The sequence below is a fragment of the Moschus berezovskii genome, chromosome 3, assembly GCF_049115385.1.
Source record: "Moschus berezovskii isolate FMDL1 chromosome 3, NW_MosBer_1.0, whole genome shotgun sequence".
Lineage (NCBI taxonomy): Eukaryota > Metazoa > Chordata > Mammalia > Artiodactyla > Moschidae > Moschus > Moschus berezovskii.
Window position 1 is genome coordinate 108691550 of NC_142462.1, and position 288358 is coordinate 108979907.

At 43.9% G+C, this 288358-nt stretch overlaps 6 protein-coding genes, 2 long non-coding RNA genes, 1 other non-coding gene and 1 pseudogene across 15 annotated transcripts; 5 read left to right on the plus strand and 5 right to left on the minus strand.

The window, feature by feature from the left end:
- The first annotated feature begins 2297 nt into the window (after positions 1-2297).
- AGBL3 (AGBL carboxypeptidase 3) lies at positions 2298-111799 on the plus strand. The gene is made up of 18 exons (XM_088834676.1): positions 2298-2360; positions 3191-3251; positions 18137-18322; positions 31209-31316; positions 34122-34260; positions 35423-36202; positions 39978-40140; positions 41949-42075; positions 43053-43153; positions 43363-43475; positions 44264-44330; positions 59024-59113; positions 77239-77296; positions 79056-79121; positions 93212-93260; positions 94708-94901; positions 100720-100951; positions 111288-111799. Exons 1-18 carry the CDS (start codon positions 2298-2300, stop codon positions 111697-111699), a joined length of 3009 nt encoding a protein of 1002 aa, XP_088690802.1. The 3' UTR covers positions 111700-111799.
- LOC129552671 (uncharacterized) lies at positions 59918-124653 on the minus strand. 2 transcript variants are annotated; one of them, XR_008685285.2, is made up of 3 exons: positions 124528-124653; positions 86068-86246; positions 59918-60946 (listed from the first exon to the last, which is right to left on the minus strand). It is a non-coding gene; the product is annotated as an uncharacterized LOC129552671 (long non-coding RNA). The 2 variants fall into 2 exon arrangements; XR_016037077.1 differs by lacking the exon at positions 59918-60946 and adding an exon at positions 83112-83328.
- On the plus strand, positions 114653-114758 carry LOC129552889 (U6 spliceosomal RNA). Its single transcript, XR_008685369.1, has one exon. It is a non-coding gene; the product is annotated as a U6 spliceosomal RNA (small nuclear RNA).
- Positions 124653-138505, plus strand: TMEM140 (transmembrane protein 140). The gene is made up of 2 exons (XM_055421305.2): positions 124653-124898; positions 137006-138505. The coding sequence occupies exon 2, from the start codon at positions 137033-137035 to the stop codon at positions 137597-137599; it is 567 nt and encodes a 188-aa protein (XP_055277280.2). The 5' UTR covers positions 124653-124898; positions 137006-137032; the 3' UTR covers positions 137600-138505.
- A 632-nt stretch (positions 138506-139137) lies between these two features.
- Positions 139138-144435, minus strand: CYREN (cell cycle regulator of NHEJ). 4 transcript variants are annotated; one of them, XM_088834679.1, is made up of 4 exons: positions 143409-143557; positions 141796-142058; positions 140549-140624; positions 139138-139389 (listed from the first exon to the last, which is right to left on the minus strand). In XM_088834679.1, exons 2-4 carry the CDS (start codon positions 141927-141929, stop codon positions 139138-139140), a joined length of 462 nt encoding a protein of 153 aa, XP_088690805.1. In that variant the 5' UTR covers positions 141930-142058; positions 143409-143557. The 4 variants fall into 4 exon arrangements, with proteins under 4 accessions (XP_088690805.1, XP_088690806.1, XP_055277281.2 ...); XM_088834680.1 differs by lacking the exon at positions 143409-143557 and adding an exon at positions 143196-143401; XM_055421306.2 differs by lacking the exon at positions 143409-143557 and having other exon boundaries at positions 141796-142438.
- A 4454-nt stretch (positions 144436-148889) lies between these two features.
- Positions 148890-174183, minus strand: WDR91 (WD repeat domain 91). 3 transcript variants are annotated; one of them, XM_055421307.2, is made up of 15 exons: positions 174019-174183; positions 172513-172692; positions 171739-171946; positions 169964-170046; positions 168844-168974; positions 167375-167540; positions 159085-159240; positions 157156-157349; positions 156550-156700; positions 155862-155956; positions 155546-155714; positions 153983-154091; positions 153074-153186; positions 151654-151851; positions 148890-149420 (listed from the first exon to the last, which is right to left on the minus strand). In XM_055421307.2, the coding sequence occupies exons 1-15, from the start codon at positions 174139-174141 to the stop codon at positions 149256-149258; spliced, it is 2241 nt and encodes a 746-aa protein (XP_055277282.2). In that variant the 5' UTR covers positions 174142-174183; the 3' UTR covers positions 148890-149255. The 3 variants fall into 3 exon arrangements, with proteins under 3 accessions (XP_055277282.2, XP_088690803.1, XP_055277283.2); XM_088834677.1 differs by lacking the exon at positions 174019-174183 and adding an exon at positions 173733-173933; XM_055421308.2 differs by lacking the exon at positions 174019-174183 and adding an exon at positions 173700-173933.
- On the plus strand, positions 154929-155047 carry LOC129552867 (5S ribosomal RNA; annotated as a pseudogene).
- A 15804-nt stretch (positions 174184-189987) lies between the features above and the next one.
- On the minus strand, positions 189988-194138 carry LOC148778397 (uncharacterized). The gene is made up of 3 exons (XR_016037078.1): positions 193971-194138; positions 192646-192768; positions 189988-190102 (listed from the first exon to the last, which is right to left on the minus strand). It is a non-coding gene; the product is annotated as an uncharacterized LOC148778397 (long non-coding RNA).
- STRA8 (stimulated by retinoic acid 8) lies at positions 191135-208603 on the plus strand. Its single transcript, XM_055421311.2, has 8 exons — positions 191135-191340; positions 194113-194188; positions 194803-194887; positions 198034-198252; positions 199044-199320; positions 203026-203099; positions 205141-205252; positions 208466-208603. The coding sequence occupies exons 1-8, from the start codon at positions 191158-191160 to the stop codon at positions 208538-208540; spliced, it is 1101 nt and encodes a 366-aa protein (XP_055277286.2). The 5' UTR covers positions 191135-191157; the 3' UTR covers positions 208541-208603.
- Positions 208604-209129: 526 nt separating this feature from the next.
- LOC129552673 (solute carrier family 23 member 1-like) lies at positions 209130-270769 on the minus strand. The gene is made up of 13 exons (XM_088834681.1): positions 270713-270769; positions 270564-270566; positions 252835-252978; positions 249454-249611; positions 237163-237322; positions 225887-226068; positions 224080-224200; positions 222836-222992; positions 221907-222160; positions 214756-214920; positions 214273-214381; positions 213012-213107; positions 209130-211593 (listed from the first exon to the last, which is right to left on the minus strand). The coding sequence occupies exons 1-13, from the start codon at positions 270752-270754 to the stop codon at positions 211349-211351; spliced, it is 1836 nt and encodes a 611-aa protein (XP_088690807.1). The 5' UTR covers positions 270755-270769; the 3' UTR covers positions 209130-211348.
- Between the last annotated feature and the right edge of the window lie 17589 nt (positions 270770-288358).

Sequence of the window (288358 nt, forward strand, 5' to 3'; positions counted from 1 at the left end):
CGGGAAGATCATATTTAATTAGATGAAACAGTACATGTAATGTGATTTGCATAATGTCCCCCCTGCGTTGTTGTCGCTGTTTAGTCACTACGTTCGTGTCTGACCCATTTCCGACCCCATGGACTGTAGCCCGCCAGAATCCTTTGTCCATGGGACTCTCCAGGCAGGAATACTGGAGTGGGTTGCCATTTCCTTCTCCAGGGGATCTTCCAGACCCAGGGATTGAACCTGTGTCTCCTGTATTGGCAGGCGGATTCTTTATCACTGAACCATCATTATTATTCTTAAAGAATCTCTGAGCTGACATAAATCTCGAGACTTCACCCTGGTATATCTCTGACTCTTCTATCAAACATTTAAAAAGAAAAGTCTCATTTTCCAAAACCAATAAAGATTATTGGCCACACAACTGTGCAAAACGCAACTCAGTGTGGCTACAAATAAAGTTCAACAAAGCCCAAGTCTTAACCAGTCTGCTCCACTGTCTCCTCGGAGAAGGGAAACGGCCGACAGCTGAGGTGCAGCACCGTGGAAACATATACCTGTCCTTCCTTGGCCCCTATAATTTCTCGCTAGCCACCTTCCCGCAGCCAGAGGCGCTTTGACGCCTGTGCGTCTCTCCCTAGCTCCCGTCATCTTCAGCGCTTTCCCTCTGAGATCAGTTCAGTTCAGTCCCTCAGTCGTGTCCGACTCCCCGCGACCCCACGGACTGCAGCACGGCCAGGCCTCCCTGTCCATCACCAACTCCCGGAGCTCACTCAAACTTAAGTCCATTGAGCCGGTGATGCCATCCAAGTACAGCTTTCCCTTTGCTTCCGCTGAAATGCCGCCTAGCTGGGTCTGCCCGAGGTCTCGCGAGGGGGACCCCGTTGCCCTGGTAACGAGTGCTGCGCGCCGCGAGGTGAAGGGCGTGGCGGGGGCTGCTCAACTGCAGTAGCGTTTCATCCAGTGTCCGGGCTGTTGGCGTCTGGGGCAGAGCTGCGGCTCCCGGCACGGAAGAGGCGGCTGGCCGGGCCGCGGGACGACTGACCTGGCCGGGAGACTCGGGGCGAGGGGGAGGTGGCCACGACGGGACAGGGACGTGCCGAAGGGGACAGTCCCGAAGGGGAAAGAGCGCGCCCGAGAAAATGTGCCCTTCCCTCCACTGCTGGGTCGCCAAGTGAGCGTGGGAGGAACACTTGGGCCCCCCGGAAATCGTGGCTTCACTGCCTTCCAGCCGAGGAAGTTGTTCCTGCCCGCGGACGGCCCCCGCACGACTGGGCGCTGTGTCGCTTCTGAGGTGTAAGACGCGCGCGGAGGGAGCGCCCCTTAGATCGGCCTGTGTCCGTGGCGTCCCTGCCGCTCAGGTGTTACCCTGCAGCAGGTTGGTGCGCCTCGTATTTTCACGTAAAAAGACAGAACCAAGATTTATACCAGTCTAGTTTTCCGAAGTTGGAGTTGTGGTCCCCAAAAGGAACCTTTAGTCTCTTACTACTGAAGGTATTACCCATAAGATAGACTTCTCTGTTGTATTCGTAGTTTTTCGCTGTGGAACTTGCGCTTTATATAGTCCACGCTCTAAGACACTTTGTTGTAAAGAGCGCCTTTATGTCGTCCACGCTCTAAAACCCTTTTGGTAGAAAAGAGCGTAAACTAGTAGTTTCAAAATTAGTAAATTCCTTTAGTCTTTCAAAAATAGTAGACTCTTGACAAGCGATTTACTCGCATAGGGAGGATTAGTGGTCTGTCAGTAGAGCCTTCTGATAATGATTGAAATTCCACTTAGAACCGAATATTTAGAACAGACAGTATCTACAGAATATCAACCAAAATACAGAGAAGAAAAGCCTATTTTCATTTGAAAAGTTACGCAGAAAAAAAATTAATTGTATTGTTGAAACTCAATGCCTGAATCAGTAACTGTAAATTTTCTTTGATTCATGATTTTTTTTAATGCCTCGGGCTCATTCTGAACTTTATATGGCTGTGTGGTATTTAATCGTAAATAAAGGATGTAAATGATTTGGCTATGTACCCTGGAAATCCCTTTTTCAATTAAATTATTGTTTTTTCTTTTGTAATTTTTGTCTCTAATAAAAATAGAAAATGTCTTTAAATCTTTGAAATTAAAGGTTTAATTAGCTGTGTCCTAATTTACTTTATAGAGAAATCTTTTGTTACTATTAATTAAATTGAATATACTTGGGGGTAAACATTTAATGTGTGTTTAAAAAGAAAACTACCAAACAAGTTCCTTACAAATTGTTTTACAGCCAGCCTACATAATAAAAGAAATTTCGAGCCAGATATTGGAAGAGATGTCAGAAGATTCAGAAAAGGAAGACTATTCAGACAGAACAGTCAGTGATGAAGATGAATCAGTATGTTTTTCTCAACTTTATCCTACTTAAAACTTGTTATAAAATACAAATTCCCAGTAAAAATATTATAAATTCAATTGACTAACAATCAGTTGGATACTTAAATCACTTGTCACTGAAGCTGGGAAATAAAGTGATTGAAAGCAAAGCTGTTACTGTGTGCAGTATGCCCTGTGTAAAAAGAGAATCTTTATTGGGGTTTTTTTGAGAAAGTATTTTGGGTAAGACTTCTCTGAGTTATCTTAATAGTGGGACCTCCTATTTCTAAACCTACTGGGCATCACCATAGGTTTCATGTGGCAGTGATGTAGCAAAAGTACATAGAGGAAGAAAGCGGGGAGGGGAGAAACAGTAGTTTCTCTTTCTAGACAAACGAGTTTAGCAGTAGTTAAAAATATTTCTTCTGGTTCCAGCACATATTTCTAAGAAATTCCCTTCACATTTTAGTAAAGTATAAATTATCTATTTAAGTTAAGGTCTCAAAATAAACTCCCCAAATGAGGTATAACCCGTTAAGTCCACGGCTTTCTGGGGTTCTCGTCTGAATTTAAGTTGTTTTGCCAGGTTTACCAAGAATCTTTAAACTAGTTCTTCTCTACAGTCATTAATATGGCCTTGCCTTGTGGAAGAAGAGAAGTAAAAGATGAAAACTTTGTTTCAGGATATTCAAGTGTTGGGTGATTTGAGACCAACAGCTGATAATAATCCTTTAATTTTTTCATTTGTTAAAGATTAAAGACACACTCGGTTCTAAGCGTTAAGATGTAAAATATTTCTGGATTGGGAAGCTGTTTTTAAAATAGAAATATTTTAAAATTCTCTTGTTTTAGGATGAGGATACCTTTATGAAGTATGTAAATGAAGACATCCATCAGTGTGCACTTTTAACAGGTTTGAAATTATATATTTTCCCTTCTCTTTCTGATAAGACCTTGAGTAGATGAAAAATGAGAGAAAGCTAGAAAAAAAAGAGTGAATAACGCAGAAATTATTATTCCGTTATTGGTAAGGAGAGATGTATTTTTATAAGAGTATTTTGGAGTTTGAACTTTTTTTTAAGTTGCGGTATAGGAGATTTACAATATTCTGTTAGTTTCAGGTATACAGAAAGGTGACTCAGTTATATATAGCATATATATAGTTTTTCACATTATTTTCCATTATAGGTTAGAAGATGATGTAACTGCCTGTGTTATTCAGTAAAGCCTTGTTTTTATCTATTTTATGTATAGTAGGTTGTTAATCCCTTACTCCTAATTTATCCTCCCCCTTCCTTTCCCCTGTGATAACCGTAAATTTGTTTTCTGTGTCTATAAATCTGTTTCTATTTTGTATATAGATTCATTTGTATTGTTTTTTAGATTCCACATATAAACCATATTGAAGTTTGTCTTCCTCTGTCTAACTTACTTCATGGGTATTTTTTAAAATGATACAAATGAACTTATTTACAAAACAGAAATAGACTGATAGGTTTTTGAAAACAAACATGTTTACCACAGGAGAAATGTGGGGGAGGGATAAATAAGGAATTTAGGCTTACATACGTCCCTTGTACTGCAAGGAGATCCAACCAGTCCATTCTAAAGGAGATCAATCCTGGGTGTTCATTGGAAGGACTGATGCTAAAGCTGAAACTGCAATACTTTGGCCACCTCATGCGACGAGTTGACTCACTGGAAAAGACTCTGATGCTGGGAAAGGTTGGGAGCGGGAGGAGAAGGGGACGACAGAGAATGAGATGGCTGGATGGCATCACCGACTCTGTGGACATGAGTTTGAGTGAACTCCAGGAGTTGGTGACAGACAGGGAGGCCTGGTGTGCTGTGATTCATGGGGTCGCAGAGAGTCGGACACGACTGAGTGACTGAATTGAACTGAACTGAACTGACCTGAACTGAACTGACATATAGGTATAATGTTCTTGAGGTCCATCCATGTATTTTCGAGGTCCATATTGTTGCAAATGGGCATATCCCATTGATTTTTATGGCTGAGTAATATCTTATTTGAGTTTGAGTGTACTCCGGGAGTTGGTGATGGACAGGGAGGCCTGGTGTGCTGTGATTCATGGGGTTGCAAAGAGTCGGACACGACTGAGCGACTGAACTAACTAATATCTTGTTATATATATGTATCTATATACAATACATCTTAAATCAGTCATCTATTGATGGGGACTTGGGTAGCTTCCAAGTCTAGGCTATTGTAAATAGTGCTGCTATGAACATTGGGATGCATGTCTCTTTTTGAATTAGAGTTTTAGTTATTTCTGGATATAAATCCCAGGAATGGGATTGCTGGATCATATGGCAGTTCTATTTTTAGCTTTTTAAGAAACTTCCATGCTGTTTTCCATAGTGGTTGGCACCAATTTACATTTCTACCAACAGTTTATAAGCGTTCCCTTTTTTCCACATCCTCTCCAGCTTTATTCTTTGCAGACTTTTTGATAGTCATTCTGACCTGTGTTAGGTGATAACCTCATTGTGCTTTTGATTTACATTTCTCTAATATTATCAGTGGTGAGCATCTTTTCCTGTGCCTGTTGGCCATCTCTGTGTCTTCTTTGGAAAAATATCTATTTAAGTCTTCTGTTCATTTTTTGACTAGATTGTTTGGGGTTCTTTTTGTTTGTTTTTAAATTTTATTGGAATATGGTTGATTTACAGTGTTAGTATCAGGTGTGCAACAAAGTGATTCAGTAATACATATATGTATATTCATTTCTTTTTCAGATCCTTTTCTCATAAAGTTTATTACAGAATATTGAGTAGAATTCCTTGTGTTATACAGTAGGTCTTTGCTGGTTATCTATCTTACATATGGTGCTGTCTGTATGTAACGGCAAGTTTCTTATTTATCCCTCCCCCACAACATTTCCCCTGTGTTTACCTTGTTTGTTTTCAAAATCTATCAGTCTATTTCTGTTTCATAAATAAGTTCATTTGTATCATTTTTAAAAATTAGATTCCATATATTGGTGATACATATGATATTTGTCTTTGTCTGATTTCCTTCACTTAGTATAATAATATCTAGGTCCATCCATGTTGCTACAAATGACATTATTTTGTTCTTCTTTTATAGCTGAGTGGTATTCCATTGTATATATGTACCACATCTTATCCATTCCTCTGTCGATGGACATTTAGGTTGCTTCCATGTCTTGGCTATTGTAAATAGTACTGAAATGAACATTGGCATGAATTATCTTTTCGAATTATGGTCTCTGCATATATGCCCAGGAGTGGGATTGCCAGATCGTGATGTTGTTGTTGTTCAGTTACTAAGTACAACTCTTTGTGACCCCATGGACTAAAGCCTGCCAGGCTTCCTTGTCCTTCACTACCTCCCAGAGTTTGCTCAAATTCATGTCCATTGAGTTGATGATGCTATCTAACCATGTCATCCTTTGCTACCCACTTCTCTTTTTGCATTCAATCTTCCCCAGCATCAAAGTCTTTTCCAATGGGTTGACTCTGCATCAAGTAGCCAAAGTATTGGCACTTAAGCTTCAGCTTCAGTCCTTCCAGTGAATATTCAGGGTTGATTTCCTTTAGGATTGACTGGCTTGATCTCCTTGCGGTTGAATGGATTCTCAAAACTCTTCTCTAATACAATTTAAAAGCATCAGTTCTTTGGCGCTCAGCTTTCTTTATGGTCCAGCTCTCACAACCATATTGACTACTGGAAAAACCATAGCTTTGACTAGATGGACCTTTGAGGGCAAAGTAATGTCTTTGCTTTTTAATACGCTGTCTAGGTTTGTCATAACTTTCCTTCCAAGGAGCAAGTCTTTTATTTTCATGGCTGTAGTCACTATCCACAGTGATCTTGGAGCCCGAGAAAATAAAATCTGTCACTGTTTCCACTTTTCCCCTTCAATTTGCCATGAAGTGATGGGACTGGATGCCATGATCTTAGTTTTCTGAATGTTGAGTTTTAAGCTATCTTTTTCACTCTCCTCTTTCACCCTTTTTTCACTCTCCTCTTTCACCCTTATCAAGAAGCTCTTTAGTTCCTCTGCACTTTCTGCTATTAGAGTAGTATCATCTGCATATCTGAGGTTAATATTTCTTCTGTCATTCTTGATTCCAGCTTGTGATTTATCCAACCTGGCATTTTGCATGATGTACTCCACATGTGTGTGTGCTAAATCATGTGTACTGAGTCACTTCAGTCGTGTTTACTCTTAGCAACACTGTGGACTGTAGCCCACCAGGTTCCTCTGTCCATGGGATTCTCCACACAAGAATGCTGGAATGGGTTGCCATGCCCTTCTCCAGAAGATCTTCCTTACCCAGGGATGAAACTCACATCTCCTACAGTCTCCTGCATTGGCAGGCAAGTTCTGTACCACTGGCACATATAAGTTAAATGAACAGGGTGATAATATGCAGCCTTATCATACTCCTTTCCCAATTTTGAACCAATCAGTCTTTCCATGTAAGGTTCTAACTGTTGCTTCTTGACCCTCATACAGATTTCTCAGGAGACAGGTAAGGTGATCTGTATTCCCATCTCTTTAAGATTTTCCAGTTTATTGTTATCTACACAGTCAATGGCTTTAGTGTAGTCAATGAAGCAGAAGTAGATATTTTTCTGGAACTACCTTTTGTTATTATCCAGTGAATGTTGGCAGTTTGATCTCTGGTTCCTCTGCCTCTTCGAAACCCAGCTTGTACATCTGGAAGTTCTCAGTTCCCGTACTGCTGAAGCCTAGCTTGAAGGATTTTGAGCATAATCTTACTAGCATGTGAAATGAGCACTAATTGTGCAGTACTTTGAACATTCTTTGGTACTGCCCTTCTTTGGAATTGGAATGAAAACTGACCTTTTCCAGCCCTTTGGCCACTGCTGAGTTTTCTAAAAATGCTAACATATTGAATGCAGCTCTTTAACAGCATCATCTTTTAGGATTTTAAATAGCTTAGCTGGAATTCCATCACCTCCACTAGCTTTGTTCATGGTAATGCTTCCTAAGGCCCACTAGACTTCACATTCCAGGATGTCTGACTCTGGGTGAGTGAGTGACCACACCACCATGGTTATCTGGGCCATTAAGACATTTTTTTGTATAGTTCTTCTGTGTATTCTTGCCACCTCTTCTTAATACCTTCTGCTTCTGTTAGGTCCTTGCCATTTCTTTCATTAATTTTGCTGTCCTTGCATGAAATGTTCCCTTGATATCTCCAGTTTTCTTGAAGAGCTCTCTAAGTCTTTCCCATTCTATTGTTTTCCTCTACTTTCTTGCAGTGTTCATTTAAGGCCGCCTTATCTCTGCTTGCTATTCTGCTCCAGTTTTTCGAAGGGATTCTTGCCCACAGTAGTAGACATAATGGTCACCTGAATTAAGTTCGCTCATTCCCATCCATTTTAGTTTACTGATTCCTAAGATGTTAATGTTCACTCTTGCCATCGCCTTCTTCACCATGTTCAATTTACCTTGATTTTTGGTCCTAATATGTCAGATTCCTATGCAGTATTGTTATTTACAGCATAGGACTTTACTTTCACCATCAGACACATCCACAGCTGAGTGTTGTTTCTGCTTTGGCCTGCTGCTTCATTCTTTCTGGAGCTATTAGTAATTGCCCTCTGCTCTTCCCGAGTAGTATATTGGACACCTTTCAACCTGACAGGCTCACCTTCCAGGGTCGTATCTTTTTGCCTTTTCATACTGTCCATGGGTTTCTCCAGGCAAGAATACTGGATGGAGTGGTTTGTCATTCTGTCCTCTAGTGGACCATGTTTTGTCAGAACTCTCCACTATGACCCATCTGTATTGGGTGGCCCTGAACCGCATGGCTCATAGCTTCTTTGAGTTATTCAAGCTTCTTTGTCAGGACAAGGCTGTGATCCGTGAAGGGATGCTTAATCATATGGTGGTTCTATTTTTAGTTTTTTATCTCTTCAAGAAAAGTGATACCAAGGGAACATTTCATGCAAAGATGGTCACAGTAAAGGACAGAAATGGTATGGACCTAACAGAAGCAGAAGATATTAAGAACAGCTGGTCAAAATACATAGAAGAACTATACAAAAAAGATCTTCATGACCCAGATAACCATGATGGTGTGATCACTCACCTAGAGCCAGACATCCTGGAATGTGAAGTCCAGTGGGCCTTAGGAAGCATCACCACAAACAAAGCTAGTAGAGGTGATGGAATTCCAGTTGAGCTATTTCAAATCCTAAAAGATGATGCTGTAAAAGTACTCCACTCAATATGCCAGCAAATTTGAAAAATTCAGCAGTGGCCACAGGACTGGAAAAGGTCAGTTTTCATTCCAATCCCAAAGAAAGGCAGTGCCAAAGAATGTTCAAACTACCACATAATTGCACTTATCTCACACGCTAGCAAAGTAATGCATAAAATTCTCCAAGTGAGGCTCCAACAGTAAGTGAACCATGAACTTCCAGATGTTCAAGGTGGATTTAGAAAAAGCAGAGGAACCAGAGATCAAATTGCCAAAATCCACTGTATCGTCGAAAAAGCAAGAGTTCCAGAAAAACGTCTACTTCTACTTTATTAACTATGCCAAAGCCTTTGACTGTGTAGATCACAACAAACTATGGAAAGATTCTTAAAGAGATGGAAATACCAGACCACCTGACCTGCCTCCTGAGGAACCTGTATGCAGGTCAAGAAGCAACAGTTAGAACTGGACATTGAACAACAGACTGGTTCCAAATCAGGAAAGGAGTACTTCAAGGCTGTATATTGTCACCCTGCTTATTTAACTTATATGCGGAGTATATCATGTGAAATGCTGGGCTGGATGAAGCACAAGATGGACTCAAGATTGCTGGGAGAAATATCAGTAACCTCAGATATGCAGATAATACCACACTTATGGCAGAAAGTAAAGAAGAGCTAAAGAGCCTCTTGATGGAAGTGAAAGAGGAGAGTGAAAGAGTTGGCTTAAAACTCAACATTCAGAAAACTAAGATCATGGCATCTGGTCCCATCACTTCATGGGAAATAGATGGGGAAACAATGGAAACAGTGGCTGACTTTATTTTGGGGGGCTCCAAAATCACTGCAGATGGTGACTGTAGCCATGAAATTAAATGATGCTTGCTCCTTGGAAGGCAAATTATGACCAACCTAGACAGCATATTAAAAAGCAGAGACATTACTTTGCGAACAAAGGTCCATCTAGTCAAAGCTATGGTTTTTCCAGTAGTCATGTATGGATGTGAGTGTTGGACTATAAAGAAAACTGATCACCGAAGAATTGATGCTTTTGAACTGTGGTGTTGGAGAAGACTCTTAAGAGTCCCTTGGCCTGCAAGGAAATCCAACCAGTCAATCCTAAAGGAAATCAGTCCTGAATATTCATTGGAAGGACTGATGCTGAAGCTGAACCTCCAATACTTTGGCCACCTGATGTGAAGAGGTGACTCATTGGAAAAAGACTGATGCTGAGAAAGATTGAAGGCAGGAGGAGAAGTGTATGACCGAGGATGAAGTGGTTGGATGGCATCACCAACTCAATGGACATGAGTTTGAGCAAGCTCCTTGAGTTGGTGAAGGACAGGGAAGTCTGGTGTGCTGCAGTCCACGGAGTTGCAAAGAACTGGACATGACTGACCAGCTGAACTGAGGCTGGAGGCTAAAGCTCTCCATTGCCAGAATGCAAGATGCTGAGCAGACCTTTCTGATAGAAACCTCAGGATACCCTAGAACTGTGGGTATCCCTCCACCTCCTAGGGAAGACTGGCCCAGACTCAAGAGACACTGTCCGCAAAGAGATTGATGTGTTTTAATTTATGGGGGATTGTTTGTGGTGTAGAATAAAGGCTTGAAGCTTAAGCCGAAACCATATCTGAGTGATTAGGGCACAGGAAAGAGGAAGTGAATGCCTCCATCATGCCCTCTGCAGCCCACCAAGCCTGCTTCTTGGGTCTGGGTGGGCCCAATGTCAGAGGCCTGAACATAGTTTCCTGTTATCTGAAAACTGACAGAGATTAACAGAAAAGAGTCAAGAAATGAAAACAGTCCCATGTTTACTACAGAATAAAGAAGCAGCTCATCCCTGCTGTCTTAGACGAGTAAGCAAATAATCAGTGCAGGGTGTTTCTGTAATTCTAACATCTCTCTTTAGCAAATAAACATGTAAATTATGGGCTTCCTTGGCATCTCAGACCGCAAAGAATCTGACTGTATTGCAGGAGACCCAGGTTTGATCCCCAGGTCAGGAAGATCCATTTTGAATTTATTTTTGTGTATGGTGTTAGAGAACTTTAGCTGTCTGGTTTTCCCAGCACCACTTATTGAAGAGACTGTCTTTTCTCTATTGTGTATTCTTGCCTCCTCTGATAGACTAATTGACCATAAGGGTAGGGGCTTATTTCTGGGTTTTCTGTCTTTTTCTATTGATGTGCATGTTTATTTTTGTGCCAGTTGCTGTTCAGTCGCTAAGTCATGTCTGAAGCTTTGTGACCTCATAGACTGTAGCATGCCAGACTCCTCTGTCCTCCACTGTCTCCCCAAATTCATTGAGCTCTAGTACTTTTCTGGTAGCATTTTAGGATTTTCTATGTATAGGATCATGTTATCTGCAAAAAGTGATGGTCTTACTACTTCTTTCCCAATTTGGACTCCTTTTTATTTATTTATTTATTCTTCTTGGATTGCCATGACTAGGACTCCCAAAACTATGTTGAATAAAAGTGGCAGCACTGAACATCCTTGCCTTATGCCTGATCTTAGAGGGAATGCCTTTAGCTTTTCACCCTTGAGAATGATATTAGCTGTGGGTTTGTTACAGAGGTTTTTATTATATTGAGGTAAATTCAGTCTATGCCTACTTTCTGGAGAGTTTTTTATATCATAAATGGCTGTTAAATTTTGTCAGACACTTTTTCTGCTTCTATTGAGATGATAATTTTTATTCTTCAGTTTGTTAATGTGGTATATCACACTGCATTATTGCAGTGTAAAGAATTGCAGATATTGAAGAATTTTTGTATCCCTGGCATAAATCATGGTGTATGATCCTTTTAATATAGTGTTGGATTTGGATTGCTAGTATTTTGTTGAAGATTTTCGCATTTGTGTTCATCAGTACTATTGGCCTGTAATTGCGTGTGTGGGGGGTGTGTGTGTGTGGGTGTGGTATCTATGTCTGGTCTTGGTATCAGAGTGATGGTGGTCTCATAGAATGAGCTTGGGAGTGTTCCTTCCTCTGGAATTTTTTGGAAGAGTTTCAGAAGGATAGGTGTTAACTTTTCTAAATGTTCGATCAAATTTGCCTAAAGATAATGGAAGTCATCGGCTCATGGACTTTTGTTTGTTGGAAGTTTTTTAATCACTGTTTCCATTCAGTACTTGCGACTGGTCTATTTATATTTTCTGTTTCTTCCTGGTTCAGTCTTGGAAGGTTGAACCTTTCCAAGAATTTTGTCCCTTTCTTCTAGGTTGTCCATTGTATTGGCATGTAGTTGTTTGTAGTAGTCTTTTGTACCTTTGTGTTTCTGCAGTGTCTGTTGTAACATCTCCTTTTTCATTTCTAATTTTATCGATTTGAGCCCTCCTTTTTTCCTTGTTTCAGTTCAGTTCAGTTCAGTTCAGTCGCTCAGTCGTGTCCGACTCTTTGCTAAAGATTTATCAGTTTTGTTTATCTTTTCAAAGATCCAGCTTTTAGTTTCGTTGACCTTTTCTGTTGTTTTCTGTGTCTCTGATTCATTTATTTCTGCTCTGATCTTTATGATTTCTTCTACTAACATCGGGTTTTATTTGTTCTTGTTTCTTTAGTTGCTTTAGGTGTGAGGTTAGGTTGTTTGAAATTTTTATTGTTTTCTGAAGTAAGAGTGTATTGCTGTAAACTTTCCTCTTAGAGCAACCTTTGCTGCATCCCATAGGTTTTGGAATGTCATGTTAAACTGATAGTCATACAAGTTTAAAGAAAGAAAGAAGAAAGCAAGTTGCTTCAGTCATGTCCGACTCTGCAATCCTATGGACTATAGCCCGCCAGATTCCTCCGTTCATGGGATTTTCCAGGCAGGAATACTGAAGCGGGTTGCCATTTCCTTCTCCAGGGGATCTTCCTGACCCAGGGATCGAACTCGAGTCTCCCACATTATAGCTAGACTCTACCATCTGAGCCACCAGGGAATCCCCATACAAGTTTAAACACAGTCTAAAGGAGCTAAATTTTTATACTCTCCTGCCAGCATTTTATGATTTTGATGTTGTATTTTATATCCTCATGCTTATCCTTTTAGCATTAATTATAGTTATAATAGATTTTACAGGATCTTTTGGATTGTTTTTAGTTTATGTACTGACTTATTTAAGTGATCTTCAATCCTTTTGTATATTTGCCTTTCCTGTTGTGATTTTCCCTGTCCTATAGATACTTGCTTCTTTTCTATCAGAGAAGTCTTTTCAATATTCCTTTTAGTTTAGACTTAGTGTTTCTGCATTCTTTTAGTTTTTGCTTGTCTGAGAAATTATTTCTCTCTCCATCTATTCTAAATGATAATCTTGCTGGGTGGAGTATCCCAGGTTACAGGATTTTCTCTTTCAGCACTTTGGCTATATCATGCCACTCCCTTCTGACCTGCACAGTTTCTGCAGAGAAATTAACCTTATGGGGGTTCCCTTGTAACTGACTGTTTTTCCCTTCCTGCCTTTAGAATCTTCTCTTTGTCTTTAATTTTGCTGCTTTAATTATAATATGTCTTGATATGGATCAGTCTGTGTTCATCTTGTTTGGGACCCTTGGTGCTTCCTATACTTGAATATCTGTTTCCTCCTTTAGATTTCAGGAAGCTTCACCCATAATTTCTTCAAATACATTTTTGATCCCCTTTCCTCTCTCTTCTCTTTCTGGAGCCCCTTTTATGCGTAGGTTGGCACTGTTTATTTTATTTTATTTTTTTGGTCTTTCTGTCTGCTATCCTAGCCCAGATGGTAAAGAATCTGCCTGCAATGCAGGAGACCCGGGTTTGATCCCTGGGTCAGAAAGATCTCCTGAAGAAGGGAATGACAACCCACTCCAGTATTCTTGCCTAGAGAATTCCAGAGACAGACCGGGGGTCACAAAGAGTTGGACACTACTGAGTGACTAACACACACTTTCTCATTTCTGATTGGGTAATTTCCATTATTCCACTTTCCAAATCACTTGTTCATTCTTCGGTGGGACTTAGTCTGCTATTCATTGCTTCTGGATTGGCTTTTATCTTGGCAGTTGAATTAGCAAATTTTAATTGGTTCATCTTCATAGTCTAGTTCCTTGTTACAGTGATTTGCATTTCTAATGATAATCTTTCTTAATTTCTTTAGCATTTTTATAACTTCCTTTTTGAACTTGGAGGTTGGTCACTTGACCCCTTGATAAGTGAAGAGGTGTGATTGGTTTCGTAGTGTCTAGAGGCTGTGCTCCATGTAAGCTAGGGTTTCCTCTTTCTTTGTGGTTGTTATTGCCTGGTTGGGTTCTGTCTGCACCCCAGTTTTTGGAGTAGAAGTCCTGAGGGTTGGGTCGGATAAGGCTCCATTACCCTTGAGTGTATGCCCCTTCCCAAAGGAACGATTGCTGAAGCAAGTGTGCCATTGTGGTCACAGTGCACCTGTGCGTCACTTGTGTAAGTATCCACAGTTCCTCTCAGAAGCAACTCAAAGTCACATCCCTTTGTCCATTGTGTTTGTCCCAGATCTAGTACAGGGCTGTGGTGTGGAGCAGACTGGGACTGAGGACATGGACATTATGGCTGCAGGAATTGAGGTGGCTGTGCTGCTACCTTGTGACCTGGGCTGCCTCTCTGGCACACTTGTCCCTGGACCTGTCTGCCCCGCATCTGCTGCTGAACTGCAGTGTGGGGTGATGGAGCCCGAGCGCAGTCACTAGGAAACAAATTGTGGCATATTCATGACCATAGCCTGTGTCCCCAAGGTTTAGCACTTAGCTGCTTCACACATTCTTGTGGCACTGCCTGGTGTGTACTAACAGTGGTCTTCACAGCTCTGCCTTCTTCACACCCAGGCACGCTGGTCTGATTCTGTGTAGTTAGACAAAATCTTTGCCCTTATCTGATGCCAGGTTGTGGTATGGAGTGAGTGGGGACAGGGTGCTCACCCCTTCAGTTTGGGAAGTGCAGCAAGGCAGCAGCTGCCAGTGCAAGGCTCTCTCCACCCTGACTGTCAACCAACTCATGTGCACCCCTCACAGGTAGAGTCTAGGTTCCTGCAGCCCTTTTCTCTGTGTCCATGGATTTCCCAGCAGGCAAGGGGGCTTGTCTCCTTGTGCAGGACCCAGGACTAGGATGCCCTGATTGTGAGTCTGTCTGCTCCCTCCCCAGGGTAAGGGTCTGCCCATGCAACCTTCTCTTCCTTACAGATCCCTCTCAGAGGCACAAGTCCTACCTGACTTGGTGCCCTTTTTATCTGTCTTACTGGGTTACATGCAGGTCTTTCTTGATGCTTTAGTTGTATAGGAGACCTTCTGCCAGTTTCCAGTTAGTTTTCTCTGAGAATTGTGCCACATGGAGGTTTTCTTAAATGTATTTGTTGGGAGGGGTGAGCACCTCATGGTCCTACTTTGTCATCATGATCTTCCCCTGAAGTTCAAACTTTTAAGGTTTGTTTGATTTTTGTGTAAACTAAATGAAAGTGGTCATTATAGAGGACTTCACCTAACATCGCTTTTTTTTTTTTGGCCATGCTGTGTGGTGGCATGCTGGATCTTAATTCCCTGACCAGGGATCCAAACCATGCCCCCTGCATTAGGAGCATAGTGTTAACCACTGGAATGCCAGGAAAGTCCACCTTGACATTTCTTTAAATAATTAGTACTTTAAATGCAACTATAATATGATTCAAATTTTAATTTTCCTAAACATTATGTTTTGGAAATACATCCTTATGTAAAATGAAGTACGCCTGTGTGAAGAGTTTCTGTAATAAAGTCATTCATTTGCAAATGTACATGTATATGACCATCTTGATGTAAACTTGATTTTTAAAATTTTTACACTGTTTTAGAGCATTTTCAAATATACATTAAGATATTTCTTCTAAATATTCACATATCAGAGATATTCTGAAATTGAAGATAAGGTTTTTATCTCTTTTTTTGATCACTTTCACCACCATCCTAAAACAGATCTTCCTTTTTGAGATAACCACTGTTCTCAGTTTGGTATGTACCCTTCTAGACCTTTTTTTTTTCATTTGTATATACCTCAACGGACTGGTTCCAAATAGGAAAAGGACTACGTCAAGGCTGTATATTGTCACCTTGCTTATTTAACTTATATGCAGAGTACATCATGAGGAACGCTGGGCTGGAAGAAGCACAGGCTGGAATCAAGATTGCCGGGAGAAATATCAATAACCTTGGATATGCAGATGATACCACCCTTATGGCAGAAAGTGAAGAGGAACTAAAAAGCCTCTTGATGAAAGTGAAAGAGGAGAGTGAAAAAGTTGGCTTGAAGCTCAACATTCAGAAAACAAAGATCATGGCATCTTGTCCCATCACTTCATGGGAAATAGATGGAAAAACAGTGGAGACAGTGTCAGACTTTATTTTTTGGGCTCCAAAATCACTGCAGATGCTGACTGCAGCCATGAAATTAAAAGACGCTTACTCCTTGGAAGGAAAGTTATTGCCAACCTAGATAGCATATTAAAAAGCAGAGACATTACTTTGCCAACCAAGGTCCGTCTAGTCAAGGCTATGGTTTTTCCCGTGGTCATGTATGGATGTGAGAGTTGGACTGCGAAGAAAGCGGAGCACCGAAGAATTGATGCTTTTGAACTGTGGTGTTGGAGAAGACTCTTGAGAGTCCCTTGGACTGCAAGGAGATCCAACCAGTCCATTCTAAAGGAGATCAGTCCTGGGTGTTCATTGGAAGGACTGATGTTGAAGCTGAAACTCCAATACTTTGGCCACCTCATACGAAGAGTTGACTCACTGAAAAAGAGTCTGATGCTGGGAGGGATTGGGGGTAGGAGGAGAAGGGGACGGCAGAGAATGAGATGGCTGGATGGCATCACTGACTTGATGGACATGAGTTTGAGTGAGCTCTGGGAGTTGGTGATGGACAGGGAGACCTGGCGTGCTGTGATTCATGGGGTCACAAAGAGTTGGACACGACTGAGTGACTGAACTGAACTGAACTGATACCCATACTCATAGAAAATTTATAGTACTATTTTGTAGACTTCTCCCCCCACATTTTTCTCTTTAAAATTTTGCCTATCTGTTGGAAGAAAGATGGTAACTCACTATTTTAGCTAACATTTTCTTGATTGCTACAGAAATTGAGAATTGTTTCCTATGCTTGACTATTTATAGTCTACCTTATTATGAATTGCCCATTCATAATGATTCTTTGTTAACTTTGTTTACATTGTTTCTGTTACTTAGAAATATTTTGTGTTAAGTTTATTGTTACTTATTTATGGCTCTTTATTTTTATATTGGTTTAAGCTACAAAGACCTTCTCTATGCCAAGATCATGAATATAATCTTCTAAATTTCCTCTAAGTCCTTTTACCTACTTGTTTGAATTTTTGTATTTAATTTCTATATGAATTTACAAAATAGTAGGAGGTACAAATCTAATTTTATTTTCTAACTCATAAATAGCTACCTTGTCATTTTTAAGTCATACTGTAAATTAGACAAAATGTCATCTATTCACACAGTGAAATGCTAGATGATTAATAACTATTGGATAAATGGATCCAAGTAAAAGTCCTGAGAAAGTAGCAAGGGAAGGTAATATTATCCCTTATTTGCATATAGTAAGATTTATGTCCTGAACTGAACTGAAGATTTATGTCCAAAGAGGCTGCATTGGCCAACCAAAATCATATAAAAACAGAGTAGCAGAATAGAACTCAGTTTGTCTGACTCCTAGTCCAATTGGTATATCTGCTGCTGCTGCTGCTAAATTGCTTCAGTCGGGTCCGACTCTGTGCAGCCCCATAGATGGCAGCCCACCAGGCTCCTCTGTTCACAGGATTCTCCAGGCAAGAATACTGGAGTGGGTTGCCATTGATATATCTACTATCGTACAAAAAATAGCCAAGAATTAAATCTAAAAACGCACATTTCAGAGGTGAAAGAGCAAAGGAGTCAGTGAGACAAAATGGAGAACTATGTGGAAAATAGAAGAAAACTAGGATAAGTGTAGCATCATAAAAAAACAAGAGAACAGAGCGTAAAGAGGGATGAGTATCAACATCAAATTGATGGTCCATAATTATCCCATAAAAAGATGGCCACTGCATTACCTACTTGGAACAACCCCATTGTACTTTATGCAAATATATTCCTGGGGTTATATCACATAGTGACCCTGGAATGAGAATTGAGAAGTTGTATCTCAGAGTTCACTAGCAAGCTCTGAGAATATAGTTCCAGTAAGTGATCAGGAATTAAGGTCAGTGTGTGTCTTTTAATGCATTAGACAAATGTTGCAGCCTCAGTTTAATTAAGTTTAAGAAGGCTTAGCCATAGACAGTTTGCTAGAAAAATTGTAAGAAACAAGTATCTTTGGAGTAGAAGTGAGAATTTAGTATAAATTAATAGTATATAAGGTCAACAGGTATTTTCTAGCTATTGTGAAAATTATTTTAAAATTTCATTAATCTTTTATTTTTTAAAATGCCGTGAAATATAGCATTTTATAACAATATCCACAAGTATTCATAAATTAATGTTATTAGAAAAAATAGACTATGTAAAATAATTATAGGAATTGGGGCTTTCCTTCTTATCACTCATGATTGTGTTTGAATCCTTTTTCAGCTGATTCTATTAGTGACCCATTTTTCCCCCGGACTACACAGATACTATTGGAATATCAGCTAGGGAGATGGGTGCCACGTCTTCGTAAACCACGAGATTTATATGGTGTCTCTTCTTCTGGTCCACTGAGCCCAACACGGTGGCCATACCACTGTGAGGTCATTGATGAAAAAATCGAACATATTGGTATGTTCTTAGCACGTTTTGGGGATTCAAACATTGGCAGACTTGCTGTGCCAAACTTGACTTCAGTAAAAACACTCTTGGTATTAAACAGTATGTTCCAGCAGAACTATAACACAAACCATATATATAATTTTTAATTTTTTTAGTAGTTACATTTAAAAAGGTAAAGTGAAATCAACTTCAAAATATATTTTATTTATTCCAAATATATTTTAAATATTTTACATTTTTTAATGTGAAGTCTTTGAAATCTATATATAGATTTATAGATCTATACTTACTTTTCAATTCATTTCCATTTTTTCCACATCCTCATCAACACTGTCTTTTGGTTTTTGGATAATAGCCATTGTCAACTTAAAAAATTAGTCACAACTAGAAGGTGAGAGTTATGTTTTATTTGGTGGGAATTTTTTAGGACTTCAAGCTCGGGAGACAGCATCTCTAGTAACCCTGAGACAACTGTTCCAAGGAGGCAGGGGGAGGAGTCTGGATATATAGAAGTTTGCACCAAGGGGCAGGTAGTCTGAACATCAAAAGATTGTTAATTAAGGAAAACCAGATTATCTCAAGAAATTTAGCGCTTTTCTATGTATGGGCTTAGTAAAATCATTTTCTTATTAAAATTCTATGTATGGGCTTATTGAAATCATTTTCATATTGAAATCATTTTCTAAGTCTGGGCTTATTGAAATCATTTCTTTCATATGCATCTCAGCTATCTGGGGCCAGCATCCTGAAATTTGATTATTCACATCCTTAGTTCCTCGCTGTGACATCCTTGTGTATTGATATGGCAGAAAATACTCCATTTATCCATACCATCCTAACATGTATAAGATGATGTCTCACTGTGGCTTTGATTTACAGTTCTCTAAAGATTTTTGATGTTGACAATGCAATCTTTATCAAAATTTTACAATGGTATTTTTTTATAGAAATAATGAATAACTCTAAATTCAGATGGAACCACAAAAGGCCACAACTAGTCATATCAGTCTTGAGAAAGAAGAACAAAGCTAGAGACATCACACGTTCTGATTTCAAAATATATTACCAAATCTGATTTCAAAATATATTACCAAAAAACTACAGTTACCGAAACAGTATGTCACTGGCATACGGACACAAATATAGGCATATAGAACAGAATTATTGTTGTTTAGTCACTAAGTCATGTCCAACTCTTTGCGACCCCATGGACTGTATAGCCTGTCCGGCTCTTCTGACCATGGGATTTCCCAGGCAGAGATATTACTTTGCCAACAAAGGTCCATCTAGTCAAGGCTATGGTTTTTCCCCTGGTCATGTATGGATGTGAGAGTTGGACTGTGAAGAAGGCTGATCGCCGAAGAATTGATGCTTTTGAACTGTGGTGTTGGAGAAGACTCTTGAGAGTCCCTTGGACTGCAAGGAGATCCAACCAGTCCATCCTAAAGGAGATCAATCCTGGGTGTTCATTGGAAGGACTAATGCTAAAGCTGAAACTGCAATACTTTGGCCACCTCATGCGATGAGTTGACTCACTGGAAAAGACTCTGATGCTGGGAGGGATTGGGGGTGGGAGGAGAAGGGGACGACAGAGAATGAGATGGCTGGATGGCATCACCAACTCGATGGACATGAGTTTGGGTGAACTCTGGGAGTTGGTGATGGACAGGGAGGCCTGGCGTACTGTGATTCATGGGATCACAAAGAGTCAGACACGACTGAGCAACTGAACTGAACTGAACTGAATATGCTTTACACCATATTTCTGTTAATTTGGGTTAATCATTATGACCACAGTGGCTGGTATGAGATTCACTAACCCTGTTAGTATAACTTAGTTGAACTTTTGTTTCTAGTTTAATTTTTATCACTGCTGTTTCCTGTAGGGGTGTGGTTAACCAAGCTGTTATGAGCTACTAATGTTAGTGTGCTTGGTGCCTGCACTGTGTAATTTTATTAAAACTAATAGAAAGACTGGGACCAAACCTGTATGTTTATAGAGTTAGTGAACTCACCTAGGCAATTTCAGTGCCTCGCTTTCAGGCTTTAAGGTACATTAACATGTTGTAATATACTGAAATAACATGTATATTGTTGTTTTAGGTGATTTATGTTAGATTTAGTGTTATAAAATTTTGACTAAAATGGTTGTCTAGGGATCTAAGAGATGTCTTTCTATATAAATGGCGAATATCTAAGTAGTTTATTGGTATGATTGGGGTTTATTTTCTTGGTCTATCTAATATCAGTGGACATGAGTTTGAGCAAATTCCAGGAGATAGTGAAGGACAGGGAAGCCTGGTATGCTACTGTCCACGGGGTTGCAAAGAGTCGGACACAACTGAGTGACTGAACAACAGCAACAATCTTGGGTATTAAGTTTCTTTGTTATTGGGTGGATGGCCAAGTTCTATGTATTTATATATTTTTGCCTTGTTTGGGGGGTTTGGCAGAGGCTTATAGGCATATAGAGCATGGGATTTAGTGGGGTGTAAGGGGGTTTGTTAAACAGATCCATTGCCTATTCACATGTTCATATATATGTACGTGTATGTTTGTCTGCAATTATCTTTATGTCCTGCAACCATTGACTGAATAATACCTTATGGTTGATAATGCTGGTAAATAATATTCAATTAAAGTCCAGCTACAGTTTTTGTCTGTTTGTTTGTTTGTTTTACTGTGTCAAGGCCTCAGAAAGCCATAGCTGAGTCATACCTTCCCTTAAAAGTTAAAAAATACCAAATACATGAAATCATAGATATGTGTGAAACATGGGCTGATTAGTCCTTAGTCCACTGAGATATCTTATTTAAGAGGAAAGAGTGGGTGATATTAGGTGAGTTGGTCCTGAAGTAAGACCCAGGTGCCTGATAAAGTTAATAGAAACTCATAAGTTATGGGCTTGGAGCAAGAAGAGAGACATCTTATTCCATTTATTTCAGAGTAAGTTGTTGCCATTCTTACATTTCACCTCTAAAGTTCAGTCTTTGTGATTTTTTTTTAATTTTGAGCTAAATTCTACATTCAGTGAAATGTACAAATCTAAGTATATCTGTCTGTGAATTTTAGCAAATGCATACATCTGTGTAATCCAAACCCCTACCACAGTATACAACAGTGTCATTGCAATCACTTGGAAAATTTAAATACTTAGGTGTGAATTTAACAAAACACCTTTAAGACTGTATGCTTAAAACTACACAATGCTAATGAAAAGCATCAAAGAAGATGTCAATAAATCTCAAGAAATACACCATGATCATTGATTGGAAAACCCAATCTAGTAAAGGTGTCTGCTGCTGCTAAGTCACATCAGTCGTGTCCGACTCTGTGTGACCCCACAGATGGCAGCCCACCAGGCTCCTCTGTCCCTGGGATTCTCCAGGCAAGAATACTGGAGTGGGTTGCCATTTCCTTCTCCAATAAGTTTCCAGGAAATTCCTGTCAAGACTTTTTGAAGATATAGACAGATTTATATGGACAGGTAAAATAACTAGAATCGTTAAAATAATTTGAAAGGAAGCATAAAGTGGGAGCAATCAGCTTACCCGATATCAAGATCTTTTATGTAACTACAGTGGTCCCAGCCTTGTGGTATTAGTGAAGGGATATAAATATAGATAGATTAGTGAAACAGAACAGAGACTGGATGCTTTTCCCTATAAGATCAAAGACAAGACAAGGATATCTGTTTTTGCCATTCATATACACACATTTGCAGTGTGAATAAGTTTGATCCTTACCTGACACCGTATAAAAAAAATTAATTCAAAATGGATGAAGACCTAAATGTAAGAGCCAAAACTATAAAGCTTTTAGAAAAAAAAACCTAGAGCTAAATCTTTATGATCTTGGATTTGGCAATGGATTCTTAGTTAGAAGACGAAAAGTATAAGCAACAGAAACAAGAAAACTGAATAAACTGGATTTTATCAAAACTTAATATTTTCATTCTACAAAGGAAACTGTCAAAAACAAAAAAGTACAACCTAAAAATGGAAGAAAATATTTGCAAACAATTATATCTGATAAAGGAATTGTAAAAGACAACTCAGTTTAAAAGTGGCAAGGGATCTGAACAGATATTTCTCTAAAGAAGAACACATGGCCAGTAAATGCATGAAAAGATGTTCATCATCTTTAGTCACTCAGTTCAGTTCAGTTCAGTCGCTCAGTCGTGTCCGACTCTCCACGACCCCATGAATCACAGCACGCCAGGCCTCCCTGTCCATCACCAACTCCCGGAGTTCACCCAAACTCATGTCCACAGAGTCGGTGATGCCATCCAGCCATCTCATTCTCCGTTGTCCCCTTCTCCTCCCGCCCCCAACCCTTCCCAGCATCAGAGTCTTTTCCAGTGAGTCAACTCGTCGCATGAGGTGGCCAAAGTATTGCAGTCTCAGCTTTAGCATCAGTCCTTCCAATAAACACCCAGGATTGATCTCCTTTAGGATGGACTGGTTGGATCTCCTTGCAGTCCAAGGGACTCTCAAGAGTCTTCTCCAACACCACAGTTCAAAAGCATCAATTCTTCGGCGATCAGCCTTCTTCACAGTCCAACTCTCACATCCATACATGACCCCTGGAAAAACCATAGCCTTGACTAGACGGACCTTGGTTGGCAAAGTAATGTCTCTGCTTTTTAATATATTATCAAGGTTGATCATAACTTTCCTTCCAAGGAGTAAGTGTCTTTTAATTTCATGGCTGCAATCAGCATCTGCAGTGATTTTGGAGCCCAAAAATATAAAGTCTGACACTGTTTCCACTGTTTTTCCATCTATTTCCCAAGAAGTGATGGGACCAGATGCCATGATCTTTGTTTTCTGAATGTTGAGCTTCAAGCCAACCTTTTCACTCTCCTCTTTCACTTTCATCAAGAGGCTTTTGAATTCCTCTTCACTTTCTGCCATAAGGGTAGTGTCATCTGCATATCTGAGATTATTGATATTTCTCCCAGGAATCTTGATTCCAGCTTGTGCTTCTTCCAGCCCAGCGTTCCTCATGATGTACTCTGCATATAAGTAAAATAAGCAAGGTGACAATATACAGCCTTGACACACTCCTTTTCCTATTTGAAACCAGTCTGTTGTTCCATGTACAGTTCTGACTGTTGCTTCCTGACCTGCATACAGGTTTCTCAAGAGGCAGGTCAGGTGGTCTGGGATTCCCATCTCTTTCAGAATGTTCCACAGTTTATTGTGATCCACACAGTCAAAGGCTTTGGCATAGTCAGTGAAGCAGAAATAGATGTTTTTCTGGACCTCTCTTGCTTTCTCCATGATCCAGCGGATGTTGGCAATTTGATCTCTGGTGCCTCTGCCTTTTCTAAAACCTGCTTGAACATCTGGGAGTTCACAGTTCCCATATTGCTGAAGCCTGGCTTGGAGAATTTTGAGCATGACTTTACTAGTGTGTGAGATGAGTGCAATTGTGCGGTAGTTTGAGCATTCTTTGGCATTCCCTTTCTTTGGGATTGGAATGAAGACTGACCTTTTCCAGTCCTGTGGCCACTGCTGAGTTTTCCAAATTTGCTGGCATACTGAGTGCATCACTTTCACAGCATTATCTTTCAAGATTTGAAATAGCTCAACTGGAATTCCATCACCTCCACTAGCTTTGTTCCTAGTGATGCTTTCTAAGGCCCACTTGACTTCACATTCCAAGATGTCTGGCTCTAGGTCAGTGATCACATTATCGTGACTATGTTGGTCGTGAAGATCTTTTTTGTACAGTTCTTCTGTGTATTCTTGCCACCTCTTCTTAATATCTTCTGCTTCTGTTAGGTCCATACCATTCCTGTCCTTTATCGAGCCCATCTTTGCAGGAAATGTTCCCTTGGAATCTCTAATTTTCTTGAAGAGATCTCTTGTTTTTCCTTTTCTGTTGTTTTCCTCTATTTCTTTGCATTGATCACTGAGGAAGGCTTTCTTATCTCTCCTTGTTATTCTTTGGAACTCTGCATTCAGATGCTTATATCTTTCCTTTTCTCCTTTGCTTTTCCCTTCTCTTCTTTTCACAGCTATTTGTAAGGCCTCCTCAGACAGCCATTTGGCTTTTTTGCATTTCTTTTCCATGGGGATGGTCTTGGTCCCTGTCTCCTGTACAATGTCACGAACCTCCGTCCAGAGTTCATCAGGCACTCTGTCTATCAGATCTAGTCCCTTAAATCTATTCCTCACTTCCACTGTATAATCATAAGGGATTTGATTTAGGTCATACCTGAATGGTCTAGTGGTTTTCCCTACTAGGGCAGTGCAAATTAATATTACAATGAGATACCATTTTACACTCACTAGGCAGACTAGAGTAAACAATCAGATGACAAAGTTGATGAGAAATCAGAACCCTCAAATCTTAAACCGGAGAAGGCAATGGCAAGCCACTCCAGTACTCTTGCCTAGAAAATCCCATGGACAGAGGAGCCTGGTGGGCTACAGTCCATGGGGTCGCTACTAGTCGGACAAGACTGAGCAACTTCACTTCCACTTTTCACTTTCACACGTTGGAGAAGGAAATGGCAACCCACTCCAGTGTTCTTGCCTGGAGAATCCCAGGGATGGCGGAGCCTAGTGGGCTGCCGTCCATGGGGTCGCACAGAGTCGGACACGACTGAAGTGACTTAGCAACAGCAAATCTTAAACAGCTACTTTGGGAAAGTTTGGCACTTCTCTCCAAAGTGTACCAGGGTTCCCATTTGACCCAGCAGTTCCACTCCTGTAATATACCTAAGAGAAATGAAAACATGTCCAAAAAAAGTACGTGAGTGTTAATATGCCAATATGACTTGAAATAGCCCAAGGTGGAAACAACCGAAATGTCCATCAGTGGATGAATGGATAAATGAAGTGTGGTGTATCCACATGGACTATTAATTGTACATAAAAAGAAATGAAGTGCTGATACATGCTGCAACATGCATTTACCTTGAAAACATTAAAAAGCCAGACACAAAGGGACAAACATTGTATGATTCCATTTATTTGAAATGTCCAGAATAGGCAAATATATACAGAAAGTAGATTAATGGTTGCTTAGAGGCTTGAAGGCCAGGGGATTGGAGAGTGATAGCCGAAGTGTACAGTATTTTTTGGAAAGTGATCAAATGGACACCTGATTTATAATAAAAGTGAAACTTCAGAAGACTAATTAAAAGGTAGTCTTTTCAATGAATAGTGCTAGAATAACTGGATTTCAGTATTCAAAAAATGAAAACCCACTCCACTCCTACTCTACACAAAAGTCAAGTGCAGGTTGGTTGTAGATGTAAATTTACATCTACATTTAAAAACAACAAAACTTCCAGAAAATAATACAGGATGATATCTTCATGATACTAAAATTGGGAAAGAATAAAATGGAACACATTTTATTAATGGAACATATTAATAAAAAGGAATAAAACATGCTAACCGTAAGGGAAAGTTTTGAAAATTTTGACTATAGCAAAGTCAAGAAATTCAGTACATTATAAAAAAAAAAAAAACCAAGGCAAGTTATAGATTGGGATTATATATTTGCAGTCTGCAATATATACCTGTCAAAGAGGTCACATCTAGAATATACAAAAGCCCTTCTACAAATAATAAGGACAAGACAACCCAGTTGGAAAACAGGCAAGAGATTTGAACAGGTACTTTATTAAAAAGGCTATCCAAATGGCCAGTAAACATATCCCTGAACCTTACTATGAAGTGGTGTCTCATTGTGGTTTTAATGTGCATTTCCAATTATTAACAAGGCTGAGTATACCGTTTCTTAGAAATCATGAGAGATCAGATTTTAACTTGTACTAAACATTGGTGAGAATGTGGAGCAGCTACAGCCTTCATAACCTGCTAGTGGGTATGTAAGTTGGTATAACTACTTTGGATTACAGCTTTGTATTATCTACTAAAATTGAAGCTATACATGCCCTACAATCTAGAATGCTTACTCCCAGGTATATATCCAAGAGAAATGTGGGCACATATGCTCGCTGTTTGTAGCACTGTTGTTCATAATACCTCCAAACCAACAGAGCCCCAATGTCCATTACAAGTAGAAGCTGATAAATAAATTATAACATTTTTATAGTTACATATTACATAGCAGTGAAAACGAACAAATTACAGCCACATACCATGACTGATTTCACAAATATATGTTTAAAAGCACAGAAGAATATATACTATGTAGTTCAGTTTATGTAAAGTTCAAAAGTAGACAAAACAAAACTATAGTTTCATGTGTATATTTGTGTAAATATAAACTATATATTATATATAGGTATATATGTGAATACTTAAGTTGAAAATTATAAAGGAAAATAGGAAGTGATTACCCTGGAAGGCTAATGGTTACCTTTAAAGGTAGTGATTAGAAGGGGACATGAGTGGGGCACCTGTGATACCTGCAATATAGTATTTCTTGACCTGAGTGGTATCTGCTTTGTGATAAATCACTGAGCTATATTTCTTTGTTTCTGTACTTTTCATAAGTATAATTCCTGATAATTTGTTTGAACATTTGGTTTGTTTCTGGTCATGTGAGCTATAGATAGAAGTATGTTTTGGTAGATTTGAAAAGTGAGCACAAATAATCGGCAAAAAAAGATAAATACATCGGTGCAACAGAATAGAATCCAGAAAGAGACCAAATGGTTGTTGACAGACGCACCAAAACCATCCAATGGGAATAGGGAAAAATTCCTTTCAAGAATTTGTGCTGTAATGACTTGGGATCCATGTAGAAAACAATAAACCTTGACCTCTATCTCACTTAATACACAAAAAATTAATTCAAAATAGATTGTAGACCTAAACATAAAAGTTAACATTTTAAAGTCCTAGGAGAAAACCAGACATTATCTTCATAACCATAGAATAAGGCAGCAATACTGTAGCGAGACTCCAGAAAGAAAAAGGAAACAATGAAAATATTAATAAACTTGAATCATTGATATTAAAAATTCTTATCAAAAGATACAGTTAATAAAATGAAAAGGCAAGCCACAGTCTATAAGAAAACATTCCCAGCGTATACCTGACAAAGGACTTGTATGCAGAATATATGAAGAATTATTACAAATCAGTATTAAAAAGAAAAAATTAAAAATGGGCAAAATTACATATACCAGTTTATAACAAATGGCAAAATCTGTAACTCTGTTCAAAGTTTAAAAAAAAAAATGTAATTTTGTAATTTAACCAGAACCATGAGAAAGTTGGTATTGTGTGAATTCTGAGGCACTTTTGACATGTTGTAGGAGTGATGTGGACTTTCTTGAGTTTTACACATTCATAAGTGAATGGTCTGTTTCTCGTGCCTTTGTTGGCTTTCTGTGAGCTGTAGTTTCTGGGATGTGAGCAGCTCTCATTCCTGTAACTCTTGTAATCCAGTCATTCGTGTGCCTCCTTCATGAGGATTCAGTGCGGCTGTGGTGCTGTTATCCCTCTGATAGGAACTCTAACTCAGTGTAAAGCCCCAAAGATCTGTTACTTATTTTTATTTTATATTGTACTGTATTTTATTTATAGTGTTGTGTTTGTTTCAGGTGTATAGCAAAGTGATACAGTCATATATATATATATATATATATGAATTAACAAAAGCAGTTCCCGTCTTTTGATGGGGAGCTCGTGGTTTAATGGCATTATTTTGAGAGAGGGATAACTTAGGTAAGGCATTGGGTTTTTTTTTCTTTTTGCAGCTTGAGGCAGTTGTAAAATAACTTAATGTAGCTTTTTTGCAACTGTGTATTCTATAGTATTTTTTTTCATTTGGTGATATTTTAACTGTTAATGTTTATGGCAAAATTTATTTTATTTTTAAATAAAAAATAATAAAAGTGGGCAAAAGACTTGAGCAAACTTTGCTTAAAGCAAGACATATAATGGCTAAGGAACATATGGGAAAATGTTCAACATAGGAAATGAAAATTAAAATCACAGTGAGATAAGAACTTTACATCTGGGATGGCAACAGGTTTTGGTTTTTTGTTTTTTTTTTTAATTTAAGAAGGCTGAGAACTCCAAATAATAGAATGTAGAACTGGAATTCTAGTACAAAAGGTTTGTTGTTTTTTTAACAAAAACAACAACAACAACAAAAAATATATATATATATCTATTCTGTGACCAAAGGTTCTACTCCAAGGTGGTTAGAGAAGTTAAAATATATGTACTCAAAAATAGTTGCATGTAATTTTCATTTTCATATTTATTCACAATAGTCAAAAAACTGGAACCAGTTCAGAAGTAGGAGAATGGATATCCAAACTATGGTACAGCCATACAATGGCATACATATCAACAATAAAAAGGGAAAAAAAACATGGTAAACACAACATAGATGAATTCCAAAAACATTATACTGAGTTAAAGAGGCCAGGAACAGATGACTATATATGATTCCAATTATATGAAGTTGTAGAATAGGCAGACTGGTTTACAGTCACAGAAACCAGTGGTAGGGGTTGACTTGGAAAGGGCAAGAGGAAACTTTCTAAGATGATAAAAAATATGTTCTATATTTTGATAGGTGTATTGGTTACATGATTATATATTTTTAAAACTCATTAAACTGTACAGTTTTATGAGTACATCATTTTATATATAATATGTAAATTTTTCTCAATTTAAAAAGTAGCCATAATTCTCCATGGGGATCCATGTATCCTCACCCTTTGAAATACCACTTTGTGTCTCCTTCCATGAAGAGGTGTACTCTCGCCGTATCCTTTGAATCTGAGATGGCCTTGTGACTTGCTTTAGCCAGATTGAGTGTGGCAGAAAAGAAAGCATGCCAGTGTTGACCTAGGCTTCAAGAGACTGCACACTTTTGCTTTCTCTTAAACCCTGTCCAGCCACCATGGAACAATTCCTTGCTAGCTTTCTGGATGATGAGAGTGAAGCAGAGATGAGCTGAGGTTATCCTAGATCAGCCAGCCTCCAGCTAAACCTGCAGCTGATCAAGATACATGAGTGGTCCTAACACATACCAGAAGAATCACCCAGCTGAGATAAATAAATTAGTTAGTTTTATGTCACTAATATTTGGGGAGATTTCTTATGTAGGAAAAGCTAAGGCTTAGAGTCCAGGCTCTGTAGTAATAAACTATAGCCCATGGGCCAGATATAGCCCATCACTTATTCTGAACCTTTTATTCAGCATTGGAAAGTGGAACATAAGTTAATCTTGGGAGAGGAACACCTTTTATAATCAATACCCAAAGAATTTCTATTAATAAAATACCACAGTTATAGGAATACAGCCTGTCAATAGGTTTTCTAAAGTAGTTTCTAAGTTTACAGGGATGGCAAGTCATATTCCATTTGTACACAGACATTAGGTTAATTCCTCTGTGAGCCTTTTAAGAAGAGGGAGAAGAAAATGAATAACTTTGTAACCTAAGTGAGAAAAGGTATCTTCAAATTGCATGAAGATATAAAATGAGATTACTATACTTTTTAAAGGTCAGACTATACAGCTTTTTGTATCAAGATGGTTAAAAAAAAAAAAGTAAATAGCTAAAATTCCCCAAAATTTCAAAACAGGTGCTGTATTATCAGTTCATTGTTAATTTTGGTTTGAGTTAATTGTTTTCAACTAATGAGAGTCTCACTTCTAAATTTTAATTTGCTTTATTCTTTGTTATCAGTTGTGTTGTGCGTTGTTGTTAACCCTATAAAGTACACTGTGGAATATTTGCATTGATATTCTGCTCTGTGTTTTTTCTGTAGCTAGACTTGACCCTTATTCATGTCAAATGCACTTCTGCTGCTACAGCAGTTGTTCGTATAACACCAAAAACGTATTTGTCCAGCAACACTTGTTTCTCATCACCAAGTTCTTTTGTTTGTGAAGGCAATGGCACACCACTCCAGTACTCTTGCCTGGAGAATCCCATGGATGGAGGAGCCTGGTAGGCTGCAGTCCATGGGGTCGCTAAGGGTCGGACACGACTGAGCGACTTCACTTTTCACTTTCACACACTGGAGAAGGAAATGGCAACCCACTCCAGTGTTCATGCCTGGAGAATCCCAGGGACGGGGGAGCCTGGTGGGCTGCCGTCAGTGGGGTCGCACGGAGTCGGACACAACTGAAGTGACTTAGCAGCAGCAAATGTATTTGGGATCATAGAGGCTGGCTCCCTCTACCGGAGCATTTCTATTACCAGAGCGAAGCACAGTCTGACACACAGCATCCAATAAGTAGAAGGAGTCACCAAACTCTTGTCCACTAAAAAGTGGGAACAACAAGGGGTGTTTGGACCATGAAGTCATTTTTTCCCAACCAGATAGATCATGGTCAAAAATATGGTCCTAAAAATAATGAAGAGTAGGAAAGCTGGTATAGGTAAAGGAAAAGGTGTGGCTCCAAGGATAGCCTTCCAATGGGGAGACGAAACTTGAACCATGCGTGCCAGCTTAGGGGGCAACCATTAGGAAGCAAAAGACTGAAGATGCAGGAAAAGAGAATAAAAAGGTGAAGTAAGTTTCCCAAAGATAGGTTAAGAGAGGCATCAAGCACCCGGGAGAAATACAATCTTTAGTGTTAAATCTGTGGTGACACAAAATAATCGTGAACTATATAATGACTTAGAACCAAGGTGCAAATTGGAGTAGGAAATGGCCACCCACTCCAGTATTCTTGGAAAATACTGGAAAATCCCATGGACAGAGGAGACTGGTAGGCTGCAGTCCATGGGTTTCACAAAAAGTCAGACATGACTGAGTGAGCACAAGGTGCAAATAAAATGTTATGGGTTTTGTTAAAGTGTGACCATGCTCATTATTACTTTCAATGAGAAATCTTTGAACCTAGATCTACCAATGAATAATCTGAAATTACACAATAAAATCGTATTGCTTTATTTTGAAGTCATTTTCAAATAATGGTTTTTCTCCAGATTGGACCCCTTTGAATCCTGAGCCAATGTACATCCCCACAGGCCTGGAGATGGAACCCCTTTATGCAAACTCCAAGGAAGAAACTGTGGTTTATCTAGCTGAAGATGGTGGGTACATAATGAGACATATTGCGATAAAATATAATAATTTGGTGTCTGGGCTAATCTATTAAGTTGTATTTGTTCTGCTGTTTATAGTGGAAATTGCCAATTACCAGGAAATCCCTGACTCCATAACCATGTTTGGTTAATATTGATCCAGATGTTGATTCAGTGCTAATTGTATTCTTGAAGGTGCATACTGCAGTTTATGCACAGTTATTTTAAAATAAAGTGTCATGCTGACCATGAGAATGAAGAGTTTTATTGAGATGGAATTAAACTTCACATCAGTTTTCAAAGATATATCCAGCAGAGTGCTCTGCATCTGTCTGTCTATAGGTCACGTTCATGCAGTCTTTCAAATGGTTTATTTTCATTTCATGCCAGTTTGATGCATCTCTTGGGATTGCCAAAAAAAATCCCACATCACAAATACTATCCAAGATTATACCTCAGGAAAGTGTTCTTAACACTCAGGATTAATAATTGGCACTTTGAGAGTTCCAGTAATGTAAAAATCTCTGCTTTATGGTCAGGTGTACTAATAATCAAACATAGAAGTCTCAACCTGCTCCTGAAACCCTAATGTCAGGAAGTATGGGACTCCTGTACAGTTTCACCATCACATTTGTATATCTTAGAGTATATATTAAAGATAACTTCCAGGGAACATGTATTTTATTTAAAGAGCTGGCAAAATAGAGGAATTCACAGGGATTGCCTCCTGTATAGTAAGCAATTACAGAAATCATATATTCATGCATTTTTAAACAAATGAGGTAAGGAAAGCACCTCTGATTTTTTTCAATTTGATTTCAAATATTTACCCAGCTAACCTACCTTATAACTTCCACACATAACTTAAATGAGATATAATATAAAATTAACGTAGCTGAGGTGAGTCAGTAAAGGTCTTATCAGGAATTGGATGGCAAACGTAATTTAAGAAATTTTAATGAAAACATATCTTATAAAAGGGTGGACAGAATCAAGGGAAACTAATAAGGGATGGTGAGACAACACTGAGTTGTCAACAGAACAGAACCATTGTTTCTCCTCGGCACGAAAGGGTAAGAGATCAGACTAGTGTCGAGACCTATAGCTGTAGGAGAAGGAAGTCCCCAAACAACTGGGCATAAAGAATTTGGGGTTCACATTTTTTCTTTTATATATTTTTATTTCTTTAAAGGTATTGTTCCATTATCTCATGACATCTGTTCTCTTTAAGAAAAAGTCAGACATAATTTATATCATTGTTCCACATTATATATGCTGTGTCTTCTATGATCTGCCTAGATTTGTTTATCTTTGTATTTATCCTGCTTGGAGTTTGCTGAACATCTTGGATCCATAGTTTAATAGTTCTGTCTATCCAAATTTGAGAAATTTTCAGCCATTATTTCTTCACATAATTTCTCCATGATATTCTTTCTTTTCTGTCCTTTGGAATTTCAAGCATACATGTGGTAGATTTCTAGTTATGTCCCACATTCACTGGATCTTTGTTCTTTTCTTTATCTCTGGTCTTGAGTTTGGATAATTGTATTCATTTGTTTGTAAGTTCACTGAGTCTTTTTTTTTTTGCAATATTCAATTTCTCTTAAGCCCATCTGGTAAATCTTTCATTTCTGTTATTGTACTTTTTAATTTTTAGAATTTTCATTTCATTCTTTTTATAGTTTCCTTTTTTTTATTAGTTGATATGTTTATTCATTATCTTTTCCTTTTAACATAAATTCAGAGTCCTTCTCTGTTAATCATACCATCTGAGTTATCTTCGGGTCTGTTAAATATATAAACATTTATTGGATCACATTTCCTCATTCTCTGTATGCTTCATAATTTTTTTTATCACATGTGGGAAATTGTGAAAGACATGTTTTGGAGTTTTCCTTTTTTTAAATTGAATTTTTTTCTGGTAGGCAGCTAAAATTGCTGACAAATCATTTTGCTTCTTTTAGAATTGGTTTACTTTCTTTATAAAAACATATGTTTTTATTTTGTCCTTCATTCTAGGTCATGACCCTTCTCCTACATGTGGTTTTTATGCCTAGTAGTCAACCTTTCTAGAGTCACAGTTAAATGCCTGCAGTGCTCAGTGAAGCCTTTCTATTCTGGATGAGCTGGAATTTCAATATATCCCAGAATGTTCATCCTCTGCTATCTCAGGAGCACTCTGTCCTGTCTTCTGTAACCTTACCCTGTGCTTGTACAGCCAGGTCTTCAGCCAAGCAACCATCATGTGGACTACTGAAGCCCGCCCTCTCTGTAGCTTTCTTCTTCCAGTACCTGGGGTGCTAATTTCAGCAGCCCCAGGCAAGAGTTGTGCCTCCTCAGCTCAACAAGACTGATACGCTGACCTTAAGTGCCATCTTTCTAAGAGGTAGAAAGTGCTCCCAAGAAGAAATCGAAAGTTAAAACATGAGCTTATTTCATGTTTTTATCTTTTTTCAAGAACTTTATGTAGTTCTAATCTTTGTGTTGTCTGAATGCATGGAAATGGTTAATTTGTTTTTTTTTTTTTGTCCAGTTTTATAGTCATTTACGGTGAAAAAACAGTTTCAGGAAAAATTACTTCATTATAACCAGAAATAGAATTCATGTATTTCTACTGTGAGAAATTCATGAATTTATTTTAGGCATTGCTTTTCTAATCTAAATACTCAGACTTTCTTATTTCAACATAAACCTATATGTTAGTTCATATTAAAATTTATAATCCTTAGTGACACTTCAATTATACTGTAGCTCCAAACTCTATGCAGAACAGACTTTAGATATGGCTTGAACATCTTTATGGTCTCTCATCAGCCTACAAAGAGCCGTGTTTTGTGTATTCCCGAGTTGGGGGCAACCGGACACCCTTGAAGCAGCCTGTGGATAACTGTGACGATACTTTGATGTTTGAAGCAAGGTTTGAGAGTGGTAATCTACAGAAGGTAGTCAAAGTGTAGGTTTTAATTATTTTTATTTGAGGAGCTAGACTATCAACTATTTCCTGTATTATTAGGTACAATAGTTTTAGTATCCATTGCCTGAAGTATAGATGCTAATTAGAGATTATCATAAGAGGGTAGGTATGGAAGGTTTTGGATTCAAACAGTTTTGAGAGCTATGAATTAAAGTTAAGCAGGTTTCTGTAGTGTACATTTTCAGTATGCCAGTATGAACTGTTAAACACACATGAACACTGCTTCTCCAACTTTTTAATGGAATAGGTCTTCAGATGAGTGTTCTATAAAACATGCTTGGGAATATGCATACAATTCAAGGATATTCTCTTTTTTTAATTTTATGAAAAATTTTAAACATACACTAAAGTACAGAGCATAATACAGTTCTACATATACTCATCACCTGGATTCAACAGCTCTTAAGGTTTTGCAACACTCATTTCACCAATTTACACAAATACATACACACACATAATAAGTGCATAATGCTGATAGAATAGGAAGTTACTTGGTAAAGAAAAGAGGCACAACTAACCAGGTAAAATTGTTGTATATATAAGTAATGTACTGATGAAGTTATATTTGCTTTTATTTAAGTATCTTCAATGATTAAGTATGGGGAATGCAAATAGTTATCAAATATAGTTCCTGTCCTCTTAAAAAGTTTAAAATTTTATAATTCATGTGCTCATAGTAATTTATATATGTTTTTAACCTTTGTTAGTGGTATGTATTTCAGATCTCTAGAGTTAGAATCTAATATAAAACAAATATGTATCTGAAGTAAAAAAAAAAAAAGACTGGAAATAAGAACTCTTTAATAACTTCTTTTATAGGAAACATAACTGGGTTGAAATACATAATTTTTTGTCAAATGCCCATTTTTTTAATGTGTTCTCTTGAATTACAAAGGGATAAAAAGACTTCAGAATTAGCATAGAATCAGTTTCACATCCAGTTAAAAGAGAAAATTTCAAAATGCTGATCTTTTGCAATTACTTGGTATTAAATACTGCTTAATAAACAGTTTCCCAAATAAAAAGCTTTCCATGAATAGGTAGGATATTATTTGTATATTTATTATTACTTTTATTATTTAAACTTGAATGTCATTTTTACATTTTTATGTCTCCCCCCCTTCCTTTTTTTGTGTATTAGGGCAGAGTATGAATACCAGCTGACTGTGCGACCTGACCTGTTCACAAATAAACACACCCAGTGGTACTATTTCCAAGTCACTAATACTCAAGCAGGAATAGTCTACAGATTCACTATTATCAATTTCACCAAGCCTGCTAGTCTTTATAATCGGGGTATGCGCCCACTGTTTTATTCTGAGAAAGAGGCCAGCACTCGTAATATTGGCTGGCAGAGAATAGGAGACCAAATCAAGTATTATAGAAACAACCAGGGGCAAGATAGGCACCATCATTTTTCACTTACATGGACGTTTCAATTTCCACACAGTAAAGACACCTGCTACTTTGCTCACTGCTATCCGTACACTTACACAAACCTGCAAGAATACCTGTCTGGCATCAATAACGACCCAGTACGGTCAAAGTTTTGTAAAATACGTGTCTTGTGCCACACAATTGCTAGGAACATGGTATATATTTTAACAATTGCTACCCCCTTGAAGAACAGTGAGTCAAGAAAGCGGAAGGCCGTGATTCTGACTGCAAGGGTACATCCAGGAGAAACCAACAGCTCTTGGATCATGAAAGGCTTCCTAGATTATATTTTAGGAAACTCAAGTGATGCAAAGTTGCTTCGGGACACGTTCGTCTTCAAGGTGGTACCCATGCTGAATCCAGATGGTGTGATTGTAGGAAATTATCGGTGTTCCTTAGCTGGACGGGATTTAAACCGTAACTATACATCTCTCCTGAAGGAATCATTTCCTTCTGTCTGGTATACCCGGAACATGATCCGGAGGTAAAATAAGCCTCAAACTACCCTCTGCTTGTTTAGTAAACTTGATAGTAAGAATTTTGCTCCCACAATCCCATTTACTTTACTCTTAACTTTCCTTAAGATAGTTTAACTATAGCTACTTAATTTTTTCCCTCATTCTTCTCAACTCTGCTTCTATACCTTTCTGGCATTATGCCACAACATTCACTAGCTTTTTTTTAAAATAATAGCATTTTAATAGCTTAGTGAAACTTAAATTTGCCTGTCTTAAATTTGGTTTCTTCCTAAAGCTATTGATGTTTCTTTTGGAATCCTTGAGAATCCCTCATTAATTACATCTAGAAAATTAATTATATCTAGAGTCTTTGAGTACTGTGTTGACCACACATTGCTCTGCGATGAGTCTCTTAGGATGATTATAGTTGCATACTTATTTAAGCTTTCATGAATAGTCTTGTTTGCCCCTAGAAAAAAATGAACAGCTTTAAATTTTCTAAAGAATCAGAATAGTAAAATGCATGTAATATTTAAAGACTTGTTGGATTACTGGGTAAATTATTTAATAGATTCAAGTAATAACAATCAGAAACAGCATTGCTAGAGTAGAAAGATTTATTGGAGTGAAACAATACCCATTCCAAGTCCAAAGCCTCTTAACCTTTTTGGTTAAGAATGTGAAGACTGAAATGAAAACACATCAAATGGGAATCCCTGCTCTGTCATTTGCTAACTGTGTGATCTTGAGCAGTTTAAAAACAAACCCAAACCTCCATTTCCTCATCTATTTGTAAAGTGGGAATAGTAATACTTACCTCACAGACAGGAGCATTAAATGAGATTATTACTAAAGTGCCCAGAATAAAGTGTCCAATATTACTGGAATATTGGGAATTCTAAATGTATTCAGTGTTTCCTCGAATGTAAAAAGAAAAGGAGTTAATTAGATATAGATGTAAAAACTCTTTGTAAACTTTTTAGGATTGTTCAAATGTTACACTGATAAGTACTGTTAGAGAGTGTTTGTATCCTTACCCAGCTCCATCACCAGGGCTACTAGAGCAAGTGTCAGAGCCCGTTTCAAGAAGGACCACCTCAGGGATACCTCCAGTCCCTTAAAGGAGCTGACAGGCTTCCAAAGCTCCCAGCATGGCTCTAAGTTGTCTGAGTTCAGCCTCAACTTTCATGTTAATCCTTTCATCTTAGACACATGGAGAGTGAAATGCAGATCCCCACAAAAAGGAGTGAAAACCCTGGTTTTATACCCCTCACAGATGTGGACTTCAGGATTCTCTGAAGTTACTTGGGAAATATTTAAGTGATAAAGAATAACCCATGACTTAGTTTCCTGGGGATGACAGACAAAAAGCTAAGTAAATGCAATGTGGTACCTTATATTGGATTCTGGGACAGAAAAAAGACATTATTGGGAAAATTCATGAAATTCAAATAAGGTTGGGAGTTTAACAGTAATGTACCAATGTTGGTTCCCTGGTTTTTGACAATATTTCATGGTTATGTTAACATTAGGGGAAAATGGACCAAGGGGTAGCCATATGGACACTCTCAACTATTTTTGGCAATTTTATGTAAATCTGAATTTATTCCAGAATTTAAAGTTTATTTTTAATAGAAAGGGAACTTTTGGAGCCCATTTGAGTATTTATAATGTCTCCTTAATACTCTTTGACATTAAGGGTGCCTGGCCCAACACAGGATGGATTACAGCCAAATCCCCTTGGCTTGTCTCTGTGAAAGATATTTATCTTAGTTCATCTTAAATTGTCTCATAAGAAGCTTAAGGCAGGAATCTATTCAGTAAGTTTCAGAAAGACTTCCAAGAAAAAGAACTACCTTAATGCAATTAATCATAGGCAGTAAATGGAATAAAAGGCAGTCACATATGTGTGGAAAGGTGAGCAGCTGTAAGTATGCCTAAGATTAAATATATTTAGAGTATTTGAAAATAATAGATTTTAGTATGCAAGGAGATCCAACCAGTCCATTCTAAAGGAGATCAATCCTGGGTATTCATTGGAGGGACTGATGCTAAATCTGAAACTGCAATACTCATGCGACGAGTTGACTCACTGGAAAAGACTCTGATGCTGGGAAAGGTTGGGGGCGGGAGGAGAAGGGGACGACAGAGAATGAGATGGCTGGATGGCATCACTGATTCTGTGGACATGAGTTTGAGTGAACTCCGGGAGTTGGTGATGGACAGGGAAGCCTGGCGTGCTGTGATTCATGGGGTCGCGGAGAGTCGGACACAACTGAGCGACTGAACTGAACTGTGAACTGAACTGACTTAGTGTAAGATACTTAGTATATCTTAACTGTGGCTAAGAAAAAAATCCCAAATGTTTCTAAAGGGATTCAGTGTAAGATGAGAGACCCTGTTATTGTTTCACTTCAGAAGTAGTAATTAATATTTCTTTGGGATTTAATTACTTAGAGTTTCTTTTGACTCACTTAAAAGAAACCAGATGTTCATTAAAACTGGGGAAATGATTTAAAAATGTAGTTTTATAATCTAATTCTAAAAACTTGCAATGATCATTTGATGGCTTTATGTCAATCTTATGTTATCAGTTAGAATTTATTGGTCATCAAATGAAAAAGGGCAATAAACTTATATATGTAACAGATTTCAGCTTGAAATTTCACTATAGTTTAAAAAAGTACTGTTTTGAATAAAAGCTACACTTTGAATATTTTGATTTTTAGATTTAATATTTTATTATAAAAGTAGTATATTTCATATTAGTACAAATTGTTAACATGTTTATCCTTCCAGATATAACAAACAGTGTATATAATTTCAGTTATTTAAGTAGCTGTATGAAGTTTGGAAATATGAAAATCAAGACAAAAATGCCCATAATCCTGCCACCTTAATACCACTTTTTCACCTTTTGAAAGCCTACTAGTTATTTTCATCAACCAGTTCTGAGGGGCTTTTTTTTTTATTACTTTAATATTCACTGAATGCCTAAATTATACAGGCTAAAAGAATTGTGCTCTTGAAAAATGATTTCTGTAAATTATTTATTAGAAATTTACCAGAAAAATAATCAATTCAAACTTTGATACCATTTTTCTCAAAATGGTATTTATTCACCACATTACTCAAAGGGTAAATGTTAACTGGCTTCAGCATCGAGTCATCAGGCACAAGTTTTAACACATATTTGTGTACTTGTATGCATTGCACTGTTTTAGAGATTTTGAAGCATTCCCTTTCTATAACGAGATTAACTATGGAAAATCTAAAAATCTATTTAGGTAAGTGTCAAGTAAATGGTAGCAATATTATATACTACAGGAGTTCAAAGAAAAGAAAAATTTGGTGGGGAGCTTCACTAGTTAGGAAGTGCGACCTGAGGTCAGTGTTGATGGATAAGGGGTAGTATTTGCATTTACAAAGATGAAGAAGGAAGGTATTTCAGTCAGAAAGAATCTAAGAGCTAATGGGCAAAGATAGGAGTGAGTTGTTTTCAGTGTACAACAAAACAACCAAAAAGCAGAGAAATATTGTTGGAGAAAGTCTTGGAAATAAGGTAAGTTTTGTCTTTATAGTGGAAGGCTAAAGCATTCGTATTTTATATACAATTAATAGGAGCTTATTGTAGGTGTTAAAAAATTATATATTATGCGATAGAAGTAAGAAAAGAAATTGAAAACTAGGATATAAGAAATGCTGTTTATTTGGATGTTAGACTTGTTAATTCATAACGACAACCACAGAAGAAAAATGCAGAGATAAAATGCAATAACTTGTTCTTTTTCTTCTTGGTAGATTGATGGAGAAACGAGAGGTTATTCTGTATTGTGATCTTCATGGCCATAGCAAGAAAGAGAACATATTCATGTATGGTTGTGATGGTAGTGATAGATGTAAAGCATTATACTTACAGCAGCGAATCTTTCCACTTATGCTGAGCAAAAATTGTCCAGATAAAGTAAGCACCTTTAAGATTTTGACTTTTCCTTTACTACATATTGTCCATGCAGGACAGCTGAATGGATAGGCTTATTCAGTAAACTGCTTTTTTATTTAGTGTTTTTTGACTGGTTTATACAGTTGACCATATAAAGCAATGATGTGAAATGTTTAATAACCAGTAATTTGAAATATGAAGGGAAAACCACCCACTAGCCTACCACCACACTTGATGATAAAAGACTTGATTGTTTTTCTCTTAAGGTCAGGAACAAGGCAAGGATATCCACTCTTACCCCTTCAATTCAGCCTTATACTGGAGGTTCTAACAAGTGCAGTAAGGGAAGAAAAAGAAATAAAAGGCAGACTAGAAAGGAAAGGCAGATGTGATTGTCTTCATAGAAAATCCATGCAATCCACAAAAACTATAACAGTGAATTTAGCAGTGTCCTAGGATACAGGGTCCATCTACAGAAGCCAGCTGCAGTTCTATATACTCACTGTGAACAACTGGAAACCAGGCTTTAAAACAGAACCATTTACCATAGCCCCAAAATAAGCAAAAGACTCGTGACTGCAAATGGATGGCACAAGGGAGTTTTTAAGAGGTGATGGAATTGTTCTATATTCTGGTTTGTGGTAGTGTTTTATCAACTAAAAAAAAAAAAAGCACAATGTGAAAGTTGCAAGTAAGTTTTATTTGGGGCAATATGAGGACTGTAGCCTGGGAGACAGCACATCAGATAGCTCTGAGAAACTGTTCCAAAGAGGTAGCTGGAAAGGACACATATATATGTGATTTTGGTAAACAGGAAGTACATGCAGTCAAGCACATATTTGTAGAAAGTTTCTGCTGGTCTTGAGAAGCTTCTGCTAGTCTCAAGAAACAGTCGTCACCATGAAGGATCTTAGTGCTTTTCTAGATATGAGATATAAGAACTGGGCTCACAAAATCAGCTCCCGACAGTATCTAACTATCTAAAGACCTGTCCTGCCAGTTTCCCGTAGCATAGTGTCTCATTCCTGCTTTCTACCCTGAACTCCTCCAGGGCAAGTATTGGAGGTCAGCAGTTGCTGTGGCACATGACTTAATCCTTATAGAGGCAGGTGGCAGGCACCCATGGCAAGTGGCTTTACATGTCTTAGTGGCTCGGTGGTAAAGAACCCACCTGCCAATGCAGGAGGTGCAAGTTCAGTCCCTGGGTTGGGAAGATTCCCTGGAGAAGGAAATGGCAACCCAGTGGTAAATCCCATGGACAGAGGAACCTGGCAGGCTACAATCTGTGGGGTCACAAAAGAGTCAGACCTAGTGACTAAACAACAACATGCATGTGTTAACATTCACAGGATGGAACACAAAGTAAATTTTTTCAATTGTAATTACAAAAACATTGTAGATACTGATGTTACAACAATCTTTCAGAGTAATTTTCAAATTATCTTTCATGTGATAATAAAGCATCAGTATCTAAAAATCTACAACACTGATCTTCATTCCTAAATATGTTTAGACTTCTTCTTGTAACCTTTTAAAGTCAACACTATCAAGAATAAGTCAACTCGGTTTTGAATGCATATGGTTTATATATATAAAGTAAAATTTATTTCAGAATTCAAGCCTATAATTCTCAGAAATGTAAATATGTCATCCTTAAAATGAGCTATTTCCACTGATCAGGAAATAAAAGCAGCTCCAGAAGCTTTTATTTTAGCTTTAGAGAGAATTATGCTTTTGCACACCCACTTTTTCATTTCTAACCCTACTTCCTATGACAGACATTGTGATTAGAAAAGCAGTGGGTCTCATTTTTATTTGCTTCTTTTCAGTTTTCATTCTCATCCTGCAAGTTTAATATTCAAAAGAGCAAAGAGGGAACAGGAAGGGTGGTGATGTGGAAAATGGGGATCAGGAACAGCTTCACCATGGAGGCCACTTTTTGTGGATCTACTCTGGGTAAGATTGAGAGCCCTCATTCGTGACTGTCAGAGATTTAAACCAAAGGAACACATTCAATGTAAGATTCATAGTGTTTGACAACTGGATAGTGAGCACTTTCTTCCTACTTAGATATATACCAGTAATCTAATCAATTCTATAAATAGGATGAATAAACAAATGCCTACTGTATGTATCTCTATCGCATCATTTTCCTTTGTTTAGAAAAGGAAGTTTTAACATATATAGTATACCTAAGTGGTTGTTTCATGATATGATCTTTAATTGCTTGTTTGGGGTTTTTCTTTTAGAAGAGTTCCTATGACTAGTGATTTCAAGAAAAATCAATGCTCATAATTAAAATATCAGAATCGAAATATCTTTAGTAGATTTGCTATTTTTAAGACAAAGTTGACTGGGCTTTGTTTTTTTTTTGTTTTTTTAATTGGTTCCTTGAAGTAAAAAAAACATGTGCTCTAGTTCCATTTAAGGAAGCTTTTAGTCACATTTAACATATCCTTAGAATGCCTCATATTGGGGTAACTCACATTATTAGAAAACGTATCAACTCAAAGGCAAGTGCCAGAAATCTGGACATATTACTTCTGGCTAATTTCTCAGCACCTTGAAATTGATATAACACTGTTAATGATGATGAAAACATTAAATATTTATGCAGGTTTTTCTCTAAGTGATGTTTAGGGTGCTTATAACTGGTAACCAAGTAGTCTATAACTTTCTGACTGAATTTTCTTCTGCTTTGCAACACAGATTAATCTGTGTTCATTTAAATGTCACCTTTGGTCCAGGTGGTGGAGAGGGAACAAGGGAAAATAGTCAGTTGTTTAATGACTTGTCCCAGTGTAGAAGATCCAGAGTGCAGAATATGGAATATCAGGTGTTTTGTTTATACTGTTTTGCAACTTAGGCCTTCCTGCTAAGAAAAAAATGTTTTAACTCACCATAAAAGGTGGATAAACTTATTGATGTTTTAGGTAATAAAAGAGGCACTCATTTCAACACGAAAGACTTGGAGTCAATGGGATATCACTTTTGTGATTCTCTCTTGGACTACTGTGATCCAGACCGAACCAAGGTAATTAAAGTCCGTTTGCTCATACATCAGACTCCAGACGCCCAGATAACATCACCTGCCTTTGGGCCTGCAGCAGTTTGTTCCTTCTAACATCCTGACTGTTCATTCACTGTTTTGTTGTACTTGATGTCCCAGGTGTCTATAAATATTCAGTTACTTTAATTAGGAAATAGTTATTTATAATTAACTTACCTATCATTTTCCCCTAGTATTATCAGTGCTTGAAAGAATTAGAAGAAATGGAGAAACATATAAACTTGGAAAAAGTCATTGATGATTCAGATACTTCTCTGAAAGAAATTACATTGGATCTAGAGACTAGGTAGGTCAAGATAGTGAAAGTAATGTAATTTGCTGTGTTATTCTACCATGCTCTCTAGTGGTTAGGATTCGACTCTCTCACCACCACGACTAGGGTTCCATTCCTGGTTAGGGAAGGCCTGTTATAACAATTTGAGGATTGAATTGTCAGTCTTTACTGAAAATCCTGGCTAGAGATGGAGGGAAATTTTCCCTATTCATATTACTTCAGCCAGACCTCATCAAGACTTCATTTATTCAAATGATATTGAGTACCCACTATGTACTACTATATGTGAAAGACATATTCAAATTGCTTTTAATGCTGTCATTACCCACAGAGAATTGACACATTTATAGAGACACCATATAAATAATCTAAGTTAGTGAATGATAAGTGCAAAATTTAATGCCAAGGGAATGTTACTGGAAAAAGGAAGGTACTAATTTTAGTGCAGTTCCTATAGGAAAAGCAGAGCAAATGTTTGATTCTTAACCTTTATAAGTTTTCAGACTTTGAGTTAGTGCCCCTGTAACCTCCAATGGTGACTCAAAAGTTTGTTTACAGATAGAGTATCATTTTGAACTCATGGATTTGTTTATATTTGACACGATCCAATCAATTTCAGTTATCATTCCTCTAATACTCTCTTCTAATGCCTAGAGCTATCAAACATCTACACCACCTTTGTAAACATCCTTTTTATAACTAGAACTATTTCTGCCATTCCAATAACATAATAAAGTAAAAGTAACAGTTGAAATTTTAAAACACCACCAAAACATTATGTAATTTATTATTTTTTGTAGTAGCCATGCCTCTGACAGTTCAGAATCCAATGACTCTCAGACTGATCTTCTCAAGTTAAATTCTCAGGTACGATTGAAAATTTATGCCTATGATATGGATATGCCAAGTAGGTACTCTTCTTACTATGACTAACAACCAGGCAAAAAAGAGTCTGCAGTTGTATAAATTATTGTATAGCATAATTGTTATTTTCTTATTATGTACCATATCCTTAAATCATAGAATTTTCTAATCTTAGAGTTTTTTAATACCCTTGCTTTATTGATGAGAACAATTAAGATGCAGAGAGATTAAATTACTTTTCAAAAGCCACACTACTTGTTAATAAGAGTTGGCAGCATAACATTCGTTGCCTGACTGTTAGTCCTATATTCATTTTTTTATTTACTTAACAGCTATGAACTGAGCTCTGACTTCATGCTTGGGAATAGATCAGTGAACAAAATAAGAAAAAAAAAAATCCTTTCCATCATAGCTTATATTCTAGTTGGCAAGTAAAATGTGAAAGTCACTCAGTCCTGTCTGATTCTTTGCAACCCCATGGACTATACAGTCCGTGGAGTTCTCCAGGCCAGAATACTGGAGTGGGTAGCTTTTTCCCTTCTCCAGGGAATCCTCCAAAGCCAGGAATCAACCCAGGGTCTCCTGCATTGCAGGTGGATTCTTTACCAACTAAGCAAGTAAAATGTATGATGTGTTAGGTGATGAGAAGTGCCTAAGGAGGAAATTAGACCAGGAGGAGGATTAGGGAGTTTAGGTGGTATTGTGTACTGAGTGTGTGTGCCCCACCACTGACTGAATACACATGTTGAAACCCTAACCCCCGATGTGATGGTATTCAGTTCAGTTCAGTCGCTCAGTCGTGTCCGACTCTGTGATGGTATTAAGAGGTGACTAAGACAAGCTTGAACTGAAGAGGATGGAGACATAGAATAAAAGGAAGGCTATCAGAACTTCTTTAATTTTACAGTATGGCTTCAATACTACAGAGCTCTGTAGCTGAGAAATGTGTAATGTTCTTCAACACAAGTTTGACAGGTTTTTTTGTTTTTTATTGAAGTATAGTTGATGTACAAACTATACAGGTTTGTATACTGTTACAGGTATACAGTATAGTGATCCACGATTTTTAAAGGTTACATTCTATTTACAGTTATTATAAAATATTGGTTATATTCCCCATGTTGTACAATTATCCTTGTAGCTTATTTTATACATAATATTTTGTACCTCTCAATCCCCTATCCCTGTATTCTCCGTCTTCCCTTCTCTCTCCCCTTTGGTAACCACTTGTTTGTTCTGTATATTTGTGAGTCTGTTTCTTTTTTGTTATATTCACTAGAATATATTCACTATTTTCACATTTTTTAGATTCACATATAAGTAATGTCATTCAGTATTTGTTTTTCTCTGACTTATTTCACTCAGCATAATACCCTCCAAGTTCATCCATGTTGCTGCAAATGACAAAATTCCATTCTTCTTTATGGCTGAGTAGTATTCCATGCACATGTGCACACATGCATGCACACACACACACACACACACACCACATTTTCTTCACCCATTCATCTGTTAATGGATACTTGATTGCTTCTATATCTTGCCAACTGTAAATAATGTTGCTGTGAACACTGGAAGGGATGTTATCTTTTCAAACGAGTGCTGTTTTTTTTTTTTTTTTTCGGATATATACCCAGGAGTGAAACTACTGGGTCATGTGGTAGTTCTATTTTTGAGAAACCTCCATACTGTTTTCTGTAGTGGAGGCACAAATTTACATTCCAACCAGCAGTTTATGAGAGTTCCCTATTCTCCACAATCTCGCCATGATTTGTTATTTGTGTTTTTGATGATAGCCATTCTGACAGGTGTGAGATTGATATTTCACTGTGGTTTTCCTGATGATTAGCTATGATGAGCATCTTTTCATGTGCTTGTTGGCCATCTACATTTTCTCTTTGGAAAAATGTTTATTCAGTTCTTCTGCACATTTTTTTAATTGGGTTATTTTTTGATGTTGAGTATATGGCAGTTTATATATGTTGAATATTAACCCTTATCAGTTACATCATTTATAAAATATTTTCTCCCACTCGGTAGGTAGTTGTCTTTTCATTTGGTTTTTCCTTTCCTTTGCTGTGCGTATGATTTTAATTAGATCCCATTTATTATTATTTCCTTTGCTTTAGGAGATAGATATAAAAAATATTGGTACAATTTATGTCGGACTGTCCTGCCTATGCCTTCCTCTAGGAGTTTTATGGTTTCTGGTCTTATATTTAGGTCTGTAATCCATTTTGAGTTTATTTTTGTATGTGGTGTTAGTGAATGTTCTGATTTCATTCTTTAATGTGTAGCTGTCCAGTTTTCCCACCCCTGCCTTCAGAAGAGACTCTTTTTTCCATTGCATATTCTTGCCTCCTTTGTTGTAGATTAGTTGACCATACATGTGTGGGTTTATTTCTGGGCTCTCTATTTTGTTCCATTGGTCTTTGTATTTATTTTTGTGCTAGTACCATAGTCTGAAGTCAGGGAGCATGATTCCTTCAGCTCTGTTCCTCTTTTTCAAGATTGTTTTGGCTATTCAGGGTCTTCCGTGTTTGCATACACATTTTTTAAATTATTCTAGTTCTGTGAAAAGTGCCATTGGTATTTTGATAGTGATTTCATTGAATCTGTAGGTTGCCATGGATAGTTATGGTCATTTTAACAATATTAATTCTTCTAATCCAAGAACATGGTGTATCTTCCCATCTATTTGTGTCAGCAAGATAAGTTTTTAAAAGCCCCAAAGGGACTGAGAGATCATCAGGGACGCTAACGCCTAGGTTTTAACAGGGCAGATGGCTTCCATTGGAGGCAGGCTGTCTGGAGCGGTGCACTGTGCTGTGGACAGAGTACTGACAGAGAGCCAGCTATGAGTGGCAGCCTGCCGAGCTGTTGGATGATACTGCCACCCCAGTGGGCCCAGAAGGCACATCACAGAGGCACGAGGACTGTTCATGACCATGAAGATCTCACTGAATCTGCTTTACTAGGTTTTGTGCTTGCTTGGGACCCATCACCTCATCCTTCTTTGCTTTTTCTCCGTTTTACAGTGGGAATGTCTATCCTATGCCTGTCCCTCGGTGGTACTCTGGAAGCACATAACTTGGTTGTGGTTTCACAACTGGACAGGAAATTTACCTTAGGATGAATCGTATTTTGAGTTTCATCCATATCTGATTCAGATGCTATTTAGCTAGGATTTTGGAGTTTAGAGTTGATACTGGAATGAGTTAAGACATTAGGGGTTGTTGGGATGGAATGAATGAACTTTGCTTTTGAGAAGGATGTCAATGTAGGAGGTTTAGGGGTGGAATGGTCTGGATACTTCTGTCTCCCAGAAGTCATATGTTGACATTTTAATGCCCAGTATTATGGTACTAGAAGGTGGGTCCTTTGGGGGTGATTATGTCATGAAGGCTGAGTCATGAATGGGACTAGCCCCTTCTGCCTTGTGAGGATGCAACAGACAGTCTACAGACCAAAAAGAAGCTCTCACATCCTCATCTCAACCTTCCAGCCTCAGAATTATGAGAAATAAATTTCCTTTTTTATTCGACACCCAGTCTGTGGTAACTGTTTTGTTAGAGCAGGTGAATGGACCAAGACAGATATTGTATTCATTTCCTCTTGCTGAATAACTAATAACCCCAAACCTCTGCAACTTAAAATGACAAACATTTATTATCACACAGTTTCTGTGGATCAGAATCCAGGAGTGACTTATCTGGGTTCCTAAATTCTCTGAAAAGACTGCAGCGAAGGTATTGGTAAGGCTGTGGAATCATGAAGGCTTGACTGAGGAAGGATCCATTTCTCGAGTTCACTTACATGGTTGGTGATAAGATTCAGCCTCCTCACAGGCTGCTGAGCTGAGGGACTCAGTTCCTTGTTGGCTGAGGGCTGAAGTCTCCCTCAGTTCCTTACCGTAATGTGTGCTTCTTGTATGACAGCTCACAACACGTATCTGGCTTTCATCAGAATGGGCAAGTAAGACAGCAGAAAAGGGCACACAGGCTAGAGGTACAGTCTCCCTGTAGCCTCACCTCAGAAGCAGAATCCCATCACTTTTGCCATATACCATTCATTAGAAGTGAGTCACTAGGTTGAGCCCAATGACCTAGGACCACAGAAGTGTATGAATGCTAACAGACGTGGATCATCAGAGGTCATCTTAGAGATTCTACCACAGATGTAAAAGCCATTAATGTTGATTTGATCTTTGCCTCAAGGCTATATTGAAGCCAACCTGCAAATTCTAGAATTTGGGGCTGTTTTCCCTCTCAATTCCATTTTTTTATGCAAGTATTTTTGAGCTGATTTCTTTCTTGTAGCACCTTATCAAATGAAGCTAGCATACTCTGTAAACTTTCTGCCTCAAAGTGTCTTTGTCCAGTGACTCAGGTTTGTTAGGCACATCTTCTCTCACAGAAGACAGTTTCACTAAATGTGTCACCTCTACATAACTTGTGTTTTCTGCCTTCCTATAACCACCTGTTATTTAGTCACCAAGCCAATGATTGCCACATAGTTCAGGTTTTATTAGGACAGCATCCTACTTTTAGGTATCAGTTCTAAACTATTCATATTTTATTCATTAAAACAATTATCAGAATGTCAATAGCTTATATTAGCAAATGTCTTTTTTCCTGTTTTGGGGTCATCTATGGCTGTATTCATGGGAAATAGATGGAAAAACAGTGGAAACAGTGTCAGACTTTATTTTTTTGGGCTCCAAAATCACTGCAGATGCTGATTGCAGCCATGAAATTAAAAGACACTTACTCCTTGGAAGGAAAGTTATGACCAACCTTGATAGTATATTAAAAAGCAGAGACATTACTTTTCCAACCAAGGTCCGTCTAGTCAAGGCAATGGTTTTTCCCGTGGTCATGTATGGATGTGAGAGTTGGACTGTGAAGAAGGCTGATCGCCGAAGAATCGATGCTTTTGAACTGTGGTGTTGGAGAAGACTCTTGAGAGTCCCTTATACTGCAAGGAGATCCAACCAGTCCATTCTAAAGGAGATCAACCCTGGATGTTCATTGGAGGGACTGATGCTAAAGCTGAAACTGCAATACTTTGGCCACCTCATGCGACGAGTTGACTCACTGGAAAAGACTCTGATGCTGGGAAAGGTTGGGGGCGGGAGGAGAAGGGGACGACAGAGAATGAGATGGCTGGATGGCATCACCGACTCTGTGGACATGAGTTTGAGTGTACTCCGGGGGTTGGTGATGGACAGGGAGGCCTGGCGTGCTGTGCTTCATGGGGTTGCGGAGAGTTGGACACGACTGAGCGACTGAACTGAACTGAACTGATGGCTGTATTGATGAAAGTGAAAGAGGAGAGTGAAAAGGTTGGCTTGAAGCTCAACATTCAGAAAACAAAGATCATGGCATCTGGTCCCATCACTTCATGGGAAATAGATGGGGAAACAGTGGAAACAGTGTCAGACTTTATTTTTTGGGGCTCCAAAATCACTGCAGATGCTGACTGCAGCCATGAAATTAAAAGACGCTTACTCCCTGGAAGGAAAGTTATGACCAACCTAGATAGTATATTAAAAAGCAGAGACATTACTTTGCCAACAAAGGTCCATCTAGTCAAGGCTATAGTTTTTCCCGTGGTCGTGTATGGATGTGAGAGTTGGACTGTGAAGAAAGCTGATCGCCGAAGAATTGATGCTTTTGAACTGTGGTGCTGGAGAAGACTCTCGAGAGTCCCTTGGACTGCAAGGAGATCCAACCAGTCCATTTTAAAGGAGATCAATCCTGGGTGTTCATTGGAAGGACTGATGCTAAAGCTGAAGCTCCAATACTTTGGCCACCTCATGCAACGAGTTGACTCACTGGAAAAGACTGTGATGCTGGGAGGGATTGGGGACGACAGAGAATGAGATGGCTGGATGGCATCACTGACTCGATGGACATGAGTTTGAGTGAACTCTGGGAGTTGGTGATGGACAGGGAGGCCTGGCGTGCTGTGATTCATGGGGTCACAAAGAATCGGACACGACTAAATGACTGAACTGAACTGAACTGATGGCTGTATTGGACTGACCAGGGATCCACTGAACTCATGTCCAGACTGTGGGCTGATTCAGGTCTGGTCTACATTTCTTCCTTCTCCATAGATACCAGCAGCCAGCTGGGGCATATTCTCTCATGGTAAATCACAAGAGTTCAGGAGGCATGCCAAACCATGAAAGTATGTTTAAAGTTCCCGTGTATCATTCCACTGGCTAAATAAATTCCTATGTCTAGATCTAACATCAAGGGAGTAGGGAGAGTAAAACTTTGAAAATGATGTAGGAGGGACCTATTCCTAGACTAGGAGTACTAGAAGTGCAAAGGTCATGAGGAAGGAACATGTCTGTTATCTTTTGGAAGACCAAAGAGACTAATCTGGGTAGAGAAGATTGAACAAAGAGAACAGGAGTTAAGAGAGAGAATGTGAACTAGGTGTTGAACATTGAGGAGTGGGTGGAACAGATCGTGTAAAACCTGGCTTAGGACTTCAGTTTTTACTCTTGAGTTTGGAGAGTTTGGGTTAGAGGAGTACCATGATGGGCTTTGTGTCAGCAAGGTCACTTTGGCTGCTGTGTTGAGAGCAGAACGATGAATAACAAGGGGAAACCATTTAAGGGGCTGTTGCAGTTACCCAGGCAAGAAGAAGTGGTAGCTGGACCAAGGTGGTAGCTGTGGAGACGATGAGACGTGACCAGATGTTAGATATATCTGACAGAGTCTAGACAATTTGCTGATGGCTTGGGTACAAGTTTGAAAAATACAAAGAGAGAAAGAGGTCTCCAGAATTCCAGGCCTGAGCAACAAGATGGAGCTTCCACTTAGTGACATGGAGATTGTTTTCTTCTCTACCTACTAAATCATATTCTGAGTGTGTGTATCAGAAGTCCATCCACTGCAAAGAACAAAAAACTGTTCCAAAAGATGGCTTAGCTAAAAGGGGAATTGGTCGGTTTAGTAAGGGAAATAGTCTAGGGACAAGGCTGGCTTTAGCCATGGCTTAAATAAGGGGTTCAAAGAATATCACCAGGATGCAAAGTTTTTTCTCCATTTTAATGTCATTTCTGTCTCTTCTGGGTTGGTTCTATTCTCAGACTCTCCTCTCTTGTGGGCAAAATGGAATTCTAGCCTCCCATTCTCACAATTCTAAGTCTGGTATATACCCTCTTTTCCAGTAGCCCCACAAAAATATAGAGATTGATTCTTTTATTATTGTAGTAAAATTACACGTAACATTTACCATTTTAACCCTTTTTAAGTGTATAATTCATTAGTACAAGTACATTCACATTGTTGTGCAACCATCACCACCATCCCATAACACTTATCATCTTGAAAAGCAAACTCTACAGCCTTTAATAACTCCTGATTCTCTGCTCCCATGTCTCTTGGAAACCACTGTATACTCTTCTTTCTTCATGTATCTTGCCTGTGCTAAGTACCTCATATAAGTGGAATTGCACAGTGTTTGTCTTTGTGATTGGCTTATTTCATTGAGCATGATGTCCTCAAGGTTCATGTATATTGTAGCATATTTCATAATTTCTTTCCTTTATGAGGCTAAATAATATTCTAATGTATGTTTACACCGAATTTTGCTAATTCATCTCTCGGTGGACACTAAGGTTGCTTCCACATTCTAGCTGTTGTGAATATGATCACACATCTCCTCAGGATGCTGCTGCTCTCCATTCTTTTGGGTGTATACCCCAAAAGGAAACTGCTGGATCATACAGTGATTCTACTTTCAATTTTTTGAGGAACCTCCATGCTGTTTTTCACAGCAGTTATACCATTTGACATTCCCACCAACAGTGCATGCAGGCTCTAATGCACCTACATACTTGCAAGCACTTGTTAGTTTCTGGTTGGTTGGTTTGTTAATAATGGCCATTCTAACAGGTGTGAGATACCACCTCACTGTGGCTTTGATTTGCATTTCCCTAATTATTAGTGATGTTGAGCATGTTCATAAGGGATACCGGTCTATATAGCTTCCTTTTCTTATTTGTAGTGTCTTTGTTTAGCTTTGGTATCAGGGTAACTCTGGCCTTATAAATTACAAAATGTCCCTTCCTCTTAAATTTTTGAGAAATGTTTGAGAAAGATCAGCATTAGTTGTTCTTTAAATATTTAGTAGAATTCACCAAACAAACCATCAGGGTTTTATTGTTAGTTGGGAGAATTTTGATTACTGATTTCAGTCTCCTTAACTAGTGAGTTGTCTAGTCATATTTTCTATTTCTTCATGAGATAGTCTTGGTAAGTTCTGTGTTTCTAGGAATTTATCCATTTCATCTAGGTTATCCAATTTGTTGGCATACACTTGTTCACAAGACTTTGTTGTAATCCTTTATATTTGTGTAGAATTGACACTGATATCCTCACTTTCATTTCTGATTTTAGTAATTTGTCTTTGTTTCCTTAGCCCATTTAGCTAAGGATTGGTCAGCCTTGTTGACCTTTAGATTCATTTTCTTCAGTTTTTCTATTTCATTTGTTTATCTCTGCTCTAATCTTTATTACTCCTTCCTTCGGCCATCTGTGAATTTGTTTTTTAATGTGATTACAGATATAAATTTCCTCCTCAGCGCCACTTATGCTGTGTTTCATAAATTTTGCTCTGTTGTGTTTTCATTTTTATTCAACTCTGTATTTTCTCATTTCCTTTGTGACTTCTTTGATCCATTTTTTTTAAGTGTATAACTTCCACAAGTTTTTGAATATTTTAGATTTTCTTCTGTTATTTATTTCTAACTTCATCCCATTGTGGTCAGAGGGAGACACTTTGTATGCTGTCTATCTATTAAAATGTATTAAAACTTAACTGGTGGCCTAACATATGTTCTATCCTGGAAAATGTCCTATATGCAACTGAGGAGAAATGTATACTCTGTTGTTGTTGGGTACAGTGGTCTGTGTATGTCTGTTAAGTTTAGATAACTTACTGTGTTAAATCCTTTTTCTTTACAACCTTCTGATTGGTTCCATATTATTGTAAGTAGGGTATTGATGTCTCCTACTATTATTGTAGAACTGTCTGTTTCTCCCTTTGGTTCTATTTTGCTTCATATATTTTGATGATCATTAGGTATGTAAATATTTATAATTGTTATGTATTCTTGTTGTATTGAATTTTTATTAACCTACAATGTCCTTGTAAAAGTAGTTTCCAGTAACATTTTAAAATTTAGTCTGTGTTTGTCTAATAGAGCCACCTCTGCCTCTTTGGGTTACTGTTTGCATAGGATATCTCTTTCCTTTCACTTTCAACCAGTTTCTGTGTTTGGATCTTTGTGAGTCTTTTAAGACTGCAAATAGTTGGATCATGTGTTTTTATCCATTCTCCCAATCGCTCTCTTTTGATTGGAGAGTTTAATCCATTTCTCCATTAATAATATCCATTTATTATCCATTAATATCCATTTAATCCATTAACCCAATGGAAATAATTACTGATAAAGAGAGACTGACTTCTGTCCTTGTGCTGTTTTCTATATGCCTTATAGTATTTTTGTCCCTCCTTTTCCTGCATTACTGTCTTCTTTTGTGCTTAATTGATTTTTTTGTGATGAAATGTTTCAGTTCCTTTCTTATTTCCTTTTGTGTATATTTTATAAGTCATTTCTTTGTTTTCACCATGGGGATTACATTTACTATCCTAAAGTTATAACAGTCTAATTTGAATTTATACCAACTTAACTTCAAAACATACAAAAACTGTTCCTTTACAGCTGTACCCCCACGCTTTCAGTTGTATATGTCACAGAATTACATAGTTATACATTGTGTGCCCAAAAACATAAACTATTATTTCTTTAAGTGTACTAGTCTCCTAAATTATGTAACAAAATAAGGTTTGGCATTACAGGGCTTCCCTGGTGACTCAGACAATAAAGAATCTGCCCACAATATGGGAGACCCAGGTTCAAACCCTGAGTCAGGAAGATACCCTGGAGAAGGAAATGGCAACCCACTGCAGTATTCTTGCCTGAAAATTCCATGGACAAAGGAGCATGGTGGGCTATAGTCCATGGAGTCGCAAAGATCAGATACAGCTGAGTGACTTAACACTTTATAGGCTAAAGTAATAGTAGTATTAGCTTTTAGACTAATAAATGCTTTTCAATTTTTTTTCCTCTTTAATCATGTAGACTTAATCATATAGGGCTTCCCAGCTAGCTCAAATGGTAAAAATTCTGCCTGCAATGCAGTTCAGTTCAGTTCAGTTCAGTCGCTCAGTCCTGTCCGACTCTCTGCGACCCCATGAATCACAGCACGCCAGGCCTCCCTGTCCATCACCAACTCCCAGAGTTCACTCAGACTCAAGTCCACAGAATCGGTGATGCCATCCAGCCATCTCATTCTTTGTCGTCCCCTTCTCCTCCCGCCCCCAACCCTTCTCAGCATCAGAGTCTTTTCCGGTGAGTCAACTCATCGCATGAGGTGGCCAAAGTATTGCAGTCTCAGCTTTAGCATCAGTCCTTCCAATGAACACCCAGGATAGATCTCCCTTAGAATGGACTGGTTGGATCTCCTTGCGGTACAAGGGACTCTCAAGAGTCTTCTCCAACACCACAGTTCAAAAGCATCAATTCTTCGGCAATCAGCTTTCTTCACAGTCCAACTCTCACATCCATACATAACCACGGGAAAAACCATAGCCTTGACTAGATGGACCTTTGTTGGCAAAGTAATGTCTCTGCTTTTAAATATATTATCAAGGTTGGTCATAACTTTCCTTCCAAGGAGTAAGCATCTTTTAATTTCATGGCTGCAATCAGCATCTGCAGTGATTTTGGAGCCCAAAAAAATAAAGTCTGACACTGTTTCCACTGTTTTTCCATCTATTTCCCATGAAGTGATGGGACCAGATGCCATGATCTTTGTTTTCTGAATGTTGAGCTTCAAGCCAACCTTTTCACTCTCCTCTTTCACTTTCATCAAGAGGCTTTTGAGCTCCTCTTCACTTTCTGCCATAAGGGTAGTGTCATCAGCATATCTGAGATTATTGATACTTCTCCCAGCAATCTTGATTCCAGCCTGTGCTTCCTCCAGCCCAGTGCTCCTCATGATGTACTCTGCATATAAGTTAAATAAGCAAGGTGACAATATACAGCCTTGACGCACTCCTTTTCCTATTTGGAACCAGTCTGTTGTTCCATGTACAGTTCTGACTGTTGCTTCTTGACCTGCATACAGGTTTTTCAAGAGGCAGGTCAGGTGGTCTGGGATTCCCATCTCTTTCAGAATTTTCCACAGTTTACTGTGATCCACACAGTCAAAGGCTTTGGCATAGTCAATGAAGCAGAAATACATGCTCTTCTGGAACTCTCTTGCTTTCTCCATGATCCAGCGGATGTTGGCAATTTGATCTCTGGTTCCTGTGCTTTTTCTAAAACCTGCTTGAACATCTGGGAGTTCACGGTTCACATATTGCTGAAGCCTGGCTTGGAGAATTTTGAGCATGACTTTACTAGCGTGTGAGATGAGTGCAATCGTGTGGTAGTTTGAGCATTCTTTGGCATTCCCTTTCTTTGGGATTGGAATGAAGACTGACCTTTTCCAGTCCTGTGGCCACTGCTGAGTTTTCCAAATTTGCTGGCATATTGAGTGCAGCACTTTCACAGCATCATCTTTCAGGACTTGAAATAGCTCAATTGGAATTCCATCACCTCCACTAGCTTTGTTCATAGTGATGCTTTCTAAGGCCCACTTGACTTCACATTCCAAGATGTCTGGCTCTAGGTCAGTGATCACGTTATCGTGACTATCTTGCTCGTGAAGATCTTTTTTGTACAGTTCTTCTGTGTATTCTTGCCACCTCTTCTTAATATCTTCTGCTTCTGTTAGGTCCATACCATTTCTGTCCTTTATCGAGCCCATCTTTGCAGGAAATGTTCCCTTGGAATCTCTAATTTTCTTTGTTTTTCCTATTCTGTTGTTTTCCTCTATTTCTTTGCACTGATCACTGAGGAAGGCTTTCTTATCTCTCCTTGCTATTCTTTGGAACTCTGCATTCAGATGCTTATATCTTTCCTTTTCTCCTTTGCCTTTCGCCTCTCTTCTTTTCACAGCTATTTGTAAGGCCTCCTCAGACAGCCATTTTGCTTTTTTGCATTTCTTTTCCATGGGGATGGTCTTGGTCCCTGTCTCCTGTACAGTGTCACAAACCTCCGTCCATAGTTCATCAGGCACTCTATCTATCAGATCTAGTCCCTTAAATCTATTCCTCACTTCCACTGTATAATCATAAGGGATTTGATTTAGGTCATATCTGAATGGTCTAGTGGTTTTCCCTACTTTCTTCAATTTAAGTCTGAATTTGGCAATAAGGAGTTCATGATCTGAACCACAGTCAGCTCCTGGTCTTGTTTTTGCTAACTGTATAGAGCTTCTCCATCTTTGGCTGCAAAGAATATAATCAATCTGATTTCGGTGTTGACTATCTGGTGATGTCCACGTGTAGAGTCTTCTCTTGTGTTGTTGGAAGAGGGTGTTTGCTATGACCAGTGCGTTCTCTTGACAAAACTCTATTAGCCTTTGCCCTGATTCATTCCGTGCTCCAAGGCCAAATTTGCCTGTTACTCCAGGTGTTTCTTGACTTCCTACTTTTGCATTCCAGTCTCCTATAATGAAAAGGACATCTTTTTTGGGTGTTAGTTCTAAAAGGTCTTGTAGGTCTTCATAGAACCGTTCTACTTTGGCTTCTTCAGCGTTACTGGTTGGGGCATAGGCCTGGATTACTGTAATATTGAATGTTTTGCCTTCGAAACGAACAGAAATCATTCTGTTGTTTTTGAGATTGCATCCAAGTACTGCATTTTGGACTCTTTTGTTGACCATGATGGCTACTCCATTTCTTCTAAGGGATTCCTGCCCACAGTAGTAGATATAATGGTCATCTGAGTTTAATTCACCCATTCCAGTCCATTTTAGTTCACTGATTCCTAGGATGTCTATGTTCACTCTTGCCATCTCCTGTTTGACCACTTCCAATTTGCCTTGATTCATGGACCTAACATTCCAGGTTCCTATGCAATATTGCTCTTCACAGCACCGGACCTTGCTTCTATCATCGGTCACATCCACAACTGGGTATTGGTTTTGCTTTTGCTCCATCCCTTTATTCCTTCTAGAGTTACTTCTCCACTGATCTCCAGTAGCATACTGGGCACCTACCGACCTGGGGAATTCCTCATTCAGTATCCTATCATTTTGCCCTTTGATACTGTTCATGGGGTTCTCAAGGCAAGTATACTGAAGTGGTTTGCCATTCCCTTCTCCAGTGGATCACATTCGGCTGTGGTCCATGTGATCAGATCAACTAGCTTCCTGTGATTATGATTTCAGTGTGTCTGCCCTCTGATGCCCCCTCGCAATACCTACCGTCTTATTTGGGTTTCTCTTACCTTGGTCGTGGAAAATCTCTTCACAGCCGCTCCAGCAAAGTGCAGCCGCTGTACCTTACTTTGGACGAGGGGTATCTCCTCAAGGCCGCCCCTCCTGACCTTGAACGTGGAGTAGCTCCTCTCGGCCCTCCTGCGCCCGCGCAGCCACCGCCTGTTGGACGTGGGGCAGCTCCTCTCAGCCGCTGGCCCTGGCCTCAGGCGTGGGGTAGCTCCTCACGGCTGCGCCTCTTTGTCTGGTCGGTTGCGCCAGGGCCGGCGTCTCTCGCGGCTGCACCGCCTGCAATGCAGGAGACCTTTATTCAATCCCTGGTTTGGGACGAATCCCTGGAGGAGGGCATGGCAGCCCACTCCAGTATTCTTGCCTGGAGAAGCCCATGGACAGAGCCTGGTGGGCTACCTTCCATGGAGTTGCAAAGAGTTGGACACAACTGAGCAACTAACACTTTTTTTCATGTAGATGACAGATGAGTTTGAAATTATTATTACGATAATACTAACGTTCATAATTTCCCATGTATTTATTACTTTCATTTAGACCTCTATTTTTCTCTACAGCTTCAAGTTACTACCTAGTGCCCTTTCATTTAACCTTGCAGAAATCCCTTGAGCATTTCTTTCAAGGCATGTCAAGTGGTCACAAACTCCCTCAGCTTTTATCTGTAAATGTCTTAATTTCTCCTTAAATTTTGAAGGACCATTCTGCTGGGGTTTTTTTGTTTGTTTGTTTGTTTTTTGCCTTTAAATTCTGCATTGTCTTCTGGCTTCCAAAGTTTCTGAGAAACTGGCAATGATCTTATTGAGGATCCCTTACAGGTAACAGTTTGCTTCAGTCTTACTGCTTTCAAAGTTTATGTGACTTAGTGTGGGCATTTTATCTTACTTGAAGTTGATTGAGATTCTTTGATAATTAACCTTCATGTCTTTGATCAAATTTGAGAAGTGTTCAGGCATTTTATCTTCACTCATTGGAACTTCTGGGTTTCCGGCTTCTCCAGCTCTAAGGCTGGGATAGATGAGGCCAAAGGGAAACACACAGAACTACTCACCATCAGGCAGCTCTCCTGCTCCCGAAGTCGCTCATCATCTGCCTCCTCCTCTTCTCCTTTCAGAGCCTCTTGTGTTTACTTTGTATGTAACAGCCAGGGGTTTTAGTTGTACTTAGTGGAAAGGAGAGAAAAAGTGCTTCATCTTCCTAGAAGTCTCAAAACAGTTTTATATCTCCGTACATACTATCTTTGTTACACTGATTAAATATGAATCTCTTACCTAGATAAAAACCAAGATAAAACAACTAAAAACAAAGAAGGAAAGAAACTCTACCATAGAAAGACATCAAAACATCAGAGAAGAAGAGCAAGAGGTAAATATTCATTGATATGTTTGCTAATGGTTGTTTGAAAAAAACAAGAGAATGGCAAGTTATTTCCTCTTATACCCAGGAAAGCTTAATGATTTTCCCACAAGAAAACTTAATGATTAAAATTTTGCTCATATTACTTACTACTTATAAAAATACAAAAGAATCTTGACAGGTGAGAGGTGGGTCTTATTAAGGTTCTATATTTAAATTTCACTTATAATTGCCTTACTCGGAAAACTATTTAAGGTCTCTTACAAAGAGGCATTCAGGATAGCAAGAAGAGATAAAACTTAGAAAACTTAATGGGAATACAAGAGTATAAAACAGATGGTGCTGAGATTGCCTTTCATCATGACAGCAGGAGGAGTTCTACAAAACCTTTCACCAGCAAAAATTGGTGAAAAAAAATTTTTTTTATTTAAAGTTTCTGAAAATGGTCCTGGGGCATACAGCAAATGAAAAAAACATCTACTCAGCAAAATCTAAAATAAAAAAACAAAAAATAACAACTACCAAAAAAAAAAAAAAAAAAACCCAGAACTTCTGGTATTTGAATCAAGACTGCACAACCCCAGCCCCAGCTCACTGATATTCTCCAGTGGAGGACACAGGGTCCCGTATCCCCCCAGATACCAGACAAAGGGCTATCATATACCAGTAGGGGCAGGGCACTAGAATTTCTTACTCTGTCTCCAGCTGCTGCTGCTGCTGCTGCTAAGTCGCTTCAGTTGTGTCCGACTCTGTGCGACCCCATAGACGGCAGCCCACCAGGCTCCCCTGTCCCTGGGATTCTCTAGGCAAGAACACTGGAGTGGGTTGCCATTTCCTTCTCCAATGTGTGAAAGTGAAAAGTGAAAGTGAAGTCGCTCAGTCATGTCTGTCTCCAGCTACCTATTGCTAAAGCTAAGTTCCAGGTAAGTGCAGCCAAGAGGTGGGGGCTCCCTTCTTTCTATCTATCCAGACCCCGTTCTTGAAAATAAGGCTCTAGTTTGGATGCTACATCACTGAAAATATTTTGGTCCTAACTGCCCCTGTCTTGGCTAATAAAGTGTTAGTTCCACACTGGAAGAAGCACGTAGGGAAGACCTGAGACTACTGCCCTTTTCCCACCTACATCTTAGCTCTGAAAGTGGGGTACCACTGAAAGAAAAGTGCCACTGTCCCCACTCTCAGCGTGACACCCCCATTAGAAATTTTGCATAAGTGCGGCAAGATGGCAGAGTAGAAGGATGTGGAGCTCACCTCTCTTCACAAACACAAAAATACAGCCACCTGTGGAACAGTTCTCACAGAAAACTGAGGGGAAACGGGCAGAAGACCTCTTATATTGTACAACCGAAGCTGCACACACAGTAGAGCACAGGCTGTCAGCACCTGTGTGGGGGGCACGGGCACTGTGGCAACAGACTGTTGGCATGCACACGAAGTGGCATCGCAGAACCGCATGTCTCTAGCCGACATCCCTGAGGAGGAATACAGGGCGGCTCCTTTCCCTGGTCCTTCCCAGCTCACACCCCAGCTTGGAGCTGGATGTGGGCTGCAGAGGCCCTGGGGAGCACTCCCGCAGAGGCAGCCAGGGCCCCAGGCAGCAGCACAGGGACCTCCATTCCTACAGCTACAGCACCCCAACCTCTCAGCCCCAGAACTAGTCTGGGACAAACACAACGGAGAAGGGACACAACCTCGGGCTACCTCTGGGCAGAACTGCAGGCGACTTCACTGGCAACGCACAGGTTCGCTGTGACCACGTGGGCCGCACTTGCTTCAGCACTCACCTCCTCTGGGACAGAGCACATAGTTAAGGGCAGTAGAGCCTTACTGAACCCAGGTAATCTGGAAGACAGAATAATGGAAATCACCCAATCAGAACAGCAGACAGAAAGCCAGATGGGGGGGCGGGGGCAGCAGGGAATGAAAGCCATATACAAGAGCTGTTGGATATTATAGAGAGCCTTGCTCAGTCGTGTCTAACTCTTTGTGACCACATGGACTGTAGTCCTCCTCTGTCCATGGAATTCTTCAGGCAAGAATACTGGAATGGGTAGACATTCCCTTCTCTAGGGGATCTTCCCAACCCAGGGATCAAACCCACATCTCCTTAATTGCAGGCAGATTCTTTACAGTCTTAGCCACCAGGGAAGCCCCATAAGGAATGCCAGACTATGCATAATTTTGGTACCAGAAGGAGAATAGAGAGAGAAGAGGATCAAAACTGTTTTTAAAGAAATTATGGCTGAAAATTTCCTAGGATCTAAAAAAGGAAACAGATATCCAGGTACAGGAAGCATAGAGGGTCCCAAAGAAGATAAACACAAGCAGACCCAAACCAAGACACAGTTAAAATGGCAAAAGTTAAAGAGGATTCTCGAGGGAAGAAGAGAAAAACTGTCAGTTACAAGGAAACCCCTATAAGGTTGTTTTCTCTGCAAAAGCTGTGCAGGTCAGAAGGGAGTGGCATGAGTTAGTCAAAGTCCTGAAAGAGAAAACTCTGCAACCTGGGATACTCCTCCCAGCAAGATTATCGTTTAGAATAGATGGAGAGAGAATTTCTCAGACAAGCAAAAACTAAAAGAGTACAGCAATCCTAAGCCTAACCTAAAAGAGATATTGAGAAATCTCTATATAGAAAAGAAGCAAGTTATCTATTCAGTTCAGTTCAGTTCAATTCAGTCGCTCAGTCGTATCCTACTCTCTGCAACCCCATGAATCACAGCACGCCAGGCCTCCCTGTCCATCACCAACTCCAGGAGTACACTCATAGGAAAGGGGAAATAACAACAGGAAAGGCAAATATATAAAAAGATTGAACATCACTTAAGTTAGTACATAGATTAAAAGCAATCCAAAAAAATTGTAAAAGCAACTATAACTACAATTAATAGTAAAAGGATAAGCATCAAAATGTAAAGTAGACCAAAATCACAAAATGTAGAGGAGGGGAATATAAAAATGTAGATCTTTTAGAATGTATTTGAACTAGTATGACTATTCATTTAGAACACATAAGATATAGTTATGGGCTAACATTTGAAAACCAAGGTAACCACACATCAAAAAGGTACAACAGATTCTCAAAACCCCCCCAAAAAAGGAACTTGAGCATAATACAGAAGAAAGCCATCAAACCACAAAAGGGAAAACAAAAAGAAGAAATAAACAAATAACTACAAAAACTGGAAAACAAATGTTTAAAATGGCAGTAAGTACATACTTTATTAATGATGTCTTTAAATGTCAATGGACTAAATTCTATAATCAAAAGAGTGGCAGATTGAATAAAAAATGCCACCTACAAGAGACTCACTTTAGGGGAAAAGATACAGATTAAAAGTGAGGGGATAGAAAAAGACATTTCATCCAAATGGAAACAATAAGAAAGCAGGGCTAGCAATACTCATATCAGACAAAACAGACATTAAAACAAAGGCCATAAGGAAAAACAAAGGACATTATATAATGATAAAAGGAACAATACAAGTAGAAGATACTACACTTGTTAAAATAAATGTACTCAATACAGGATCACCTAAATACATAAAACAAGTACCAGCAGACATAAAGGGAAAGACCTACAAGAATACAATAATAATAGTAGGAGACTTTTATTGACATCAATAGACAGAACTTCTAGACAGAAAATCAATAAGGCAACAGATTTTAGATGACACAACCGACCAGATAAAACGTAGCTCCTAATGTCTTCCCAAAGTAAAAGACTTAATTTGCAACAGATCCTGGAGAAATTCAAGCTTAACAGCATTCTCAAAAATCGAAATATAGAGAAAGGCGATTTGAAGAAAATTGATAGATTCTTTGGAGATACGGGCCAAACGTATAGGCTGGCTAGTTCACAGAATTGGGGGCAGGGGAACAGGTAGGAGGAGTCTAAGGCAGTATAAATCTGAAACCCTGACCTGTCAAATTATCCCTTCAAAGGAACCCAGATTTTATTGAATTAGCCTGTAGAGCGATTTATACCCGCAAGGCATTGCTAAAGCAATACAGCTACCAGCCAGAAATTAGGAGAATTTAACAGCTGGGTATAGTCAGGGAGAGGGCAATGGCAAGCCACTCCAGTACTCTTGCCTAGAAAATCCCATGGATGGAGGAGCCTGGTAGGCTGCAGTCCGTGGGGTCACTAAGGGTTGGACACGACTGAGCGACTTCACTTTCACTTTTCACTTTCACACATTGGAGAAGGAAATGGCAACCCACTCCAGTGTTCTTGCCTGGAGAGTCCCAGGGATGGGGGAGCCTGGTGGGTTTCCGTCTATGGGATCACACAGAGTCGGACATGACTGAAGTGACTTAGCAGTAGCATAGTCAGGGAAGGAGTCAGAGAGGCTTCTGCCAAAACCACTGCTCTCCCAGAGAGTGTGGTCAGGGATGGAAGGGGTAAAGAACTGTCTAGTTAGGAAATAAGCCTGACAAACACGGATGAAGGACAACATCCCAAGTTGATGAGATTAAAAAAAAATCCTCCTTGGATCCCATCGGTCAATCCATAAAGCATCTGTTACCTTCAGAGAACCCAGAAGTCAACGTGAGTACCAGCCTCAGGTTAGAAGATTTCTTCTCAAATATTTCTGGTGTTAATAATAGTAATCCAGTGGTAAATCTAAGGTTAGCCATGACAAGTTCATTCAGCAGATACAGCAGCAAATACACTGCCATCTGCCAAATGTGGATTAACAGAATCTACTTTTCCAAGAATTCTGAATTTTTTTTCTCATTTTTTAAATAATCTTTGGTAAAAAGAGTGAACAATATCATCTTAACTGAGGTTAATGCCTGAGGTCAAATTAAGCTCATGCTCTTCAACTGTTTCTTAAATGATTGCTTGTAAGATATCAATGAAAGTGAAAAGTGAAAGTGAAGTCACTCAGTTGTGTCCGAATCTTTGCGACCCCATGGACTGTAGCCTACCAGGCTTCTCAGTCCATGGGATTTTCCAGGCAAGAATACTGGAGTGGGTTGCCATTTCCTTCTCCAGGGGATCTTCCCGACCAGGGATCGAACCCGGGTCTCCCACATTGTAGGCAGACGCTTTACCCTCTGAGCCACCAGGAAAGCCCAAGATACCAATATATCCCTAAAAAAGTATTAGACTATTTTAGTAAGTTTTATTCCCCACCAGGATACTTTGAGTATTAATCTTGCAGACTTTAAGCAAAAACAAGTAATTGTAGATTACTGTGATTAGAATTTATAGATCAATATGGTAGAAACCAACACAATATTGTAAAGCAGTTATCCTCCAATTAAAAATAGATACTTAAAGACAATCAAAAAAGAGAATTATAGATCACATTCATAAAGGACACTAGGAGTTGATCATAGCTCAGTTGGTAAAGAATCTGCCTGCAGGAGGGGGAGGAATAAGATGGCGGAGGAATAGGACGGCGAGACCACTCTCTCCTCCACAAATTCATCAAAAGAACATTTGAACGTGAGTAAAGTCCACAAAACAACTTCTGAATGCTGGCAGAGGACGTCAGGCACCCAGAAAAGCAGCCCATTGTCTTCGAAAGGAGGTAGGAAAAAACATAAAAGATAAAAAGCGAGACAAAAGAAGTAAGGACGGAGCTCTGTCCCGGGAAGGGAGGCTTTAAAAAGAGAGAAGTTTCCAAACACCAGGAAACATTCTCACTGGCGAATCTGTGGCGAGCCTTGAAAGCTCAGAGGGCCACATAACCCTCTTTTTTTTTAAGATTTTTTTAAAACCCACAGATTACCCGCCAAACGGTAACTCCCAGCGGAGAAGCAGCGCAGACGCCTGCAGACGCCATTAGCAGCGGGGGCTGGGCAGGGAGGAGCTGGCTGAACTGCTTAGAGAGAGGACTGGGCTTGAATGCCGCAAGAACAATTTGAGAGAACTGGGGAGAGCAAAGCAGACTGTGGGATAGCTTCCCTACGAAAAGGCGGAAAGCTCTAACCTACTACTCGGCCAGCCCCGCTCACAGAATAAAGGACTGAGCAGAGTGAGCCGGCTGCGGCTCGCCCATCCCCCATCCCCCGCCGAGACAGGCAGGGAGCGCAGCCAGAGCCGGAGCAGGCAACCGCGGCCCCAGAAAGGCATCTGATACAAACTGCAGACAGGCTTGTTGCTAATCAGGACTTCTTGGGCTCGGGCCGGTCGATATCCCCCTGAGAAGGTGCGCCGGTTGTACACCCAGAAAACTGAGTGGCGGGGACTGGGGAGGCGATAAGTCGCAGAGACCGCGCTCGCCAAACACCTGGTCCCCTGAGCTGCTCGGACCGGGGAAGGCACAAAACGCAGGCCCAACCAAGTCTGCGCCTTTGTGGAGTACCTGAGAACCTGAACTTGAGCCGCTCAGACCTGGGAAGTGCATACAACCCGGTGCCGGCCTCAGATCATTCCCGGCAGAGCAACCTAGAGCCTGTGCAGTATAGACTGGGACAGCATACGTGCTGTGAGCGGGGGCAAACCCAGTGTGGCCGAGACGCTGCGAGCACTCCCCACAGACGCCAGAGATAATCGACTGCAGCGTTCCTCCCTTCCCAGAACAGGACTGAACAACTGAGCCTTAAAAAGTGTCCACCCACCCCCTAGTATCAGGGCGGAAATTAGACACTGAAGAGACCAGCAGACAGAAGCTAAAACAGAGGGAACCACCTTGGAAATGACAGATAGAGACATCTAGAGACTACTCCAAGAATAAGACCAAAAACCAGAGGCAAGAGGCTTAAGCCCGAATCCTGAGAACACCAGAGAAGTCCTGACTCCAGGGAACATTAATCGATAGGAGCTCATCAAACGTCTCCATACCTACGCTAAACCCAAGGGTCAACAAGTTCCAGAGCAAGACATACCACGCAAATTCTCCAGTAACACAGGAAACTAGCCCTGAGCTTCAATATACAGGCTGCCCAAAGTCACTCCAAACCCACTGACATGTCATAACTCATTACTGGACACTTCATTGCACTCCAGAGAGAAGAAATCCAGCTCCACCCACCAGAACACCGACACAGGCTTCCATAACCAGGGAACCTTGACAAGTCACCTGTCCAACCCCACACACAGCAAGGAAACTACATAATAAAGAGAACTCCACAAACGGCCAGAAGAGGGAAAGGCCACCCCAAGCAAAGCATTATAAGCAAGATGAAGAAGCAGAGAAATACCCAGCAAGTAAAGGAACAAGATAAATGCCCACCAACACAAACAAAAGAGGAAGATATAGGGAATCTACATGAAAAAGAATTTCGAATTTTGGTGGTGAAAATGATTCAAAATCTTGAAAGCAAAATGGAGTTACAGATAAATAACCTGGAGAAAAGGATTGAGAAGATGGAAGAAAGATTTAATAAGGACTTAGAGGAAATAAAAAAGAGTCAATATACAATGAATAATACAATAGATGAGATCAGAAACACTCTGGAGGGAACAAACAGTAGAATAACAGAGGCAGAAGACAGGATAAGCGAGCTAGAAGATAGAATTGTAGAAATAAATGAAACAGAGAGGAAAAAAGAAAAACAAATTAAAAGAAATGAGAACAATATTAGAGACCTCTGGGACAATGTTAAACGCTCCAACATTCGAATCATAGGAATCCCAGAAGAAGAAGACAAAAAGAAAGACCATGAAAGAATACTTGAGGAGATAATAGTTGAAAACTTCCCTAAAATAGGGAAAGAAATAATCACCCAAGTCCAAGAAACCCAGAGAGTCCCCAACAGGATAAACCCAAGGCGAAATACTCCTAGACACATATTAATCAAATTAACAAAGATCAAACACAAAGAACAAATATTAAAAGCAGCAAGGGAAAAACAGCAAATAACACACAAGGGGATTCCCATAAGGATAACAGCTGATCTTTCAACAGAAACTCTTCAGGCCAGGAGGGAATGGCAAGACATACTTAAAGTGATGAAAGAAAATAACCTACAGCCCAGACTACTGTACCCAGCAAGGATCTCATTCAAATATGAAGGAGAAATCAAAAGCTTTACAGACAAGCAAAAGCTGAGAGAATTCAGCATTACCAAACCAGCTCTCCAACAAATGCTAAAGGATCTTTTCTAGACAGGAAACACAGAAAGGGTGTATAAACTCGAACCCAAAGCAATAAAGAAAATGGCTACAGGATCGTACTTATCATTAATTACCTTAAACGTAAGTGGGTTGAATGCCCCAACCAAAAGACAAAGGCTGGCTGAATGGATACAAAAACAAGACCCCCATATATGTTGTCTGCAAGAGACCCACCTCAAAATGAGGGACACATACAGACTGAAAGTGAAGGGCTGGAAAAAGATATTCCATGCAAATAGAGACCAAAAGAAAGCAGGAGTAGCAATACTCATATCAGATAAAATAGACTTTAAAACAAAGGCTGTGAAAAGAGACAAAGAAGGAAACTACATAATGATCAAAGGATCAATCTAAGATGAAGATATAACAATTATAAATATTTATGCACCCAACATAGGAGCACCGCAATATGTAAGACAATTACTAACAAGTATGAAAGGGGAAATTAACAATAATGCAATAATAGTGGGAGATTTTAATACCCCACTTACATCTATGGATAGATCAACTAAACAGAAAATTAACAAGGAAACACAATCTTTAAATGATACAATAGACCGGTTAGACCTAATTGATATCTATAGGACATTTCACCCCAAAACAATGAATTTCACCTTTTTCTCAAGTGCACATGGAACCTTTTCCAGGATAGATCACATCCTGGGCCATAAATCTAGCCTTGGTAAATTCAAAAAAGTTGAAATCATTCCATGCATCTTTTCTGACCACAATGCAGTAAAATTAGATCTCAATTATGGGAGAAAAACTATTAAACATGCCAACATATGGAGGCTGAACAACACGCTGCTGAACAACGAACAAATCATAGAAGAAATCAAAAGAGAAATCAAAATATGCATAGAAATGAATGAAAATGAAAACACAACAACCCAAAACCTCTGGGACACTATAAAAGCAGTGCTAAGGGGGAAGTTCATAGCAATACAGGCACACCTCAAGAAACAAGAAAAAAGTCAACTAAATAACCTAACTCTACATCTAAAGCAACTAGAAAAGGAAGAAATGAAGAACCCCAGGGTCAGCAGAAGGAAAGAAATTGTAAAAATTAGGGCAGAGATAAATGCAAAAGAAACAAAAGAGACTATAGCAAAAATCAACAAAGCCAAAAGCTGGTTCTTTGAGAAGGTAAATAAAATTGACAAACCACTAGCCAGACTCATCAAGAAACAAAGGGAGAAGAACCAAATCAATAAAATTAGAAATGAAAATGGAGAGATCACAACTGACAACACAGAAATACAAAGGATTATTAGAGAATACTATCAGGAATTATATGGCAATAAAATGAATAACCTGGAAGAAATGGACAAATTCCTAGAAAAATACAACTTTCCAAAACTGAACCAGGAAGAAATAGAAAATCTGAACAGACCCATCACAAGCACGGAAATTGAAACTGTAATCAAAAATCTCCCAGCAAACAAAAGCCCAGGTCCAGACGGCTTCACAGCTGAATTCTACCAAAAATTTAGAGAAGAGCTAACACCTATTCTACTCAAACTCTTCCAGAAAATTGCTGAGGAAGGGAAACTTCCAAACTCATTCTATGAGGCCACCATCACCCTAATCCCAAAACCTGGTAAAGACCCCACAAAAAAAAGAGAACTACAGGCCAATATCACTGATGAACATAGATGCAAAAATCCTTAACAAAATTCTAGCAATCAGAATCCAACAGCATGTTAAGAAGATCATACATCATGACCAAGTGGGCTTTATCCCAGGAATGCAAGGATTCTTCAATATCCGCAAATCAGTCAACGTAATACACCACATTAACAAACTGAAAAATAAAAATCATATGATTATCTCAATAGATGCAGAGAAAGCCTTCGACAAAATTCAACATCCATTTATGATAAAAACCCTCCAGAAAGTGGGAATAGAAGGGACATACCTCAACATAATAAAAGCTATATATGACAAACCCACAGCAAACATTATCCTCAATGGTGAAAAACTGAAAGCATTTCCCCTAAAGTCAGGAACAAGACAAGGGTGCCCACTCTCACCACTACTATTCAACATAGTTCTGGAAGTTTTGGCTACAGCAATCAGAGCAGAAAAAGACATAAAAGGAATACAAATTGGAAAAGAAGAAGTAAAACTTTCACTGTTCGCTGATGACATGATCCTCTACACAGAAAACCCTAGAGACTCTACCAGAAAACTACTAGAGCTAATCAATGATTACAGTAATGTTGCAGGATATAAAATCAACACACAGAAATCCCTTGCATTCCTATACACTAATAATGAGAAAATAGAAAGAGAAATTAAGGAAACTATTCCATTCACTGTTGCAACGAAAAGAATTAAATACGTAGGAATATATCTACCTAAGGAAACAAAAGACTTGTACATCAGTTCAGTTCAGTTCAGTCGCTCAGTCGTGTCCGACTCTCCGCGACCCCATGAATCACAGCACGCCAGGCCTCCCTGTCCATCACCAACTCCCGGAGTACACTCAAACTCATGTCCACAGAGTCGGTGATGCCATCCATCCATCTCATTCTCCGTCGTCCCCTTCTCCTCCCGCCCCCAACCTTTCCCAGCATCAGAGTCTTTTCCAATAAGTCAACTCGTCGCATGAGGTGGCCAAAGTATTGGAGTTTCAGCTTTAGCATCAGTCCCTCCAATGAACATCCAGGATTGATCTCCTTTAGAATGGACTGGTTGGATCTCCTTGCAGTATAAGGGACTCTCAAGAGTCTTCTCCAACACCACAGTTCAAAAGCATCGATTCTTCGGCGATCAGCTTTCTTCACAGTCCAACTCTCACATCCATACATGACCACGGGAAAAACCATTGCCTTGACTAGACGGACCTTGGTTGGCAAAGTAATGTCTCTGCTTTTTAATATGCTATCAAGGTTGGTCATAACTTTCCTTCCAAGGAGCAAGCGTCTTTTAATTTCATGGCTGCAATCAGCATCTGCAGTGATTTTGGAGCCCAAAAAAACAAAGTCGGACACTGTTTCCACTGTTTTTCCATCTATTTCCCATGAAGTGATGGGACCAGATGCCATGATCTTTGTTTTCTGAATGTTGAGCTTCAAGCCAACCTTTTCACTCTCCTCTTTCACTTTCATCAAGAGGCTTTTGAGTTCCTCTTCACTTTCTGCCATAAGGGTAGTGTCATCTGCATATCTGAGGTTATTGATATTTCTCCCAGCAATCTTGATTCCAGCTTGTGCTTCTTCCAGCCCAGCGTTCCTCATGATGTACTCTGCATATAAGTTAAATAAGCAAGGTGACAATATACAACCTTGACGTACACCTTTTCCTATTTGGAACCAGTCTGTTGTTCCATGACCGGTTCTAACTGTTGCTTCCTGACCTGCATACAGGTTTCTCAAGAGGCAGGTCAGGTGGTCTGGGATTCCCATCTCTTTCAGAATGTTCCACAGTTTATTGTGATCCACACAGTCAAAGGCTTTGGCATAGTCAATGAAGCAGAAATAGATGTTTTTCTGGAACTCTCTTGCTTTCTCCATGATCCAGCGGATGTTGGCAATTTGATCTCTGGTGCCTCTGCCTTTTCTAAAACCTGCTTGAACATCTGGGAGTTCACGGTTTACATACTGCTGAAGCCTGGCTTGGAGAATTTTGAGCATGACTTTACTAGCGTGTGAGATGAGTGCAATTGTGCGGTAGTTTGAGCATTCTTTGGCATTGCCTTTCTTTGGGATTGGAATGAAGACTGACCTCTTCCAGTCCTGTGGCCACTGCTGAGTTTTCCAAATCTGCTGGCATATTGAGTGCAGCACTTTCACAGCATCATCTTTCAAGACTTGAAATAGCTCCACTGGAATTCCATCACCTCCACTAGCTTTGTTCGTAGTGATGCTTTCTAAGGCCCACTTGACTTCACATTCCAAGATGTCTGGCTCTAGGTCAGTGATCACATTATCGTGACTATCTTGGTCGTGAAGATCTTTTTTGTACAGTTCTTCTGTGTATTCCTGCCACCTCTTCTTAATATCTTCTGCTTCTGTTAGGTCCATACCATTTCTGTCCTTTATCGAGCCCATCTTTGCATGAAATGTTCCCTTGGAATCTCTAATTTTCTTGAAGAGGTCTCTTGTTTTTCCTATTCTGTTGTTTTCCTCTATTTCTTTGCATTGATCACTGAGGAAGGCTTTCTTATCTCTCCTTGCTATTCTTTGGAACTCTGCATTCAGATGCTTATATCTTTCCTTTTCTCCTTTGCTTTTCGCCTCTCTTCTTTTTACAGCTATTTGTAAGGCCTCCTCAGACAGCCATTTCGCTCTTTTGCATTTCTTTTCCATGGGGATGGTCTTGGTCCCTGTCTCCTGTACAATGTCACGAACCTCCGTCCAGAGTTCATCAGGCACTCTGTCAATCAGATCTAGTCCCTTAAATCTATTTCTCACTTCCACTGCATAATCATAAGGGATTTGATTGAGGTCATATCTGAATGGTCTAGTGGTTTTCCCGACTTTCCAAAGAGGACACTAATAGATGGAGAAATATACCATGTTCATGGATTGGAAGAATAAATATTGTAAAAATGAGTATACTACCCAAAGTAATTTATACATTCAATGCAATCCCTATCAAGCTACCAAAGATATTTTTCACAGAACTAGAACAAATAATCTCACAATTTGTATGGAAATACAGAAAACCTTGAATAGCCAAAGCAATCTTGAGGAAGAAAGATGGAACTGGGGGAATTAACCTGCCGGACTTCAGGCTCTACTACAAAGCCACAGTCATCAAGACAGTATGGTACTGGCATAAAGACAGAAATATAGATCAATGGAACAAAATAGAAAGCCCAGAGATAAATCCACGCATCTATGGACACCTCATCTTTGACAAAGGAGGCAAGAATATCAAATGGAGAAAAGACAGTCTCTTTAACAAGTGGTGCTGGGAAAACTGGTCAGCCACTTGTAAAAGAATGAAACTAGAACACTTCCTAACACCATACACCAAAATAAACTCAAAATGGATTAGAGAGCTAAATGTAAGACCAGAAACTATAAAACTCCTAGAGGAGAACGTAGGCAAAACACTGTCCGACATAAATCACAGCAGGATCCTCCATGACCCACCTCCCAGAATATTGGAAATAAAAGCAAAAATAAACAAATGGGACCTAATTAAAATCAAAAGCTTCTGCACAGCAAAGGAAACTATAAATAAGGTGAAAAGACAGCCTTCAGAATGGGAGAAAATAATAGCAAATGAAGCAACTGATAAAGGATTAATCTCCAAATTATACAAGCAGCTCCTTCAGCTCAATTCCAGAAAAATAAATGACCCAATCAAAAAATGGGCCAAAGAACTAAACAGACATTTCTCCAAAGAAGACATAAAGATGGCTAACAAACACATGAAAAAATGCTCAACATCCCTCATAATCAGAGAGATGCAAATCAAAACCACAATGAGATACCATTTCACACCAGTCAGAATGGCTGCTATCCAAAAGTCTACATGCAATAAATGCTGGAGAGGATGTGGAGAGAAAGGAACCCTCTTACACTGTTGGTGGGAATGCAAACTAGTACAGCCACTATGGAGAACAGTGTGGAGATTCCTCAAAAAATTGGAAATAGAACTGCCATATGATCCAGCAATCGCACTCCTGGGCATATACACCGAGGAAACCAGAATTGAAAGAGACACGTGTACTCCAATGTTCATTGCAGCCCTGTTTATAATAGCCAGGACATGGAAGCAACCTAGATGCCCATCTGCAGACGAATGGATAAGAAAGCTTTGGTACATATACACAATGGAGTATTATTCAGCCATTAAAAAGAATACATTTGAATCAGTTCTAATGAGGTGGATGAAACTGGAGCCTATTATACAGAGTGAAGTAAGCCAGAAAGAAAAACACCAATACAGTATACTAACACATATATATGGAATTTAGAAAGATGCAAATGATAACCCTGTATACGAGACAGCAAAAGAGACACAGATGTATAGAACAGTCTTTGGGACTCTATGGGAGAGGGTGAGGGTGGGATGATTTGGGAGAATGGCATTGAAACACGTATGTTGTCATATGTGAAACGAATCACTAGTTCAGGGTCAATGCATGTTATAGGATGCTCGGGCCTGGCATGCGGGGATGACCCAGAGGGAGGATAAAGGGAGGAGGGAGGTGGGAGGGGGGTTCAGGAGGGGGAACTTATGTAAACCCGGGGCAAATTCATATCAATGTATGGCAAAACCAACCAATATGATATTGTAAAATAATTTGCCTCCAATAAAAAATAATTACCTAAAAAAAAAAAAAGAATCTGCCTGCAAGGCAGGAGACCCACGTTTGATTCCTAGGTTGGGAAGATCCCCTGGAGGAGGAAATGGCAACCCACTCCAGTATTCTTGCCTGGAGAATCCCATGGACAGAGGAGCCTGGCAGGCTATAGTCCATGGGGTCGCAATAGTCAGACATGACTTAGGAGCTAAACCAACCAACCAACCAACCAACCATAAGATCACTGATTTTCTTTTTTTTTTTTTTTTTTGAGGCTAATTACAATATTGTATTGGTTTTGCCATACATTGACATGAATCTGCCATGGGTGTACATGTGTTCCCCATCCTGAACACCCCTCCCACCTCCCTCCCCATCCCATCCCTCTGGGTCATCCCAGTGCACCAGCCCCAAGCACCCTGTATCATGCATCGAACCTAGACTGGTGATCCGTTTCACATATGATAATATACATGTTTCAGTGACATTCTCCCAAACCAGCCCCACCTCGCCCTCTCCCACAGAGTCCAAAAGACTGTTCTATACATCTGTGTCTCTTTTGCTATCTTGATACAGGGTTATCGTTACCATCTTTCTAAATTCCATATATATGCATTAGTATACTATATTGGTGTTTTTCTTTCTGGCTTACTTCACTCTGTATAATAGGCTCCAGTTTCATCCACCTCATTAGAACTGATTCAAATGTATTCTTTTTAATGCCTGAGTAATATTCCATTGTGTGTATGTACCACAGCTTTCTTATCCATTCGTCTGCTGATGGACATCTAGGTTGCTTCCATGTCCTGGCTATTATGAACAGTGCTGCGACGAACATTGGGGTCCATGTGTCTCAATTCTGGTTTCCTCGATGTGTATGCCCAGCAGTGGGATTGCTGGGTCATATGGCAGTTCTATTTCCACTTTTTTAAGGAATCTCCACACTGTTCTCCATTGTGGCTGTACTAGTTTGCATTCCCACCAACAGTGTAAGAGGGTTCCCTTTTCTCCACACCCTCTCCAGCATTTATTGCTTGTAGACTTTTGGATCTGGAGAAGGCAATGGCACCCCACTCCAGTACTCTTGCCTGGAAAATCCCATGGGCGGAGGAGCCTGGTAGGCTGCAGTCCATGGAGTCTAAGAGTCGGACACGACTAAGCGACTTCACTTTCACTTTCCACTTTCATGCATTGGAGAAGAAAATGGCAACCCACTCCAGTGTTCTTGCCTGGAGAATCCCAGGGACGGGGGAGCCTGGTGGGCTGCCATCTATGGGGTCGCACAGAGTCGGACACGACTAAAGTGACTTAGCAGCAGCAGCAGACTTTTGGATAGCAGCCATTCTGACTGGCGTGAAATGGTCCTCATTGTGGTTTTGATTTGTATTTCTCTAATAATTAGTGATGTTGAGCATCTTTTCATGTGTTTATTATGTCTTCTTTGGAGAAATGTCTGTTTAGTTCTTTGGCCCATTTTTTGATCAGGTCGTTTATTTTTCTGGAATTGAGCTGCAGGAGTTGCTTGTATATTTTTGAGATTAATTCTTTGTCAGTTGCTTCATTTGCTATTGTTTTCTCCCATTCTGAAGGCTGTCTTTTCACCTTGCTTATAGTTTCCTTTGTTGTGCAAAAGTTTTTAATTTTAATTAGGTCTCATTTGTTTATTTTTGCTTTTATTTCCAATATTCTGGGAAGTGGGTCATAGAGGATCCTGCTGTGATTTATGTCAGAGAGTGTTTTGCCTGTGTTTTGCCTATGCCTATAAAACTGTGCTGTTTTATAGTTTCTTGGCCTGGTGATTTTCTATGAGATGAAGATAATAGTTTTATTATGGTTCACAGTCATATTTCAGTCAAAGGAGGAGAGCTAAAAATGACAATGAATTCATCAAATCAAGTCTTGTTACAAGTGAATTTTCTTCAACCTAGTTTTACCCCTTGTTTCTCTAAATTCTTTATAATGATTATATAATATTGCTACTTTTAACTTTGCATAATATTTTCTAGCATACTTCTTTATCTCTTTCCCTTCAATAATCAAGTTTTGATTTTTACAGTTTCCTCCCACCTCTCATTTTCATGCTGATTATATCTTTGGGTGGGGGGCTGCCATTCAATTTTATCTAAAAAGAAGCTTTCTTTATAGTCCAACTCTCATATCCATACATGACTACTGGAAAAATCATAGCCTTGACTAGATGGACCTTTCTTGGCTTTAAGTAATATCTCTGCTTTTTAATCTGCTATCTAGGTTTGTCATAACTTTCCTTCCAAGGAGTAAGCATCTTTTAATTTTATGGCTGCAGTCACCACCTGCAGTGATTTTGGAGCCCAAAAAAATAAAGTCTGACACTGTTTCACTATTTTCCATGAAGTGATAGGACTGGATGCCATGATCTTCGTTTTCTGAATATTGAGCTTTAAGCCAACTTTTTCACTCTCTTTCACTTTCATCAAGAGGCTCTTTAGTTCTTCTTCACTTTCTGCCATAAGGATGGTGTCATCTGCATATCTGAGGTTATTGATATTTCTCCCTGCAATCTTGATTCCAGCTTGTGCTTCTTCCAGCCCAGCGTTCCTCATGATGTACTCTGCGTATAAGTTAAATAAGCAGGGTGACAATATACAGCCTTGATGTACTCCTTTTCCTATTTGGAACCAGTCTGTTGTTCCATGGCCAGTTCTAACTGTTGCTTCCTGACCTGCATACAGATTTTTCAGAAGGCAGGTCAGGTGGTCTGGTATTCCCATCTCTTTCAGAATTTTCTACAGTTTATTGTGATCCACACAGTCAAAGGCTTTGGCATAGTCAAGAAAACAGAAATAGATGTTTTTCTGGAACTCTCTTTCAATGATCCAGTGGATGTTGGCAATTTGATCTCTGGTTCCTCTGCCTTTTCTTGAACATCTGAAAGTTCACAGTTCACATATTGTTGAAGCCTGGCATGGAGAATTTGGAAACAGTTTGGAAGTATTTAAAATGTTTTCAGCTTGCCTGGTGGCTCAGCTAGTAAGGAATCCGCCTGCAATGTGGGAGACCAGGGTTCGATCCCTGGGTCTGGCAGATCCCCTGGAGAAGGGAAAGGCTACCCATTCCAGTATTCTGGCCTGGAGAATTCCACGGACTGTATAGTCCATGGGGTTGCAAAGAGTTGGACACGACTAAGAGACTTTCAGAATGTTTTCACACTCACATGATGATTTGTGTACACTACTCAAGACGAGCAGTCACAATTCCACAGTGTTTTGTGTCTCTTTTAGTCCAGCTGGGTCAGACTGGCAAGGTATCTCCTTTCATGACACACAGACAGCAGTGTCATGCATAGGGTCTTTCTTACTCTAAACATTTTTTTACAAGCTATGAGAAATTATTTTTTCAACTTTCCTGTATAAACACAGTTTTGCAATTGCTTATACTTTTTCATACAATTTTATATATTTTCATTCATTTTGTACTTCTCTTCCTTTATCTTTAATCTTACTAAGTAAATGAAATTATAAAGCATACACTTGTCTCTTTCTCATCATAAATAAGTTCTACACAAAGTAAGAAATATTTAAATTCCCTTTAATGCCAAAATGCAGTATTTAACGTTTTCTTCTGTCATTGGTGGAGAAGAAAAGTAGTGTTGTGAAAGATACTAGAAGGTACTGATTTAAAAGATTATTTTTGTCCATTCTAAACCTATGAGGATAAAATGATAATGTTGAAAATTACCATAAATTGTAGAAAATGTACCTCATTTTCATGTTTATAATATAGTACTGTTTTCCTTCCGGTTCTGTGTTCCATTAGGTTTGTGATAAAGGACATTTAGTTCAAAGACACAAAGAATCAGATTCTGATGTGACAGGTAATGTTCTGATTTTACCATCTGATAAACGATTAATTCCTCAACACTTTTTTGTACTACAACTTGGAGGTTATCACTGTGCTTTGTGCTAGGGATATTAAGAATATATTGTACTATTTCTTACCCCTTAGGAACTCATCATTTAATAGGGGGAGACAAACAAATAAACAAGTGCAGAGTTAACATGTGCAGTGCCTAAGTCTGGACAGGGTGCCCAGGAAGCACACTGAGGGTTGGACTGAGTGGCCCACATACTTGAGAGCTATCCCTCATTTGAAAGGTTTTCCCCCAAACAGAATATAGGGATTTTATGTTTAAGAAACATCACGGTCCTTTTGTTTCATAAATTAATAAAGGATGGGCCAAGAGAGAAATTAAATTTTGGACTACTCATTTGCTTCTGTGAGAATCTGCTAAGTTTGATATAAATATAAATCTTTAAGAAAAAAATATCAGAAATGTTAGAGATTCAGAGATATATATTCTGGTTTTTTTTTTCTTAATATTTATCTCATTATCTTTACTTGAGGTCCTTTGAAAAATATTCATGTAATTTAAACATTTCAATTTCATCTAAAATAATTCTTTACTTTTATGTGTATATATATTTTTTATATATTTATACCACACTTATTTTCAAAAAGGATCTCAGGTAATGATTAAAAGTATATATAAATGTTCATGCTTCCTTGGTGGCTCAGACAGTAAAGAATCTGCCTATAATGCCAGAGACCAGGGTTCAGTCCCTGGGTTGGGAAGATCCCCTGGAGGAGGGCATGGCAACCCACTCCAGTATTCTTGCCTGCAGAATCCCCATGGACAGAGAAGCCTGGCAGGCTACAATCCATGTGGTTGCAAATGACTAAGCCATTGAGCACAGCCCAGCATAAATGTACATAAATCCCTTTAGTTGATGATGCAATTATTGTTATTATTCAGTCGCTAAGTCGTGTCCAACTCTGCAACCCCATGGACTGCAGAACTCCAGTGCTGTCTCTTATATCTCCCACTGTGAAGCAGTAGGCTAATTAAAAATAGAAATGGAAATAAAAGCCACACCTAAGAGGGAATTTTATTATAATTTAGATGGTTATTTCATTGTACTTTAAATTCTTTCCCGTAGTGACAAGCCAAGAAAATCTGTCACTTTTGATATGTAACTTTTATATATTCTTCTGTTAAATTTAATGTCAAAATTTTAAAATAAAGAACATATTTTAGAATACTTATTTTAGACATTTTTTCCATACATGCACAGTCCATGTTAATCACACAGACAAATCTTCAGGGTTTTTTTGCAAGATTTAAATGTTTTCATTTAAAATCACTGTATATTATTAACTTCTCTCAGTGTTAATAAATGGTTGTAAAGTATTCCATTGTATTAGTGAACTTTAATTTATTTAGGTACCCTCCATTGTTAAAATTTTATTTTGTTCACGTTTTTTTCTATCGTAAACAATGAAGACTTTTTAACTCACTATTTGTGATAAATTATTTATCTGTAATAGATTCCTAGAAAGGAACTGCTGACCCAAAGAGTATAACATTTTTTAGACCTTACCTATAAATAGCAAATATGCAATGAAATTCATAAGATTTGAGAACTGTTTGTGTTAATTTCATTCAGCTAAACTACTATTTATACACTATTTGCTAGCATACTAGCATTTTCATTTATAAAAAGATAAAAATACGAAATATAAAAGAGTCAATGAGCTGTTTTCTTGCTGCTAATGGACTTTATCATCTTTTCTAGATACAAGGCCTTCTATATCAGATGACTGTATATTTGATTATTTCAGAAGACAGCTCCCTAATCAAGGTTTGTAAGATGGGAATATTGACAGTAATGAGTGGTCGCCTATCATCTGAATATGAGCTATTTAATAATATGTATCTGGTCACAATTTACGCATAAGAAACTAGAAGATAATCGGATTGCCAAAGAACAGTTCACCTTCCCAGAAATTCTGTACCTCAAATTTTGATTTTTCTAACTCTAGAAATACATAGAAGACAGTAGAACTTCCTTATATGTCAATTTGATTTCCGGTAATTTTACCAAGTCAAAGAAAAAAAAAAAGGATCACTCATCTCATTGTCTAATCTTTTCTTTCCCAAGTCAAAGAAAAAAAAAAGGATCACTCATCTCATTGTCTAATCTTTTCTTTCCCATCTCACCGAATCTTAAAGCAGGCAGAAGCCTTGAGAGTTCCCTACTCTCACCTCCTACAGATGACAGGACCCAAGCACATCCAACCTTTGACTGACAACACTTGGTGACAAGCAGTTTACCAAACGGCAGTCAGTTCATTCCATTGCTTGAGAGCGATGCTCTTTTTATGTTGAGTTTAAAGCACATGTCCCTGTAAATTTTAACTCACCTCTTTAACAACACAGAGCAAAAAAAAGAAACTTTAAAGGTAAACATTTCTGACCAACTCGTTTTCCCTAATCTTTGCAATAATAAGAACAAATGTAATGCCTCTTCCACATGACAGATCATAAATATTTTTTAAAGCTATTATTTATTTACCTGAAACTTTCATTTCTTTCAGCCATCCATAATATGATTCAAGTCCCTTTACTATCATATTTTACTCTTTTCTGTCACTATTCAAGATTGAAGGAAACTGAACACAGTATTACAGATGTCATCTAACTAGGACAGTCATTCCTTGGTATCTGAGGGGGAACTGGTTCCAGGAACCCCACAGAGACCAAAAATCTGAGGATGCTCAAGTCCCTTATATAAAGTGGCACAGTATTTGCATATAACTCACGCATATCCTTGGAGAAGGCAATGGCAACCCATCCCACTCCAGTACTCTTGCCTGGAAAATCCCATGGGCGGAGGAGCCTGGTAGGCTGAAGTCCATGGGGTCGCTAAGAGTCAGACACGACTAAGCGACTTCACTTTCACTTTTCACTTTCATGCACTGGAGAAGGAAATAGCAACCCACTCCAGTGTTCTTGCCTGGAGAATCTCAGGGACGGGGAAGCCTGGTGGGCTGCCGTCTATGGGATCGCACAGAGTCGGACACGACTGAAGCAACTTAGCAGCAGCAGCATGCATATCCTTCAGTATCTCTAGATTAATATAATACTTAATACAGTGTAAATGCTATGTAAACAGTCGCCAGTGCACAGCAAATTCAGGTTTTGCTTTTGAGAACTTCTTGAAATTTTTTTCCTACTATTTTGATCCACAGTTGGTTGAATGCAGATGTGGAACCCGTGGTTATGGATGCCTAACAATATACAATAAATTATCTTTCTCATGTGGTTCTTTCTAGATACCAGATTCATGTTAATGCAGTCTAAGATTACATATATTCTTTGGAAAATTATCCTAAAATACTGATTTACTAGATTTACAAACACTCCAAAACCTATAAAGTTTAATTTTGATACTGCCACTACATCTCCTGCATTCTTACTTCAGTTTTGGTCTGGTATTTTGGTCTCGTGTACAGAGTCTTAAATTTATTCTTGTTAAACTAAGTCTTCTTCGATTCAGCCTTTCATGAACGCTTTCTTGATTATGTCACATTGTTGTACCACACACATGCACATACCTTATACACACACATCTACACAGGTATCTGGCCTCTTGTCAAAGCTTGAGCCTCTTATATCTACCTACCTGCTATGTATCTTCACATAAACGTCCCTCACAGCCTCCCATACTGCATGCTGCTCCTTCTGTATTCACTGTATCTTTGGCAGCAAGTACTATCCATGTAACTACCAAACTAGAAACCTGATAAGTTACCTTTTTTCTTCTTTCACTTCCACCGCTCATATCTAGAGAGCCACTGAATCCAATTGATGTTACCTCATAATCCCTTTTATCTTCATCTTAACTACCATCATTCTTTTCAGACTCATCACATATTTATCATAAGCACTTTAGTTTCCAAGTGGTTTCCTTGCCATCTGTGTGTCTGTGTGTTAAGTTGCTTCAGTCATGTCTGACTCTATGTGACCCCATGGGCTGTAACCAACCGTGCTTCTCTGTCCATGGAATTCTCCAGGCAGGAATACTGGAGTGAATCGCCACGCCCTCTTCCAGGGGATCTTCCCAACCCAGGGATTGAACCCGGGTCTCCTGCATTGTTTACCTACTGAGCCACAAAGACCTAAGCCAGTACTGTCATCCTAATTCTACCTTTCATACTACCATAAAAGTAATCTATCAAAAACAGAAATCTGATTAATACCACTGTCCAAAATAAAGCCTGTCAGTAATTCCCAGTTCTCTAACAGTGGTTGAAGTTGGCACAGTCCTGAGATTTAAATTTGTTCTAGGCTTCATCTTTTCAATTTTTTTAACTTTTAATTTTTAAATAATTTCAAAAAGTACAAAGAATTATATCTACCTATCTAGCTATATTTCCCCCTAAATCCATTTTTTAAATAAATATCATGCTCCTTTATTGCTAAAGAACTTCAGCATTTATTTTCCAAGAACAAGAATAGTCTCTTAAGGAAATTCAACTTTGATACAATACTATTTTGTATCAGACTGTAGTTAAGTTTCACCAAATGTACCAGTGTCTATTAGAGCAAAACTTCTGTCTGATTCAGTTTCATGGATTGCATTTAATTGCCATATCCCTTGATTCTCTTTTGATTTGGAGCATGTACTCAGTTCTTCCCTTTCACTCACGGCGCTGGCATTGTGAAGATTATGGGCCAGTTGTCTTATGGAACATGTGGTTTTAAAATTTTAGAATTATCTGGGGAGCTTATGATAATTCCAGCTTTGACTCTGAGTTGGCATTTGTTGTTGACCCCCAAATCTGCATTTTTAATAAGGTACCATAGATAATTCTGATGTTAGTGATCTGCAGACCACACTTAAACTCACCACACTGGCAGCTGTAGTGAGAATTGGAGGGAGGCCAAGCCCCAACGGGCCCATCCAACCCTCATTCATCCTGAGTGGCTTTCATGTACAATACTTCCAGTGAACAGGCCCCTGACCGCCTCTCCAGTTTTACCTCTTGCCGTCCTCTGCCTTTCCTTTACACTTCAGCAATGGTGATCTTTTTGTAGCCTCAAAATGCATCACCTTCTTGCCATTGCTAACGTTGTCGTCTCTGGCTGAAACATAATTCTCCCTCCCTCTCCAACAAGATGAGCTGCTTATTTAAGGAAGTGTAACAAGACGCACATACAGTTCATTAAAGTAAAAGTGAAACAGAATGAGTGATATGCATGAATTATGTCCTCAAAGAGGGGGATGTAATCCAGCCTGGAAATCCCAGGGAATGTTTTCTTGAAGGAACTGATCCCTAAATGAACATGATCATGATGGATGATGGATGGAGTCTTTAGGCATTTAGCAGCAAGAGGAGACTCACTTCCTTGAATTCTTAAAAGGTTAGTGTCAACGGTTTTGTGATCTTATTTATATGGAAATTCTTTTCTTACTTGAGATGTAACATGCCTGGGACTGAAGATGAGTACTAATGTTTATTCTCCCCCTGTCTGATCAGAAGAAACTCTACTTGATAGAAAAGACAGGTGCAGCAGAGGAGCTGAGGGAGTGCTCTTTGTCTTCCATGAGAATTTTAAAATAACCCCAGCAGAACAAATCTGAACATCAGTTGATATATTTTCATTCTGAATATAACTAAGTAAAATTTTCCTGATACTATTCTCCTGTGTCTCAGTCACTCTGTCTTTTATAATCATCCTTTGTTACATAATCTCCTTTTCCTCTTTGTTCATGTTTCTTTAAAACTCTGGTGATTCTCTGCTTTTCAGAGGTCTCAAGTTATACTTGGCAATGACTGTGCTAGAGACTGGGTTACAGTATAGTCTGTTCTCAAGAAGCAAAGAGAGTTTGACAAACACAGAGAGAGACAGTAGAAACATAATGGGGAAAGTGCTACTTACTGTGCTATTATACAGGAGTTGTCTGGGGATGAGGGAGTATCAGAGGAAGTTTCTCTGAAAAGGTACTTGTTAGGGTTCCAGGGGCCTCATAAATAAATAGCACTTCTTCTTTACCTTTGTATCTATTAAAAATTAAGACAAAATAGTAGGACCAAATTCTAGCAAACTGAGTCCAGCAACATATAAAAAAGTTTATACACAGTGACCAGGTAGGATTTATTCTGGAAAAGCAAGGTTGGTTTGACATAATGAAAATTATCCACCTCTGAGAGTAATGAAAATAAAAACAAAAATAAACAAATGGGACCTTATCAAACTTAAAAGCTTTTGCACAGCAAAGGAAGCCATTAAAAACAAAACAAAAACACACAGAGAATGGGAGAAAATATTTGCAAACAAAGCAATCAACAAGGGGTTAATCTCCAAAGTATACAAACAACCCACGCAGCTCAATATTAAAATAAAAAACACCCAATCAGAAAATGGGCGGAAGACCTAAATAGACATTCATAAGACATACAGATGGCCAAGAGGCACATGAAATGATGCTCAACATCGCTAATAGAGAAGTGCAAATCAAAACTACAGTGAGGTACTGCCTCCCACTGGTTAGAATACCCATCATCAAAAAAAATCTACGAATGCTACAGCGGGTGTTGAGAAAAGGGAACCCTCCTACACTGTTAGCGGGAGTAAATGGTACAGTCACTATGCATAACAGTACAGAGGTAACTTAAAAAACTAAAAACAGAGCTACCATATGATCTGGCAATCTCACTCCTGGGCATATATCCAGAGAAAGCCATAATTTGAAAGGATACACGCACCCCTGTTCACTGCAGCACTGTTTACAATAGCCAGGCGATAGAAGCAACCTAAATGGCCATCAATTGAGGAACAGATAAAGATGTGGTACATATATACAATAGAATATTGGCCATAAAAAGAACAAAATAATGCCATTTGCAGTGACATAGATGGACCTAGAGATTGTCATACTGAGTGAAGTGGGTCAGACTGAGAAAGGCAAATATCAGATGATATTGTTTGTGTTTACGTGTACACATGTGTGTGTGGGAGTGTGTGTGTGCTTAGTTGCTCAGTTGTGTCTGACTCTTTGCAACCCCATGGATTGTAGCCCACCAGGCTCTGTCCATGGGATTTTCCAGGCAAGATTACTCAAGTGGGTTGCCATTTTCTATTCCAGGGGATCTTCCCAACCCAAGGATCAAACATGCATCTCCTGCAATTGCAGGTGGGTTCTTTACCAGTTGTGCCACCTGGGAAGCCCCAATATCGCTTATATGTGGAATCTTTTTTAAAAAATGGTACAAGTGAAATGATAAAACAGAAATAAGAGTCACAGATATAAAAAACAAACTTATGCTTACCAAGGGGGTAAGGGGGAAGGGATAAACTGGGAGATTGGGACTGACATATACACACTACTATATATGAAATAAATAACTAATAAAAACCTACTGTATAGCACAGGGAACTCTATTTAGCACTCTGTGTGTTGGAGAAGACTCTTGAGAGTCCCTCATACTGCAAGGAGATCCAACCAGTCCATTCTAAAGGAGATCAATCCTGGGTGTTCATTGGAAGGACCGATGCTAAAGCTGAAACTGCAATACTTTGGCCACCTCATGCGATGAGCTGACTCACTGGAAAAGACTCTGATGCTGGGAAAGGTTGGGGGTGGGAGGAGAAGGGGACGACAAAGAATGAGATGGCTGGATGGCATCACCGACTCTGTGGACATGAGTTTGAGTGAACTCCGGGAGTTGGTGATGGACAAGGAGGCCTGGCGTGCTGTGATTCATGGGGTCGCGGAGAGTCGGACACGACTGAGCGACTGAACTGAACTGAACTGAATGACCTATATGGCAATAGAATCTTTAAAAAGAGTGGATATATGTATAATTGATTCACTTTGCTGTAAAGCGGAAACCAATACAACATTGTAAATCAACTCGTTGTTTAGTCACTAAGTTGTGTCCAACTCTTTGCGACCCTGTGGACTATAGCCCACCAGGCTCCTCTGTCCATGGGATTCCGCAGACATGAATACTGGAATGGGTTGCCATTTCCTTCTACAGGGGAATTTCCTGACCCAGGAACTGAATCTGCATCTCCTGCTTGGCAGACAGATTCTTTTTTTTTTTAATTGGAGGCTAATTACTTTACAATATTGTAGTGGTTTTTGCCATACACTGACATGAATCAACCATGGGTGTACGTGAGTCCCCCATCCTGAACACCCCTCCCACCTCCCTCCCCACCCCATCCCTCAGGGTTGTCCCAGAGCACCAGCTTTGAGTGCCCTGTTTCATGAATCGAACATGGACTGGTGATCTATTTTACATATGGTAATACACCTGTTTTAATGCTATTCTCTCAAATCATCCCACCCTCACCTTCTCCCACAGAGTCCAAAAGTCTGTTCTTTATATCTCTGTCTCTTTTGCTGTTTCGCATATAGGGTCATCATTACCATCTTTGTAAATGCCATATATATATGTGTTGATATACTGTATTGGTGTTTTTCTTTCTGACTTACTTCACTCTAATAGGCTCCAGTTTCATCCACCTCATTAGAACTTATTCAACTGTGTTCTTTTTAATAGCTGAGTAATATTCCATTGTGTATATGTACTACAGCTTTCTTATCCATTCTGGCAGATGGATTCTTTACCACTGAGCCACCCAATAAAAATTTTTTAAAAAATTAAATAATGTAATATACGTATTAATAGGATAGAGAACAAAATGCACACAATCATCACAGTAAATGCAGAGATAATGTCTGGCAAAATCCAATATCTTCCATGATGTTTTTTTTAAAAAAAGATACTCACCAGACTAGAAGTAGATGGGATGTTCCTCAACCTGATAAAGGCCATCTATGAAAATCCCACAGCTAATGTAATAGATGATGGTACAAGACTGAATGCTTTATCCCCAAGATCAGGACCAAGATATGGGGGTCTGCTCTCAATATTTCTATTCAACATAATGGAGGTTTAGGCACGGCAATCTGGAAAGAAGAATAAATACAAGGCATTCAGACCGCAAAGAAGTAAAACTGCCTCTATTTTCAGTACACACGATCTTATATATGGATTTTATATAGGATCTTATATAAGATTTTCTAATCCTAAGGAATACATGCACACATATGTACATACACACAGGCACATACAAAACCTACTGAAGCTAATGAGTTTGGCAAGGTTGCAAGATAAAAAACATGCAGAATTGTAATGGGTGAAGTGTATGGTATGTGAATTAGATCTTAATAAATCTGTTATAAAAAATCAATTGTATTTATGTATACTAGCAGTGAACACCCTATAGGTGAAATTAAGAAAACAATTCTATTTAGAAAGCATCAAAAAGAATACAATGCTTACGAGTTAATTTAATAAAAGTGGTATAATACTTGTACACTGAAAACTAGAAAACTGTTGAAATATATTAAAGATGATATAAATAAATGGAAAGATCCCCCCAAGTTCATACATCAGAAGACTTGGTTAAGATGGCAGTAGTCACCAAATTGATATACAGACTCAGTGCAATCCTATCAAAATCTCAGCAGAAACAAAAATTAACAAGCTAAACCTAAAATTGCACTCATTTCACACGCTAGTAAAGTCATGCTCAAACTTCTCCAAGCCAGGCTTCAGCAGTACGTGAACTGTGAACTTCCAGATGTTCAGTCTGGTTTTAGAAAAGGCAGAGGCACCAGAGATCAAATTGCCAATATCTGCTGGATCATGGAAAAAGCAAGAGAGTTCCAGAAAAACATCTATTTCTGCTTTATTGACTATGCCAAAGCCTTTGACTGTGTGGATCACAGTAAACTGTGGAAAATTCTGAAAGAGATGGGAATACCAGACCACCTGACCTGCCTCTTGAGAAACCTGTATGCAGGTCAGGAAGCAATAGTCAGAACTGGCCATGGAACAACAGACTGGTTCCAAATAGGAAAAGGAGTACGTCAAGGTTGTATATTGTCACCCTGCTTATTTAACTTATACGCAGAGTACATCATCAGGAATGCTGGGTTGGAAGAAGCACAAGCTGGAATCAAGATTGCCGGGAGAAATATCAATAACCTCAGATATGCAGATGACACCACCCTTATGGCAGAAAGTGAAGAGGAACTAAAAAGCCTCTTGATGAAAGTGAAAGAGGAGAGTGAAAATGTTGGCTTGAAGCTCAACATTCAGAAAACTAAGATCATGGCATCCGGTCCAATCACTTCATGGCAAATAGATGGGGAAACAGTGGCAGACTTTTATTTTTGTGGGCTCCAAATTCACTACAGATGGTGACTGCAGCCGTGAAATTAAAAGACGCTTGCTCCTTGGAAGAAAAGTTATGACCAACCTAGGCAGCATATTAAAAAGCAGAGATACTACTTTGTCAACAAAGGGCCATCTAGTCAAGGCTATGGTTTTTCCAGTGGTCATGTATGGGTGTGAGAGTTGGACTGTGAAGAAAGCTGATTGCCGAAGAATTGATGCTTTTGAACTGTGGTGCTGGAGAAGACTCTTGAGTCCCTTGGACAGCAAGGAGATCCAACCAGTCCATTCTAAAGGAGATCAATCCTGAGTATTCATTGGAAGGACTGATGTTGAAGCTGAAACTCCAGTACTTTGGCCACCTTATGTGAAGAACTGACTCATTGGAAAAGACCCTGATGGTGGGAAAGATTGAAGGCAGAAGGAGAAGGGGACGACAGAGGATGAGATGGTTGGATGGCATCACTGACTCAGTGGACATGAGTTTGGGTAAACTCCAGGAGTTGGTGATGGACAGGGAGGCCTGGCAGTCCATGGGGTTGCAAAGAGTTGGACACAACTAAGCGACTGAACAGTTATCACATGATACACTGAATCAAAAATACACTTCTTCCGGCTCTTAAGTAGTTGAATTTGAAAAATAGGGTTTCAGAGAATCTTGATTTCTATGATTATTTTTAATGAAACCATAGGAAACATCAACCAGATATTGTTAATGCATTGTCCAAATACATATTAGACTTTGCTCATCTATCTGCATGGTTGACTGACAATGAAAACATAAAATATACTTTTGCATATTTAATTCAGTCTATCAACTTCTTAACAAAGAAAAATTTTTTTAAAATTCTGATCTCCTAAATGTCTTGCACACCTTGTACTTTAAAAAGTGATTTGCTGTCCTGTGATAATGAGACTTTCATAATGAACTTTTTGGGTCACGTTTTAGTTTCCTCAAAACATACAGACGCACTTAATGAGATTTTTTACTTTATAGAAATGAAAGAGGGTATTTCCTTAGACCTGTGCCTACAAGGTGGCTATCATTATTGATAGCCATAGAAAAGATGTTAAAATGCTGGTCTGCCATTAAGTCACATTTTCAACATGTGGGACAAGAAGAACAGCCTTGTCTAATTTGTAAATAGTTGAAGGGAATAAAGGACAGGACTACAGTAAAACAATTTATATGCTGTTTCTCTAAATCTATTTGATCATCTTTGAATAGGGCATAAGGAGCACAGAATAGGATGAACTATACCTCAGTTGTTTGATATTCTGTATAGGTTATGACAAAAACTGAAAAAAGTGACATTTATGAGAAATAAGACTGACTCAGAAGTTAAAAATGTGTCACCAGAAAGAGCAGTCAGTTGAACAGCACTAAAAACTGTAATTTGTTTGAAACTCACATTCAGTTTGAATTACATCTGTGCTTTGAAAACCTCTTCCCTGAGAAAAAGAAGTTTAACATGTGATGATATCCGGTGTGCTTCAGAAGATCTATAATAAGAACCCTACATGATGAATTTAAGGATATGCATGCATGCTCAGTCATGTTCAGCTCTTTGTGACCCCACGGACTGTCACCCACCAGGCTCCCCTGTCCATGGAATTTCCTAGGCAGGAATACTGGAGTGGGTTGCCATTTCCTCCTCCAGGGGATCTTCCCAAACCAGGGATTAAACCAGCATCTCTTGTGTCTCCTGTACTGGCAACCAAATTCTTTACTGCTGTGCCACATGGGAAGCCCAAATTTAAGGATGCTAAGGGTCAAATGCCCAAAAGTCAGTCTACTAAAATAAGCCTGTAGATACAAAGTGAACAGACATTTTTGGGAAGCTGGAAACTAATTTACAAGTCTAGAAACCTGCTATTGCTAATTTTGTTGTTGTTCAGCTGCTCAGTTGGGTCCAACTCTTTGTGACCCCATGGACTGCAGTCAAGCTATTGCTAGTAAATCAAGCTATTGCTTGCTTGAGGGGCTTCCCTCATAGCTCAGCAAGCTATAAGGGGCTTCCCTGATAGCTCAGCTGGTAAAGAATCTGCCTGCAATGCAGGAGACCCCGTTTCAATTCCTGGGTCGGGAAGATCTGCTGGAGAAGGGATAGACTACCCATTCCAGTATTCTTGGTCTTCCCTTGTAGCTCAGCTGGTAAAGAATCCACTTACAATGCGGGAGAACTGGGTTCGATCCCTGGGTTAGGAAGATCCTGAGTTCAATCCCTAGGCTGGGAAGATCCCCTGCAGAAGGGAAACGCTACCCAGTCCAGTATTCTGGCCTGGAGAATTCCATGGACTATACAGTCCATAGGTTGCAAAGAGTCAGACACCACTGAGCGACTTTCACTTTCACTTTTCAGTTGCTAATAAGTCAAGTCATATTCCATGTTCAGATTCCTTTATTGACAGGGTATCTTATTTTATGTCATTGCATTGGCCTGCCACCAGGGGTCAGTGTAATGTGGGCTTCATTAAAGGTGACCTCAGTTGTTCAGTCGCTCAGCTCAGTCATGTCTGACTCTGCGACGCCATGGACCACAGCACGCTAGGTTACCCTGTCCTTCACCATCTCCCAGAGTTTGCTCAAACGCATGTCCATTGAGTCCGTGACACCATCCAACCTTCTCATCCTCTGTCATCCCCATCTCCTGCCTTCTATCTTTCCCAGCATCAGAGTCTTTTCCAATGAGTTGGCTCTTCACATACGGTAGCCAAAGTATTGGAGCTTCAGCTTCAGCATCAGTCCTTCCAATGAATATTCAGGGTTGATTTCCTTTAGGATGGACTGGTTGGATCTCCTTGCAGTCCAAGGGACTCTCAAGAGTCTTCTCCAACACCACAGTTCAAAAGCATCAGTTCCTCAGCTCTCAGCCTTCTTTATGGTCCAACTCTCACATTCATATGTGACTACTGGGAAAACTATTAGCTTTGACTAGACAGATCTTTACTGACAAAGTGATGTCTCGGCTTTTTAATATGCTGTCTAGGTTTGTCATAGCTTTTCTTCCAAGGAGCATCTTTTAATTTCATGGCTGCAGTCACTGTCTGCAGTGATTTTGGAGCCCACAAAAATAGTCTTAAGCTGTTTCCCCATCTATATGCCATGAAGTGATGGTACTGGATGCCATGATCTTAGATTTTGAATGCTAAGTTTTAAGCCAATTTTTTCACTCTCCTCTTTCACCTTCATCGATGCTCTTTAGTTTCTCTTTGTTTTCTGCCATAAGGGTGGTGTCCTCTGTATATCTGAGGTTATTGATATGTCTCCCAACAGTCTTGATTCCAACTTGGTCATCCAGCCCAGCATTTCACATGCTTTACTCTGCATATAATGGATATACACATATGATGTATGTTATTGATACTTCTCCCAACAATCTTGATTCTAGCTTGTGATTCAGCCAGCCCGGCATTTCACATGTGAGAAAGCAAGAGAGTTCCAGAAGAGCATCTATTTCTGCTTCAATGACTATGCCAAAGCCTTTGACTGTGTGGATCACAGTAAACTGTGGAAAATTCTGAAAGAGATGGGAATACCAGACCACCTGACCTGCATCTTGAGGAACCTGTATGCAGGTCAGGAAGCAACAGTCAGAACTGTACATGGAACAACAGACTGGTTCCAAATAGGAAAAGGAGTACGTCAAGGCTGTATATCGTCACCTTGCTGATTTAACTTATATGCAGAGTACATCGTGAGGAACGCTGGGCTGGAAGAAGCACAAGCTGGAATCAAGATTGCTGGGAGAAACATCAATAATCTCAGATATGCAGATGACACTACCCTTATGGCAGAAAGTGAAGAGGAACTCAAAAGCCTCTTGATGAAAGTGAAAGAGGAGAGTGAAAATGTTGGCTTGAAGCTCAACATTCAGAAAACAAAGATCATGGCATCTGGTCCCATCACTTCATGGGAAATAGATGGAAAAACAGTGGAAACCGTGTCAGACTTTATTTTTTTGGGCTCCAAAATCACTGCAGATGCTGATTGCAGCCATGAAATTAAAAGACACTTACTCCTTGGAAGGAAAGTTATGACCAACCTTGATAATATATTAAAAAGCAGAGACCTTACCTTGCCAACAAAGGTCCGCCTAGTCAAGGCTATGGTTTTTCCCGTGGTCATGTATGGATGTGAGAGTTGGACTGTGAAGAAAGCTGATCGCCGAAGAATTGATGCTTTTGAACTGTGGTGTTGGAGAAGATTCTTTTTTTTTTTTTTTTTGGAGAAGATTCTTGAGAGTCCCTTGTACCGCAAGGAGATCCAACCAGTCCATTCTAAGGGAGATCGATCCTGGGTGTTCATTGGAGGGACTGATGCTGAAGCTGAAACTGCAATACTTTGGCCATCTCATGCGACGAGTTGACGCACTGGAAAAGACTCTGATGCTGGGAAAGGTTGGGGGCGGGAGGAGAAGGGGACGACCGAGAATGAGATGGCTGGATGGCATCACCGACTCTGTGGACATGAGTTTGAGTGAACTCCGGGAGTTAGTGATGGACAGGGAGGCCTGGCGTGCTGTGATTCGTGGGGTCGCGGAGAGTCGGACAGGACTGAGTCACTGAACTGAACTGAACTGAACTCTACATGTGATGGACATGAGTTTGAGCAAGCTCTGGGAATTGGTGATGGACAGGGAAGCCTGGCATGCTGTGGTCCATGGGGTCACAAAGAGTCAGAGACACGACTGAGCGACTGAACTGAACTGAACTCTGCATATAAGTTAAATAAACAGGGTGACAATATATAGCCTCGACGCACTCCTTGACTTTTGAATGTTTTCAGTTTTACCACTACATAAAATAAAAGGATATCCTGAAGGCTGCAGGCAGTGGAGAGAAGTATGATTGGAAGAGGACACACAAAGAGCAAAAATATTTTATCATGGGACATAAACATGTCAATTTTTATTAATTATAAGTAATACCTAATTAGCCCTACTGTGTTACATTCAGCTTTGACTCATGGGGTCGCAAGGAGTCAGACACAACTGAGCAACTGAACTGAACTGAACTGATGTATCTTAAGAAGACATAATAATACTGCCTATAAAATGTAAATACTCTATAAAAAGTTAAAATCCTCATCAGAGGAAAACACTGTTTATAGTGTTCTATTATTCTCACCCATACTGTTTAATTGGTTCCACTATTAACTACTGCTCACTGCCACTGTTAACTAGTCCTGTTGTTTTTCTTAAATAATGGCATTTATGGAACAGAACAGCAAATAATACAGAATAATATATAACTTTAAATAAACAGCTAATTTATACTATATGTTAAAAATAATAATCATGTGTGTATAGTATTTATTCATTACATATTACACTGATTCTTTGGCCTGATATAGCTGTGTCCTGAGTTGGGGCTCTAAAAGTTAGTCACTCTGCTATACATGTAGATGCCCTTCCCAGAGCCTGACATGCAGAATGCAGTTCTGAATTGCTTGATAATTATTAGACAGGTATTTCTACTGTTTGCTTTTCTCCTGAAACAATTTCATCTAAAGGCTTCCAGAGGAAATATGCACTAATATATTTCATATGTCTGAATGAGACAGTGGCAGGTTGAAGAGAAACTCAATTAAGCTAGCAATTGAGGCAACTGTCAAGAAAGTAAAAAAAAATAAGTTTTGTTAACCTTAAAATCTAAGTTCAGAAATTTTATGATATATTCTCTTTTTTAGCAAAAATACCTGGACGAGTCCCACCTTGCCTTCTAAAAAGGTATCTAAGGTAGGAGAACTACACCAGATTTCTTCTACCAGATTACCTCATTCCCTTTCCTCCATCTTAAAAGATTTTGATTTTGAATTGAAGTAACAGGTAAAAGTGGCTTTTTGATAACAATTTCTAGTTGTCTCCTTATAGTCTACATAGTATCTGTGACATAGTGTCTGGGACTGCATAGGAGTGCCCATATGATGCATTTTGAAGGGTTCTGAGATTTCAGTATCCCTGAACTATCCCCAATGGATGCCTTAACATTTGCAGTCAGACACTTATTTCTATGCAATCATCATTGCTTTATCTGAGTTTCTCTCTTCTGGCCTAAGATAATACTTAGAATGAATGACTATCAGATGTTTTACTTTCTGTAATAGCAATTGAAGCACTAGTCAAATAGGGTTGATATTAGTACCTAAAAACTAGAAAAGGGAAAGGAAGAGAAGTCAGGGACAGCATAGATAAACACTGCGTTTTGTCTAAATAAGTTTGGTCTAAACATATTGTATCACAAGCCCCCTCGGCAAGTTTCCCCGTCTTCAGGAACAATGATCTGAACAACCGTCTCAACAGCGGGTGTGTAAGTGTGGGAACAGACTGAATTTGCACAGCAGAGCACACATGGACATGGTACCTGCTCTTCCTTCCTTGGCCTCTTTTCTGAGAACTTAGTTTCTGCTCAGCTGGGCTCTGTTGGAATATGTAGGCTTTTGTTGCCTCAAAAACTAGAAATTTAGGTTAAGAAACCACCTTTGGCCATACCTGTACTTGGATCTAAAGTTGATTAATTTAAACTAAGATTTAACTTTTTAAAAATATATTACTTATCTAAGGGGCTTCCCCTGATAGCTCAGTTGGTAAAGAATCCAGCTGCAATGCAGGAGACCCCAGTTCTATTCCTGGGTTGGGAAGATCCCCTGGAGAAGGGAACACTCAAGTGTTCTTGGGCTTCCCTTGTGGCTCAGCTGGTAAAGAATCCGCCTGCAATGTGGGGGACCTGGGTTCGATCCCTGGGTTGGGGAGATCCCCTGGAGAAGGGAAAGGCTACCCTCTAGTATTCTGGCCTGGAGAATTCCATGGAATTCCACTTTCACATCTTATCTATGGAAAGAAATGAAATAATACAAGAAAATAACATGAGAGAAAGTAATAAACAAAGTACTAGAGTTAGAAGGCGTGTATTCTAGACCTGCCCCTTCTTCTTATTAGCTATGTTATCGTGAGCGAATCGTTTAACCTCTCTGATTCCTTAACATTCCCTTTCTGATATAAGATGGGGATAACATTGGCCATCCTGCCTGTATCAGAACTGCTGAGAGCCCCAAGTAAAGTAATATCTGTGAACAATACCTTGCATACTGTGACATGTAATATATAGACATAACATGGCATTTCACTACTCTTAATTAGATAGTTCATTGTTAACATTGAAATCAGAGTACCCAATTTCTTTCAGCTCCCAAACTGTGATTCAGAAGCTTAGCAGAGACCAACAGAGATATGTTTTAGGAACAGAGAAGAAAAACCAGGAAACAGTTCAGCCCAGGAACAATGATTTGTATGGAAACTGTGTCAAAGTGACATCCTTGAAGTGTCCTCTGAACAAACAGACTCCCATTTGGACTGAGAAGACAAGGATACCAACAGAAGGTGTTTTTTTCATGTTTAAGATTTTAATAAATGCCAAGGTGGCTTCTACCATATCATCATTAATAAATTGTATGAAATCTGGATTATGGGAACTGTTTTTATAAACTGAGAAGATAGACAGCCATTTTACTCCTGACTCTGAAAAGTGCTTGCCTTATTTAATTTCTATACAAGTTGAATACAGAAGAAAATTATTTAATATAGCCCTGAAAAAGTCAATTGCATTGTTCCCAGTACCTCTTTACTATTGATGCCCTTTCCATATCATAGAATAAAAATGTAATGATACACACAACATGGATGAATCTCAAAATCAAAGTGCTGACAAAAAGCAATCAGATGCAGAAAAGTAAAAACTACAAGAAATCACATGTATATGTAAAGCAAGCTAGTCTCTAGAGATAGAAAGTAGATAACGGCTTCCTCAAGTAAGGGACAGAGTGGAGAAGGAAATGGCAACCCACTCCAGTACTCTTGCCTGGAAAATCCCATGGACGGAGGAGCCTGGTAGGCTGCAACCCATGGGATCGCTAGGAGTCGGACACGACTGAGCGACTTCACTTTCACTTTCATGCACTGGAGAAGGAAATGGCAACCCACTCCAGTGTTCTTGCCTGGAGAATCCCAGGGACGGGGGAGCCTGGTGGGCTGCCGTCTATGGGGTCGCACAGAGTCGGACACGACTGAAGTCACTTAGCAGCAGCAGCAGCAGCAGGGGAGGAAGGAAAGAATGGACTGTAAAGGAGCATCAGGAATCGTTTAGTGATCATCTTTTCTAGATCTTGGTTTATGGTAATGGTTTCACAGGTATTTACAACTGTTGAAACTCTAGGGCGTTGAGCCAGAGCATCTAGCTCAATTAAATTGTCAGCTGCCAGATGGCAAAGACCAAGAATGGAGCATCAATTTAGTTTAGACATGTTTCTTTTGACATGCCTTTAGATACTGAAGTGGAGGTACTGAACAGGCAGTTGGATATATGAGTCCAGAGTTAAGGAAGAGATTTGGACTGAAGATACATTGAGGAATTTTCAGCATAAAGATAGCATGAAGCTGGATGAGATTTTAGTGAGTGTAGATATAGATAAGGGTTAAGGAGCAAGTCCTTGGGAACCCCCAACACTGATGGATCAGGAAAAGAGTAAGAACCCAACAAAAGCCTGGAAAGCCCTGCCTTGGGTAGGAGGAAAGCAGGAGAATGTGCTGTCCTGGAAGCTAAGTGAGAAAGTGTATCAAGCAGGGCAAAATCAGCCAGGTCTAATGCTTCTGATTAAGTGGGATGGTTTTACTGTTTGATTTTATAACATGTAGGTTTTATTTGGGGATCTTGTTCAGAGAAATTTCAGCAGAATGATAGAGGTACAGGTCTAATTAAAGTGTATCTTAAAACAGGAGAGAAATTGGAGACCATATTTATAGAATTTTGCTGCAAAGGGGAGATTTGATTTCCAGGGTTCCCTACTGCTCCCACCCACCCACTGCTCTTAACTTAAAATTATGTTTCTCAACCTTCCCATCTTTCCTGAGCTGAGATTCTCATGTCTTTTTTATTATCTTATCTTTAAACATGTCCTGATGAATCTTGATGACATATAAATAAAAATGCTACACTTTTCTTTTTTACTGAAGTAAGTCATTTCAGAGGGAGTTAGTTTTTGATGCTGCCTCCTCCTTTCTAGTATATACATTTAGGGCTATACATTTTCCTCAAATATGTCATCACTCAGTTTCTCCCAAAAGGCTGTCCTTTCCCATTACTGGACTATTCAAGTGGAGATGAACTGGATCTGTCAGAGATTCACGAGCAGCCTAGGCAGACTTCTCCAGTTCTGGGAGAGTTTATATTTGTAATGAGTCATAGATATATGTTCCTTTGATTCAGACTCCCTTTCTGCCTCCCCGAATTAGCCTCCTAACTTGTCCCTCTGCCTCACTTTTCTTCAACCTGACAACCTCCTGGCTGCCACTCTGATCTTTCAAAAATGCAGATCTAATTATATCACTTCCATGTATAAAGGCCTAACAATTCACTTTTTAAAACATTAAGCATCCACCAGTCACACACGATTCCTATCTCAGGAAATCTCCCAGCAGTACTATTGTTATAGACAAGGTCTCTAGTTTTGAACCACTTCTTCACACCTATCTGATTTCTAGTCATTCTAAACCATACTTGTGATTTCCTGAGTGTGCCATGCTGGTCCCACTACCTAGATTACTGTTGCTGCTGCTGTTCAGTTGCCCAGTGCGTCCATCTCTTTCAACCCCATGGACTGCAACACGCCAGGCCTCCCTGTTCCTCACCGTCTCCCAGAGTTTGCTCAAGTTCATGTCCATTGACATGAACATGGACATAGACATGAACCTAGATTACTACTCTTTTTTTTTTAACTAGCTGACATACTTGTGCATCAAGACTCAGATTAATTAGGAATTAGGAATATTTCTTTTTCTAGCTCTAAGTATGGCTGGAAGTACCTCTTCAGCAATGCTACAGTAAGTACCTTGCCTTATGCTATAGATATATATTCTAACTGATGCTTTACTTCTCTCTCTAGTCCCAACTGTTAGCATATTTAAGGCAAGGGCTATATATTTTTAATATCTATTTATCAAACTAAACATAATGGCACCTACATAATACTGTTTCAGTGAACAGCCTAGGAACGGCTTCTCAGGAGACTGTAGATGAATTCATTTTATTTGCCAGCACTGCCAGACATTGTAATCACACATACCCTCATTAATTGTCTTTCAAGTCTAGTTTAATTCAGTGAGTGCTTTAGTCATCTGTTTCCTTTCTTTTTAGTAACGGACAATTCCTTTTTAAAAAGCATTATTGTGGATATTTCAAGCATAAACAAAAGTAGAATAGAATAATGAACCACTGGTGCCTGTCACCCACCTTTTAATAGTTATCAGCATCCTGCTATTCTTGTTTCATTTATATTCCCACTACTTTTTTTTGCTGAAATAGTTTAAGCAAAGTCAGAAAATCATATTGTTTTGCCCATAAATAGTTCAGTCTGTGTCTCTTAACTAGATAAACCTTTTTTAAAAATAAAACATAATGTATTTCTTGCTTTTCTTCTAAGTGTATTCTACTTTTTTCTTACGCTGTCTACATATCAATTTAGGCATCATAATTATAAGTAATACTGCTGCCTCCTTTAAAATGTCTACCAGTTTTCCTTCAAGTTTTACTTAGGGTTCTTCTTTTCCCCCTCTCTCTACCTATATATGTTGAATTTTTAAAATTCTGTTAAAATACACATGACATAAAATTTACCATCTTAAGTATTTTTAAGTATAAAGTTCAGCAGTGTTTAATACATTCACATTGCTGTACACAGCCTCCAGAACTCTTTTCATCTTGCAAAACTGAAACGCCATAGCCATTAAATGACAGCTGCCCATTCCCCACTCCGCCTAGCCCCAGGCAACTATCCTACTGCGACTGTTCTAGGTATCCAATATACATGGACTCAAATATTTGGAAAAACAAGTACATTATTTGTCTTGTAGTGACTGACTTATTTCACTTAACATAATGTCCTTGAAGTTCATCTGTGTTGTAGCAGGATCAGAATTTCCTTCCTTTTTAAGGCTCAATCAGTTCAGTCACTCAGTCATGTCCAACTCTTTGCGACCCCATGAATCACAGCACGCCAGGCCTCCCTGTCCATCACCAACTCCCGAAGTTCACTCAAACTCATGTGCATCAAGTCGGTGATGCCATCCAGCCATCTCATTCTCTGTCATCCCCTTCCTCCTGCCCCCAATCCCTCCCAGCATCAGTCTTTTCCAGTGAGTCAACTCATCGCATGAGGTGGCCAAAGTATTGGAGTTTCAGCTTCAGCATCAATGCTTCCAATGAACACCCAGGACTGATCTCTTTTAGGATGGACTGGTTGGATTTTCTTGCAGTCCAAGGGACTCTCAAGAGTCTTCTCCAACACCACAGTTCAAAAGCATCAATTCTTCGGCAATCAGCTTTCTTCACAGTCCAACTCTCACATCCATACATGACCAATGGAAAAACCATAGCCTTGACTAGATGGACTTTTGTTGGCAAAGTAATATCTCTGCTTTTTAATATGCTATCTAGGCTAGTCATAACTTTGCTTCCAAGGAGTAAGCCTCTTTTAATTTTATGGCTGCAATCAGCATCTGCAGTGATTTTGGAGCCCAAAAAAATAAAGTCTGACACTGTTTCCACTTTTTCCGCATCTATTTGCCATGAAGTGATGGGACCAGATGCCATGATCTTAGTTTTCTGAATGTTGAGCTTCAAGCCAACATTTTCACTCTCCTCTTTCACTTTCATCAAGAGGCTTTTGAGTTCCTCTTCACTTTCTGCCATAAGGGTGGTGTCATCTGCATATCTGAGGTTATTGATATTTCTCCCAGCAATCTTGATTCCAGCTTGTGCTTCTTAAGGCTCAATAATATCCCATTATATATATACCACATTTTGCTTATCCATTATCTGTCAACGGGCACTTGAGTTGCTTCCATCTTTTGGCTACTGTGAGTAACAGTACTGTGAACACTGGTGTACAGATAACTCTCCAAGATGTCATCAATTTCTGGGGATATACCCAGAAGTAGAATTGCTGGACCATCAATTACCCTATGGTAATTCTATTTTCAGTTTTTTGAGGAAGCGCCATACTGTTCTCCATATCAACTACACCATTTTACATTCCAGCCAGCAATGCACAAGGGTTTTAATCTTCCACATCCTTGCCTACACTTATCATTTTCTGTTTTTTGACAACAGCCATCCTAATGGGTATGGAGTGGAATAAACACTTTTCAAATGAACTTTAATTTTTAAAAGTTCTCTACACATTTTTAATGTTATTATCCTCTTACCACAATTAACAAAATAAACAATAATTCCTTCATATCATCTATTAATAAATAATAAAGAAGGAATTTCTAACAGACTTTTCCCATAGTTTTCTCTATATCTTGTCCTTCTACTTTCTCAAACAGCAGCTTTGGGGCTACCACTGATTCCTGTCTTCTTTTCTCACCCCACATCTAATTCACTGGAAAATCTCAAAATATACTCAGGATTCTTCCCTCCCCTGCTGGCCCCTCTCCCTCTGATGACTGCCACCAGCCTGATCCAAGCTACCGTGCGCTCTCCTGCTAACAGATTCTTTCAGGAGCATTCCATGAGATCTCCCTGCCTCTTTACCCCTGCACCTCTTCAGTCTGTTCTCAACTCAGCATGATCCTATTAAAGCAGATCTGAGATGTGACACTCCTCAGAGCCTTCCAGGGCCTCCCTATTTCACACTCAGTAAAAATCAGAGTCCTTACAATGGCCTTGAGGCCTTATGTGAACCAAGTTACCTATCTAGCTCATACCTTTCTGCTCACTGATTCTGCTTTAGCCACTTGCCTCATCGTGGTGCACCCTGCACACACGACCATGCTCCTGGCTCAGTGCCTTTGCACTTACTGTTGTCCTTGCTGCGAATGCTCCTCCCTCTGACACTGACTTGACTTGCTCCCTAAGTCCTCTGACATGGTAGCATCATAAGGAGGCCTTCTCTGACCACCTTTTTAAAAACAGAAATCAGCCCCTCCCCAAGAATTCTCTATTCCCCTTCCCAGCTTCATTTTCTCCCATAAATTTTATTATCTGACAGATGTTTTGTTTATTTTCTGCCCCATAATTAAAGTATAACCTTCAGATGGATAAGAATTCTTAGATAGAATCTTTGGAAGATAATGCTCAGTAAGTAACTGTTTAATCAATTCAGTTTATGTATCTATACATATTTTTATGGTTGCTCCCCAGATCTGCATCACAACTTAAAAAGCAATATGAAAGAATGTCCATCTTTCCAAAGCAAGAAGGCTGATATAAACTGGACAGATGATGAAAAAAGAATCTACAGGGATAAAAAAATAGCTCAAACTCAAGAAATACTGCAGTATTTGCTCCCCATCATGCATAGCACTAAAAATGTGCAAACCACTCAGATAAACGAGGTATTCAACCCAAGAACCAGCTTTCAAATACAACTTCAGTAAGTCAATACAATTTTGTCATTCTTAGCTATTTAATACATGCACTCTCTTATAAGGAAACATGGTTTATTGATTCCACATCCTAAGTAACAAACATAGGCTCTTACCAGAGGCAGCTACACCATATTTGACAAAGGCCAAGGCCATAAGAAAACACTGGATATGTGAAGGAGTAAGGTTATCAGGCCTTATTTGATTGTTTACATGAAACCACTCATTAGTTTGGATCTATAAGACCAAAAGGAAATTAATACAAATAAAAGACAATGACAAGCTGAAAGTAAGAAATATAATACCAATATTATCAACAGATTTGATGAAGTACTTTCTATGTGCTACACAACATTCCTTGTTTACACAAAACATTTTACATTCTACACATAAGAAAACTGAGATACAAAGTCTGTTCCTCAAATTTGTTCAAGGTCACACAGCCAATAGGTAACAACTGGACTCAACCCTAACTAGACATTTAGAATGCAGTCTTTCATCAGTATGCTTTGACATTTCTCTTCATAATATTAGAAAGAGAGGGCCAACATACTTAACATTCAAAGACTGCATACAAATCAATCACAGAATCATGAATATTTTAATAGGAAAATGGGCAAAGGCTATGAGTCAGAAATTCACAAAAGAAAAAAAGACCAATAATCACTTTAAAATGTTCAATATCACTTAAATCCAAGGAATGTAAATTAAAACAATAATGAAATTCTCTCATTTTTGACTCTCAATGGAAGAATTCACTCAACTGACTGTTGGAATAGAAATGGTACAAGTTCTGGAAGGCAATCCAATAATATATGAAAATCCTTAATATCTACATTTGTTTTAAGAAATTCCACCTTTAGAAACCAGTCCTAAGGGGAAAAAAGCCTCAGGAAGGGCTAGAAGACTTCTGTAGTGATGTTCATTCCAGTATTGCTTACAGGAGCCAAAGAAAAGATAATGAATTTAAATGTCCAACAATAGAAGACTGCTTAAATAAATATTGTATAACCATAAACTGAAAGATTATGTAGCTATTAAATATATCAATGTATATATTAATGTAAAATGATGTTCACAATATGTAAGTGAATAAAAGCTGCAGACCAGCTTGATTTGCTGTGGTTGCATTTATGGATTATGTATATACATTTAATGTGTGCAGATTATACATATTCAAACATATAACTAGAAAAAATCCTGGAAGCACATATTCCCAACAGTGATTACTCTGCAGAGTCAAAGTACTGGCAGAGTATGATGTTCCTCTTCCTGCTTTTTTTCCCTAAATTTTTATTAATGCATATTTCTTCATTGTAAAATCAGCGAAGTTAAAAAAATTAGAAAAATAGGCACTTGATGGCAGTTTCCAGTGGGATGGGGTAGCTGTCAGTGCCTTATAAAAACTGAATCTAATAGGTCAGCTAATATGAGAGAAGCAAATAGTACAGGCAAACAAAGCATCAAGTATGATGATATCAGCAAAATAAACAGCAGAAAATTAATAAAAAAAAAAATAATGGACATACCTAGGCAAAGGAACTGAGAAGCTGAGAATCTGGATATAAGCAAGGGGTCTGAGAGATAATAATTAGGACATCACTTAATTTTTAGTCATTATTTTCACTAGTGTTAATGTGTTAGTTGCTCAGTCACGTCCAACTCTTTGAGACCCCAGGCTTCTCTGTCCATGGAATTCTCCAGGCAAGAATACTGGAGTGGGTGGCCAGTCATTCCCTTCTCCAGGGGATCTTCCTGACCCAGGGATCGAAACCAGTCTCCCGCATTGCAGGTAGATTCTTTACCATCTGAGCCACCAGGGATTCCTTCCATTCTTTGAGCCTAGACATGCACTCAGTGTGAACTGGTCTGAACCTAAAGGTGTAAGTAAATAATAGTCTTTATTAAGAACTCTTTGGTTACATGTAACAAAATAATTCTACCTAGTTTAATCAAAAGCATAAGGTAGGGTAGAGGGGAAGAACTGCAAGAAAATGGAAGGCTATTCATGGAAATAAGAGAATGAATTCAGGCAGGATTCATGCAAGGCCTGGAATTGGGAATGGAAAACTGTCCATCTTTGGTCTCCGCTCTTCTCTCTCTGCAGAAAAGTCTTCACACCCCTGACTCACAAATGTGTATCCTACAGCAGTTTCGCTTAAAAGACCGACCCACTATCTCTCATTCCCAATTCTAAACTATAGGAAAGATAATTGGACTGGCAGCATTCCCAGTAGGTAGAGGTTGAATAGTTACAAATGTGGCTGACTGAAGCCCTCCCTTGAGAGGCAGTCCCCAGAGAAGAGAAAATTTTGCCTGGGCTAGACCAATCCCATAAGTATCTGATATAGCTATACAAAGAAATAAGAAAAATTAGGAAAGCAGAAAGCAATAGATGACCTTACTACATATTTAACACCATCCATTTTCATAAGATTATAATGAGGCATCTTGACCCCTCTGCTAGGCAGTGTCAAAGAAAGTGAGTACCAGGTGATCAGGACTTCCATCCCCACTGGCCTGTAAAGATCCCTACTCCAGAGTGTCACTGGGAACCATGTGGGAGACTAGACTTCCACACCCACTGGACAAAAATAAGGTGCCTTGCCCCCTCCTCACTACAGGGGTGTCAGAGTAGGTCTAGAAGAGAGTCAGAACTTTTACTATCGCCCAGCTGTAATGAGACAACCTCTATCATAGTGTAGGTGGAGACTACACAAGGAGATGAAACTCCCACGCCTGTCCGGCAGGAATGAGAAGCTGATCCCCTCTGGTGTCAAGGAGTCTAAGTGTGGAACCTGGACTTCTGCTTACATCTGTTGGTAATGAAGACTCACCCATGCTACAGCAGAGTCACACAAAGTCAGTTAAAAGAGGTTTAAGATCCAGCCTCATAACATTATATGAGAATGTCCATGTTTTAATCAGAAATAAATCGTCATACCACGTATGAGGAAGATTAAACCTGATAATCAGTAAGTGCAAACACTGAGAATGATGGTAACAACAGAATTTTCTGAAAAAGATTTTTAAAGCAGTCATGATAAAAAATAAAATATGTTTCAACAAACACAAACACTTGAAACAAATCAAAAGAAAATATAAAGCCTCGGTGTGGGGAAAAAAGGTGAAGTCAGGCAGACAGAGGAGGAGAGAAAGAAATAGAAGATAATAAGAACCAAAGGGAAATTTTTGGATGGAAAAACATAACCAAATAAAAGGCAGTGGCTAAACTCAACAACACAATTGAGGAGACACTGGGAAAAATCTATGAACTGGAAGAGATAAAACAGAAATAACCCAACCTGAACACCAGAGAGAAAACTGGAAATAAAATGAACAGAGCCTCAGGGAGCTATGGAACCATAAAACAAAATCTAACATTCATGTTTTCAGAGTCCCCGGAAGAGAGAAGAAAGAAGCAAGGCTGAGACGGTACTCAAAGGCACTCCAAATCTGCCAAGAGACATAAACCTACAGATCAAACAACTGAGCAAACCATTAACAGGAGAAACTCAAAGAAATCATGCCAAGATATTCCAAAATTTAACTTCTAAAAATTAAAGAAAAAGAATAATTCCTGAAAGCAGCCAGAGAAAAATGACACCGTATTTATAAGGGAAACAAGTTTAATTACAGCCAATTTCTCAACAAAAACTATAGAGGCTAGAAGAAGTAGCACAATGTTTTCAATTATTGAAAGGAATTATCAACCCACAATCTGACACACAGCAAAAATAAAGGAGAGCCCAACAAAATGTTAAGATGAAGGAAAACTAAAGAGAATTTTTCACTAGAAGACCTACACTAAAAGAATGACTAAATTTTTTTAAACAGAAAAAAGAGAGGAGGAACATCAGGAAATAGATAATGCTGAGCAAATGTACAGGTAAATATAATAGGATTTCCTTCTCAAGTTCTCTAAGTATATTGATGGTTGAAGCAAAAGTTATTACACTGATTTGGTTCTAAATGTATCTAAAGAAAAATATTTAAGACAATTACAAATACGAGAAGGTAAGGGGGACATAAAGAAAGGTTCAGTTCAATTCAGTTCAGTCGCTCAGTCGTATCTGACTCTTAGTAACCCCATTAATCACAGCACGCCAGGCCTCCCTGTCCATCACCAGCTCCCGGAGTTCACCCAAACTCATGTGCATCGAGTCAGTGATGCCATCCAGCCATCTCATCCTCTTCTCCTTCGTCCCCTTCTCCTCCTGCCCCCAATCAGGGGGTCCCAGCAACAGGGTCTTTTTCAATGAGTCAACTCTTCGCATGAGGTGGCCAAAGTATTGGAGTTTCAGCTTCAGAATCAGTCCTTTCAATGAACATCCAGGACTGATCTCCTCTAGAATGGACTGGTTGGATCTCCTTGCAGTCCAAGGGACTCTCAAGAGTCTTCTCCAACACCACAGTTCAAAAGCATCAATTCTTCAGCAATCAGCTTTCTTCACAGTCCCAACTCTCACATCCATACATGACCACGGGAAAAACCATAGCCTTGACTAGACGGACCTTTGTTGGCAAAGTAATATCTCTGCTTTTTAATATGCTATCTAGGTTGGTCGTAACTTTCCTTCCAAGGAGTAAGTGTCTTTTAATTTCATGGCTGCAATCAGCATCTGCAGTGATTTTGGAACCCAAAAATATAAAGTCTGACACTGTTTCCCCATCTATTTGCCATGAAGTGATGGGACCAGATGCCATGATCTTCGTTTTCTGAATGTTGAGCTTCAAGCCAACCTTTTCACTCTCCTCTTTCACTTTCATCAAGAGGCTTTTGAGTTCCTCTTCACTTTCTGCCATAAGGGTGGTGTCATCTGCATATCTGAAGTTATTGATATTTCTCCTGGCAATCTTGATTCCAACTTGTGCTTCTTCCAGCCCAGCGTTTCTCATGATGTACTCTGCATATAAGTTAAATAAGCAGGGTGACAATATACAGCCTTGACATGCTCCTTTTCCTATTTGGAACCAGTCTGTTGTTCCATGTCCAATTCTAACTGTTGCTTCTTGACCTGCATATAGGTTTCTCAAGAGGCAGGTCAGGTGGTCTGGTATTCCCATCTCTTTCAGAATTTTCCACAGTTTATTGTGATCCACACAGTCAAAGGCTTTGGCATAGTCAATGAAGCAGAAATAGATGTTTTTCTGGAACTCTCTTGCTTTTTCAATGATCCAGCAGATGTTAGCAATTTAGATATCTATATTCCACTACAGCTGGGAAAATTACACCATTAGATGTGATAAGTTATTCATGGGTAATGTAAAAGATACTTAAAAAGATACAGTCAAAAACACGACAGATAAATAAAAATGTAATTTTTATGGAATCTAAAACTCCATGAAACCACAAAAGGAAAAAGGGGAAAAAAAAGGAACAAAGAATAAATACAAAATCAACTGGAAAACAAGGTTTAAAATGACAATTCATATCTATCAATAATTACCTTAAGTGTCAATAGACTAAAAGACATAGAGTGGCAGTTGAATAACAAAACATAGCCTATAATATTCTGCCTGCAGAAATCCTCAGCAAAATATTAGCAAACCAAATCCAACAACATATAAAAAAGATCATACACCACAATCAAGCTGGATTCATCCCAGGGTCAAAAGATGGTTCAACATATGCAAACCAATTAATGTGATACAACTACATCAACAAAAGAAAAGACAAAAAGCACATGATCATCAGATAGATGATCGATGATCCTTTATCATCAATAGAGGCAAAAAAATCATTTGAAAATTTATTCAGGGTAGAAACTCTCACCAAAGTGGGTACAAAGGGAACATATCTCATCACAACAAAAGCTATGTATGATAAACGCACAGCCAACATAATACTCAATGATGGAAAGCTGAAGCCTCACTAAAAGCTGAAACAAGACAAGCATATCCACTCTCACCGCTTCTGTTCAACATAGCATTGGAACTCCTAGCCAGAGTAATCAGAAAAGAAAAAAAACAAAACAAAAGTATCTAAGTTGGAAAGGAAGAGGTAAAACCGTCATGATGTGCAGATGACATGATTCAATATACATAGAAAATCCTGAAGACACCACCCAAGAGCTACTAAAACTGATAAACGAACTCAACAGGAGAGCAGGATACAAGGTTAGCATTCAGAAATAGGTTGCATTTCTATATACTAATAATGAAGTATCAGAAAAGTAAAAAAAAAAATCCTGTTCTAGAATCAAATAAAAAAAGAACAGCAAAGGAGGCGACCAAGGAGGTAAAAGACGCATATGCTGAGAACTATAAAACATAGATAAAGGAAACTGAAGATGATTCAAAGAAATGGAAGGATAGTCCATGCTCTTGGGTTGGAAGAATTAACACTGTTAAAATGGCCATAGTACCCAGGGCAATTTACAGATCTAATGTGACCGCTATCAAATCACCTATGACATTGTTAACAAAACTAGAAGAAATAATCCTAAAGTTTATATGGAAGCATAAAAGACCCAGAATTGCCAAAGCAACTTGGTGGAAAAAGAACAAAGCTGGAGGTATAACTGTCCCAGACTTCAGAAAATGCCCAAAAGCCAAAATCAAAACAGTATGGTACTGGCGCGAAAGCAGACATGTGAATCAACAGGAAAAATCGAGTCCAGGAATAACCTATACACTCAGGATCAGCCTTCAACAAAAGACTCAAGAATATACAATGCAGAACAGTCTCTTTGACAAGTAATGCTGGGAAAGCTACAGTCAGATGTAAATCAAGAAAGAACACTCCCTCACACCCTACACAAAAATAAACTCAAAATGGCTTAAAGACTTAAATATAAGACATGACACCATTAAACTCCTAGAAGAGAACATAGGCAGAGTATTCTCTGACATAAATTGTAGCAACGTTTCTTAGGTCAATCTCCCAAGGCAACAGAAATAGAAGCAAAAATAAACAAATGAGACTCAAACTTATAAGCTTTTGTGCAGTAAAGGAACCATAAACAAAATGAACAGACAACATACAGACTGGGAAAAACACTTGCAAATGATGCAACCAATAAGGGCTTAATTTTCCAAAATATACAAACATCTCATACAGTTTAATATTTGAAAAAAAAACCTATCAAAAAATGTGCAGAACACCTAAATAGACATTTCCCCAAAGAAAACATACAGACGGCCAACAGGCACACGAAAAAATGGTCAACTATGCTAATTATTCAGTCAGTCGCTCAGTCGTGTCCGACTCTCCGCGACCCCATGAATCACAGCACGCCAGGCCTCCCTGTCCATCACCAACTCCCAGAGTTCACTCAAACTCATGTCCATCGAGTCGGTGATGCCATCCAGCCATCTCATTCTCTGTCGTCCCCTTCTCCTCCCGCCCCCAATCTTTCCCAGAATCAGAGTCTTTTCCAGTGAGTCAACTCGTCACATATCTGGTCCCATCACTTCATGGGAAATAGATGAGAAAACAGTGGAAACAGTGTCAGACTTTATTTTTTGGGCTCCAAAATCACTGCGGATGCTGAGTGCAGCCATGATATTAAAAGATGCTAATTATTAGAGGAATGCAAATCAAAAGCACAATGAGGTATTACCTCGCACTGGTCAGAATGGCCATCATTAAAAAGTCTACAAAGAATACAATAGACATGAACAATAAATAACTGAAATGAAAAATACACTAGAAGGAATCAATAGCAGAATATCTGAGGCAGAAGGACAGATAAGTGACTGAGAAATCTCTGCCACGGAACAGAATAAAGAATGAAATGAGAACAGTCTCAGACACCTCTGGGACAACATTAAATGCACCAATATTCGAATTATAGGGGTCCCAGAAGAAAAAGAGAAACGGCCTGAGAAAACATTGGATGAGGTTATAGTCGAAAACTTCCCTAACATAGAAAAGGAAAGAGTCACCGAAGTCCAGAAAGTGCAGGGGGTCCCATACAGGATAAACCCAAGGAGGAACACGCTGAGATACACATTAATCAACAAAGTCTACAAATCATAAATGCTGGAGAGGGTGTGGAGAAAAAAGGAACCCTCCTACGTTGTTGGTAGGAATGTAAACTGGGGCAACCACAACTGAAAACAGTATGAAGTTTCCTTAAAAAACTAAAAATAGAGTTGCCATATGATCCAGCAATCCCACTCCTGGGCATATATCCAGAGAAAACTCTAATTCAAAAAGATGGATGCACCTCAATGTTCAGAATAACTCTATTTACAATAGCCAAGACATGGACGCAACCAAATGTCCATCAATAGATAAATGGATAATAGAGATGTGGTATATATAATGAAATATTACTCAGTCATAAAAATAATGAAATAACGCCATTTGCAGCAAGATGGACCGAGCTAGAGATTATCATACTAACCGAAAGGAGAGAAAGATAAATGATATGGTATCACTTATATGTGGAATCTAAAATATGATACAAATGAGTTCATTTACAAAACAGAAATAGATTCACAGACACAGAAAACAAACTCATGGTTGCCAAAGGGGGAAAGGAAGGGAAAGAGATAATTTAGGAGTTCGGGATTAGCAGATACAAACTACATATATAAATAAATAAACAATAAAGTCCTATTGTATAGCCCAGGGAATTATATTCAATATTCTGTAATAATCCATAATGGAAAACAATAGAAAAAAGAATACATACATATATATGTATAGTACAACTGAATAACTTTATGTACACCCAAAACTAATGCAACATTGCAAATCAATTCTACTTCAATTTAAAAAATAAAATAATAATAAAAATAAAACAATAGTAGGAAAAAAATCAACAGTAAGGAAACAAATATATCATGTAGAAAATGAGCAAAAGACATGAACTGTCACTTCACCAAACAATATACAGATGGCACATAAACACATGAAAACACGTTCCACATCATTAGCCACTAGGGAAATGCAAACTAAAACCGCAGTGAGTTATCATTACATACCTATCAGAATGGCTACAATAAAAAATAATGATAGCACCAAATGTTGATGAGGATGCAAAGAAACTGGGTCACTCATATGTTGCTTGGTAGGAATATGTATGTTTTCACCCTGGAAAACAGCTTGGTAGTTTCTTCACAACCCAAACATATGACCCAGCAATTGCTCTCCTGAACTTTAATCCCAGAGAAAGGAAGACTTACATTCACACAAAAACCTGTTCACAAAGGTTTATAGCAGCTTTATTTTTAATACCTATAAACCAGAAACAACTCACATGTCCTTCAATGGATGAATCATTAAACAAACTGGTACATCCATGCCATGACCTCAGCAATAAAGAATGAACTCCTGATACACAAAGCAACCTGGATGAATCTCCAGAGTTTGCTGGGTGAAAAAAAGGTCAATCCCAAAAGGTTCAATATAAGTTCACCTGTACAACACTCTTAAAATAACAAAATTATGTAATCTGGACAACAAATTGGTTGCCCGGAGTTGAGGAGATGAGGAAGGAGGAAAGTAGGTATGACAGTAAAAGGGAAACATGAAGGAACTATTCTGTGTCTTGACTATGTCAATGGCAATATCCTGTGTTATTGTTTGTAGTTTTTCAAGATATTTCATTTAGGGGAAACTGGGTGAAGGGTACATCTCTATATTATTTCTTCCAGCTACAGGTAGGTCTACAATTATCTCAAAATTAAGAGTTTAATTAAAAACATGGTTGAGATTTCGTGGTTAAAAAATGGAATTCTAAAGAAAAACTGAGAGACTTTAGGTAGCAACAATTAGTAATTTTGAAAACCTCACTCTCTCGAGGAAAACTTCTCTTTCTTAGACTTATATTGATCTCTTTACTGAATATAGGAGGTGAGCGGGGAGGGTGCACAGTGCATGTACACCGAATTAATTCTAACAATACACAAAGTAGATTTTTAGAGCAAGATGGAATTTTAGAGAGCATTGACTTCAGCTGAATGCATTAATGTGAGAAAGGCTGAGGCCCAGAGTGGCCATTATACCAAGAAGGCTGGGGTCAGGGGAGGTATCCAAATAAACATATCCTCAGGGCATTTAAAAATACAAGGTTGGAATAGTGCTTAAATGTATATTATCATAAGTGACCAGTCCAGGTTCGACGCATAAATTTTCCTCTGTTCATTTCTTTGCATTTGTGCTTTTTTAAATAAAATTCTTTTTTAGAAATAAAAAAAATTAATAAAAAAAAAAATCATGACCAGAAATAAAGTTAGATCATTCTTATAAAGGTAAGAGTCTTAAAGGAGAATGAACTCAGCAAAGGAAAACAAAAAAAAAATACGATTTATACTATGACAGTACCTAAGGACTACAAATACTTAGGGTACATATTAGGCAGAAGCTCACATATTTCATTTCTTTCCTAGACAAAAGCCATCTTCTAACATAAACATAAGGAAATGCAGCACATCTTGGACACCACCCAGAAACCTCCCTTTGATGAGCCAGAGGACTCTTACAGCAAGCACTTCAAAATGGCTCCAGCCTCTGTCCTGGAAGTCATCTGAAAGTTCACTGCCTCTCAGAGGGCCCAAGAAGAGGAAAAAATATTCTCGAGTCAAGGCCACAAAGACTAAAGACATGAAAGCTGCCAGCAGCAAATGGGAGAAGACTCCCTCAAGTTCTGAGAAGGATGCAGACAAGAGTCTGCAAGCTGAAGGATCCAGCCAGCAAGGCTCTATGCAGACAGCCGCCCATCCAACTAAAACTAAGGGGGAGCAGCCAAAAAAGAAGCATAGACAGCCCACCTTTCACCTGAAGTTGCAGAGGGACACATAATCTAGCTTTACACTGCTCTGAAAACTGTGGATGAGAGATAACATATGCTAACACAGGAAAAAGAAAAGAAAGACAAAGGAGAGCCCTCCTGGCCCCTCAATCCCTACCCCCTCCCACCTGTTCATGTGCATGTACTAAACTACAAATTTCAGATATCCTATCTTCTTTAGTGGGGACATCTTTCAGAGTTAAAAAGAAATCCAGAAAAAATACAGAAAATGAAAAATCACTTAAGATATTTATATTTAATTTTTGTCAAGATAAAAAATGTCTGAACTTTTGATTTCTTCTGAAATGATTTATTCACACAACACTAAAAAGACCAAGATCTCAAAGCCAGGATGACATGCACTGCTCTTAATGTTCCTACTAGGACAGAGGAGCCTGGTGGGCTGCAGTCCATGGGGTCGCTAAGAGTCAGACATGACTGAGTGACTTCACTTTCACTTTTCACTTTCATGCGTTGGAGAAGGAAATGGCAACCCACTCCAGTGTTCTTGCCTGGAGAATCCCAGGGACGGGGGAGCCTGGTGGGCTGCCATCTATGGAGTCGCACAGGGTCAGATACGACTGAAGCGACTTAGCAGCAGCAGCAGGCACTTTAATTAATCAGTCAACACACATTGTTTCTTTAACTTCTATCTTGCAGTGTGCTAGAAACCATTAGTGACTTACTGCAGAGAAACAGGTATATCGGGCAAATAAATCAAGATGGGTGGGTAAGTGAAAAGAGAGTCAATCTGCCTGGAGTTGCAGGTCAACAGTGGTGGCCACTACAGGATAATGCTACTGATAATCAGGAGAGCTAGTTCAAGTTACAGGCCACAAGCTTCATTAGGTCCCAGGAGCAAGATGCAACCAGGAAGATATGAGGTTGGGGAATGTACTCTCAACAATATTTCCAGTGGCCAAAGAGGGTTCAAGCAGAGCTCACTGGGGTATTAAAAGAGTAACTGTTATGTTCTGGTTTTGGTTTTAATAGACTTTATTTTTTAGAGACGTTTTAGGTTCACAGCAATACTAATCAGAAGGTAGACTCCTATTATCACCATCCCACCAGAATGATTCATTTGTTACAACTGATGAACCTACACTGATACCTCATTATCATCCAAAGTCCATAGTTTACATGAGGGTTTGCTCCTGGTGTTGTATGTTCTATGGGTTTGGACAACTGTATAATGAAATATATCTGCCATTATAGTATCATACAAATTAGTTTCACTGCCCTAAAAATTCTCTATGCTCTGCCTATTCAACCCTCTCTCCCACTCGAACCCTGGCAACCACTGATCTTTTTACTGTCTCCCTAGTTTTGCCTTTTCCAGAATATCACATAATTGGAATCATAAAGTATGTAGCCTTTTCAGATTGGCATCTTTCACTTAGTAATACTCATGGAGGTTCTATCATGTCTTTTCATGGCTTGATACCTCATTTCTTTTCAGCACTGAATTCCATTGTCAATAAAATTTACAAACTTCTAGAAATGTTAACTAAGAAAAAAGACACAAATTACTAACATCAGAAACAAAAGAGAGGCCACTAACATTGATCCCATAGAAATTAAGATAATTAAGGAACAACTTATTATATTATGAACAACTCTTGACCCACAACTGTGATAACCTAGATGAAATGGGCTAATTCCTTGAAAGACACAATTTGTCAAAATCATGCAAGAAGAAATAGACAATTGAAAGGGCCTATATGAATTAAAAAATTAAATCAATAAATAATAACCTGCCAAAAGAGAAATCACCAGGCCCAGACAAGTTCACTGATGAATTCTACCAAAAATTTAAGGAAGAAATTATACCAGTTCTCTACAATCTCTTCCAGAAGACAGAAACAAAAAGACTACTTCATAACATAATCTATGGGGCCAGCATTACCCTAATGCTAAAACCAGACAAACATATTACAAGAAAAGAAAATTACAGACCAATATTTTCTGTGAACATGGATGCAAAAATCCTCAACAAAGCATTAAAAAAATAGAAGCCAATGATGTATAAAAAGAATTATATACCACGATCAAGCAGACTTTATTCTAGGTATGCAAGCCTGATTCAGTATTCAGTTATCAATATAATCCATCACAACAACAAATAAGGAAGAAAAATTATATAAATCAATATATACAGAAAAAGAACAAAATCCCACACCCATTCATGAATAGAAATGCTCAGCAAATTAAGAGTGGAGAGAAATTTCCTCAATTTGATTAAAAAATATTTACCAAAAAATCTACAACTCACATTGTATTTAATGATGAAACTAGATACTTCCCTGTTAAAATATAAGGCAAAGGTGTCTGCTCTCCCATTCAATATCATAATGGAAGCACTAGGTAATTCAATAAGAAAATATAAGGAAGGAATAAAACTGTATTTGTTGACAGAATATTTGGTTATCTATGTAGAAAATTCCAAAGAATCAACAAAAAACAACCTGCTGGAAGTAATAAGCAATTATAGCAATATTACAAGATACAAAGTTAATATACAAAAGTCACCATCTTATACACCAACAATGAATACTAGAGTCTGAAGTTTAAAACACAATACAATTACATCAGCACCAAAAATTCAAATATTTGGGTATAAATCAAAACTGTTCGAGATTTACATAAGGAATACTGCAAAATTCTGATGAAAGGAATCAAAGATTAAGTAAATGGAGAAATATTCCATGTATACATGGATAGGAAGACTCACTACCATTAAGATGTCAGTTCTTTCCAACTTGAACTACAGATTCAATGAAATCCCAATCAAAATTCTAGCAAATTATCAACCAACTTGATTCTAAAGTTTATATAGAACGATCAAAGATTCAGAATGTCCAACACAATATCAAAAGGGCAGAAGAAGTGACGGGACTGATGTTATTTGACTTCAAAACTAAAAAGACTTACAGTCTATAAGAGAGCATTAATCAAGACAGTGTGGCGCTCACTTTAGCAGCACATACAGCAAATTTGGCATGAGACAGAGAAGATGAGCATGGCCTTGCACAAGGACGACATCCAAATTCATGAAGTGCTCCATAAAAAAAGACAAGCATGGTATTGGCAAACCTGAATTTCCCATGTCCTTCAAATGAAGGCCACTGTGATAGGTGGGCTAAGGATGAGCTGTGACCCCATCCTCTCTGCAGATGTGACCCAGATTCTGTACCATCTTTGGTTCCCCACACAAGACAACAGTGATGCCTGGTAGAGCCTGGGTTTCTGACTTGGCACTGATGCTACTGACCTTGGCAGAAGGGCTTTATAATAGGAAACAAAGACATACACTAACTCTAGGGCTTTCAGCCTGATACCATTAAATTGTTCTTTTATAATTAGGCTTTTAAGATAAGAATGATCTGCCCATTACCACCAAAAAAGTTGTATTTCACCTCTACCCCAGAAAGGTGCTCACCCTTTCTGAAGATAAAAGGGGTTTACTTGTCATTGTTTTTTCATAGGAACATCTCCTTCTATACTACCATAGCCAAATTCTCTACTTTCAGAAACATATTATGAACTCCTAGTTGGCAACTTGTCTTTCAAATAAATAAACTACAAACAAAGAATCAACTATCACTTCATCAAGCATTTGCCCATCTTCACCCCTCACCTCCGAGCCTGGGAAGAGCCTCTGTTCTCCACTCTCCTAGGTGGACCATTGACCCGAATCCCCCAGACCAATCTCTGCAGATTGTTCTATCCTTTCTTCTTTGGGAAAAGTCTGTGAGGAGAGAACTGTTCCTGGCAGAGTCCTCCGTGATGGACACGAGAGGCTCTGGGCCTGAGTCTGCTAGAGAGATACCAGGAGAGTGAGGCTCTGTTTAAAGAAATAAAAGATGGCACAGTTCGCTGATAGAATGACGCGCTCCCTCAGCACAAGTCACATCGGTTCTGAAGAGGACTGTGCCGATGGTGGCAGGGCCGCCCGAGGGCAGGCACCTGGGGCAGAGTCATCCCATCTGAGACTGAACCACGACAAGGCTCCACTGAAATGACACGAAAGGGGAAGACATCGACGGTTCCTCTTGATTTCTCCTGAGATCTAACTGAACTCCAGATCAGTGAGGAAATCCCTTGGGGGAGGCCCTTCATTTCTCTGACCCGGCTTGTCTGCACTGACTGACACAGGCTCGAATGGAGTCTACCAAGAAGAGAGATCCCTGGAACCTCTGTAGGCAGGATCAGGCTTCAAGGCTACAGAAGGAAATTCCAAATCTGGAGAAGGAGCCTCACCAGGAACGTGGCTCATGCATGCGCTACTCTGGCACGTCTCACACTATGCCCTGACGTGCTTGTGTTCAGAGAACAGGTTACAGTGTGACACCACTCTGTCCTCTGGTTTCATGCAACAGCAGGTGGGGCCCAGAGAAGCCGGAGCTTATGGGTCCTGACTACCGTCAGCCTTTTACAGTTGCCCTGATGCACAGGACGAATACCACTTTCCATGTGTGCAACAGTGAACAGAACAAAGCATGTAACGTTTTCTTCAAGTAGGCCTCCCTTTCCCTGCCCCACCGATGGTCTAGCCTACATGCCAGGCACTTGTTTGTTTTAGATGTACTCACTCCACAGGGGCAGAAGCAGGCAGTGTGGTCCTTGGCATCCTAACAGCCAGAGGCCTGGCATCTGTGCCTTTGGAGCCATGGAGGGCCTTCAGACGGCCACAGAACTAGCTGTCCGGCTGTGCCTGGAACAGCGCTCTGATGGTGTTCTCTGACTACTTGAAGCAAAGCCCCTTGGGTTTTCCTTCAGTAGGTGCTTCTGTGATATATTTTTTAGTAAGAAGCCAACAGTTAGGACCAACCTATAGACATATTAAAAAGCAGAGACATTACTTTGCCAACAAAGGTCTGTCTAGTCAAGGCTATGATTTTTCCAGTGGTCATGTATAGATGTGAGAGTTGGACTATAAAGAAAGCTGAGCACCAAAGAATTGATGCTTTTGAACTGTGGTGTTAGACAAGACTCTTGAGAGTACCCTGGACTGCAAGGAGATCCAACCAGTCCATCCTAAAGGAGATCAGTCCTGGGTGTTCATTGGTAGGACTGATGTTGAAGCTGAAACTCCAGTACTTTGGCCACCTGATGCTAAGAGCTGATTCATTTGAAAAAACCCTGATGCTGGGAAAGATTGAGGGCAGGAGGAGAAGGGGACTACAGAGGATGAGATGGTTGGATGGCATCACCAACTCGATGGACATGGGTTTGGGTGGACTCCGGGAGTTGGTGATGGACAGGGAAGCCTGGCGTGCTGCAGTCCATGAGGTTGCAGAGTCGGACATGACTGAGTGACTGAACTGAACAGAACTGAACACCATAGTTTAAGGAGGAATAAAGAGCTAGCCAAAAGTTTTTCTGCCCTGGATAAAGAATATTGCTATGTCAGTGAAAAGATTAGTTTACACAAACCTATAAAGGCCTCAAACTGCCTTTCACAGAGGCCAGTCGTCCAAGGGTACAAAGTCTGCGTTAGGCAGCACTTAAATGTGGAAGGGTCCACTGTTCACTTGAGGACACAGCAGATCCTTCAAAATGAATCAAAAAGTGAAGTCCTTTAACTATCACATCACAGTGTGCTAATGACTCACCTTCAAGAACACATGCAACCAGTCAGAAAGGGATGGGAATCCTGCTGCTGCTGCTGTTGCTAAGTCACTTCAGTCGTGTCCGACTCTGTGTGACCCCATAGACGGCAGCCCACCAGGCTCCCCCATCCCTGGGATTCTCCAGGCAAGAACACTGGAGTGGGTTGCCACTTCCCTCTCCAATGTGTGAAAGTGAAAAGTGAAAGTGAAGTCGCTCAGTCATGTCTGACTCATAGTCCCAACTAATTAAAGCCTAAAGCATCTCAGGAAAAAAAATTTATAGAACAACTTCAAAGGGAAATAATGGATGGTCTGGGTGTAAACACTCATCTTTCAGGAAAATCTACACCTGCCTTCCCAAGAAGATGAGGGACAGGAGGAGCGTGGGAACTGAAGGACCAGAAAAAGAGAAGTGCTTGGAAACTATTACACATGAGTAAGACAGGCAGTAAGTGATAAAAGGAATCCCTTACGGTCTCTTACTCACACTGTGCTGCTGGTGCTAAGTTTACCTGCTCTCTTTAGAGAAGATCGGACAGAGGATGACAATGTCTCCCTTTCCAAGGAAGGATGAGGGTGACACCGTGAGGTCAGCGCAAGGGATGCAGGGTCCCATGCAGGTTCATTTCAGATTTCAGAGCAGCCCTCTCCAGAACATCCATGCGCACTGCAGGACATCTGATGGGTGGCTTTCTCTCTCTTTAAAAGTGATCTGGATTAACCTCAATTTAGTTTAACTGCTGTTACTTGCTCCAGTACTATTGCCTAGAAAATCCCATGGATGGAGGAGCCTGGTTGGCTGTAGTCTGTGGTGTCGCTAAGGGTCGGATACAACTAAGCGACTTCACTTTCACTTTTCACTTTCACACATTGGAGAAGGAAATGGCAACCCACTCCAGTGTTCTTGCCTGGAGAATCCCAGGGACGGGGGAGCCTGGTAGGCTTCCGTCTATGGGGTCGCACAGAGTCGGACATGACTGAAGTGACTTATCAGCAGCAGCAGCAGCTGTTACTTGATTCTTTGTCTTTTTCTTATTGTTTGATAGAACTATTCATTCCTAAGAGTGTTTTTAAATATATATGTTTTTGACTGTGATATTTACATTTCTATTTCATTAAGCCCCCTAGAATTAGAAGATGTAAGTATTGTATTTTTACTCTTAATTAAACCATCATCAGTGTTTTACAAAACTAGATGGAGATATTTGAAACAGAGGGGGACAAAAGACTATTACAATATATGTATCTATTAGAAGTCTATATAAATAGCTTAATATTTACCTCAGTAAATTGTTACTGGTTTATCAGCTTCAAGAAAACAAAAACCTAAATAACCAAAGACATTCCCAGTTAAACCTATCAGTACTTTTATTTACAACCACTGTTTCTTATTTTTATATTTTCTGCAATTTAACATTTCAGATTTGTTCATGATATTCTTTGCTATCTAAATTTCTTTAGATTTTATGCAGTTAAAAATTTTCCCTTTAAAAAATAATAAAGGACCCAATCAAAAAATGGGCCAAAGAACTAAACAGACATTTCTCCAAAGAAGACATACAGATGGCTAACAAACACATGAAAAGATGCTCAACATCACTCATAATCAAAGAAATGCAAATTAAAACCACAATGAGGTACCATTTCACGCCAGTCAGAATGGCTGCTATCCAAAAGTCTACAAGCAATAAATGCTGGAGAGGGTGTGGAGAAAAGGGAACCCTCTTACACTGTTGGTGGGAATGCAAACTAGTACAGCCACTGTGGAGAACAGTGTGGAGATTCCTTAAAAAACTGGAAATAGAACTGCCATATGATCCAGCAATTGCACTCCTGGGCATACACACCGAGGAAACCAGAATTGAAAGAGACACATGTACTCCAATGTTCATTGCAGCACTGTTTATAATAGCCAGGACATGGAAGCAACCTAGATGTCCATCTGCAGACGAATGGATAAGAAAGCTGTGGTACATATACACAATGGAGTACTACTCAGCAATTAAAAAGAATACATTTGAATTAGTTCTAATGAGGTGGATGAAACTGGAGCCTATTATACAGAGTGAAGTAAGCCAGAAAGAAAAACACTGATACAGTATACTAACACATATATATGGAATATAGCAAGAGGATAACGATAACCCTGCATACGAGACAACAGCAGAGACTCGGATGTGTGGAGCAGTCTTTCGGACTCTGTGGGAGAGGGCGAGGGTGGGATGATTTGGGAGAATGGATTGAAACATGTATATTATCATATATGAAACGAACCTGACGTGGTTGGGGGTTCCCCACCTCAACACTCTGTGGATTTAAGAGGCCATTCCTTCTGGAAGTATATCAATTAGCCTGGGATAGAACCTGCACACTGAATTTACTAATTAAGAAATGAGAAACCAGAACTATAAAGGTGGCATAGAAATACAAGAAACTATTCTTAAGTAATCTTTTAAAACTTTGAACAGAGTTACAGATTTTACCATTTGTTATAAACTGGTATATATAATTTAACCAGAACCAAAAGAAAATTAGTATTATGTGAATTCTGAAGCACTTTCAACATGTTGTAGGAATAACATGGACTTTTTTGAGTTTTACACATTCGTAAGTGAATGGTCTGTATCTCGTGCCTTTGTTGGCTTTCTGTGAGCTGTAGTTTCTGGGATGTGAGCAGCTCTCATTCCTGTAACTCTTGTAATCCAGTCATTCGTGTGCCTCCTTCATGAGGATTCAGTGCGGCTGTGGTGCTGTTATCCCTCTGATAAGAACTCTAACTCGGTGTAAAGCCCCAAAGTTCTGTTACTTATTTTTATTTTATATTGTACTATATTTTATTTACAGTGTTGTGTTTGTTTCAGGTGTATAGCAAAGTGATACAGTCATATATATATATATGAATTAACAAAAGCAGTTCCCGTCTTTTGATGGGGTGCTCGTGGTTTATAACATAAATGGCATTACTTTGAGAGAGGGATAACTTAGGTATGGCATTGGGTTTTTTTTCTTTTTGCAGCTTGAGGCAATTGTAAAATAACTTAATGTAGCTTTTTACAACTGTGTATTCTATTTTTTTCATTTGGTGAAATTTTAACTGTTAATGTTTTTGGCATTGTGCTTTGTACTATTTATTAAATAAAAATTTTAAAAAAATTATAAAGGGGCACAAATCCAGTTCTAGAACTACAACCTGAGAAAACCCTCCATCCACTCCCCAGTGAGAATACCAAAACTGGTTTAAAAAAAAAATAAGTCTTTAGAAATCGTCATAAGGGACTTCCCTAGTGGTCCAATGGCTAAGACTCCACAGTCCCAATTCAGGGGGTCAGGGTTCAATCCCAGGTCAAGGAACTAGATCCCACATGCCACAACTTAAAATCTCGCATGCTGCTACTAAGACCCAGCAAAGCCAAATAAACAAATATTTTTCTAAAAAGAAACTGTCCCAACAACACATAACAAGTGAAGAAACATTTATTTTAAAAAGTCTCCTGAATCTCAGTAAGGGCAGTGAGAGCTCATGGCACTTAAACCACAACCCACTTCGCCCTTCACCCCAGTGGAGAGTAAGGGAAACGCCACTCTGTGCAGTGTGTGACCAAGGCTGAGAGCTCTGGAGTTCCCCCTACTTATAATGATTTGTTTGAAATGGGAAATGGAATGTGGAGAAGTTCCTAAGGACGCTGTCAAAAACAATGGAGATTTGGGTGGTTAGCAGTTAAGGGGCGCCTAGGAGCTTGATCGGGCTTCCCTGGTAGCTCAATCCACCTGCAGTGCTGGAGACCTGGGTTCGATTCTTGGATTCAGAAGATCCCGGGAGACAGGATAGGCTACCCACTCCAGTATTCATGGGGCTTTCCTGGTGTTTCAGATGGTAAAGAATCCCTGGGTCGGCAAGATCCCCTGGAGGAGGGCATGGCTACCCACTCCAGTAGTCCTGCCTGAAGAATCCCATGGACAGAGGAGCCTGGCGGGTTACAGTCCATGAGGTCGTGGAGAGTCGGACACAACTGAGTGACTAAGCACAGCACACACAGAAGTTTGATAAAGCAACAAACTCAGAAGGCCGCTGTGTTGCCAGAACAAACCAGCGAAAGAGAGCCAGAGAGTGCCCTCCTAGGGTTTAAAAAAAAATTAGACTTTCAGTTCAGTTCAGTTCAGTCGCTCAGTTGTGTCCGACTCTCTGCGACCCCATGAATCACAGCACGCCAGGCCTCCCTGTCTATCACCAACTAGCAAACTGGACACATTTAATTTTGCTCCTTCTCAAAAACCTACTAAAATAACAATGTTATCTTACAAGACAAAGCTACAAGGATGAGACTAGGGCAGGAGGCCATTTTGGAAGCCAGAAAGCCGGATGGCTTTAACCTTCTCAACTTTAGTGAAAGCTAGATGGAATGGAACAAGACTTTCAAAATTATAAAGGCAAATTATTTTTAACCTAAAATTCTATATTCTTTTATATTTGATCAAATTTAAGAGTAGGTAAAGAATGGATTGAAAAAAGCCTTTGATGCAGGAAATATGTGATCCAACATTGGAGAGAGACAGTAAGAACCCCAGGATGGTAGTGGTGAAATGAAATGCCAGGACGACAGCTGGGTATCAGTCCAGACTGGAGCAGGCTGGAAGGCACTGGGGGAGATTATCCTGGGAGAAGATCATGCATATAAATTCCTTGAAAAAAGAAAAATACCGTGCAGACTTAAGTGCTGGGTTAGTGTAAAGTACACAGAAAACCAAGGAAACAAACAAAAATTTAAGGCAAGTATCACCTGTAGAATAAGATAAAAATTTATGCAGGAAAGGAAAGGAAATCATCATTTTCTACCTGGCTCAGCTACTATACATGGTATTTCAGTTCAGTTCAGTTGTTCAGTCACGTCCAATTCTTTGCGACCCCATGGACTGCAGCACTCCAAGCTTCCCTGTCCATCACCAACTTCCGGAGCTTACCCAAACTCATGTCCATTGAGTCAGTGATGCCATCCAACCATCTAATCCTCTGTCGTCCCCTTCTGCTCCCACCTTCAATCTTTCCCAGCATTGGGGTCTTTTTCAAGGAGTCAGTTCTTTGCATCAGATGGCCAAAGTACTGGAGTTTCAGCTTCAACATCAGTCCTTCCAATGAATACTCAGGACTGATTTCCTTTAGCATGGACTGGTTTGATCTTGCTGTCCAAGAGACTCTCAAGAGTCTTCTCCAACACCACAGTTCAAAAGCATCAATTCTTCGGCACTCAGCTTTCTTTATAGTCCAACTCTCACATCCATACATGACTACTGGCAAAACCACAGCTTTGACTAGATGGACCTTTGTTGGCAAAGTAATGCCTCTGCTTTTTAATATGCTGTCTATATTGGTCATAACTTTTGTTCCAAGGAGCAAGCGTCTTAATGTCATGGCTACAGTCACTGTCTGCAGTGATTTTGGAGCTCCCCAAAATAAAATCTGTCACTGTTTCCCCATCTATTTGCCATGAAGTGATGGGACCAGATGCCATGATCTTAGTTTTCTGAATGTTGAGTTTTAAGCCAACTTTTTCACTCTTCTCTTTCACTTTCATCAAGAGGTTCTTTAGTTCTTCTTCACTTTCTGCCATAAGGCTGGTGTCATCTGCATATCTGAGGTTATTGATACATGGTATTTATATAGTTTGGAAGGACTGATGCTAAAGCTGAAACTCCAATACTTTGGCCACCTCATGCGAAGAGTTGACTCACTGGAAAAGAGTCTGATGCTGGGAGGGATCGGGGGCAGGAGGAGAAGGGGAGGACAGAGAATGAGATGGCTGGATGGCATCACCGACTCGATGGACGTGAGTTTGAGTGAACTCCAGGAGTTGGTGATGGACAGGGAGGCCTGGTGTGCTGTGATTCATGGGGTTGTAAAGGGTCGGACACGACTGAGCGACTGAGCGACTGAACTGAACTGAACTGATTTACATAGTTACAATATTGCAGACACTGAGTATCAGTTTAGACAAATAATGACCAATTTGAAAGCGGGAATGAGGACTTGTATTTGTGGAACAGGAGTGAGGAGGAAGAAAGCTATGTATAAAAATTATGCTTGAAACTGAAGAACCAAGTCATACCATGACAAGCATGTTACATACAGAACTGAACGTAAATATAAACGTAAATACCTAGAGAATCAGGTAAAATAGGTGAGGTGCTTACCCTGGAGAAGAAGGGGATAATGTGGGACTGCTGCTTTCCATAACAAGCTTAACAAACTCTTGACTCTAAAAACTGTGTGCATTCTAACTTCAAATAAAAATTTTAAACGTATACTTCTATCTCTTCTATGTCACTTCACTCACCAGTGTTCAATTTTCATGACTAGTTTATACTAGTACAAAAGAATTAATTTTGTCCCTGCCTTGAAGGCATTACTATGAAGGCTATGAAGACATTCAGAAATCCTGCTTTTAATAATAAGTTATCATTACTGTGTGCCCAGTACTATATTAAGAACCTTGATGCATAATCTCCAATTTCCACAACAGCCATGCAAAGTAGGTATTGTTTCCATTCTATAGATGAGAAACTGATGCTCAGAGATGTTAAATAATTTGCTAACCTGCAGCACAGCTCCCTGATCCCAAGGTTTCTGTTCTTCTTTTCATTAGATCACATCACCTCTTTCTAGGGTTTGAGTTTAAAGAAAAAAGCTGGGGGTGGGGGGGGGGAATGCAACAGTTCTAAGAAGTCTTTTGCAGGAAGGACAGGGAGGGAAAGAAGAACCCTGAAGGATTCAGCAGTATTACTAGGTAGCTGTCTACTGACTTAACCGAGCTTAACCCCAAATCGGAATTTCCAGCTGGTCATGTGAGCACAGAAAGCAATTTTTAAACTCTGGCTAGGAGCCCCTATGATTACAAAAATAAGAGCTCCATTCTGCTCTTATTTTGAAAGGAGATGTTCCAGCTGCTGTAGCATGGGCCTAAACACCCCGGTGAGGACGCTAAGACAACACGGTTTTGTGTCCAGGGACCCCCAGTCATCCTACAAAGCTGATTTCTGAAAAGGCAAGGACAGAGGCATAGGTGCTTCCCTGAGGTGACAGGGGTCTGGGATACTGGACCAGTCCATCTTGAGGGTCCCTTCTAAGTAAGATTCTAGGTTGTGTTTATCTTGGTTTAAAACATGAAGAGTTTTGAAAGTGTCTTGACCAGTCTCCTTTCTGGAATTGTTGTGTGTTATCATCCAGACACTTACCTGGCTATTTAGGTCTGCTGGCTGGTTGGCTCAGGTGTGGGTAAAGTGCCCGGTTTGGAAAAGAGCAATGTTGTTTACATTCTTTCTTTCTTAATAGTCACAAGTCACCGGCAAGAAATGAAAGTGAAATCAGGGGACAGTGTCATCAGTCAGCAGAAATGTGCCAAAGTTCAGAGAGCTGTTTACTTAGGCACGTCGTGCCTGCCAGCCAGTCATAAGCCCAGGGCTGCATTGATCTGCCGGCCCCTCTCCACCGGCCTGGATTCTGGAGCCTGGACACTAGAAAGCCAGCGAGAGAGAAGAATCCACCGAACCTAATTTCCTGCTCCTCCTCTTGAAGAGCGCTTTGTGCATTCTGCATCTTCTTTTCGGTAAGTACCTGCCTTGTGTGCCCAACAGCTCACCCAAATGCCTGCTGCTCTGAAGACAAGTGGGCTTTCCTCTCAGACCCTGCATTCTAGCCACGGACCCGGGAAAACAACCGGTAGTCAGGGTCTGGGGACCACCGCCCCACCCCCACAGATGACCCACCCCCATGAGCTCAGCTCTCCCGCAGTCCTTCCCCCTACTCCCTCCAGCACCAGCCTGTGGGCCTCTGGGCTCTAAAGCGGTGCAGGTAATGCCAGTATGACTGGTGAGAAATGCAGAGGCGAGCGATGGGCAGTGGGATTTTGCACCGAGTCTATACAGATAGTCTGTGGCGCATGAAGTGGAAATAGGCGGCCAAACAAAGGCAGATCACAGACGTGCAGCAGCTAAACAGGAATACCACGAGTCCTCCTGCAAATACACGCTGTGGACTAAGACTGTCAGAAAAACCTGTGCTCTCGACTCAGAAAGAAGACAGTGGGTCTAAGAGATTTTTAGACCTGGTGTTATTAGACTACATTGCTTTTCACAACTTGATGGAAATTCACGGTGGGATTTTAGTTCTGTTGGTGCAGATGTTTCCCCTAAAATTTCCAGTTAGCTCCTTCACCTGTAAAATCAAACACTCCTTGGGAAAAGATACACACATATGCATTTGGGATTGTCTTTCCTTCCTCCCTCGTGACAACTGAAGTGCATTTTTCAGTATCTTCTTCCTAAACCTCATCTCTCCCAAACTCCCGGATCCGTGCCTATGACAGTCTCCTTTTGATTTTGCATATTGCCCTTTCTCAACACTCTTTCCGGCCAACCTACATGCTTTATCTAATCGCTAACACTGTTTTCTAAACTTCGTTTTTACATAAATAGAATGCCATGACTCTGGAAGTATTTTTAATGCGAAAAGAAAAGAACTCTTGCTCATAATGTCCAGAGATACCAGAACTAACATCAACATTTTAGAACATTTCCTTAGTATCTTTCTTGCAGTCACAATGTATAGTGTGATTTCAGACCTGGTTTTTCTAAAGGCTACCTAGAGTTTTATTATCTTGATATGTCATAATTTGATTCTAATGTTGCTTCTCATTTTTGGCTAAAGTAATGCTATGATAAACATTCTTGTATATAAATCACTGACGGCATTTCTGATTGCTGCCTGACTCATAAGGGGAATTAACTGCCCAAAGGGGTATGATGATTTTTGGTGTTTTTAGTGCTTTTTGCTCTACTGCCTCCCAGAAGGTTTGTAAGAATTTTCACATCCACCATTATTCTATGAAGATGCCAGTTTTATTGCACTCTTGGTATCAAGTGTTTTTATCTGCAGTTTTGATAGGGAAACTCAAAGATTATTCGGCATATCTTGAATTATATTACTTGAGGTATAGACTTTTTTTTCATGTTAGTTAATGTGACAGAGTGATTTACAAGAAGAAACAGATGTTCCGTCTCTGTCCCCATTTCTGGCACAGAGCTCCTAAAACCCTTGGCATTTCCTAAGTGATAATAGAGGTAAAGGTGGTTCATTATTTTTTTTAATTCATTACAAACCCTTTTCAACCACCTCTGAGTTTATATTAATGACTCGACTTTTGGAAAGTCCCTAAGGAGAGGGGCTGGTTGCCAGGGAAAACAACCACATATTTAAAGGGTTGGAACCTTCAGCCCCAACCTCCAGGGAGGTGACAGTGGGTGGAGATAGAGTATGTCACCAATAGGCCGATGACTCCATCCATCACACCTGAGTAATGAAACCTCCATAAAACATCCCTAAAGGACAGGGTTCAAGGGCTTCTGGGCTGGTGGATGCATGGAGGCACCGGGAGGGTGACAGGCCCAGACAGGGCATGGTAGCTCCGCGACCCCCCACCCCATCCTCTGCCCCATGCGTCTTCTGGGTGGCCGCTGTGTCCTGGGCTGTGTCCTTTTAAGCTGAACCGGTACTCTAATCAAGTAGACTGCTTGCCTGAGTTCTGTGAGCCGCTCTAGTAAATTAATCAGACCCAAGGAGGGGGATATGGGGACCTTCAAGCTGTCGCTGGTTGGTCAGAAGCACAGCTGACGACACAGGCTTGTGACTGGGGGACTGCGCCCTTAGCCTGTGGGAGGTGCTATCTCCAGGTAGACAGAGTCAGATTGGAACTACAGGACATCCAGGTGTCGCGGAGAATTCCTGGTGCGGTAGAAACCCTCGCACGTGTGGTGGAGGGTACAAATAAGGAAAAAAGAGGTTTTTACAGTTAACACTTCGCATCCCTTCTCAGGTGAAATATCTCTTCATGTGCCTCGTCCATTTTCATGGGGATTAAATGTTTTTTAACTTTTTGGCATAAACATTTTTTATATTAGGTATATTAACCATTCCATATTGGTTGCAAATATTTTTCCATGCTCACTGACTTTTAATTTTGGGTTTCTGTTGTATAGAAATGTATATTTTCCCAGTTAAATCCATACCATTTTTCCTTTGTAGTTTCAATATACCTCTAAGATGAAAGTATTCTTTTTTCATTCATAAATCAAATATCTACTTTTTTCTAGATCTTTTTTGTCTGCTTGTTCCTTCCATCTCACTACTGGGTCCTTGTGAAATTTATTTTGGTATGTGGAGTGAGATGAGGCCCTAAAATAGTTTTAACTAATTGCTTCAGCATTGCTTAAAAGAAAGCCCTTCCTTCCACTGAATTATAATGCCACTCTTAATGGTGCATTGAGAGTGTATTCACAGGCGTGACTTTTCTGAGATAGTCTGCTCTCTGAGCTGTCCATCCAGGGCCTCTCCATCCTCTTCTGTTGGTTTCACTTTCCCCTCAGTTACTTCTGCCTGGGAGCTGGGCACTGCAGTGACCTCAGTGATCAGTCTACCTTTGGTCTCTTCCAGTGAATTGCATCTTCAAGTAAAGTAATATATAACAAGTATCTTTGGAGGTTTAATCCTCAAAGTCACACATAGTAGGTTCTATAGAAACTGAGACACTATATTCTGTACCCCTGGACTCACACTTTAGTTTTCTCAGCCCTGTCAAAAGGACAAACCTGAAACAATTTAGTAGCTACTTGACTCATTCCTTCACTCATGGGAAAACAAGCCACAGATCAAGGGAGCACAGCATCTCACGAGCAGGGGAGCACCCTTCCTAGGGATCTGGGGCAAGAGAGAGTCCCACAGAGCACTGGAAGAGGCCATATGACTTGTAAGGACACCCTGACCTCATATCCAGCAGGCCCTGCTTCCCAGGGAAGGTGAACTGGCTAAGGCTGCTGGCGGGATGTGAGTGGGGTATGTTAGGTTTTGTTGACAGGTGTTTCTCGTGCAGGCTGACTTGGGTTTAGATTTGTGACCTGGGCCAGGCCACTGGAGCCACCTCATTTTATGAGCCTCAATACACAAATGAACTTTATCAGCCAGAACCTGTGGGCTTTGGGAGGAGATCCCCAGATCTTCTGTGAGGACACAGACCTACTGCCCACTTGGCAGCAGGAGGGAGGTGGAGGTCTGACAGCCGAGACCCTGGCAGAGCAGAGAACACACAGTAGCCGCAACGTCAGCCCCTTCCCGAGCATCCCGCCGACGGCATCCCACCCACCCGCAAGCACCAGGCCTCAGTTAGCACCCCTCCACGAGTGACCAGGGGAAGATCTGCTTTCTGAGGGACGGAGGGGGAGGCCCCAGAGCATGTGCAGCTTAGTTGGTCTGTGACTGGCTGTGAGTTATCTTGCTTGAGTTATGAAGCCATTTTGTGTGCTTTACAAGCTCCAGGTGAGATCCGTATCCTCCTGTGTGGGGATGGAGGGCAAGTCCTAGAAGACTTAGCTCCCTCCGGCCGACTTGCAGCATGTCTTTTGCAAAACTGAAGGACTAAGGCTTAGTGACGTTCTATCACTCTTCACCTCCTCCTCCTCCTCTTTCCTTCTGACTGCTGGGGGCAAACTGCAATCACTAGCTTTAGAGCAGGGCTCCCGGGCAGGACTGCCAGAAAGGCCCAGCACTGCCCCCAGCCCAGCTCAGGAGCTCTCCACACCCCCAGCCCCGCCACCTGGGGCACGTGGCTCAGGATTGGGGAGCAGGGGCTTGAGGTGATGAAGCAGTGCCTGGTGAGGACACAATCCACAGCCTCTCACCCTGGCCTCTGGGGCCTCAGGGGCCCGGGTGCGCTCACCCGTCCAGCCTCGTCTTGTCCCCTTGTCGGTGGGCTGCCACCCCGCCCCCAGTCTGTTCCTCTCCCAACACAGCATCTCTAACCACTGCCCCTCCTTCTGGAAGACTCCTCCTCTGGCTGCTTCAACCCCTCAGGCCTCAGATCAAGCGCCCACTTCTCATGCAGGCCCTCCCCTGACCCTCCACTGGAGGCTCATCACTTCCTGCTGCCAGGCTTTCTCTTTCACGTCATCCTGTTTATCTGCTTTCCCAAATCGCTTCAAAAATTATAATTATCTTTGTAAAAACATGTGCTTGGTGTTTGGTGCCCCAGCCAGAGTGCAAGCTCCAGGAAGGCAGGCCCCTGCTCCGCCCTGCGTGTCGCTGACTGCCCAGGGCCTGTGACTCAGGGGACCATCCCACGTTTGTGACCCCGGGGGTCACAGGATGAAACCCTGGCCTGGTCAGTACGAGGCGGGGACAGTGACTCCGAGAGAGGGCAGGAGACAGAGAGGACGGGAGCGGCACAATCAAGAGGGCAACTGAAGGGACTCCCCTGGCGCCCCAGCGGTTAAGACTCCGGCTGCCAATGCAGGCGGCGTGGATTTGATCCCTGGTCAGGAACCTAAGGAGTCCCGCAGGCCACAGGGTTTGGCCCAAAAGTTTTAAAAAAGAGTGACAGCCAAAGGCAGTCACTGGTTTCTAGTACTGTTATCTGTCTTCAAACTCTGCTTTAGATTCTGTGACTCTTTTAAGATTTTTTTTTCCTGATGTGACCATTTTTAGTCTTTATTGAATTTGTTACAATATTGCTTCTGTTTTATGTTTTCGTCCCTGTGGGTCTTAGTGCCCAACCAGGGATTGAACCTGCGCCCCGGAGTCTTAACCACTGGACCACCAGGGAAGTTCCTGGGTCCTGTGAATCTTAGCCCCCAGGAAACTGCACTGTGAAGTCCTCCCAATAAAAACCAAAGGAGAATGGGTCCCAAGATGCAAGCACTTCCTCATTTTTAAGGATTCCCACCCCCCAACACCAAAATTTTTTTTTTGACCTTTGTTCCCAGCTGGATAGTCTGCTCGCCAGCAGGGCTAACTAGACCAAAAGCGAGTTAATATTAATGGGGCCGCCCAGGCAGTCCATCCCCGCAGCTCGCTGGAGGCGGAGGGGCAGCGGGCGCTCCACGCTGCAGTCTCATGGTGTAGTCATGTTTCCGCGGGCCGAGCTGCTTTATTTACATGGAAAAATTAAATAAACCCAGACGTCACAGCGTTCCATAAAAAGCCACCGTTGGCCCGGCTGTCCACGAGGCCTCTGAAACCCGGTGCTGCTGCCGTCTTAACACACTCGGGCAACACTTCTGTGGCCTCGTTTTCAGAAATAAGAACCTGGGCTCACATTTCTGCTGGAGGAAATTGACACGTTTCCCTTTCTTCTTCCCTGTTTGTTTGCTTCTGTCAGGAGCCACACCCAAACCACGAACACACTGGTCCCCAGTGGTGCGCAGCCAGACACGGTCCCGTCAGGGCCGGGGGCCTCCTCTGGCAAGCCGACTCTCTCCTCCGCCAGGCTGTTTCTCCGACTTTCTTCTGCTCGCATTCTCTCCCATGGGCTTCACTGCCTCTCGGTTCCGCTGCAGCCCCACCCTCCGCCTCCCCTGGCTCTTCTCTGGCCTCCCCTGAACCGCCGCCTCGTGGGCAGCACCACGGCAGGCACCAATCCACTTGTACGGATCAAATTAGCTCCCTTCAGTCTCACAACAACCCCCAGGAACAGGCCAGCGGGTGCTCTGAGGGCAGGGATATTGGCGCGGGCAAGCCTGGGAAATGCTCAAGGTCATATGCTGTGAGTGACAGGCCAGGGCCTGAACCCAGCTGGCACTAAGGTCCACATGCTTGATCGCCATGTCCCTAACCCCATCCTGGAGCCATCAGCACCAGACACCAGTGAGGCCGGGCCCTCCAGGGACACTCTGGTCGTGAGCGCCAGCCCTAGCGTCTCCCCCAGAACTCACTTCTCTGAGCCTCAACTTCCTCTCCACAATGATGATAATTTAAGTAATACTTACTAGGTAATGTTCCCCAGGATGCATGTAAATCACCTCATTTAATTTCCACAACATCTACAAAACACGTTCTATTATTATACCTGTTTTCCCGATGAGAAACCTAGGCAGAAAGACGTTCACATAGCTAGTCAATGGCAGAGAGGGGCTCTGAACCCTGGACACACAGCTTCAACACCGATGCTCAGCCGCACTGCCCCACAGCTTCCCACCGTGCTAGATGGAAATGCCGGGGTGTCTGCCCATTACAGATGTGAGCGTGAGAGGGGAGGACGTGTGCGGAGGCCCAGCCTGGGGAGGCAGAGCTCAGGCTCTTACAGTGATTTCACAGTCCTGCCTGACAGGCTGCCCCAGCCTCGCCTGGGAAAGTTACTGAGCCTCAGGAAGCCTCCGTTTTCCCCTCTGGAACATGGATGTGATAACAGTAAATGTGTTCCCACAGTGAACTTAACCCTGGACTGGCACAGAGTAAACACTCAAAAAGATTCTGAGTTTAGTATTTAATCATTAAGTCCTCAGTCAAGCTAGATTCCTTCTCAGACACCTTCCAGTGATCACAAAGACTTCTCGAAGCAAGTTCTGCCCTCTATGGTCCCCCACAGCTTTCTTAAGTCATTAATGAGAAGAAAAAGCCCGGGAGACGAATTTGTAGGCCATAACAACCTAAAGACCCACTCGTTTTTCTTTCGAGCTTCTGTTCCACAAAACTTGCAAGCTCCATAGGATCCGATGGCAGCAAAATGATAACACGCAGGTTTTACCAGGCAGTGCTCAGGGCCATGGCAGTAACTAGTCCGCAGCCTCAGCCGTCAATCACACGGGAGTCTGTCCTTGCAGGTGGCCTCACTGTCCAACCCCTGAAACTACAGGCTCACACATGTCTGAGAAAGAGGGAATAAGCTTGAGGAAACTGACGTTTAGGAAATGGGAAGAAGAAAAAAATAAACAGAGAAGGACCTGAAGGAAGAGAGCCAGGACAGAGAAGTAGGTCAAAAAACTTAGAGGGACCACAGAGGGAGGCTCTGTGGGCCATGGCTGACTTTCACGCTGCATTCAGAGGTTGTTTGGTGGATATTCACAGACGTGCCAGGAGTGTTGGGGGTATACAGTTAAAGACAGATTTTGATAGAGACAGACGGCCTCAAGAGGTTTACATTCTATTGAGGGCTGTAGGGAGAAGCCAAAACAAAGTAGGATTTTAAGATGGTGGGAAATGCTACCCAGGGAGAGCAGGAGAGGGGCAGAAAGAGAGCTGGGTGCCGTGGAGGAGCCGTCAGTTTCAAGATGCCAGCCAGGGACAGCATCACTGAGAACAGGATCTCTGAGCAGAGACCTCAAGGGAGGCAGCAGACATGTGATAACGGAAGAACACTCCAGGCGGGGGAATGCCAGCACAGAGGCCCGAGCCTGTCTGAAGGCTTCAGAGGATGCTCAAGAAAGCCACCGTGGCAGGAGCTGAGGGAGGGGGTGGAGAGCAGGAACAAGGGGAGAAGGCGTCCAGGGACGACAGGGGCACTAACAGCCCTGGGGAGCCCTGTTCCCGAGGAAGCAGGAGGAAGGCCACACTACTGCAAATATCATCCTGGGAAAGTGGACACCCGCGGCATCCAGAGTCCCTCCGGGTAACAAGCTCCAGGACACAACACACCTGCTGGGCACAGCACACTGTGTTCTTCCCCGGCCCAGGAATTCAGGCGTTCCAGAGTCTCGTCCCCACCCTCTGGGAGGGAGCTGGGACTGAAGGGCACACTTGGAGACACTTGCCTGCCTCTCCCATGGGCACCTAGCAGGGCTTATTAAACACTTCATGGATGAAGGGGAATTTCCCGCTGGTGGCCTCTGATGTGAGGGACAGTGCAGGGGCCCGTAGGATGCGTCACCTGGGACAGACATACAGGTGGTGAACTTGGGCAAATGGTGAGAAACTTAATAAGGCCCAACTGTACATATAAAGTCTTGTTACTGAATATCATTAGACCTTCAGGCAGGAAGAATGAATTGAAAACAACAGAATGACATGCAGGGGTGGGAGGGTATTTTTGCTAAGTCAGTGTAGACAGGGAGTTGTGTGGGCATCTCACATGTTGAGACAGATGGAAATGGAATATGTGAAACCATGATTAGAGCAGTGACAAATTGTTTTTAGTGCCTAAGTCACTCTTTGCCAACCCACCAGGCTACTCGGTCCATGGAATTTTCCAGGCAAGAATACTAAAGTGGGTTGCCGTTTCCTCCTCCAGGGGATCTTCCCGACCCAAGGATCCTTATTTGGCAAGCGGGTTCTTTACCACTGAGCCACCAGGGAAACCCCGGTGACAAATCAGAAGTTATAAATAAGTGCATGATCAGTATTTGTATACAAGGCACATAATGATTAACCTGGCAGATATCCCAGCATATAAGAAAGAAGTATCTGGGAGCTGGAGATTGGAGATACAGACCTCCTCTGTAACAGAAGGTCGATGGGCAGTTTGGAAAGTTCATTCTGACTCTGCAACTAGAGTGAGCAAGCGCTGGGCCTCCGGCCATCTGAAGTAAACAAACCAGTGCCGGCGGCGAGAGCCAGCCTCCCTGCTCAGTCAGCGCTTCTCAAGTGTTCCTTACAGTCAGGGGAAAGGCCAGAACCCATGCTGGGAAAAGCTTCCCGGGCACCGTTCTCTGCTGCCAGGTGTCCTGTACTCAGGGCGTGGGCTGCCAGGAGGACTGGCAGGATAACAACCTGCCGGGGCTCTAATCCTCCTTCAGACATGACCTCAGGAAGATTTCGCTCTTTTAACACAAAAGTGGCAAAAACATAATTTAGAAGACCGGGACCCTATGTCTGTGCCTCTTCCAACCATCATCTTATTGATGTGAAAACTTCAGAGGTGCTTAAACTAAAAAAAAAAAAAATGAAGTGCTTCAGATGAATATTCTGAGACTATTTTCCTTCTGGTGACAAATGTGAAGCCACACACTGTTACTGAGTCCAGATTTGTGTCTTGGTTCAGGGGCCCCACTGCCACAAAAGGGTTATGCTTTATGATGACCGTTATGATAGCAAAATGCTAGCAGCCTTTATTTATAAAGAGCTCATGTACACTGACAAACAAAAACCAAAACTAAAATTGATGGAAAAAAAAAAGGAACTGACAGGATTCCACGCTCCCCCCAAAAAAAATAACAACCAGAGTCAACAAACACTCGAAAAACGTTAAACCTTACTCAACAGTAGCAATGCTGTGTCATTTTTCATCATCAAAGATGAAAAGATGAGAAAATTCAAGAGAGGAGATGATGAGACAAGCACTCTCAAACTTCTGGTGGAGGAATACACTGATTCACAGACGCAGTCACCACGGCATTGCTTACAGCACTGCAGAACAGTGTCGTAAAACAGAATATATAAACCGTACACCAAAACAATGCCATAAAACAGAATATATAAACCATACAGCTAACCCGGCCATTAAAAATATTGTTTAGGAAACATTTCTAGTGACAACTGGAAATATTCATGCTATAGTGATGTTTTCAAAGGATACAAACACACACATTTATGCAATCCCAACTATATAAAACCGTTCCAGAAGGAAATGTGTCGCTGGGTGGTTATTTCTACAACCTTGAAGTTACCAACAATTTTTAGTTTTGTCTCCGTACTTTCACATTTTCCTGATTTTTCTACAAACAACATGCGTTATTTTATTAAAAACAGGAAAAGACTTCACTTAAAAATAGCAACTGTGACTCAGCAGTCTCCCTTCCGCCCACTGAGGGAAGCACAGGCTTATCATTAAAGGGAATTAAGAGCTCACTGTGCTGAGAACAAGATTACAAGGACTGTTAAAGGCCAAAACCAAACAAAAAATCTGGGTAGGCTCTTAGGAAGGCAGAGAAGGGTGCCCTAGGGTTTTCCCACCAAATAACCATATCCTCTCACTGGGACGCATTTAGAAAAAAGAAGCTCGGCCGAGCCCCCGAGCTCTCTGTCCACAGCCCGGCACTGAGCACGGGGCAGACTCGGCACAGCCCCTCACCTCACGAAGCTCTGCCGTCTCCTTAGATGAACGTCAGGTCAGTGCGTGCGGTACCTAAAGGATGCTATTTTCACTCATTCAAGGAAAAAAAAAAGTTTCTACTGTGTGTCAGGCACCATTCTGGGGATAAAGTAGACAGACTGATCCCCAGAAAGATCACAGCAGCGGGGAACACACATCCTGGCCTTCAGCTACATCAGAGTGTGGGCTGAAGCAGTCTGAGAAAGTTGTTGAGAAATCAGCAGGACCCAGGGAGGCAGAAAGCAGGGAGCTGGTGACGGAAGCGGAGGCCTGGCGCGCTGCAGTCCACTGGGTTGCAGAGTCGGACACGACTGAGCGACTGGACTGGGCTGAACTGAGGAGCGGCAGCAGCTGACGGGGTGGGCGGTCAGGAAGGGGACAGTGGGCAGGGGCAAAGCGAGGGAGAGAAGACCCAAGGGAGCAGGGCCTGCCTGGAGAACCCAAGTTCAAGTTCTCAGTCGCCCCAGACCTGGAGCTGGGACTGAACTCTATCTGCCTGAAGGGCTGAAAGGAAGGAAACCAGGGCTGCCACCCACACGTCTGCTCACGGGCCTCTCAGCTTTATTTTGTTTCCTTCTCTATTGAAAACCTCCAAAAGGTCAGTCCAGAGAGGAGAGGAAGTCAAAAACAAAGGCTCTGGGTGTCTGGGGAGCTACTGTGTGAGGCGGCTGTACAATCTCCTGAGAAGCCCCAGGAATCTTTTTGCACTAAGCTTCATAATAACCTTTTTTTCAAGCCCAAGTGGAACAGGCTTGAAATAAGAGAAGTAAGACAGAGCATTTATACACAGGCAACCCAACTCCCAGCCTACTGGTTCCTGGACCACCGAGGCAAGTGGAATCTTATTTCCCACTGCACAATGGTATAAATCTGGATTCCAGCCCTGGAAGTCCATCCGACACTCCGAAATTCCTACATCCATCAAAAATTTAGACACAGGCTTTTACAAACATCTGTTAATATGCAAACCTGTGCAAACTATGTTCCTATTGGCAATTTTTCCCATGCTATGGGCTGGACTGGTTAAAACTTCTCACCCTACCAGTCTAATAACATGGACTAAACACATCATTTTAATATTTGATACATCTTTCTTTCTCTGCCAAAGGAGTTGCTGATAAATCCTTATTCTCATCAGCCGCCTACTGCAGACTGAACGACTGTGTCCCTCCAGATTTGTTCACTGAAGCCTAACCCCCAGCATTTGGAAGTGGGGCCTTTGGGAGGTGATGAGGGCTAGAGCAGGGATTCACACTATCCCCTCTTGAATAGGATCAGTGCCCTTAAAAAAAGAGGCCCCTGAGAGCTCCCTTGTCCCTTCCACCCCACGAGGACACAGCAAAAGGTGGACCGTCTGGGAACCAGGAATCGGGCCCCTACTACACCCCAAAACAGCCGGCACCTTGATTTGGGGCTTGCCGGCCTCCAAAACCAAGTAGGTAAATCTCTGCAGCTGAGGAGCTGCCCGTCCACAGTAACCCGCAGCAGCAGCCTGCGCGGGCGGACGCTATCCTCCCTACAGCCCATCCACATCCTGTCCCCTCGCACGCTTTCCTCCGTCTGTCCACGTGCAGGACGAGTGTGGGGTGGTCAGGCAGACCTCCAGCCAGCATGGGGAAAGCAGAGGGGCTGTGCCTCTCAAGGGAGCTTCCAGAAGCTGATCGCCAGGGAAGTCCCCGGGGCCACCACTGGCCACCACTCCCTGCATTGCCCACCAAGATGCGCAGCCGTGGCCGGGGCTGGGTTTGGTTTTGTCTTGAAGGAAGTAGGTCCATGTTTCTGTGGAATTCCAGAACAGGAGCTTGAGAAGAAACAGGGAGGGAGGCAGGGCGAGCTGGACATTCACGGTGTGACCTCCCCTACAGGGACCCAGGAGGCGCCCTGCGAAGGGCATGAAGATGACTGTCCTGAAATCAAAGCGGCGGAGCCAGCTGCTGTTCCTCGGCACAATGACCCTCACGATCACGGTCATCTGCCTGCTCTTCTTTGCTCTCCTCTGGAAGGCCGGCAACCTTGTGGACCTGCCCAACCTCAGGGTTGGCTTCTACAACTTCTGTCTCTGGCACGAGGGCACCGGCGCCCTGCAGTGCTACCAGTTCCCCGAACTGGAGGCCCTGGGCGTGCCTCGAGCGGGCCTGGCCCTGGCCAGGCTCGGTGTGTACGGGGCCCTGGTCCTCACCCTCTTCGTCCCCCTGCCTCTCCTCCTGGCCTGGTGCAATAACAACGAGGGGGAGTGGCAGCTGGCCGTGGGCTTCCTGGCCACATCCTCTGTGCTGCTGGCCAGCGGTCTGGGCCTCTTCCTCACCTACACCTGGAAGTGGCTCCAGCTCTCCCTCCTGGGACCTGGGTCTCTAGCTCTGGGCGCTGCCCAGACCTTGCTCATCCTCTTGCTTGTGGCCACAGCTGTGTTCCCTCAGAGGGCAAAGGACAGGAGCTGGGGAGCTGCTAGTTCCGTCTAAAGGCTTACGTGATCACTAGGGTTCATTTTGAACTGTGCTCAGAGAAGACTGCCAGAGAATGCACAGGCCGGTGTGTCTTCTCGGCTACCCTGCTTCACAGCCAGTGCGGAGCTCCAGCTGGAGCAGACTGGACCCACCGCGGAGTGGGTGGGTGCCCAATGTCAAGGAAGACAAGACGCAGCGAGGGCAGCCAGGGCCCCTTCGGCTTCTTAGGATAGGGTGGTCTGCCCTTTGGGACTTCTAAGAACACCCGAGAACCACATAGCTCATTGTTGCAAGAATTCCTGCTTTAGTTAACTGACCTGAGCAAGCCATTCTGACTTGATCCTCAGAACAATGGGGAGATAAGGCTTCCTGTCACTGGGGCCAGATTTCCAGGACAAGCTGCCAAATGCCAGATGGGAACCCGCTGATGGTTTATGAAGGAACGCCTTGGTGTCCCCAGGAACCCAGCCTAGCCAGCTCCCCATCTCCATTTGAGACAATGCTCCCAAAGGCCAAGGAGTGATCAGAGGGACTCACAGAACAGAAAGACACAGAGAACAGTCTGGCGGTTTTGAATGTTCCCCTGAAAAGGCTCCTGGACCGAAAGACAGACAGAACAAGGGTCTAAGCACTATGGATGAGCAGACCACTCCCAGAACGCGATCTGGGCGTTCAGGAGCCCAATACGCCAGATCCCTGGTCAGGAGAGGAAGATGAACAGGACTGAGTCAGCCCACGTCCATGTAAATGCCGCATCCCTCCCTGCCCCCCGCCACCCTGCACCAGAAAGGATGCAAGCACCACTCACGCACGGGGGACTGTGTATTCTTCAGCATCTGTTACACTGACAACCTGTACAGCACGTGACCGCCTCATCCCACACCTGTGCAAAGCCACACTGAATAGAGGCAGAAACATGGACTCCAGTGTGATGTCTTGTCCTCAGTGTCTCTTTGGGGCTCCTATCCCACTCTCACTTTCTAACTGCCCAGGGACCAAAGCCAAGGCCTAGAAAGGTGCCAGAAGGTGGCAGAGGAGGGCTGTCTGGTTGGTCGGGAGGCCTACCAATCTGTATATGGAACCGCAGGCTCTCAGCAGGAGCCCAGCCCTGGGGAAGGTGTCTAGTTCAGGGTTGGACCAACAAGGGCTCACTGACCGACTGACACGCAACGGAAGTGATTTTAAAAATAGGCTTCTTCCTTAAGGTGACTAAACCGTAGGAATTGCAGTGTACTTAGCAGCGATACTTGTTTTTCCTTGAAAATTATTAAGTTGACTCTCCAGTTCCAGTAAGTTTGACCCCCATGATCTCATTTCCCTGGAATCAGGTACCTGAATAAGACAGTGTCGAGCTCCTAGGCCCCTGAGCAAAGAGCAGGAATTCTAGGGGGAGCTCATTTTGATTCTTCACCTCCCCCGGTGAACCCACCCAGCCCAGGGAAGCTTGATACTGGGAGCAGAAGTTGTCACAGTCTGAGGGCGGCATTCAGGCTGAGAGGGGAAACCCAGCTTCCTTCAGCCGCTCTGAGCAGAAAGTCCTGGAAGTGTGACCCTTAGCTGAAAAAGATCTCCCTGACATATCTGAGCTCGTCCTGGTCTTCCCTGAGGCTTCCGCTGCAGGCCGCGTCAGAACCCGCAGGCCCTGGAGCTGGGCCGTCTGCCCCATGGCCGTCTTCCTCATTGTCCTCGCTTTGGATCCAGGGGGAACTTGGGGACGGTGGCGCTGGGCTGGCTGGGGAGCGCTCTGGCTTATCAGCGCCTGCCAGAGGTGGCGGCTCCAACGGCTTTTCCTGTTTTCGGTCCTCCTGAGAAGAAACGGCAGGCAAAACAGATGGGTTTTACTTCCCTCATGTGTAAGCACACAGAGTGTACCCGGCAGCATCCGTAAAGCCTGCGCTGGGGGCCGGGCCCAGCTCCCAAATCACAGATGCCCCCCACCCTCGTCCCCGACTCTGCCCCTCCCTGCCCTGCTTCTTGGGCGCTGCAGAAATCAGGACCAGCAGGGCAGGCGGCGGGCAGGGGCATGAGGAACCGCGGCGCAGGGAAGACAAGTGAACCCAATGGACATGGAAGGGCAGGCTGACGGAATGGAAGGAGCGCAGGACGCGAACCCTGAGTGTGGGCCTCACTCACTGGGACTAGCAATAGTGTCAACCAGCAGGTTACTGCAAGCATTAAATAAGACAGGGAATACATAAAAGGCCCTGAGCAACTCTCAGGGACTGCACCACTCGAAGGTGGGACAACCGTTAGCCGCTTCTGGAAGCCAGGGCTTCAGGGGCGAGGTGCTAAGGATGGTGCTCAGAAGTCACCTCGTCCGATGGAGACCCTCAGAGAACATGAGCAGTTCACGACTCCTGTCCCCTCCACCTGCCACCAGCACAGAGTCACCCGGACAGGGAGGGCCACCCTCCCTCACATGGCCACGGCCTCCCAGGTCTCCAGCCCCAAGGGCCTGGCGGCTGCACTCCTCCCCTAGAGCGGGCTCTCGGCTGCCAACAGGCAGGACGCCTCTTTTATTAGCATGAACCAGGGCCGGGTCTAGTTTCTGCCCGCCAGGAGTCTCCGGTCATCAGAAAAGACACAGCTGGGCTTCCCTGGTGGGTCAGTGGTGAGAAGTCCACCTGCCAAAGCAGGAGATATGGGTTCAATCCCTGGTCTGGGAAGACCCCACAAGCCTCGGGGCAACTCAGTCCCTGTGCCACGACTACTGAAGGCTGCACGATCCAGGGCCCACACGCTACAATCACGGGGCCCAGGAACCACAACTCCTGAGCTCTGCCAACTACAGAAGCCCATGTGCCCTAGAGCCCAAGCTCCACAAGAGAAACCACAGCAATAAGAAACTCTCTCACTGCAACCAGAGAGTAGCCCCCGATCCCCGGGACTAGAGAAAAAGACCGAGCACGGCCAAGATATATACATAAATAAAATTTAAATAAGAAAAGACACAGCTGACTTTACCTCAGTGAGGATCCCCAGAGCAACGTCGACGATTTCGGCTTCATTCATGCAGTACACAGTCCTCATGGCAGGAAATCTGAGAGAAGAGCATGAGGTTAGAGACAAGCACGAATCACCGACAGGAAAGAATGACACCCAGAGTCGCATCTCGGGGCCTGGGCTGGGAGCAGTAGCTTCCCCAGGGCACTGCCGTGGCTTCTGCATCCTTGGAACCAGTGACTGGCACAGGGGTTCTTGGGGCAACCGTGGGATTTCCCACCGTCCATCAACTCCGCTAAGAAATAGGGCGAGACGGCTGGCTCCTGAGAGAGACACACACGTGCGTGCACGCTCACGTTGCAAGAAGGTCAAACAGGCCAAGACATGTCTGAATGCCACCCCCCAGCCCCATGCGTGAATACAATAAAGGAGGGCTCTCCCTGGTGGCTCAGTGGTAAAGAAACCCCTCACAATACAGGAGACCTGGGTTCAATCTCTGGGTCAGGAAGATCCCCTGGAGGAAGGCACGGTAACCCACTCCAGTATTCCTGCCTGGAGAATCCCCATGGATAGAGGAGCCTGGCTACAGTCCACAGGGTCGCAATGAGTTGGACACGACTGAGTGACTAACCACAGCACAGCAAAGATCAGAAAGCACGGCTGGTCAATGAAGAAAACTTAGAAAGGGAAGAGTCAGAGAGGGACAGTGAGCGCCTGAAACTATGGCCAGGAGAAGACAGGGGTACCCACTCCCTGGCAGCCTGGAGACCCCCCACCAATATCACCATTCAACCAAACTCCCCCCCGCCCTGCCCCCCAGTTTCAGATTTCTGGCCAGCCCGGCAACCTGCAGCTTGTCTGCCTGTCCCTAAAGATATAGCTGCAGGAAGATGGGATCACCTGGTCCACCTACCCCTTCACTGGATGGTCACAATTTCTGCGGCAAATGAAGATACTGACAATCTGGACAATTGGTGTCTGAGAGCTTGGCTGATGTGTGTTTAACTCAGGAGCTGGAGCCGCTATCTGGGAGCTGACCCATGAGGGCCTGAGGGTAGAGATTCACTGACAGAGGCAGAAGCCAGTGCCAGCCTGGCAGGGCACAGCCACCTGCAGCCTGCGCACGCCCTGAGAGCGGATGAGATGACTGTGGACTGACACACCCCCCCTCAAAGTTCCAGCAACACTGGACAACTGGGCCCCAGCAACTGTGAGGCCTTCAATCCCTCCCCCGTCCTAATCCCCCAGGAGGACAGAAGCTGCCCCACCTGGCTGCAGCCGCTGGCACTGTGGCTGGTCTCCTCTTCGGGATTTTCACCCGCGCCGCCCTCTTTTCAGCCACCTGGGCTGTCATCCATGCGGGCAGCACCCTCTTTTTATTCTCAGACTTTAAGGCTTCCATCTCTTTAGTCTCTCATGAAGAGGAACCAGGCTCCAAGCTTAGTGACTTCAGGACAGCAAATCCCACTCTCTCATCACACACCAGGAACTGTAGGTCTGTTTGTCATCAACAGGAGTCCAGCTTTGACTCCTACAGAGAACAAAGTCCAGTGAATTCTAATAAATAAGAATATTCCCAGGCATCAGCCACAGTGACTGGTTAGGGCAGGCCAGAGGTGAGCAGGGCCAAGGAGACTCAGAAGGATCATTCTCAGGGCATGAAGAGGGAGGTGGGGAGTGGACAGGTGATAGGGGTCAGGGAAGAGCAGCACTCCACTCCGGGCCCAGGGCCCCCACCAGCAGTGGGGCCCCATGCTCCTAGGAGCCTATGCACTGAGCCCCTCAACACAGGAGCAAGGGAGGTGCCCCTCCTCCTCTCCACCCAAGATGCTCACTGTCCCCAGGGTGCCCAGACTATCCTACCCTTAAAACATGTCTCAATGCTCTCTCCCTCCCCTCCTCCCCATCACAGATTTCTCCTTCCCTCTATCTGGGAGTGGTTATAAGAAACCCCAAGGCCATTCTGATTCACAGTGAGGGTTCACTGGCCAACACCCACTCCCTTAAATCCAAAGATACTTCTGACCAGTCAGATTTCAGCAGCAGTCGGGGGTGAGATATCACTCTGCCTGAATGTGCAGAATCCAGACGCCAGGGCTTTGGGGGTCGGGGGCGATTCTCATCTAACCTGGCCTCTCCCCACCCACCCCCACTGGATTCCCGCCCTGCCCCTCCTCCTGAAACTCAGCCCTGGACCCTGTGACTCAAAGGGTGCAGATCTCTACCCTCCACTGAGCACTTAACCCTGAAAACAGCTCAGCGCGCGCGTTCTGTGAAAATTCAAGAGGTGGAAATAGTCATTCCCACATCTAATGTTGTTCAGTCGCTCGGTGTGGTCCGACTCTTCCTGACCCCAGGGTCTACAGCAGCCAGGCTTCCCTGTCCATCACCAACTCACGGAGTTGGCTCAAACTCAGGTCCATTGAGTCTGTGATGCCATCCAACCATCTCATCCTCTGTGGCCCCTTCTCCTCCCGCCCTCAATCTTTGCCACATCTAAGGAGCACCGCTAACCGCCCCGGACCAGCACAGCTGCGGTGCTCGGTACATATACTGATTTGACCGTGAGATGGATATTCTCAAGCCCATTTTACAGACGAAGAACTGACATTTAGCAATTGGCACAAAGTCACAAAAAAAGTTTGAAACGGCCGGTCAGGACTCGCACCTGGGCCCTCCAGGCCCTGGCCCTGGGCCCCGCCGGCCGGGGGGTGGGTGAGGGCCTGGGGCGGCCCCGAGGGCGCAGCGACCCGCCCGGCGCCCGCAGTTCTCGGCCTCCCTGCTCTCGGGGACCCCGCGCCGCCCCGGGAGCGACGAGGGCGAGGGGCACGCGCGCCACAGCCGCCCGCGTTCCCGGTGCTCCTCCGGCCAGGCTTCCTACCTCGGGGCCCGCGCCCCCTCGCTGGCTTCCGGGGCGGGCCCGGAGGCGGATCCGGACGGCGGTGTGGAGCGCGGAGCCCCGCCGGCCCGGCCGCGGCCCCACGCTCGCCGCAGCCCGCCCCGCGCGCCCCCCTACGCTCCCCGCGCGCCCCCCTACGCTCCCCGCGCGCCCCCCTACGCTCCCCGCGCGCCCCCCTACGCTCCCCGCGCGCCCCCCTACGCTCCCCGCGCGCCCCCCTACGCTCCCCGCGCGCCCCCCTACGCTCCCCGCGCGCCCCCCTACGCTCCCCGCGCGCTTCCGGCTCCCGGCCGCCCGCGGGCGTGAGGGACCCGGCGCGCCCCCTGCCGGCGGGCCGCGTGATCTGCGCCCTCGGCGTCGGAGCAGGACTCGCCCAGTGAGGTGTTGGGGGCACTCCGGCCTCCGCTGACCCGGGTCCTGACCAAGTCTCTCCTTGACCAAATTCAGGTGGAGGATCTGAACTCTTCTCAACGAGGCCCTGCCTTTTGGACTTCCGCGTGCATCTCCACATTGTCCATTTTTACCGAGAATACTGCTAATACTGGATTAGCTGGAGTCCGCCCACCCTCCACACCTGATTCTCATCCACGGCCATCCCCTCAAGTCATGTTTGATTACCCGGCCGCTCCCAGCAATAATCTTATTAGGTCGATATAGCCAGAAGCCTACTTTACCCTGTTGTTTCTTCTTAGTAATTATCCATCCACTTACCCCCCCACACACACACCCAGCCACTTGTACTGGGAGTTGAGTTCAACCTCTTCCCCACAGCAAAACCCTACCTAGTAGAACCTCTAATAGTTTCCTTACTGTTCATTAACAAGTGTTGTGAATAATTTTAACAGTATTTTTTTTTAACAGTTCCCAAATGTGGCTCCATTTGAGGCTTGCTGGTTCAGTTCAGTAGTTCAGCTGTGTCCAACTCTTTGTGACCCCGGGGACTGAAGCACGCCAGGCCTCCCTGTCCATCACCAACTCCTGGAGTTGACTCAAACTCATGGCCATTGAGTCGGTGATGCCATCCAACCATCTCATCCTCTGTCATCCCCTTCGCCTCCCGCCTTCCATCTTTCCCAGCACCAGGGTCTTTTCAAATCAGTCAGTTCTCATCAGGTGGCCAAAGCATTGGAGTTTCAGCTTCAGCATCAGTCCTTTCAATGAATATTCAGGACTGATTTCCTTTAGGATGGACTGGTTGGATCTCCTTGCAGTCCAAGGGACTCTCAAGAGTCTTCTCCAGCACCACAGTTCAAAAGCATCAGTTCAGCGCTCAGCTTTCTTTATAGTCCAATTCTCACATCCATACACGACTACTGGAAAAACTAGAGCTTGGACTTAGACTTTGTTGACAAAGTCACGTCAACACTGCTTTTTAATATGCCGGCTAGGTTTGCCATAGCTTTTCTTCCAAGGAGTGAATGTCTTAATTTCATGGCTGCAGTCACCATCTGCAGTGATTTTGGAGCCCCCAAAATAGTCTGTCATTGTTTCCACTGTTTCCCCATCTATTTCCCATGAAGTGATGGGACCAGATGCCATGATCTTACTTTTCTGAATGTTGAGCTTCAAGTCAACTTTTTCACTCTCCTCTTTCACTTTCATCAAGAGGCTCTTTAGTTCTTCTTCACTTTCTGCCATAAGGGTGGTGTCATCTGCATATCTGAGGTTATTGATATTTCTCCCAGCAATCTTGATTCCAGCTTGTGCTTCTTCCAGCCCAGCATTTCACATGATACACTCTGCAATTAAGTTAAATAAGCAAGGTGACAATATACAGCCTTGACGTACTCCTTTCCCAACTTGGAACCAGTCTGTTGTGCCACGTCTGGTTCTAACTATTGCTTCTTGACCTGCATATAGATGTCTCAGGAGGCAGGTAAGGTGGTCTGGTATTCCCATCTCTTTCAGAATTTTCCAGTTTGTTGTGATCTACACAAAGGCTTTGGCATAATCAATAAAGCAGATGTTTTTCTGGAACTCTCTTGCTTTTTCGATGGCCCAACAGATGTTGGCAATTTGATCTCTGGTTCCTCTGCCTTTTCTAAATCCAGTTTGAACATCTGGAAGTTCTCAATTCACGTACTGTTGAAGCCTGGCTTGGAGAATTTTGAGCATTACTTTGCTAGCATATGAGATAAGTGCAATTGTGTGGTAGTTTGAACTTCCTTTGGCATTGCCTTTCTTTGGGATTGGAATGAAAACGGACCTTTTCCAGTCCTGTGGCTTGCTGGTTGGACTTTGTTAAAGGGGCAATTCCCAGGCCCCTCCTTCCCACCGGAAATTAAGGAGAGGGGAGAGAGGGAGCTTCATTTTGGAAAGCTCTGATAGGGAAGGGCAGAGGGGGAAGAGGAGAAGTCCCAGAGAAACCCAGTTCAAGGCTCCCTGCTGGAGGCACGCACCCCAGCTAGGGCGAGTGGCGGCAAGGGGAGTCCCTAGGGTGCAGGAAGAGAAATTTAAAACATTGCTTACATTTTTTATCTAGAAAGTAGGAGTTACTAATAATTAACATTCAAATTGGTGACTGAGGTGTTCCCTCTGAGAACAGGGCTGCTCCATAAAGTTGCCCAAGTGTCCTCACTTTGCTCTCAACTTGATGCCGAGTGCTGTGGTCCACACGTGGAGTGAGCATCTAGTTTTACATAAAATCATACAGCTTGAAATAGCTTGAAAAAGGCAGGCAAAAAAAGACCCCAAGTGGCAGACATGACTAAAAACACAAACATTTGTGTTTTTGAGGCAAAAGGATGATCAGAACCATCTACCCCCCCAAATGTGAAATTATCAAGACAGCCATCTGAAATGTGACTTACAATGTAATAATAATTACTTTCCACATACTAGAGGCACAGGATAGGGGAGTGTGATTCAGAGCTTGGAAAATCAGAGCTAGATCTTGCTTCTAACTGTGTGGTGACTTTGTTTTCTCCAAAGCACTTTCACCTCATAACTAATCCTCAATCCTAGGGAGGCAGGCTAGTCCAGCAAAGTTTAAGTCAGTCAAGGATTAAGGAGATAAATCAAGGATTTCAAATCACAAAACCAACCTGCTGGGCACTGGAGTCATTTAGCTGTGGGTTGAACCTGGGCTCTGCCTCCAGCCTCTCCATGAAGCAGGACCTGCTTCTCCTCTGGTCCCAAAGGTTCTAATATCACTGACCTCTAGTGACCTCACTGACCGCCACTCCCACAAGTTGTGAGCCAAAACAAACCCAAGTCTAATCAGTGGATAAAGGATCATTTTGTGAGTAAAGGAATGGGGAACACTTACCATGATGAGAACCACTTCCTCTACCTTTTTCTCCTTAAAAGCCTCGTCCCATAGCCAGCTGAAAAATGTAGGACGCCCATCTGCATAAAAACCTTTCTGCGTGAACGCCCGAGTAGGGACCAGAAACCCAAGCGGAGGGATTTGAATGGGTGGGAGTCAGCTCCTGAAGCAGTTTGAGTGCTGAGCTCAGGGGGCCTGAGGTCTTGGAGCAGGAGCAGGCAAGCACAGACAGGTATGAGGATAACAAGGGAAATGCACCTCACTGTTCTCACGCAGCCCAGACCAGAGCCAGGGCCACAGCTGCACCGGGCGTGCAGGGTTGGGCCACTGGGGCTGGACTGGCTTGATGGTTTTCATCTGGTTGGCCTTGCCTGTGCCAAGGGAGGGACCTCGCTGGGGTTCCTGGGTAGGTGCCAAGCTGGTATCGTGAAGGAGAGGTAAATTTAAGTTTCGACATGCTTTACTGGAGGATGAGAAGTCACCGTGGAGGGGCGAGGGGAGGGACAAGGAGGAACCCCAGGAAGAAGGCACGCTGACAGGCACTCAGAGGGGTGGGGGTCGGAGAGAGACAGGCCAGGAGGGGCAGGGTGGCCCGCAGCCCGTATTGTACTTGCTAACTTCAAAAGGTCAGAGGCTACTGTTGTTTTGGTTTTGTGGTTTTAGGCAGCTTCGAAGTGATGTGGACCCCAACCACCCCTGGTGGAGCCTCACTCACATCAGCTGTGAACAGAGCTCAAAACAAGAGGGAGACAGAGCATAAAGGAAATGAGAGAAGAGACAGCTTTTCAAGTGCTGTTTTTCTACAAACCTTAAAGACATTTTGGCAAGCTGCGGAGACCATACGTATGGAGAAGATGCCCATACATGTGAGCATTGAGACAGAAACTTCAAGATGGAGAGAGGAAAAGTTAAGCCGTGAATTCTCTCATGCAAGTGAAACACATGACCACTTTTTAAATGTCCCACAGAATCCCTGGGGGAGACAAATAAGGCTGCTGCTTCAGTGCAGAAGATGGGGGAAATTACAGGTGGAAAAGTCTTGGGTTTATTCATTTGAAGGAGGATTACCAGGTGGAAATGGGTAAAAATGTTTAAGTAACTACTGATCGCTAAGTCTCTCATGTTTTCTCATAGTTGAGCCTCCCTGCTTTCCTCCCAACTGCCAGCAGATCAGAGCCAAAGTTTTACTACCCATCTTCTCATGATTTTCCAAAAGGAGGTAACTGGGAGCACCCCCTCACCAGGCCTGCACCCCAGATCTGGGTTGGAGCCCAAAGAGCCTCTGCAAAACTGTTCTGAGCAAAGCCTGGTGACAAGGCTGCCCTGTCAAGTGTTAGAGCCCGAGGTCCAGGCCTGAAGCCCCAGCGCCTCAGATGGAAATGCAAGCGGGAGAAAGCAGTCATCCTCTCCACCCTGTGAGGGCATCTGCCTTTTCAAAGTCCCACCCAGCCAGGAAGCAGAGGGCCAGGCTGTAGACACACCCAAAAGGAGAGAACCCTAGGTTCCCAGCCGGCACTTGGTCGACTTGCTCCTGTCCTCTGGCCACTTACCAGCAGAGGGCGCCGGTGGCTGGCTCTGCTCAAACTCAAGCATGCAAAGTTGACAGAACAGGAGGAGCCCCCATGACAGGTCCCAGGAAACCATGGCCACTCAGATGGAAGGGGCAGACACCTCAGATCCTGCCCTTGTGAGGAGAAGCTTATGGAACAAAAGCTGCCAACTCTCAGGGAAAAGAAGAGACACTATAGCCTTCTTGAAAGTGAAAGTCACTCAGTTGTGTCTGACTCTTTGAGACCCCATGGTCTATACAGTCCATGGAATTCTCTAGGTCATACTGGAGTGGGTAGCCTTTCCCTTCCCCAGGGGATCTTCCCAACCCAGGGATCAAACCAATGTCTCCCACATTGCAGGCAGGTTCTTTACCAGCTGAGCCACAAGGGAAGCCCATAGCCTCCTTGACACGAGCCCAAAGACCAAGGAATGGCACAAACCTTGGTTGGCCAATGGAACCGCAGAGAGAAGATGTTCTACTTCTATGGCGAAGCAAGAACAACCCTCTGATAAAGGTCAACCCCGTGGCTGGTGAGGTCAGAGCCGGGGCACGGGACCTGGGCTCACCATGACCGTCACCAGGGCAAAAGGTGAAGGCAGACATGCTGCTACACACACGCATTCCAGAAAGAGAGGCCAGGTGACCACAAGAGCATTCTTTTTTTTAAAAAAGAAAACTGAGCAAATATATACAAAATACTTCCAATCTCTTCTGGGCCAACAGAGCAGCCACCACAACGCTTCTCCTTCTTCCTGAGCTTTCCCCTGCCATCTGGAGCCTGCTCCTGGCAAACCCAGAGAGCCCATGTCTGGGGACCATGTGCCACCATTGCACGTGGCTCCCATTCCCAGTCGGGTCTCTGGACAGTGCCCAAGCATTCCGGGCAACCTCTCCCTGAAGACTGCCCACCCGGCAGAGGGCTGCGAGGGGAGCTTCCTCTTCTCCTGTCTTCTCTGCCCGCATCCTAGGATAATACTGCTTCTGTGGGTGCCCCTCGGGGCGGGTCCCATCAGACTTTATGGGCCAGGAGGGTGGTCAGCTTGATCTTGCCGTCCATGGAGGCAGTGAGACAGGTCCCGCAGTCCATGGCTGTGCTCCAGTCCACGGTGACCACAGGGGCGCGGTGGCCGCCCAGGCTCACGCAGCTCTCCAGAACCTTGTCGTCCCCGCCCAGCTGCAAGGCGACAACAAGGAGGCAACATCATCAGGCACTGTTCACAAACACATGCAGTTTATCCACTTCCGGGGGCCAAACTGCCTTGAGCCCGTGGCTGCCACCCCAAGCCCAGGACGTGCCCAGGCACACATGTTCCTCCGGCCAGAAAGTCTCAGGTTCGCCACCTGGACCAGCAATACTTTCAGTTTCCTGACTACAGTTACTCCTTCAACTAAAGGGGAGAATAAGTCCAGAGTCGCACATGACTGAGCGACTTCACTTTCACTTTTCACCTTCGTGCATTGGAGAAGGAAATGGCAACCCACTGCAGTGTTCTTGCCTGGAGAATCCCAGGGGCGGGGGAGCCTGGTGGGCTGATGTCTATGGGGTCGCACAGTCGGACACGACTGAATTGACTTAGCAGCAGCAACATACTCTAAGAGGCAGAATCTTCTCTGCCACCTTTAACCTGCTGTGGGTGTCTGAAAAGACCCTGATGCTGGGAAAGATTGAGGGCAGGAGGGGAAGGGGACGACAGAGGATGAGATGGTTGGATGGCATCACCGACTCGAAGGACATGAGTTTGAGCAAGCTCCGGGAGTTGGTGATGGACAGGGAGGCCTGGCGTGCTGCAGTCCATGGCGTCACAAAGAGTCGGACACGACCGAGCGACTGAACTGACATTTTAAAATGACATAGGGGGGACAGCTTTCAACTCATTAACTGGTTAAAGAGCAAAGTCTGACTACAAACTGATCTGAACTGATCAGCACAAGTGACAAAGCCTACAAGATCAAAAATAACACACACACACACACACAGTCATACAGAGAGCAAAAGGAGAGCCCACCTGGAACTCAACCAAGTCTTTAAATAATGAAATAAAATTAGGCTTTAAACAGGAAGCTCTTTATAGTATCTCCCAATAGCAATTACAAGAAATTATGGAACTTTATATGATGGCATCACACCTTAAACATATAGTTTATTGAATTATTTATCAACTGTAGCTCAGTAAAGCTTAAAAAAGATGTTTATTAAAATATCCATTGAAACGAATAGGTAAGTAAACACAAACTATGGAATTAATTTCTAAGGGGAGGCAAGAGCCACCCGAGTCGTCGTCACCTACAGAGAAGAGAAGCCCTGGTGAGGGTAAACCCAGGCTCCCTGGCTCCACTCTTAAGGTCGAGAAGGCTCCCGACTTCACACTTCTGCAGCCCCTTCCCCCTTCCCCCCCTGCTGCCCTGTGGGACCCCAAGGCCCACCTTCCTCCTCCTCCTCCAAAGGCCATGACTCCACAGACGAGCGCCCCCCTCCCCGGCCTCCCCAAGGACTCGGTCCCCACCCGGCTTCCTCCCCTCTGAGCCCTCAGCTCTGTACTGTCCCCACCGCTGATGCTGTGTCTCTTTCTCACTTGACTGAGCACCAGGAGAGGCGCCACACTGTCTCCGGTGTACACTGTCCAGTGCCAGGGCCACACCCACCCACGGCTGCCCCCCAGGGTACAGCTGCCCGTGGACGGTGAGTCCCCGGGAGAGAGCATCCACTCCGTGACTCCTTCTGCCTACAGACAAAGCGCCACCGCATTCACGTGGAAGTGGAACTACGTGCTCAGGCCACAACACAAAGCCTCATCCCCCAGTCTACTTGGAAGGACAAGTCCAGATGGAGAGGTTTAGAATTTCACTCGACTGTATACACAAACAAGGTACATGAACCAGAGAGGCTGTGACGCGAGGATTAAGACAAGCAGATCAACTGAGGGACAAAACAGAGTGGACAACTTACTTGCCGTGTGACACATCACACCCCTGAATTTCTGTCCCAGCCGTGGCTTGTAATGTCCTTGACCCACAGGATGTCTCATAAAACGATAAATCTACACCAGATTAGAGTAACTGGAATAGACCACCTGGGCACTCACCCAAACCAACACACAGCCCTTCTCCCTAGTTCTCGATGTTCTATAATTGTTATTATTCCCAAGGAAGCAGGCAGAAAAGGAGCAGAGTCTCATCAAGGGGCAGGGACAGGTGAGCAGAGAGGACAGGCAGGCCACCCTCGTTCCCGTCCCCACAGTTTCCCCCGAGCCAGCCTGCAGCCGGGAGGCCCATATGGTGTCCATCCCAGGCCAGAGGCATCTCCATGGCCACCGGGCAGGGACAGAGATAGGAACAGGGGCTCGAGCTCAACCACGCCCAGGCCTCTGGGGAGGAACCTTCCTGCCACCCACCGGGCCCCCAGGTACCTTGTAGATGACGCCCCCCGTGGCAGAACACGTCAGCATGTAATTGCCCTCTGAGTCGAAAGCAAAGAGTCGGCCCCGGGGCACCTGGACCTGCTTGTAGCCGCTGTAACCGGACAGCACGAAGGGGCCCGTGGCGTCGGCGGGCAGGCCATACTCGGACACCTTCAGGCCGCTCTTGTGGATGTTCCACTGGATGAACTGAAGCCAAAAGGCACGAGCACAGGGCTGTCAGCGGGGTGGCCGGGGTGCAGGGAGTAGTGAGGTGGCCCCCAGGAAGTGGAGGGGGGTCCACAGGCCCCAGGAAGGGTAGAGAGATGACCATCCAGTCCCAATGCCTCCCGACACAATGTAAGCATTTTTCTTATTTTGAAGGAAAGAAAATCTAAAAGAGTCAGACACATCATGTCCAGGTCAGAACTTTCTCCCTGGCCTGACTCCAGGGGCGGAAGAGTGTAGGCACGGCCTGGACTCCCATCGCTCAAGCTGGGGCAATGCTCCAGTGACTGTTACTTCTACTGTTGTTAATATTACCCGTAGGGTTAGAACCCAGCTAGGCTTTTCTTAAATTCCAAATACACTTCCGGTTTCCCAGCAGCGCAGCCGGTGGAACACGGGCGGTGGAGCACAAGCTGAGCTCAGGGACTGTAGTGCAAACACCCTTCAGCCTGCTTCAGGGCCAGGCTGCCTGCTGTGACCTCCTCCTGACTGAGAACGCTACTCAGATGAACAGCAAGTCAAGCTCGGATTTAAAAATCTTCTCTCAAGGGTTTTCAAGAATCCATTTTGTAATGACTATCTTCACTGGGTGAGAGAGGTGGACAGGATACAATCCAGAAGGCCCAGGAGGAGACACACGAACAGCAAGTCCTGATCCCAGCTCTGCCTGCCCCAGCTGCCTTCCCAGGGATCCTAACGAATTCTTCCAGGGAGACTCTAAAAGGGGGCACTTATCTTGACCTTCTTCCCCAGCTCCCTTTCTATGTTTCTTGACTCTGGGCGCAGCTGTTTCAAGCCCCCCAGCCTAGCAAGTTCGACCCACCCATGCTGTGACCACCCTGTGACCAAGCTCACTCAGGTACACCCCGGCCCACACTGGGACCTACAAGCAGGGTGGGTCAGGGAGACGCGTCCTTTCTGCTACAACCAGGAGAAAGTATGTGGGTCCTCCCCTTTCATGACAGTCAATTCCCACTGAACTAATGTAGACCTCACTAAGATCCTATGAGGCCAGTTATTGTTTTCATCTCTGTTTTACAGAAGACAAAACTGAGCAGAGAGAGGCCCCAGGTCACAGAGCTGGTGAAAGTGTATGGTCAGGACTGAACTCAATCCATTGTGCTATTGTGGGGCCCTCTAGAATCTCAGCTGCCTACTCAGCCAGAGAAAGGGAGCTTCCTGACAAAAGCCCACTCCCACTCACCTTCCCATCCTCCCCGATGCTGTACACGGTGTTCTCATCGTAGCTGAACTCCACGGAGTAGACCTCCCCGCAGTGGGCCTTCCAGCTCATGGCACACTCATGCTGCTGCATGTCTGAGGCAACAAGATGCCACTAAGTTTCCCACCTGGGCCCTGGGGAGGCACCTGCCCGCACGCAGAGGCACCTCACCCTCCCTGTGCCTGGCGGGCAGGAGCCATTCTGGAGGCGGAAGGCCCCCTGGACCCAACAGGAGTCAGAGCTGACCGCAGTGAAGAGCCGGCACAGGGGGTTTCAGTTCACTAGTTCTCTCCTCCACCGTGCCTAGTGTTCTGTTAACCTGTCTTAAATGAAGGTTTCTCTCACTGGCCAAAGGTGAGGTTCAGGAATCCTGGGGTGGAGCCTGTAAGTCTAGGAGGACACAGAAGTCCTTCCCAGGAAGGCACTGTAACTTCCCACCAGGGCGCCCTGGAGATCAGTTAAAGATACAGCCCCTAGTGGTGCCTTTGCAGATGTGCTGGCTCTGGTCTCCTGGGACAGGCCTGCATGAGGAGCGTTAAAGAGCATGCTGCTGACTCTGAAGCCCACCCTCCTACTGCTCTCACAGGGACAATGAAGTGGCCGTACCAAGAGGACAGGACAGCATCACTCCTGGACCTCACTTGGGCCATGAGGACTCAGATCCAAGAGCTCAAGACTGAAGGACTGCTGAGCTCCTCCCCTCCCATATCCACTGACTCAGATCAGGACCAAGGGGGGTCCTAAGGCAGACGCTGACCACAGTTAAGTTCTCTTAGGAGAATCTTGAACCTGGGTTTCGCAGTAGCCTCTAGTCCAGCTGGCAAAAACCCAGCTCTCTTCCCTGGGTCGATGGACGCGGGGACCAGGATTGCGGTGAGCACACTCGCTTACCAAACAGCCGGATGACGCCGTCAGCCGCCCCCGTGACCAGCAGGTTCCCATTGTGATTGAAGGCCGTGCAGTTGATGGCAATGGGCTCCGGATCCAGGGAGAACTGGAGCTATAAAAAGGATAAACCACGTTTAAAACGTAAGACAATAAGAAACCAATTCCAAGACCAGTTCTGTCTTAAAGGGGGAAGGAGACCAAGATTGAGAATGATACACCGAGCATAAAAAGGATCAGTAATGTCCCATTAAACCGTGACAGTAGGCAGGCACTCATGTTACAGTTTCCTCTCTATTCCAAACACCTGTGATGTCAATATTCTCTTCTATGTATTCAATATTCAATGAAAACATTGGAAAACAACAAGTAAACATAAAATTAGAAATCCTGAGAAAGGCCCTCAGCAGACAACGTGCTTAGTCATTCAGCTGTGTCTGACTCTTTGCGACCCAATGGGACTGTAGCCCTCCAGGCTCCTCTGTCCACGGGGATTCTCCAGGCAAGAACACTGGAGTGAGTTGCCATGCCCTCCTCCAGGGGATCTTCCCGACCCAGGAATCGAACCAGGGTCTCCTGCATTGCAGGCGGAAATAACAAGACTAGAAAGGACCTGATCAGACTGAGTGGGATAAGGTAGAACACCTAGGAAATGCCGAGGAGAGATGGACAGCTGTCTGCTGGATGGAATGGGGCAGGAAGGTACATGTCGTTACCTATCTGTCCAAGCCCACAGAACACACAACACTAAGACTGAACCTTGATGACAACTGCGGACCTGGGGTGATTACAACGTGTCCGTGCAGGTGCATCGATTGTAACAAGTGTGCTGCTCCAGTGAGGGAAACTGACAGCAGGGGAGACTGGGCACGTGTGGGAACAGTGTGCACGGGGAAATCTTTGAAACTTCCTCTCCATTTTTCTATGAGCCTAAAACGACTCATACCACCCTTTCTATGGCCATGCCACCCTGAACGCGCCCGATCTCGTCTGATCTCAGAAGCTAAGCAGGGTCACGGCTGGTTAGTACTTGGATGGGAGACTGCCTGGGAATACTGGGTGCTATAGGCTTTTGGGCTTCCTTTGTGGCTCAGCTGGTAAAGAATCTGCCTGCAATGCGGGAAACCTGGGTTCAATTCCTGGGTTGGGAAGATCCCCTGAAGAAGGGAAAGGCTACCCACTCCAGTATTCTGGTCTGAAGAATTCCATGGACTGTCCATGGGGTCCCAAAGAGCTGGACACAACTGAGTGACTTTCATTTTCAAAACTACTCAAAAAAAAAGTTTTAAATATTAAAAAAATGTTTAAATTTTTCAATAAGCCAAAAGGGCCCACTAGAAGGCTGTGTGTGAATTCCAAGTTTGTCACACCTTCCGAATTACTTCAGTTGCCAGCAATCTGCCCCACTGGAGTATTACTACTTTTCAACACGCTCTGAAATCTCACAAATCAAAATGTGAGGAGCCCAAAGCAAAGAGGGAAGAGACCAAAGAAACAGTGGGCAGCGCAACCTGTGTGCTCCCCGCCCTGGGAGAGTGCCCAGCCCCGGGGCACATGGGAAACTCCCACCTGCTGCTTCATGGTCTTCGTGTCCCAGAGCAGCAGCCTGCCTGGAACCTGGTTGGTGCCCCTGCTGCCGATGTCTGGTGCCAACATGTCCACGTGGGCAGTGAGGCTCGAAGCTGCAGCCGAGCAGACGAAAGAGGCCCCACTGGGGCTGCACGCAAGAGACAGGATCCTGCAACACACAGGGGGTGTCGGCTGGGGGGGCCAGCTCAGCACTCTGCCTGCCCACAAAGGAAGGGGGAGCTGGGCTCGGAGGCTCGGCCAAGGCCTAGGCCGGCCCACCAAGCACAGTGACTGGGAGGAGTGGCGTATGGCTCACCTGGGCATATCATCATTGATGTTGATTTCACAGAGGTTCTTCTTGGCTTCCGTGTCATAGAGCCGCACTGTCCCCACACCGCTACCCAGCAACAGCTGGAAGAAGAGGGACAGCTCAGGGTCAGCCCTGCTCAGGGAGGCTCACAGGAGGGCGAGGCCCACCCCTGTGAGGTGGAGGGCAGGCTGCGGGGTGACCCAACTCCACTCCTCCAGGTAGTACAGGGGAATGCAGCTAAAATGGACCTCATTTAAAAATTAAAGACACTAGAGCTGACCTTGAAGGAATCTGTGTAATGAGAGGTAGGTACCACCACAGGTAGAGCTGGAAAGGAGACCCTCTGCCCACCAACCCCCTGTCTTCCAGTTTCAATGCCAGCTACCCCGGTCCTGCCCACCGGCTCCTGGCCCACCACCATCTCCATGGGCAGAGGCCTCAGTTGGTCACGGGTCTGGGTAACAGCCCCATTTGCATGTCCCAGGGACAGCTCTAGCTCTGGGCCTATAACAGCCTCCGGGAAAAATAGAGGAGGCCATCCTTGCCTTCAGACAGTCCTGGAGGTGCGGTCCTTGAGTGAGCAGTGAGAAGAGATGGGAGAGCCTCGGCCTGGGGTCCCAACCAAGCCCGTGGGAGAACCCTGGGAGGGCCTCACTTAAGACCACAGGTCCAGCCATGGGCAAGACCCACTCACCAGCCTGTCCCGCTTGGTGGCCCATTCTAAAGAGAGCAGCGGTGACTTGGAGATAGAGGATGCCTTGGTCTGCATGATGGGGTTGAAGGACCACACTTTGATGACCCCATCCACATCCAAGCTGGCGACCCTTCTCCCCGAGCAGTCCACCCTGAGATGAGACAAAGAGGCACGCCATTAGCATCCCCGCCTGAGTCCGCCATCGTCCTCAGCCCAGGCCCAGAGGACTGCCTTTTCTGACTCTCCTGCTGAGAGATGCCCATGCTCCAAGGACCAGTGTGGACTACTTCTAGAAATATTCATTCATTCATCTGTCTGAGAACTACTCATGAAGCATCCATTATGCGCTGGGCCCAGTGGGCATCACCTACCCTCTGGACGTTACTCTCCAGGATCAGGAGTGGAGGAGATGACTTGAGCAACAACAGCCCAGTGGCAGCTGTCCAGCTCTCCTCTGACAGTTCACAGTCCCTCGGGGCCATCCCACCACCTGCATCTCTGTTATCCCTCATCATCCTGCTTGCCAGGCCTTCACACGCACAGCCCGAGACCGCAGGCTTCCCGGGGAGCCCACCCCTTTGTCCCGCCCCAGCGGCCAGCACCCACCTGCAGTGCATGACGGAAGAGTGGTGCTCCCCGTACTCCTCCTGGCCCAGCACGATGAACGGCTGCTCGGGGCGGACCCCCCCACCCTCAGGCCCTGCCGTGGGCACCCGCGTCAGCGTCTCCGGCGCCTCCACGTGGAGCTCCGGGCAGGGCTCTGCCTCTGGGCCACCAGCTTCGGGCTTCTTGTCCGCACACTGCGTTAAGCAAAGCGGGCACAAGTCAGCGGTGAGGGGTCGGCACTGGGCCCAGCCACTCCCCACGTCTGGGGACATGCTGCGGGTGTCTAGGACACCAGGCCACAGCCCTCAGGAGAGGATCTTGGCGGTCGTGGGGTCTAAAAGAAAGAGTTCTGAACTCCAAGAGCCTGCTTCACCGGCAGCCCCTTCCTAGAGACCACGAGGAGGGGAAGTGTGAGCCGTGGGCTCCCGGTCCCAGCTGACGAGACCCAGGACACGCACGACCCTGACAGACCAGGCCAATGATAACAAGAATCAGTGAGGGAGGGGGTGCCCACTGCATGCCAGGCACTGTGAACATGATGGACTGTCTCATGTAATGCTCCCTCAGCCCCCTGCGATCCTGTTATTAACCCCATTTCACAGCTGTGGAAACGAAGGCTGAAAGCTGAAGTTAAGTAACCTTGCCTAGGATCAAGAGCTGGCCCCGGGGGTGGGACACCGATGTGCAGTCAGGTCCATCCAAGGTAAGCCTGGCCGCCCACCAGCACCTCCTCCTGGGAAGGGGTGCCAAGAGACTGGGGTGATGGGCTAGGCCCGAGGACAGCAGCTAAGCCAGCGCAAGACAGGGCACCAAATGGCACCCACACACTCTGCCACCCAAGGGGCTGCTGCTGTCCGTCTCAGCCTCCTGGGGGCACTGGGCGCTGGCCACCACGATTATCATCTGCTCACCCAGGCATAACCGTGATGCCACGGAGCATCAGCCAGGGTGCTCTCTACCATCCCCCTGGTTCTGGAGATTCCCGGAAGCACTCCTCAGGGACCCAGAAAGAGTAGTTTTACAGAAAAAATAAAATATAACACAATAAAAGAACAGAGGAACAGAGACCTCGGAACTCAGAGGTGCCTTCAGGAGTGGCTGAGCTCTGGTGCACCTTTAATCCTACAGCCCAGAAGGATCTGAGATGCGAGCTGTTAGGCTCTATGCCATCGGACCGGAACAAGTTCAGGGCTGCTAACCCCCAAAATGCCTTTAAAACAGGCAAGTAGCCTGGAATGGGAGATAAACGGTCAACAAGGTGACTTAAGGCAGTAAATCCCTTGGGGCTTTGCCTTCAATCCCGAGTATTTCACTGAAGCAGCAGCAGATTATACCACCAGGAAGAGAAAACCCCAACCCACATTCACTGGTGAGAAGAGTCTCTGAACCCAGCCTGGCAAGGGCTGGGGTCGCCGCACGGCCGCTGTGTGGGCACATGGCCCTCAGGGCAGCAACTCCAGCAGGGAGTGCAGGAGTAAAGGCCCGTGACTGAGAAAGTCTGGGCGATGCTGGGTTACACCAAGGGGACCCTGTCCCCCGACTCCAAGCACCCGTGACATGAGCACACTGACAGGCACGGTTAAACTCAGGGAAGGACAGAGCACACAAGGGAGCCCACACCAACTGTTCACCAAGCTCATCTGGGAACATCTTCAGAGGCCAGCATTGTATGGCCCCTGTTTAGGGCAACACTACACCGGGAAAAGGGATCACTGGAAAGCCAGATTATTCTGGAATAAAACAACCAAAGTGCAAGCAGTTAAAGCCAGTTAGGCAAAACCACACAACGCACAGCAAAAGAAATCAAGAGAGGTAACACAGGCCCTGCACCACCCCTCCCCGCTGCCATACCCCACGGCTCTCCACCATGGAGGAGGGCCTGTGGGGTGTCCCCACGGGCGTTCGTGAGACACTGAGGCCAAGCCGCACCTGCAAAGTCATGGAGAGGAGCTCCTTCCGTTCCTTGCCGTGGTCCTGCAGGCGCCGCTGCCGGTGCTGTGACCAGCTGGACTCCCCAGGGGCCAGCCCGCCGAAGAGGCTCTTCCCGTCCTTGGGCGCACCGGCTGGCTCCCTGCCCTTGGCCGTCTGGAGGACGAGACACCAGGCTGTGAAACGTGTTTTCCCACATGGGCCCAGGCAAGGAGGGGAGCAGGAGCCAAGGAAGGGACTCTGCCTTTAGTCCTGAGTTAGGCTCCTCCCTGTCCAGGCTGAGTGTTACTATCTCAGGCTTCCCTGCTGTTACAGTGGTAAAGAATCCGCCTGCCAATGCAGGAGACACCGGTTCAATCCCCAATCCGGGAAGATCCCACATGCCGGGGAGCAACTAAGCCTGTGCACCACAGCTATTGAGCCTGTTCTCTAGAGCCCGGGAGCTGCCAGGACTGAAGCCCGCACGCTCTAGAACCCATGCTCTACAACAAGAGAAGCCACCACAATGAGAAGCCAGCGACCTGCAACTAGACAAAAGCCCACGCAGCAACAAAGACCCAGCACAGTCAAATCTAAATAAATATTTTTTTAAAACACATGTTATTATGTCAGCCTATGAGCAAGGTCAAGGGCAAAACACCAGCAGTCTGCACCTCCTCCTTCCTGTTCTACACTCCCCCATCCTGAGAGGACAACTCCCCAGCACTTCTCTGCCTGCCACATCTATTGCCTAGATACACACATATCCTCCTGATCTAATCTGCAACAGTTAACTCTATTCAGTTTGGTAAGCACTTAGCAAAGCAATGATTATGAAGCAGATCAGGCCCTACTCTGGTGGTATATTTAAAAGCAACAATGTATTCGGGCAATAGAGAGGAAAAAAAATTATGCAAAATATATAATCACCCCTCTATAGGGGAAAAAGACACACAATACCCTCTCTTGTTTCGGGCCAAGTGCATGACTAAGCCAGTCAATGTTAACAAATATTGAGGCATTTGGAAATGATTACTGGGCAACCAGAAAGTCTTTTAAGAGAAATAGTTGGAAACTCAAGGAATTTGGGGCAGGATAAACTGGACAAGAGTTGAAACTGGCATCTTCTGACTCCTTTTCATAGCAACAAGAGATAAAAGTCAACAAAGGTTACAGCAAATGAACTCAGTTAATTCCCACCCCAGGCTTTTCTGGTGACTCAGACAGTAAAGAATCTGCCTGCAATGCAGGAGACTCAGGTTCAATCCCTGGGTCAGGAAGATCCCCTGGAGAAGGGAATGGCTACCCACTCTAGTATTCTTGCCTGGAGAATCCCATGGACAGAGGAGTCTGGTGAGTTGCAGTCACGGGGCCACAAAGAGTTGGACATGACTGAGTACATAACCCCCACCCCACTCCCATAGAGACTGAAAACTTCTAATCTAGAGCCTTTTAAAAAGGAGCTGCCACCTCATCACCTTCCAGATGACCTGGCTGGGTTCTCTTTTTCTAATCATATTCCCACAAACTGTGATGGTCACACTCCTACCCCCTCTCCTTTTTTTTACACTCTTAGCAAAGGGATAGAGATACCAATAGCCACTCAGTCTGAGACCAACCTACTCACAAATCATTTGTACACAAGTCCTAAGTAAAGAGAATAAATTCAACCAAAGTCTACATGTGGCCTTTTGGTTCTTCTACTTGTTATATTTTATGGTAACACTAAACAACTTTAAATGATTGACATAGATTCCCTGGGACCCTGAGGTCATATGAACAGTTAAGAAAGGAAATTTTAAAGGCTATTAGTTTACTGGGAGCCTAACTGTGGCTGACATACACAGGATTGGTTATTTTTGTTTTTCTGACTGAAGCGACCTCCAGGTACCTGTGTTTGTCACAGACAGTTTCTCTAGAGTGGCTGATCTCTGAATTCTGACTTATTTGGGGAACAGTAAATTTCTTAGTCACGATTTTTTTAAAAATAAACTAAGAAGAAAATCAACAACAATAATGTCAGTAAGTATTACTCACTGAGCATTTACCATATGTAAGGTACCATGCTAAGAACCTTACAGACATTCCCTTAAAGATGAGGCGATATTTTAAGATAGGGAGCAGTTGTGTGGAGAGGTTAAATTACTCGTTCTACACAGGGAGAACGTGACAGAACTGTAACTCACACCCAGATCTGACAGTGGCCCCAAGCTCTGGAAAACCTGAAGAAAGCAAAACCACGATGGAAGTACATGAAAAAAGTGATACTGAATAGAAAAGAGAAGAAGGAATGTCATAATCCTGGAATCTAAATAACAAGAGAAGCCCCTCTCCCAGTGCTTCTGGCCCTTCTGGAGAGGCATCCCATGGTTCAAGGGGCACTGAACCGGCCCCATCGTTTTACAAAGTGGAAGATGACTTCTCTTACCTTCCCAAAAGTAACAAGTGGTTCTGAGGTAACCATGTTCCCTCACATGGTCCCAGGGTGGGTGGTGGAGTGGAGGGTGGTTCACTCCCTAGTAGGTGATCCAAGGGTGCCAACCTTCATTACACAAATCTATTTATTCCTCCTGACTGATCCAGAAGGCAAACTGCTCAGACTAAGGAATTTCACAGGGGAGGCCATAACGTGCTCAGTCACTCAGTCATGTCCAGCTCCTTACGACCGTATGGACTGTAGCCTGCCAGGCCCCTCTGTCCATAGAATTTTCCAGGCAAGAATTCTACAGTGGGTTGCCACTTCCTCCTCCTGGAGATCTTCCCAAGCCAGGGATCAAACCTCTGTCTCCTGCCTTTCCTGCATTGGCAGGCAGATTTCTTTACCACTGTGCCACCTGGAAAACCCCTATAGGTTATACTATACCAGACAAGAGACTTTAGGCCAAGCACTGAAATAAGAGGCAAAGAAGGCCATTTCATAATGATAAAAGGGTCATTTCAACAGGAGGACATAATATTTGCAAATATTTATGCACCTGACATCAGAGCACCTCATATATAAAGCAAATATTAACTGACTTGAAGGGAAAAATAGGCAGCAATACAATAATAGTACAGGACTTCAACACCCTACTTTCACCAATGAAGAGATCATCCAGACAGAAAATCACTAGGGACACACTGGCCTTAAACTGCACGTTAGACCCAGTGAACTTAATAGACATTTACAGAACATTCCACCCTCAAGCACACATGTAACATTCTCCAGAATAGATCATATGTTTTTTTTTTTTTTATTTCTAAAAAAGAATTTTATTAAAAAAGCACAAATGCAAAGAAATGAACATAAATGTAAGGAGATTAAATTCATAGCAAGCACCACAATGGATGAAACTAGAAGTCAATTATAAGAATAAAACTAAAAAAGCTCATAAATATATGGAGACTGAACACCATGCTCCTGAACAACCAGTCACAGAAGAAACCAAAAGATAAATCAAAAATATCTTGAGACAAGTAAAAATGGAAACACGATATACCAAAACCTATGCAAAACTTATTCTAAAAGGGAAGTTTCTAATAATAAACACTTGCACTAAGAAGAAAGACAGATTTCAAGTAAACAACTGCACACCTCAAGAAACTAAAAAAGAAGAATACACAAAGCCCAAAGTTAATAGAAGGAAGAAAATAACAATGATCAGAAAGGAAAACAATGAAATAGATTAACAAGTCAATAGAGGGCTTCCCTGGTGGTCTAGTGGTTAAGAACCTGCCTGCCAATACAGGGAACGTGGGTTCGATCCTGGGTCCAGGAAAATCCCACGTGCCGTGGAGCAACTAATCCTGTGTGTCACGACTACTGAGCCTGCACTATAGAGCCCATGAGCCCCAGTGACTGAAGCCCACAAGCCTAGAGCCCACGCCCGAAAGAAGAGAAGCCTCCGCTCTCTGCAACTAGACAAAGCCCATGTGCAGCAATGAAGCCCAGCACAACCAAAAATACAAATAAATAAATCTTAAAAAAAAAAGTCAATAGAAATGATCATTGAAACCAGGAGATGGTTTTTTGAAAGTCAAACAAAATAGACAAACCTTTAGCTGATTTACCAAGAAAAAAAACAGGATTCAAATAAATAAAATTAGAAATTAATTCCAAAACACATCTCCAAAAGCTCTACCATTCTGATAGAAAAGAAAAAAGAGCTGGCAGTAAAGGCCATGTTTTCTGGACCACAAAGGTGGCAATGGGAATCCCACAGCTAGCTACAAAAACAGTGGTGAGAGGAGGAAGATCAGCCTCCTGGGTTGACAGCTGTTTTCCAAAATAGTGGGATCCTGGCAAGCAAGGAAGTCTCAAACTAGCCTGGCACAACTATGATTCAGATTTATCAGCCTGACCAGGAAATCTTTACACCGGATACTTGAGAAAAAAAGGGAAAAGCATCCATTTACTACTGCATGCATGCCCAGGGAAAGTACACAGACTACAGGGCTATCCCACTTTGGGACCAAAGGTGGAGAAGGCTGCGGAACAGGCACAGGCACTTGGTGGAATGCTCGTCTGTCCTTACTCACCTGCTACACCTGGTCAATGGTGTCTTTTCTTCTAACAGGTGGTGGTGCTGCTGCTGCTGCTAAGTCACTTCAGTCGTGTCTGACTCTGTGCGACCCCAGAGACGGCAGCCCACCAGGCTTGCCCGTCCCTGGGATTCTCCAGGCAAGAACACTGGAGTGGGTTGCCATTTCCTTCTCCAATGCATGAAAGTGAAAGTGAAGTCGCTCAGTCGTGTCCGACCCTTAGCGACCTCATGGACTGCAGCCTACCAGGCTCCTCCGTCCATGGGATTTTCCAGGCAAGAGTATTGGAGTGGGGTGTCATCGCCTTCTCCAAACAGGTGGTGTTAAGAGTACCCAATTCAATTGGCCCAAATGGATGGAATAGAGGGGCTTAGGACAGACTTCAAATTCCTCCAGCTGACACAAAAGGCACTTGTAACACTTCCCCAGCAAGCATATTACAACATTAAGAACAAAAGCAAAGCTTCTTTCTTGAGTCAAGATGGCAAGGAAGCTGTCCAGTGTATTACAGGCTGGAAAGTACTCCAAAATGAAAATTCAAACAGGTGTTGACATATAAATAAGAAAAACTATCTTTATAACAATAGGGTAATTTATACCAAGAGAGCTATAGACCTAAACGTGACCTAGCAGATCCTACTTAGAGAGAGCTTCTCTTTAAACTGTATCTAAGATACATCAGCTGAGCCACAAGGGAATCCCCAAGATATACACAAAAGAAGGGGAAACATCAACAAAAAACAATAGCACACTCAAAGCTGATGAATGCAGCTATCCACCAAACACCTAAATAAGTACATAAAGTAAACCTGCGTCCAGCTACAAAGGCATATGACTTAAGTAAATGTCCACTGTGACACACCCAGTAATTCAAAGTTTTATTTTGTTTTGTTTTTAAGAGCAAACTTCATAAAAATCTTAACTACTGGATTCATGTAACATTCCAACAGTCCAAATTATATTGCCCCAATCTATCATAATCTGTCTCCTACAGTTCAAGAGAGGTACCTTTATACTGCTTTATCATCTGACCTTCTCTCCTCTCACTCCAGAGAAGGATCTAAATTCACTTTTGGTGGCCTGAATAGACTTACCAGGCAATCGTCCAAATGGAACCGAAAACAAGTTCCAGTAATTTGGCCTCACCTGAGGCAAAATAAAGCCACCCAAAAGACAGGCCCAAGTAACAGAGAAATTACAGAATGAAAGATGGGGAGGACGGCTCCCTTTTCCCCATCCTGCTGAGACCCATGGAAACAGCCCCAGGGGCAGCATTCTTACTGCTGAGTCAGGGAGCTACAGCACAATCTGATACTAATAAGAGTTACAAATACACAAGCCTGTGGACGCTTTGCTTTCTTTACATTACCGTCAATTAGAGGTTATCTCTGTAATAACCATAATTCCCCCTGGTAGTCCCAAGGTGACTGAGTGGGTGTGGGAGGAGGGAAACTCTAACTGGAGGGGAGGATGGGGTAACACTGCAGTGGGGGAGCCTGCTGAGGCGGCGCCTGAGGGGTTTCTACAACAGAAGTCCCAGAAGAGCTTGGGAACTGTGGTTTTAGCTACTTCGAAAATTCTGTCTCCAGATTCAGAGCGAAAGCACAGAGAATGTATCACTGTAGACTTCACATCTATAATGGAGTGAACTTTTCAGTGCTAACAGCGACAGTTACAGGGACTGATCACAGTGGGCAAAATGCTGATATGACTGAAGCTTACACTTATTGTTTCATCACTACATCATATCCAACTCTTTTGCCACCTGATGGACTGCCGTCCGCCAGGCTCCTCTGTCCAAGGGGTTTTCCAGGCAAAAGTACTGGAGCAGGTTGTCATTTCCTCCTCCAGGGGATCTTCCTGACCCAGGCTTATTAAAAAAAAAAAAAACCAATGTCATTTTCTGTTGAGTTAAAAGCAATATATCATTAAAATCACAGGAAGTGATCATATAACTAACAGCATTTGGCATTGGTAAGACAGCATCCTGAATTGTAAACTCGAATTTGGCCATCAACCGTATAGGGGAGTTAAAAAATTAGAATGTCCCCGCCAAAAGAAGGGAACCAGGATGGTGAGGAGTCTAGAAATCACGCCACATGGGTAAATAGCTGGGCAGAAAGGAAGGAATGAACATAGTGTTTAGCATGGAAAAGACAGAAAGAAGCCTTATTCTATGCAGCTCGAAGGCAAAGCCAAGATCTGTGAGTGAAAAATCACAGAGGCTTCAACTAACAACTTTCAAACAGGCCAACACCCCCCCTCCCCAACACAAGCAGTGAGCTCACCACCACAGGAGGCAATCAATCAAGTTAAAGGTCATCTGGCCCACCCTCCTATTGGCTAGGAAGGTGGGCCAGATAACCTTTAAACTTCCTCCAACTCTAAATTCTATGATTTTCTTGAATCTCAGATATACTAGTTATTTTTATAGCTGAAACATCACTGCTGAGTCAAATATATCATCAAAAAAAGCAAGTGAGCCAACCACTGGATTTTTTAGATTGAGAACATTTATCACCTATATCCAGGAAATGGAAAGAGGGCTACCTTTGCTCTGTTAACATGCCAGAAGCTTTGTTTGAATGTATTTTAAAGGTAAAGTAAGGAACGTTTGCTGCAAATGACACATTCTTACCTTCATCTCCTGAATAGGAACCTCACAAATATTTCCAATCCCATTTCACCCTCAGTTCAGTGCCTGAACACGTAAAGATATGGCCACAGGCCAAAGCGCAAATATCCCATCTCCATGCTTTCTTTCAATGAAACTGAATTTCATCATTTCATGTACATTTCAAGGGATGTAGCGCTCCATACATCATCTATTACAGGCTAAAACTTTTCAAACAACTACAACATATTATGAGCTCATAATCTGCCAGGCACTGCATATACTGAGGGCTCTCATTTCAACTCAAATACCTCTCCCCATAGGGAGTAAATGCTCTTCTCGTTCCCATGCCAAGTAGGTGGGGAGATGTGAGCAAGGCTGCTAAACAAGGTACAGTTGCCTCAGTCCAAAGCCCATGCTTGTTATTCCCCCATGTCCTGCTCAGCATCTGCACTTGAAGAACAGTATGAAATCCAAGTGCTGTGCTAAAGGCCCGGACGTCCCGGTGGCAGCGTGGACAGACCCCTGTCTCCCCAGGCAGCCCCATGCTGCTGTGTCACCTGCAACTGTTCTCAAGCCAAGGGCAGCAGGAGAGGAAGGCAGAGATGATAACTTACTGTATCTGCAAGTAATAAAAATCTCGAGAGGGAAACAGTCCCTACCCAAGCAATAAAGCATAACTCTGGATCTGTTACAGCTTCACTCTGGCCAGCATTTCTGAAAGCAATGAATTCTGACCATCTCCGCTCAGAAAACTAGTCAGTTTTGGACATATGCTGGCATAAAAGAAATTCTCTTGCAAGCTTTTATGAAAGAAAAAAAATAGCAAAACTCCTTTGAAGCATCAGGAAATAAGAACTTCTATCGTAAAAGAAATACCAGTCTGATTTAGAACTTTACTCCTTATCTACACACTTCTTCCTATCACCAAAAATTTTTTAAGTCCAGAATCACTTGAATTCATGCTTGAATAACCAAATTTTAGCCATAAGTACACATGAGTTAGAGGAAATTGATGAGAAAGGGGAAGGGACCCTTCAGAGCACACTTCCTCCTGTCACCATCCACCCTCCCACCTGCAGGTCCAAAGGGAGGGTGGGTAAGTCTCCACGTGGGTGATGAGTGGGATGTCGGAGGCCTCCTGGCAAGAGTTAGAAAGGCAGGACCTGCACCTACCTGGCTGCCAAAGGACTCCTTCTTGGCCGAGCTCTGAGTCTGAGGGGGGCCCTGGGCAGGAGACAACCTTGAGGGGCTCTTCTTGCTCTGAGGCAGCAGCGAGGACAGGAAGCCCACGCGCGGCGACTGGGAGAGGGAGGTGTTCCTCTGGCTGCACACCATGGCTCTGGACAAGCAGACACAGCACAGGGTCACAGCGCTGGACAGGGACCTGGGAGAACCCGGGGCACACGTCGTGTGGGCTATGGATGCTGCTCATAACCAGAACCATGGCCAGGTCTGCACAGCTGGGCTTTAAGGTGGCCTGATGCTTGGTGTTCTTCTTTCACAAAGGGAGCCTGCAGCCTACCTGGCACAACGGGGAAGGCTGCGGCTCTGAGGGCCACGGTAAAGCTCAGAGCAGAGCTGCCTACTGCCCACTGGCCACATGTGGTGCTGACCACCTGAGATGCGCTCAGTCCAAATGGAGAAGTGCTGCAGGCATAAAATCCACATTGGAATTCCAGATTTAGCAGGAAAAAGAGTTCTTAAATAGCTCGTGAATACTTTATATTCATTACATGTTGAAATGATACTTTGAAAAAGTTGGGCTATATAAAACTGAAAGTTGAAGTCGCTCAGTAGTGTCAGACTCTGCTGACACAAGTGTCAGACCTCACAGACTGTAGCCTGCCAGGCTCCTCTGTCCACGGAATTCTCCAAGCAAGAATACTGGAGTGGGTTGCCATTTCTTTCTCCAGGGGAACTTCCTGACCCAGGGATCAAACCTGGGTTCTCCTACATAGCAGGCAGATTCTTTACCATCTGAGCCACCAGGCAAGCCTGGGCTAAATAATAAATATCATTAAAATTTACTATTTTTAAGATAGCCACTGAAAGTTTTTAAGTTCGATTTTTGGCTTGCACTTTATTTCCATCGGCAGGCACTAGCTCAGAAACAAGAGCAGTTTCATCTGCTGCAGGACTGGGCCACAGGTAGATTTGGAATCTGACTACCTGGGTTTGCATCCTGACTCACCAATCGCTGATCCTGGGACCGGTGGTGCCTGCGCCTCTTCCACTGCTATTATCATCATCATCTGGGTCTTTGGCTTTCAATGGCTGTTTTTTAAGGCTGCTCAAATACCTCTCTCCCAACCTGCCCACCACTCAGAACCCTGAGACAAAAGCATGCTTCAATGGAGAAATGCGTCGGCAATCTTGACATCCATGAGGCGCCCCTTTCAGAGCACAGAATCTTCCCAGGGCTTCACGACAATGGCTGCATGTATTAACCCAGGCTGCACACACCTGGATGTGCAAGTCCCTGGCAGAGCCTGTAGTTTCCCCGCCTCTGGTCAGGCCCAGAGACACAGAAAACTCAGACTAGAACACTGGGCGCCCAGGAGGTTCCTGGCAATTTGGAGGCGTCACCAGGAGGAAGGGAGAACGCTGGGGACAGGGCGAGGAGGGGCACGGCACACACTCACAGTTCTGAGTCCCCCAGGCGGTCCATGTTGGAGACATAAGGAGGCAATTTGTGCTGGACCAAGGCCTCTTCCTCCTCTGGCTGCTGCTCTTCTTTCTTAAGTCGGTGGATTTCGGCTTGCAGTGCAAACAGCTATGCAGAGGTAGGGGGGAGTGAGACGGGGATCTCACCTAGCCTTCCCTCCCCTGAGGAAGACCAGACACATCACGTCCAAAACCCAACCACACTGACTCAAAGACCACTCGCCCTCAGTCTCAGGGTGCCCGTCTCACTCTCCGCAGGCTGGAAAGATAGGTGAGGCCGCTGTGACTTGACGCCAAGGAGGTGAGAAAACTAAAGACCGTTAGATAATACAGAACCTACTTCTTTTTTCTTTTTATCATTTGACTTGCTTCCCTTTTATCATTTGACTTGCTTCTTCCTGAATTCACTGAGAAAACTAGCTCCACCCACTCCTGCTTTCCTCTTGGGAATCTACAAAACCAGACCTTGGAACTCAGGTGGAAAAAAATATATATATATTTTTTTAATGAAGGTCAGCATTTTTTACTTTTTGCCTGAAGATAATTATACACACAGGCCCAAACCTAAGAACCTTAAACCCCTCACACCGAAACAGCTTATAAGCTTCCTTTTTCTAAAAAATCCTCCCTTTTCTGATGGTGCTTCAATTTCAAGGTTAGAGAAATGCTCAGGCAAATGGAAAGGCAAACATGAGCTGCCCTGGGAGCTGTTCTTTTACCAAAGTAGAAAAACCTAAGAACAATTAAATCATATCTGGGATATAAACAACACAGATCTGGGGAAGGGTGGAAAAGACCTAGGAATAGGAAGTGGAGATGTACAAGCCGGTTAGCTGCAAGGAGACATCCACGCACAGAGTCGTTTTCCTCTTAAAAGTTCATGGCTGTTACTACATTGTTCATGCCACGACTTAAAACATCAACCTCACCTCTGGTTTTCAAAGGTTTGTCGCAGCTCCCAACACTGCCTTTCTGGTGACTCACTGTCACCTGAGACCAGTGCTGTCCCCTACTGACTCACCCTCCACGGCCACTGCCTAATTTCACACATGAAAAGCAGAAGTGCTTCCCGAGGAGCAAGCGTCATTCAGAACAAACCTTCTGGCGCAGAACTTCATTCTCTTCTTGAACCTGGTTGGTCCTCTGGCACTCTGCATCAAAGTTCAGGATCACGGGAACTGGTGTACCGAGTTAAAGAATAAGCCTGCCTTTTTATCAACTTGACTGTAGTGGTCATGACACAATGAGTACATACACCAAGTCCTCAAGTTTTACACCTTATATACATATATATACACAATGTTTAATTGTCAATTATATTCCAACAAAGCTGGGGAAAAAATTGCCAATTAAAACAGATATTCTATCACAAACTCTGCAATAAGATACACAATTCAATAAACATGTTTTAAAAGAATAAGCCTGCCTGCAAAACGATTAAAAGTCACTCCAGACACTCTAGACACCGCAGCAACACCCTTGAATGTGACACGGAGTAAAGACTCTGTGCTGTGGGCTCCTCAGAGCTTTATGAACAGTCTCTCCCTTGACCCTGGGTCTGGCCTGACTTCATTCAGACAGACTCATGGACACCCAACAACCTGCCTGGCTAGCCCATAGAAGACATACATCCAAAACTGACACTTTCTCCCAAATGCCAGCAGTAAAGAGTTGATCTTGCGGGCTTCACACTCAGTCTAAGCTTTAGCGACATTCAGCGAAAAGCCAGCCCACTGGCCAGTGGATCTGTGGGCATATGGCCAGCTGCTCTACTAGCTGGATGGAAGGACTGGCTGCTCACCTTTCCCCTCCTCAGGGTGAGCCTCTCCCTGGCAAAGGTTCATGCTAAGAAGCAAGCTTTCTACAGACTAGGAGCCACCTAGGAGGATCCACATATGAGGTCACAGTGTCAGTCCTTCCCAACCACCTCATACAGCTTCAATCCGGAAGAGCACTAAGCCGGCAGGGCCTCAGTCGGGCAAGTGGGCTTCCCTGGAAGGCCCACGGGGTCAAGCCCTGACCACCTCTGGGCTGGGCCCCCTGCAAGTTTTGTCTGAAAGCCCTCAGGATGAAGAGTGACAGCAGGGGGAGAAAAAGGGCCAACCTGGGTAATTTACACTCATCCCAGCCCAAGAGGAGATGCTCCCTTCCTACCTCCACCAGAAGATGGTCTTCCCAGAGACCAAAAGGCGATGGTGGGTGGGCCTCCACAACGCCCAGATTATCAGTGACTCACCAGGCATCCCCATTCGAACCAGAACCCCTTCTCCTCCTGGGGAGTTCCTGCCAGAGAGCACAAGTGAGCAAGGATGTCCCCAGCTTTCCACGACAAAAGGGTACACAAGGTAGGCTTGGAAATTATTTATGTCCTTTCTCTCTCCTATATCTCTCCACATATTCTTAAAGCTGCCCTGTCCTCTGACAAGTTGAGGGACCCTGAGGTCACTGTGAAGACAGTGACCCAGACACTAACACAGGAAGGGTGTTCCAGCCCTAGAAGTGTTTTTACCCACTACCTAATTCCAACAAAGTGAAATCCTGGGGGGCCATGGAGCATGCGCAGAGAGGGTGCTCTGGAGGCAGGTCGGTTTCGCTGTGCTTGCTGGGAGAGGCCCCGCCCTACTTGAGGGCTCCTATCCCCCTACTGCAGGGACAGTCTCCCCACCCACACATGTCAACTATTCAGCAGCAGAACTGAGAGTTACAGCTCCCACCCTCCCAGATCAAAATAACCAGCCCCCTCACGTGACAACACGACGATGATCTTTGGGCGTTTTGTAGAAGAAATGACTGCATTAAGGGCAGTAGCTGCTGATCTCGCAGTCGGTTGGCCTCAGGCTGGGCTGCCAGCCCCCCGGCCACTGAGAGGATATGCATGCACTGAAACAGGACACTCAGGAAGTTGTGCAGGGACACGATGAAGGTGTCGGCCCACTGGCGTGAAAAGTAGGTGGCGAAGGTGGGGTTGGTGTCTGGGGATGGCAGGAAGGGCAGGACAAACCAATCCTTCCACTCGGCCTGGTTCTGGAGCTCCGAGGCCTGCTTTGCAAAGAACTCCTGAGCCTTGTCACTTCTGTTTGTCTGCCAAGACACAGAGGAGACAGCAAAGAAAGGAGAGAGACAGAAGGCCAGAGGTGAGACTCTTCACCACCACACCATAGAGAGTCTTTGAATACTGGCCTCCTGAGCAAGTCGCCAAACATGATCTATGAACTCTTTATAAAAGAAATCATCACTCTTTTCTCAAGTTCCCGGTAACTTCAAAGAAGTTTGTTTAAAGCCCTAGTGATAAATGCCACCCTAAAAATTAATTCCTAGTTGATTTTCAAATAATCTAAGTGATTTACTACCCTCCCCCACAAGTCAGTCATAACCTTTTTACTCAAACTTTAACCCAGCTACTTATATTCTTCAAAACACCACCCAGGCTAATGTGCTTAAGACAAGAGGAGAAATAGGAATGAGGAAGATAAGTCAGATGATCTACAGATGAGAAGGGAAAAAAAAATTGGAAAAGTCAAAAATAATTTGCACTGTGACTATTGCACCCTTTCCCATAGTAACAGAGAAGAGCCGTCCCTAGGCATTAAAATCTATTTGTGGATTAAAGAATTTTCTCCACCAAGAGATCCCTGAACCAGAAACACCTGGATTGTGTAGACCAGATAAAAGCGGAACAGGCTGGTTTTCAGCTTGTTGATGGTGGGTCTGTACACGTCCTCCAAGCGGCTGAAGAGCCGCCGCTCCAGGTAGTTCCAGTAATCCCGAAGAGCAGCCAGGTCATACACCTGCATTAATTGCTGCAGCTGGTCCACAATCTTGTCCACCTGGAGAAAGAAAGATGTAATGGAAAAGGGGATTCTCTCTTCGCGCCACAGAGTTAATACAGCTTTTTTTCCTCTTGCTGCAGCTTCTGGATGCTTCAATTTTTTTTTTCTTTAAGTTAGCAATCTATAAAACTTTCAAAACACTGTAACATAATAGGTTTCAAGTTTTTTTCTTAATGTTAGATATGCGTTTCTACCCTTTGGCAAGCATGGAAATTTCAGGTGTAAAAGCTTTCTGGTCCAGGAACTAAAGAGTCCAGGGCCTGGACCTGACTCTAATTTATTCAGCCACCTTGGCAATGTCACTTCAACTCTCTTAGTGACCTAAGATTCCAAAAAGCAAAAAAGAGGGAGTGAGACAATCTCCATGCTCCTCCTCCATTCCAGGATTCCAAGGCTTACGTTAGATGTACTGTCTCCTTCAAGTCCTTTAAGCACCACTAAAGCCCTGGCAGCTGCTGAGAGTGTCAGCCAAGAGGGGTCCCCTCCTGAGGAGCACTCATATCAGAGGACACAAGATGGAACAGGTTTTGAATACTGATACCATTCTAAACCGCCCCCCCCCATTTTACAGATCAGGACACTGAGGCTCAGAGAGCTGAAATGATTTGCTTGAGCCACCACCAAGTAGCCACTAACTGGCAAGACAAGAACCCAGGTCTCCTAACTCCCCTCCGGTGTTCCTGCTGCTAGCTCACTGCCTCTCTCAACTCACCTACCAACACCAACTGAAGCCTGCAGACATACACACAAATCACACACACAAAACTTCCAAGAACTCAACAGAAAATCATGTCTGAGCAAAGTTATGTTTTCAAATGTACAACAAGGTCTTCCTCAGAGGTGAAGCAAAACTGCCAGTGGGTCACTGACAAAGCCATTTCAAACACTTGAATCTAGCTCAACATGGGCTGCAGACCCCTTTGCTCCCAATGCCACTGGAAGCCGACTTTAGAATATTTCTGTTCCCAAAACCCAAACGTCTACCCAACCATAGCTCCTCAAACCTCATCGCCATCCAGCCAATGACCGGCCAGCACCTGCTGGGAGACTGGGGTGGAGAACAGAGCCCTGGACCAGGAGTCAGGGCACCTGGGCTCCGGCCTCGGCGATGCTCCTGACTCGCTGGCAACTTCAGACAAGTCACGTCCCCTCTCAGGGCCTCAGTTCCTCATCTGTCAAGCGAGTGCCGGGCGCGCTGATGTCAATGATCCCCCTGGCGCGGTGACAGCGCCGCTCCCGCCCCGGAGGGCAGTGCTGGGGGAGAGCCAGCTCCTGGCTCCCTCGGGGCGGCCTCTGCCCGCGCCGCGCTCGCCGGCCCCTCACCCGGAAGCCCTTCTCCTTATCCGCCTTGATCTCGGCGTCCAGTTGCCGCAGAGTGTGCGTGAAGCCGCGGAAGAGCAGGTACTCGCGGACCATCTCGTCAGTGCGCTCCACGGCCTCCGCCATCTCTGCGCCAGCGCCGCGAGGGCTGCGCCGGGTGAGGGACGAAGGGGCGGGGCTAAGGCCGCGCGGGGCGGGGCCGGGCCCGAGCACCGGCCCGTCACGCCGAGACCGGCCTACCAGCGCGCACGCATTGCGCGCCGGGCGCCTATGCCCCGCCCCCGCCCCGCCCCTGGACCCGCCCAGCTGCTCCCGTCACTGTCACCCAGCTCAAAGAGCGAATGAAAGCAGCACTGCTAGCTGGGTTTTACTGGCAGCGCCGGCGGCGGCTGTGTCATCTAAGTTATTGAAAGGGGCGGCTGCCGTCCAAGTCAAGCAGGGCTGGACCTTGGAGATTATCCCAGATAGTCACGAGGCGGGCGGGGGGCTGAGATGCCCTGATCGTTGGTTCTACAGCGCTGAATCCTCTGTGCTCTGCCTGCCCTCATTTTACAAATGGGGGAAACTGTAGTCCTAGAGGCAAAGTAACTTGTGTGAAATCACACAGCCAGGTGTGTTATCAGGGAGCTCTAACCTCTCCCCGAAACCTACTTTCATTAATAAGATTTATCAACCGCAAGACAATCAAAGCACACTGTTACCAGAAAAGAAAAAAAAAAAGGCAAGTTTCAGAACAGAATGTATAATATGAGCCCAGTTTCTTGAGGAAAGGAGTCTGGGAGAGATGCGTGCTTTCGTGTACATTTTACAAATTCAGGAAGATCACACACTAATCCCTTGTAGTTGTTTCCTCTCCCAGGTGAGACTCCCAGGGACTTTTACTTCCTAATTTTTACTGCTTTTTTGATTGACATTTTTATAAAGTGCAAATAAGCAGGGAAATATTCAATATCTTTGAGCCTCATTTTCCACCTACCTTCCAGAGTTATAATGAAAATGTAATAAGACAATGTATGTAAAATGCTTAGCACAGTAAACAGCCCATCAGTAAATTGCAAGATTTGTTCCCTTCTCTCTAATGGTATGGCTTTCTGTACAGTAAGTCCCCTGCATATGAATCTTCAAGTTGCAAGCTTTCAAAGATACAAACATGTATTCACATGTCCAATCATGTGTTAGTTCATGTGTCTGGCATACATTGTCACATGTGTGCATCCTCTACAAATAGTTGTGGTTTTGTGTACTTTACAGTATGGTATAGAGCATAACAGTACAGTATCTTCATTTTTTGCCTTTTCACTTAATGCCAGCTCCTGTATGCCAGCTGTTGTACTGCACTACTGTACTTTTCAAGGTACTGTACAGTTTGATTACAAATGTTTTATTTTTTGTGTTTATTTTTTATGTATTATTTGTGTGAAAAATATTATAAACCTATTACAGTATTATAAGTGCAGTACTATATAGCCAATTGTGTTAGTGGGTACCTAGGGTAATTCACTGGAGAAGGAAATGGCAACCCACTCCAGTGTTCTTGCCTGGAGAATCCCAGGGACGGGCGAGCCTGGTGGGCTGCCGTCTATGGGGTCGCACAGAGTTGGACACGACTGAAGTGACTTAGCAGCAGTAGCAGAGTAATTCTATTAGACTCACAAGCAAATTAGACTTACAAACATGCTCTTAGGACGTAACTCATTCATATGCCGGGGACTTACTGTATTTGTCAAAGTACTACTCAGAATCATTACTGCCACTCTGCCCAGATCCCCCAATCTTATTACATGGAAATTGAGCCCCAAAGGCATTCTGATCTGCACTAGAGAAACTTGAAAAGATAACAAAGCGTAAAACCCTTGTCAAGACGAGGTAGAGACTTGTTCCTCTCTGCCTGCTTTACCTGTCTCCACAGGTGTAAGTGTCCCCCAAGCAAACAGGCTTGCCACACAGGGCAGGCAAGAAGAGTCACCTCTGTGATTACTGGGAGAACTGGGGCAAATCCTATTAATACTTTGACTGGGATCTCAGATTTTCAAAAGGGAACTTGGGAAATCCTGACAAGTAGCCAATGTCACTACCTCCCGCTACAGGAAAGTTTTGAGTTAGATTTCCCTTTTAAAGGCACCAGAAGCCACAGCCCTCACCTCCCCCACCTCCCCCACCTCCCCCACCTCCCCCACCTCCAGCTGCCATGGCAGTTTCAGACCAGAGTCTAAAAGCAACTAAGATTGGTTTTCTGATCAACAAAAGACAGCTCCTCTGGGCCTTAGTAGGAGCTCTTTCCTCTACCAGGAGTGCCTTCTTCCAGATACCCATGTGGATGGCTCATTTGAGCAAACACAGGAAGGAGGCTATGCACGTTTGCACTAATGTCACCTTGTCAGAAAAGTCTGACCATCCTGTACAAAATAGCAGTGCTGTCGCCTCCAGAACTCCCAGCCCCTTTGCTCGGCTATATCTTTCTCCATAACGCATATTACCACCTGACATACTAGATATTTTACTTATTTATTATCTGTCCCCTGCCCCCCTTGAAAATATAAGCAGCATGAAAACAGAGATTTTTGTCTTAATTGTTTGCTACTATAACCCCACTGGGGCTTTCCCAATGGCTCAGTGGTAAAGAACGCAATGCAAGAGAATCAGGTTCGATACCTGGGTTAGGAAGATCCGTGGAAGAGAAAATGACTACCCATTCCAGTATCCTTGCCTGGAGAAAATCCCATGGACAGAGGAGCCTGACTGGCTATAGTTCGTGGGGTCGCCAAGAGTCGGATGTGACTGAGTGACTAACATGTGTGCATAGCCCCACTGCCTAAGAGAGTGTCTGACTGATAGTTATTACTATTACTGTTAAGCTTAAAATAGTCCCTTGTGCTTGGAAGCTCTGTTGATTGGGACCTGACCCCAGAAGGGGGTCATTTCCATGAAATAAGTGAGTCTCAGGCATATGTGTCCCCACGAATCCCTCAGAAATTGGTGCAAATGCAGATTCCCAGGCACTATCCAAGCAAGAACTGACTCATTGGAAAAGACCCTGATGCTGAGAAAGATTGAAGGCAGGAGGAGAAGGGGACGACAGAGGATGAGATGGTTGGATGGCATCACCAACTCGATCGACATGAGTTTGAGCAAGTTTCAGGCATTGGTGATGGACAGGGAAGCCTGGCGTGCTGTAGTCCATGGGGTCGCAAAGAGTTGGACATGACTGAGCCACTGAACTGACTGACTGATTTAATCTGAACCTCATTCAGCCCTATGAAGTCTTTTTCTCCTCATCTTAGAAATAAAAAACTGAGGTTTAGGAACCTAAATGATTTATTCAAGTTCTCAGGTTGACATTTCTGATTCCAAGTCCTCTAGTGCTCACAGCAGCAGCACTGAATTAGTCAGCTTGTGAGATAGGCCCCGTGGCTAAGTGAGGACAATTATGTCCCCCTCCTGAAGAATATTAGAGCTCAGACTAACCACGCCGGGTCTCTTTCATGGCTAGAGCACTCTACCTGGGACAGGGATCAATCAGTTTAACCCTGGGTACCACAGATAACAGGTCAAAGGTATAAGAGCTCTGGAGCTCTCTAAGTTTCTGGGATTATATTAGAATTTCACCTCCTACCCATACTTCTTTTTTAGACATGCTGGGAGGCATGTGAGATCTTAGGCCCCCAACCAGGGATCAAACCGGTGCCCCTTGCATTGGAAGCATAGAGTCTTAACCACTGGCCTGCCAGGGAAGTCCCTCCTGCCCTTACTTCTGATCCTGATGCTCTGGGCTGCCCTTTGTTTAATCTACAACTTCTGATATTTCTTGTCATCCCCATCCTTTGTCTGTTCTGCCTGCGGTTGTTCCCTTGAACTCCTATCCTTTAAGACTCAGCCTAGTCATCCCTGGCCCTCACCACTCTGGTTGCACTTGTGTTTCCCTCTCTCTGTTCCCTTGGCCTAGCACCCTGTTTGTGCTTATCACATTGCTTTGTAACTGTCTGTCTCATTTCCTTGATTATAAACTCCTGGGAGCAGAGAGTGTGTTTGTTGATCCTCCAGTGCCTAGCACAGTCCCTTGAAAGGAGGTGCTCAAGAGCTATTTGTTGAATTAATGAATGAATGAAGTCCACGTGACTGTACTGCCTGGGACTCCAAGTTACATGCTTAGTACAGAGCTTCCATTGCCACTGTCTTCAGCAGAGATATGTTTTCTTACTGTGATCAGTGTCATAAAAAGTCCTGGGCTCTTCTGAAAACTGGAAGTGGCCTGGCATGACCTATTTGCACATTAATGTTCAACCCCACTGAAAATCAGTGACATAAATTAAAATAGATGTTATTTTCCCTTACCAAATTTCCATTGAAAAATCTATTGCCTGGTGTTGATCAACATAAAATGAAGTGTACATTCTCACCAAGCTCCAGATTGAGCTAATTTTCTAGGGATGACATTATAAGTGATTATTCCCCCAAAAAAATGTTCATACTCTTGAACTCAATGGCTACTGCTTCTAAAATTTCCCTTAAGAATAATTTTTATTTGCATTTGCAGCCTGTGGGATCTTTATTTGCAGCACGCAAATTGTTAATTGGGTTAGGGTTAGGGGAATCTTAAGGGCTTTCCTTAAGAGAAGGCAATGGCACCCCACTCCAGTACTCTTGCAAGTGAGACCTGGTGCAGCAAAATAAAATAAGAAAACCCCACATTTTTAGTCCCTAGGCTAGTCAGGATAGAGGGGCGGGGCTTTTGGCAAACAGAATAATTAATAGAGCCCACTCAGCATAATTGCCGGCTACCATCAAAGAAAAAAATAAGTCAGTGTGTTCACCAGTTGCCTTGCTCAACACCACTCCAGAAGCTTTCCAAAAAAAAAAAAAAAAGAATAATTTTTACAAAAACAAGATTCGTGTAGAATGGGTTGTTTGTAAGAGTGCAAATTATTTGTAATAATGGCAGTTATGTACAATGGTGGAAGTTGTAAGTACTTAGAGGCTGCAGGGCGGTATACTCCAAGAACTTAGGGATGAGGAAACTGCATTTCCACTGGGTGCTGAACTGCAGAACCAGCCCAAGATGGATCAGAAACCAAAGAAACAAAGTTGGTGAAAAGAAAGAGAGAAGCTACTGGCTCACAGTACGTGACTGAGCATATCAATTCACAAAATAGTGTGTCTGTCCATCAGAGAAGGTTTTGCACTCAGACTCACAGAAATCAGGGACTTCCCTGCTGCCTCAGTGGTAAAAGAATCTGCCTGCAGTGCAGGAGACACGGGTTCAATCCCTGGGTCGGGACGATCCCCTGGAGAAGGCAATAGCAGCCTGCTCCAGTATTCTTGCCTGGAGAATCCCATGGATAAAGAAGCCTGGCGGGCTACAGTCCAGAGGGTCGCAAAGAGTCAGACATGACTTAGTGCCTAAACAACCACAACACAGAGATCAAGTGAGTGACCAAGGGCAGAGCCCAATGAAGCCCTCAAGTGCATCTCTTCCAGCAAACATGCTGAGTTCTGTCCTAGGACAAGACTATGGCTAGGCCATGAAAACTGGGCTATTAGAGGTAACCTACCCTTTTCCTAGGTCCAAGCTCACCAGGGGTCCATCTGATTACCCTGGCATTTGACCACAGGAAGAGCTGTAGCATTCTGGTGTCTTTCTCCTCTGAAAGGAGTTTCCAGTTATGTTAGTCTTCCAACATAGGCCAAAGGAGCTGTCATTGACACCAGTGCTACCAGGCACAGTCTGTGTGTGTGCAATAGTTATATTTTTTATTGAATGACAATAAGTGTGGCATTGTGATATCTCCCTCAGATCCCTGTGCAGTGAAGTTAGCATGAAACAGCATTTCAGAACCTGCTTATCCTTGGGCATGACAAGAGCAGTTCCAGCTGACCTGTTCTTCACACCAGCACAGCAGGCCTCTCTTCATGATTTCTACAAGGAAAAAGAAATCTGAAACAGCCAAAATGTCCAATATCAGGGAAAAACTGAAATAAGTTATGCTAATCCATCCCATGCAGTATCAGGTCATTATTTTAAATCTTTTTATTTTCAAAGCATATTTCATTACTTAGAGAAATGTTCGCACATGTCAAAAATGTGTGATTTGGGGACTTTCCAGTGGTTAGGACTCCATGCTTCCACTGCAATGGGCACAGGTTTGATCCCTGGTTGGGGAACTAAGATCTGGCATGCTGTGTGGTGCAGCTAAAAAATTTTAAAAAAAAATTGTAAAGCAATTATCCTTCAAGTAAAAGCTTTTTAAAAGTGTGACTCATACTCCAAAAATTTTTCAGGCAGTCTCTTATAAATTGAACACACAATTACTAAACAACCCAGTCAGCACGCTCTTGGGCATTTGTTCCAGAGAAATGAAAACTTATCTTCACATAAAAGCTTGTAGATAAGTGCTCATAGCAGCTTTACTTAATCACCCAAAACTGGAAACAACCCAGATGTTCTTCAACTCTTTTTGGTAGAGGCTAAAACAAACAAGGTCAACAGGCAACATGACCAACCTACCTGACTTCCTCTGGTTAATCAAACTGGTACATCCATGTTATGGAATACTACTCAACAATAAAGAGAAGTGAATTAGTGATACACAGCAAGTAGATAGATCTCAAGAAAATTATGCCAAGTGGAAGAAAACAATTCTAAAACGTAATATATGCATACATATACACCAAAAGGCAGGTACGATTCTATTCATTTAATATTTTTGAAAATGCAAAATTTAGACATGGAGAACAGATTAGTGGTTGCCAGGGGTCAGGAATGAGTGAAGGAGTATGAGAGGAAGGGGGTGAGATTGTTAAAGGGCCAGATGAGAATTCCTTGTGGTAATGGAACTATTCTGGGTCTTCGAGTTGGTTGTGGATACATGGATCTACACAGGTGATGAAATTGGAGAGACATAGCCACACACATATGTACAAGTAAAAGGGGTAGTATTAATAATATCAGTGGATTATAAAGGTTAATGTGCTGATTGTGATATGATATTATAGTTCTTCAAGATGTTACCATTGAGGAAAATTTGCTGGAGGGTACATGGGATCTCTGTATTATTTCTTACAACTGCATGTGTAAGAAATACAATTATCTCAAAAACTAAGAAGTGCAATACAGAATTATAGATGCAATATGATTGCTTATATAATATTTTTGATATATACATGTGCAGAAAATAGCTACAGTTATTGGCTTTATATAGTAGTGATGATGAATTTTACAGGTGATTTCTGACTCTTTATACTTTTTAATGTTTTTCAAATTCCTTACCATGAACACATATTAATTTTATTTTGTAAATATGATGAATATCTTTAAATATAGCACATTCATTTTTCATGACCATATCTTAGTACCAACTCACACAAAGCTTTTATCAACTATCCCCCCAAGACTTTTAAATATAAATTGAAAGTGAATGTGTTAGTCACTTCAGTAGCCCTCTAGGCTCCTCTGTCCATGGGATTCTCTAGGCAAGAATGCTGGAGTGGTTTGCCATTCCCTTCTCCAGGGCATCTTCCCAATCCAAGGATTGAACCCAGGTATCCTGCATTGCACGCAAATTCTTGACCATTTGAGCCACCAAATTGATGCTAAACTAAAAATTCCCAATCCTCTGCTTATACAATTCAGCTTTCAGAACAAAATACAGGACCTTATACTTGAACTCTACTAATCAAATTGTCCCGCTTCCTCATCTGCAACATGAAGAACTTGAGTCGGAAGAAGCATGAGGACCTTCCAGCGCTTATGGTTCATGGGCCTCATTGTGGCATGAGGCACTTGCTGGGGACCTTGATCTATCTGTTTAAAGATTATCTCTAAAATTATCCCAAACACTGAAAGTGACCCACCTTCTCCCAGACACTGTGATGACATTCCTTAAGGAGTATCCCAAATTAGAGGGAGAACTTGCCTGCCTCTCCAGGCCTGTGCCTTCCACCCCACGTGGAACAAAAGTCTCCATTAACACAGGGCAATAAACCACCAATAATGGCATTAAACTGCCAGCAGCAGGAATCCATGAGTTTATGAATCTATAAAATCATTCACTTTCACTGCTGAAACCATTCAAGTCTCCTAAGTTAGTAAGTAATATGTTTTCGCAAACATCGAGTGGAGGACAGCATGGGGGAATTCCATCTCTGTTGTCCCATTTCCTAAAAAACAACTCCTTGCTCTCTACAATCCTGTTTCTGCCTTCTGCAATCAATGAGGCAGCTTCCCTGCCTGTTCCCCATACTTCTGTCCATACTCTGTCTCCCTCTTTCTCTCTCTCTGTGTATAAGTGCATTTTGATTCTCTGGAGAACCCTGACTAATACACCTTGCAAAAGCTTTCTCTACTTTCATATGAATGCACCATTCCTTTATAGTTCTCTAACCGACTCAATGGACATGAGTTTGAGCAAGCTCGGGGAGTTGGTGATGGACTGAGAAGCCTGGCATGCTGCAGTCCATGGGGTCACAGAGAGTCGGACACGACTGTGTGGCTGAACTGAACTGAACATATATTATGCAGCCATGAAAACAAATGAGGTAGATCCCCAAATACAAATATGAACTCATCTCCAATTTATATGATTGAATAAAAACAGCATGTTGCAGAGTGATATATTTATGTAAAGGTTCTTTCCTCCCAGAGCTCACAAAATTATATTTTCCGAGGGACTATCTGTAGGTATGTAAACATTTAGCAAAGGATCTGGGAGCAGACATATCAAACTAATAACAGTAGCTAAATCTGTAAAGGTGGAGAGAAGACCAGGGTGGGCTCAGGTGCCTTCATTTTACAAGGGGAATGTGTATTATTTGTGTAGTTAAAATTCACTTTATGTGGCAACTGACTAAAGGAGTTGATCAATGATTTGATTTATAAGAACTGAGCCTGCCGGCCCCATGGTCTTCCCCATCCTTTCATTTCATCCTTTCAGCTCTCCAGGCTCAAAATCAGGGAGTCACCTTTGACTCCCCTCTTTCTGTGGGTGCCCTCCTACCATCAACCCATCACAGTGGGTTGTGGGCTTTGCCTTCAATATCCAGTGATTTCTAACCTCATCTACTACCAGCTCTCATATTTTCTCACCTGTGTTATTAAAAGAGCTTACCTGGCCTCCAGGCTTCGCCCCCTGACCTCCTCATTGCCTCTTCTGGACTCTGTTTCTATGAGGTTGCTGCTAAGTCACTTCAGTTGTGTCTGACTCTGTACGACCCCATGGACTGTAGCCCACCAGGCTCCTCCATCCATGGGATTTTCCAGGCAAGAGTACTGGAGTGGGGTGCCATTGCCTTCTCCATTCTATGAGGTTGACCACTCTAAATCTCTCACATATGCAGTAATTGTCATTCTGTGACTGGTTTGTTTCACATAGCATAATGTCCTCAAGGTTCATCCATCTCTTATGACGGAATAATATTCCATTGTGTGTACCGTATTTTCTTTACCCATTCATCGTCAATGGACATTTAGTCATTTCTTCCTTAAGCTACTGTGCATAATGCTGAAATGAACATGCGTGCAGACATTTTTTTAAGATCCTGGTTTCAATTCTTTCAGATAAATACCTAGAAGTGGGATTGCTGGATAGTTAGTTCTATTTTTAATCTTTTTAGGAACCTCCATGCTGTTTTCCCTAACTGTTGCACCATGTTACATTCCCAGGAACTATGCACATGGTTCCGATTTCTCTATATTCTTGTCATACTTTGTTTGATAGTGGCCATCCTAACAGGTATGGGGTGACATCTTGTTGTGGTTTTGGTGTGTGTGTCCCTGATGATTGGTGGTATTGAGCACCTTTTCATATTGCTGTTGGCTGTTTGTATGTCTTCTTTTCAGAAACCACTGTTCAAGTCCTTTGCCCATTTTTTAAAAAGGTTATTTGGGTTTTTGCTATTGAGTAGTAGGAGTTCATTGCATATTTTGGATGGTAATCCCTTCTCAGATATACAATACTTTCTCCCATTCTGGAATGCCTTTGACTCAATTGTTTCCTTTGCTCTGCAGAAGCCTTTCAGTTTGATGTATGTTTTTATTTCATTGCCTGTGTTTTCAGTGTCATATCCATGAAATCACTGCCAAAACCAATGTTCTGAAGGTTTTCCCTTATGTCTTCTTCTAGGAATTCTATAGTTTCAAGCCTCAGCTTTCTTCATAAGTACCTGTGTTGCTCTTTTTCTATTTCACAGCACTTTCATACACTTTAAACTCCTTAAACAGAAACCCCAGAGGGAAGTCCCGTGGTGCTGAGTCATGATGTCAGGCCCTGAGCCTTTGGGAGTTTTACTCTGGAGGTCAGGAGAGGATGGGCACTCTCACCCTGGGATGTGTCTTGGGAGTCATGTATCTGTCCTTCTACAGCAGACAGTGCCCAGCCAAGCTGACTCAGCAATACCTGTTCCTCGTAAAGGAGCTTACTCAGTTCCCAGGCTCTTCTGAAAGCCAGAATCTGGCCCTATGCAAAGGAGATGAAAGGCAGAAGCCCATCTAGGATTGCATCTAAGGCTCTTTTTGACAGAAGAGGAGCTGGGAGCTCCTAATGGGAGTCAGAGACTGTACCCTTCTGTGGGCCTCTACCTTCCTCATCCCTCCCTGCATGCCATTGTCCACAGACCTCAGTTCACAGCTGAGAACCTTCTGTTCGGAAACTTACAAAATCATGCAAATTTCTCTCCAGCAGAAAAAAGTTAACATTCCTTTCACTAAATGCTACCCAACGAGGCATGGCGAGCAGAAAATCAGCGAGAACCCTAAGTGTTTAGACTTTAGGCAGGTGACTGCCCTTTTCTGAGCTGGCTTCTCCCATCTATGAAATGGGTAAGAGAAGACTCTTCGCAAGATCATCCATGAGGATTAGGAACATAGCAGATTCTCAATATACAATCCATCACTCTCATTTTGTTTGGAGGATACAAAGATGGTAAGAGTCTGAGACCCCTTGCCTGTTATCGCATGAAATGGATACAACTAATGTTAATGCAAATAATCAATAAACAATCTGTAATAAGGGACAGAAGAGAGTTTCATTTGAGCCAAAGTGAGGAGTATAGCCCAGGAGACACAGATTCAAGAAGCACCTGAATTATGTTCCACAGGACCACAAAATAGAGGTGGCTTGTATACACAAAACCTATAAAATTTACATAAGTTGTTTGTCAAGAATTAGGATTGGAGCTGGCAAGAAGGGTGCTTGTTAAGCAGAGATTGGTTGGTGCCCAAAATGGTTGTATAGTTTCAAGCATAGACCTTGAGACCATACGATTGCAGCTGGCAGCTGCTACCAGATGTTTTGAAAATAGCTGGTGACATCCTTGATTTTGATATAGTTCAGAAAATTCAGGAATTAGTACAGTACTGTGTCTGAAACTACATCCACAATGACCACCAGCTCCATTTTAGATGTCTGAATCACAGTTCCTCCATTTTGATTTTTAAATGATCTTAAACATGTCATCCCCAACAATGGAGAACAAGTGAAAAAGGCTGTTTCTCCAACCAGAAAGTTAGGGCTGAGGATGTACAACACGGGTGGCCATAGTGGGCTGGCATTATGCAGAAATCTTAGAAGTCTCCCTGTTGGGACTCGTGTAGAAATTATCTGAGGGAAAGAAATGCTCTCAGGCTGGTGGAGGGAAGGGGTATTTCAGGGCAGGTCTATGCTCCTTTGGCAGGGGAGGTATTTGGGGGCAGGACCCATGTTACTATGAGGGGGTATATTTCACCGCAGGATCTCTGGTACTGGGAGGGAGGAGTCAGGGTCAGAAGGTGATGCTGTGTCTGTGTGTGGCTGTTACTGGGGAGAACTCTGATTGTATCCAAAACTGGTGAGAAGCCACCTGGTGGTCCCAGAGTTCATGAGCAGAGTCTTCTGCCTCACGGCTGTGAGGAAGGCTGACTGAAGTAGGCCAGAGGTCTTCATTTTCAAGAAAGAAATCAGGCTGTGGCAGGTAAGGAACCCTCTCAGCAACGTCCCATCCCAGGACTGCATTTTTTCTGGATGCAGACCTGCTCCTCAACGGCCACATCCAGGGAGCCAGACATGTGTGGTAGTGGTGGAGAGGGGATAACTAGACAAAGGGCTGGGGCAGGTTGGTTTCTGGACCTCTGTGTGCCCTCTTAGTGCAAAGGTAAAGCTCTCCAAGACAGAGGTGTGCTCCTGCTGCTGCTAAATCGCTTCAGTCATGTCCGACTCTGTGTGACCCCATAGACATCAGCCCACCAGGCTCCTCTGTCCATGGAATTTTCCAGGCGAAAGTACTGTACAGACTCTTGAATGCCCTCAGTCGCACAGGGGTCTCAACAACTCTGAGACTGGTGTTGGGAGGTGAGGAGCAGGGGCAGGGAGGAGAAACAAAGGAGTGAGCAGGGGAGAAGAGCAGTTCCTCAGGGACCCTCCATGATCCTAGGTCACAGGGTCCTGGAGAGCCAGAAGGGACAGGGCCTCCGGCTAGGCAGAATTTTGTTTTAAAACGAATATTTAATATTTATCTTGAAAAGGAGGAGGAGAATTTGCTTTTCCTGGGTGCTTTCCATGTGACAGTTTCTTTCTACATAACACACGGCTTAATTTAGTGTTCCACCAAACTCCGAAGCTGAATTTCAAGAGCGTCCACCGGGGGGCCAGGTACCCTGTCTGTCTGTGTGAGGTAGATCTCATGGTCCTCACGATCACTGTGAGGTAAATCCCCAGTCAGAATCCAAATCCAAGTGCCTCTAGGGCCGCTGCAGGAGGCCTTTCGACCTCAGGTTCACCCCGCCCCGGGTGAAGCAGCTTGCCCCAGGAGCAGCAAGGGGCGCCTGGCTGCTGGGACCTGCTAGCCTCAAACTGAAGGCGTGGGAGCAGACCATCCCCGAAACATTCAGGGGAGCAGGAATTCAAGCAGAAAAACAGCCAGACACACGAATCTCTACTTGGGGGAAAAATGATTTTTTTTTTTTTTTGCCTAAGGTGGAAGAATACCTGTTTCCTCTTGTCTCAGAGAGTAAGCGCTGTTTCTTTTCTTCTTGCTATTTTGATCCCACCTTCTAAAGGCCGCTTCTGTGCCACCTCTCATGGCCCACCCCTTTTTCTTCTTCTCTAGTTTAAAACATCAATCCCCTGGTCTCCACCCCGCCCCCACCCCACCCCACCCCGGCCTTGTATCTGTCTCTCTATTTCCTCACATCTGCCTGCTCTCCTCTTTCCCCCGAGACAGGGAACCTGTGCTCTGGACCCTGTACTGACAACGTCTTCTCTAAGCCTCAGGGAAACCCTGTTTAGGCTGGTGTCAGAGCCCCGTTTGAGGGATGAGGATACTGGGGCTGTAGGTCAGGCCAGCGGACCCAGTCGAAGGACGTCCGTTTAGTCCTCGGCGGGTACATACAGCCCGTGTGGTGACACAGGGATCCGCTCCCTGCCCACCTTCGGCCTCACTTGGAAAAGAGTCATAGGGCAGGGTGAAAAGGTCAACTCGCCCCGTCCCCCTCCCCGCCGCCTTCTGTCACCTTCGGACGATCTGTTACACTGTTTCTTCCACTGCCTGCACCTCATTGGTCCACCACCGCGCATCCTCATTGGCTGTGGGCCCAGGGACACACTGCGATTGGTCCGCGCGCGCCTGTGCGGAGGTCTGTCGGGCCCAGTGGGAGCGAAGGTCCCCACTATGTTTGGCATGTGAGGCTGGTGACCCACTGCCACCACTGTCATGGCTTCCCGCGGCGCGTGTGCCCAGGTGTTCATCTCCCTGCGAGGGTGGGAGTCGACTAAACGCCACCCATTCACCTCCAGAATAGTGCACTGGCCTTGTGGGTGGTTTATGTAATACATGCGACTGATTGAAACTCGTGGGTCCAAACAGGTGGCCATTTAGGTCTGGGTCCAAACTTTTGTACATTTGTACATGTCATCCTGACACCCTACAGATTTCTGAGAATGATTCTGAGGAGTTTTTTTTTTTAGCATGATCTTATAAGCATTGGGAACCAAAGGAAGCTACTGGTGGGTTGCAAAACATCCAGTGTCTTGTATGCATTTGCTTAGGGTTTGCTAATAAGACTCTGTGTGTGTGTGTGAGAGAGAGAGAGAGAGAGAGAGAGAGAAATCGCTTCAGTCCTGTCCGACTTTGCGATCCTATGAACTGTAGCCCGCCAGGCTTCTCCAGGAAAGACTACTGGAGTGGGTTGCCCATGCCTGCCGCCAGGGCATCTTCCCCACTCAGGGATCAAACCGATGTCTCCTGCATTGACAGGAGGGTTCTTTACCCCTAGTGCCACCTGGGAAGCTCTAATGCAACTGGATCACACTTAAATGTTTTAGGGATTGATAATTTAAAATTATTGAAAGTTACTTCGAAACTTGGAAAATGTGAAGTGATAGGTTTTTTTTAAAGTTTAGCGTAAGGAGTTTTTTTTAAAAAACTTTTTTTTAAAAAGTTCAACTCTAGGTGGGTATTAAGTGGTGTTTCAATAGGAAGGTCTTTGATAGTGAGTGTATGCTTTACATATGAGAGGTGATAATGACAAAAAAAAATTGTGGCATGAGAACACGAACCTCCACAAAATGTCTTTTTAGAAGAATGCATCAATGAAGCTGTCTTCTAACTTTGTGAGACTGAAGGTTATGAGTAGCAGGCTGATCTAATGAACAGGATTGAAGGCACAGTAAAAAGTTTATTAAAAGGAAAAGATTTCAGAGTTATGGTCATTCTGAAATGCCTGATACTATTTTTGGCCCTAGTTTCCTGAAGAATGGATGGGCTGTGCACAAAGTGCCTGGTAAACATTTGTTTGAGGAGCCACAGTCCCCAGAATTCCTTCAGATCAGCTGCCCGTGCTGCCGTATGCTCTTAAGTCCACTTCTGCTGGAGAATGAGCAGCTTGTGTTGCTTGCCCTTGCTCCAAATAATCACAGACTTGTGACAGTGACCTTAAAGGTGAACAGCTTAAAACTATAATCTAGTTAAAAGACTTTTTCACCTCCTTTATCCAGATAAAGAAATTAAGATTTCAGGTTTCCTGGCTCATAGAATAGCCAGGAAACCACATTGCTGGTTAACATAAAGTTAGAGCTCAGGTCTTATGCCAATCCATAATCCATCTGCTTTTCCCACACTGGTTCGTCTCACTGGCCAGGTACCACCTCTAGGAGCAAACTTCCATCATCCCCCCCACTGTGGATTCATGTGACTAGCTTCCTTTCACCTACTATCCCCATAATGAGTTCCCCAATTCTCACATGTATCAGATGCCCAGACATTCACAGTCACCCTCCAAACATGCCCTGTTTCCTGAGTCAGAATAAGGTATCCAGGTTCTTGCCCCTGTATAATCCTTCCCTACCTGTCTCACATGGAGCTGGCCAGCATCACCTTCAAAGACTTTTTTGAAGTTTCTCAACTATTTGCTTCTCACTGTGAATCTTGTCAAGAACTGAACTCATGAGATTGCAAATGCTTAGGATCCAGAGAGAACATTGGGGTCAGTGTCCAACGCACGATTACTCCCTGCCCCCAAGGTTTTCTCTTAATGCTATCCTTGTTGTTGTTTAGTCGCTAAGTTGTGTCCAACTCTTTGTGACCCCATAGACTGCAGCACTCCAGGCTTCCCAGTCCTTCACTATCTCCCAGAGTTTGCTCAGATTCATGTGCATTGAATCAGAATGCTATCTAACCCTCTCATCCTCTGCCACCTGCTATCCTGTCTTATATCTATTCTGATGCACTCTCAGAAAGACACTTAAGATGCTGAATACATGGATCCTGACAAAGGATCTTCCTGATTTGTTGACAAAACAAGATTCAAATGAGAAGCCAGTGTGACCTGAGTCTGAAAAGCTTCTCAGAGAAATTGGGGCTTAAATTGAGAACTGAGGGACAAGCTGACTAGACAGATATAAACCAGGGGTGGGAAGTCGGGCGGGGGTGTGGGGGAGGGGATGGCATTCTAAGTAGGAGGAAAGAAAAGGGAGACAGGAAGTGGAGGCAGCCTCTGGAGGCAGCAAGTCAGGGGAGTGTCTGCCCCCTATAGGAGAGGCAGAGGGCTGCACCCTCATCCAGTGCGGCAAACTTCTCCACAGCCGGGCAGATCTTTCCAGAGGAATGTGTTTGGGTAAGAAACCTGAGAGGAAAGTCAAATTATCAGCATTGGCACAGGAGAGCTCTAGACTCCCCACAAGCCCAGAGGCCTTTGGCATTCATATTGCTAGACTATTAGAGAATTTGAGATCCTGGGAGGACCTTGGTGTTTTTACCTCAGCCTAAATGTCAACTTAAATGCCCTGGTGTCCAGGCACATGCATTTCTTTTTCATTTAAACAGGTGAAGAAAACTCATATTCTTAAGTTCGAAAGGTTTTTTTTTAACCTGTACCGTGTGCTGTCCTTAGTCCCTCAGTCATATCTGACTCTTTGTGACACCATGGACTCTAGCCCAACAGGCTCCTCTGTTCATGGGATTCTCCAGGCAAGAATATTGGAGTGGGTTGCCATTTCCTCCTCCGGGGGATCTTCCTGACACAGGGTTCAAACCCAGGTCTCCCGCATTGCAGGCAGATTCTTTACCACTGGTACCACCTGGGAAACCCTTGTTTTTCTCTGGGCTTCCTGTTCACTTCACTGTTTCACTTTGCTTCCTATTAAAGATTTGTCTGTGTCTGAAAATTGGAGACTATAAAAGGTAGCCTCTGATGTAACCTAGCCCGCAGGCTGGATGGGCCTCTGATTCTGTGGCTGTCCTCCCAACCCGAAAAAAGGGTGCCTTCTCGGGGTAGGAAAGACCTCACAGGGTTGGGACACACCTACCCCACCTCGCACAGACTGTAAAGAATGAGCCCTCAGGGTACGGCCTGCCCTCCTTGGCCTCCTTGGCCACCGTGCACAATTAACAAGTGTCTAGGGAGAACCTGCAGGTCCTAGAGACTTCCTGCTGTAAAGCAGCAGTGCCCTTTGACTGTAAGTTAGGTCTGAGCACCTTGAGTTTTCGGGAGTCAAGCTTCGATAACAGGTTTTGTAACACCTATGGTTGATTGTGTATCTGTTGTTGATTATACTCATTGGTTTGGAAACTTTTACTTGGGAATTGGTCCCCTTTTGGCTTCAGTCTACCTTCCTTTCTCTTTAATATTTTACCTTTACTATTTAGGGCCAAGCCAGGCCTAACACCTTGCAGCTTCTCATGGAGACTGCAGGAGAAGGCAGCAAGGCCGGCGGCGGGGTGATGCCCCGGCCCCTCCAGGAGCTGGAGCAGCGGGTAGCCCGCAGACGCCTGTCCCAGGCCCGCCACCGAGCCACCCTGGCAGGGCTCTTCAGCAGCCTCAGGAAGGTTGTTTACTCCCACTCTGATCTCACAGCCTCAAAGGTACGGGGACCCGAGGGTAGGGAGGAAAAGCTCCCACACGTGGAAAGACTGGCCTGGAGCTCCACCCCCAAGGGCTGTGGCCCGGGTGGGTCAGTGGCCTGCAGTGGACACCCTACGGCGCTCTGTCTGCTCTGGGCCCTACCTCCCCGCTGCAGACAAGCCTGGCCTCAGGAGGGAAATGACCCTCTGGGAGGCCTGGTGAGCCGGCCACACCGATGCCCATCCCTCTCGTGGACCGTGGTGAGCCTCCAGCCACTGCCCAGACCCTGCATTCCCGCTGCAACACACACAACTCCCTCTCCCCCAAAGCACACCCCACTACAGGTGCCTGTGTGTCCCTCAGTTTTCATGTACTAACCAGCTCTTTCCCTAGGTGGCAGGACTCTCCAGGTAAGCATTTGTCTTTTCCTGATCTTAATTCTGCCTTTCTCCTTACTGGGCTGCTGTACTGCTGATTGGTGTCTCTGGTGGAGCACAGAAGGTTCGCATGGGTTCGGGTGGTGATGGAAGGTTGGAGTTGATCTCACCGGAGGGAGCAGTCAGGGGGTCTCCAACGTGGGGGAGGTCGCAGTAGCCTCAAGGCCCCTCACCCTCTTTAACGAAGGAGGGAACTGGAATTCAGACAGGACCTTCCAGCTGGTTGCTGGCAGGACCCAGGGAGAGGCCAGGATTGGGGATCCAGACCAGGCCCTCTTTCCACCGTCCATCTCTCTGGACCAGCCCATTGCCCTGCAACTGTGGGTTTCCCTCTGGGCTGGTGCTGCTTCCAGAGCAGATGCACAGAAGAGCAACCCCCCTCCCCACCGGTGGGCACAGGGCCAGAGCCTCTGTGGAAAACAGAGGAAGGCGCCCCAAGTGCCCCTGTGCCCAGATCCAAGGGGGGCAGGAAGAATCTCAGCAGAGCTCCCACCTGCTCCTCTAGAAGGGTGTGGGGGGTGAGGGGTGGGGAGGGCTGCTCCTCTGCCCGACACCCAGCTGTGGATGCCTCCCAGCGCTCTGTCTGCTGCCGCCCATGGGTAAAGCCTGCGAGCCGCGCCTTACCTACCCGCTGCAGACTAGCCTGACCTCAGAGGCCCACATCTGGGCCTCTCAGCAAAGAGCCTGTCCAGAACAACTCTGCTCCGTGTCCCCTGGGTGACACGCATCCAGGGGTGCACAACAGCCCCAAGGCCCCTGTCACTGGCCAGTGAAGAAGTGTGCAGAGACAGGCATCACGACCGAAGATAAAGACAGGTACCGGGGGCTGGCAGTAAGGAGGGGAAGTTAAGCTAGAGGAAAACCCTCTGCACCCCTGAAGATCCACACCTCATGATGTGGTGGCGAAGAGCCTGGCTGTTAAGCGGCGTCAGTCCACGTGAGGCGGGTTCCTCGCTAAGCTTCAGTTGACACACCGGTTAAACAGGGACACCAGTCACGGCTTCCTGAGGCCTGCCATGGAGTTTAACCAGAAAAAGCATGAAAAACATAGCACAGTCCTAGGTGATTTAGAATGCTAATATTGTTTCCCCATGCATCACTTCATTTAGTCCTCCCAGCTCTGTTCATGTCACCCTCACTCTGCAGAGGAGCAAACTGAGGCTCCAGAAAGTTTGACTATTTGCCTGGGATGGCACAGCCAGGGGGCAGCCTGGAAATCAAATATCTTCTGTCCTGTCCTTCCTTTGCGCTCCTGCTAGAGGGACAACGCTGAATTTTGCATTTGTAGTGTCCATGCAGAAAGGATTTGCCTTACAAGAGTGAGATGCACACACGTGCGGCAGCAAGGTCGTACTAGTTTTCTGTGGCTGCCAAAACAAAATACCATACACAAGGTGGCTTAGAACAACAAAAATGTCTCAGAGGTCTAGCCTCTAGAGGTTCAAAATCCAGGTGCCAGGCTCGCTCTGACTGCCCTAGGGGAGAACACTTCCTGCCTCTTCTGGCTTCTGGCATTTGCTGGCAATCCTTAGCGTTCCCTGGCTTACAGAGGCAGGCATCCCTATTAGAATGTCAGCGGCCTGAAAGCAGGGCAGTTTTGTTTACTCTGTGACCCCGGGCTGGGCACGCAGCTCTTTGCCCTTGTACGTGCCTGAGGAAGGTCTGGGACTCCTCACAGGCACTGGGTGATCTGCATAATACACAATATTCAGCGTTTCTCATTGTTGTATAATATTGCAGTTACCATTTTGACTTGAATAATGTTATATCCAGTGGTGAAGAAAGGGAAGGAGGGAGCAAGGAAATGCTTGTGATTCTATTTTTGCAGGACAGGAAATTCATAGTTCAAGTTGACAGAGCACTTGATAAGACTTTAGGTCAACTAGAATGTATGCATTTGGCAAACAAAAATACATTTTTGTATTTTTACTAACTAGTCCATTTACTAGTACTAAACTAGTACATTTACTGTTAACCTGCCTGTAGCACACTGTGCGAAGTGAGCAGAAGTTAATGGGGGGAGGAGGGGGCTTTGTGCTGCCTCTGCAGACATTGTCCATCCCAACTTCACAGCGTGTCTATAGTCGTTTGCAGCCCTAACTGTCTGCTGAACACAGCTTAATGGTTTCCAAATGCTTTGGTATTTCTGTGAGAACCATTCCCAGAATACAAAGTAAATGTCGTGCCTTCTGTGGCTCGGAACTAATTCCTACCCTTTCTGTCGACGATGTCAAAGGCTGAGACTTCGCACCCGAGTTGGGGGTGGCTTCAGGCCAGGAAAGGGGCTTCCATGTCCACAAAACCAACTCTGCGGGGGGAGGCCGGCTTCTCCGCACTGTCTGTCTCTGTCCTCAGTGGCAAGTTTTGAATAAGGCGAAGAATCGTATTCAGGAACTGGAACAAACTTTGGACAATCTGCTGAAGCTGAAAGGTAAGCGATCCATACCTGCCACCCTTCTGCCTCCCAGGGTAGGACTGTTTGGTTTTTTCTGTTGAAAACAGAGAGACTGGGGTAAGCCAAGTGAACATATATTTACTGGGAACCTATTGTGTGCCAGGCACTGCGCCTGGGCCAGGGGTACGATGAGATCCATACCCCTGTTCTCAGCGAGCTTAGGGTCTGGCAGGACGGACAAATGTCAGCGGGCTGTGTGAGCAAGAGGAGCTCCTTCCCAGGTGCCTGACCTCCTCTTGAGAGGCCAGAGAAATGGACCGGAGCTGTCCAACTTGAAAGCAAAGGGCAGAAGCTGTCTCCATTCTTTGGCACTCAGGCTGGACATTGGGGTTTCATGAGTCAGTGGAAGCTGAATTCTGAAAGGGATGCTCTCCATGCCTTGACTGAGAAGGGCCGGCTCAAGAATCTCTTCCCCTGTCCCTCTCCCCCTCCCATCTAAAAAGAGAGGTGAAACTGGGCTCTTGACCCCTAACACTGAACCTGGGTGGGCTCAGAGACCACCCATGGTCCACGCAGTCCAGAAAGGCAGGAGAGACTGGACCAAGTCCCTACTTTATCACATGTGACCCTTGCCTTCAACTCCTTAATAGAATCTTTCAACCTGGAGGATGGGAATGCAAACAGCTTAGAGGAGGCCAAGAAAGAATATGCCAGCATGTACTCCAGAAACCCCAGGTAAGACCCCCAAGCACCAGGAGACCCAGGACGTGCCACACTACCACAGTTCTGCTGCGGCTCGGCAGCCCACCCTCCCCTCCAGAATGCAGAACAGAGTGAGAGGCACTGCTTATTTATTTAGAACAGTTAGTGCTAGAGAGTTCTCTTCTCTGTTTTATCCTAATCACAAGTATTGGATTTTTCCCGAATATAAAAATAATCCTATTATTAACAGAAAATGTCAAAAAGAACAGAAGTACCCGAAAAAGAACATGAAAGTACTTATCTCACCACTCAAAGAAAATCAATGTTAACCATAAAGAATAGCCCCATTTTTTTTTATTTTGCACATTATTTTGTAGAGAAATGAGATCACAATATTCATATAGTACTATAGCTTTTAAAAAAACGTACCTAATGGTTTTACTGAAGGATACCTAGGAAGATAAGGGAAATCTAAATCTCTGCCTGCTTTCTAGCATCACAGGAACCTAAGAAAAGCTAAAAAGGATGTCAGAGAAGAAAGGAAAAAGTAGTACCCACGGGTGCTGCAAGGGGAAGGGGTGCTGCAAGGGGATCTTCGTTTATAACATCGCACCCAGACAAGAGGCTGACTGAGTGATGTCTCTCTCATACTTCTGTGATCTCACGTGGGGGGTTTAACTCTCACACCTTTGGACGTGCACTCTGTAGACTCCGTCTTTGCTGTGCTCTCAAAGGGTGACCGAGGCCCTGCGCCACCTTACCCTGCACAGCTGCTTCAAGCGCAGCCTGCACTCTGGGAACGATGACCAGGCCCTTGTCATCACTGGTGGCCCCAGGGTGTTTCCCGCACGGTGTTCGCTCAGACCGGCCTCAGAGGAGGCACCGGAGTATGTGTGGCAACAATTTTACTCACTCTGAAAAGGGGACTGCACACGGCTTGTGATCAGAATCTCCCGACAACCCGCGGAGGCCAAGTGATGTTTCCCCTCGTTTTGGGTGGGGTTACTGATTTCTTATATTGCCTTCTCTGTGCTTTTCTGTAGTTCCAGTTTTTTAAAACAGCGAATGTGTACTATATCCTAAAGGAATAATCAGGAGAGAAATGATTAAATTAAATTCACATTGTAGACACTGTGAGAATACAGAAAAGTATTAAGAAGGATGTAATCACCTATAATCATAATCCACAGTTTGATCACGTGGAGGGGAAGAGGCAAGTGGTGTGTGTGTGTGTGCACGCATGTGTGTGTATTGAGTCTACGTGGCAGGGTATTTGTGGCCACATTTTACAAATCAGACTGGCCGCACCTAGAAATTAGCCTGGGAGATAATCTCAGCGAGGCAGACGTTAGCTATTGACTCCACCCCCCATTTATCACGTAAGCCATGATCTCCCTCCTGATTTAACATATGAACACTATCACATACTAAAATCTTATTAATTGTTGTATCCATATGTGGATGGCTAAATTTCTTTCAGAATCATATTAATTAGGGACGATTTTTCACTAGAATTATTATAAACCTGCAATTAAAACTGTGGTACCAGTAGAGGACTAGATTAACTGCATTTTATAATTATTATATTTTTAATCAATTAATTAAATTATGAGTAAGCTTAAGTGCCTTTGTTCAGGGTCATTTGTATTTCCTTTCCTGCAAGCTTTTTTTTTTTACCTAATTTTTGCCCATTTTCCTGTTTGGTTGGTGGTCTTTTTCTTATTAAGTGGTAGAAGCACTTTAATATATCATGAGAAATCAGCCCTCCTTATAGTATATAGATTACAAACAATCATACCTGGGTTGGTCGTCTTACTGTTTCAGCGTTTCTGTTTTTTGTTTTGTCCATGCAAAAATGAAGTCTAATCTGTCGATCTACAATGGCACCTGATGTTGGGTGAATAGTCAGAAAGACTTCTTCCACTCTGAAATTAAGAGTGAGAGACTGAGACCCCTCCCATGTTTTCTTCTGGTGCACTTGCTTTTTAACTCAATCTGATACCTTTGGGATTATTCCTGTCAGTGTGAAGAGATTCTGGGTACAAGTCCTGGTTTTCCAAATTGGGTCATATTGTTTCATTCTCTTAAAACTGTTTTCTGAAGAGAAGAATTAAAAACTTTAAAGTCCAGCTTATTCATTGCTTTCTTTTCTAGGTAAAGCTTTTAGTTTAAACCCAAGTATTTAACCATGGTTTTGGGTGCTACTGTAAATGCTACTTTTTAAAATTTCAATTTCCAGTTATTCATTGCTAGTATACAGAAATACTACTGGTCTTTGTATATTGACTTTGTATTCTGAAACCTTGCTTCCTTCTTAGTTCTGGCCACATATTTTTAGATTCTTTGGGATTTTCTACATAGATAATCACATTGTCTGCAAACAAAAACAGTTTTATTTCCTCCTCTCCAATCTGTACACCTTTCATTTCTTTGGTTCACCTTATGGGATGGGCTATAATCTCCAGCATAATTTTGAATAGAAGTGGTAAGACAGGACATCTTTCTCTTGTTCCTGATCTTGGCAGATAAACAATCTTTTACTGTTAAGTATGATGTTAGCTATAGGCTTTTTATAGATGCTCTTTATCAGGTTGAAGAAATTCCCTTCTATTCCTATTTTTCTGAGAGTTTTTAAAAATCACGAATGAATGTTGAATTTTGCCAAGTGCTTTTCCCCACATATTGAAATAATATTTTTCCTTTAGTCTGTTGATATGGTGAGCTACACTGTTTGACTTTCAAGGTTTGAATGAGCCATCTTACATTCCTAGGATAAGCCTCATTGGTCATAATGTATTTATACATATGTAGGGTAGGGTAGGTAGGGTAAGAGTACCATGCTGCCTGAATGCTCAGGCCTATCAGTCATGTCGAACTCTTTGCGACCCCACGGACTGTAGCTCACCAGGCTCCATTGTCCACGGGATTTTCCAGGCAAGAATATTGGAGCAGGTCGCCATTTCCTACTCCAGGGGATCTTCCTGACCCAGGGATCAAACCTGTGTGTCTTGTGTCTGCTGCATTGGCAAGTGGATTCTTTACCACTGAGCCATTGGGGAAGCCCACTTATGCATATATATAATATATATGAAATATGCTAAGACTGTATTAAAATGTTTAGTCTTGATGATCATGAGGGAAATTAGTCTGTAATTGTCTTGTTTCTATTTCCTCCCCAGTCTGGTGTCAAATAAAGTTCATCGGAAAGGCTTAGACACCTGGTGCTCCATCGGGGCAGCTGGGAAGGATGCTGAGGAGGAAGAAGAGGAAGAGGAGGAGGAGGAGGAAGATCAAGAAGAGGAGGAAGAGGATGAGGAGGTGGAGGAGGAAGAGGAGAAGAAAGTGGCGCTCTTAAACTCCTCTGACGTCTTGCTGCCAGACCTCTTGGAATTTGAACGGTGTGAAAGTCCTGACGCCCGTGGGGAAGGGGAAAAGTGCTCCAGCGGGAGCACCCTGCAGGCCCTGAGTCACGGGCCCTCCACATTTCCACACAGGAAGGGCTCAAGGATGGGGTTGGCAGAGGAGCTAGAGAAATAGTCTCGAAACCACATTTGCACAGCACATGCACTGTGTTTCCTTAGACTGACTTTATCTGGGGTGACACTGTGGGGGCCTGTTGGTGGGATCTGAGGGCTAAAGTGCCTCCCCACCTCCGTAGCATTACTGGTCTTGGAGCAAGGGAAGCAGTGAATGGCTAGCCCAGATTCCACCTACTATTCACTGCTCCTCTGCAAACTCAAGGCTGAACACATCCATGTATGCGGGCTTGGAGGAGCTGGCCCAACAGAAAGAGGCTTACTTCACAGCTTCCAAATTTAAGCGAGCTCATATCATGTCTGCACATTCCTGGGCTCTAAATTTGAGGCTGTGTTCCCCTGGTGAGAGAGTCAGCCTGCCCTGCCTCTCATCCTCTCTTCTGTAGGGCAGTGAGCTTCACAGAGGGCACTGGGAGGACTTAAGAAGGGCCCCAAAACACAAAACTAAGTCGCCCGTGGCCCCCAAGCTGGCATTGCACTGCTAGGGTCAGGGCTGGTGGAGACAAGTGAGGCTGAGTCCCTGGCAAACCACAGAGCGGGGCAAGGCCTTCACCGCCCCACTCCCCACCACGGGATCCCAAGGAGCCGCCCCAGGTCGGGGGACCTCGGGCCTCTGGGTTCAGGTCTGGGGGTCACTGCCCTTTCGGTTGCAGGTACCTCAACTTTTACAAGCAGACAATGGACTTTCTGATCAGGAACAGGATCATCTCCTCCAAGGAGGTGACACTCCCCATCGTGTCCGCGGCCATCTCCCATCTGTGGCAGACCCTCTCGGAGGAGAGGAAGACCATCTTCTTGCGGGCCTGGGAGCAGGCACAGAGCGGCCTCGTGGGGTCCTGTCCAGGGCTGGCCTGCCCCGAGGGCAGCGTGAAGGACAGCGGGGTTGACAGCCAGGGGGCCAGCTGCTCGCTGGTCTCCACTCCTGAGGAGGTGAGCCGACCCACGGGTGAGATGGAGGGTGGAGTGGAATGACTCCATCACCTGTGCCTGGAGACGCCTCGGAAAGTTAGCAGGGTTCCCACAGCCACCTGGAGTTGCTGTCTGGATGCTGGCGCGGTATGTTTCTGATTTTCCCGACCTGTATGCACAACCACAGAACATTTATTTTTCTCCTGTTACCTTCCTGGCCTTTCCATGGGGGTTATAGAAGAGATGGCTTAGAAGGCTGTATCCACTAGGATTCTTTCAGCTTCAGGTACTCGCTCATTAAACCAAGAGGTGATGTACTCTTGATGCAGGAGGACTTCCGCTAGGTCTCCCGGTCATGTGGCCGTATATTCGGTTCTTTAATGCTCTCTGCTCTGCCTCCTCTCAAGGCTGGCATCTCACCTTTCCCGTCCTCCCCATTTCCTGCACAGGGTATAAATGTGGAATGGAGGGCGGTAGCAATCAAGTTATTATTCCTTCTCCTCTACATCAGTTCTGTTCAGTTAAGTCGCTCAGTGTGTCCAACTCTTTGCGACCCTATGGACTGAAGCACGCCGGCTCTCCCTGTCCATCACCAACTCCCGGAGTTTACTCACACTCATGCCCATGAGTCGGTGATGTCATCCGACCATCTCATCCTCTCTCGTCCCCTTCTCCTCCTGCCTTCAATCTTTCCCAGCATCAGGATCTTTTCCAAGGAGTCGGTTCTTCACATCAGGTGGCCATAGTATTGGAGTTTCAGCTTCAGCATCAGTCCTTCCAATGAATATTCACGACTGATCTCCTTTAGAATGGACTGGTTGGATCTCCTTGCAGTCCAAGGGACTCTAGGCGTCTTCTCCAACACCATAGTTCAAAAGCATCAATTCTTCGGTGCTCAGCTTTCTTTATAGTCCAACTCACACATCCATACATCCTCTACATCAGGCAAGAGAAAAGACTGCCTCTGGCTCGTTCTTAAGCATCAAGGAAGAACATCTCCAGAAATTTCCACCATCCCTCTCCTGCCCTCTCATTGGTCAGAATTAGCTAGATTGCCAGGTTACTGAGCCAATGAATAACCGACATAGAATTCTGTTTGGACCAATCAGGACCAATACCTGAGAGAAGATCAGTTCCCTCCCACCCCACAGAGCATTGGGGAATAGAGCGGAGGTTCCTGGTGGCTCAGATGGTAAAGCATCTGCCTACAATGCGGGAGACCCGGGTTCAATTCCTGGGTCGGGAAGATCTCCTGGAAAAGGAAAGAGCAACCCACTCCAGTGCTCTTGCCTGGAAAATCCCCTGGACAGAGAAGCCTGGTGGGCTACAGTCCATGGGGTCGCAAAGAGTCGGACACGACTGAGCGACTTCACTCACTCACTCACCCACGCCTTTACTATAAATGCTGGGAGTTCAAGCTTTTAACCCCGGCCATGGTCATCCAAGCAAAGCGCTGGTGGGCGTTAGCGGTCGCTGAGCGCTGAGATCAAAGTGGGCTGCTCCCACTTGGGGCCGCATCTCTCCTCCCTGCTCTAGCGGGGCGGGCAGTTCTTTGTTTTTCTGCTCCGAATCTAGTGCTTTGCAGGAGAGTCAGCTTACATGGCACCACCCCTCTGCTTTACCCTAACTTTTCAAACGTTCCTCAGCAGGTGGTTTCTTTGAGGAGATGTCCGGTGTCTCTCTGCGGAGTCTTCGAGCCAGAGAACCTCCAGGTGTCTCTGATGCTGGGGGAACAGCCCTTGCTGTTACTCAGTCACTCAGTCATATCCGACTCTTTGTGACCCCATGGACTGCACACGCCAGGCTTCCCTGTTCTTCATTATCTCCTGGAGTTTGCTCAAACTCATGTCCATTAAGTCAGTGATGCCATCCAACCATCTCGTCCTCTGTCGTCCCCTTCTCCTCCCGTCTTCAATCTTTCCCAGCATCAGGGTCTTTTTCCAGTGAATTGGCTCTTCTCATCGGGTGGCCAAAGCATTGGAGCTTCAACTTCATCAGTCCTTCCAATGAATATTCAGGATTGATTTCCTTTAAGACAGATGGTTTAATCTCCTAGGTGTCCAAAGGACTCTCAAGAGTCTTCTCCAGCACCACAGTTAGAAAGTATCAGTTCTGCAGTAGTCTTTTTTATTGTCCAGCTCTCACATCCCTATGGGAAAAACCAGAGCTTTAACTAGACAGACCTTTGTTGGCAAAGTAATGTCTCTGCTGTCTAGGTTTGTCATAGGTTTTCTTCCAAGGAGCAAGTGTCTTTTAATTTCATGGTTGCAGTCACCCTCTGCAGTGATTTTGGAACCCCCCAAATAAAGTCTCTCACTGTTTCCATTGTTTCCCCAGCTATTCGCCATGAAGTGATGGGACCGGATGCCATGATCTTCATTTTTTGAATGTTGAGTTTTAAGCCAGCTTTTTCACTCTCCTCTTTGTCCTTCATCAAGAGGCTCTTTAATTCCTCTTTCCTTTCTGCCATAAGGGTGGTGTCATCTGTATATCTGAAGTTATTGATATTTCTCCCAGAAATCTTGATTCCAGCTTGTGCTTCATCCAGCCCGGCATTTCACATGATGTACTCTGCATATAAGTTAAATAAGTAGGGTGACAATATACAGCCTTGACGTACTCCTTTCCCAATTTGGAACCAGTCCATTGTTCCATGTCCAGTTCCAACTCTTGCTTCTTGACCTGCATACAGGTTTCTAAGGAGGCAGGTAAGGTGGTCTGGTATTCCCATCCCTAAGAATTTTCCATGGTTTGTTGTGATCTACACAGTCAAAGGCTTTAGTCTTTGAAGTAGTCAATGAAGCAGATGCTTTTCTGGAATTCTTTAGCTTTTTCTATGATCCAGTGGACAGCCCTGGATGCTCCATTCTCTGGGAGGCTTCCTAGATACCAGGACCCAGGCATGGAAAACTACTGTTACCTCATCCAGTCCTTCCAATTCACAGACGAGGCCCAGTGTGTGGGAGGACCTATCCAGGATACCTAGTTCCTGCTCTAAGGATTGCATCCTTTATCACAGAATCTTTTTTTTTTTTTCAAATCTCTGCCCTTTGGTCTCTAGTTTATTGTTGCCCCTCCAGGCTTCTCAAGTGGAGTTTAGTTAAAAGGCGCTTGGCTAGTACTGTAGACCCACTCAATCCGAGTCTTCAAGGGGATGGCTCAGAATCTGTGTTTTTAACAAGCACCCCAAATGACTGGTGTGGCTGCAAGGGACTCCCAAGGCAGAATGAGGTTGGGGCAGGGATGTGGGAGGGAGCGGGTTGACTGTGGCATACCCACCCTGGGAATGGGCTCTCTGCAACCTAACTCCCAAGCCCCCTTAACCTCTGTTCCCCTAGCATGAAACTGCTTGACTGTGGATCCTGGGCTCAGTCTGTCCCTCGGGCAGTGTAGATGAGCCCTTTCCTGTGTAAACAGAGGTTCACCTCTGGCTGTTGCCTCTCCCACCTAAGCTCCCACCCACTTTAAAAAGAGGAGACCGTGGTCCCCAGTGCTTCCCCATCTCTCAGCCACTCTCTGGGGTTGGCAGTTTTTTCTGGGTAGTCAAGAACTTAATATTCATCCCTTGTAAAGGTCACCAAGCAGAGACCCTGGGTTTGGGCCTCAGCTTTAACATGCACCCCTTTGGGGACAAGGGGTAGGGAGCCTTTCTATCCCTCGGCAGCCCAGAGCAAACATCAGAGTGTGGTGGATTTCTGACATGTGAAGTTTTGTGGTTTCTTTCAGATACTTTTTGAAGATGCCTTCGATGTGGCAAGTTTCCTGGACAAAAGTGAAGCTCCAGGCACATCTAGCCCCAGGTGAGGAGGGGTATGAGACTGTGTGTGTGTGTGTGTGTGTGTCCTTGCTGGGGTGTTTAGGACCCTCTCCCTTGCAGCCTCTCAGAGGGGAGCATAATTCAGTGGAAGTTCTTGGAAATCCACTTTTTCCTGTGATTCAGAAAGGGCTGGTCCTAGGAGTGTGCCATTGCCCTGGCAATCCTGGGGAGGATCTTCTCTGGGGCTTCTTCAGCAGATACTGTTCTTCCCTTGTGATCCAGGGCTGAGATCCATCAGCCTGAGTTGTCAGCTCTAGGGGGTTTGCACTGTGTCCTGGGGTGAGGTGGCCATGGGGGTTACAGCAGTCAGTCTGGTTTGAGAGGTGGACACAGAGAGTCTGTGCCAACATGGAAACAGGCCCCATGCCTGAGCCTTGGGGTGAGTGACAGAGTCTCTGAGCTGCGCAAGGGGAGAAGCTGTTTTCACAGTGCTGATGGGAAGGGTGTAGAAGGAGGGATGACGCCCTGAAGTCAGAAGAGCATCTGGGGAGATTTTAAAACAAGAAGTAGCTTGGTTTTTTTAAAACATATGCACACATAAAAAACAGTTGTGTTTTCTCAGAAAGAGAGAGTTTAGGACTAAAATTTCCTTGCTACTTTGAAAAGCTGTGGTCTTACAGCTTTAAGGCACAGACCCCTCAGATACCTGGTTAAAAAGAAGAATGGACTTCCTTGGTCGTCCAGTGGTTAAGACTCCACACTCTGAAAGCAGGGGGCCAGGGATTGATCCCTGGTCAGGGAGCTAGATCCTACGTGCTGCTAGTAAGACCCACACAGCCAAATAAATAACTTTTTTTTTTTAAGAAGCAAGAACATGTAGCTTTCTGCCTTGGAAATGAGGTGACATTCATGTTCTCATGATCCCAAAGAACATCTCCATTCTTTCTGAGGCCTGTGGCTCCAGCCTGGAGCCCTGGCAGCCTGCAGGCAGATCAGACATCAGCATTTGCAACTCAGCTGCCACCCGCTCCTCCACCCCCAGCCCAGCCAGACTTGCCCAAAATCTCAAAGCGATTTTCCGTGGTGACTCTTCCCGGCTGTGTAAAGTTTGATTTTGCTGAAACTGGCTGGAGACAGACATTGCTATTTCTTTGTTGGGCTTGGGCTGTGAACACAATTTGGTTGAAAAGTGGCCAAAGTGTACTTGGCAAATAGTTTTGTTAACTCCTCACCCTGCTGGTGGGACAGAAAACAACCAATTAGAAAAAAAAAAAAAAAATTTTTTTTTTTTTCTTTCTTTCCCTAGAAAAGGCAGAGGGTTGCTCCCAGGGTTCCCAAGCTGACTGTGAGGTCTCATTCCAGCAGGAAATGAGGTCAAAGCACCACAAGCTGTCCAGGCCTGATTCACAGTCCCATTGGTGGGCTTCTCCCCTTGTCCCAGGAAACAGCAGGAAAAGAATCTTCAGGGCAGCCTTCCGTCTGTGCCAGGGCTGGCGTTTCACGTTCGACCTCCTGAGCAGAGGCATCTCAAGGGACTGAACTTGATCGTGCCCTGTGCTTCCTGAGCCTGGGCAGCCACGGGTGGGAGCAGAGCCTGACTTTGGGCGGAGAGGAAATCTTGCTCCTTGTTCCCCAGGCCACAGCTCAGAACACTGAACTATGACCCATGGGCCAGCCTCCCTGTAGTCTTGCTTCCCCAGCAGCTTCCAGACATGATGCTGGAACTAGGGCTGTGCAAACCTTCCACAGAAGGCGCTGGGCCACTGGAGGGTTCAGCTGCGTGCTTCAAAGTGTTTAGTTCTCATTGTAATCCAGATATTTTTAGAGGGTACAAGCAGAGGTGGAAACTGAGGGCAGGATGAGAAGCGGGCAACAGAGGATGAGATGGTTGGATGGCATCACTGAATGAATGGACATGCATTCGAGCAAATTCCGTGAGATGGTGAATGACAGGGAAGCCTAGCTTGCTGCAATCCATGGGGTCACAAAGAGTCAGATACGACTTAGTGACTGAAGAGCAACAACAAAGCAGAGGTAAAAAGTTAGGATTCTAAATGCTGTTTCTTCCTCCTTTCTGCCATTAGTCACGTGCAGGCTGTCTCCAACCCAAAAAATCCCGAGGAGAAGTTTCAGCTCTACGTGCAGATCATCGATTTTTTCAAAGGCCTTTGCTGTGTTAACACTCAGTTCAAACAGGTAGGATGGAGCAGGGCGCAGTCAGGCCTTGGTTCGCCTCCCCTCAGATGGTGGGCTCTGGAGGGGAGCACTGGCTGCAGCTCCCCCAGTTCACACCACAGGGGACGTTCTTCCACGGATAGTTGACTTCAGTCTAATGCATCCTGTGGAAGGAGGATGTCCAGGGAAACAGGGAAGAGACAGAGGGATGCTCTTCAGGGCACATCTGAGCCTGGGAGCCTTGAGGCAGGGACCAGGCCTCAGAGGCCTGGCCCTTGGCAGGCATTCCTATAGGTGTGATTCCTTGATGCCTTTCTGAGAGGCTGAACTAGTTCATCATTTTCTGAGACCCTGGGGTAATATTTGCTGTCACCTTTTGAAGGATATTAATTTCTGCTTCCAAAAAGCTGACTGTGCAGCCCACAGTGACATGCATTGTGGGGGTCTTAGTTAGAAGGTCCATTCATTCCTGGAAGTTTCCATGGAGGGAGGGGGTTATTCATGAGCTGCCAAGGAGACAGCCCCTTTCAGATTCAGAGCCATGGGTTTTCCCACTGATTTAGCAAAAATATAGCTGTTTATTTTAAAAGGTACGTGATAGTGATGAAAATGCCCAAAAGTAATCAGGGCAGCTTTTCAGTGTGGCCCTTTTCCTGCTCACCCTTCACTTTCCTCTGCTGAGACAACTTGGAGCCAAGACCGTTTCCTGCAGTTTGCTCTCTGCAGCCCCACCAACCCTTAGCCGCCAGCCCTGACCACTGAGTCCCTTTCTCTGGACACAAAGAAGTCAGGTCACTTTACCAAGGCTTTGAGAGCAGATGGATGGGACAGTCTTGGTTTCCCCCTCTTCATTACTTTACACATAGCAGGAAAGAAAGAACTAACTGGCAGGACTGGAGCTCATGTAAAGCAGAGGCGCTCAGATTTGACTCACCTTGGGAGCTCATTGGAATGCAGATTCCTGACATCCCCACACCCAAGATTTCCATTCATTGTTGTGAGATGCAGCCCCAGAAATCTGTGCCTTGAACAAGCTGTCCAAGAGTGTCCTCATGCAGGAGGCCTCAGGCCTTGGTACAGGGTGTGTAAAGAGGGCATCTGCATTCTCTTCCCCGTTCATCCCAGTACCTGTATTGGTTTCCCAGGACTGATGTAACAAATTGCCACAAACTCAGGGGCTTAAAACAACAAAAATTTATTCTCCCAGAAGGCCCAGTTTCGGTGTTGACAGGCCATGCTCCCTCTGAAAGCTCTAGGGGAGAATTTTCCCTGCCTTTTCCTAGCTCCCGGTGGCTCCCAGCAATGCCAGAGATCCCTGGACTTGAGGCTGCATCACTGCCTCCATCTTCTGTGTGTCTCTGTGTCCCTCTCATCTTGTAAGGACACCTATCATTTGGATCGAGGGCACACCCCAAATCCAGGATGACTTCAGCTTACAGCCTCAGCTAATCACATCTGCACAGACTCTAGTTTCAAACAGGCTCCAGGTGGACATGAACTGGGGGGAATGCTGCTCAACACACTTCAGCACCCAGTCCCAGCAGACACTTCTTGCAGCCTAGCGATTTCACAGATCTGCAGCTGAAGAGTCCCTCATCATCATTTTCAGGGGCTTAGAGATGGCTGGATGGCATCACCGACTCAATGGACATGAGTTTGGGTAAACTCCTGGAGTTGGTGATGGACAGGGAGGCCTGGCGTGCTGTGGTTCATGGGGTCACAAAGAGTCAGACACGACTGAGCAACTGAACTGAACTGACTGAAGGAAGTAGAACATTTGGAATGACATTCAGGCACTCTGTGACAGACTCCAGTGTCTGGCTCCCTCCCCAGATGTTTCACCTCGGGGCATCCTCCACGTTCCAGCTCCCTCTTTTCTCAACCTTTGCCACCATCCTCAACCTAAACAAGGGGTCCGGGTGATTTTCCTTTGACCAGTTCTTCCCCCTCTTGGATACTCTGGCTCTGATGTGCCCCACCCCTATCAGGAGGGCATGGCAGATGAGGACAATTCTCTGGAGCTGAAGAGGCTTCTTTCTCAGAATCACCCCCAGTCTGGTCCCACATCCATGAGATGGTTGGCTGGATTAGGGGTGCTTCCCAAGGCCCAAGGGAATCAACCCCTAACGAGCAGCGCTAACAAACGACAGGGGTGATTTTCTGCTGGGGTGGGGATATGCAGGAAGAACACAAACCCAGGAACATACTTTTAGGGGAAGAGGTAATGGGGAATCAGGTTAGCTGGTGTCATTATTAAGGGAATGAGAAACACTTGCTAAATTAACATAATGCTGTTTCTTTTCAAAATGATCCCCAAATAGCTAACCCATGAAGGTGGTTTAAAGTTCAAATGTTACCAAAAGATATACAAAGAAAACATAGTCTCTCGCCTACCGGTGTTCCTTGTTCCTATTGCATTCCCTCCCCCAAAGGCAATTATCATGACCAGTTTCTTATAGTCATCCAAAAATATTCTCCAGCCACTTATATAATCTTTCAAATACGAATGGTATTCCCAGGTGGCACTAGTGGTAAAGAATCTGCCTGCAATGCAGGAGACCCAGGTTTGATCTCTGTGTTGCCTGCAATGCAGGAGACCCAGGTTTGATCCCTGTGTTGGGAATATCTCCTGGAGAAGGAAATGGCAACCCACTCCAATATTCTTGCCTGGAAAATCCCATGGACAGAGAAGTCTAGCAGGCCACAGTCCATGGGATCGCAAAGAGTTAGACACAACTGAGCACACATACATCAAACACAAATGGTAGCCCACCATACACACTGGTCTGAACCTTGCTCTTTTAAAATAATGTATCCCACAGAGAAGGATCCCATTCCTTTTATTGGAAGCAGCTGCATAGTATTCCATGGGTGGGTGCATCGTGGTATAATTCATCATCCTCTGTTGAGGGCATTTGGATAAAGTTTTAAGATTGCCCCTGTCTCGCTCATGGGATCTTAGAAATCCCCAGGAGAGGAGAGAAGCCAGTTCTACTGTACCCAGGAGAAACCCTTCGGAGACTAGAGTACAGAGTCGAGTGAAATGGAAATGGACTCTCTGTCCCTCATTGCTCTTAACTTCCTGGCTGGAAGCTGGAGGAGAAGATACCGCTGAAGAGATGTGGGGGAGAAGCAGAGGGAAGAGGCATGCCTGAGATGGTGGGGCCGTCTCCCCCACCTGAGGCCTGGAGCCCTCAAATAAAACTTGAATCCCCTTCTACCGGTGTTTTGCAGGAACCTGACCTTCCCATCGACGATGAGATGACAATGTTGAGGTGCACGGAGACGTTTGACGATGAAGATCTGTGATGCAGGAGGGCTGGAAGCAGGAGGGGATGGAGGAGGCTGGTGGTCTCCAGCTTTGAGTTCTGGCAGCCCAAGTTGCCCTTGCCTTGGCATTTTGGAGTGGGCTGTCCCGAAAGCATTTTGATGGTTGTAGTTTCTGGTTGTTATAAAGTATTTAAGAATAGTATGGTTGTGTGTCGGTCTTTTGGGGTTGTTTTGAATGAGGTGCTGGCCTGCTGCAGGGCACACACCTGCTCCTGCTGTGCTCCTCTTCAGGGGGTACCAGAGGCACCCGAGGACCAGGCCATGAGTCTTTCAAGAACAGGATGGCCAGGATCTGTCCCATGACACTGGGTACTTGCAGCACACCTGGTTCAGGGCATTGTGTTGATGGGTTCTAGACAGCTCTGGCTTCCACCCCACATCCTGAAAGCTCTAAAAGCCCAGGAGCAATGCTGACCTCAATCTTGTGCTCCAGGACACCAAGGCAGAATCACCTATATCTGCTTCTTCTGACAATAAAGACTCCTGAATGGAGTCCATGCCAGGTCCCACAGTGCTCAGAATGCTTTCTGGTGAGGCTGCTGGGCAGAATGCATCAGTGCACTTGGGCCTGTGTACTGGGGGTGATTGTTATTATTACATGTCAGCTTGGCAAGGCCATGGTACCCAAGTACTTGGTCAAACATTTTTATAGATAAAAAGCAGAGACGTTACTTTGCCAACCAAGGTCCGTCTAGTCAAGGCTACGGTTTTTCCAGTGGTCATGTATGGATGTAAGAGTTGGACTATGAAGAAAGCTGATTGCCAAAGAATTGATGCTTTTGAACTGTGGTGCTGGAGAAGACTCTTGAGAGTCCCTTGGACTGCAAGGAGATCCAACCAGTCCATTCTAAAGGAGATCAGTCCTGGGTGTTCATTGGAAGGACTGATGCTAAAGCTGAAACTCCAATATTTTGGCCACCTCATGTGAAGAGTTGACTCCCTGGAAAAGACTCTGATGCTGGGAGGGATTGGGGGGCCGGAGGAGAAGGGACGACAGAGAATGAGATGGCTGGATGGCATCACGGACTCGATGGACATGAGTTTAAGTGAACTCTGGGAGTTGGTGATGGACAGGGAGGCCTGGTGTGCTGTGATTCATGGGGTCGCAAAGAGTCGGACACGACTGAGCGACTGAACTGATGAAGGTTTTAGGTTTTGTTTTTTTTTTTTTCAGAAGAAGAGATTAACATTTAAATCAGCAGACTTTGAGTAAAGCAGATTACCGTCCATAGTGTGGGTGGGCCTCATCGAATAAGTTGAAGGACCGAACAGACCATGCTTGCGACCCCATGGCCCTGAATTCTCCAGGCCAGAATACTGGAGTGGATAGCCTTTCACCTTGGATCATCCCAACCCAGGGATCAAACCCAGGTCTCCCATATTGCAGGCAGATTCTTCACCAGCTGAGCCACAAAGGAAGTCCAAGAATACTGGAGTGGGTAGTCTATCCCTTCTCCAGTGGATCTTCCCAAACCAGGGATCGAACTAGGGTCTCCTACATTAGCAGGCAGATTCTTTACCAACTGAGCAATCAGGGAAGCCCTAACCTTCCTCAGGAAGAGGGAACTCTTCCAGTGACTGCCTTCAGATTCCAGCTGCAACTCGTCCCAGCCTGATGGCCTGCCCTGCAGACTTCAGACTTGCCAGCGTCCACACTCACCTGAGCCCAATCCTGAAGTCAACCTCTCCATCTGCCTTCCCCATATGTGTGTGTGTGTACATATATATATGTCTCTCTGTAGACATATATGTATATACATACACATATGTCTGTACTCACACACCCTATTGGCTCTGTTTCTCTAGAGAATCCCGACTAATCCATTGAGGATGCAGAGAGAACGGGTTGACCTGGCTCTGTACAGTTTACAAGTCATGACAACAGCGGCTCCACTGCACTGAAGGCCTTTCAAAGGCTTTGGCTGTTTCATGTCCCTGTGAGAACCTAAAGTGCAGGTTCAGTCTCAGGGTCCAAACCTGGTGCCATCTGACTCCACACCCCCAGTGCTCACTGCCTCACCATACCATCCTGTGATGCACAATCTGGCTCCAAGGACTAGCACTGGGGATATGCAGGGACTGTAGCTTTGCAGACCCTTCAGTGTTTACAGGGGTTTTCCAAGTGGCACCAGTGGTAAAGAACCTGCCTGCCAATGCAGGAGAGGTAAGAGAGGTGGGTTCCATCCCTGGGTTGCAAAGATCCCCTGGGGGAGGAAATGGCAACCCCCCCAGTATTCTTGCCTGGAGAGTCCCATGGACAGAGGAGCCTGGTGGGCTACAGTCCATAGGGTTGCACAGAGTCGGACACGACTAAAGTGACTTAGCACAAGCACAGCGTTTACAAATGGCAGGGGCCTGGAGAGGAGAGGCCTGACTGGGAGGAACCTGGATGGGAGGGGTCAGCAGGCCTCATACTTCTTTGCGGAGGAAGAGAAATGTTACTGTCATCTTTCAGCTAACAGCCCCATCTCTGTCCCCTGCCCCACCCAAAGCCTCTGCCTCCCAAAGCATCAAAATACTGCCTAGAGGCTTTCTGTGTGGACACCGGGCTGCCCTGGTTTACACTGGAGATGGGAGGGCTGGAGCACGGTGTAAACATGTAGCTTGAGGCCAGACCTCGCTGACTCCCTGACCGGTCACAGCATGCTTGCCCTGGCCTTAATCTAACACTTATCTAACTCTGCCACCAAGTGTGGGGTGCAGAGGTGCTCAGGACGACAGGGTACCTCCCATACATGGGTGGGGCGAGGAGCACACTGGGTGGGGGACGGTGCAGAAGGAGCCTTCTCACATCCGGGTGTCTGTGGGGCTCCAGGGCCTCTCTCCTGAGGAGTCCCAGGGGCAGAGCGAGAGCTGGCTCACTTCCACCTTGCCTTCCCCGGGCCAGAAGGGGAGGTACTGGGCACAGGAGGATGTGCAGAACCTGGTGCCAATCCCCCAGGGGAGGCCATAGACCTCCAAGGCCTTCGTAGTCTCCTCAGACTCCTCCTGGACTTGATTCCATGCCAGGAGGCCTCTCTCCTCCAGACTTCCTAATAGGAGACAGCGAATGAGGTCAGGACTGGGCCCCAAGGGAGCCGGCAGACCTGGGCAGGAGGAGCCTCTGGAGAGGCCAGTTCGCAATGCCCTGGTCCTGCCTGCAGCTCCTCCTTCTCCCCGTCCCAGCCCATCCCAAGAATCAGCTCAGCCCAACTCCACCCAACTCAACTCAATGGATGTGAGAGCTGGACCCTAAAGAAGGCTTGAGCGCCAAAGAATTGATGTTTTAGAGCTACAGTGCTGGAGAAGACTCTTGGCAGTCCCTTGGACAGCAAGGAGATCAAGTCAGTCAATCCTAAAGGAAATATACCCTGAATATTCATTAGAAGGACTAATGCTGAAGCTCCAATACTTTGACCACCTGATGAGAAGAGCTGACTCATCTGAAAAGACCCTGATGCTGGGAAAGATTGAGGGCAGGAGGAGAAGGGGACGACAGAGGATGAGATGGTTGGATGGCATCACCGACTGGATGGACATGAGTTTGAGTAAGCTCCAGGAGATGGTGATAGACAGGGCAGCCTGGGCGAGCTGCAGTCCATGGGGTTACAAAGAGTCAGACATGGCTGAGTGACTAAACAACAACTCAGCTCATCACCAGGGGTTTTCTGAGCTCTAGGGTACGACCTTTTATGAACCACTGTTCTTTCCTCATCTTCCGGGGTGGACCGTTCTATGTTTCAATGTTTCTGGAATGCAGGTGTATTTTATATTTGGTGGAGAGAAGAAACGTGGAAGACAGAATATCATGAAGCAGGAGTTATTACAGAGGTCCTTTCAAGAAACTGTCGGAGGACCAAGAAGGGAGCACGGAAAGCCACCAGTGAGGACAACTCTGCATCCTTCACCTGACACATCCTCAGCACTGATGGGTTTGGCGTGCTTATCACCACACTCGTGCCCTGTATTGTAATGGTCTGTGGTTGCGTCTCCCTTTCCTACAAGCCTGTGAGGCTCCAGAAGGCAGGGCATGTCCTGCTGCTCTCTGTATGCTCAGTACAGAGCCCCTGGAACACAGCGCACCAGCTATGGCTTTTGTTGGAATAGGAATATATACATGTGTTCTCTCCCTCCCCAACTAGACCGCAGGCTCTCAGAGAGCTGGGGCTGTGCCTTTTGCGCTTTGCTTCTGGTATATTTCCCGCCTTAGGGTCCTTTTATGGGCTGAATCGTGCTCACCCACCCACTCCCAAAATCATATGTTGAAGCCCTAACTCCCCTTCTCACATTCCTTGGAATGTGACTATATTTGTAGACAGGGACTTTCAATCACCCCACCCAGACCTTGGACCCACTCAGGGTATGCTGTGGCCAGCCTCACATGGGAACTGGGCTAGGGAATCAATGCGGGTGGCTCTAATGCTGACTGTCTACCCAAACTGCCAGCTTACAGGGCAAAGATGAGCCCTACCAGGGATGGTGTTGTCCAACAGAAATCCCAGAAGTCCACCAACAAACATGCTTGTGGTCAGCAGCACCTGGATGACTTGGTCCAGCTGAAGAATCCCTAGAGTGGAGACAAAAGTGACAGGAATTAAAAAATGGGCAGAGGATCTTAATAGAGACTTTTCCAAAGAAGATGTCCAGGTGACCAACGAGTATGTGAAAGGTATTCAACATCACTGATATCAGGGAAATGCAAATCAAAACCACAGTGGGATATTCATCTCACACCTGTGAGGATGACTTTTACCAAAAAGAACTGAGAAGTGTTGGCAAGGATGTGGAAACACAGAAACCCTTATGTATCATTGATGGGACTGTAAATTAGTGCAGCCATATGGAAAACAGCATGGATATTCCTTAAAAAATTAAAAATAGAACTACCATATGACCCAGCAATTCCACTTCTGGGTATTTATTCAAAGAAAATGAAAACACCAACTCAAATAGATACATGCACAGCCACATTCACAGTAGCATCATTTACAACAGCCAAGATACGGAAAGAACCTAAGTGTTCAGAAGTGGATGAGCAACTAAAGAAAATGTGGTGTATATTTACAATGGGTATTATCCAGCCATAAGGAAAAGAATGAAATGTTGCTGTTTACACAACATGGATAGACCTTAAGGGCATTGTGCTGTGAAATAAATCAGAGAGAGAAAAACAAATACGTATGATCTCACTATATGTAGACTCTTAAAAAAAAAAAAAAACTCATAGAAAAAGAGATCAGATTTGCAGTTACCAGAAGCGGGAAGTGGGAGAAGAAGGAGGTGCTGGAGGAGGGTGATCAGAAGGTACACACTTCCGGTTATGAGATAAGTATGAGCAGTGTAACGTACAACATGAAAACTATGGTTAATGCTGCTGTATGTTAACCATACAGTTCTTAACAGAATAAACCCTAAGAGTTCTCGCTATGAGGAGATATTTTTTTCCTTTTTACCTCCACTTCTTTTTATTGTATCCATATGAGACGATGGTGTTAACTGGATTTATGGTAATCATTTCACAATGGATGTACATCAAAACTTTATGCTGTATACCTGGAACTCATACAGTGATGTATGCCAGTAATATCTCAACAAAACTGGAAATAAGTAATGGCGATGTAATGTTCAACATGGTGACTATAGTTAATTTCAAAGAAGTGACAGGAATTCCTAGGAACCAAGGGCCCCATTCTGCCCCTGGAACGGTCACAGTCTAGAGGACGGAGAATCACCTGTGTGGAGCCTCTCTGGGTTCTTGTTCACCCAGTTGGGAATGGCAAGCCCACAGAAGATGGAGAAGCCGAAGATGAAGAGGTTTCTGGATGAGTTCAAGTCCACGTACTGCAAGAGAGAGGCCCGCAGCCATCAGCACCTATACTGAACACCAAGCACCCCTCCAAAGTGCCCCCTGTTCACCCATCACTGGAGGTTGGAGGGGGATGTCGGATTCAGAGGGCACAGGCTCTCAGTCAAGTCCCAATGCCCCCTTGACCCTGGGAGCTGAGTGGTTTGGATAATCCAATCCAAACGGATGAAGTTTTGTCTTTCAGAAGTTTGGATGTTTCCGGTTATTTCTTCCCTCCATTTGGGGCCGGTGCATTTGCTGGGACTGGAGGATTCCCTTCTCCTCCCTTGTCCCCGGCCTGTTCCATTCATCTCCATTCCCATGGGCTCCGCTCAGGAGATACAATGCTGCTGAGGGTCCCTTGCCTCACCTGGAGATTGGAAATCCCCACGGCAGTGATGACCCCGAACATCACCAGGAACATGCCTCCGATCACAGGTGTCGGGATGGTGGCAAACGCAGCCCCGATCTTCCCAAATATGCCCATCAGGAGCAGCACGCAGCCCGCAGTGACAATCACCATCCTGCTTCCTACCTGCAGCACTCAGAGAGAAGGGATACAGATGGTGGCTGAGCTCCAGCCAGGCCACATGCCCTGGAGACCTCTGCGCTCTTCTGGGGAATCACAAACAACAGCTCCAGGGGTCCTGCAGGAGGACCCCCCTCTACTTCTCACGGGGTTTGGGAAAGGATGAGGGTTTGACCTTGGGTCCCAGCCTCTGCCCTCACCTCTCCTCTCTGCTCTTCTCATACCTATCTTCAAGTCCTGACTCCACTGCTCCTTCTCTGGACAGCTTTTTGTGAAGAAGTGGCAAGAAGTCTCTTTCGGGAAGGAGTGGCCCAATGCTTAAGAATGGGGTTTGAGAGCCAGTTCCAACTCTGCCTCTAACTAGCTGCCTCTAACCTTTCCAAATATCAGCCTTCAAATTTATCAGGTGGAATTAAAAATTCTTACTTCACAAGCTGCTTATAGGAGGCCAGCATTACCCTGGCAGTACCAAAGTCAGATAAGGACACTACAAGCAAAGAAAGTACAGGTGACCCTTGAACAATGATTTGGAACTGTGTAGGTTCCTCTACATGCAGATATTTTTCAACAGTAAACACTGCAGCACTAAACTATCCATGGCAGGCTGAATCTGTGAACGTGGAACCACAGATATGATGGAACCACGGATATGGAGGGACCACATGTACAAAGATCCAACCATAAGTTATACAAGGATTTTTGGCTGCGAGGAGGGTTGGTGTGCCTAATCCCACCCTATTTCCCATATTGTTCTAGGGTCAACTGTACAGACCAATATCCTTGATGAATATAGATACAAAAACTATCAACAAAATATTAGCAAACCAAATTTAACAGCACATTAAAAGGATCATACACCATGATCAACTGGGATTTATCTCTGGGATGCAAGAATGTCTCGACATATGCAAATCAATAAATGTGATACACCACATTAATAGAATGAAAGATAAAAATATCTGATCATCTCAATAGATTCAGAAAAAGCACTGGAAAAAATTGAACATCATTTCTTGATTAAAAGAAAAACTTTCAACAAATCAAATATAGAAAGAATATACCTAAAGGCATATATAAAAAGCCCACAACTAACATCATACTCAATTCTGAAAGGTGGGAAACTTTTCATCTAAGATCAGATCAGAAACAAGACTAGGGTGGCAACTCTCACCACTCCTATTCAACATATTACTGGAAGTCCACAGCCATAGGAACGAGGTAACATAAAGAAAGAAAAGGCATCCAAATAAAAAAGGTAGAAGTAAAATTATCTTTATTTGCAGATGGTATGATCTCATATGTAGAAAATCCTGACTCCACTAAGAAACTGTTCAAACTAATCAGTGAATTCAGTAAAGTTACAGGATAGAAAATCAACATACAGAAATTTCACATATTTCTACACTAATAATAAAACATCTGAAAAAGAAAACATACCGATTCACAATAGCATCAAAAACAATAAAATATTTAAAGACGAATTTAAACAAGGAGGTGGAAACTATAAGACTTTGATGAAAGAAACTAAAGAAGACACAAATAAATGCAAAGGTATATTATGTAATGACCTGAAGAATTAGTATTGCTAACTCTCCATATTACTGAAGCCATCTACAGTTTCAATGCAATCCCTATCAAATTTTCAACAGCATTTTCACAGGAATAGAAAAAAAATCCTAAATGCTCATCTATAGTAGTATAGTGTCAATTGTTCCATTGTGTCCACTCTTTGCAACCCCATGGACTGCAGCCCACCAGGACCCTCTGTCCATGGAATTCTCCAGGCAAGACTACTGGAGTGGGTAGCCATTCCCTTCTCCAGGGGATCTTCCTGACCCAGGGATCAAACCCAGGTCTCCTGTATTGCAGGAGGATTCTTAACCATCTGAACCACCAGGGAAGCCCCCTCAAATGCTTATGTAAGCACAAGAGATGCCAAATAGATAAAGCAAACCTGAAAAAGAAAAATAAAGCTGGAGGCACCTCAAATCCTGATTTCAAACTATACTACAAAACTATAGTAGTCAAAACAGTATGGTGCTAGCATTAAAAATAGACACATACACCAAGGGAACAGAATTGAGAGCCCACAAATAAGTCCATGCATACATGGGCAATGTTTGACAGGGCTTCCCAGGGTGCAAGTTTCATCCCTGGTCATGGAACGAAGATCCCACATGCCATGTGGCCCAGCCAAAATGTAAAAAAGCAAAAAAACAAACAAAACCATTAAAATGATACTCCAGGGTAGTTTGTTTTGTAGGAATAAAAAGCTCTGGAGATCTGTCGCACAGCATTATACACTTAATAGTACTGAACTGTACACTTCAAAAATATTAAGATGGTAGATTTTATGTGTCTTTTACCACAATTTTTAAAAATTTTAAGATACTCCAATGTCAACAACTTGAAGTTCATTAGTGTAGTGATAAAGTAGCAGATTTTACCTTTGCTTATTTTTCTTCCCAGCTTAAGAGCACATTGACCAATGACTGACACCTGGTGGCTGGTGAAGGTTTACACGCTCAGCGAGGACCAGCAGTGGGACAACCAGAGCACCAGTCATGTCCTCTGGCTACATGGAGTGGCTGAAGGGCGTGCCCCTGATATACAGGGCCTGACAAAACATGGTCCACTGGAGAAGGGAATGGCAAACCACTTCAGTATTCTTGCCTTGAGAAGCCCATGAGCACAATTTATTTAACTGACTTCATAAGAAAACACGTGATAAGAATTTACACATCAAAGGAAACTTCTGTTTTGTTTACAGCCCTAACAATGAACTGTGGGAACTAAGCATGAATCTAAGCACAATAAATCAACTTGTCAGGTTCAACCAATGCCCTTTGGATACACTGATGATCTCATAAATGGCAGGTCATCCCAAATCCTCCGTTCCGTTCCGTTGCTCAGTCGTGTCCGACTCTTTGCGACCCCGTGGACTGTAGCCTACCAGGCTTCTCCATCCATGGGATTCTCCAGGCAAGAATACTGGAGTGGGTTACCATTTCCTTCTCCAGGGGATCTTCCCAACCCAGGGATTGAACCCGGGTCTCCCACATTGGAGGCAGACGCTTTAACCTCTGAGCCACCAGGGAAGCCCTCCCAAATCCTACCACCACAGAATTTACCATGCAGCCCTGGGCCTCTTTTGGTCTCAGGATTGACATTTGGGCTGGAAGCTACAACACCCTAGAGAAGTGATGGGAAGTCTCTGACCAACCTAATTCCTCCCCCAATACCACCACCTGTCCCCCACTTCCCAACCCACCAACTAGGAGAGAACCAAGAACTAGTGAAAAGCAAAGGAGAAAAGGAAAGATATACCCATCTGAATGCAGAGTTCCAAAGAATAGCAAGGAGAGATAAGAAAGCCTTCCTAAATGAACAATGCACACAAATACAGGAAAACAAAAGAATGGGAAAGACTAGAGATCTCTTCAAGAAAATTAGAGATACTAAGGGAACATTTCATGCAAATGTGGGGACAATAAAGGACAGTATGGATCTAATAGACACAGAAGATATTAAGAAGAGGTGGAGAGAATACACAGATCTGTATAAAAAATTACTTAATGGCCCAGATAATCACAATGCTGTGATCACTCATCCAAAGCCAGACATTTTGGAGTGTGAAGTCAAGTGGGCCTTAGGAAACATCACTATGAACAAAGCTAGTGGAGGTGAAGGAATTCTAGCTGAGCTATTTCAAATCCTAAAAGATGATGCTGTGAAAGTACTGCACTCAATATGCCAATATTTGGAAAACTCAGCAACGGACACAGGACTGAAAAAGGTCAGTTTTCATTCCAGTCCCAAAGAATGGCAATGCCAAAGAAAGTTCAAACTACTGCACAGTTGCACTCATTTCACATGCTAGCAAAGTAATGCTCAAAATTCTCTAAGCCAGGTTTCAACAACAGTACATGAACCATGACCTTCCAGATACACAAGCTGGATTTAGAAAAGACAGAGGAACCAGAAATCCAATTGCCAACATCCCCTGGATCACAGAAAAAAGCAAGAAAAATCCAGAAAAACATTTACTTCTGCTTCACTGACTATGCTAAAGCCTTTGACTGTGTGGATCACAACAAACTGGAAAATTCTTAAAGAGACAGAAATATCAGACCACCTTACCTTCCACCGGAGAAACCTGTATGTAGGTCAAGAAGCAGCAGTTAGAACCAGACATGGAAAAAAGGAATGGTTCCAAACCAGGAAAGGAGTACATCAAGGCTGTATATTGTCACCCTGCTTATTTAACTTATATGCAGAGTACATCATGTGAAATGCCTGACTGGATGAAGCAAAAGCTGAAATCAAGATTGCCGGGAGAAATATTAATAACCTCAGATATGCAGATGACACCACCTTTATGGCAGAAAGTGAAGAAGAACTAAAGACCCTCTTGATGAAAGTAAAAGAGGAGAGTGGAAAAGCTGGCTTAAAACTTAATATTCAAAAAACGAAGATCATGGCATCTGGTCCTATCACTTCATGACAAATAGATGGGGAAACAATGGAAACAGTGGCAGACTTTATTTTCTTGGGCTCCAAAATCACTGCAGATGGTGACTGCAGCCATGAAATTAAAAGACGCTTGCACCTTGGAAGAAAATCTATGACCAACCTAGATAGTATATTAAAAAGCAGAGACATTATTTTGCCCACAAAAGTATGTATAGTCAAAGATATAGTTTTTCCAGTAGTCACATATGGATGTGAGAGTTGGATCATAAAGAAGACTGAACATCAAAGAACTGATGCTTTTGAACTGTGGTGTTGGAGAACACTCTTGAGAGTCCCTTAGACTGTAAGGAGATCAAACCAGTCCATCCTAAAGGAAATCAACCCTGAATATTCATTAGAAAGGCTGATGCTGAAGCTGAAGCTCCCATACTTTGGCCACCTGATGCGAAGAATCAACTCATTAGAAAACACCCTGATGCTGGGGAAGATTGAAGACAGGAGGAGAAGGTGACTACAGAGGACGAGACGGTTGGATGGCATTACTGACTCAATGGACATGAGTTTGAGCAAACTCTGGGAGATGGTGAAGGACAGGGAAACCTGGCGTGCAGCAGTCCATGGGATCACAAAGATTCAGACACGACTGAACAGCTAGACTGAACTGTAGTCCATGGGGTCGCAATGAGTAGGATACAACTGAGCATCTGAACAACAACGGGATTTGCAGCCTGCTCATGTACCTTTCTTCCCTGCTCCTCCCCTCTATTCTGCTCCTAAGTCGCTTCAGTCGTGTCCGACTCTGTGCAACCCAATAGACAGCAGACCACCAGGCTCCTCCGTCCCTGGGATTCTCCAGGCAAGAACACTGGAGTGGGTTGCCATTGCCTTCTCCAATGTATGAAGTGAAAAGTGAAAGTGAAGTCGCTTAGTCGTGTCCGACCCTCAGCGACACCATGGACTGCAGCCTTCCAGGCTCCTCCATCCATGGGATTTTCCAGGCAAGAGTACTGGAGTGGGTTGCCATTGCCTTCTCCCCCCTCTATTCTAAACAGCCTTAATTTAGAAATGATACATCAAAAAAATTTTTATTCTGTTTATTGAGTATAATTTTCTGTTCTGCATGATATTTGCTTCCTTTAGCAGGAAAAATAGTTGCTGCTTTTTACTTGTGTAGCCCATTCCTGTTATATTTCTGTGTGGGTCAGTGTTCCTCACATGGAAAAACATTCCTTTCACTTGCACTAAAGGTTTGGAAACTTTGGGAAAATATCCAAGCATCCATGGTGTCAACTGCTCCAGGGGTGGGTGCTGGCTCTGCTGTTGCTCACACATTTTAGCTCCCACTGTGGGCCCGAGGTCATGCAGACACAGAGGTGGATAGGTCTGAGGGAGCAATCAGAAAATGCAGAGAGGGGAAGTGAGTAGCGGGCTCTGTATTCTCCAAAGGTGACTTCACTTGTTCTGGGAAACACCGCACCTCTGCACTAAAGCAGACGGGAAAGCAACATCATAATAATATTCTTTTCTAAGCCTTCTTAAAAGCACCATCTTGAAGAACTTGTGCTGAACTTATGGGGCTTTCCTGTGGAAAATGGGAGCCCAGAAGAGATAAGCAGGGACTAATTTAATTGGGTTCCAGAAAGATCCTTGGGCAGCCACATGGCAGCTAGTTGAGAGATGGGCAAGATCCTGGGAAGAGACAGGTAGGGATGCTGCCATGTTCAGGTGAGAGATGGTTGATCAAGCTGTGGTCCGGTTGGAGAAAAGAGGACAGGAGGGCCAGAGGCACACTGAGAAACGGAATCCACCGTGAGGGGTACAGGACAGAGACGGTAAGGATGCCTTGGGTGAATTCACTAGGACAAGTTTACAAGGAGGAGAGGTAAGAAAGGGGCCGTGCTGAGTGAGAGGTACCCTTGGGACATGCAGGGACAGGTAAGCACAAGCAGGAAGGTCAAGAACAGTAAGCAGAATAACGGCTCCTCAAAGATGTCCACATCCTGATCCCAAAACTCACATGGCAAAGGGGACTTAAGGATTTTGAGATGGAGAGAGTAACCTGAATTACCCAGGTGGGCCCAATCTAATTACACATACCCACATAAGCAGATAATTTTTCCCAGGTGTAGTCAAAGGGAGACGTGACAAAGGAAGAAAGGTCAGAGAGAGGCAATGTTGCTGGCTCTAATATGGGGGAAAGGGGCCATAGCCAAGGATGTGGGGAGCCTCTAGATGATGGAAAAAGCAAGGCAATGGATTCTCCCCTGGAGCCTCCAGGCAGGAAGGTAGCCCTGCTAACACCTTTACTGTAGTCCTGTGAGACCTGTATTGGAGTTCTGACCTCCAGGTTAGTAAGATAATAAATTTGGGTTGTTGAAAGCCATTAAGTTTGTGGTAATCTGTTGCAGCAACAATAAGCAAATAAGACGTGGATGACAGATCCAGGTACTTAGCCTGCACACCACCCCACCAACCCCTGCCACACACACGTACCCACGGACCACTGTCTGCAGCCTTACCCTGGTGATGCCCAGCGCGCCCACATTCTCGCTGTAGGAGGTGGTGCCGTTCCCTGTCCCCCAGGCCCCTGCCAGCAGGCAGCCCAGGCCCTCGATGCCAATGCCTCGGTTGATGGCGTGCTTCGGGGGCGGTGGCGCCCCCACCAGGCGGGCACAGGCATAATAATCGCCTATTGACTCCACCATTGAGGAGATTACCCCTGCGATGATCCCAAAGACCCCAGCCAGGCTGACGGTGGGGAGGCCCCACTGTCCTGAAAATGCAATGCAGAGGGAATATTAACCCAGAAGACAGCAGGTTACTGGACCCCAAATAATTTCTTTCCAAGAGGATTCTCCGGAAGGCTTTAAAAACTGGGCAACACGTCTTCCAGCCCCAAAACTGTCCTGAGACTTTATCTTGAACCCCTGCCTTACCCGTGCCTCCCTGCGGGTAGGTCAATGCCCTGAACTCGAGGTCGCAGTGCACACGAAGAACCAGCAACCCGGCCTTTTCCCAGGAAGGCCCTGAAGCATTCTGAAGTCAAGATACTTACTCAGGGAGGCCGCAGCTCCTTAGCCCATGAGGCCACCCCTGCCTATCACCACTGAAACGTGCTTATTCACACAACCTGAGCCAAGAACTGCAGGGAGAGGAGACCAGAAGAGGCCTAAGGGATGGTCTTGACCTCCAACCCAGGAATTTTCCCATTCAGTCCCGAGCCTCCCTTGTGTGGGACCCACCAAGTCCAGGAGGAGATCCAGATGCTAGCTAGAGGTCAGGGTTCCTCTGTGCTTTTCCCCACCACAGGCTGTTGTCAGATCCCTTGGAAAGATTCTCCATCCCCCCACCCCTGGCTCCATTCACCACCCGCTCTGGTGCCCTGAGCCCCATGGACAGACCTAGGAAGCATGTGTCCCAGGCAGTAAGGGCCCAGTCTTCTCATTACCTGGGTAAGGGAAGCGAAACCACGGAGCCTGGCTCAGGACGTTGCCTTTGGTGTCAGTGCGGGCCAGGTACCCGTAGGCTGTGGGTGCTGAAGGGAGGGCATCAGTGATTGTGAGCACGAAGCAGAGCAGCCACGAGATGCAGAGCCCCAGCAGCACCTACAGAAGGGAGGTGCCCTTCACACCTGGTCCCACTCCCTGCCCCTGTCCACACCTCCCAGCAGGGTTGGGCAAAAGAGAGAATTCAGGAAAGCTCTTCAAAATGAGGCAGTGTTGGATTAGGAACCCTTACAGTGACAACAGAAATCTGTGTGTCAGTAGATAAGTAGCACAGTAAAGAAACACAGACAATAAACCATAGAGAGACCTTATGCCTGGTAGAGGCAGAGATGTCTAGGAAAGTAGACAAGGCCTGTGTTAGAAGGACTGCAAGCTGACTCCCTTTCTACTGTTTGCTGGTCACATGACTTGCTTCAAACTCCCTGAGCCTCAGTTTGTTCATCTGTACAATGGAATTTCAGCCATTGCTCTGCAGAGCCTGAAGCAGGATTTCTTAAAGTTGCATCCTCAGATGTATTGATTTTTAATCTCTGGTGGTAGAACCCCAGACATCTGTATTTTTAGCAATGTTTCCAAGTGAATCTTATGTACACTGAACTTCTGAACCACTGGCCTACAGGGTTGTGGAAGGATCAATGAGATCATTATATGTATGTATCTTTTTTATAATGCAGAATGTAGTTCACAGGTGAATTAAACCTGAAAACATCTTTATGGGGTTGACAACTATGCCTGCTTGACAGACTGGAACAAATTCAACAGAGAAGACTCTGAAAAAGGAGGCACCATCTGAGTCATCCAGGAACCAATGAGAAAGAACCTAAGCATCTTGGCCCTACGTTCTGCACCCATAGTGGTGATCTGGCTATCTCCCCCAGGGCCATGCTCTGAGGACGTCCCGGGAAACATGAGGAAGCTGTCCTACACTGGCGACCACTGTAGCAACCTGGGGCAAGCTCTCTGCTCCCGCAGGAGAGAAGCATAGAGGGAGGAGCTATAGGGCATTAAGCCAATGCTCCCACCACCCATGGGCAGGGTGGGGAGGAGCAGTTAGGGGAGGCTTAGGAGGAGAGGCCACTGCAGGTGGAGAGCATTTGACTTGAGGCCCGTCTGGGTGAGCAAGAAGCTGCCCTCACTCTCCAGGTGAGTCAGCTAAGAATGGCGGCGGGTGGGGAGTGCTTCTTACAGGGAAGACCTGAAACAGGTAGAACTTAGAGGTGTGAGACTTCTTCTCTCGTCCATAAACGGGCATGGGCACTGCGATGTTTTTCAGGTACTGAGAAAACAGCACGATGAGGAAGATGGTCCTGAAACAGAAACAAACCACACCCAACCTGGCAAGCTGGGGCTCATCCAGAGCAAGCATCCAGGAAGCTGAGCCACCGTGTGCCTCTGGGTCTGGGGAGAGGGGCTGTGCTAGGAAGGTCCTCATCTAGGCCCTGTTCTGCATCCTGCCAGCTGGGAACAGGTGGGCGGGCCCCTTTCAGAGGCTGCCGGGGGCTGAAGAGGAAGAGTGGGTAGAGGACTACTATTCCCTGGGACCTGAGAAATGAGCATGACAGCTGCATAGATCCATACTGGAGCCAACGAGGCCAGAGTCAAAGACCATCTTTTCTCCCAGGTGGTCCTGCAGGCCCTTGAGGTCAGAATGAATGAACACATCCATCTGTTGTTGCCATATTCCTCCAAAGCTCTGTTTAAATGTTGAGGGCCTCTTCCCCACCCCACTCCTAAGCCTTCCTGACACTCTTCCCCTACCCTCTCCATCCCCCACAAGCTGGCTGTCACTACCCCATCTCCTGAACAAGCGTGACACTCTGGGACCCTCATCACTGTCTCCTGGTGTCACAGGTACCTGGACTCAAGTCTTAACTCTCCGCTAAACTACCAAATGCTTGAGAGCTGGGCTATGTCTCTGTACCCTTCCCAGGAGCTGGAGGTGTACAAATACTTGCTCAGTGAAAACCTAGGAGGCAAGGGACAGGTAGCATCAGCCTTCAGTGAACCCTGCACGAAGTATGTTTATACACTGCCTGTGATGAACTCATTGTCTGTGAGGACTAATAACAAATAAATAGTAATAATACATTCTAAATAGCCATTTCACTGCTTTTTAAGGTATTATAATGTACATGAACTAGAGAGCCTCTTGATGAGGGTGAAAGAGGAGAGTGAAAAAGTCAGCCTAAAACTCAATATTAAAAAAATTAAGATCATGTCATCTGGTCCCATCACTTCATGGCAAATAGAAGGGGAAATATGGAAGCAGTGACAGATTTCCTCTTCTTGGACTCTAAAATCACTTCAGATGGTGACTGCAGCCGCGAAATTAGAAGACAATTGCTTCTTGGCAGGAGAGCTATGACAAAACTAGAGAGTGTGTTAAAAAGCAAAGATATCATTTTGCTGACAAAGGTCCATCTAGTCAAAGCTATGATCTTTCCGGTAGTCATGTATAGGTGTAAGAGCTGGACAATAAAGAAGGCAGAGCGCTGAAGAATTGATGCTTTCGAACTGTGGTGTTGGAAAAGACTCTTGAGAGTCCCTTGGAAAGCAAGATCAAACCAGTCCATCTTAAAGGAAATCAACCCTGAATACTCTTTGGAAGGACTGATGCTGAAGCTGAAGCTCCAATACTTTGGCCATCTGAAGCGAACAGCTGACTCATTGTAAAAGACCCTGATGCTGGTAAAGATTGAAGGCAGAAGGAGAAGAGGGTAACAGAGGATGACATGGTTGGATGGCATCATCTATTCAAGGGACATGACCTTGGGCAAACTCCAGGAGATGGTGAGGGACAAGGAAGCCTGGCATACTGCAGTCCATGGGGTCACGAAGAGTCCGACACGACTTGGCCACTGAACAACAACAAATGTTCATGAAAGTACTTGTAAACCACCTGAGCTTGCCAATATCCAGGACTCGCTCTTTTAACTGGGTAACCTTCCCCTAGAGGGAACTCAAATGGCCCTCAGACCCCGGAGGGTACTTACGTGGCAGCAATCCCCCAGTGGATCCCAGCGTCCTCACCCGCGGAATCGAAGAGAGGCAGAGCCACCAGGGAGATCGTGGGAGCAATGGTCAAGGGGCCGATGAAGCGCATGAGGAAGCCAATGAGGCCTGAGAAGCCCACCAGCATCTGGACACAGGAGGCAACCATGACGGCTCCCTGCAGCTGAAGAGGAAGAGTGGGGCTCATCGGCTGAGAGCCCGCGGCGGGGCGGGGCCTGCGGCGGGGCGGGGCCCGGATCGGTGATACCTTCAGAGGCAGGGCAGGGGGCAAAGCTGGACCCCAAAGAAGCAACGGAAGGCGAGCTCTGACCTCACTCCTCTCTCCAGTCCTCTATTGCCAACTGTCTGTTGGACATTTTCACCTTATGTGAAGCTTTTCAGAAAGTAGACTTCAAGGTTATCTATTGATCATGGTGATAATGCTGATGACTTGTAATACTGGTGTTACCCAGTAGTGTATTGACCGTCTTGCCGCTTTACTTTTCTCTGTTTTCCTGTTTTCTGTCTCAGAGGTTGGCAAAGGGGACAGAGAGTGAATTGTTGAGGTTCTGTGGGCTGTCCAGGCTCAGTCGAGACTTTTCCAGGCAAGTTGGGAACAAATGAGCTTGCCCATGTTCTAATAAAACTCCATGGACAGGCTCTGAAATTTGTATTTTGTACAATTTGGACTTGTCATAAAATATTCTTCTTTTGATTTTTTTTCAACCATTTAAAACATAAAACTATTTTTAGCTTGCGGGCCATTCAAAAAACAAACAGAAGACAGGCAACCGGCCAGATTTGGCTTATAGGCTGTAGTTTGCTAACCCTTGAGCTATGGGACTCATTGAGTTTATTTCTCTTTTTTACTTTACTTATTTGGGTGTTATACATTCTTTTTTATCCCTTGCCTTGAAGTCTGATTTCCCAGTAAAGAAAGAAATCTGATTCCTGCTTTCTTTTGATTAGTGTTAATATAGTATATTCCTCTCCATCTATTTACTTTTAATCTACATGAATCTTTATATTTAAAGTAGGTTTCTAGAGAAAAACAAATATAATATGACATCACTTATATATAGATCTTTTTTAAAAGGGTACAAATGAACTTATTTACAAAACAGATATAGAGTCCCAGATGTAGCAGACAAAGTTATGGTTATCAGGGGATAAGAGACCCCCTGATAGGGGAGGAGTAAATTAGAAGACTGAGGATGACATATACACACTACTATATATAAAACAGATAACAAATAAAGACCTGCTGTCTAGCATGGAAAACATGACTCAGTACTCTGTAACGGTCTAGACATAAGGAGTGGATATATGTTTATGTATAACTGATTCACCTTGCTGTACATCTGAAACAAACAGTAAATCAACTCTACTCCAATAAAATTTTTTAATAATCAAAGTAGGTTTCATCTGGACAACATATGGTGGGGTCTTATTTTTTGATCCACTCTGACAATCTCTGGTCTTTTAATCAGTGCCTTTAGAGCAATGATGTTCAAAGTAATTATTGATCTAGTTGGATTAATATCTACCATATCCATTACTATTTTCTATTTGTTGCCCTTGTTCTTCATTTCTTTTTGTTTTTGTCTTCTACTCTTTTTCTGCCTTTGGTGGTTTTAACTGATATTTTTATATGACTCCATTTTCTCTCCTTTCTTAGCATAACTATTATCCATTGTTTTCCCTCTAGTGGTTGCCCTAGAATTTCCAATAAACATTTACAGTGAACTCAAGTCCACTTTCAAATAACACTATACCACTTCCTGAGTCGCATGAATAACTTATAGTAACAAAACAATCCTAATTTCTCCCACCTAGCCATTTTATCACTGCTGTCATTCATTTCACTTATAAATAAGCATACACAAGTATATAAAAAATTTTAAACTACCATAATACCAGAAGGTGAAGTTTAATTGGTCTAATGTGTTGAAACCTGAGCTCGCCATCTCTTCCCCACCACCATTTTCTTACAACATAATGACTATTTACCTGTCCTTTCTATTACTTCTCATCTCCCAGAAAGAAATGACATGACTATTGGTCCTGTATTTGCCTCACTTTCATTTGTGGCTACTATTGTGATGTAGAGTTGGACCGCTAACCATTGGTGGTTTCAAGTCTTGAGTTGTGTGTAAACAAATATAACCCAGTGAAACATGGAAAAATCTACCTTGAATTCCAATAGGCTAGCTCAGTGAATTAAACCAATCCATTGATCAGTGAAAGGAAGTTGAAACTTGCAAAAACTTTCCCATACTTACAGCACTGGTGAAAAACCCTGGACCAGCAGATGGAGCTAAAATACCACAGCTAAGACTCTGGGTTTGTGCTCACTCTCAGACACTTGGAAGTGATGTGGGAAAGAAATAGTGGAGGCTACTTTTCTGGATCTGGGCAAGAGGAACCCCTACCCTGGGCCCTGTGCTTTAGAGCAGGGGTTGGCAAACTTTTTCTGTAACTGGTCAGACAGTAAACATTTCAGGTTTTGTGGGCCACATGTAGTTTCTGTCACATATTATTTTTTAAATTTTAAACAACTTAAAAATGTAAAAACCAGGACTTCCCTGGAAGTCCAGCGGTTACAACTCGACTCTTCCATGTCAGGGGGCAAAGGTTCAATCCCACACACCCAGAAGCATGGTGTGGCCAATAATAAATAAATAAATAAATTTAAAAATGATTCTTAATTGGTAAGGAGTAAAAAACAGACTGGGTAACTTCCCTGGTAACTCAGCTGGTAAAGAAACCACTTGCAATGCAGGAGAGCCCAGTTTGATTCCTGGATCAGAAAGAGCCCCTGGACAAGGAATAGGCTACCCACTCCAGTATTCTTGGGCTTCCCTAGTGGCTCAGATAGTAAAGAATCCACCTGCAATGCAGAACTGGATTCGATCCCTGGGTTGGGAAGATCCCCTGGAGGAGGGCATAGCAACCCACTCCAGTATTCTCGCCAGGAGAATCCCCATGGACAGAGGAGCCTGGTGGACTACAGTTCATGGGGTCGCAAAGGGTTGGACACAACTGAGCACAGCACTGAGCTAGATTTGGTCCAAGAGCCACAGTTTGCTGACTCTTGCTTTAGAGGACTCAGAAACACAAGAATAATGAATGCACTAAAGAAAACACAGTTTTGGCTGTCACTTGGGATCCTGTGCTCGGTGCAGGCTCAGCATGACCCACGTCCCTAGACATCTTCTCACTATTAGCACTGTGTCCTCAAAACACAAGGCAACTGCTTCTGACTATTACAGCATTAGAGCAGACACGTCATTAGAACACAGGAAGGATTTGAGCAACAGAAGAGCTGAGGCAGGAGAGGAGACAAGAAGGCAAGAGATTGTTGCATAAGAAATTATAGTTCTTGGGGCTTCCCTGGTCACTCAGTGATGAAGAATCCACTTGCCAATGCAGGACACCCGGGTTCCATCCCAGATCCAGGAAGATCCCACATGCCGCAGAGCAACTAAGCCTGTGGGCCACAACTATTGAACCTGTGCTCTAGAGCCCAGGAGCCACAACTACTGATCCCACGTGCCTCACCTTCTGAAGCCTGGGTACCCTGGAGCCCATGCTCCGCAACAAGAGAAGCCACTGAAATGAGAAGCCCACGCGCCGCAACAAGAGTAGCCCCCGCTTGCCCATGCACAGCAACGAAGACCCAGCCCAGCCAAAAATAAATTTTAAAAAAAGGAATTACAGTTCTCAGTAAGTCTAAGTGAAAGGGAAATCGTGCCCCTGGCATCTAACAGATCAGGGTAAAGAAACTGATGAAATAAAATTCATATTTTAAGGCAGACAAGAAAAAAAAATATAAAAGATGATTGCTCCTTGGAAGAAAAGCTATAACAAACCTAGACAGCATATTAAAAAAGCAGAGACGTTACTTTGCCAACAAAGGTCCGTATAGTCAAAGCTGTGGTTTTTCCAGTAGTCATGTATGGATGTGAGATTTGGACCATAAAGAAGGCTGACCGCCAAAGAATAGATACTTTTGAACTGTGAAGCTGGAAAAGACTCTTGAGAGTCCTTTGGACTGCAAAGAGATCAAACCAGTCAATCCTAAAAGAAATAAATCCTGAATATTCATTGGAAGGGCTGATGTTGAAACTGAAACTCCAATACTTTGGCCACCTGATGCGAAGAACCGACCCACTGAAAATGACCCTGATGCTGGGAAAGATTGAGGGCAGAACAGAAGGGAACGACAGAGGACGAGATGGTTGGGTGGCATCACCGACTCAATGGACATGAGTTTGAGCAAGCTCCGGGTGACGGTGAAGGACAGGGAAGCCTGCATGCTGCAGTCCACGGGGTCGCAAAGAGTCAGACACGACTGAGCGACTGAACAGCAACAACGAAGGCAAGAAACAAAATTAAATATTAAATTCCTTCTGTTTGCTTGGGCCTCCTCCCTCCCCAAAATGCAGTGCGCACCCACATTAACACATTAACCAGAGCTCTTCAAAGATGGAAGGGCCAGATAAACCGTAAAGCAGTTTTTTTTTCTTTCTTCTGATGCTAACAATGTAACTTCTTTTATTTATTTATTTACCTTTTAATTGAAGGATTAGTGCTTTACAGAATTGTGTTGGTTTCTGCCAAACATCAACATGGATCAGCCATAGGTAGACATATGTTCCCTTCCTCTTGAACCTCTCTCCCATCTTCCTCCCCATGCCACCCCTCTAGGTTGTAGCAATGTAACTTCTTGAAAGAACAGTGTTCTTTCTCAGCTCTGTTGGGAGTCATGGTGACCTGCTGCTCCCTTCTATGTGCTTCCCTGGACAATGTATCTCTGGTGAACTTTACATGAAATATCAGTATGTCATTTTAACATATGATCCTTTTTCTCAAAAGTGTATGTGACTTTGCCTTTGACTTCCAACAGGTGAAACAGTTCCCAGAGCTTCCTGACAATCTGCTCCCTGGGTTATAATCCTCAGTTTGGCTCGAGTAAAATCCCTTTTTTTCTCCCCTTAACTTGATAGTTAATTAAAATTTCCACTTCTTATTCTATGCTTAGTTTTAATTTGGATTTGCCAAAGCCAAGTATTGCCTCCCTGGGGGAGAGCAGAAACAAAACCAAACCTCAAACCACATGTGTTTTGTGATTCATGCTATTGATGATACAATGCAAATAGGTTGCGCTGAAGAAGAAATACACCCTGCTTTGAAAAAAGTGGTTCGACAAATGGCATTTGAAGGTTAGCCAATTGACCTGGCAAAAATCCAGGGCCCACCAGCTTGACAAGTGAAATCCTTAGTCTTGGTCTAGAGCTACATGGAAAAGTTTATTAAATATTAAAAACCCCTGTTAACTCTGAGTCCACCTTTTGGAAAGAAAGGAAGCACAAGGACTCGATAGATCACCGAAGCACATCCACAGCCGGCGTGCTCTTGGACTGTACATCAGAGCACAGGCATGAGCAGAAAGGCTGTTTATGAAAGGGAAGAACAGCAGAAAGTTCTGGCTGAAATTCACAAGTTATGGCTCAGACTGGGCTCAGGCCAGCATCCCAACCAGCACAGCACTCCTGAGATAACAGAAGTATTGGTGGTTGAGTCCACGCTGAATGAGGGCTGACCCTGGCAGATGCCAGATGCTTCAGCTCTGAGTGGGGCATTTGGTGCAGAGGTGGCCCAAAGGAGCTACTCAGCCACTCTCCCTCTGAAAGGCCATTCCTAACTAGTCTGCTACTCGGCACTGTTTGGAATTAGAGCCCTACTGACTGGCACCAAATAACTCCAAGATCAGAAATCTCTATGATATCTTGAATGATGTCAGAAAGACATTCAAATAAGGAAGGGGCGGGCGTGCATGCTAAGTCTCATCAAAAGAACTTGCCGATTAAAAGGAAATAGTTACATTCAGGAGAAGAAAACACAGTTACACAAGGAGGCGTTCATAGGATCCATGAGTAAGTGACAGTCCCCGCCTTCCCTGGGTGGACACTACTTCACCAGATAGTCTAACTCTAGCAACCAAGATTTGGATCTCACTATGTGGGTCTCTGAATTCAAAAAGCAAGTTGGGGTCTTGCTAAAGGTGCTGCTCATCCACCTGAGAAAGACTGAGACTAAAAGAGTGTAACATTTCAGTAGAAGGGCTTTGATGGAGGAAGGAAGGCAAGTCTAAGTCCAGCCAATGAACAACATGTGTGATGTGCCAGTGGACATGAAATTACCCAGGGTCATCCCTTTAGAATTTTAGGTTCTCAAGCTGTGGCCAATGAATGGACTAGCAGTTTGGTCTGGCAAATCAGTCATAGAGGCTATACTGAAATTTCACCTTTTATGGGACAGGACTTAATAGTCAAATCTCAAATACTGGTGGTTCATATCAATGTCCCCGTGTCTTAAAAAAGAGGAGGGAAGTATGACTTTGAATGTAGTCACTAGGGTCCAGGAGGTGACACCTCGGGTCACAAGCCACGCACATGTGGGCTCACAAACTGCACAATCTCCATCTCTATCTGACATTGTGTTTCCCAGGATGATCCAGATTGATGACAATGATTGATTGATTGATGACAGTGATGTGCACAGGTGCCTCTGGTGGGAGAACATGAAGATAAATGGCCCATCACAGAGCCGGTAGGCTGCCCAAACTGGACAGTCCACAGAGTATGGGAGATTTTTAATACTCTTTAAAAAGCTGGTGGTTCTGGAGAATTCTGGTGCTGGAGAAGACTCTTGAGAGTCCCTTGGACAGCAAGGAGATCAAACCAGTCAATCCTAAAGGAAATCAACCCTGAATATTCATTGGAAGCTGAAACTCCAATATTTTGGCCACCTGATGTGAAGAGCTGACTCATTGGAAAAGATCCTGATGCTGGGAAAGATTGAGGGCAGGAGCAGAAGGGGATGACAGAGGATGAGATGGTTGGATGGCATCACCAACTCAATGGACATGAGTCTGAGCAAACTCCAGGAGCCAGTGAAGGACAGGGAGGCCTGGTGTGCTGCAGGCCATGGGGTCGCAGAGTCAGATATGACTTACTGACCGAACAATAACAAGAAGAACCCGGTATGGACAGTGTTTCTGATTTGAACTTTGCCTATCTTCTCACTGAAGCCCTGGCCCAGGGTACAATATAGAGCCTAGCAACCCAGACTGGCATCACCATGAAGATCAACTCATATATTAAACAGCTCAAGGATCACTTTTCACAGCATGAACATGACAGGAATGGACCAAGAAATACAATATCAATTGACCTTTTCATATTTCATGATACTTCACCCCAAAGCAGTAAAAGTACTGCAAAATTCGAATATGTGCTTGAAGCAATAAAATGTGGCTGACAAAGGCAGGAAGGGCAGGCTTTGCAGGGTAACATAGTGTAAGCTCAAGATCAAGCTGAAAATGGGACACAAAAGTGAGTTGCCAGTGGAGCAGTTGGAGCAGAGGGTAAAGAAATCTCATTTTCCCAGGACTAGAGCTTTGATTGCGTTCCTTAAGATGGAATGCTAGAATCAATTTAATTTGACTTGCTGGTATTCTGATGGTATTTATGGGCCGGATCGGAAAGTCTGGTATTTTTCAGGATGCATCCTACCCAGTAGAAAGAATCCAGTGACAATATATTTATTAAATCATTTGAAGTACCTTGGGAAAGGACACACAAAGGAAGGTTTAGCAATATTATTTGTCCAGCCCACTAATTAAAAGTTAGGGGATAATAACTCAAAACCCCCTCTGGGAGCAAGAAAATGGGTTGAGAAGGGCTCATCGTGGGGAAAAAAATAAAAGATGGTGGCAGAAAGAATCGGAGTCACCAAATCTTGCATCAAATAATGCTACTTTTGCCCATTGTGTTTAAAATGGGAATAAGAAAATGATTTCTTAGTCATACTTCTAGATACATCTTCAATCTGGGATGAGGGGTGCTGGCATCATAGTTGGCTCTATGAAACTGAAGCACATCTAATAAAGCTAGACCCAAAGTATACTGGGCTGTACTGAGTGGACAATGAGGAATGAACATTGTGAAAGCAGCCAGCACCTACAGTGATGCTGGCATATTTAGGACGTGGTCTGTTGTCTGTCTGTTACAATTGACAGGTCATAGGTCATAGACTATGAGCTCACAGCTGATTTACATGATACTCGATGAAATGAAAGTCACAGAAATAATGATAAATGACAAAATCTATATTGGGATATTGAACTCCAGTCACCAGTTAAAGGGCTTCCCAGGTGGCACAGTAGTAAAGAATCTGCCTGCCAATGAAGGAGATGCAAGAGACTCAGGTTTGATCTCGAGGTTGGGAAGATCTGCTGGTTTAGGAAATGGCAACATACTCCAGTATTCTTGCCTAGAACATTTCATGCACGGAGGAGCCTGCATTGGTAGTCAGGTTCTTTACCACTAGCGGCACCTGGGAAGCCCACCCAATATGAATGAGAGCCATCCAATCCTCTGAGGGACTCAACAGAACCAAAAGGCAGAGGAAGAACATTTTCGCTCGCTGCTTGAGCTGGGACATCCGTCTTCTCCTGCCCCCAGACACCAGCACTCCTGGTTCTCAGGCCTTTGGAATCAGATCAGGACTTACATCATTGTCCCTCCGCCCCCACCCTACATTGGAGTGTTTTGTCAATTCTATATTCCCTCTCATTGGTCAAACTTGGGTAAGAATAGGAATCTTGTTAGGAATGTGTCTCCTCTGTATTACCTCTTCCTTCATCTGTCACGTTCTGAGGATGTAACCCTTATTGCAGCCATAAGGCTGTTGAACTTGGACTTGGTGGGATGCTGAATGGACCCTGGCTTCGCTAAGGCTGGTCAGCTAGACTCCCAGGGATATCTACTAACTCTAGGTCCATAGCCCTGAGTTTTGGAATGCCTTTGGTCCAGTCCTAGTGAGCTTGGGGGAGGCACACTAAGACAATAAGTGAGGGCTGGAGTAATGCCTGAGCAAACTACCTTGTACTAGAAGGAATGGAAAAGGTCAGTTTTCATTTCAATCCCAAAGAATGTTCAAACTACCCCACAATTGCACTCATTTTACATGCTAGCAAGGTAATGCTCAAAATCCTTCAAGTCAGGCTTCAATAGTACGTGAACCATGAACTTCCAGATGTTCAAGCTGGATTTAGAAAAGGCATAGGAACCAGAGATCATATTGCCAATATCAGATGGATCATAGAGAAAGCAAGGGAATTCCAGAAAAAATCTACTTCTGCTTCATGGACTACACTAAAGCTTTTAACTGTGTGGATCACAACAAACTGTGGAAAATTCTTCAAGAGATGGGAATACCAGAACACCTTACCTGCCTCCTGAGAAATCTATATGCAAGTCAAGAAGCAACAGTTAGAACTGGAAACAGAACACCAGACTGGTTCCAAATTGGGAAAGGAGTACATCAAAGCTGTATACTGTCACCCTGCTTATTTAACTTACATGCACAGTACATGTTGTGAAATGCCAGGTTGGATGAAGCACAAATGGAATCAAGATTGCTGAGAGAAATATTAATAACCTCGGATATGCAGATGACACCACACTTATGGCAGGAAGCAAAGAGAAACTAAACAGCCTCTTGATGAAAGTGAAAGAGGAGAGTGAAAAACCTGGCTTAAAACTCAACAAACTAAATTGTGTCAACAAACTAATTTGTGTCAAACTGTTTCAAAAAACTAAATTGTGTCATCCAGTTCCATCACTTCATGGCAAATAGATGGGGAGACAATGGAAACAGTTTCTTTATTTTCTTGGGTTCCCAAATCACTGCAGATGGTGACTGCAGCCATGAAATTAAAAGATGCTTGCTCCTTGGAAGAAAAGCTATGACCAACCTAGACAGCATATTAAAAAGCAGAGACATTACTTTGCCAAAAAAGGTCCATCTAGTCAAGGCTATGGTTTTTCCAGTGGTCATGTATGGATGTGAGAGTTGGACTGTGAAGAAAGCAGAGCACCGAAGAATTGATGCTTTTGAACTGTGGTGTTGGAGAAGACTCTTGAGAGTCCCTTGGACTGCAAGGAGATCCAACCAGTCCATCCTAAAGGAAATCAACCCTAAATATTCTTTGGAAGGACTGATGCTGAAGCTGAAACTCCAGTACTATGGCCACCTGATGTGAAGAACTGACTCATTTGAAAAGACCCTGATGCTGGGAAAGATTGAAGGTGGGAGGAGAAGGGGATGACAGGGGATGAGATGGCTGGATGGTATCGCTGACTCAATGGACATGAGTTTGAGTAAACTCTGGGAGTTGGTGATGTATGGAAGCCTGGCGTGCTGCGGTCCATGGGGTCACAAATTGTCAGACACGACTGTGCAACTGAACAACAACAAGAAGACCCCCACACCATATAATGTTTGTGTAACTCTGCCCCTGCTCCAGAGGAGGCGGTCCTTTGAGTCGCTCCAGGCTTACATATTTAAGGTCAAGCTGGGATGGAGATGATTGGACTTCCTAGAAATCTCAGGCGACCTTCACTCTCATGTATTATTCCACCCACGAGCCATCCTTGACACTTCACTTCCGAGGCCAGGTGAGGATGTTAGAGTCTGGAAGCTACGAGGCCTACTGTCCCTGAAGGTGTGGCTGGGCTTTCTGCTGACAATCCTGTGTGCTGGCTTCCTAATCTATCATTTAGATAAGCCAACCTGGAGCACGGGCTTCCTGGTGACTCAGAGTGTAAAGAATCTGCCTGCAATGCAGGAGATCAGGATTCCATCCCTCGGTTGGGAAGATTCCCTGGAGGAAGTCATGGCTACTCACTCCAGTATTCTTGCCAGGAGAATTCCATGGACAGAGGAGCCTGGCGGGCTACAGTCCATCGGGCTGCAAAGAATCGGACACGACTGAGTGACTAACACTCACTCAGCTCAACTTATCCTGAAGCATGGCCAAACTTTAAAGCCTGCTTCAAAGCCACCAGTTTCTTTCCCTGAATGACACAACTGAATTAAACAAGGACTGGAAAAGACTCTGATGCTGGGAGGGATTGGCAGCAGGAGGAGAAGGGGACGACAGAGAATGAGATGGCTGGATGCCATCACCGACTCGATGGACATGAGTTTGAGTGAACTCCGGGAGTTGGTGATGGACAGGGAGGCCTGGCGTGCTGCGATTCATGGGGTCGCAAACAGCTGGACATGACTGAGCGACTGAACTGAACTGAACTGAAGTGTCTTAAAGTTTGGAATCTTGCCTAGCAGTGAGCTGAAAAAAATGAGTCAACTCTGAAGCCCCCCGAGGACCACCCCATTCCTCACACCCCACCCCTCAACCCATTACCTCTCGGATCCTCTTCTGCCATTCCTCAGTGAATTCAGGTGAGCTGGTGTTCACCTGGCTGGCATTGAGTGTCCACGTGGGGCACTTCCAGGTGGGAAGAGACAGCATGGCCAGGGAGGGTGCCAAGAAAGCAAATGTCCCTCCCTGGAGAATAGGCAGCCTGGAGGAGGGGAAAGGAGACAGTTACCCATTAGCCCCTTTAACACCAGCCTGTCACTGGCCCCAGCAGAGGCCTTTTAATCCCCAGTCCCACCTTGGTTTCAGGGCAACACATGACTCCTGCCGTTCTCAGTTATAGGGAACTCCTGCTGCTGCTGCTAAGCCGCTTCAGTCGTGTCTGACTCTTCGCGACCCCATGAACTGCAGCCCATCAGGCTCCTCCGTCCATGGGATTTTCCAGGCAAGAACACTGGAGTGGCGTGCCATTACCTTCTCCGAGGGAACTCCTATCAATCTCCAAGTCAGATTCACGAATTGTGCCAAACTTTGGACAGGTAGGAGAGGTGGGGAGGATAAGACAAGCAGACCTAATCCCAGTCCTGGAGATGCAAGCCCAGGAGCAGAGAGTCACGTACTGGGAAATGATCTGGGGCAGCACAGAGCTCAAGGAACACATGTGGTGGGTGCCGCTGTCTTCCTCAGTCCCAGAGAAACTTCCCCAGACCCCAGGATCAAAGCACAGTTCACACACGTTAAGTTCCCCCACTGACCTAGAATCTGGGTGGCCAGATTCCTTTGCGTCTTCAAAAATGAAAGGCAATTCCAGACCTCTACCTCCAGGCTCCTTTTTATCACACGGACTGAACATGCTTGAGGTCCTTTATCAAGGCATGTCCCCCACACAGGCCTTTCTTCTTCCTGGTCAGCGTCTCACTCTGGCCTCTGTGAGAACTTCTAGCACTGTCCATCTGACTTGTCTCCCTTCAAGGTGAACATAGCTGATAAGTCAACCTCCAATAACCCTGTCTTACTAGAAGGTCAGAAGCTATGAAGCCTGACCTAGTCTCCTGACCCTGCATATTATAATAGAACTGGTGGGGAGGAGAGTGGAACAGAGGATCTTAGCCTCTTGCTTGCATTTGTCATAGTATAGCATACCCAGTTTAGATACTTGTTCTTAATAATACTAAAAGAGTACTTTTGAAATCAGGATTCCATGAAGATAGCTTAAAGAGTCTTCTTGAGAACAAACACATTTTATTTAATGAAAATATAAAGTATACGAAAGAGTTTTACTGCCTAACTGGCTTTTGCCCTGGCTGAACACAGGAACTAGCAAGGCCTGAGCATCAGCCTCAGATGAGTTCACGGGCTTGTCAAGAGGGTGCACCCAGGCATGGAGAGAGCTTAGACCTCCAGGTGATTCTAACATCAGCCAGGGTTGAGAACAACTGATCTAGATTCATAAATCTAGACCCATAAGGCTCCAAAATAGATTGGAATATATGGCACACATAGGGCAGGAAACCTGGGTGATGGAATGGGTATGTATGAATGATTTTTTAATTAAAAAGATTATGGCGGGGAGAGATAAGTTAGGAATTTGGGATTAACATGTATACACTAATATATATATATATAAAATAGGTAAACAACAAGGGCCTTCTGTATAGCACAGGGAACTATAATTTATTTTATAGTAATCTATAATGAAAAATAATCTATATATAATATAGATTTATATATATGTATAACTGAATCAATTTGCTATATACTTGAAACTAACACAACATTGTAAATTAACTATACTTCAATTAAAAATTCATAGAAATTATGAAGCTAAGTATCTTGACAGAGAAGGGAAACACACTATACTTATATCATTGCAAAATCCCTTTTGGGCTTTTAAAATGAACATAGACATCTTTGTATATCATATGTACAGACAGTATGTAATACAAGATTTGTGTTTCAGGTTTTTGCTGTAATTCCATATGCACATTTCATTCATTCAACAATATTTACTGAGGACTTGCTCTGTGGGAGGCACTGGTTGTCAGGTATTGGAAATACTACAGTGAGTGAGACAAAATTCCCACGTATATTCTAGTTACATACTTCCTGGTTAGCCCTTGTACTAACAAACTAATCATTTACAGTAACTCACTCTCAGGGATTCTTTAAACAGTTTACAGTTCTACTTACAAACAATCCATCATTGCTATACCACCATAGCCTCAGCCATTTCAGTATTACTGGGTTCCATGAGGGCAGAGAAGTCTATTTTTCTTTTCTATCCCTCCAGCACCGAGGTTAGTATTACAAAATCTATCAACATTGGATTTTCTCATTTCATTTTTTTAGTTTAATAGGCATATAATGAAATCCTGACAAATGTGAATTTGCATTTCATTAAGTCACAAAAGATATGATTTTATGTCTGTTTTTCCTTGTCTATAAACTGTGTTACTCATTACATAGAAATTAGATACTGCCAAAATATATTTGAAATGATTTTACTGATGGTGAGATTTGTTTTCACTTAAAAAATATTTTCTGTTATTATATCCCTAACTTAGAACTTATTTAAGGGATATTTCAAAATTTTCAAGTAGTTCAGCATTTTTCTAACTCTGTTCATGTTATTTTTTTTCAAGATTATTACACGTAGTTGGGATAATGTACTAACATGATAGATGCACTTCTTACCTTTTTTTTTTTTTTGGCTGCACCTCTCAGCTTGCAGAATCTTAGTTCACCCACCAAGGGAACTTGCATCAAAAGCACTGAATCCTCACCACTGAACCCCAGGGAATTCCCTCTACCTTTCTGAAACTACTAAACACATTTTATGTTCAAGAGCAAGATGAATTGTTTCCATTAATTTACTAGAGTGTATTCCTATGTCCTACAGTTAGATTCACACAACATATCCATAAATTCTTCCTTGGCTCTCCTATACTCAGATCTTCCAATCCCATTTTCCATCCATTCCTGTCCCTCTCCCCACCTTGTTTTATGAGCATTACCACCTTGCTCATAACTTCTTCTTGATACTCTTTTGACAGAGATCTATGTATATTTCTTGCATTTCTATTAGTTTTTCTTTTATGCACTTTCTTGGTACATGTTTAAGATATATGCATTCAGTATCACGACAAGGCTTTCATTGTTCTATATACATTTTACCTTTTATGGTGACTTTAATGTGTATCTCAGAGCTGCTTTTAATTTCACAATTAATTTCATCTTATTTTAAAAATTTTACCTTGCATATGATTCACTATTATTATACATGTGCCTTCTAACTCTTTTGTAAACTACAGATTGTTGATTTTTAAAACTCAACACTTTAGAAATAGAAGGGCCATTTGAAGCATATCCAGCCTGGCCTTATCATTTTACAGATAATGGATCTGGAGCCCAAGGTCATAGAGTTAACCAGGATAAGTCTTAGGTTTTTTCACCACGGCGCTATAACACCAGTTAAGAGCATGGTGTAGACCAAAGGCAAGTTTGAATACGATTTTGCCTTATCAGCTGTGTGACCAAGGCATGTTGGCCAACTTCTGCAAGCCTCAGTGTCCTCTTTGACAAAATACAGTAGTAATCTCCCAAGGAGTAACTGTGAAGATAAAATATATGTAAGTGATTAGCACAATGCCTGGGGAAGAGCTCAGTAAATAGAATAATTTTCATTATTATTCCCTCTGAAATGTGTGGTTACTTCTCGAAAGGGTCAGTCAGTCAGTTCAGTCACTCAGTCATGTCGACTCTTTGTGACCCCATGAACTGCAGCACGCCAGGCTTCCTTGTACATCATCAACTCCCAGAGCTTGTTCAAACTCATGTCTACCAAGTCAGTGTTACCATCCAACCATCTCATCCTCTGTCATCCTCTTCTCCTGCCTTCAATCTTTCCCAGCATCAGGGTCTCTTCTAATGATTTGGCTCTTTGGATCAGGTGCCCAAAATATTGGAGCTTCATCTCCAGCATCAGTCCTTCCAAAGAATATTCAGGGTTGATTTCCTTTAGGATGGACTGGTTTGACCTCCTTGCAGTCCAAGGGACTCTCAAGAGTCTTCTCCAACACCACAGTTCAAGGGCATTAGTTCTTCGATGCTCAGCCTTCTTTATGGTCCAACTCTCACATCCATACATGACTACTGGAAAGACCATAGCTTTACTATATGGACATTTGTTGGCAAAGTAATGTCTCTGCTTTTTAATATACTGTCTAGGTTGGTCATAACTTTTCCTCCAAGGAGGAAGCGTCTTATAATTTTATGGCTGCAAGTCACCATCTGCAGTGATTTTGGAGCCCAAGAAAATAAAGTCTGCCACTGTTTCCACTGTTTTCCCATCTATTTGCCATGAAGTGATGGAACCAGATGATATGACCTTAGTTTTTGGAATGTTGAGTTTTAAGCCAGCTTTTTCACTCTCCTCTTTCAGTTTCGTCAGGAGGCTCTTTAGTTGCTCTTCACTTTCTGCAATAGGGTGGCGTCATCTGCATGTCTGAGGTTATTGATATTTCTCCCAGCAATTGTGATTACACTTGTGCTTCCTCCAACCTGGCATTTCACATCATGTACTTTGTATTATAAGTTAAATAAGCAGGGTGACAGTATACAGCCTTTCATACTCCTTTCCCAATTTGGAACCAGTCCATTGTTCCATATCCTGTTCTAACTGTTACTTCTTGACCTGCATACATGTTTCTAAGGAGGGAGATAAGGTGGTATTCCCATCTCTTGAAGAGTTTTCCACAGTTTGTTGTGATCCACACAGTCAAAGGCTTTAGTGTAGTCAATGAAGCAGAAGCAGATGTTTTTCTGAATTCCCTTGCTTTCTCTATGTTGGCAATATGATCTCTGGTTCCTCTGCCTTTTCCAAATCCAGTTTGAACATCTGAAAGTTCACAGTTCACGTACTGTTGAAGTCTGGCTTCAGTCATATGAGGACTTCCCTCATAGCTCAGTTGGTAAAGAATCTACCTGCAATGCAGGAGATCCTGGTTTGATTCCTGGGTCAGAAAGATCTGCTGGAGAAGGGATAGACTACTTATTCCAGTATTCTTGGGCTTCCCTTGTGGCTCAGCTGGTAAAAAAATCTGCCTGCAATGCGGGAGACATGGGTTTTATCCCTAGACTGGGAAGATCCCCTAGAGAAGGGAAAGTCTACCCACTCCAGTATTGTGGCCTGGAGAATTCTATGGACTGTATAGTCCATGGGGTTGCAAAGAGTTGGAAAACGTATGTATACCAAAACATTTTCTTCTTAATGTTTCCTCAAATAACAGATGTTACAATATGGGCTTTTTGTTTTGTTTTGTTTTAAAGTTGTTGCCTGGCATTCCCATTTCTTGAAGGTTGGTTCTCTAAGATGTGCTTCCTAAGACTCTCTCTGTCCATTCTCCCCTTCTCTTCACTCTTTACTATCTCATCTGTATGCTCAAGTCTGAAGAACATTCCCCACCATCTCCCTTTACAACGACTTGCAAAATCTACAGTCTCAGGAACGTTCCTTAGAAATTTGATAGGATTGGTTTTTTAAGTGGTCAAAGCCACAGATATGTGTCCGTGGGGGGTACTATTGACATCTAAGCTTATATAGTGTTTTAAAGTTACACAGCATTTCCTCATCCTTATCTCAAAAGTATTGCAGGGTGTGTAGCACAGTGCTGCTTTGTCTCTGTATAAGGAAACTGATACTGGGGGAGGTGCCAGTGGCAGGGTTCAACTGGGAAGTGCAGAGCCCTGATCAGAAAGTATGAGTCACAGGGCCAAACTGTGACAGTATGTTTGTTATAAGAACAGACATGTGGTAAGAACAAACTTCTTAAACAGTTTACGGTAATGATTATGTGAGTAATTTTTCTCATCTCTTAGTATATATGAATACTTCAATTTGGGACCATAAAGTAGGAACAGCTAACCTTTTGGAAGTATTGGGAAGTTAAGCTTCAATCCTTCTCTCTGAGTTCTCATGCATATTCCATAAAAATAGTATACATGACCCTTGTTAAAGACGTTAAGGCAGGCTTTATTCAAGGGGGCTACTACAATGGGATTTTGTAATGGGGGAGAGAGATCAGGCTCAACTCCCAATATGACAAGGAAAGATGAGAATTTATAGCCAAGGAGGAGGGTGGGGTTCAGTGGATAGAAAGTTAGTAAGAGGAAGCATCAGGGTAAGGAGAGGATTCGTGATGAAGATAGGACAAGGTGATCAGACATCACCTGGGGATGACGGAGAATGAGGAACCCAGTCAAAGCGTGAGGGTGGACATTCTGGCTACAGGCATGGAGCAAGATTCTTGCTAAAATTGGACTTTGCAGAGACCAGCATGGACACTCAAAAGTCAAGCCTAGTTGAACAGTTGTTTATTGTGTGTAGCAGTAGGATGATCATCGTCAATCTTGTATGTTAGACACTATGAATAAATGAATCTGTTCCAGTTAAATAGACTCAGCACAACTTGGGCCTGTACAAAATCCTGTAGCAGAAGGGGGAAGGTTGCCTAAGACTCTGGAGTTCCTAAAACTACACTGGAAACTAGAAGGCAAGGGAACAGTGATTTCAAAATTCTGAAAAAAAAAAATTATCTCCAACCTAAAATTCTATATCCAGCCAAGTTATCAATCAAGTGTGAGAATAGGATCAAAATATTTTCACATATGGAGTCTTACAAAATTTATCTCCCACATGGCCTCTCAGGAAACTACTGTGTAATCATGTTCCACCAAAAAGAAGAGAAAGGCATGGGATCAACAGATCTAGACTTGAAAACTGACATGAAGAGAATTGCCAGGATAAGGGTAAAGAGGCATCTCAAGATGACACATCTAATATACACCAGGCACACATAGCCTGTTCCAGACTACAGCAAGTTAGAGAGCCCCAGGGGGTAGTTCATCAAGAAGATGAAGCTGATAGCTACCTGATGTTCTGAAATTATCAAGAAGAGATTTATACAACAGGCAGAGAGCTTATCATTGAAATGAAAATAAACAGAAACTTTAAAATATTTTTTAAAGATATTAATTTTAGAGAAAACACACAGTCATTACAACGTGTGGGCTTCCCTAGTGGCTCAGTGGTAAAAAAATCCACTTGCCAAGACGGGAGCCAAGGGTTCAATCCCTGGTTTGGGAATATCCCCTGGAGAAGGGAATGGCAACCCCCTCCAGTATTCTTGCCTGGGAAATCCCATGGTCAGAGGAACCTGGTGGGCTACAGTCCACAAGGTCTCAAAACAGTCAGGCATTACTTAGTGACTAAAGAACAATATTATAATGTGAACACTCAATGTTGACCTATGCTGGGAGGATGTGATTATAGGAAGATGGAAAATATGCTTACATGTTGTAGGAGTGAGGGGCTGTGAAAGAAAATGAAATCATAATCATCCATATTGGCACTTCAGTCACTAGTGCATAAGACAGAAGTGTATTACTTAGAGACTCGGGGGAAAAATAGCTAAATAATCAGCTTGGAGGGATGAGAATGCTTGCCTCTGCCTAGAAGAATGGGGAGGGGGATAGATCTCCTTCTCTGGTAGGAGAAGGCTGTTTGTCTGTCTTCTTTAAACCCATCACTACCTACTGCCTTGAGAGTGCCTTTGACAGCCACCCACATTGCTCCAGTCCTCCCTTCTGATCTGCCCCAAAGATTTGCACACCTATTCTTTTCTTTTTTCTTTTAAGGGCTTTAATGCTGACTGTCACAGGGAAACATATTGGGAAAACAGAGATAAAAGCAGGTGAAGAGACAAAGGTTGGAGAATCTGGGAGGTTGTCTCAAGCCTGGAGCCTTGAGCCATATCTCCTAGCCCCACTCCCAAGATGGTAATGGGAAGTCTACTGGACTTTTGCTCTCAGGCAAAGTACATCATGCGAAATGCTGGGCCGGATGAAGCACAAGCTGGAATCAAGATTGCCGGAAGAAATATCAATAACCTCAGATATGCAGATGACACCACCCTTATGGCAGAAAGCGAAGAAGAATTAAAGAGCCTCCTGATGAAAGTGAAAAAGGAGAGTGAAAAAGTTGGTTTAAAACTCAACATCCGGAAAACTAAGATCATGGCATCTGGTCCCATCACTTCATGGCAAATAGATGGGAAAACAGTGGAAACAGTGGCAGACTTTATTTTCTTGGGCTCCAAAATCACTGCAGATGGTGACTTGCAGCCATGAAATTATAAGATTCTTGCTCCTTGGAAGAAGAGCTATGACCAACCTAGACAGTATATTAAAAAGCAGAGACATTACTTTGCCAACAAAGTCTGTCTAGTCAAAGCTGTGGTTCTTCCGGTGGTCATGTATGGATGTGAGAGTTAGACTATAGAGAAAGTTGAGCACTGAAGAATTGATGCTTTTGAACTATGTTGTTGGAGAAGACTCTTGAGAGTCCCCTGGACTGCAAGGAGATCCAACCAGTCCATCCTAAAGGAAATCAGTCCTGAATATTCATTGGAAGGACTGATACTGAAGCTGAAACTCCAATACTTTGGCCACTTGATGAGAAGAACTGACTCATTTGAAAAGACCCTGATGCTCAGAAGGACTGAAGGTGGGAGGCGAAGGGGACGACAGAGGATGAGATAGTTGGATGGCATCACCAACTCAATGAACATGAGTTTGAGTAAGCTCCGGGAGTTGGTAATGGACAGGGAAGCCTGGCGTGCTGCAGTCTATGGGATCACAAAGAGTTGGACACGACTGAGTGACTGAACTGAACTTAACTGAAAGATTCAAAGGGTGTGGGGCTCATGAAACATGCCCTGATACTTTTCTAAGAAAAAGTTTTAAATGGTTCTTATTTCTCCCAGTTATAAAGCAACATATGGACTCTGAAGAAAAATTAATGGTAAATAAAAATACAAAACATAAATCACCATAATTCCACAACCCAGAAATAATTATTAACATTTTGTTCTAATCATTTTTTTAACCCTTGAGTAGATAAACTTTATCAGCACACATACAATATTGGTACATACCTTTCATATATAATGTGTATCACCCAAAAATAACCTTTAACATTTCTTTGATTCTTTTTGCTATCTTTAACTAGATAAATGATTATCAGTATACATAAGATGTATTTCTCTCATGGGGTTCCCTGGTGGCTCAGCAGTACAGAATCTCCCTGCAATGCAGAAGACCCAAGTTTGATCCCGGGGTTTGGAAGATCCCCTGGAGAAGGGCATGGCAACCCACTCCAGTATTCTTGCCTAGAGAATCCCATGGACAGAGGAGCCTAGTGGGCTACAGTCCATAAGGTCACAATGGGACATGACTAAAGCAACTTAGCAAGCATGCACAGACTTCCAATGGCACATCTGGTGGCTTGTGCAATTTGTCGCTGAGGCAAGGGCAAGGTCGCTGAAGACCTCTGGTGATGGGCATAGACTTTCTGCAGAACCTAGCAACAGATACAGAGCTCGGGCAGATCAGGGCCCAGCTGCAGGCAAGTCCATGGAAGAAAAGGACCCAGGCTGATTTGGGCAAGACTGTATAGAAGCCAGGTCTGAATGTACTTTGGGCAGAAATACTGGCTCCACACTTGAGACATTCCCAGGAAAATAAAAAGGGAGATATATCACTTGGAACCACTGCAGAACCACACCAGGTAAAAATGAATAATTCCAGAAATGGAATTAAGACCCAGAACTACACAGTCAATATTTCCTTTAGTGATTGCGTTTAAACTTAATGCTTTCTTTTGAAATGAATGGTTACATAAATTCAGAACTGAGCATCTCAGTGGGAAGGCCGTTGGGGGATACACCCAAGACCCATAAAGTCACACCAGGGAGGCAGCCATCCCTCTGCCAAGAGTTGTAGCTGCCTGCCCCACAATGGGCACTGCACTCCTCAGCTCTTATCAGGGAAGCTGTTTCTTGCCTCTTATCATTCCCTTTGATTATTTGCTGCTGCTGCTGCTGCTGCTAAGTCACTTCATTTGTGTCCGACTCTGTGTGACCCCATAGACGGAAGCCTACCAGGTTCCCCCATCCCTGGGATTCTCCAGGCAAGAACACTGGAGTGGGTTGCCATTTCCTTCTCCAATGTGTGAAAGTGAAAAGTGAAAGTGAAGTCGCTCAGTCGTGTCCGACCCTTAGCAACCCCATGGACTGCAGCCTACCAGGCTCCTCCATCCATGGGATTTTCCAGACAAGAGTATTGGAGTGGCTTGCCATTCCGTTTGACTATTTAACATGGTTTTAATCATTAACATCTTCTGAAATCTTATTGCAGTATCAGCATTTTTGTTTGCAGTCTAAAAAAGTACATCATTAAATACTGTTTATCTGATAACCTGCAATCAAATCTACTCAACCCACAATCAAATCTACTAGCTATCAGCTAGTTTTATAATTTCTAATGTCTCCAATGAGCCACTGTACTTGTTAGTCTCTAAACAGGAAGCCTATTTCAGGGAAATAATCTCAGGTGTATTCCTGTCCCCACCTTAGTCTAAGACATTCAGTTCAGTTCAGTTCAGTCGGTCAGTCGTGTCCGACTCTTCGCGACCCCATGAATCACAGCACGCCAGACCTCCCTGTCCATCACCAACTCCCGGAGTTCACTCAAACTCATATCCATCGAGTCGGTGATGCCATCCAGCCATCTTATTCTCTGTCGTCCCCTTCTCCTCCCGCCCCTAATCCTTCCCAGCATCAGAGTCGACATTAGCATGGCTTTCTTTCTTAACTTTATTTCCCTCTTTCTCTGGATGTTTAATTAGACTGCAGATTCTTTTAACTCTATCTTCTGATTTTGTTTTGTCTCTCACAGGGTTTACCAGAAGGCAAGGCCCACAAGCACCCTCAGTACTGAGATTCCAGTTGGAACATAGTACTGCATCATCTTCTCTGTCAACAACACAGGTGTCCACCTATTAGAGATGGAAGACTTATAGATATGGCACACTTCAACTCCCTCATTTTACAGACGAGAACACTGGGCTTTAGAGAGGGTTAATGACATGTGCAGGTTCCCACAACACAGAAGCCAGAACTAGAATTCAGGCCCCCAGGTTCCAAGATCAATGTTTCTCCATTATTATAGTGAACACCATCTCAGTTTAAGGCAAGGGGCTTCCCCATCCAGAAGAGCCTTGTGTATGTAACTCTCCATGGGGTGGCCCAGGGGTGGGACCTCCTGGGTGTCCAGGCAGGTGGCTGCAAGGCCTCTCTACTGCAGCACCTGTCAGTCCAGGGATTGATCCTGGAAAGGTAGGAGGGGTCCTGGATATCAGGGACTTGAGAAACAGATCAGACCAAACGTTAAACCTCTCTCAGTGCTTGGTGGGGGATTGGGAAGAAATCTTGACTCTCAAGATGACAACAGAAGAAGGAACAGAGAGAAAGGAAATAATTTGATAAAGATGTAGGCTCTAAACCCCTCTCCTCAACAAAAAATGGGAGACCTTAAGCACTGGCATATCTCCTGTAAATGACTTGCAAAAGCAGCACTTTGGAAAGAGCCTTTGATTTGATTTAGGCAAGAAGACTAGGTTCAGTTCAGTTCAGTTCAGTTCAGTTAGGAAGGAATATTCTCTAGATACTCTCTACAGGCAGCCTATCTTGGAAATAATCAGCCACCTTGTAACAGCCTTCACCTGTAGTTTGATTCAGGTAATTGATAAAGGATAAATAAATTATAGAGTAAATCCTGAGTTCTCATCAGAAGGACATTTTTTTTCTGTTTCTTTAATTTTGAATCTATGTGAGATGATGGATATTCATTAAATTTACTGTGGCAATCATTTCTTGATGTATGTAAGTCAAATCATTATGCTGTACACTTATACAGTGTTGTCTGTCAATTACATCTCAATGAAACTGGAAGGAAAAAAAGAATAAATAGTCATTTTTCCTCTCAAGTCATTTTCTCATAAGACAGGTTGGGAAGAAGCACATCGTAGGGAATGTTTTCCATTTTCCTCTGCATCTCCAAAACTGGGCACAGACCTGGCACAGATTAGGTCACAAGCAGACTTACAGTGAAGATTCCCTCACTTGCTTCTCCTTCTAAAGTCCAGGGAGGAGACCCCACAGTGTGTTCACTAGCCACAAGCCTTGTAGAATTTGCAAAGGGAAAAGGTTTCAAGCATGGCCCTCTGTAGCTATTTGTATTACTTTAACCAAGAACTCTGGCTAATGCAGATAGTAAATGTTGGAGCTGGGACTTCAACTTAGGTGCTTACTTCTGAGCCTGTGCTCCCTCTGTCATGTCACACCGGCTTTCTAACTCATCTCAGGCTACAAGCCAAGCAAACCTTCTTGCTACCCTGGGAGATACAAGTCAGAATCCACGGAGAGGAGTTTTACCTACCTGATTCCTAAAAAGACTTGCAGGAGAGTGCAGATGCCAGAGACGAAGAAAATGGTGCTGATGAGGTAGCTCTGGGTCAGGGGATCATGCTGCAAACACAGGTCCTTCGCCAGGATGAGCGGTACTGCCACAAGCCCCCCTAGGGCCGTGAGAAAGTGCTGCAGGAAGAGCAGAGAGAGGAGACAAACTCAGAGATGCTGTGGCTGCCTACCCCACCTAATCCTATTCCTTCTACTGGAGGCTCAATCTTCGGTCTCAGAGGAGATCCAGGCAAGTGGCAGGAACTAGGAAGTCTTGGCAGCAAGAAACAGGGACACAACCAGAAGGTCTGGGGTTCGAAGGCAGGACCCCAGGGCTGAGAACTGCTGTTCTAGGTAAGAAACCAAGGTAGGGACACAGTGCAGGAGGACATAACAGGAACCAAGGAGGTGGTCTTAAGAATAGGAATAAGACAAGATAAAATAAGGCACAAGGTGAGGGCAAGACCATTGACCAGGAAGGCCTGAGCACATTCTTCAAGACTGATTATACATTAGGTCACAAAACAGCATCAGCAAATTTAAGACTGAAATCAAACCAACAATCTTTTTTGTCTGCAGTGGTCTGAAACTGGAAATCAATAAGAGGAAGGAAACTGGACAAAAGCTGGTGGAAATTAAGAAACACACTCTTGAACAACCAATGGGTCAAGGAAGAAATCAAAAGGGAAATAAAAAATAACTTAAGACAAATGAAAATGGAAATGCAACATACCCAAACTAATGTGAGGCAGCAAAGCAGTTCTAAGAGGACAGTTTATAACAATATATGCCCACATTAAGAAAGAAAAAAGGTCTCAAATAAACAGCTTAACTTTATTTCTCAAAGAACTAGAAGAGGAAGAACAAACTGAGTCTCAAGTTAGAAGAGAGGGAAAAAATACAGATCAGAACAGAAATAAATGAAATGAAAAACAATAGAAAAAAATCAACAAAACTAGAGCTCTTTAAAGGTAAACAAACCCTTAGCTAAACTCAGAGAAAAGGAGAGAGGACTCAAATAAAATGAGACATGACACAATAGAAATACAAAGTACCATAAAACAATAGTAACATTACACACCAAGAAATTGGATAACCTAGAAGAAATGGATAGATTACTAGAAACATGCAATTTACCAAGACTGAATCATGAAGAAATAGAAAATCTGAACAGATCAATGACTAGTGAGGAGACTAAAACAGTAATCAAAATTTCCCAACAAAGAAAAGCCCAAGACCGGATGGTTTCACTGGTGAATTCTATCAAGTATCTAAAGAAGAATTAACACCAAGCCTTCCCAAACTCCTCCAAAAAAATTGAAGAGGAGGAAACACTCCCAAACTCATTTTACAATCCAGCATAACCCTGATGGGGTTATGGCTCAGACGGTAAGGAATCTGCCCGCAATGCAGGAAACCCAGGTTTGATCCCTGGTTTGGGAGGATCCCCTGGAGAAGGAAACGGCAAGTGAGTCCAGTATTCTTGCCTGGAAAATCCCATGGACAGAGAAGCCTAGCAGGTTACAGTCCATGGGGTCACAAGGAGTCTGACACAACTGAGTGACTTTCACATAACCCTGATACCAAAGCAAGATAAGGACCCTATGAGGAAAGAAAATTACAGACCAATATCCCTCATGGATATAGATGTAAAAATGCTCAATGAAATTCTAGCAAACAGCATTCTACAGTACATTAAAAGGGCCATATGCCATGATTAAGAAGGATTTTTATCCCCATATATACAAATCAATAAATATGATACACCATATTGGTAAAATGAAAAATAAAAATACTATCACCCCAATGGATGCAGAAAAAAACATTTGACAAAATTCAACATGCTTTCATAATGAAGTATCTACATTATCCATTTTATCGGCTCACAATAATATTTTTAAAAATAGTAAGACATTTGCTTCTCTTCTTTTGTGGAAAAGCACAAGGAAGCAAACAAAAAAGTATATCCCATCCCTGATATTCCACATTGAACATTTTGGAATTAAAATGAAAATGAATCCATCTATGAGATTAAAGATTCAAGCTACAAAAAGTTACAAAACAAACAGTGAAAGTTGAAAACTACTTTCCTTTTTCTAGTTCCTCAACCCAAGTTTAAATACCTCTATTGGTTTCTTATGATTCCTTCAAGACATGGAAAAATTACTACATATACTTATTTCTGCTGTTCTGTTTCTCTTTTTGTTTGTCTTTAATGTAAAAAAACATCACACTAGACACAGTTATTTACTTGACTTTTTTCACTTAATCTATGTTGGTGATCATTTTTTAACAGCAAGGTAAATATATCTTTCTCTTTCTAACAGCTACATTAAAAATTTATTTGTTAGAATATGCCACAGGTCTCTAAGATGGATATTTTGGGGGTGTTTCTGGGTTTTGTTTGTTGTTGTGATTTTATGATTAATCAATAGAACATCTTTGCACTTATCTTAACAAGTCTTGCCAGCATATATAGAGAGAAGTTCTTAAAAAAAAAAAAGTTTTTTTTAATTTGGCCATGCCACACCATTTGTGGAAACTTAGTTCCCCCACCAGGGATTGAACCCATGCCTTGGCAGTGAAATGATGGACTCCTAACCACTGGACCATTGGGGAATTCTCTACAGAGAAATTCTTAAGCATTAGGGCCTGGGTTAAATAACATGTGTTTTACCAGTTAATAGAAAAGTTGCACCAGATAACATTCCAATAAGTGTTTGACAATATTTGTTTTCTAATATTCCCCAAGCACTGGTTATCAAACATTTCAGTTGTTTCCAAACAAATTATAATTGGTATCTTGAAAAAAAAAAAACTCACAATGGCCCAGTTGGTGTCCTTGATGTGCCCTAGTAGCTTAGCATGGGGGAGAACCTTCCCCTAACTCCCTGCCCCAAACTCCCTGGGAGAAAAGAGAGCCTGGAGGAGCCTTGAGTCCCCTAAAGGTCAACAACATGGAAGCCAAGAACATGAGCAACTGAAGTTGCTGCTGCTGCTGCTAAGTCATTTCAGTCGTGTCCGATTCTGTGTGACCCCATAGACGGAAGCCCACCAGGCTCCCCTGTTCCTGGGATTCTCCAGGCAAGAACACTGGAGTGGGTTGCCATTTCCTTCTCCAATGTGTGAAAGTGAAAAGTGAAAGTGAAGTCGCTCAGTCGTGTCCGACCCCTAGCGACCCCACAGACTGCAGCCTACCAGGCTCCTCCATCCATGGGATTTTCTAGGCAAGAGTACTGGAGTGGCTTGCCATTGCCTTCTCCGGCAACTGAAGTTAGATCTTGACTAATCTGACCCATGTGTGTTGATGTTCCTTTTGACACAGAGCCTCCTTGCACCCAATGCTTCTGTGTGGCATTACCTGGATCCCCAAGAAGATGCAGAGATACCATGGTGGGATGTCCAGGATGCCATAAGCCAGGTGGCTGCTGCTGGGACTCTTAAGCAGGCCATCCTTCTTCCTACCTTGGTCAAATTCATGGGAGCTGAGCACACCATCACCCTTCTGTGGGAAAAAGAAAAAAAACAGGTTTGAGCATTTCAAGAGGAATCAAGTGCACTTTGATGCAAAAAGCTTGGCCTTTATGTACCAGTGTCAAATCAAATCTCGGAGACAGAGTTTTGGATGAAGTAGAAAAGAATAGCTTATTGCTCTGCCAGGCAAAGGGGAACACAGTGGCTCCTGCCCTTGAAAACTGTGTGTCTCCACCCAGAGGGATTTGGTGAGAAGTTTTATAGCAACGGCTCAAACACGGGGCTGCTAATAAGATAAGGCCATGTACAGTTCAGTTCAGTCGCTCAGTCGTGTCCGACTTTTTGTGACCCCATGGACTGCAGCATGACAGGCCTCCCTGTCCATCACCAACTCCTGGAGTTTACTCAAACTCATGTCCATCGAGTCGGTGATGCCATCCAACCATCTCATCCTCTGTCATCCCCTTTGCCTCCTGCCTTCAATCTTTCCCAGCATCAGGGTCTTTTCAAATGACTCAGTTCTTCCCATTAGGTGGCCAAAGTATTGGCATTTCAGCTTCAGCATCAGTCCTTCAAATGAATATTCAGGACTGATTTCCTTTAGGATGGATTGGCTGGATCTCCTTGCAGCCCAAGAGACTCTCAAGAGTCTTCTCCAACACCACAGCATCAATTCTTCAGTGCTCAGCTTTCTTTATAGTCCAACTCTCACATCCATACATGACTACTGGAAAAACCATAGCTTTAACTAGACGGACCTTTGTTGGCAAAGTAATGTTTCTGCTTTTTAATATGCTGTCTAGGTAGGTCATAGCTTTTCTTCCAAGGAGCAAGCGTCTTTTAATTTCAGGCTGCAGACACAGTCTACAGTGATTTTGGAACTGCCCGAAATAAAGTCAGCTAATGTTTCCATTGCTTCCCCATCTATTTGCCATGAAGTGATGGGACCAGATGCTATGATCTTAGTTTTCCGAACGTTGAGTTTTAAGCCAAATTTTTCACTCTCATCTTTCACTTTCATCAAGAGGCTCTTCAGTTCTTCTTTGCTTTCTGCCTTAAGGATGGTGTCAGCTGCATATGTGAGGTTATTGACATTTCCCCTGGCAATCTTGATTCCAGCTTGTGCTTCATCCAGCCCGGTGTTTCTCATGATCTACTCTGCATATAAGTTAAACAAGAAAGATGACAATATACAGCCTTGATGTACTCCTTTTCCTATTTGGAACCATTCCGTTGTTCCATGTCCAGTTCTAACTGTTGCTTCCTGACCTGCATACAGATTTCTCAGGAGGCAGTTCAGGTGGTCAGGTATTCCCATCTCTTTCAGAATTTTCCACAGTTGTGATCCACACGGTCAAAGGCTTTGGCATAGTCAATAAACCCAAAGTAGATGTTTTTCTGGAACTCTCTTGCTTTTTTGATGATCCAACAGTTGTTGGCAATTTGATCTCTGGTTCCTCTTCCTTTTCTAAGTCCAGCTTGAACATCTGGAAGTTCATGGTTTACACACTGTTGAAGCCTGGCTTGGAGAATTTTGAGCATTAGTTTGCTAGTGTGTGAGATGAGTGCAATTGTGCAGTAGTTTGAGCACTCTTTGGCATTGCCTTTCTTTGGGATTGGAATGAAAACCGATATTTTCCAGTCCTGTGGCCACTGCTGAGTTTTCCAAATTTGCTGGCATAATGAGTGCAGCAATTTCACAGCAACATCTTTCAGGACTTGAAATAGTTCAACTGGAATTCCATCACCTCCACTAGCTTTGTTCGTGGTGATGCTTCCTAAGGCCCACTTGACTTCACATTCCAAGATGTCTGGATCACACCATCATGATTATCTGGGTCGTGAAGATATTTTTTGTTTAGTTCTTCTGTGTATTCTTGCCACCTCTTCTTAATATCTTCTGCTTCTGTTAGGTCCATATCATTCCTGTCCTTTATTGTGCCCATCTTTGCATGAAATGGCCCCTTGGTATCTCTAATTTTCTTGAAGAGATCTCTTGTCTTTCCCATTCTATTGTTTTCCTCTATTTCTTTGCATGGATCACTGAGGAAGGCTTTCTTCTCTCTTCTTGCTATTCTTTGGAACTCTGCATTCAAATGGGTATATCTTTCCTTTTCTCCTTTGCCTTTCATTTCTCTTTTCACAGCTATTTGTAAGGCCTCCTCAGACAACCATTTTGCCTTTTTGCATTTCTTTTTTCTGGGGATGGTCTTGATTCCTGTCTCCTGTACAACGTCACGAACCTGCATCTGTAGTTCTTCAGGTACTCTGTCTATCAGATCTAATCCCTTGAATCTATTTCTCACTTCCACTGTATAATCATAAGGGATTTGATTTAGGTCATACCTGAATGGTCTAGTGGTTTTCCCTACTTTCTTCAATTTAACTCTGAAGTTGTCAATAAGGAGTTCATGATCTGAGCCACAGTCAACTCCTGGTTTTGCTTTTGCTGACTGTATAGGGCTTCTCCTTTGGCTGCGAAGAATATAATCAATCTGATTTCGGTGTTGACCATCTGGTGATGTCCATGTGTAAAGTCTTCTCTGTGTTGTGGGAAGAAGGTGTTTGCTATGACACAGAAAACTAACCAGTCTGATCACATGGACCACAGCCTTGTCTAACTCAATGAAACCATGAGCCATGCCATGTAGGGCTACCCAAGACAGACAGGTCATGGTGGACAGTTCTAACAAAACATGGTCCACTGGAGAAAGGAATGGCAAACTACTTCAGTATTCTTGCCTTGAGAACCCCATGAACAGTATGAAAAGGCAAAAAGATAGGACACTGAAAGATAAACTCTCCAGGTCGGTAGGTGCCCGATATGCTATTGGAGATCCGTGGAAAACTAACTCCAGAAAGAATGAAGAGATGAGTCAAAGCAACAACAACACCCAGTTGTGGATGTGACTGGTGATGGAAGTAAAGTCCGATGCTGTAAAGAGCAATATTGCATAGGAACTTGGAATGTTAGATCCATGAATCAAGGCAAATTGGGAGTGGTCAAACAGGAGATGGTAAAGTGAACCTCAAAATTTTAGGGATCAGCAAACTAAGATGGACAGGAATGGGTGAATTTAACTCAGATGACCATTGTATCTACTACTGTGGGCAGGAATCCCGTAGAAGAAATGCAGCAGCCATCATGGTCAACAAAAGAGTCCGAAATGCAGTACTTGGATGCAATCTCAAAAACAACAGAGTGATCTCAGTTCATTTCCAAGGCAAACCGTTCAATATCACAGTAATCCAAGTTTGTGCTCCAACCAAGAATGCTGAAGAAGCTGAAGCTGAACAGTTTTATGAAGACCTACAAGACCTTTTAGAACTAACACCCAAAAATGTCCTTTTCATTATAGGGGACTGGAATGCAAACGTAGAAAGTCAAGGAATACCTGGAGTAACAGGCAAATTTGGCCTTGGAGTACAGAATGAATCAGGGCAAAGGCTAATAGAGTTTTGCCAATAGAATGCGCTGGTCACAGCAAACACTTTCTTCAAACAACACAAGAGAAGGCTGTACACAGGGCACTGCTTTAATAGATCTCAGGTAATCTGATGAGAACCTTGTTCTTGGGCTCACTTGGTAGCTCAGATAGTAAAGAATCCACCTACAATGCAGGACACCCAGGTTTGATCCCTGGGTTGGGAAGATCCCCTGGAGAAGGGAATGGCTACCCATTACACTAATCTTGCCTGGAGAATTCCATGGACACAGGAGCCTGGTGGTTTGCAGCCCATAGGGTTGCAAAGAGTCAGATATGACTCAGTGACTAACACACATGATCTGATGAGTTTGAAGTTCCTTTAATCTGGAATGAAGAATGGTGACATCTTCCTCCTTAAAAAACTAGGAATAAAACTGCCATATGACCCAGCAATCCCACTCCTAGGCACATACCCTGCGGAAACCAAAATTTAAAAAGACACATGTATCCCATTGTTCATTGCAGCTCTATTTACAATAGCTAGAATATGGAAGCAACCTAGATGTCCATCGACAGATGAATGGATGAAGAAGTGGTACATATTCACAACAGAATATTACTCAGCCGTAAAAAGGAATGTATTTCAGTCAGTTCTAATGAGGTGGATGAACCTAGAGCCTATTATACAGAGTGAAGTAAGTCAGAAAGAGAAAGAGAAATATCATATACTAACGCATATATTGTGGACTGTGAAGAAAGCTGATCGCCGAAGAATTGATGCTTTGGAACTGTGGTGCTGGAGAAGACTCTTGAGAGTCCCTCGGACTGCAAGAAGATCCAACCAGTCCATTCTAAAGGAGATTAATCCTGGGTGTTCATTGGAAGGACTGATGCTGAAGCTGAAACTCCAATACACTGGCCACCTCATGCGACGAGTTGACTCACTGGAAAAGTCTCTGATGCTGGGAAAGGTTGGGAGCGGGAGGAGAAGGGGACGACCGAGAATGAGATGGCTGGATGGCATCACCGACTCTGTGGACATGAGTTTGAGTGAACTCCAGGAGTTGGTGATGGACAGGGAGGCCTGGCGTGCTGTGATTCATGGGGTCGCGGAGAGTCAGACACGAGTGAGCGACTGAACTGAACTGAACTGAACTGAACGCATATATACAGAATCTAGAAAAATGGTACTGAAGAATTTATTTGCAGGGCAGCAATGGAGAATTAGAGAGAACAGACTTATGGACATGGGAAGAGGGGAGGAGAGGGTGAGATGTATGGAGAGAGTAACATAGAAACTTTGTTTCTATGTTTCTTTGTTTCTGTTCTATGAAGTAAAATAGACAGCCAATGGGAATTTGCTGTATGGCTCAGGAAACTCATACAGGGGCTCTGTATCAACCTAGAGGGGTGGGATGGGGAGGAAGATGGGAGGGAGGCTCAAGAGGGAGTGGATATATGTATACCTATGGCTGATTCATAATGAGGTTTGACAGAAAACAACAAAATTCTGCAAAGCAATTATCCCTCAATTAAAAAACCAAACAAATAAATAAAAAGAATGGTGACATCTTCCATTTATTTTTAGTCCTTTTGTTATTGTTGTTCAGTCACTAAGTCACGTCCCACTCTATGTGACCCCATGCACTGCAGCACGCCAGGCTTCCTTGTCCTTCACTATCTCCCAGAGTTTGGTCAAATTCATGTCCATTTAGTCAGTGATGCTATCTAACCCTCTCCTCCTCTGTCATCCTCTTTTCCTTTTGCCGTCAATCTTTTCCATCATCAGGGTCCTTTCCAGTCAGTGGGCTCTTTGCATCAAGTGGCCAGAGTATTGGAGCTTCAGCATCAGTCCTTCCAATGAATATTCAGGATTGATTTCTTTTAGGATTGACTGGTTTGATCTCCTTGAAGTCCAAGGGACTCTCAAGAGTCTTCTCCAGCACCACAACTTGAAAGCATCAATTCTTCAGCACTCAGCCTTCTTTGTGGTCTAACTCTCACATCCATACATAACTACTGGAAAAATAATAGCTTTGACTACACAGACCTTTGTTGGCAAAGTGATATCTCTGCTTTTTAACATGCTGCCTAGGCTTGTCATAGGTTTCCTTCCAAGGAGCAAATGTCTTTTAATTTCATGGCTGCAGTCACCATCCACAGTGATTTTGGCACCCAAGAAAATAAAGATACTGTTTTATCTCTTGAGGTAGAACCAGGACCTTGCCCAAGCCTGCACTATTATTTCCTGGCTGCTCTCTGTTGTCTCTGAATGCCCTCCTTTCCCTGATTACCAACTGTTTGAATCTAACCTTTGGGACTCAGGGAAGGTCATGGAGACTGGAGTCTGTTCCCCACAAACAACGAACAAGAGACATGGAAAGGCTTCTGTGCCCAGGAGCCCCAGAGGCTCCCGCTTAGTTTCACTTTCTTATCACAACCAGACAAATGGACAGCTTTCTAGAGGCAAGAACAGTGGTATGGTGATATATGCTGGCCAGCTTGTGGTTTCTATATTCAGACTCAAAAGACCAGTGACTTTCTATATTACACATCTGCAGCAAGCCCTAACAGAAAATAAACTTTGTGGAAGAACGAATGGTAATCAACTCCATGGTCAGGAAATGGGCAGAGGAATTCCTAGATGATTCATTTAGTGGTTAGGGCTTCATGCTTTCACTGTTAAGGGCATGGGTTCAATCCTTTGTCTGGTAACTAAGATCCCACATGGTGTAGGCAAAAAAAAAAAAAAGAAAAGTGAGTTTCTCAAGAAAATGTGCAAGGAAATGGGGATTCTAACCCAGATGGTGTAGCTGCCTTTGTTTATGCTCCTACAGGCCAACCCTGTGCCAAACCCCTTATCATAATGTGTTTATTATAATGGACTATTTCCTTATCCATCTCTTCTGCTGGAACTGAGTTCCTAGAATGCATTCACCGTGCCTTACTCTCCTTTGTTGTCCCAGCTTCTAGAACAACCCCAATGCTCAGTGTAGACTGAGTAAATGGTGGAATGAACAGACCTAACACAAATGTTAATAAATGTAGAGCATATCGAATGCTCTAGGGTCAATAGCCAAGTTACATTCCTATCAGTTCAGTTCAGTTCAGTCGCTCACTCGTGTCTGACTCTCCGCGACCCCGTGAATCACAGCACGCCAGACCTCCCTGTCCATCACCAACTCCTGGAGTTCACTCAAACTCATGTCCACAGAGTCGGTGATGCCATCCAGCCATCTCATTCTCGGTCGTCCCCTTCTCCTCCCGCTCCCAACCTTTCCCAGCATCAGAGACTTTTCCAGTGAGTCAACTCGTCGCATGAGGTGGCCAATGTATTGGAGTTTCAGCTTCAGCATCAGTCCTTCCAATGAACACCCAGGATTGATCTCCTTTAGAATGGACTGGTTGGATCTCCTTGCAGTCCAAGGGACTCTCAAGAGTCTTCTCCAGCACCACAGTTCCAAAGCATCAATTCTTCGGCGATCAGCTTTCTTCACAGTCCACAATATATGCGTTAGTATATGATATTTCTCTTTCTCTTTCTGACTTACTTCACTCTGTATAATAGGCTCTAGGTTCATCCACCTCATTAGAACTGACTCAAATACATTCCTTTTTATGGCTGAGTAATATTCTGTTGTGAATATGTACCACTTCTTCATCCATTCATCTGTCGATGGACATCTAGGTTGCTTCCATATTCTAGCTATTGTAAATAGAGCTGCAATGAACAATGGGATACATGTGTCTTTTTAAATTTTGGTTTCCGCAGGGTATGTGCCTAGGAGTGGGATTGCTGGGTCATATGGCAGTTTTATTCCTAGTTTTTTAAGGAGGAAGATGTCACCATTCTTCATTCCAGATTAAAGGAACTTCAAACTCATCAGATCGTGTGTGTTAGTCACTGAGTCATATCTGACTCTTTGCAACCCTATGGGCTGCAAACCACCAGGCTCCTGTGTCCATGGAATTCTCCAGGCAAGATTAGTGTAATGGGTAGCCATTCCCTTCTCCAGGGGATCTTCCCAACCCAGGGATCAAACCTGGGTGTCCTGCATTGTAGGTGGATTCTTTACTATCTGAGCTACCAAGTGAGCCCAAGAACAAGGTTCTCATCAGATTACCTGAGATCTATTAAAGCAGTGCCCTGTGTACAGCCTTCTCTTGTGTTGTTTGAAGAAAGTGTTTGCTGTGACCAGCGCGTTCTATTGGCAAAACTCTATTAGCCTTTGCCCTGATTCATTCTGTACTCCAAGGCCAAATTTGCCTGTTACTCCAGGTATTCCTTGACTTTCTACGTTTGCATTCCAGTCCCCTATAATGAAAAGGACATTTTTGGGTGTTAGTTCTAAAAGGTCTTGTAGGTCTTCATAAAACTGTTCAGCTTCAGCTTCTTCAGCATTCTTGGTTGGAGCACAAACTTGGATTACTGTGATATTGAACGGTTTGCCTTGGAAATGAACTGAGATCACTCTGTTGTTTTTGAGATTGCATCCAAGTACTGCATTTCGGACTCTTTTGTTGACCATGATGGCTGCTGCATTTCTTCTACGGGATTCCTGCCCACAGTAGTAGATACAATGGTCATCTGAGTTAAATTCACCCATTCCTGTCCATCTTAGTTTGCTGATCCCTAAAATTTTGAGGTTCACTTTACCATCTCCTGTTTGACCACTCCCAATTTGCCTTGATTCATGGATCTAACATTCCAAGTTCCTATGCAATATTGCTCTTTACAGCATCGGACTTTACTTCCATCACCAGTCACATCCACAACTGGGTGTTGTTGTTGCTTTGACTCATCTCTTCATTCTTTCTGGAGTTAGTTTTCCACGGATCTCCAATAGCATATCGGGCACCTACCGACCTGGAGAGTTTATCTTTCAGTGTCCTATCTTTTTGCCTTTTCATACTGTTCATGGGGTTCTCAAGGCAAGAATACTGAAGTAGTTTGCCATTCCTTTCTCTAGTGGACCATGTTTTGTTAGAACTGTCCACCATGACCTGTCTGTCTTGGGTAGCCCTACATGGCATGGCTCATGGTTTCATTGAGTTAGACAAGGCTGTGGTCCATGTGATCAGACTGGTTAGTTTTCTGTGTCATAGCAAACACCTTCTTCCCACAACACAGAGAAGACTTTACACATGGACATCACCAGATGGTCAACACCGAAATCAGATTGATTATATTCTTCGCAGCCAAAGGAGAAGCCCTATACAGTCAGCAAAAGCAAAACCAGGAGTTGACTGTGGCTCAGATCATGAACTCCTTATTGACAACTTCAGAGTTAAATTGAAGAAAGTAGGGAAAACCACTAGACCATTCAGGTATGACCTAAATCAAATCCCTTATGATTATACAGTGGAAGTGAGAAATAGATTTAAGGGACTAGATCTGATAGATAGAGTGCCTGATGAATTCTGGACGGAGGTTCGTGACATTGTACAGGAGACAGGGACCAAGACCATCCCCATGGAAAAGAAATGCAAAAAAGTGAAATGGCTGTCTGAGGAGGCCTTACAAATAGCTGTGAAAAGAAGAGAAGCGAAAAGCAAAGGAGAAAAGGAAGGATATAAGCATCTTAATGCAGAGTTCCAAAGAATAGTAAGGAGAGATAGGAAAGCCTTCCTCAGTGATCAATGCAAAGAAATAGAGGAGAACAACAGAATAGGAAAAACAAGAGATCTCTTCAAGAAAATTAGAGATTCCAAGAGAACATTTCATGCAAAGATGGGCTCAATAAAGGACAGAAATGTTATGGACCTAATAGAAGCAGAAGATATTAAAAAGAGGTGGCAAGAATACACAGAAGAACTGTACAAAAAAGATCTTCACGACCAAGATAGTCATGATAACGTGATCACTGACCTAGAGCCAGACACCTTGGAATGTGAAGTCAAGTGGGCCTTAGAAAGCATCACCACAAACAAAGCTAGTGGAGGTGATGGAATTCCAGTTGAGCTATTTCAAATCTTGAAAGATGATGCTGTGAAAGTGCTGCACTCAATATGCCAGCAACTTTGGAAAACTCAGCAGTGGCCACAGGACTGGAAAAGGTCAGTCTTCATTCCAATCCCAAGAAAGGCAATGCCAAAGAATGCTCAAACTACCGCACAATTGCACTCATCTCACACGCTAGTAAAGTCATGCTCAAAATTCTCCAAGCCAGGCTTCAGCAATATGTGAACCGTGAACTCCCAGATGTTCAAGCAGGTTTTAGAAAAGGCAGAGGCACCAGAGATCAAATTGCCAACATCCACTGGATCATGGAGAAAGCAAGAGAGTTCCAGAAAACCATCTATGTCTGCTTCATTGACTATGCCAAAGCCTTTGACTGTGTGGATCACAATAAACTGTGGAACATTCTGAAAGAGATGGGAATCCCAGACCACCTGACCTGCCTCTTGAGAAACCTGTATGCAGGTCAGGAAGCAACATTCCTATCAGGTTACTCCAAATTAACTTTGAATCATAAACTCTATCCGCCAATTTATTGGCTATATAGTTGACAAAATTTGGGCAAATTATTAACATAAGCCTTATTTTTCTGATCTATGTAACAAAAATGTTAATAACACCTACTTCATAGGTGAGAAAATTTAACTGGAACATGAAGAAATGGGGAGATGTTGCTCAAAGAATACAAACAAATAGTATAACATGAATAGGTTCTGGGAAACTAATGTACAATGTGGTGATTATAGCGAATAATACTGTATTATATATTTGAAAGTTGCTAAGAAAGTAAATCCTAAATGTTCTCAGCACAAAAAAGAAGTGGTGACTGCATGCCGTGATGGAGGTGTTAACTACTAATAACTGCTGCTAAGTCACTAAATCACTTCAGTCATGTCCGACTCTTTGAGACCCCATGGGCCATAGCCTGCCAGGCTTCTCTGTCCATGGGATTCTCCAGCCAAGAATACTAGAGTGGGTAGCCATGCCCTCCTCCAGGGGACCTAGCCTGCCCAGGGATCAAACCCAAATCTGTTAAGTCTCTTGCATTGGCAGGCGGTTCTTGACCATTAGCCATACCTGCTGCTGCTGCTGCTGCTCCTAAGTCACTTCAGTCGTGTCCGACTCTGTGTGACCCCATAGACGGAAGCCCACCAGGCTCCCCTGTCCCTGGGATTCTCCAGGCAAGAACACTGGAGTGGGTTACCATTTCCTTCTCCAATGAAAGTGAAAAGTGAAAAGTGAAGTTGCTCAGTCGTGTCTGACTCTTAGCGACCCCACGGACTGCAGCCTACCAGGCTCCTCCATCCATGGGATTTTCTAGGCAAGAGTACTGGAGTGGCTTGCCATTGCCTTCTCTGAGCCATACCTAGGAATCTTTAATAACTGCAATGGTGGTAATCATTTGCAGCATATAATTGTATCAGGTCAATGTCTTGGACAGTTTAAGCTTACACAGTGTTATATGTCAATTATATCTAATAAACCTAGGGAAAAAAACAGCACGAAGCACATAGTCCAGTGCCCTGCACGGTGCACCTACCCAATTAAGTATTCCGTTCCGTTCAGTTCAGTCGCGTGGGACTCTTTGCGACCCCGTGGACTGTAGCCTACCAGGCTTCTCCGTCCATGGGATTCTCCAGGCAAGAATACTGGAGTGGGTTACCATTTCTTTCTCCAGGGGATCTTCCCGACCCAGGGATTGAACCCAGGTCTCCCGCATTGGAGGCAGACGCTTTAACCTCTGAGCCACCAGGGAAGCCCCAATTAAGTATTAGCTGCTCTAATTATGATAAGCTTCTGGTGCCATGTTTCAAAGGCTTTTAACTCACACTTGAGTGACATTAGAGCATCTGTAGGTGGAGTGACATTAGAGGAGCTGTAGGTGAGAGGAAAAGGAAAACAATGTCTTCAGTGTGGCCAGAATGCGGCAAGGCAACCAGCATGAAGATCAGGTAATTAGGTGACAAGCCCCAGCAGGGTCCCGGGCCCTGGTCAGACCACAGAGGAATAGCAGGTTCTGCACAGTGGCACAGCCAGGGTGCCCTGAAGATAGTGTGGGCTTCTCACAGAGAAAGTTCTGGAAAGGATGTTAAAGGTACCCATACCAACACCAGCCTCCATAGTCAAGCACCCTTTACTTCAGCACAACCTCAAAGAACAACTTCTGAACTGAAGCTGCGCTGACTCCTGGGAATGCTAATCACGTCAATGCTATGTGCACCTCCTATACAAGAAATCTGCTATTTTCTGTGACTAAAATTATAATTTTCGTCCTTCTGATTTTAAAAGAAATGAGAGAAAAATTGTGGGCACAGACACCATGGCTGCTCTCCCTAAGGATCAGTGGCCCTGCTCTGGAGAAGTAGGAGAAGCAGATGAGTGGGGGGCAAGGGGTCACCAGTTGCTTTGAAGTGGAGAGAGACAAGAAAGCCACCAGATCAAGAACTGGGTGTTTGTCCCCTACCACTTCCAGGACAGCACTGGTCCCTAGGGAACATTATGTTCTAAGACAGGGTTTCTCAACCTCAGCACCATTGCCATTTTGGACAGGATAATTCTTCTTTGTGTTGTGTGTGTTGATGGCAGGGGTTGGGGCTGTATCATACATCCTAGGATATTTAGCAGCATCTTTGGCCTGGACCCACTAGATGCCAGTGGCAAGCCCCTGCCCTCACCTTCAGTTGTGACAACCCAAAATGACTCCAGACATTGCCAAATGTCACCAGCAGGGTAAAAATCACCCCCAGTTAAGAACTGCCATTTTAAGGGTATTGTTCAGATCCCACCAGGGAAGCTGCATCTAAGGACAGTTCTGGCTGACGTGGAGAGTGGGTGGGTTAGATGTGCCATCTCCACGTGGAAACAGAGGAAGCTAGTCCTCCTCCTCCGTGGCATGGAGCACAAATCGGATCTCAACTCTTTCCTAGTACACGGGGGCCCCATCACTGGCGATGGAGAAAATTTCCCAGAGCACTAAGGTTCAGGCAGTGCGAGGAGCTCAGGGCTGCGGTCAGGCTTGCAGAGAGTGGGTGGACTGAGTCAGCCACAGCCCAGCCCTGCAGAGTCACCCTGTTCCTGGGCCTCGGTGCAGCATTTGCCCATGAATCTATTATTTAGTTTCTGAAACTTAAATGTAAGAGTTTTGTTTCTGCTCATCTATTCAGCATTGCCTGGAAGCATGCCTCCCAAACCTGCTCCAGGAAGCCTTCCCTGACTTCTCTCCACTCCCGCTCAAACTACAGCCCCAGCATGCCTCACAGCCGTAACACTATTTCCTCATCTGAAAGGCCATAAAGTCCTATAACTTCTCTACTCCATCGCTAGCACAGAGTTAGTGCTCACAGCACAATCTGTTGAGTGAAAAATAAATAAACAAATGAACACATGCATAAATTAATGACCATAAAGATTCTCTTATCGACCTTTTAAAATAAATCCACAACTGGTTAGAACTCTCTGGAAACATTATGCGGATCCTATTTGGATTCCTGAAAAGAAAGCTGTACTGATGCAGCTTTGGTACTTGGATTGGATATTAAAGAAGGGTAGTTTTGCCTAAGCAGGTCAAGGCCAAGCCAAAGATAGCCTGGAAGAAGCCCGAGGTAACTCCGGAGCACTTATCGCGAGGTTTTAGTGGCCGCGTGGTGCACTCCTTGAGCACAACAGCAGAAGAACCGGCAGAAGAAAAGAGGAGGGGCAGAAGAAAAAGAATGGCTGTTGATTAGGTGGCTGGTTGATTGACGCTGCGTAGGCTACACAGAACAGCAGAGCGCGCAGTTTGAACTGGGGCCGCGCTGGTCTGTCAATCCCCTGCTTGGCAGCCATTAGCACGTCACTTCCCCGCTCTCAGACTCCGTGTCCCCTTCTGACTGTGGGAGGGTTGCAGAAATACTCAAAAGTGTATGTGGCTTCCTGTTATGTGCGCCTGTGAATGAGCTCACACGACTCGGTCAGGTACAGCTCTAGCAAACTCACCTCATACCTTCTCCCAAGACCCCTTGGAATTATCAGAAAGGTGAAGGGGCGGGGGGGCAGGGGATCGTTTTGGGGGGACAATGAGGGGATGTTAGTTTGGGGCCTTCCCCCCCATTTAAGAGTCAATGAATGACTCTTCATTCTTTATGGCAGAAAGTGAAGAAGAACTAAAGAGCCTCTTGATGAAAGTGAAAGAGGAGAGTGAAAAAGTTGGCTTAAAGCTCAACATTCAGAAAACTAAGATCATGGCATCCGGTCCCATCACTTCATGGCAAATAGATTGGGAAACAGTGGAAACAGTGGCTGACTATATTTTTCTGGGCTCCAAAATCACTGCAGATGGTGACTGCAGCCATGAAATTAAAAGATGCTTACTCCTTGGAAGGAAAGTTATGACTAACCTAGACAGCATGTTAAAAAGCAGAGACATTACTTTGCCAACAAAGGTCCACCTAGTCAAGGCTATAGTTTTTCCCGTGGTCATGTATGGATGTGAGAGTTGGACTGTAAAGAAAGCTGAGTGTGGAAGAATTGATGCTTTTGAACTGTGGTGTTGGAGAAGACTCTTGAGGGTCCCTTGTACTGCAAGGAGATCCAACCAGTCCATCCTAAAGGAGATCAGTCCTGGGTGTTCATTGGAAGGACTGATGCTAAAGCTGAAGCTCCAATACTTTGGCCACCAGATACAAAGAGCTGACTCTTTGAAAAGATCCTGATGCTGGGAAAGATTGAAGGCAGGAGGAGAAGGGGACAATAGAGGATGAGATGGTTGGATGGCATCACCGACTTAATGGACATGGGTTTGGGTGGACTCCAGGAGTTTGTGATGGACAGGGAGGCCTGGCGTGCTGTGGTTCATGGGGTCACAAAGAGTCGGACATGACTGAGCAACTGAACTGAACTGAACTGAATGACTCAGGACTTCCCTGGTGGTCCCGTGGTTAAGACTGCCTTCCAATGAAGGGAGTGAGGGTTCGTTCCCAGGTCAGGGAGCTAAGATCCTACATGCCCAGTGGCCAAAAAAACAAAACATTAAACAGAGGAAGTATTGTAACAAATTCAATAAAGACTTTGAAATTGGTCAACATCAGAAAAAATCTTTTTTAAAAAAGTCAATGACTCAAAGAGTGTTCTCAGCCTGATGACTCTGAATATTCTAAGTTTTGTCTGGATATCAATGTGGACCTGAAGAGGTTATGGAAACCACTTCTGTAATTGCTTTACAACACTTTTCTTGGAAATTGTCCTTGTATGAGGCCCAACATGAAAAAAAAATTAGAACTTAAGAATAGAGATAAACTTATCTTCCTTGAGAACAGCTGGTTCTTCACTCTGATAAGAGTGTGTGACTTCTGTGAAACACATCAGCTATGGCTGGTAGAAAGCACAGAGCCTGATCAAAATACTGTAAAGTACTTTGTGTCACTTATATAAAGTGCTGGGGCAAAAAATAAAATAAGCAGGTACACATTGGACTAAGATTCCTGTGTGTCAGAGATGAGTCACTAGCACATTAAAGATATACATAGAAATGTGACATCCCAGAGATATTGTAGAGCAGGGGCTTCCCAAATGGAGGTGGAAAAAGACCCACCTCAGGGCGTATCCAGATGGGGGAAGTGACTTTATCCCAGGAAAATCCATGGTCAGTAAAATTCTGTAACTCTCAGACTTCCCTGGTGGCCCAGTGGTTAAGATTCTGAGCTCCCAATGCAGGGGGTCCAGGGTCAATCCTTGGTCAGGGAACTAGATCCCACATGCCTCAACCAAGAGTTCACATGCTGCAATTAAGACCTGGCATGGCCAAATAAATAATTTGTTTTTAAGTCTATGACTCTTATAGTGGCAGAAGAATGCCTCCAAGCCTCTTTTTGAAGGAAGAATAAACTCTTAATGAAGCTTCCCCATGAGTCACCACTGGTATGAGAAGACAGGCCACAAGCTTCTCTTCTGCTTGGAGGAGTCTATCAGCTCAACACATGGGCTGTAATTTCACCAAAACACTTGCTCCAAGAGGCATTCTGTTGAGGTGTGGCATTTTATAGCGCTTTACAGTTTGCAAAGAGTTTCCAATGCATCCTCTCATTTGATTCTCACAACTCATTCTCCAGAGAGGAGATTGAGGCTCAGTGAGATTACATGACTTGGCCCAGGTCCCCTTGTAAATGGGAGAATGGAACTCTCCTCTCCTGGTCGAGGGCAGTTGCTGGCAGGTGCATTCCTCTGTGTACAGGGACAGCCTGTCGTCTCCCTGGAGCAGAGCAGCAGAGCAGGAGGAGACTGGCACAGGGGGAACAGCAGTGGGAAGGAGGATTCCTGGGGGGAAATGAATCCCTTGGCCCTCTGACTCCATCCATCCCCCACACAGCCTCCTGCTCCCCAACTTGCCCCCTAGGTTTGTTTCCTAACACTTCCAGTCAACTGACTCTAGCCATTGGGATTGTCCACGTCTCTCCAAACATAACTGGGGAATCTGTCTTCCCCATGTTTATATCCCTAGAAGGTTCTAACAAAGCAATGTGCACACAAAGACCAAAACATCTCAGAAAAGTGGCCTTTTAATCTGGGTGCTGAGACCAAGGCTTTGAGGAAAATGAAAAGACAGTTCACTGAATAAAGACAGATATGTGCCCAGACCCTACCACTCCCTACTGGCCTCAGGTGTGCTAACGATGTGGAAAACATCACAGCTTTCAGAGTCTTCAATTTATTTCCCTTTTTTTTTTTTAGCTTCTATGAGATGGTGACAGAAGTGTTTAAAAAAATTTAAAAAGGTCCAAAATGGAATAACTAATCCTAAGTCCATATCAGTCAACCAAGACTTACTATCTAACCTAATTAATTGCATGCAGTTTTGGTCTCTCATAGGAATGTAACATTTTGCTAGTCCATCTCGAATTATCTGGTCAGAACGAGTGAGGTGATCTGCCTGGTAGACCCCTGCTTTTCAGGAAAGTGACCTGGCCTGAAACAATCCACTCTTTGATAGAATAACTTTGCCATGCCTCCTTCTGCCTATGAAACTCCTCCATTTTGTACCACTCCTCAAAGCTCCCTTCTATCTTCTATGATGGTATGCTGTCCATTTCATGAATCACTGAATAAAGCCAATTAGAGTGGACTTCCCTGGCAGTCGATCACTTAAGACTCCACACTTAACTGCGTGGAGTCATTGCAGGGGGCCTGGGTCCAAACCCTGGTGGGCGAACTAAGATCTTGCATGCTGCAAGGTGTAGCCAGAAGAAATAATAATAATTTTAAGAATAAAGCCAACTAAGCTTTAAATTTACCCAGTTGAATTTTTTACTTTTAGCAATAGGAATTCTGAGAAGAGAGGAAATTTCTCTCAGGTACCTGTTACAACCTTCCAAAAGAGTCGGCCACAGTCTCTTTACCAGAAGGCTGACTAGCAGTGGGCAAGGTCTGGTAGCCGGGCTCCAGGGGACAGTTCTGAGGGCCCAGCCCAGGCTCATGAGTGGCACCTGTTGCACAGACACCATGGCTGGGCCTGGTGGGGAGAGGCTCTGTCCGGCTATGGTGGGCAGAGGGTCCCCACTCTCAGCTCCCCCCACCCCCAGCCCTGGTTGATTTTAGGTGGCCAAACTAGGCTGGAAAGAATGGTGAGAGCAGGGCTCAAGGACTAGCTGGAGAGGCCTCCAGGTGGGTTATTGTTGCTTTACTTCTCTGGGCCTCAGCTTCCTTATATGTAAAATGGGAACAGCGGCGTATGCCTCAGTGGCTTGAAGGAAGAAAATGAAGTGCACAGTGCTGGGACATATCAGCCATTTGGTAAACAGCAGTTCCGTGCCTGTCTCGCTCTCTCTGTGTCTCTCTGCCTCTCTCATTCTCTCTCTCTCTGCTTTCCTCTTTCTCTTTGCTTTGCTTCAGAAAGGGTTTCTGATCAAAGAAATCATAATGCTGAGAAACCTGGAAAACAAACACTTAGATTCAACAGAGTAAAACAAAGAGGACCTTTCAGCTCTCCCTTCTTCCTTTGTAATTCATTCATGGAGTTTAGCACTGAGGGTGGCATCTTTGCCTTGTGAGGGTGGCAGCAGGAGAACAGCTGTAATAATTCAAAGTCTCACTTAGAACACGAGCCACCTTCCTTATGAATCCGCATTAGGACTCCATGCTGGGACCTTTCTCCAGGGTCTTGCCTCTTTTTGGCTACCCCACCAATCTGCCTGCGATGCAGGAGACCTGGGTTTGATCCCTGGGTCAGGAAGATCTCCTGAAGAAGGGAATGGCAACCTGCTCCAGTATCCTTGCCTGGAGAATCCCATGGACTGAGGAGCCTGGTGGGCTACAGTCCATGACATTGCAAAGAGTTAGACAGGACTGAGCGACTAACACAACACACAGCCCACCTCTATCATTCCCTCTCTTCTACCAGCACTCACCAAGGGGTTGGGGTGCTCACTGCTGGTGATGGCAGAGTTCATGGCCGCTTGGGATCTTCTTTTTTTGGCTTCCTCTCAGAACAGAAAAGAAGCGAAGCTGCTGCTGGAGAGGAAGATTAAATTCTCACAGCCTGCCAAAATAATAAGAGAGAGGGAAAGAGGATCTGAGAGGGTGGGGCCTCCAAGCCCCACCTGCTGGTCGATAACAGACACCCCCTCCAGCCCTCTGCGGTCACTGCAGGGGACCAAGGTACATCCAGTGATAGTAAGTGTTGCATCATTTGAAAAGTACGGGTAGTTGCAGAGAAGTTAATGATCCCCCATGGCACCAAGGAAACAAATCAGGGTGCAGCCTGTTGAGATGTGGCAGGACAGCACTTTCCGGAAACCAGATTCCCAGGGGCAGGAGAAGAGAGAGGTGAGGCTCTGGGCCAGACATAGAGGCTTTTCTGTTTTCTAAAGCTGATTTCTAGTGACTGGTTGAGCTGGAATGAAAGCATTGCAAAAGTGACACAAGCAGCCTGGCCCCTGAGATACACTGACGCAGGCATTAGGGAGGGACTGCTGACCCTAAATGCTGGCCTGGGAGAGGCTACTAAGGCTCATGGGTGGAGCAAAGACCTCAGGGAGAGGCTGAGAAAAAATGCTTCTATTCCTTGGGTGCCTGTCTCCCTAATATGTAGAAACTTCTAGTAACCTACCTATTGGAAAGACAAATCCAGGAAGGCATAGCCTCAGTCTTATCCCACACAGAGTACTAAAATGTTCGTCTAAAACTCTCGATAAACCCCACTCTGTGAAGTCCAATGGGGCTTCCCAGGTGGTGCTAGTGGTAAAGAACCCGCCTGCCAATGCAGGAGATGTAAGAGATGTGGGTTCAATCCCTGGGTCGGGAAGATCCCCTGGAGGAGGGCATGGCAACCAACTCCAATATTCTTGCCCAGAGAATCCCAAGGACAGAGAAGCCTGGTGGCTACAGTCCACAGGGTTGCAAAGAGTCAGACACGACTGAAGAAACTTAGCATGTATACACATGAAGGCCAATGCAGGCAAATACCTGTTATTCATAATGATGGGATGTTCTGGAACAGATAGCACTGGGACCCAAGTTTCAGGAAACACGTAGTGGGACATACATAGACCCTTATAGGAGTCCGTCCAAGAGGCAGCCCTGAAAAGCACAATGAGAAGTTTGACATGGGAGGGGAGAGCACTGACTTAGGCTATAACAGAAAAACCAAGGCCAGAAGAGAGTCAATGGTCACTAAGCAGTTGACTTTCACTGAATACTAACTGAGCATTGCACCATACCTTTTCTGTTTTTCTTACTAAATGTTCACTACAAACTAGCATTCATATCCTTATTTTACAAAAGGATTAAAACTCTTATAAATTCAGATTTTTCTAAGATTAAGAAATATGGGTGTCAATGGGTTAAGCTATTTGCTCAAGATCTGTAGCAAATGCAGGAGCTGAGATTCAAACCCAGACAGTCTTGTCCTACAGCCCACGGGGCTGAAGGAGATGCCCATCAGAGACAGGCAAGTGTTCTGGGCCTGAAGAGGGCTCAGGGGACACAGTCCAGGGAGTGTGGTCAGAGGGGCTTCCCCACACCACCCAGAAAGGAAATGTGGATCTTCCCCCAAAGGCACCAGGGGCTCTAAGTTCACCTGAGAAGGGGAAGTGAGGCTGCTCAGCTTCAAGGGGATGGGTCCTGCGGGGGCTGGGATCCCCAGAGCAGGCTAATTCTGCAGTCCCCAGGGCAGGGAGAGGAAGGAGGTGAGGACAGAGGGCCGGTGCCAACATTTACGTGGACAATGAACAGCACAAGCTCTGTTCATTGCTCCAGGAAGGCCTGGCTTAATGGGGGGCTAGGAGGGTCCAGGAGTGGGGAGTTGACTGCACTGTCCCTGCACCCCCCACCCTCACAGACCTGCGGGCAAGGGCAGAGTTGGGGTCACCTTCAGGGACAGCGAGGAAAGAGGCATCTTCTCAGACTCTGCCCTCCCCACACTGGAGGTCTGGCCTCACCAGGCTCTGCCCTTTCCTCTCGCTGTTGGCGCTGGGTTAGCCGCACAAGGAAGGTAAAGCAGAGAGATGGGCCCCTCTCCCCGCTTCGTCTGGCTGCCTGTATCGTGGGCTCAGCGTCTTCCTCCCTCTTCAACCTCAGCATGTCTTCCGGGGCTGACACCCTGTCTGTCTCACAAGGCTCTGTGTTGGGTGTCCTCCCAGCGTTGGCCCTTTGGCCTGCGGTCTCTGCCGCTGTTCCCTTCTCGCTCAATGCGATGAGGAGCCAAGCCAGCCCCCACTACTTTTCCTCCACCTTCCGCACCTGAGAAGTCATTTTCAGGGAATTCCCTGGCAGTCCAGTGGTTAGGGCTCGGTGCTTTCAATCCCAAGGGCTCCAGTTCAATCCTTGGTCGGGGAACTATCTCATGACCCTCACAGCCAAAAAAGGAAAAAAAACTAAGTTACTTCCACAGATTTGTCTCTCCTCTCATCATTGACTGAGCCTGGCTTTGAAACAGGAGGGAAGGGCCCTTCAGGACTGGCTAGAACCAACTAGATGGTGGAAGAACTGACTCCCAGCAGCCCCTGGGGGCTCTTTATAATATATTAACATGTTGATGACACACCCACAGGCACCATGACACTTCTGAGGCTGACCATAAAAGGCCAAAAAATGGGCAGTGGCCCAATTCCTAGAAATCCCCACCGCTTTTCCAAGATAGTTCAAATAATCCTCCCACTCATTAGCCTACAAAATTGTTGTTGTTTATTTGCTAAGTCCTGTCAGACTTTTTGCAACCCTATGGACTATAGCCCACCAGGTTTTTCTGTCCATGGGATTTCTCAAGCAAGCATACTGGAGTGGGTTGCCGTTTCCTTTTCCAGGGGAATCTTCCCCACCTAGGGATCGAAACTGCATCTCCTGCATTGGCAGACAGATTCTTTACCACTGAACCACCAGGGAATCCCCAGCCTATGAAATTACCCAGTCAGTAAAAACTAACCATCCCATGTTTCGGGGCCTCTTGCCTCCTGAGATGGCCCACACTCTGTGGAGTGTGCTTCTTCCATGACAGCGCTCACATTCTGAGATGACCTCATGCCCTCCAGCTGTTCTTGCCTTTTGAAACTGTCCGGATACTGTCTGTGGAATGTGTATTTCTCCAAATCGTGTATTACCTATCGCTTTGTCTCGCACTGAATCCTTTCTGTGCTGAGACGTAAAACCTGAACTTCAGTAATTCTTGAGACCAGGTGTGTGATTTTAATTAAAAGACAGTGGGTTCACACCTCATCTGAGTCACGTGGTTTCAGCTTCTGCTACCATCTCTCACCCCAAAGCCTCAGTGGTACCCCAACTCTCCCATTTCCTCAGCTGCCCCAGACGTTGGCTCAGCCCTACCTCCCTGATTAGAATGATCCTGCTACCCTACACACACACTAGCCTGACATTCTCCACTACACATTCAATACAGTCACATATGATTATTTATTACCCTGTGTTTCAAGTTACAGAAATCTTGCTGTTCGTTTGCTCAGCTGTCTCTGCCTGTTTGCAATCCCATGGACTGCAGCATGCCAGGCCTCCCTGTCCATCACTAACTCCCGGAGTCTACTCAAACTCATGTCCATCAAGTCGGTGATGCCATCCAACCATCTTGTCCTCTGTCGTCCCCTTCTCCTCTTGCCTTCAATCTTCCCCAGCATCAGGGGCTTTTCTAATGAGTCACCTCTTCGTATCAGGTGGCCAAAGTATTGGAGCGTCAGCATCAGTCTTTCCAATGAATATTCAGGATTGATTTCCTTTAGGATTGCCTGGTTTGATGTCCTTGCAGTCCAAGGGACTCTCAACAGTCTTCTCCAACACCATGGAAATCTAGTAATTAGTTCAAACAATGACAGTTTTAAGAATGTGAAATAAGAATAAGAAACTGGTTTTAAGAATATGTGGTCTCTCTAGGAACCTATTGGAGAAGGCAATGGCAACCCACCCCAGTACTCTTGCCTGGAAAACCCCATGGACAGAGGAGCCTGGTAGGCTGCAGTCCATGGGGTTGAGAAGAGTCAGACACAACTGAGCAACTTCACTTTCACTTTTCACTTTCATGCATTGGAGAAGGAAATGGCAACCCACTCCAGTATTCTTGCCTGGAGAATCCCAGGGATGGGAGCCTGGTGGGCTGCTGTCTATGGGATCGCACAGAGTCGGACATGACTGATGCGACTTAGCAGCAGCAGCAGCGAGGAACCTATGAAGGTTCCTCAAACACGTGAAGGAGTTAAAAACTCTTCCATTACATTTTCACACATAAACTTCTAACCCAAGCTATGAGACAGTTCCTCAGGCCCCAGGCACTTTGGGAGGAGAAAGGCACTGGGCCTCTCAATCTATAATGCATAATAGCCCCACCTAATGCACCATCTTTGTATGTGGAATAGGCTACAGAAGGAGGCTTGATCTGGACGGATTGAGGTCAGATAAATTGGTAGTTGGCGGGAATATGCTGGGAGACAGCCATGGGGCAAGGCACACCTGACGGCAAGAATGAAAGAGGCCAACAGAGTTTCTCAGAAGGTCAAGCTAAACTAAGGGTTTCACCACTGAGAATCTGTTTAGCCTTCCCCTATTTTCTGAGCGGGAACCATCCTGACCCCACAGCAGCCAGTCCATGGGCTTCAGGCAGAGTTTACTCTGCCCCTGGCTGCCCGGCTTGCGGGTGAGAGGCCAGTTGTGAACTCAGTTGCTTAGCTGTGTCTGAATCTTTGTGGCCCCATGGACTGTAGCCTGCCAAGCTCGTCTGTCCATAGAATTTTCCAGGCAAGAATACTGGAGTGGGTTGCCATTTCCTACGCCAGGGGATCTTCCAGACCCAGGAATCGAACCTGCGTCTCTTGCATCTCTGGCATGAGGGTGAGAATTGGAGCACTGCAAGCTCCTGGCCACTGCCGTGGATGCGTGATGGGCATGCTAGCCATGCTAGCCAACCAGAGTAACAGATGCAATAGGATTTTGCTGGGATTTGGGGAAGGGAGGATTCTCTCTTCGTCACTAAATCTGAACCTACAGGATGTAGCTGCCAACAGCCACCTCATGACACACAGAGTCTCTGAAGGGGGCCAATATGAAGAAGAGAGAGCAGGCCCTGGTGATGTTTGAATCCATACATCAAGCCATACACCTCGGCTAATAAGTTCTCTTTTTGACTTAAATCAATCTGATTTTCATTTTCTGTCATTTGAAGCCAAAAAAAGAATAAAAAATTCCCAAACTTACACTTTTATCTCTAGTCCTAGACTGATTCTTTTTCTGGAATAACTTACACAACATTTACCAAGGTTTTACCCTTCACGAACAACGATTGTTAAATTTCAAAAGCAATAAAAATAACTTAAAATTGATTCCAATGCAGACAACCTCAACATGCTTCCACACAATAGAATCCATTGTTTAAAACATGACACAAAAAACCCAAGAGAGTAATGAGGAAGCGGAGTAAAGCCTCCTTGTCTCTGAGACGCTTCACTCAAATGAAAACCTCATTTGTTCACCTTTTTTTTTAATTTTAATTTAGGGATGATTGCTTTACAGAACTGTGTTGGTTTCTGCCAAACATCAATATGCTGATTCGTTAATCTTCTACTCTTGATGTGAAAGGCCAAGAAACCGACATTAGTCATGGAGGCTGGGATTTTCTAAATGTTCATCAAGTCCTGACTTGTTTTAACAGAAGCTGAAGTCTGTGTAGACTTTTAGGTTTGATTTTGCAAAGTTATTTACTTCAAATTTTGATACATGCAGCTTGGGAAAATGCTTCAAATGGATTGTGGCTTTTAATGTATGACCTCCTGGTCTAAATATTAATAATTCCCATATTCAGTTAAGTCTCTGTTATAATCTGAGATTGGCACACTGACTCACAGACCAAACCTGGACCATGGCCCACTTGTGTAAACAGAGTTTTCTTGGAACACACCCATGAGCATTCATTCATATATTCTCTATTGCAACTTTGGTGTTACAAGGGCAGCGCTGAACAGTTGTGACAAGATAGAAACCTAAACTAATTTACTACCTGACCCTTTAGAAACAAAAAATAAGTTTGCTGATTCCTGGTACAGAATATCAGTCTGAAAATGAAGTCTTCAGCGTGTAATTTTTTCATCTATGATGATACAACTGAGGTATGATTTAAATAAATGAAGTCTAGCTAAGAACTCATTAAAAATTCTGTTTTTCTCTTCTATTTTATATATTCTTTTCAGATTCTTTTCCATTATAGACTATTACAAAATATTGAATACAGCTCCCTTACTCTACAGTAGGTCCTTGCTGTTTTTCTATTTTATATACAGTTGACTCACTGGAAAAGAGTCTGATGCTAGGAAGGATTGGGGGTGGGAGGAGACAGGGACGACAGAGAATGAGATGGCTGGATGGCATCACCGACATGAGTTTGAGTGAACTCCGGGAGTTGGTGATGGACAGAGAGGCCTGGCGTGCTGTGATTCATGGGGTCGCAAAGAGTCGGACACGACTGAGAGACTGAACTGAACTGAACTGAACTGAATGTGTATCTGTCTTATTTTCTCTTTTTCAGTTGCTATCCCTCTTTGTTTTTCTCTTCCAAAGCTGCTTGACAGAAGCAGTCACCTGTTGTGACTTAATAGGAACATACCAGGCAATATGCCAGTTACACTCTTTCTGTTCTTGTGTAGACTAAATGCTTCTGCTAATCCTTTAGCTCGTCTCTGTCTCTGCATGTCCACATCCTTCTGTTGGGCAAGCGGGGCCCTGGGAAGAATATCCAGGTGGCGTCAGGGGAGACAGGGCTGGACACCTGGATAAGATGGTACTGACCAGGGGACTGCTGTCTTTAAAACCAAAATCCGAAACCAGCTTTTGGAGAATGGGGTTAAAAACTAATTCTGATACAGGGCTTTCCTGGTGGCTCAGAAGATGAAGTATCCACCTGCAATGCGGGAGACCTGGGTTCAATCCCTGGGTTGGGAAGATACCCTGGAGGAGGAGTATAATAGAGTATTACTCTGTCCAGTACTTGCCTGGAAAAGAATCCTCATGTACAGAGGAGCTTGGTGGGCTACAGACCACAGGGTTGCAAAGAGCTGGACATGACTGAGTGACTAAGCACACTCTAACACAACCAGGCAGATTCCAAAGTTGGAAAACAGGTTGCCAAAATTTAACGCTGCTCCAAGCTGCCCGTTGCCCTGCAGCCAGCTCTGGTGCCTTCACAATTCCTGCTCTTCCTACGGCACGCTCTGCTAATCCCCACCCCTCTACCTCCAGGTCAATACGGCTGGGAGAGGAGCATGGAGCTGGTTGGAGGAGACCACTGAAAGTCAGGTGGACTCTCATGCAGAGACCCTTCTGGCATGAGCGGTCCTGGGATTACAGACTCCACCAGCTTGAAGTGCCCCATCTGATCGTTTCTGCTGCCTGAGTACCATTCGTCAACCTTCATGGATCACCTCGTGGCCCACATAGCCAGAGGGCTATATTCCAGAGCATTTGTTGGCAACTCATGATGCACCCTGCTACCGCCTGGCCATTGGAGGAGCTGGGAAATCAGAGGATGCCTAGTAGGGGTAAATCAAACGCTATGAGTTAGCGTTCTTAGTTGCAAGCAACAGAAACGAACTGTGACCAACTTAAGCAAGAAATGGGCATTTACTTGAAGAACTCTGGTAGCTCAGAGAATGAAGACTTGACCAACCAGGAGCTGGGAAGGATGGAAGCTGTGGATCTAGAATCACAGCGGCAGGAACACAGACTTTGTCTTTCTGGGTATTACCTTCCCCACCCACTGTCTCTGCCTTATGTCATCACTCAGAAGTCAGACTATAGGAGACAGAATCTGATTGGTCCTGCCTGTGTTATGTGCCCACCCCTGGAGGCAGCCCATGGCACTGGGGTGGTGGTGGTGGGGTCCTACAGCTGGCAGCTGTCTGTAGGACACCTAGAGTGGGGAAGGGGCAGTTTTTCCAAATGACAGGGAAGAAAAGCAGAAGGAAGGTGTAGAAAGGAGATGATCACTTGACACCATCACCATAATAGGGAGCATCTGGGTGGAGGAGCCCAGCAAGTTTTCCCACGCAAGTTCTGTGCTATTGCAGGCAAGTGAACTGGCCACGTGATCAATAAGAAGTACCAGTTCAGTTCAGTCACTCAGTCGTGTCTGACTCTGTGACCCCATGGACTGCAGGACGCTAGGCTTCCCTGTCCATCACCAATTCCTGGAGCTTGCTCACTCATGTCCATCAAGTCAGTGATGCCATCCAGCCATCTCATCCTCTGTCGTCCCCTTCTCCTCCTGTCCTCAATCTTTCCCAGCATCAGGGTGTTTTCAAATGAGTCAGCTCTTCACATCAGGTGGCCAAAGTATTGGAGTTTCAGCTTCAGCATCAGTCCTACCAATGAACACCCAGGACTGATCTCCTTTAGGATGGACTGGTTTAACCTCCTTGCAGTCCAAGGGACTCTCAAGAGTCTTTTCCAACATCACAGTTCAAACGCATCAATTCTTCAGCGCTCAGTCCAACTCTCACATCCATACATGACCACGGGAAAAACCATAGCCTTGACTAGATGGACCTTTGTTGACAAAGTAATGCTCTGCTTTTTAATGTGCTGTCTAGGTTGGTCATAACTTTCCTTCCAAGGAGTAAGCGTCTTAATTTCACGGCTGCAGTCACTATCTGCAGTGATTTTGGAGCCCCAAAAAATAAAGTCAGCCACTGTTTCCCCTGTGTTTCCCCATCTATTTGCCATGAAGTGATGGGACTGGATGCCATGATCTTAGTTTTCTGAATGTTGAGATGCAAGCCAACTTTTTCACTCTCCTCTTTCACTTTAATCATGGGTAGAGGGTATTTATCAGACCTGGTATCACTGGCTGGGACCAGGCAGGGGTCATGGGCCATCAGGGAGGAAAGGGGGGCACTTTACCAGAGAGGTCCCAGGTGCCCACCCAAAGATGGGGGCCAGGCTCAATGTAGAAACTGAGCTCAGGGAGGATCCTGAACTCCTAGGAAAGCTCGAGCAAATGAGGCATAGTTTCAAGAGATCTCTTCAGAATTTGGGGCCTATGGGTGTCCTTTTTGCTGTATTTCTAGGATTTTCTGCCCTTTCAAGGGTGGTTTAACCCATAGACTTGTGAACTCTCAGTTGAAAGTGTGAAAGTGAGGTGTGGTTGGGAAGGTCTCAGGAGACCAGGGGCACAGAGGCAGGAGCGCTGAGGGTCCCACACAATCCTATTCCCAGATGACCCTACACCCGTATGACGGCAGATGGCTGAGACCCGGGGCAAGGACTGGAAGAAGCAGATATATCTGGAGACTGGGAGCAGGTGGCCACCCACAGTCACTGCTTGCCTTTAAAGCCGGGACCCCAGGGAATAAAGCCCCACCCATACCCCGCTTTCAGGGAAGACACTCAGAATTATCCAGATTCAAGGAAAGTCATGCTGGGCCCCTGTATGGGAAGGAGAGAGGGAGGGGCGGGCATGGTGCCAGGAAGGGAGAAGAGATCTTTGCCCAGTATCCAGTCTCAGCCAGTTGTCCCCAAGAGATGCTAGGAGTGGCTGACCCACAGAACCAGGCACTCATTGTGCAGGAGAGAGCCAATGTCCTCATCTTTGTGAGGACATCAAACTTATTAGGAAGACACTGTGGAAGAATAATGTTTTGGAAATAATGATAATACTGGGTTCCTCCGGCTAAAAAAAACAAAAGTTCACCATTTATAAAGGGAAGGATTTCATGCTGCAGGTAGTTGAGAGGGTCAATGATGAGCAGAAATGGAAAATGTCAGAGCCTTGTGGATCTCTGAGAGGTGGTTGAACCCCACTTCCTGGGGAAAGAGTCCCACAAGAGGACAGCAAGACCCTGAAGGGACCATCTGCACAATGGGTCCAAGTGGCAGGGACCCAGCGGCACCCTCCCAGGAGACTGAGGCAACTGAATAATTCCTGGGTCCTTGAGCCAAAGAATCAGAGAATCAGAGGTGGTCATGATGGCTGATGGCTTGAAACGCTGAGGGCCTCCTCATGGGGACATATGTGAACTGAAGAACATCGACCAGGCAGAAAACAGACATCTCTGGCGACACTTTTGAGCACAGCTGTTAGTCGCTCAGTCATGTCTGACTCTTTGCAACCTCATGAACTGCAGCTCGCCAGGCTCCTCTGTCCATGGAATTCTCCAGGCAAGAATACTGGAGTGCCATTCCCTTGTCCAGGGTATCTTCCCGACTCAGGGATTGAACCCGGGTCTCCTGCATTGCAGGCAGATTCTTTACCATCTCAGCCACCAGGGAAGCCCTGAGCACAAGTGATTCAAGGCCAAATGGGACCTTTCCTAAAGCTCTGGCATGCCCCATGTGCTCCCGAACTTAGCCACAAACTCCAGGAAAGGGGGAAACCCCAGCTGGAAATGTTGAACATTTACCATCCTAGTAGAATGGAGGGTCACAGTAAAAAATGAATGTTTTGTCCTCTTTGCCCACCTACATTTTTTCTTATAGGAATTCAGTCTTGTTATGGAAAGCTTAAGGAGGAGGGTCAATGTTTTACACAAGTAGAAATTGCTCCAGGAGTAGCAACTGTGGTGTGTGAGCCACGGACAAAGCAGAGTGAGTGTTTGTCTTCCCCTCACTCCACCGTCAAGCTCAAATCAGGGACTAGATATCATGGAGGTGCCCATGGTTGGCCGTTCTTTGCACCATCCCCAGTGTTAAACTGGAGACAGTGGTGTCTTGGCACTGGGCTCCATTGCAGCTCTTCTGCTATCCAGTGAGGGGTGGGGTTGATGGCAGTGAGGGGTGGGGGGCAGGAGCCCAGAGCCAGAGACCTTCTAAGATCTGTGCTCTTGTGCTCCCCTCAAATTCATATGTTGAATCCTGATGCCCAACATGATGGTCTTGGGAAGCGGGGCCTTTGAGGGAGTGATTAGGACGTAAGGGCGGAGCCCTCATAAATGGACAGGACTTGGGAATGGACGCCCTTATTAAAGAGACACCAGAGAGTTCCTTCACCCCTTCTGCCCTGTGAGGACACAGCAGGAAGATGCCTGTCTGTGAACCAGGAAGCAGGTCCTCACCAGACGGTGAGCCTGCCAGCACCTTGATCTTGGACTTTAAGCCTCCAGAACTGTTGTCAAAGCCACCCGTCTATGGTATTTCTGTTATTACAGCCCAAACAGACTAAGACCATCTGGCATGTGTGGAATTCCCTTGTGATTTGATTTACAAGGAAAGTGTGTCTTTAGCCTCTGGGCTTTTCTTCGCTCAATTTCTCTCAATAGGAGTTTGACCTAAATACTTCTTGCACGTGGTATCCTTCTTCTCGTCAAACATTTCTAAGGAGACTGAGAAGCAGCAGAGCTTGGGCTACATACTAAAATGCTTCTCCTGAGAGGCACACCAGGTGGGCATCACGGGGGGTTTCTGCCCAGCTCTGACCAAGATCTGTGTGAATTCAGACGTTCTCTGAATACCAGTCTGGCAAAATAGCAGCAGCTGACTTTACAGCCCACCAGGGTAAACATTGCTACTCCCTTTTTTTCCTTCATCTTCTTGCAGAGAAGTTTCTGGAAAGTAGGATTCTAGATGATGAAATCTGGAAAGAACTCTAGAAGAAACTAAGGTCCCAAAAAGGACAGAACCCACTCCACCCACACATCTCATCTCAGTGAAGGACACTAATGTCCACCAACACCCAAGCCAGAGCTTAGTCCGCCACACGCAGTTCTTCCCAAGTCCTGTCCAATTCGCCTCCTAAATGCATCTCATGTGTGTCCAGTTGTCCAGGGGCAGCAAGTGTATAATATTAGTTTCATCTAAGCTAATTTCATTGAGTCAACTCTTAAAACATAAATCTAGTCTTGTCATTCTCTTTTTTAAAACCCTTCCTGACTCACCTGTGCCCCACAGTTACAGTAAAAGGAATCCTTGGCATGGCCTATGATGGCTTTCACAATTTGCATTCTCGGAGCCCCATGGCACACCACTCCCCATCATCTGAGTGGCACCCAACAGTAGGTCCCCCTGAAGAACAGTTGGATTGAATTGCATTTTCCAGACGTATTCAGTATGTCTGTCATTAAGTTGTGACTTTGAACTCTTCGGCCAGGTCTTTGTCCACAAAGAGTTGGAGACTCCAATACCTCCTCTTCCGCAGGGCAGTCTTTCTGTGAGCCCAGATGCCAGGAAATAAGAAAATACAGTTAATATGCTGAGCACAGAAGAATAGATGCTTTTGACCTGTGACGTTGGAGAAGACTCTTGAGAGTCCCTTGGACTGCAAGGAGATCCAACCAGTCCATCCCAAAGGAAATCAGTCCTGGGTGTTCATTGGAAGGACTGATGTTGAAGCTGAAACTCCAGTATTTTGGCCACCTGATGCGAAGAGCTGACTCATTTGAAAAGACTCTAATGTTGGGAAAGATTGAGGGCAGGAGGAGAAGGGGATGACAGAGAATGAGATGGCTGGATGGCATCACCGACTCGATGGACATGAGTTTGAGTGAACTCCGGGAGTTGGTGATGGATAGGGAAGCCTGGCGTGCTGTGATTCATGGGGTTGCAAAGAGTCGGACACGACTGAGCGACTGAACTGACAGTTAATATGATGCTGGATGGAGAGGTTTGGAGTTTCTCAAGAGCCCACTGCTCACCAGAGCAGCTCCTCAGGGGTATTACATTTGCCACCTTCCCCTTTGTAATGAGGGCTTCCCAAGTGGCAGAGTGATAAGGAATCTGCCTGCCAATGCAGGAGATGCAAGAGACTCAGGTTTGATCCCTAGGTTGGGAAGATCCCCTGGAGTAGGAAATGGCAACCCACTCTAGTACTCTTAAGTGGAGAATCCCACAGACAGAGGAGCCTGGTGAGCAACAGCCCACGGGGAAGCAAAGAGCTGGACACGACCAAGCCACTGAGCACACACACATACACCTTTGTAATGACACTTCTTCCCTGAAAAGGGCCCATGGAGAAGGGCCATAAAACTTTTGGGAGAGAGAAGTGAGAGCCTGAAATAGAACTTTCCTTTGCCATCCTTTCTAAACAAGCCTTGCACTTTGGTGGAACAAAATAGACTGCTGTTAGAGTTGAGATAGGAGGGAGGGAAAGCACCAGAGATCACAGGGGAGAGTGGCTGCTAGATGGCTCAGGACGGCCCTGGGGCTTGAGTCGCCTACTTCTCAGTCTCCTGGCTTTGGTCTGGGATCCAACTGGACAGTCACAAAGGTCAGTCCTTACTGATGTCTGCTTCCTTCCTTCCCTCAGATCTGCTCTGGGTTGGAGCAAGGTATGTAGAAGGCTGGGAAGTGGGCGGTGACACACAGCCGCTGATACCAAAGCAGCAGCACAGGGAATCTCCTGGTGGTCCAGAGGTTATGACTTGCGCTGTCACTGCCAAGGACGTGGGTTCAAACCCTGGCTTGGGAACTAAGATCCCTACCCCTCACCCCCACTCCCACCCCCCAAAAAGCAGCAGCACAATCAGGCTTAGCGAGTTGACTTTGTGGAGAAGAAGGAGAAGGAAGCTGTTAAAGGATTGTGTCAACAGCTCTGAAAACTATAAACAGGATGGGGGTGTGGAAGGGGCAGTTCTGAGGGTGACTGAAGAGTGAGCCACCCAGGCTGAACCAGGAGGTCTAGTCAGGTCCATGTCTCATGAAAGTTTCCTTTCAGGAAACTTGCACACACCTGCATAAGTCTACACACCCTCTTTCTGATACTGTCTGGTTTCAGTTTTGACCTTTTTTTTCTTTCCCAGGATCAGAAAAGTGCAAAGGGCTGGACCCTCATCTACCCTGTGTCTGGTAAAAATCTCAAAGCCACTCTGATTGCTGCTGGAGATGTGAACAAGTTTCCTGAGCAATGCCACTCCCTGGACCGACACTCAGAAGAATTTGAGGGGTAGGTTCAGAAGTCCCCAGAGGGGGTCTAAGAAGTCCAGAGTCATCAAGTCAATCACACATCTCCTAAGACAGTCTGGGAGAAATGACTTCAGTGGCCAGGACACCCTCATTGACCATAGGGTCTCCGGTGGATGCTGTGAGTGTGTGTTTGGAGGATGGAGGCAGGGGAAGGATGATAAACTTGAAATGATGGAGCAGGGCAGGTAGAAATCAAAAGGCATTGTAATAGTAGATTCAGTGGCAGTGAAACAGAGCAGGATCTGATGGTCCTTGCCACTCCCCCCACCATGTCCTCTGCCTGCCTTTTGTCAATGGAAAAACTTTAGTCAAAGAACAATTTAATCAGAGAAATGAGAACACATAAAAACAAAGGAGAACAGTCAAAGGAGACTAAATAATAAAAATGTAGTCATCAAGCAGAGTCAAGGACTTTGAGTTCTTTCTCAAGGGCTGTAGATAATTTTCTGAGCCATATCCTGGGAGCTGTCTTATAAGTACTAGAACACGAGGTGGAGAAGTTAACTACATGGTGACCAGACTGTACCCAGGTCAGGAGCTGCCACAATTCTGAGAATTGGCCACAAAGAAATGGGAACAAGTGGACCCTGGAACTGAAGGTTCCGTTCCGTTCCGTCACTCAGTCGTATCCGACTCTATGCGACCCCGTGGACTGTAGCCTACCAGGCTTCTCCGCCCATGGGATTCTCCAGGCAAGAATACTGGAGTGGGTTACCATTTCCTTCTCCAGCGGATCTTCCCGACCCAGGGATCGAACCCGGGTCTCCCGCATTGGGGGCAGATGCTTTAACCTTTGAGCCACTACCTAAAACAGCCAAAATGATGCTGGTCAGACCACTGATGACCAATTTGAAGATGACTGTTAGAGATGACGGTGCTGTTTCTGCATGAAGCCCCATCACTCCTGGCTCTGTCTATAAAAGCTCTCACCCCTGCTTTTTAGGGGGTGAGGGTGGAGTTGGCTTTTCCAGATATATGCCCCTCGCACCCCCACCAGTTGTTGGCATCTGAAACAAAGCAAACTCTCCTCTCCACTAACCTGGCCTGTTTATTAGTTTTTGAGTGGCAAGCAGCCAGACCCACCACACCTCTTTCAGTAAAAGTAGGTGTCTGGGGCAGGCATGTTAAATTTTAAGCTGAAGGACTTCCCTGAGGGTCCAGTAGTTAGGACTCCATGCTTCCATTGAGGGGAAACGGGCTCAATCCCTGGTCAAGGAACTAAGATCCCATATACCACAAGGTCCTCCCCCCAAAAAATTTTTTTAGGCTTAAACCAGACACTCTAAAAATGTACATGGAGGCTCAGAAGCCTGGCAAATCAGAAGTAGAGTGGCATAAAATGACCAAGTCATGGCAGGAGCATTTGTTTTTTTATTTTATTTTATTTATTTATTTATTAGAAAACTGAAATTTACAATGTGTTTATATCACTCACTGAGTGATATAAATGCAGGAGCATTTGAATAAACTAGGACCCAGGCCAGGAGAACCCTTGTGTAAGAGCCTCTTGAGGGACCTGTCACTCAGGCCTGACCTTCCCTCCTGCCTCAGACATGGCAACCAGCAGCCTCACAAGGCACCCTTCTGGCAGTGAAGCCCTGACCCCCATTGTCTCCTGAACCCAAAGGGAGTTGTTTTCATGCAACAGCAACACAGAATCCTGCTCCCCAACACAGAAAACAGCCTGGCACTCTGGACCGTCATCACACCCCCAGTAATTAGCTTAGAAAAGTGTTCTCAGACCAGTGACCACTCTGGGAACCCAATTTGTGCCCTTAGCCCTTTAGATGACTTGAATGGAAGAAAAGTCCATATATATGCGTTAGTATACCGTATCGGTGTTTTTCTTCCTGGCTTACTTCACTATGTATAATAGGATCCAGTATCATCCACCTCATCAGAACTGATTCAAATGCATTCTTTTTAATGGCTGAGTAATACTCTTTTTAATGGCTGTGTATATGTACCAAAGCTTTCTTATCCATTCATCTGCAGATGGACATCTAGGTTGCTTCCATGTCCTCGATATTATAAACAGTGGAATTTAGAAAGATGGAAATGATAACCCTGTATACGAGATAGCAAAAGAGACACAGATGTATAGAACAGTCTTTGGGACTCTGTGGGAGAGGGTGAGGGTGGGATGGTTTGGGAGAATGGCATTGAAACATGTATATTATCATATGTGAAACGAATCGCCAGTTCAGGGTCAATGCATGATACAGGATGCTCGGTGCTGGTGTGCGGGGATGACCCAGAGGGAGGATAAGGAGAGGAGGGAGGTGGGAGGGGGGTTCAGAAAGGGGAACTCATATACACCCGGGGCGGATTCATGTCAATGTATGGCAAAACCAATCAATATAATATTGTAAAATAATTAGCCTCCAATAAAAAAAAAAAAGTCCAACAAAATGGATTTTGGAGGAATGAAGAAAGATGTCCTGCCGGGAGGGTGGTGTTTATGCCGGGTCTTGTCAGTTCAGGGAGGGATGGGGGAGGTTGTGCAGTGAGGACTGGCGGGGGTGGGACTGAAGGCACAGAGGTTACACGCCTGCCTGCTCTCTCTCCCGTGTGTCCCCATTGAAGCAGCTCCCATAGCCATTCAAAGGATGGCTCTGTTGGGGGTGAAACCGGGTCATAGTCCCAGCGGATGGCACTTTGGCTGATTTTACACTTGGTGACACACTTTCTTCCATAATTGTGTCCTAGCATAGAGATACAGAAATTGCTTCACTCAGCTCTGCATCCATGCGAAGTCCCTTCAGTCATGTCTGACTCTTTGTGACCCTGTGGACTGTAGCCCGCCAGGCTTCTCTGTCCATGGGATTCTCCAGGCAAGAATACTGGAGTGGGCTGCCATGCCCTCCTCCAGGGGATCTTCCCCATCCAGGGATCAAACTCTTGTCTCTTATGTCTCCTACTTTGGTAGGTGGGTTCTTTACCACTAGCACCACCTGGGAAGCCCCTCACTCAGCTCTAGGCCTGGTCAATGAAGATGAAACAGACACACATCCTGACTTGGGGACAGTGGGAACTGCCAAGTGACTTCCGAGATCATTTGGGACGCTCTGTGATACAAATGCCTGTGGGTTTTTCTGCTTAGAAATATGATTTCTGCAGGACTGGAGGGCTGATCTATTGCACATGAGTTCTCTTAGTTCTGGCATTTCCTCTGAGTCCTTCTAACAAGCCCCAGGGCCCAGGCCACTGCCTTTCTCCTTTCAGCTCTGACATCATCGAGGCAGGCTCAGGTCACTCTCTGGGCCCCAATGCTGAGTGGGGTGTCAGCTAACAGGCTGCACTGTGCTGCTCTGTCCCTGGGGAGGCAGTGCTGCAATCTGGAGTCCCTGAGGGTAGGCCAACACACTGTGAACCCTTTCCATGCCAGTGGGATTGGCCAGGGCCTCATGGAACCCTTGAGCCCTCCGACGATGTTTTCCGCAGGGCAGTGAGTGCAGCCGATCCTAATCTTACCGCTGAGGTCAAGTGGGGTCCTGCCTGCTAAGTAGCATCAAAGACTAAAAAGCCATTGCTGGGCTCCCAGCCAGCCTTCTCCGGACTGACCCAGATAATTCCTTCCCTGTTCCCTACTTGGCGGAGAGGGAGGGGCCTCCTTTGCGTCATGACCTTGCAGTCAGGCGGAGCCTGTGTGATGGAGAGCAAGGGGAGCAGTGACA

Coding starts and splice junctions, on each gene's coding strand:
- AGBL3 (XM_088834676.1), top strand. CDS start 2,298: ATGTCAGAAGATTCAGAAAAGGAAGACTATTCAGACAGAACAGTCAGT. Junction 42,076..43,052: donor TTTTTGTGGATCTACTCTGG/GTAAGATTGAGA, acceptor TTGATGTTTTAG/GTAATAAAAGAGGCACTCAT. Junction 100,952..111,287: donor AGCTTTCAAATACAACTTCA/GTAAGTCAATAC, acceptor TTTCTTTCCTAG/ACAAAAGCCATCTTCTAACA.
- TMEM140 (XM_055421305.2), top strand. CDS start 137,033: ATGAAGATGACTGTCCTGAAATCAAAGCGGCGGAGCCAGCTGCTGTTC.
- CYREN (XM_088834678.1), bottom strand. CDS start 143,937: ATGTGGAGATGCACGCGGAAGTCCAAAAGGCAGGGCCTCGTTGAGAAG. Junction 142,059..143,408: donor GAGGGGGCGCGGGCCCCGAG/GTAGGAAGCCTG, acceptor TGTTCTCTGTAG/GAGTCAAAGCTGGACTCCTG.
- WDR91 (XM_055421307.2), bottom strand. CDS start 174,141: ATGGCGGAGGCCGTGGAGCGCACTGACGAGATGGTCCGCGAGTACCTG. Junction 172,693..174,018: donor ATAAGGAGAAGGGCTTCCGG/GTGAGGGGCCGG, acceptor TTCTTTCTCCAG/GTGGACAAGATTGTGGACCA. Junction 156,701..157,155: donor TCTTCCGTCATGCACTGCAG/GTGGGTGCTGGC, acceptor GTCTCATCTCAG/GGTGGACTGCTCGGGGAGAA.
- STRA8 (XM_055421311.2), top strand. CDS start 191,158: ATGGAGACTGCAGGAGAAGGCAGCAAGGCCGGCGGCGGGGTGATGCCC. Junction 194,888..198,033: donor ATGTACTCCAGAAACCCCAG/GTAAGACCCCCA, acceptor TTTCCTCCCCAG/TCTGGTGTCAAATAAAGTTC. Junction 205,253..208,465: donor TTAACACTCAGTTCAAACAG/GTAGGATGGAGC, acceptor GGTGTTTTGCAG/GAACCTGACCTTCCCATCGA.
- LOC129552673 (XM_088834681.1), bottom strand. CDS start 270,754: ATGAACTCTGCCATCACCAGCAGTGAGCACCCCAACCCCTTG. Junction 224,201..225,886: donor CACTGGGGGATTGCTGCCAC/GTAAGTACCCTC, acceptor TTTCTGTTTCAG/GACCATCTTCCTCATCGTGC. Junction 222,161..222,835: donor GTTTCGCTTCCCTTACCCAG/GTAATGAGAAGA, acceptor TTGCATTTTCAG/GACAGTGGGGCCTCCCCACC.